The following is a 281,575-nucleotide window of genomic DNA, read 5'->3' as shown; positions in this document are numbered from 1 at the left end:
AGCCTCCATGTAATCCATTGTTTTAAAAGAGGGGGGTTCCCCGACAAATCAATAATTATCCCCCGTTTCTAAATTGTCATGCTTAGCCAATTCTGGCATCCTTCATTAATAAACAGCTCAAGGATTATTTGAGCAGGCGCTCAGTTTTTAAGTATCATCAGTCTGGTTCAGGTGGTTTCCTTAGTGATAATATTCCGACTGCCCTTGATAATCATCAGCGTTGTGCAGCGCTCTTTGTGGATCTGTCTAAAGCTGTTCATACCATCACGCTAGACTTTTCAATAGGCTTTCATCCACTGCTTTTGATCCCATGGCTTGCAAATGGTTCATAACAAAGGTTATGAATATAACCCTGGTTATATGAATGCTAGCAAAGAATCTTGCCTCACCTATCGGACTGCTCCATGCACCAATAGCACACCCGCTGAAGGAATTTCATAAAATGCACCTATTACTGATCAGGGCCACGCCCTCCTGCTAGTATATTATGACATAAGTTACACATTGTGATGATGTTGAAGTCTGCTTATGGTAAATGGACTGCTTTTATATAGCACTTTTATCCAAAGTGCTTTACAACATATGCCTCACATTCACTCATTCACTCATTCACAGACCCATGATGGCATGCATGGTGCCAACCTGCTCATCGTGAGCAGTTAGAGGCTAGGTTTGATTGATCATTATGACATACCACGACATATACAGATACAGTACAGTCATGACATTTACGACATACAGATATACAGTACTGTTACATTTATGACATACAAGATATACAAATATACAGTACTGTTTAAGGCGTCTTGCTCACGGACACTTTTTGACACGCTGCCTGGGAGGAGCCGGAATTGAACCGGGAGGAATCTTCTGATTACCAGACGACTGCTCTACCTCCAGATCTCCAAGCTTGATATTCTGATATTAACACCCCCCCCCCCCCCCCCCCCCCGCCCTCCTCCCAAGTGTAAATAAGGTTGCATTAATTAATATATTTTTCTCTGAGAACCCGAAGTACATTTTTCTAGCATAAACATGAGATGTCACCTTGGGCTCCAGTATGGCCTCCACCCTATCTGTGGCCTCCTCGTCCTCCGAGTCAGAGTTCCTGCTTTGATGTCCAGCTGCTCAAAAGCGGAGTCCAGAACACTCAGCCCATAGTTCACTGCCTCCTGCATCTTTGGAATCAGCTCTGCCTCCTTCTGCTCTCGAGTCTTCTCCTGAGGAAGATACATTCAATTCAATGTACAGAGCTAAAGCAAAGTTACTCCCGGGCTTGTGTGCCAGGTTTTTTTTTTTTTTCTTTTTTTGCTAAGAAAGGGATTAAAAGGAGATGTATTACTATTGTTGGGGTTAACTTGTGGAACAATGCTGATATATACTCAAGAATAATTAAATGTAAATAATCTGTTTTCCAAAAAATGGTTTGTATAGCTATTTGAAAGTTACAAATGTGAATACACTTGAATTTGTTATTCTTTTTTTGTTTTTGTTTAGGAGGCTTCACTTAAGATAAGAATATAGGAGCATTAAGCTTCAGCCTGTATCTTTTCAGTCACTGCCTAAATCAAAGACTGTTGACAGAAGAAGAAGAAGAAGAAGAAGAAGAAGAAGAAGAAGAAAGAAGAAGAAGAAGAAAAGAAGAAGAAGAAGAAGAAGAAGAGAAGAAGAAGAAGAAGAAGAAGAAGAAGAAGAAGAAGAAGAGAAGAAGAAGAAGAAGAGAAGAAAGAAGAAGAAGAGGAGAGAAGAAGAAGAAGAAGAAGAAGAAGAAGAAGAAGGAAGAAGAAGAAGAAGAAGAAAAGAAGAAGAAAAAGAAGAAAAAGACTACTACTGCTACAGGATTTGTGGGTGATGAGTACAGTATGTTAAATGTATAACTAAATACAGTGAACATAGGGTATAATTCCATAATAATGGTCAAGTACACCGTGATTTTGCACCACATGACAGCAATTCTTGTGTTGCATGTCTACAGTCTTGATTCTGCATCAGCTCAAGCCACCTGCCACCTCCACACATAACCTAGGAGCCAGTGGGAATGACACTGTACATGATGGACCCGTATGGTGTTTCTCTGATGCAAAAGTTTGAGATGAGAAGAGGGATTATTTTTGGATGCAAAGCAGCTCTATAGCTGGTGATATCACTGAATCACTCATAGGCCTTTCACACCAGCAGGGCTCCATCGCCCTTGATGTCAGTATTATGTTGCATGGTCACAATGTAATTTTTTGGTGGACCCAAGGAAGAATAGCTACTGCACTGAGGGAACCTACTGAACAGTAACACATGGAGTGTGGGTAGTAGGGTTAGTAGCTTCTGTCTGATTCTGTAGGTACTGAGGGTAGTAGGGTTAGTAGCTTCTGATTGTGTAGGTAAGTACTGATGGGTAGTAGGGTTGGTAGCTTCTCTCTGATTGTGTAGGTACTGAGGGGTAGTCGGGTTAGTAGCTTCAGATTGTGTAGGTACTAGGGGTGTAACGGTACACAAAAACCACGGTACGGTACGTACCTCGGTTTTGAAGTCAAGGTTCGGTACGGGTTTTCGGTACAGTGGGGGAAAGTTTGGCTTTCCATGTTCCACTCAGGGGTGATGTAGTGTGCAGTAACTAATTGTACTTGTAGGGCTGTCAACGAATATTCTATATTGAAATGAATAATCGACTTGTCAATTATATTAGATTGTGAAAAAAACAGCCCCCGGTGGGCGGTCGTTAGTGGTTAATTCGGTATTCGTTCGGTACACTACACAGCCGTTCCGTACGGTACACACTGAAACGGTTCAGTTCGGTACGGATACGTGTACCTTTATACCCCTAGTAGGTACTGAGGGTAGTAGGGTTAGTAGCTTCTGTCTGATTGTGTAGGCACTGAGGGTAGTAGGGTTAGTAGCTTCTCTCTGATTGTGTAGGTACTGAGGGTAGTAGGGTTAGTAGCTTCTGTCTGGTTGTGCAAGTACTGAGGGTAGTAGGGTTAGTAGCTTCTGTCTGGTTGTGTAGGTACTGAGGGTAGTAGGGTTAGTAGCTTCTGTCTGGTTGTGTAGGTACTGAGGGTAGTAGGGTTAGTAGCTTCTGTCTGGTTGTGTAGGTACTGATGGTAGTAGGGTTAGTAGCTTCTGTCGGATTGTGTAGGTACTGAGGGTAGTAGCGTTAGTAGCTTCTGTCTGATTGTGTGGGTACTGAGGGTAGTAGGGTTAGTAGCTTCTGATTGTGTAGGTACTGAGGGGTAGTAGGGTTAGTAGCTTCTGATTGTGTAGGTACTGAGGGGTAGTAGGGTTAGTACTAGTAGCTTCTGATTGTGTAGGTACTGGGGGTAGGGTAGTAGGGTTAGTAGCTTCTGATTGTGTAGGTACTGAGGGTAGTAGGGTTAGTAGCTTCTGATTGTGTAGGTACTGAGGGTAGTAGGGTTAGTAGCTTCTGATTGTGTAGGTGCTGAGGGTAGTAGGGTTAGTAGCTTCCTTCTGATTGTGTAGGTACTGAGGGTAGTAGGGTTAGTAGCTTCTGATTGTGTAGGTGCTGAGGGTAGTAGGGTTAGTAGCTTCCTTCTGATTGTGTAGGTACTGAGGGTAGTAGGGTTAGTAGCTTCTGATTGTGTAGGTACTGAGGGTAGTAGGGTTAGTAGCTTCCTTCTGATTGTGTAGGCACTGAGGGTAGTAGGGTTAGTAGCTTCTGATTGTGTAGGTACTGAGGGTAGTAGGGTTAGTAGCTTCTGATTGTGTAGGTACTGAGGGTAGTAGGGTTAGTAGCTTCTGTCTGATTGTGTAGGTACTGAGGGTAGTAGGGTTAGTAGCTTCTGATTGTGTAGGTACTGAGGGTAGTAGGGTTAGTAGCTTCTGATTGTGTAGGCACTGAGGGTAGTAGGGTTAGTAGCTTCTGATTGTGTAGGCACTGAGGGTAGTAGGGTTAGTAGCTTCTGATTGTGTAGGCACTGAGGGTAGTAGAGTTAGTAGCTTCTGATTGTGTAGGCACTGAGGGTAGTAGGGTTAGTAGCTTCTGATTGTGTAGGCACTGAGGGTAGTAGGGTTAGTAGCTTCTGATTGTGTAGGCACTGAGGGTAGTAGGGTTAGTAGCTTCTGATTGTGTAGGTACTGAGGGTAGTAGGGTTAGTAGCTTCTGATTGTGTAGGCACTGAGGGTAGTAGGGTTAGTAGCTTCTGATTGTGTAGGTACTGAGGGTAGTAGGGTTAGTAGCTTCTGATTGTGTAGGCACTGAGGGTAGTAGGGTTAGTAGCTTCCTTCTGATTGTGTAGGCACTGAGGGTAGTAGGGTTAGTAGCTTCTGATTGTGTAGGCACTGAGGGTAGTAGGGTTAGTAGCTTCTGATTGTGTAGGCACTGAGGGATTTCAGAGACCGCCTGTGTGTCCTTGTTGTTGTTGTTTACCTGCTCAGGCTGTCTCTCCACAGCTTCGGCCTTGGGTGCAGGCTCCTCTACCTCTTCATCATATACTCGCTGATACAGGAAACAAATAATAAAACAAATGTTTTAATAAAATATATACATACTTACTACTAGATGCTCATTGTAAACATGTAGGCTAGTATTTGTTTTGTACAACTATTGCAGTAGAAGTATAATTCAAATAATAGCTGATTACGACAATAAAGTGCATGAATAAAAACAATAAGAATACAACTAATTATGGCAATACATTACATTTTCTATGAACTGTGTGTTGGAGAGCATAAGGAAGTCGTTGAACACAGAGTGCAGGCAGCAGTCGGCGGCCTTGGTGTCCCGACTCAGGCCGTCCAGCTGCTTCTCGATGTCGTGGGTCTTGGACAGCATCCTCTGGGAGAAGTCTTGGAGGAACAGGAAGAGCTGCGGAGGGAGAGGCACCTTCACAACGTCACAGCTGAGCCACACACACCAAGCGCTTCATTACAGAAAGTAGTGGGACATTGATTGATTGATTGATTGATTGATTGATTGATTGATTGATTGAAAACTGTATTAACAGATTGCAGAATGGGTACAATACAGTACAGCTCAATACATACAATTGTTAAGGGGATGCAGACCAGAGAAAGACTTTCGTCTTGTTTACATCAGGGTCCCCCATTTTCAATTCATCAGGGACACACTTCTAGAGAGCTACGGTGGTACCCGCAACATTGTGATTGTGGGTGACAACAAGGGGGTGATGATTAATCATTTAAAAATCAGAAGAAACAATACAATTTCACAATACATAAAAAAAAGTGTTTTTCTGTCTCTTACCCCAGAGTCGGCTGCCAGTGACCAATTGGCACTATTTTGTCGCATCTCCTCCAGAGTCCATGGTCTCTCCCAGATCTGCACGTCTTCTCCCAAATGGTTATTCCGGCTCGGGCCATTCGCCATACTGCCTGGTGGCAACCCGCTCATCATCTGCAATCATGCAACTTGTTGCTGGCTTGCTGCATATGTCATGAATGAATGAATGAATGAATGAATGAATGAATGAATGAATGAAAACTTTATTTAACAGATTGCAGAATGGGTACAACACAGTACGGCTCAATACACACAAGTGTTAAGGGGATGCAGACCTATCGGGTCCCCCATTTTCATTTCATAGTGAATTCATATGTCATCGATAACTTAGTAAAGGCAGCGAGGCACCAACCTAATGCCACTAAAACTCCAAATTCCCAACGCAAGCTATTAGCACAGCTAGTTTGTACTAGTGTGCAAGCTTTCAAAATGCTTTCATTCGACGGAATGTTTATGTACTCTTATTATAACTCTGTCGCAAGAGGAAGCGGGTAATAACAGCTCGTTAACGTTGCTGCAGTCCTGGTGGTAGGGTTAGTAGCCTCTAACGTTAGTTAGCTAACTTAGCTAACAGCAACGATAACAAGATTTGCAAAGAGGAAAAGGAGCACACAACAATATCCACCCTTTCGGTGTTCTAATGTTTACCTTGAATAGCCGCCGTTTACTCTCTAGTCCGCGATGGTAAATTGTAGTTACATGTTGACATGAAAAAGAAGTCGATTATGCTATTGCTAAGTTTGGCCTTTTCCTCATTGGTGGTCTTCTGACAGGTCGGCCATGTTCTGTCTGCAGACAGTCACCTGACTAACGTTGCCTAGCAACCCGATGAAAGGGGGGCTGGGCCTGAGCGAAGTAAACCAGCAAACTAACAAGAGATGGACAGCTTTCCCAGCCATTAGGGGAGAGTGGGGTAAGACGAGGCAGAAGTAGCCTACACATAGCTACACCTCAAGTACATACTGTATTTCAGAATGTTTACTAACTGAAATTATAATGCATATTGTGGAGCCAGATTTGGTTGTTCCTCAATCAGGACAAAAGGATATCGAATATTAGACACAGGACAATGAGTTCAAACATCATGTATGGTATTTATTGAATAATCAGAAAGCATAATTACATGAATTATCGGGTGGTCCATGGATCACAGACAAGCTTGTTGACAGCAATGCAGTGTATAGCAGAGTCGCCAAGGAGCTCTCTCCCTCTATTCTAAAATGGTCTTGTAATATTCATGCTTTGAATATATCATTTTACGACAGGCGTGCCAGGCGCACCTTCCTATTATGTATACCTGACAAGGGGTCCTGACAGTCAGTTGGCTGCCAGCCGTGGATGGAGTTACACTCATGCTTACCTCATGCTTACCTTTGAATAAACCTCTTAACACTTTGAGTGCCACGCAGGGTTTTTCCTTTTTACCCCCTGAATGCCACCATCGGCGCCAATGTTAACCTTAATATCGCCTAATCTATGTTTTAAATTATGGCTATGTGTCTAATCTGCCCATCGCATTATCAAAGACTATTTTCCAGTCAGTGCTGTCAAGGCAGATTGTTTTTTTATCGCATCATTTCCGTTTCAGAGCATTTAGGCTACGTTTAGACGAGCGTTTTGGGATGGAAGTCTGAACAGAAACCGCAAAAGTCGTCTTGCGGTTTCACTTTTAATTTTGCGTTTAGACGAGCGTTTTGGGGTGGAATTCTCCGTGCAGACGAGGCTGTAACGACGGAGCCCCGCTGTCACACGATTGGCGCATATGTCACATGACGTGCTGTGAAGACCCGCCCTACTCTGCCTCTGATTCACAGACTGTGGATGGGGAATGTGATTGGACCAAAGCAGAGTCACTCACAGACAGTGGGTCCACTCACGCCGCGGGACAGATTCTTGTGTATTTAACCCTTTCACTGCCACACGACAGCCGGTTGTGTGATAGTAAAGGGTTAACCTTCTGTCGTGTGGCAGTGAAAGGGTTAAAAGTACTGCCAATGTAGCCTTCAGGTGATCGCCATGGATAGAATCAGACATGCTTTGTTTACGCTTCTAGGCTACTGGCGGCGCTGGCGCATGCCTGTGATGTAAGCAGTACGCGCGACCAGAGCCGTGACAACCCTTTCGTCATCGTTTTATGCGGTTTGACAGTTTAGATGAGAGCGCAAAGGTTTAGCGTTTCTAGGAATTCCACCCTGGAAGGTAGTCTCACTTTTTTGCGGTTTCACCCCGTAAAAACGCCGTTTCCGTATAAACGAAAGGCACATCCGAAAAAATATTTTTGCGGATTCACCTGCTAGCGTTTCCGTCTAAACGGGGCCTTAGAAAAGCACCCGTTTTGAGATAAAAAACAGCCCATTCTGGACCATTCTATGAAAATCGTCTTTTACTGGAATATTCCACAACGTTGATATTCGTCTGCCTTTTTATGAATTGTTTTCAAATAAACGCTAGATGATCAATATTATACGTGCACGCAAGCACATTCGGGCCGCGCATGGATAATCGCCGCGTTGATTTCCTCTTGGACTTTTACAGTGAAACCGAAAGAGCCCATTTCACAAAACAGCTTATAACTTCATCAAAATTAGTCTGATTATCCTAACACTGATAACATAGAGTCCTTACCTGACATCAGATGGTATCCAACTGGTATATTCCAATTCCTGATCACCATTCGAAAAAATCGATAAGTGTATAGATCCAACGCAATACAGTAGAACTCCATGATCAGCGGGGCTCAGAGGCTCCAGAATGAACTGTGGTAACCCCGGCTGGATCAGTGGACTGGAAAATGTGGAGTACCGGATTTTTTTCCCCATCCATTTTCATTGAGTCCATTCCAAAATCCCTTATGTCATCTGAAAGACGATAGGGGGCGCTTTTTTCCACATATGATCTTCGGCGGTGCTCGTGTATACTCGGGTAGGCTCGCGTGATGCAATATGATTTCAGATCGCTAAAAAAACAAATAATAATAATTCCGAGAAATCTCGTGAGTGGCTTTCAACCACATAAAAATAAACCTGAGATATCTCGTGTGGCAGTTAAAGTGTTAATGCAATCTCCTCGTCCTGAAGATTATTCTCTTTAAATCGAATACGACATGGTGTCAGAAGTGGGATGAACATGGATATCAACGGAGTCCCGTCGCCACGGATGAATTGGGATTCTCTGGACTTACCGGGAGAATGGAAGAAGTTCAGACAGCACGCGGGGCTAATGTTTTCGGGCCCACTCAAGAAGAAAGGAGAGGACGAGAAATGTAGCTACCTGCTACTGTGGAGCGGAGAAAAAGGGAGAGACATTCACAACACATGGACTCTCAGTGCAGATGAAGCAAAGGTATTGAAGAGCTACTATGACAATTTCGAAGCATACATACTTCCAAGGAGGAATACGATTTTCGCTAGGTACAAATTCCATGAAAAAACCCAGCAACCTAGCGAGTCATTTGAACAATTTGTCACTGCATTGAAACTACTCGTGAAGGACTGTGCATATGTGAACAATGATGAGATGGTTAGAGACCGTATAGTGTTTGGCATACACTCAGCAAAAGTAAGAGAGAAACTATTAAACGTTGGATCAGACTTGTCGTTAGACAAAGCGATAGATATAGCTAGAGCCCACGAGCTAGCACAATCACAGATAAAGAGTTTTACTGGCGCCACGAGCAGCGCGCAGGAGCAGCTCGTACACGAGGTGCACAGACATGAACAGAAGAATAGCGCACAGAGGTACCGCCCCAGAACAGAGTGGACAGAGAGAGCGAACAGAGCGAGCGACACAGACACACGTAAGAACTGTGGATACTGTGGGAGCAGAGCTCACAGGGAAGGAGATAACTGTGTAGCTAGAGGGAAACAATGCACGAAGTGTGGAAAATGGAACCACTTTGCTAAAGTCTGCAGGGCCGGTAGTTTCCAGAAAAAGTCAGTACACGAGATTAGCATGCGCTCTGAGTCAGGAGAAGAGTCAGACGAACTATATGTAGACACCGTGACAGACAGACGGTTTGATGCAACAGAACAAGCCTTCGCAGACATACAAATAGGAAAACATGGCACAGAGCTTAAATTTAAGCTAGACACAGGTGCACAAGTAAATGTAATTCCTTTGAGAGAGTATCACAGTTTACAAGATAAACGCAAAGTACAGCCTACTTCACGCAGACTGACAGGATATGGTGGAGAGAAACTAGTGGTAAAGGGCACATGCACGTTAAAGTGTAAATACAAAGAGCGTGACATGTTGTTAGACTTTTACATAGTAGACACTCAGGCACCCCCAGTTCTAGGTTTACAGGCATGCCTGAATATGGACCTCATTAAACTAGTGTTGTCAGTAAATGCCTACACAGATAAACAGACCATCATGGAAGAATACCACGACGTGTTTAAAGGGATCGGACTATTCCCAGGAGAGTGTCACATCCATATAGACCCAGACGCCACGCCAGTAGTCTGCCCACTGAGAAGGACACCGATCGCCCTGCGTGGCCGACTGAGCTACAGAGTATGGAAGACACACAGATCATCGCTAAAGTCATCGAACCAACGGAGTGGGTCAGTGCACTGGTCATTGTTGAGAAACCACGCACAGGCAAGCTCAGACTATGTTTGGACCTTAAGGAGCTAAACAAGGCTATCAAGCGCCCGCACTACCCTCTGCCGACACTAGAGGACATCACACCCAGACTAACAGGCGCACGCTATTTCAGCGTACTGGATGCAAGGTCGGGATACTGGTCCATCAAGCTCTCCACAGAATCATCGAAGCTGACGACGTTCAACACACCGTTTGGACGATACAGATTCCTACGATTACCATTTGGGCTCGCTTCTGCCCAGGACGAGTTCCAACGGAAAATCGACGAGACATACGAGGGACTGAACGGAGTAGCAGCTATAGTAGATGACATCCTTGTCTATGGCGCGACCAGAGAGGAACACGATAAGAATCTACATGCAATGTTGGAGAGATCACGGGAGAGAGGCGTTCGGCTCAACGCAGACAAGTGCACCATCGGAGCCACCGAAGTGAGCTACTTCGGGCACGTCCTTTCAGCTGACGGCATGAAGCCTGACCCAGGCAAGATAGCTACCATCAAGGAGATGGAGGCGCCAAAGAGCCGTGCAGAACTGGAGACCGTGCTAGGTATGGTCAACTATCTGGCGAAATTCGCCCCGAGCCTCTCCGAGATCAACGCACCCATGAGACAGCTGCTTAAACAATCGAATGAGTTCCTGTGGGACGCGCAGCATGACGCTGCATTCCAAAAGATGAAAGACATACTTACCAGTGAACCGGGGCCAGTCCTCATTTACTTTGACCCAGATAAGGAGCTCAGCTTGCAAGTGGACGCATCAAAGTATGGTCTGGGTGCTGTGCTGATGCAGGAAGGAAGGCCCATTAGCTACGCATCCAGATCACTCACGGACAGCGAGGTCAACTACGCACAAATCGAAAAGGAGATGTACGCAGTCCTTTATGGATTCAAACGCTTCCACCAATATGCCTACGGTCGCCATGTTGTGGTGCAATCTGAGCCCCTGGAGTCGATCATGAAGAAGCCGATCGCCGCAGCCCCACCGCGGTTACAGAGGATGATACTACAACTACACAAGTACAACTTCACAATCGTGCACCGCCCTGGGAAAGACATCCCAGTTGCCGACACGCTGTCCAGGAAGTCACTCACCTCTCACGATGACGGTCTCAGTGAAGGGATGGACCTTCAGGTACACATGGTGTACAACAGCTTACCTGTGCACAACGACAGGCTACAGGAGATCAGAGAAACAACAGACAATGACACACAGCTAAAGCTGCTCAGCCAGGCTATCCTGGAGGGATGGCCTGAGGAAAGAAAACAATGCCCCCAGAACATCACTGAATACTGGAATCACAGAGATGAACTATCCAAGACGAATGGAATCATTTTCAAAGGGGAGAAAATAGTCATCCCTACCAGCCTCAGAGGAGAGATGCTGATCAAGATCCATGCAGGCCACATGGGAATGGAAAAATGCAAAATGAGAGCACGAGACATCATGTTCTGGCCTGGAATGGGTAGACATATAGAGCAAGTCGTGGAAAAGTGCTCAATATGCCAAGAGCGCCGCCCATCAAACACCAAGGAGCCTATGATGCCTCATCGTATCCCAGACCGCCCTTGGCAGGTTGTAGGGACAGATCTCTTCAACTGGAACAACCAGGACTATGTTGTGACCGTCGACTATTACAGCAGATTCTTCGAACTAGACAGACTTCACAGCACCACATCGGCAGCTGTTGTTCACAAGCTAAAGGCAGCCTGTGCCAGGCATGGCGTCCCAGAGACCATTATCTCAGACAATGGACCACAATACAAGTCTAAAGAGTTCGAGGCATTCGCCAAGTCGTGGGAGTTTACACACGTCACGTCAAGCCCACATTATCCGCAGAGCAACGGACTAGCGGAGAGAACTGTGAAGACGGCAAAATCACTCATGGACAAGGCTAAGGCAGACGGAAGAGACCCGTACCTAAGCCTCCTGGAGTATCGTAACACCCCAGTAGACAATTTCAAATCGCCAGCACAGCTGTTGATGAGCCGCAGGCTACGCTCAACCCTCCCGAGCACCAACCAACAGCTGCGGCCAGGGGTAGTAAGCCCCAAAGATGGACATGACAAGCGAGTGCAGAGACAACAGCACCAGAAGAAATACTATGACAGGTCAGCTAGACCACTGCCCCCACTACATTGTGGTGAATCTGTCAGGCTCCAAGAATATGGACGCTGGAGGCCAGCAGTAGTCATACAACCAGCCGACACTGCGCGGTCATACCACGTTCGCACCCAAGATGGATGCGAATACCGCCGCAACCGCAGGCACCTGAGGGACACAAAAGAGGAACACTTCCAGGACAGCGACGGTATGCCAAGTCCAGAGAGCGTCGATCAACCGCCGGAGACCAACGACCCTGAACTGTCAGAGGACTCAGAAGCGAACTCAGCTTCATACTACACCAGATCCGGCCGAGCAGTGAAGCCTCGGGACGTTTTAGACCTATAAATGTACAGGGTGCAGGCGGATCGCTGCCCTATTATAACACTGTTTACCCCATTGAAGAAGAAAAAAAGGGGGTGGTGAAATGTAACAAAATATGAATGTATACTGAAATGATGACTTACTATATGTGTTGAATCTATGACTTACTTACCTTGCTTACTTGTCGATATAGTCCCATTTTGTTAGCAAGTTAATTCTACAAATAAGAGCTGCATATGGTAAGAGTGGTGAGAAACACGACCAAATAAGCCTTGAATACATACCTTATTCACAGCTGAAGTATTCAAATATTAAAGCAGACTTTCCAGAATAAGAGGGCACACAATACGAACTGTAATACCTTTGATACAAGAATCTTTTTATGTTTAACATATTAATCTTACCTGTTTACATTGCCTGGTCCTGACACAGGTAACGCACATGTTATTGTTTACAAAGAAACTCTTACAGAGTATTGCACAACCTTTCTTTATTTCAATTTTGTTCATAGCTTATAAAGCTTTCTTTAAAAGAAGGAAGATGTAATATTCATGCTTTGAATATATCATTTTACGACAGGCGCACCAGGCGCACCTTCCTATTATGTATACCTGACAAGGGGTCCTGACAGTCAGTTGGCTGCCAGCCGTGGATGGAGTTACACTCATGCTTACCTCATGCTTACCTTTGAATAAACCTCTTAATGCAATCTCCTCGTCCTGAAGATTATTCTCTTTAAATCGAATACGACAGGTCTGATATACTGTCTCACCTAGGGTGCCTTCGCTGGCTGACCAATCAAGTGTGAGACACCTGTGTCCTTTCCCATATGATCCAGCTCGGTTATGTAACAAGAAAATGCACAGGCGTCCACCCCGCACTGACCAGCCACCTTTCTGGAGATAAAGGGGCCCCTGTAACCTTGGCCTAAAAGCCTCTCACTGTCAAAGGAAACCACAGTGTTCTCAAATGTCCATGATACTGATTGTACTGTAATCATATTTATCAATGACTTTTAACTTAAGCAATGTTCCTAATTAACTAATATATTTATATATGTTATAAGCCTAAAGTCTGACGTTAATTTCCGACAATATGACTGGACTATTTATGAATTGAAAATGGGGGACCCTGATGTAAACAAGAAAAGTCTTTCTCTGGTCTGCATCCCCTTAACAATTGTATGTATTGAGCTGTACTGTACTGTACCCATTCTGCAATCTGTTAATAAAGTTTTCAATTGCAGTATCATTTGGTAACCATATATCTGCATTCTGCCTGAAACTGGTGTTCAAATAGATAAGAGAAAAGGATGTCTGTTACCTTGGGTTAAGGAATTCAGTAACTAATCAAAATAATGTGTTCTAGTCTTATAGAAACAGTCAAAGTGTAACAATTGGCAATCAAATATAGTTTAAACCTGATTTGACTAGAGTGACTTAGCTTAGAGATTGTGTGTGTCTACAGAGACTTGGGCTCACAACAGGAGGTAGATTTGCATACAACTGTTGGCAACAAGAAGACAATAGGTCAAAAGTCACACATCGGTGGTATCTGTTAAACTGGCCCTGTGGCACGACATGTGGGGACAGCTGCCGTAGGAGGGACTAGGATTCAGTATCTCGGTAACTCAAGTACACTTTCAAATGTCTGTTTCTATACTTGAATTAGCTTAAAATGAACTGCAAATGTTGCTGTTATATTGTGGTAATAATCCTGAATCTAATGATATGAAATATGCAATGTTTATGAGTAAGAATCACAGAGTTTGAAATTAAGCCACTTCTGAAACTACATTGGAAAATACTAAAAGTGCTGAATAATAACTGTATAAAATAGATATTGATTTAAGTTAAAAGAAGATGATTAGAAAACTATAGAAGTGGGCTTAATGATAAAACTACTGTGATTCTCATTTAGCATCAAGAGAAACTATTCAAAAATGATATCTCTGTGTTTATGGAATCAATCTCAATTCGAATATATATATCTTGGGTTTAATAACAAAAGTATTAAGTTAGTTTAGACGGTATCTATTTCTCTGATTTGAAACAAAGTAGAGAGGGTTGGCTTACTGAGGACAACCTTCTATTTCAAATTCAAACTTAGGGAGCCTGTGATTGGAGGGGAACATCTGCTTGACGTCACTCCTGTGACATCACGCAGACACTCCCGGCTCATTGATAAAAAGGGGGGTGTTGTGACTGTGGGGACACACTGAAACGGAACCAACACAGGAACACACCTCCCACCTCTTCACACAGAGGACGGCGCGAGCAGAGGAGAACACGGAGAACAAGCTTTTGGAACGAGAACAGAACCTCTTTGTTTGTCACCAGACAAACAAAGACCATCCACAACTCAACAACTACCATTCTTTAATCTACTTTCTTAGTCTAGTGTTGATTACAGACGGCATAGGGTCTCGTATATCAATACTATAGCATTGTAATTGAACCAGAACCATTGTGATTACACTTTTAACTTTGAATTAAAACAGATGCTGGTACAATTTCTCCTCTTTTTCTCCTGCATAGCCGCCGTGAAACAAGGCCAGAGTTATGGTCTTTTGAAAGTACAAGGGTTTTTAGGAGACACAATTCACAACGCAGGGTAGGCTGGTTCTGATCCATCAGAACAGAACATAGAACCTTTGTGACTTCACAATCAATCAATTAATCAATTCAATCAATTAATCAATGAAAATATGACTACTTCCTGCATCTGCAAAGCAAGCTGCTTTTTACTGTCGCTCCGTATTTTTTCTGCCTATCGCTACTATAATGATTTATTACAGCCCTTTCAACTTTAATTACTCTGTACGTTAACTCCCAGTTCCTATGGTACTTCTCCAGAACTGTGAATTTTCTTATCTATTCAGATTTATGACCACAGTGCTCCGTCGAAAGGACGAGTAGCAAGATTCTCCGTGGGAGGAATAGCGAGCCGTCTTATCAGCTACACACAAAGGACTATGTCGGCCACTGAAGGCGAGGATATTTATGAAAGACGAGGAATACAGAGGTTTTCCTTGTTATTTTGAGTTTTAACGAGACGGAAGACGACAGTGGTTTGGTCGGGTGAGTAATAGCACAGCTCCAGGGCGACGGAACTGCCCCGTGTAGGGGAGAGAAACGGACATCTCCAGGGCGACGGAAACTGCCCCGTTTAGGAAAGAGCGACAGACAGCTCTGTTGTATGATATTTCATAAAGACCCCGGTTGTGAAGTGACCCACCACCACCACCACCACCATCACCACCATCATCACCACCACCACCATCATCATCACCACCACCACCACCAGCTAAGTACCTAGCTTAGCTTCAGCTTAGCCTAACCTGAAAAGACAGGAAATAAGGGAAGATGCCGGGACTCGGCTCTCCCACAGAATGTACTAACTGCTTGAAGATGAGTATGAGGATTGTAGAGCTGGAGGCTCGGGTTTCTACCCTGCACCAAATCCAACAGGATGAGCAACTCATTGACTCTATTTTTGAAGCTACTACAAATATAGCCAACAATACCATGATTGGGACCTGGCCTATGCTAGTAGCTACAGAACAGCACCACCCAAAAGACGGTCCTTGGCACAACCAAGGAGCTAAACCAAAGCAGTGGACCACCGTCAATAATAATACATCTATTTTATATATCGCTTTTCCAGGTGCTCAAAGACACTTCACATGGGCAGGAAAGACAAACTATGGCAAAACAAAAAAACAGAACAAAACAGAACAAAAATAATACATGACAAAATAAAATAAAACCGACAGAATTAGAGGTCAAAAGCAAGATTGAAAAGGTGGGTTTTGAGGGCTGATTTAAAAGATGTCAGGGTGTTTGCATCACGGATATGGCTGGGGAGGGCATTCCAGAGGGAGGGGGCAGCAGCAGCAAAGGCCCTGTCGCCCCAGGTCCGGAGCTTGGTCGTGGGAGGTGTTAGGAGGTTGGCATCTGCAGACCTAAGGCGACGGGTGGGCGTGTGACGGTGGAGGAGGTCGGACAGGTAGGGAGGGGCAAGGTTGTTGAGGGCTTTAAATGTGATGAGTAGTATTTTAAAATGTATCCTGTATTTGATTGGAAGCCAGTGGAGGTCGTGGAGGACAGGGGTGATGTGATCAGAGCGACGGGTGGAGGTGAGCATGCGGGCAGCAGAGTTTTGGACATATTGGAGTTTATTGAGAATAGTGTTTGGTGAGCCGTAGAGGATGCTGTTGCAGTAATCTAGTCTTGATGATATGAATGCATGAACCAGTGTTTCAGCAGCAAAGAGTGATAGGGAGGGGCGAAGACAAGCAATGTTCCGGAGGTGATAGAAGGCAGATTTGGTTATGTGGTTCACATGGGGGAGGAAAGAAAGGGTGGAGTCCAGGATGATGCCAAGGTTACGGACGTGAGTGGAGGGGGTGACAATGGTACCATCAATATTTAGGGTGAAATCCTGGGTGTGGCTGGTGAGGGATTTTGGACCGATAATGATGATTTCTGATTTATTGCAGTTTAATTTGAGAAAGTTATTTTGCATCCATGTTTTGATGTCTGTGAGGCAGGTGCTGAGGGTGGAGAGAGTGGCTGGAGTGATAGTCTTGGTGGAGAGGTAGAGCTGAGTGTCGTCTGCATAACAGTGAAAACGCAGGCCATGTTGGCGGAGAATCAGACCAAGTGGAAGGATGTAGAGGATGAAGAGCAGGGGACCAAGTACTGAGCCTTGGGGGACACCATGAGTGATGGGGGCAGTGGGGGATTTGCAGTTGTTGATAGAGATGAATTGGTGCCTGTGTGAGAGGTATGATTGGAGCAAGGTGAGGGGGATTCCGGAGATGCCAACGGAGGACTGGAGACGAGTGATGAGGATGGGGTGACTGATGGTGTCAAAAGCAGCGCTGAGGTCTAGGAGAATGAGGATGGAGAGGGAACCAGAGTCGGCAGAGAGGAGTATGTCAAGGATAAAAGGAGAAATAAACGAACCAGGACCTCACCCCCGGTACCGCCAGGAAATAGTTTCAACCTACTCTCGGAAACACGCATATCAACACCCAAAGCAAAGAGACTTAGAAGCGTGGCTAACGACGCTAACGAAGCAAACAGCGAGCGTAACGGAGCTCACGCTAACGACGCTAATAGCAGGAATACCGGAGCTCACGCTAACACTAGCGAAGCAAACAGCTGGCATGCCGGAGCTCACGCTAATGCTGGCGAAGCTAACAGCCGGCACATCGGAGCACACGCTAACGATGAGACGACGAGGAAAACAGAGCCACGAGAGCATGGCAGTAACCGACGCCGAAGGTACGAGACTAACATTAACATGACGGCTACTGAGAAGGCTAGTGGTACTATTTCATCAAGGCCACAAGACTGTGGTGAGAACCGGCAGACTCGGCCTAATCCAAAAACAAACAGCCCCAGAACTGTTGGAAAGAAAAATACTAACTTCACACAGAAAACAGACTGCATGTTGATTGGAGATTCCACAACAAGGTACGTGGAAATGGCAAACACAGAAAATCGATGTCTAGAAAACACATCTGTGAAGGAGCTGACCAAAATACTTCCAACACTCATCGGGCCAGACATAACAAAAATTGTCATTCACTCTGGATCGTTTGACATCCTGCAAAGGAAAACGGGCACAGAGACATTGAAAGAGGATTTCACTTGTTTAATGAACACACTAGACAAATATCAGGATGTATCCATCAGTGGACCAATTGCATGCTATCGCAGAGGACAAGAAGCCTTTAGTCGATTTTAATTCATGGTTAGAATCTGCCTGTCTTACACATGGACTGAATTTCATTGACAATTTTAATGTGTTCTGGAATAATCCTGAACGCTTTCAGAGGAATGGATTCTTCCCAAACCGCCTTGGTTCGAGGCTTCTAGCAGCAAACCTACGTCATACCTTAGTGACTTCCAAGGGCATCAAACTCATGATACAAGCACGAGCACAAGGCGTCCTGTCCCCAGACAAGGCCATCATGGCCACCAGCAACCCGCTTGATCAAATGTCCCCGAGAGCGCTAATCAAACCAGCTCATCATGCACTAGAGGAGATGGACAGTCTGCTAGCACCAAAAATTGTATTAATGAATAGTACAAACACCATGCCATCTTTCAAAACATACCGGTAATCTTAACCAGCCAATGGCATGGTAAAAGCTATAACAGATATACACCATCAATGCGTTCACCTGCTATTAACCTCAAAGCCATCAAGGTCAAGCCAAAGCAGACCTCCTCTAAAGAAGCCCTCCTAAATGTCAGATCACTGAATAATAATTTTTTTTTAGTAAATGATCTGATTAAAGAAAATAACTTAGATTGCATTTGCCTAGTAGAGACATGGCTAAATAATGACACAGCTACATCAATAATGATTGAGGCTTCTCCACCAGACTATAATTTTTATCAAATACCCAGAAAAAATAGAAGGGGTGGCGGAGTTGCAGCAATTTTCTCCTCAAAACTCTTGTTTAGAATCACGGAACTAGGCGAGTTCATGTCGATGGAATATCTTGCCATTGAGCTGAAAACAGAATCAATCATTATTGTCACAATTTACCGACTGCCCAGACACTCACCAATATTTATACAGGAGCTCTCTGAACTGATCTCATTATGTGTTACCGGATATGATAAGGTGATCCTAAATGGAGACTTGAACATCCATTTTAATAAGAAAACAGACTCCAAAACTATAGAGCTAGAAAATCTACTGGATAGCTTTGACCTAACACAACATATAACAAATGCAACTCACAAGCTTGGAAATACATTAGACTTAGTTATAACAACAACTGGGCTAAGCATAACAAATGTCTCAATAACTGAATTACCTGTCTCCGACCATCACTGTATATTTTTTGATACTCAAATAACCCTTACTGTAACTGAGGGGTACAATTGTTTGGTATCATTAAACCACTACCGCTTTATGTACTTTAATTACTGGCCATACAGTACATGATATATAAATATGATGAACACTTCCCACAATGAATCGGTTCCACACAAAGTGGTAATTAAGTATTTATTGCAGCAAAAGGTACATAATATACTTCTCTATTTTACTTTGGATGCGCTTATAAGGCAAAGGAATGTGCGTAGGCAAATCAATAATGAATGTCCATTCTCTGGTTACGCAGGAGGTAATTATACAACCTGAATCTTAGGGAATTATATCTATGGTACACTAGTAATATATAGCGGGAGATACTGGAAGGGTCCCCCCGGTTGTAAGCCAGCAGGGGTAGAGGATCTGTCGGTAGTAGAGAGTCTGGTCAACGATGACTAAGGAGACTCCAAGTACAGGAGACGGTGCAATAGTCTCTTGATCCACAGACGAATACAGCTGTTCTCCGTAGACTGTAGCTCCACAGTGAAGAAAGCTAGCCGGCCTCAGGCTCTCTGAGGCGCAGACTCGACGTGGCTCCTCACAGGGTAAATCCCACATGTGTAGGCGTCGGCGATTCTCCGCTCCATAAATCACAGGACCAAAACAAATATAATCCAGCCGCAAAGGGCTATGTAGTCGTCGGGTAGATTAATCCAGTGTACATGTCCACACGGTTCTCGTCTAGGTCTCCTCGGGTGAAAGCGCCATGAAAGCAGCCCAGCCTGGATAAGCACTCTAGCTGATACGAGGAAGCGTTTGTGATGCTGGTCACTGTAGAACTTTAGCCGCACGATACACTATACACAAATAGACTATTACTGACTTAATAGAAATATGTCGCACTCGACGGTATAGCGCCAAACTCTGACAATTCAGTTATTAATTCGCACGCGGTCTCAATGCTCTATTTGGGGCCAAACAGGCCATACTTCACCGCACAGAGTATCGTGGGTGAGGCTTCAACTTATTGGGTAACTCTACTTCTGTATTCACCTGCGCCATATTTATATGCACGGCGAACAATCTAGTGCCAACCTCATTTCTGTCTCGTATTCCTGGGCAAGGCCGGGCATGTACAGACATGTCTTGACGGTGGCTTTGAACCTGACTCTGGAGGCACGGCCCTGGCGCCTGTGGACCGCTGTCCAATAGGAGAATGAAATATTATGGTCTGCACTAGGCTAAAGGGATATTCCGTGTATATGTACAAGGAATACACAAGGGATATCAAACGATATACAAATACTATGCAATATATATCAATCAATAAATATATATATTCGGTTTAATCTGATCCTTTGTAACAGCCGCCTCCTAATTAGTCCCACCTAATTAGCTAAGCAGAGACAGATTAACCGCACTGTCCACTACTCAATGTCTGTTGTGAGGGGTCGGGCAGTTCACAAAGTCATGGGGTCATGGTCGTCATCGATAGTATCGGGGAGCCTTGGCAGTTCTATTAGCCTCGCCACGGGTCGGGTGTAGATCCGTCCTTGGACGAGCACTTCGGCTGCTCGGACCTTTCCGTCGGCACCGGTGATCACTTTGCTTACGCGGCCAGCCGGCCACATAGCTCGGGGTAGTGACTGGTCGATAATCATGACGACTGTTCCTTCTGTCAAATTGTCTCTCTCTTTCACCCATTTCTGGCGGGTCTGTAGAGACGGTAGATAGTGGAGTAGGAAGCTGTTCCAAAACTTGTCAGCCAATACTTGACTGTACCTCCACATTCTTCGGCCGTTCGCTTCTTCAGGCCTGTACATTGTCTGTGGTAGCGCGGGGTCCAGCCGCCCCATCAAGAGTGTGTTGGGGGTGACTGGGTCGACATCTGCTACATCACTTGAGATGTAACCGAGGGGCTTTGAGTTCAATACTCCCTCGATCTCCGTGAGGACTGTCATTAGGACTTCTTCCGCCACGGTCTGGGCCCCAAGCACGGCGTACAGGGCTGTCTTTATTGAACGTACTTCTCGTTCCCAAGTTCCACCGAAGTGAGGTGCGTTCGGGGGATTAAACTGGAAGTCAATCTGGGATGGAGCGAGGTGGGTCTTAAGTTCTGGGCCCATAGCTTGGAAGCTCTCTCTCAGCTCTCTTTCTCCGCCTTTGAAGTTTGTCCCGTGATCAGACAATAATATAGACGGTTTGCCTTTCCGCGATGTGAATCTTCGGAAGGCCATAAGGAATGAGTCTGTGCTCATGGTTGGAAGGAGTTCTATATGCATCGCTCGGGTGGTCATGCATTTGAATACAATACCCCACCGCTTCTCGGTTCCTCTTCCTTTCTTTATATACAGCGGGCCGAAACAGTCCATACCGGTGGAGTGAAAAGGCTTGTCGCCGAGTCGGAGGCGACAGGGAGGTAGGTCAGCCATCCGGGGTATACTGGGCTATACAATGAGGTCTGCATGGTCGGAGCCTATCAGCAGGGTCGGGGTGGCACCGTCTATGAGCGGTATAGGTAGTTGACGCAGGTGCACATATTTATCCATCAGCTTGGCGATGGGGTAGGTGTACTGCGACAGGCCTATTTCTTGGCTGGTGAAAGCGTTAGTAATCCTATACCGTCTCTCTGGCTGCCCGCTTGCTGCGATGAAGGAGACATTCTCGCCCTTTATCGTCTTTAGATCTCTTCTTATTGTCCGAATCGTCATCTGGTTTTCGCTCCCCCGCAGCCCCAGCTGGGCCGCAGCGGACGCGAGGAGAAGGGTCTTCTCTGACCCGTCGTCAAGGACGGCGTAAGTGTCCATGACCTTATCTTGGTAACTCAGTGTTACGCGGACCACCTTTAAGAGCACCCGGGCGCCCCCGCTGCTGGCGGGGTCAATGTACATAACACTTGCCTTTGTGCTGCTTGAGGGTGCAGGCTTTCTTCTGTTACTGTCGTGTAGGACATCTAGGTGGGCTCCGTCACACCGACTACACCTCTTCTTTAAGCGGCAATCGGCTGCCATGTGACTGCGCGCACATCGGTAACAGCGTCGGTTGGACTTTATCCATTGACTCACCTCGTCGGCGGTCATCTTCTTGAATGTGTCACATTGTGACAACCAGTGTTCCTTTTCGCAGTACGGGCACACCATCTTCCACTTCTCTTTCATCGAGGGGGTACTGTGGTTCTTGCTGCTCGGTACTGATTCTGATTGGTGCATGACGGTCACCAATCTTCGGCCATCGTTTGCTCTCCTAGGTCCCTCTCTGGAGCTTGGGGTGCTCCGCATGAACGTATCCAACCGTAGGCTGTTGACTTCTCTCGCCAGGAAGTCGGCTAGGTCTAGGAGGGATGGCTCGGGACCGTTAGGATAAGGGTGGTCTCTTTGCCGCCTGAAGCGCTCTTGTCGGGCGGGCGGAAGCTTCTCTAAAATCCTCTCGACATTAGAGTTTGCGTACAGTTCGTGCATACCCTTTTCTCTTTGCGCCCCCAGCATCCCTACCAGGGATTGTACCTTGATAGACAGGTCATCTAGTGAGCGATTGTCTGTGGCTGGGGGTAGGCGGTCAATATGCCTTATCTCTTGTATTACGTAGTCCCATATGCGTCCATATCTTTGGTCGAGTGCTGCTAGAGCCGCTGTGTATGGGGTAGTAGAGGTGGCATAGGCCAGCGCTATATTGTGCGCTCGGGGCACCTTGAGGTGCTTCAGTAGGATAGCATACTTGTACGGTTCATCAGCTACATCGGACATCATTGTCTCTAAGCACATTCGTAGCTCCGTGTACTGTGCTCTGTTCTCGTGGGTGAAGTCCGGAAACGTCGGTGTGCCAATGTATGATGCCATGGATGGCTGGCACATCGGTGAGCGTTGGAAGAGAGGCCTCCTAGGCGAGTCTCCTCTTACGCCTCTTGGTGGGCTGGTACCTGCTGGGTACCATGGCCCGCGTATCCAGGTGCTGTTCCTCGGGGCTGGTCGTGCGTCAAGCTCACCCGTGAATTGAGTCGGGGGTCTGTAGCGCAGAGCCGCGGGGGTAGAGCCTGGGCTGTACTGGACCTCCTGGTCCTGTGGAGTACTGTGCTGCTGTCGGGCTTGACTCTCCTCCTCTCCCTCTTCTTCTTCCTCTGGCAGGTCCTCTAGATCCTGTAGTCGTCTATTTAGCCTCTCCGCGGTGTAGACCGTTTCTTCCTTGTAGCTGGGTCTCACTTGGACCGGTCGGGGAAGGGGTTCGGAGGGGGGTATAGGCTCTCTCTGGTGGTCGGGCTCAGGGTCGCTTGATCGGGTAGGGGAGGGTGCCCTTGACCCTTGTCTTGACGAGGCCCTGGAACCCCGTGCGGAGGGAGGGGGTGTTGCCCTGGTGATCAGCTGCTCCATTATCTGCGCTTGTAATCGGTCGCGCTCGGCTTCGCGCTTGGTGAGAGCGAGGTCGCGCTCTGCTTCTCTTTGGGCACCGGCAGCGGCGCGCTGGGCTTCGGCGGCGGCGCGCTGGGCTTCGGCCCGGTCCCTTACCATATTCTCTTCCGTCTGAAGGCGTCTAATCTCTAGACGTATACGATCTTCGTTGCTCCGTTGCTGCGCCTGAAGGCGTTCTCTTTCCATGGAAGAATGTTCGCGCTCACTAAGCGTCTGTGCTTGGAGTCGATCGCGCTCTGTTGAGGCTGCTAGGCTGGCGAGGAATGCCTGTGCCAGCATCTTGTCCGCCTCGCTGGGGGAAGACGCTGGTTGAGGTGATCCGCTCCTGGCAGTACTCGTTGGAGATCTGTTCTCCTGTGGCGAGTCCTGGAGATCCATCTCCGGGGTGCTCTCCTCTTCTTGTAGCGGGTAGAGTTCCATCCCTGGAGAGCTGTCTTTATCCTGGAGCTCTCCGGGGACTACTTCTTCGGTCTTGGCGGGGGGTAAAGTCATGTCGGGTCCCTCCTGGTCCCTACCGTGAGCTTGGTCAATTACGTTAGAACCCACTAGGGCCTCTATTGGCGGGGTAGCCTGGTCGATAGGGTCGGACATAATTTTACTATCTACTTTTTCCGCGTTTACCGTCTGTAGAAAGCTAGGTAGTATATTGGCAACGTAATCCTCTAAGTACTGAGGTGTCTGCCGTCTACGCTGCGGGCGATCTACTTTAGGAGAACCGTTTTGTGGAGTGTTCATCATAGGCCATGTCAATATTAATACCACTATATTAATATTACACTAGTTACCCTCCGGCTCGAAGGACCAATTGTAACTGAGGGGTACAATTCCCTGACTGTATTGATAAGTATGGTATCATTAAACCACTACCGCTTTATGTACTTTAATTACTGGCCATACAGTACATGATATATAAATATGATGAACACTTCCCACAATGAATCGGTTCCACACAAAGTGGTAATTAAGTATTTATTGCAGCAAAAGGTACATAATATACTTCTCTATTTTACTTTGGATGCGCTTATAAGGCAAAGGAATGTGCGTAGGCAAATCAATAATGAATGTCCATTCTCTGGTTACGCAGGAGGTAATTATACAACCTGAATCTTAGGGAATTATATCTATGGTACACTAGTAATATATAGCGGGAGATACTGGAAGGGTCCCCCCGGTTGTAAGCTAGCAGGGGTAGAGGATCTGTCGGTAGTAGAGAGTCTGGTCAACGATGACTAAGGATACTCCAAGTACAGGAGACGGTGCAATAGTCTCTTGATCCACAGACGAATACAGCTGTTCTCCGTAGACTGTAGCTCCACAGTGAAGAAAGCTAGCCGGCCTCAGGCTCTCTGAGGCGCAGACTCGACGTGGCTCCTCACAGGGTAAATCCCACACGTGTAGGCGTCGGCGATTCTCCGCTCCATAAATCACAGGACCAAAACAAATATAATCCAGCCGCAAAGGGCTATGTAGTCGTCGGGTAGATTAATCCAGTGTACATGTCCACACGGTTCTCGTCTAGGTCTCCTCGGGTGAAAGCGCCATGAAAGCAGCCCAGCCTGGATAAGCACTCTAGCTGATACGAGGAAGCGTTGGTGATGCTGGTCACTGTAGAACTTTAGCCGCACGATACACTATACACAAATAGACTATTACTGACTTAATAGAAATATGTCGCACTCGACGGTATAGCGCCAAACTCTGACAATTCAGTTATTAATTCGCACGCGGTCTCAATGCTCTATTTGGGGCCAAACAGGCCATACTTCACCGCACGGAGTATCGTGGGTGAGGCTTCAACTTATTGGGTAACTCTACTTCTGTATTCACCTGCGCCATATTTATATGCACGGCGAACAATCTAGTGCCAACCTCATTTCTGTCTCGTATTCCTGGGCAAGGCCGGGCATGTACAGACATGTCTTGACGGTGGCTTTGAACCTGACTCTGGAGGCACGGCCCTGGCGCCTGTGGACCGCTGTCCAATAGGAGAATGAAATATTATGGTCTGCACTAGGCTAAAGGGATATTCCGTGTATATGTACAAGGAATACACAAGGGATATCAAACGATATACAAATACTATGCAATATATATCAATCAATAAATATATATATTCGGTTTAATCTGATCCTTTGTAACACTTACTAAAACAAAAAAAGAAATCATAGTTAAAAAGAGGCTCCTAAACGACAAGGCTGAATCAAAGTTCATTAATATTATCAGATTACATGAACCACACAATCATGACAGCTCTCTAAATGAAATGGTAGAAAATCTCAATGATGCACTGTCATCTGTATTAGATTCTGTCGCCCCACTAAAAATGAAAAAGAAAAAAACCAGAGCCTCGCCCTGGCTGAACTATAATGCTGTCAACAAAGAAAAAAGGAAATGTCGTGCAGCAGAGCGAAAATGGAGAAAAACAAAAACCACCACATGCTGTGATATATACAAAGATGCTTTAACTGCTTATAATAAAACCACCCGCTTAGCAAAGAAAGACTACTTCTCTAAAATCATTACAGAAAATGCTGGAAACTCCAGAATCCTTTTTTCCACTATTAATCTACTACTCAACACTGCCCCTACACCTCCTCAGTCATCAACGGTTAAGTGTGAAGAACTTGCACTATTCTTTAACAACAAAATAACCTTGATCAGGGCCAGCATTACTCATGATGGAAATAAAGCTGATTGCAGCAAACCGTGCAATGTAACCATGAGAAGTTTCACATGCATCACATTAGATGTACTCTGCAAAACTGTCTCAGAATGTAACTCCTCCACCTCAGACATTGACCCTATACCTACAGCTTTATTCAAACGGGTGTTTAATAGTGTTTCAAGCCCTGTGCTAGATATCAACTGGTATTTTCCCAGATGCCTTTAAAACAGCAGTTGTAAAGCCATTACTAAAAAAACCTAACTTGGATAGTAATGAAATGGCAAATTATCGTCCAATATCCAACCTACCATTCATTAGCAAAGTACTTGAAAAGATAGTTTCAGTTCAAATAAATTCCTTTCTTGAAGAAAACAACATCTTAGAAGAATTTCAGTCGGGATTCAGAAAATATCATAGCACTGAAACTGCCCTCACCAAAATAATCAGTGACCTCAGGCTAAACTCTGACGAGAATAAGATCTCCATCCTTGTCCTGCTAGATCTCAGTGCAGCATTTGATACAATCGATCACGATATTCTAATCGATCGTCTTGAAAACCTTGTCGGTTTCTCAGACCATGTGCTAAGCTGGTTCAAAACATACATCAGAGGGAGGAAATTCTATGTTAGACTAGGAGAGCACATGTCTGATATATACGACAACAACTATGGAGTTGCACAAGGGAGTTGCTTAGGTCCTTTACTCTTCTCCCTTTACATGTTACCGCTGGGTGATCAGAGAACATAATGTAGATTTCCATAGCTATGCGGATGATACACAACTGTACATATCTGCTGAACCAAATGATACAGCGATTAGCTCCATTACAGACTGCTTACTGGCAATAAATAAATGGATGAGTAAGAACTTCCTGAAATTAAATGAGAACAAAACTGAAATTCTAATTATCGGCCCCAAGACTAAAAAAGAAACGTTAATAAAGAACCTAGGAGAACTAACCCCTTGGATCAAATCTGAGGTCACTATTCTCGGGGTTATCATAGATTCAGAACTGAACTTAAATTCTCATATTAGCAAAGTAACGAATCTCTTTGCTCAGGCATTTCAATGACTTACCTGCACTATTCTTACCCTGCCTACTTTTCTATGCTAATGTAGCAGGGTGGATTATCCCTGCTTCGTGGGAACGGGTGGGCACAATCACTGGGTAGCGAGACACAGTAGAGCTCTGTCTGACTGCACCTCCGTCTTTGAGTCTGGAGCTTCGACTGGAGGCTGGTAGTGTGAGTGGATGGGGCCCGGGATTTACCAACCCGGTCTGGTACTCTGGTCTTCCTTCCCTGCAGCAGGGCGGTCAGCAGTACTCCCCAACACGCTCCCACTTCCCCCAATTGCTCCTTAAACCCTCCCACACCTAGTGACTGAATTGTAAATAAATACCCTGAGTTCCCCCCACAAGCAGTACCCTCCCTCAGTGACACTAGAAACCTTACAATGAAAAGGGAAAGGTGGAATAAGAAGGGGTTAATTATGTTAACGTTACCCACACCAAAAGAGTTGCTGAACCACTCATGAATGGACACGCACACAGAACTCCCATCTAATTCTTTAATGTTAGCTATACTGGTCAGTTACAATGATTTAATGCTAATGACCAAATGGACTGAAGTCCCACTATGATTCCGTTTGTGACTCAATACCTCCTAAACCCGTATTTTATACACCCACCTCTGGGTTAGTATCAGGGGTAATATACTGCAATGTGTTTGACTCCTCACCCACGTCTGGGTCGCCCTGTATAATACCTCTGCCAGGCTTTAATTATACGGCAAGAATAATACCTCTCTAGGCTTTACTTGTAATGCAACAGGTCTGTAACCTCCCCACAGGGAAAGGGTTAATTAGATGGGAAAATATTATTAAACACAAACACGTTATCACACTCAAAGAAAATGAAAAGAAATCAAAAGGTGGGCACACAAATACCTAACAAAGTCCTATGCTATGCCGGCATGTATTGTTAATGGGGTACCCCTAGAACTGTGGTTAGCAACGTTAGCTTCGCCCGCGGGCCGCACCACACTGTGTACTGTGTAATAGCTCCGGAGCGTAGATGCTCAATTGTACTCAACCAACATGGCGGCCTCGCCGCACCACCACCGTCCGGGTGGCAAGATGGCGTTGAACGCTCTCGGCGAGGGTGCTAGCAGGCGGAGCTGGAGCAGAGGGGCAGTGCTGGGCTGAGAGCATGTGCTGGGTGATGGCGACCTCTGTTGCTCTGAAGGCAGCCTGGTGCAGATCTGGTTGTATACAGCCGGAGCAGACCGGTTGTAGATGGTTGGTGTTGGGCCGACGCGCATTTATAAGCTCGCCCTCACTAACACTGCAGCTACACTCTGGGTCCCAAACAGCCCTCCTGCTAGACGGGGTATATAATAACGCAGGGTGTTCCTAAACACCGGTCCTCTTCACGACACGCTGACGGGACGCCTCCACAGAGAGGATAGCTTTAACTTAAGCCCAACTCGGCTATACCGCCTTTGTTCTAGGATAACTCGTTTTATATCACTAGGGATATTCAAGGGGGAAACATGCAACACGCTTCTACGTTTGCTGTTATAGGATAACCCGTAATATACTCAAGTTCAATACGGGGCTCGTCCAGACACGACCGAACCGATACAAGTCCAATGTCGAAGAGACTGGTTCCTCGCACTTCCGTCTACTTCCTCCTCCGTCTCTCTCGTACGCTCTCTGCCTGCCACCGCGCCCCCTGCTGTTACCGCCTACTAGCTCCACAGGGAAAAGGATTGTAGAATAGAATCCAGTAATGCTGTTTATAATCCATATTTCGGCCGGTAGAAGAAAGAGAAGCTTGCGTCATTGTTCGTGAGAATATCAATGGAAACTAGTTAGTAGGTCTTGGTGCATCAGGGGAGATGAAAAGGCAAGTCAGCACTTCTGAATAATAGTCCTATTTTCAGGATGCTACATTTCCCCCCACTTTGAACTTGCTAAGTCCTCTGCAAGTTAACACAACGAAACACCAACCAATGCATGCATGAAAACGTCCTGAGACCACAGTTTCACACATAGATCGACAATCACACATTATGCTAACAGTTTCACACACTCCTTCATGAGTTGGACACACTGTTCAACAAACACACTCTTGAGCACGTAGTCCTGGCGATACAGAGCGGGTAGCCGACCTCTGGTGCTCCTCTGGGGCCGGGCGGGCTCCCCTCGGGGGGGTTCCACTTCCCCCACCTCCGACTCCGTGTCGGATTCTTCCATGCCCGTTGGCGGGTCATGGACCACCGCCTCGCCCTCCGGGGCCATCGGTGGACCGCCAGCGGCCTCCTCTTCGACTCCGTCTCCGCCGTCTTCCCCATCCTCTCCTGAGGGGGTCGACTCCACCTCTGACTCGGTGCTCTCGGCCTCTTCAGGGGCGTCCCGCCGGGCCCGGGGTGGTTACATGCCCTAGGATGCGTTTCCCGCCGGGGCCAGAGAGCACCTCCGATGTCTGATTCGGACAAGCTCCGCAGTGCCACCGGGATCTGTCGAGGGGCTCTTGCCCGCACTTCCGGGTCAGAAGCCGGGAAGGGACAGGTCTTGAGCTGGTCTCGATGCACGGTCCTTTCTGGACCCCCTGCTTCGGGCCTGACCGTGAACACGGGCGTCCCTTCGTGGCTCTGATTAACCACCACATACGACGTAGGCTCCCACTTGTCCTGTATCTTATTACGGCCCCGGATTCGGTGGTCGCGTATCAGGACCCGGTCTCCGGCCCGCAGGAGTGCACCTCTGCTCTTCCTGTCATAGATTCTTTTGCGTCGATGAGACGCCTGCTTCGCCGTGGCCTCGGCGGCGGCCTTCAGTCGCTCGTGGTGACTCTGTACCCACTCGTCCAGGTCCGCCGCCCCCTCCTCAATGACGTCTCTGCCCCCCAGGACGTCCCGGGGCATCCTAGCGTCCCTCCCGAAGAGCAGGTAGAAGGGAGAGTATCCCGTGGAGGAGTGCACGTGGCAGTTGTACGTAAGTACCAACTCGGTTAGGTGCTCCTTCCAGTCTCGCTTCTTCTCTGCGGGCAGACTACGCAGCATGTCGTGCATCGTCCGATTGAACCTCTCGCATTGCCCATTCCCCTGGGGATGGTAAGGCATGGTGCGGCTCTTTGAAATTCCGTACAGTCGGCAGAGCTCCTTGATGACGCTCGACTCGAAATTTCGCCCTTGATCGGCATGGAGTCGGGCAGGGCAACCGTAGTACACGAACCAGTACTTGACGATGGCAGCGGCGGTGGTCTTCGCAGTCTGGTCTTTGGTCGGTACGGCAATAGTGAACCTGGTGAACATATCGGTCAGCACCAGTACGTTCTCGTAGCCACCCACCGACCTCTCCAATACGGTGAAGTCCATGGCCAGGACCTCCATGGGTGCCATCACGTTAGTACAGGTCATCTGGGCCTGGGCTTTAGGGAACACATCGCGAGCTAATGCGCATTGCCTGCATTGCTGCACCCATTTCTTCACCTCTTCGGCCATTCCGATCCAGTAATAACCTCGCCTCATCAGGACCACCGTCCCTCGTCCCCCGTAGTGTCCCGCATCTTCGTGCTGGGTCTCGTAGATCCTCCGTCGCAGGACTGTGGGCACCACCAGCTGGAGAACCTCCTCCCCGTCGCGGGGATCGCTGACGCGCCAAAACAGTACTTGTTGCCGCATTTCCTCCCAGTCGTATCCGCTGTTCCCCTTCTGTGCCGCTGACACTCGGGACCTCCCGCGTCTCTGTCGGTCTCCCGGGGCACAGCAGGGCCCGTACTTCCTCCGCTGGGACCACGACGTAGCCATCGCGGGCGACTGGGGCGGGGACGGACAATGGAGCGGTCCGTTCCGGGTGTGGGTGTTGGTGCCGGTCGCGGGTATCGTTAGGAAGTCTTTCTCAGTGTCTTCCACTTCAGGTTCTGATCGCATCGGCATGCGAGACAGGGCGTCCGCGTTCTGGTTGAGTCGACCAGGTTTGTAGTGCACCACGAAGTCGTACTCCGCAAGCTGAGCGTTCCAGCGCTGCTCCACTGCTCCCAGGTTGGCCGTGCCGAGGTGCCTCAGCGGGTTGTGGTCGGTGATCACGGTGAACTGGGCGTACATCAAGAGGTCTCTGAACTTCTCAGTGACCGCCCACTTCAGGGCGAGGAGTTCCAGCTTGAACGCACTATAATTTTGGTCATTCCTTTCGGACCCACGCAGGCCTCGGCTCGCAAAGGCGATGACTCGCTCCACACCCTCTTGTTTCTGACTTAGTACCGCTCCCAGTCCCAAGTAACTCCCGTCTGTGGTCACTATGAAGGGGAGCTGGAGGTCGGGGTAGGCCAGCACCGGAGGTGTCAAGAGGCACTTCCGCAGATGGTCGAAGGCCGTCTGACACTGCGGAGTCCACTTGAAGGCCTCGGGCCAGCCTTTGGCGAACCCCTTCTTTTCTTTCCCCATCAGGGCGTGCAGTGGCTGGGCCACCTGTGCGAAGCGGGGCACGAACCGCCGATAATAGGACAGGAACCCGATCACCTGCCTCACTTCCTTCGCTGAGCGTGGCACCGGCCAGTCCTCCAACGCCTTCACTTTGTCGGTGTCGACCTGTATGCCGGCTGCGGAGACGATGTGTCCCAGAAATTTGACTTCAGTCTTTAGAAGGAAGCACTTCCGGGGATTGAGTTTGAGCCCATGCTCCCGAAGCCGTCCAAACACCAGGTCCAACTTCTGACAGTGGCTCTCGAAGTCACTGGCGAACACCAAGACGTCGTCTAGATAGACGAGTAGGACGTCAAAGGCCAGGTCCCCCAGCATGGCGGTCATCAACCGCTGGAACGTCACTGGTGCGTTACACAGCCCAAAGGGCATACGGGTCCACTGGTAGAGGCCGAAGGGTGTCGTGACGGCCGTCTTCTCTTGGTCTTCTTCTTTCACCGCCACCTGGAAGTAGCCGGCGGTGAGATCGAGCGAGGAGAATATCTTGGCCTGCCCCAAGGCGTCTAGGGACTCCTCGATGCGAGGTAGGGGGTACGCATCCCGGTGCGTCACGTTATTTAGGCGGCGGTAATCGCAGCAGAACCGCACGGAGCCGTCCTTCTTTATGACGATCACGGCTGGTGACGCCCATGGACTGCAGCTCTCTACCAGGACACCTTGGTTCACCAGGTCTTGTACGTGTCTCTTTACTTCTTGGAACACGTGGGGCGGTATTCGGCGGTGTCGTTGCTTGACCGGGTGTGCGTCACCGGTGGGAACGTAGTGAGTGACCGTGGTTGTGTAACCATAGTCCCCGTCGTCAACGGAGAACACCGCCTTGTGTTTCTCCAACACTTGATTTAGCCGGCGCACTTGGGCCGGTGTGAGATCCTGCAGGTTCGCCTGTACGGCCACGGCGAGCCCTCGGGTCTTCCCGTGCGGCTCCACTTCTGGCGGGCTGTCTCGAGTCTCAATCGCCGTCACTCGGACGCCTCCGTCTACTTCTTCCACGGTCACCCTCTCCTTAGGCCGTACCTGACGGGGGCAGTGGAGTTCCGCCAGCCTGGACCGGGGTCGGAGCACCATCTCGACGTTGGTCGGGTTCAACACCCGGACAGGCACTCTTCCCTGTCGGGCGTATGCCACCACGTTCGCCACCAGTAGTCTGGGAGGCAGGTTGGCACTCTGCGTATTCTCTAGCATCACGGGACGCCGCATCCCTGCCGTCATCTCGCAGCGGCCTGAGACGATCACTTCGCTGTGTGGTGGGATGACCACCGGCTCTCGGCCGGCCACCTTGACGTACCCCATCCTTCCCGGGGCGGTACACTCTCGGGCTTCTTGGGCCATGGCGGCGACCACACGGCGGATGGCGATGCTGCTAGCATCGACCCGTCTTCGGCTCGCCGGCCGCATCCCCTTGATGTCATATCTAGACACTTCACTTCGGCGTAGAGACACCCCACCACTGGGATCTCCAACCCGTTGGCGGCGATGAGAGTGATCCAGTTGGAGGGGGTCAACCTCGACCGCGGGAAGTGTCTGCAGAAGTGTCTTTCGTTCATGGTGGTGACTTCGGCGCCGGTGTCGAAGAGGCAGCGGGTCTCGACCCCGTCGATCTGGACGTCTAGGGTGAGGCATTCCCCTTGCACGTCTTGCGTCTCGGTGCCCTCCGCGGCCGAGTCGGCGACTCCGGTTACGACGGCGTCGACTGTCCTTCGTGGTCCGGGTCGGTACCCTGACGGGCCCGGAGCTTCGGGGTTGGGAGTAGAGGCGGGGTGTGGCTCGCCGGCCGAGCGGGGGCAGTCCCTGCTGATGTGGCCCGGCTGATTGCAGGCATAGCAGATCAGCCTGCCGTCTTCGTCTCGGCGGGGCTCTCGCGTGGCGGCGGTTGCGTCGTCTCGGCGTCGCCGTCCGGTGGCGCCTCTCCGGGGCGCGTCACGTTCCTGTGAGAAGGTCTGGGCTAGTTGCTCCTGGCGCGCACCTAGCCGCTCCATTCCCGCCTGGATCTGTCCTCCCTCATGTACTTCCGCATTTCTCTCCTCAGGGCCTCGTCTCTGAGGCCCACCACAAACCGCTCTTGCAGCAGGGCGGTGGCGTCGGCAACCAGCGTAGGCGCCCGACGTCGTAGGCAACGGATCCTCTCCTGCAGGTCATAGGCGAACTGGCGTACGGTCTCGCCGGCGGCCTGTCTTCGGTCAAAGAACTCCCCCAGACGAACGCTGACCGGGACCTTGTCCCCATAGGTTTCTTCGAGGAGCGAGAACAAGGCTTCCGTGTCGGGGATAGTTCCCTCCGTCCGGAAGCGTACCATCTGCTTCGCCTCGCCTTTGAGGTGAAGCTGTACGACCTCCGCTTGTTCCTCCGCGGGAACTCGACTGGCACGGAGATGGGTCCTCATTGCCTGGATCCAGTCTTCCACAGGCAGTTCCCCCCTCTCTTTTTCACCTCCAAATTCGCTGCACTTCCGCTCTCGTTGGACGGGGCGCTGGAGGGAGCTGTAGGATCATGGCCTGTGCCACGGCAAGCGACTCTTGGCGCCTGGCCCGTTCCAGTTGTTCGGCCTGGTGGTCCAGGGCGCCCGCCTGGTCCTGGAGTTGACCCTTTAGGAACTCCACTTCTGCGGCCAAGGTCTGCACCGTCTCGGCTTTCCCTCCTTCCTCTTTGAGAGGGGCCGGTGGGTCATCTCGTCGCTCCGCCCGGGACGGCCCGGCTTTGACCTCCGGCTTCGGGGTGTCGCCCTCCAACATCTTAGGTCTCTTGGTCGTCACGTACGAGGGAGTGGAGTAGGATGTGTATCCTGTTCGTGACGCCAAATGTAGCAGGGTGGATTATCCCTGCTTCGTGGGAACGGGTGGGCACAATCACTGGGTAGCGAGACACAGTAGAGCTCTGTCTGACTGCACCTCCGTCTTTGAGTCTGGAGCTTCGACTGGAGGCTGGTAGTATGAGTGGATGGGGCCCGGGATTTACCAACCCGGTCTGGTACTCTGGTCTTCCTTTCCTGCAGCAGGGTGGTCAGCAGTACTCCCCAACATGCTCCCACTTCCCCCAATTGCTCCTTAAACCCTCCCACACCTAGTGACTGAATTGTAAATAAATACCCTGAGTTCCCCCGCAAGCAGTACCCTCCCTCAGTGACACTAGAAACCTTACAATGAAAAGGGAAAGGTGGAATAAGAAGGGGTTAATTATGTTAACGTTACCCACACCAAAAGAGTTGCTGAACCACTCATGAATGGACACGCACACAGAACTCCCATCTAATTCTTTAATGTTAGCTATACTGGTCAGTTACAATGATTTAATGCTAATGACCAAATGGACTGAAGTCCCACTATGATTCCGTTTGTGACTCAATACCTCCTAAACCCGTATTTTATACACCCACCTCTGGGTTAGTATCAGGGGTAATATACTGCAATGTGTTTGACTCCTCACCCACATCTGGGTCGCCCTGTATAATACCTCTGCCAGGCTTTAATTATACGGCAAGAATAATACCTCTCTAGGCTTTACTTGTAATGCAACAGGTCTGTAACCTCCCCACAGGGAAAGGGTTAATTAGATGGGAAAATATTATTAAACACAAACACGTTATCACACTCAAAGAAAATGAAAAGAAATCAAAAGGTGGGCACACAAATACCTAACAAACTCCTATGCTATGCCGGCATGTATTGTTAATGGGGTACCCCTAGAACTGTGGTTAGCAACGTTAGCTTCGCCCACGGGCCGCACCACACTGTGTACTGTGTAATAGCTCCGGAGCGTAGATGCTCAATTGTACTCAACCAACATGGCGGCCTCGCCGCACCACCACCGTCCGAGTGGCAAGATGGCGTCGAACGCTCTCGGCGAGGGTGCTAGCAGGCAGAGCTGGAGCAGAGGGGCAGTGCTGGGCTGAGAGCGTGTGCTGGGTGATGGCGACCTCTGTTGCTCTGAAGGCAGCCTGGTGCAGATCTGGTTGTATACAGCCGGAGCAGACCGGTTGTAGACGGTTGGTGTTGGGCCGACGCGCATTTATAAGCTCGCCCTCACTAACACTGCAGCTACACTCTGGGTCCCAAACAGCCCTCCTGCTAGACGGGGTATATAATAACGCAGGGTGTTCCTAAACACCAGTCCTCTTCACGCCACGCTGACGGGACGCCTCCACAGAGAGGATAGCTTTAACTTAAGCCCAACTCGGCTATACCGCCTTTGTTCTAGGATAACTCGTTTTATATCACTAGGGATATTCAAGGGGGAAACATGCAACACGCTTCTACGTTTGCTGTTATAGGATAACCCGTAATATACTCAAGTTCAATACGGGGCTCGTCCAGACACGACCGAACCGATACAAGTCCAATGTCGAAGAGACTGGTTCCTCGCACTTCCGTCTACTTCCTCCTCCGTCTCTCTCGTACGCTCTCTGCCTGCCACCGCGCCCCCTGCTGTTACCGCCTACTAGCTCCACAGGGAAAAGGATTGTAGAATAGAATCCAGTAATGCCGTTTATAATCCATATTTCGGCCGGTAGAAGAAAGAGAAGCTCATGTGTCGGTTATCACACTTTTTACTTCTTACTGATGACTATTTTTAAACTGAATCATTTTAAACTATTTTTCACACTTTTTACTGTAACCTTGCTATTTACATTTTTTACTGTTGTTGTATGTCCGTTCTATTTTATAATTTTTTGACTATTTTTAAACTTAATCATTTTAAACTACTTTATTATTTGTATTACTGAATAGAGAGCCTATTAGGATGCTAGATCCTAATGTGAAACACTGTGATTTACCATACCCTGCCTATCAAATTCATGTGTCGGTTATTGCACTTTTTACTTCTTACTGATGACTATTTTTAAACTGAATCATTTTAAACTATTTTTATTATTGCTAGATCCAAATGTGAAACACTGTGATTATTTGTATTACTGAATAGAGAGTCTATTAGGATGCTAGATCCTAATGTTAAACACTGATTTACCATACCTTGCTATGCTCGCTCATGCCTGTATTTTTTTATGTCTGTTCTATTTTATAATTTTTAGACTATTTTTAAACTGAATCATTTTAAACTATTTTTATTATTTGTGTTACTGAAAACTGTAAGCGGAGAGCCTATTGGGATGCTAGATCCTAATGTGAAACACTGTGATTTGCCATACCTTGCTACCTGTCTATCTTTTTTATGCCCGCTTATGCCTGTATTTTTTACTGTTGTGAAGCACTTTGAACTGCAACCTCTGTATGAAAAGTGCTATACAAATAAAGTTATTATTATTATTATTATTATTATTATTATTATTATTATTATTATTATTATTATTATTATTATTATTATTATTATTATTATTATTATTATTATTATTATTATTATTATTATTATTATTATTATTACTTAAAAAAATTTATAATAAAAAAGTGGTCCTCTGTGGCCAACAGGTCTCATCAGAAAACGTAAATAAAGTACTAATCTCGACCACAGCAAAAATAAAGAAATTTATAATGATTGACATACTCACAAAGTTCAATCTAAAGGTATTGTGTATACTGATGTTATGTTTTGGCACATATATTGGTTTTTGGGGGGGATATTTGTTTAAATGTATAATCTGTGGTTAGAAGCTTCCATGTTAATTTTCTTGGAAAGCAGGAAAGACAAAGGTGGAAGAAGAGGGTTCAAGACAAAAAACGAATAGAAATAGACAAGATGGGAGACAGGGCACAGAGGTATCGGAGAAAATATTGGAGAGAGGTCCAGAAAAGGTGCAGACAGAAAAGGTCCTGTGAAGGTACGGTACTGGAGGCAGACACCCCCCCAGATAGTCTGCAAGATCAGGATATTCTAGATAACAATGCCACACAGCGCAGGGAGTCTCTCAGACAGGAAAAGCAACAAAGTAAAACGCGAAAAAGGCATTCAAGAGAAATAAAAACGATGAAAGAGAAGATTACAAATGTAACAAAGCAACGAAACAACCTGATAAAAACAATAATGCGCAGAAAAAAGGCTACAATACCACTGGACTCTTCAGGCACGGAAACAAAGAAGATGCTATCAGGAAGCAAAGTAAGGAATCCGAAAATCAAAAAGGCCCTTCTATTCCACCACATCCTCAGAAGAGAGCTGAAGACAAACAAACAAACTCCTGGCCTACGGCGCCAAAAACCAGCACTGAGTGTGTCATCAGGCACGATTCTTAAAAAGTATTGTTTTTTTTTTTTTTTTTTTATCCACTTTTTCTCCTTATTTTCAATTTTTTCTCCCATCCCAATTTTCGTGTATCCAATTCTCCCCTCCTCTGTCTTGAACGTTGCTCGACTATGCCCCCCACTGGTCAGTTGTAGTGAGGACAGAAGCCTTGCATCACGTGTTCCCTCCGGCACACGAGGAGGCAGCCTGTCACATCTTTTCGCCTGCCAGCACGGACTCTCATTGTCAAGGTGTAACGCATGGGAGTTTCACACTACCCTCGCCACTTCCTGTCTCTGCTGTGCAGGCGTCTCCCAACCGACCTGTAGGGGTCGCTGTCCACAACGTCCAATCCCCACCCATCGACTTCCAGTGTTGGGAAAGTTCACTTTCTACATGAACTAGTTCAGTTCACAGTTCAACATTTTTAAAATGAACTAGTTCAGTTCATAGTTCATAATTCAAAATGTTGAACTAAAGTTCATGGTTTCAAAAATGAACAAATTTAGTTCTTTTTAGTTCTTTTTTTATTATAGATTTTTCACGTACAGTTACTTACATTACAAAAACACACATTGGGACAAGGGGGGGGGGGGGTCCTCCAGTTCATCTCTATGCCATCATCCACACCATAAGCAAGCAAAAACAAAACAAAAAGAAAAACAAGCTAAAAGGAAAGCAGACCAAGACAGGCACTGTACAGTATTGCACTTGCCTTGAGCGCATTCACATGTAGACATACATATATTTATTTTTTCCTATCCTAGGTCTGTCCATACAATGGGGCACTGGGCCTTTAGAAGGATCCGATACATTTCAGCAGGAAAATAGTCTAATAGTGGGGCCCACACATCCTGAAAGGAAGCGTTGTTGACTCTATGCATTGCACAGAGTCTTTCATGGGGTAGGAGCACACACCGAAGATCTCTCTATACCACATTTGTAAAAATGGAGGCTTATCCTTAATCCAGTTTATCAGAATGCATTTCCGGGCTGAAAGTAGAAGTTTATCAAATAGTTTGAATTGTAAACTCTTTTAAATGCATACGCCGACGTGACGTCTAGAGTCTGACTCCGACTGAGCGAGTGCTGCTGCTGCTGCAGCTCTCGGCTTCTGCGCGCAATTCCTGTTTCACTGCTTGTTGTGAGGAGGAGTCTGATGACGTAGCAGGGGGTGACAGGCTGGTTGCCAGATCGGGTGGTTTTACGCATGGTTTTTAAGCCTGTTTACAGTGTTTTAACTGAGTTTTCGGCTAAAAAGCATTATGAAATATGGCACATCTTTGAACGCCGTTATAATAGAGTGCTGAGAATGAACGCACTTTTGAACTCCGTTACACAGGGCTGAGAATGAACGCGTTCTCAATTACGTTCATTTAGCGGATATACAGTACGTTCAGTTCAAGTTCGCCCAAAATACGAACGCGTTCATGAACGATCGTTCATTGAACGCGTTCAGGTACATCACTGTCGACTTCCACCCGCTGACTCTGCCAAATGAGCCAGTACGGCGGCCGGCCCAAGCCGAAGGCAATGCTGAGACTGGGATTCGATACCAGAGTCTCTTGCATTGGTGACGAGCGCAATCTCCGCTACGCCACCCAGCCGCAAAAGTATCGTCTTCTTCAACAAATGAAAGAGTTTGGGTTAACCTACAAGTTAATGAGAGAAAAGGAGCAGCCTCAGAAAAAGCCAACATTCATACAGGGTATAACACAGACTGTTCAGGACACAATCACCAGGAACAAGATCAAGCGGCAGAGAATGATCCTGCCAGACTCCATGCTCAACCTCCACACTGAATTCCAGATTAAGAACCCCACTGTAAAGCTGAGCTATTCTTCATTCTGTGCTCTGAGGCCCTTCTATGTCACAGCACCAAAAGCATCTGATCGGAAGACATGTCTGTGTCAAATACATGAAAATGCATGCTTAATGCTCAAGGTCCTTAAAAATTCTGATGTTGTGAAGTCAAACAAACTGGATGACAGTTTTCAATTAGTTTGTTGCTCTCCAGCAAGTGATGCCTGCCTTCTTCGCGCCTGCTCATGATGTCTAAACAAAGGTACAGTTACAACCCAAGAGCAAGACAAAATCGATGTTCAATGGAGACAGTGGGAGAGAGTTCAAGAAGACACGCAATGGAATCGACATCAACACTAAGCTTGTCAAACACAGAGGCAGTGTCGTGAATTTATCTAAATAAAACAACTAAAAATGTACAAAATGATAAGACAAAATGCTGATTTGCAAGAAGGAGCAGGAAAAACCATGTTGGTTGTAAGAGGTTGAGACAGTGACTCCCCCGACCAGGTGGCAAAGGTCATTAAGGTCATAAACGGACGCCTCCAGGCTATATTGAAATGGGCAGGAAGGAGGGATATGGACTTTAGCTAAAGAGGAACAAAGCTTACTTGGAATGACTCATTTCCCCCACCGGGCGAACCTATTTGGTAAGAGATAAAAGGGGAAACTAATTATCTTAGAAACAAGAAACCAACTGAAAATAACAGTTGAGATCAAAGGTCATATTGACACTAAGCTAAAGCAATTTCAGGTTACGACGGCAGCTGCTGACTAAGGTACAGAGGTCAGAATGGTGACACAGACTATTTGAGAATCTCCCATTTCACATCCAAGTAGAAATGCCACCGGTTAAAACAGTGCAATCAATAATGTACTAACAGGGAGCTGTCATACCAAATTACATTAGATAATAGGTTTAGCAAAACCAGAAAAGTTGACAATAAGTGAACCAAATACTTAGGGATCAAATAGAGATACAACCTAGATTACAGCTTACTTTAGAATAGGAAATACCCCCCGTAGGATGAAACAATCAAATAAAGTTCAATTTCATAAGTAAATGTGGGCATAACTTAAAACTATTAGGATAACGGAAGTCACAATAAAGAATAAAAACTCTTAATGCTAGAAGATAAAACTATACAGTATTGGTCAATGGTTAATCAAGAAACAAAGTATTCTATTGAAGGACGTATATGGTTTATTATCTGGGCATCGAGAGCCAGTCTGTCTCTCCAATCTAGACTGTGTAAACATTGTGTCACAAGAAACGTAGGACGTGTTACTCATTGAGCGGATCCCCTAATAAGGTAATGACTAACTGCTAAAACAGCCCGGCAGATTCTATTGTGGAAATGTTGTGTCAGCAGACCAAGGCTGACGTGTCATGACGTGTCACTCAGCGAGAAGATCCTTTTGGCCAATGGAGAAGCCCGAGCCCTGGGACACACAGGGGGGGGGAGTTCCTTCTTCTTCCCTATAAGCAGGGCTGATGGAGATGGACGAGAGACCGGAGCCTGAGGAGAGCGAGACACACACAGGCGGAGAGAAGGATCCTGGAGAGAGACTGAGACACGGACCTGGAGATGGACTGAGAGACCGGCCTGGAGACCTCGAGAGCCGAGCCGGAGACGCACAGAGCTATGGACCCAGACGATGATAGACGATCGCCTCGCAGCAGGAGAGCCTGCCCCCGAGGATAGACGAAACCAAGCGCTCCCAAGCCGCTGAGGATCCGAAAGCAAGGTTGCCTTGGCGACCACCACAAAGAGAGGCCGCGTGTTGTCATGGGAAACCCGAGAGACAACAAACACCACCACCGGAGAAACGGCTCTGAACGGCCCTAGCTGATCAGCTCATGGACAGAACTGCCACACCAAAGAGACGATTAGATTGAAGTAAAGAGCTTGTGCTTGTTTTGATTCATAAGCTGTGGTTTATTTAGAAATGGAAATAAACACCGCAGTTTGTTTGATTGGACCACCTCGTCAGCTTCTTTCCTTAATAGAACCGAACATCTGAAATACCAAACAATGCAGAGGAGAAGGGTAAAAGACTATACGATCACAGAACTTAGATATAGGTATAAATGAAGATAGTATACTTCAATTTGGTGCCGAGACCCGTGCTGCATTCGACCAAAGCCGGTTGAAGACGACGAAAAGCTACTTCTGGAAAATGGACCGAGAGATTCTCGCCCTCGTCGACGCCTCTGCGACCGAATAACTCTTCACCTCTTCAGTCGGGGACAGCGAGTTTGAAGGTAAGTAATAAAGATGCGTTTAAAATTGGTAGAAGTCGAGCTGTCTCAAATTGGGGTGTTGCTACAGGTAAAAATGAATGATGTAATGGACCAGGATAATGTTGGTGTCGGAAGAGCACCGGGGACCAGGGTTCACAACCTGTCTCTGGTCTCAGCCGCACACCAGCGCTGCACTTAGAAAGGTTAGGGTATAGAGGATGTTCGGTTAGAATGCCTATGATTGGTATAATGCCAGGTGTGGTAAGATTAGTCTGGGTAGGATCGATACTAATGTAATGAAGAAAAGGGGCGCGATCCGAGTGAACGGTACAGGAGTGAGGAAAAAGGGGAAGTGTTTATAAGCCACTGTGGAGCTATAAATAAGGAATTGTTCAGGGAAACAATTGAAGGTCTGGGGATAAGTGACGTTTTTGGTTGATGAACGGGTTAAATGAAGCGCTGTTCGGAGGAACAAGAGTACCATTGTGGATTACAAGCCCTTCATCGAACAGTATGGTGACTACCAGTGAGGAGAGGATATAGATGTCTGTATTTAGTTCAGATTGCGCACAGCAGAGGGTTAGGGATTCGTGCCAGGTTGCTTAACGGGATAGGGGCCCACTTAGAATCGGTACGACTGAGCAATGGACTTTGGAAGACGTTCCATAAGCGAATTGCAGAGACAAATCCGACGTCATTTAGGCTCAGATTGGCTATGGTCCAGATCTGAAGAACATCAAACTCGTGGAGGAATGAGGGAAGTGGAAAATATGGAAATTGTGGTAACGATAGACCACATAAAACTCCGATTCAAGCCGACAAGAGGCGCTACTAAAACTCTCCACGAGCTACTATACATGAATGGAGTGGGTTTCTCGGGGTATAGCAAGGCGAATTTTCTAGAACTCGGTAGATATATGAAGCACTTTGAAGGAAGGACCTGCGCTTGTGATTAGACATAGGAGAGAATTGTGTGAAATGGGCGAGGTAGGAAATGCGCTTAGAATGGATGTGGCCAATTGTATGGTATGCTTATGAATAGGACAATGTTTTGCTTAGTATATATGTTGGGATGGATGTATGTTAGAAGCTATGAGTGAATGCCAATGGATTTTTTGTATTATTATGGAACGCTGGTGAACAAGACGGCAGCGGAGAAACCGTAACACTGTCCATGGGAAGGGGCATTTATTTAGCTGCCGGCGTTAGCCGAGGACGACAGGACAAACGTATGGACGCTGTGTTACGATATCGAGTGAATTGAATGAATGGCAAGAGTGATGGAACTAAAATGATGTGTGAAGTTCGTTGAAATTTTTCAAATCGGTGGTGTTAAGGTCTAAATTTAATGTAGAAGCGATCAAAATAAACTGAGTTTTTGGAGCTGATGACGTCACTGGGAGCGTCTAGGCTTGGGGAGCGTTGGATTTAAAATACTGTGTATTTCGGCCAGGCGGGGCCAAACGGGCGAGCGTACTAGAATAAAGATAATGATATATGTTCTATAAACTGGGGCTAAATAGGATTAAAGTTATGTTGCGGGGTATAACAGGGGTTGTGTAAACGTTGCGATGTGTTGTGCCGCTCGAATCAACAGGATAATGGGTTGTTTAGGAGAAGTTGTGGTAGTGGCTAAGCTAAGCTAATGGAGCTAGCAGTACTGAGCTAACGAAGCTAAAATGCTAAGCTACCTGTGCTAACAATATAGCATGATTGAACTCTCTGGGAATATCGCGTGTTGCTATTCTTGGTGGCTGGCACGAGACCTTAGAGAGGCGTGGACAGGGACTTCCGGTGTAGGGGGTTCTGGGGATTGTGGTTTTATTATTTGACGTCAAGTGGTTGTGCTGCGTGGTGACGCACTTGCGAGGGAGGGTGAGGGCGCCTCCTGCAGGACGTTGTGAATACTGTAGTGCAATGGGGGTGATGAACGAACGTTCCAGCAGAGGGCAGTGTTGCCTCTTTGATTGTTACACCACTCCACACATGTAAACGGGGAGCAGTAGCGGACAGTTTGTGGTTATTATGGGTGTTGGTTTTTAAGTAGCGACCGTCTTTGGGAATTTGTAATTCTTTTTATCGGTTTTTCCAGTTGTTGATGACGAATGTATATGCTTGTTTAGTTATCGATCTGTGTTTGTTGTGGGCCAAGTATAATGGCACTAGTGGGATAGAAATGTGATGGATGGGGGAGCTCCAGTAGCTCACCACGTACCGCGAGCGCTATTTCAGCGCCGTGGACAACCGTGCTCGTCACGGATCTGGGGCTTAGCGAGTTCGAATCCCGACTGCAGCCGTGCCTTTCCCAGAGTGTCTTCCCCCCCATCTGAACTCTTTCAGCCTGTTTCTGTCGGTCATCCTTGACCAGTATAAATGTGATAAACACATAAAAGAGCCAGGGGAATGGCCAAAGTTTAAAAAAAAAAAGAAATGTGATGGATGTGTGAGTTTGTTTGTGACTTTGGATAGGGTAGTTTGTTCCAATGATAGGCAGCTGATGTGGATGACGGGTAGGGACATGTAGACGGTATGTGTCTGTCTGCGCATGCGCGCCGCGTCGGTCGGCGCAAGGGGGATGGACTGTGGGCTTTTGTTATGGCAGTGGACAGTGAAGGGCTATAGGGGGCGATGTTGGTCAGGAATAGTTGAAGTGAAAACAGCGGCGTTGTGTGACGGGTCTTGCGTGACCCCCCCCCCTTTCTCCTCCGTGTCTCTTCCTCCCTCTCTCACTCTCCCCTCCCTCTCTCCCTCCCTCCCTGCCTCCCTCCCTCCCTCCCTCCCTCCCTCCCTCCCTCCCTCCCTCCCTCCCTCCTTCCCTGCCTCCCTTCATCCCTCCCTCCCTCCCTCTCTCCCTCCCTCCCTGCCTGCCTCCCTCCCTCCCTCCCTCCCTCCCTCCCTCCCTCCCTCCCTCCCCGCCCCTCTCCTCTCCATCCCTCTCTCCCAGCTTGACTTTGTTGAAATGACAGGTTCGCAAAGGAGGTTTTGTTCAAGATAGATTGCCTTTATGGTGGGGCTTGGAGTATTGGTTATATTAATGTAGTGTTTACTTTCTAAATTAGGATTACATGAGGATAAATAAGTTAACTCCATGCAGACTCTTTTAGTCTGATTAAAGTTAGGGTTTGATTTAAGTTAAAGTTGGCAGCAGATGATGGAGATAGTGTTTGAAGTCCTGTGGGTTAACTGGACCAGGCGATACGGTGAAGTCTGCTAATTAAGTATAGACGTTTTTTGTTATAGTTGATGTTGAATTGAGAGCCCCCCCCCCTTCCTCCGTCCCTGTATCCCTCCCTCCCTTTTCTCTTCCCTCCGCCCCCCCTCTGTCTCTCCTTGTATTTCTCCCTGTGATTCTCCATCCCTTCCTTTCTCCACGTGTGCCCCCCCTCAATGGCTTGCCTGAGAATGGATTGTGGGGTATGCTGCAGGCCATTGCTGGGTTGAGTGTTGGACCCGTGTTGGGGTCCTTGGAAGCAGGTTTAGCTTTGTGGCATGTTGTGTGTTATTGGTGTGGATGTTTATTTGAGCTGCGTTGTTATTGTGTATGTGAGGTAGGTACCGGATGGGCGCTGGCCTGTCTAGGTGCAGGTGATGGTAGGATGAGTTGTGGTATTCTTTGAAAAAAGGAGCTTGGGGTGTTTCCGTTCAGGTTCGAAACTGAAGGGGAAACGCTTTGGGCTGTGAGTTGACGGTTCTTTGTGTATTCAAGGAACTGGGAGGATATTGCAGTGGTATAGTGCGGGGGTCCGTGAGTTTAATAACATGGACAACTGAGCTGTATGACGGTCAGGGTTTTAGTGATCTAAATTGCTGAAAATTTATTGTTTTCCCTGATTGGTAGTTGGAAGCAGTGACAACACTAAAGGATTTTTTTTAGTGTTGTGAGGGGGAAGTGGTTGTGTGTAAGAATGTAAGTGTGTGTGTGAAGCGGAATGAAATTGATGTTGTATGAAGAGTGTGAAGCGAAAGGTTAATATTACATTTAGTCGATACGCTAAACGGTCATTTAAAGTATGAAATAGGATCAGGATGAACGGATTCATCAAAGCAAAAAGAAATTGGAACAGATGGCTAACCAGGTTTACCAAGATTATTAGACAATTGATAAGCGGGGACTAATGATTATGTTTCCCAGATAATCAGGTGAAAAGAACACACAGAGGATTGGAAACCTCCAGTGTTCCTGTTGGAGGGACGGACAAACACAAGATAAGCTGTATCGTTATATTCAAGCAGATTACACCAAATCTCTCTAAAAACATTAGTATAGTGTTGCCCGACATTTCCAATGCATAACAAATAGTGGAAATTACAAGGGAAATGCCACTGATGTTAAGTTGGATGTTTTTGCTTTCTTTCTGCGCAGGTGCTCGGCCGAACAGTTGGAGCTCTGACGATTTCGATAACCAACTGGGGAAACGGCTATATAAGCCTTGGTATAAGTATGAATGATAAGCCAGTTATCAATCCTTGTCTGCACAGTAAAAGTTTGACAGTGTGAGTGGTTTTAACTCAAGTAAGTAGAAATAGTTTTAGAGACGGAGAAACTTGTTTTTTCAAACGGTTATTGCAGGAGTGTTTGAAAGTGGAGTGAATGACTGTAACATAGGAAGTTCACCTTAGTGGAACATTGATAGGAACAACTGAAGCGTTAGATGCAATAACAATAGAATAACAAAAACGAGAGTAAACAATCAGTCTGTTTCAATAACCTGTAGTATTAAAAAAAAAAAAAAAAAAAAAAATATAGAGAAATGGCCCACAGTAGTCAGGCCATTGGTGGGAGAAAGCCGAGAGCCTCTGCAGACATTTCCCAGATAGACTTTACCAGTGATGATAATCTGATTGATTGGAATAGGATGGACTTCTCTCATGTGACCAGTACGATAGAAGGACTTGAAATGTTGACTTTGGTTCCAATACAGGAGAGAGAACCAGTGACAACGGTATTACTCCAACCAGAACCGATCCATGCTGGGGTGTCCATTGCAGGCGACTGCAGTTTAACCAAGGGACAGATAAAGAGACTGAGAAGAGCGGGGTTGTTACAGCAGTCCCACGAAGTCCACTCTGGCCGTATGGCTGGAACTGGGACCGACAGCAGGTATGGAACTATACACGAACAGTTTCTACAGCCCACCCGTTTCCCATGTCCAGTCGTCCCTCGAGACCAAAGCCGGGATGAGAGGCGTGGGCCGGTGACGAGGGGCCAGCCAGCGAGGGCCAGGGTGGAGGAAGAGGAGAGGATGACGTGCCTCTCTTCAGAAAGACAGAGAGTGTTTGTAGAAGCGTTCGAACGACATGAAAAGGTTCATCGAGACTTGAGGAAGACAGAGCGGGCGTTTGGTCAAGCCGCACACGAGATGCGGGGGCTGGAGCAAAAACTGGCTGAAAAGACTGTACTGTTGAGTGGTACGGTTCGTGATGTCATGTTTCGGGCGTCAGACCTAGGCCGCCGTGATCAAGGAATGCCCTGTGCTCCGTTGCCCGGACAGGGAACTGGGCCGCGACAGGGTGAACAGAACCGCAGGAGGGGTGAGTTTCCAGGCCCCTCCCGACAAGAAAAGGCCAGAGGAGAGGCAGCAGAAAAGGACAGGTATGCCCCTCTCTCCTCCAGGCAACAGGACATGCGACCAGAGGACAGGAGAGGGGTGGACCTGGCGAGAGCTGTGGGATGCCAGCCGAGAGACTGCTGGGGTCGTGGTAAACTGGGACCGCCTGGATGGCCGGCGTCGACTGTGTGCTGGAATTGTGGGGAGATCGGCCATCTTGCTCGGTCATGTGACAAAGGGTGGCGGGCTCAGCAAGGGTCCAATAGACGGCGAGAGTCCAACGGACAGCATGAGTTCATCAGAAAATAGACCTGCTGGACTTGCAGAATGTTGGGTCATTCTCAGAAGGAGTGTAAATAGGTTGTGTCTGCATAGGTCATAGGTTGATTAAGAGCGAAGCAGGAATGCACGAAAACAAAGCTGAAAGTGCTAGAGAAAATGGAGTTATTAATAATTTGAAATGGAAAATGCGGCTGATTAGAATAAGAATAGAGACGAAGATACATAGATAAGGTTAGAAGGTTTGATTAGGTGTGCAAGTTACTAAAACGGTTTGGAAGACTAACAAGGGTAAGTTGGGGCTATAGAGGGATGAAGTGACTGGAAATTGCATGGGCTAATCGTACTAACAAAATTGATGGTTTTGAACAGGAACAATGGAACATTTAATATTAGACGGAGTTAAAAACAAAGGACTATTTATAGTAGTGATTACATACTTGATCCAAGGGTGGTCAATGAGACTTAAAAAAAAAAAAAAAAAAAAAAAAACATTATTATTTCATTACTTATTTTATTTCTTTTTGGATTTTTAATTTTGCTGTCTTAGTTTTTGCGGGAGTATTTATGCCTCTAGCTGATAGTTTAATTCTGTTGATGGGTGTGTTGCATGAAGGCACTCACGGAGTTTTGTTTATGTTTGTTTGCAATTTTCTTTGTTTTTGTTTGACACTTTTTTATGAACTGGCTGGCTGGGAGGGATCTCTCGCCGGTCAGGGATAGCAGGTGGTGGTGACACAGCGAGACTGGTAGGAAGTCTGGGATAATGAGCTGGAAACTGAGAATGGACGGGAGCTGGTTCATGGTTTGTTTTCCGCTCATTAAGGGTCCAGATGTAGAATCTGGGGGGTTGTGTCACGGTTTTGGGATATGGTAAGTGTTGGGGAAACGTGTTTCTCTGTCTATAGGTAAACTCTGTAGGTTTTTGGTCGCCATTGGCCAAATAGTGTTCATGTAGGGTGCAGACATGTGAATTTGATGATTGACTTATGGGAGACTCTGCACCGGCTTGTTGAAGGCTGGCGGAGTATGTGGGATGTGTGTTTAAAGGGACTGTGGTTTGTTGCCATGCACATAGGTTCTGTTGGTGATTGGCCTCGTCTAGAGCTGACTGTCCGGACCGAGGTGGCTGTCTGGAAACGAGGTATTGATAGTGAAATAATGGTTATTCCACTTTCAAGGGTGGAGGTAGTATTGTGTTGAACTTGAGATATTTGATCTAGTAAAATAGTACAGCACAAAAACAAATGAGACAAAGGTGATTTGATTGAATGCTAACTTAAGAAGCCGTGAAATATATAGATAATTAATTTGGAGAAAAATGTATTGTCAAAATGCTGAACAGTAAAGATGTATCTGTGAGAAAAATGAGACCTTCCAATCCATTGTGTGTTTGTAAATAACAATCCAAAATGCAAAAAGGACAGAGGGAAAATCGTTTCCTTCTGTGGAAAATCGGAGCAGTACCAAAAACTGCATACAACAAAGAAGAGGCTGTGGTTAGCACAAAATACAACAAGAAGAAAAAAACTGTCAAAACGAGTTAGCAGTAAAGACCTCAGGAGGTTGGAATAGGGATAAATGACAGGGAGGAAAGTGAAGAATAATTGAGGCCTCAGTGGTCTTTCAAGGAGAAGAAATTATTTATGTTTGCTTGTTTGAATTTCCCGTGATGTTTAGAGTGTTAATCTTTTATTGGTATGATGTATTAATCTTTTCTTGCAGAGTCAATTACACAAAATAGACATATTTGGTTAATTACACGGATAATGTATAGTCATAATTGAAATAAGCTGAGAATGGTACGATGTTCTTTTTGTATAAAGAAACGGACCTAGAACTGGATGTCGTATTAATAACTGATAATGTGTATAACTGTGCAAGGAGGAAAAGGTAGGTGAAATGATGAATTTTGTAACTGTACGGATGGAAATGGGTTTGGTAGTTCGATTTGTGTAAATTTTAGATTTTTTTTAAATTTTAGAAAATATTAGCAAAAATGATAATTATGATTTTAACATGTTTAATTTAGAACATATTGGTGCTATATAGTGGGTTATGAAACCCACTAAGGGTGGATTGTCGTGAATTTATCTAAATAAAACAACTAAAAATGTACAAAATGATAAGACAAAATGCTGATTTGCAAGAAGGAGCAGGAAAAACCATGTTGGTTGTAAGAGGTTGAGACAGTGACTCCCCCGACCAGGTGACAAAGGTCATTAAGGTCATAAACGGACCCCTCCAGGCTATATTGAAATGGGCAGGAAGGAGGGATATGGACTTTAGCTAAAGAGGAACAAAGCTTACTTGGAATGACTCATTTCCCCCACCGGGCAAACCTATTTGGTAAGAGATAAAAGGGGAAACTAATTATCTTAGAAACAAGAAACCAACTGAAAATAACAGTTGAGATCAAAGGTCATATTGACACTAAGCTAAAGCAATTTCAGGTTACGACGGCAGCTGCTGACTAAGGTACAGAGGTCAGAAAGGTGACACAGACTATTTGAGAATCTCCCATTTCACATCCAAGTAGAAATGCCACCGGTTAAAACAGTGCAATCAATAATGTACTAACAGGGAGCTGTCATACCAAATTACATTAGATAATAGGTTTAGCAAAACCAGAAAAGTTGACAATAAGTGAAGCAAATACTTAGGGATCAAATAGAGATACAACCTAGATTACAGCTTACTTTAGAATAGGAAATACCCCCCGTAGGATGAAACAATCAAATAAAGTTCAATTTCATAAGTAAATGTGGGCATAACTTAAAACTATTAGGATAACGGAAGTCACAATAAAGAATAAAAACTCTTAATGCTAGAAGATAAAACTATACAGTATTGGTCAATGGTTAATCAAGAAACAAAGTATTCTATTGAAGGACGTATATGGTTTATTATCTGGGCATCGAGAGCCAGTCTGTCTCTCCAATCTAGACTGTGTAAACATTGTGTCACAAGAAACGTAGGACGTGTTACTCATTGAACGGATCCCCTAATAAGGTAATGACTAACTGCTAAAACAGCCCGGCAGATTCTATTGTGGAAATGTTGTGTCAGCAGACCAAGGCTGACGTGTCATGACGTGTCACTCAGCGAGAAGATCCTTTTGGCCAATGGAGAAGCCCGAGCCCTGGGACACACGGGGGGGGGAGTTCCTTCTTCTTCCCTATAAGCAGGGCTGATGGAGATGGACGAGAGAACGGAGCCTGAGGAGAGCGAGACACACACAGGCGGAGAGAAGGATCCTGGAGAGAGACTGAGACACGGACCTGGAGATGGACTGAGAGACCGGCCTGGAGACCTCGAGAGCCGAGCCGGAGACGCACAGAGCTATGGACCCAGACGATGATAGACGATCGCCTCGCAGCAGGAGAGCCTGCCCCCGAGGATAGACGAAACCAAGCGCTCCCAACCCGCTGAGGATCCGAAAGCAAGGTTGCCTTGGCGACCACCACAAAGAGAGGCCACGTGTTGTCATGGGAAACCCGAGAGACAACAAACACCACCACCGGAGAAACGGCTCTGATCGGCCCTAGCTGATCAGCTCATGGACAGAACTGCCACACCAAAGAGACGATTAGATTGAAGTAAAGAGCTTGTGCTTGTTTTGATTCATAAGCTGTGGTTTATTTAGAAATGGAAATAAACACAGCAGTTTGTTTGATTGGACCACCTCGTCAGCTTCTTTCCTTAATAGAACCGAACATCTGAAATACCAAACAATGCAGAGGAGAAGGGTAAAAGACTATACGATCACAGAACTTAGATATAGGTATAAATGAAGATAGTATACTTCAGCAGCCTTTCAGAGCTCATCAAACTCTATGAGCAAAAACTCAGAAAGGAAACCACAACACGTGTGTTCAGTGCGAAACCAGTCAAAAGAATACAGCAACACAATTGAGTCCTGTGATGAAAGTACAGCAATCGTCCATGTTGACTTTTCAGAATCCTGGAAATTCAAATATAAAGCTGAAGTTCAGGCGTACCATTTCGGACAAAATCTGCCACAGATAACACTCCATACCGGAATGTATTACACTAAGGGTGGAAAGGCAGGGTTTTGCACACTGTCAGAGTCAAAGAGACAGGATGCTGTGGCAATCTGGACACAAATGGATCCAGTCCTAAAAGATATCGCGACAAAATATCCACAGGTTACCACATGCACTTTTGGTCTGATGGTCCAAGTAAACAAGAACAAACAAGAACAAGAATAACTTTTTTCTTCTGTCTGGTATCCCACCTACACTGGAGTTTGAAAGGACAACGTGGAACTTCTTCCCCACTTCCCATGGTAAGGGCGCACCAGACGGCATTGGTGGAACAGTAAAAAGAACAGCTGACAACCTGGTCCTGAGATGAAATGATGTGACGGATGGACACATATTCTTCAAAAAGGTCTCAAACAGTCTGAATGGTGTTCAGCTGTACCACATTGTGGAAGAAGACATGCAAAGATACGACACACTTCTCATGAATCCTCTCAAACCGGTTCCCTCAACAAGACAAATACACCAGATCATCGCACATAAGGACAGGATCCACCACAGACAACTATCCTGCTTTTGCAGTGAGATGTTGGATTGCCAGTGCTTCTGCCCAGCTACCTCCTATTACCATGGCAACCCAGGAGAACAGCAGAGTGATACACGGAGGGCAAGGAAGAAGAGACCTTTGGCCATGTTGTGGGAGGAGATGTAAAATGTGATGGGAGGGGAGATGGAAGAGGGTATGGAGATGGAAGATGTAATGGAGGAGTTGGACGAAGAACCTTTGAAAGGTCCTGAGGGTACGGTGACAGTAACGACTGTTAGCAGCCTTAGTAATGGAGACTGGTTAGCTGTAGTATATGATGACCACTGGTGGCTAGCCAAGACCATCAATGTGGATAATGAGAAACAAGATGTGAAAGTGGAATTTCTGCATCCCCATGGTCCAACAGAAAAGGTTCAGCCCAAATGTGGCAAGAAGGATGTCTGTTTCTGCCCAGTTCAAGACATCATAGTGAAACTAATCAGAAATGCAGAAGGAAAAGAAGAGGAGAAGTGAGAAAGTGAAGATCAGGAAGTTGTGTAGAAGAGGTAGATGAAAACAGGGACGATAAGAAGGGGTCCTGGTCTCCATTACTGTTTTTGTTGTTGGAAACTGTGCATTTTGTAATAGTTGGAAACGGTGTATGTAAAGTTTGTTGTTTAAGGGGCAGTCGAGTGGCGTAGCGGAGATTGCGCTCGTCACCAATGCAAGATGCTGCGGTCTCGACTCCCGGAGTCAGCATTGCCCTGCGGCTTGGGCCGGTCGTCATACTAACTCGTTTGGCTGAGTTAGGGGGAGGGAAGTCGTGGGTGGTAATCTGGCGTTGTGGACAGCGACACCTACAGGTCAGGTCTGGGCGCCTGCTCAGCGAAAGGCAGGAAATGGTGAAGGCAGCGTGACCTCCCACACAGTCCTCGCTGCCAGGTGAAAAAAGAGCCACTGGCTGTCTCCACATGTGTCGGAGGAAGCATGTGGTGGACTTCAGGGTTCCCTTGTACCGACCAGTAGGAGGAACATGCGCACAACAACCAGGTAGGGGAGGGGGGAAATTGGCATAACGACTAAATTGGGATGGGGAGAAAAATAGAAAATCAGGCGGAGAAAAAGAGGACAACATTTTTTTTGTTTGTTGTTTATTACAATTGAGTTAACAAAATGTTCAGTATAAGACAAGGAGTAGTTCTTATTATTGTCACTTCCATCTGTGTTCCAATGCATGTGTTCATTTATCAGAGATGCAAATCCAATTTTGTCAACTTGTCAGTTTCTCGCCAACACTGTCAGATCTTTGTCAACACAGTCAAATGTTTATTTTTGTAAATTTTGGGGGAAATACAAATTCCTTCTTCAGTTTATGTTGTTTAAGTAATAAAGGAGCATTAGATCTTCATCCTCTTGTGTCTTATTTACTTAATGATCTTTTTTTTATCATATCAAAATTAAAAACAAAGTTTGAAAATGCTAATATTTCTAAATCTGGGTTTTCAGAATAGTGTGAAATTACACCTGAGGTGTATATATTGAGTGCCACAGAACACTGAACTCTCCACACACAAGCACACATGAGCACACACACGACACGCACGCTGTACACGCTCGCACACTAGCAGCCACTTTAACATGAGCAAGCACACACTCATGCTGCACACGCCCACACTTATGGCCACAAGGAAAGGTCACTTTAAAAATAGTATAGCAACAGTAACAGTGTATTGCACTACCAAAGGACCTAACATGTCCTCCATGCTCTGTAAATAACTTATGTACAAATACCGAGATGCCCCACTATGTTACCTGTTTATTGCACAATGTTGTTTTATTGGATTCTATTATATGTTGTACTACTGTATTGCACATCGTTGCGGGCAAGACCACCCGCATTTCATTGTATACTTGTATGCCGTGACAAATAAAACTCTTGACTTGACTTGATATTTGATTGCATACCAGATTAACTAAACACTATTACAACATACTTCAGAACTTTAGATTCTTGTTGGACTGGAATAATTCCAATTATATACTTTTTTGTGTGTCTGACGGAGTTAACACAAATCAAGTTTCAAAGGGAAACATGTGAATTTGTTGAAAATGTTTTTCTATGTAGAGCCCGCACCTTTACATGGTTAAATAGCTCAGACCTTTCTCTACATGAATATATAACTCTAATCAATATAGTGTGCATTCTCAAAATATAATATTTAAAAAGTGTTTTGTCCCGACTCTCAAGAATCAGTGAATGTACATTATGTTATAGCATTAGCCATATATGTAATATATTTACGTATTGAGCCAGATTCGGCTCAAACAAGGGATTAAACATGTTTAGCAATTATGCCACATCAATGTGGAACGCCCTACCCACATCCGTAAAAAAAAAAATGTAATCCCTACCCACCTTTAAAACCGCTCTCAAAGAGCACCTACGGGAGGCTGCAATTCGAAACTGGCCCCCGTAAATGTCCCAAAAGTGTTTAAAGTGGATGTTGAAGCTGAATGTTTAAAGTGAGTGTGTGTATGTGGAAGTTGTGTGCAATGAATGTAGAATGGATGGGTTAGTGTTACATAGAGTCCACATTGAGCACCATGATGGCCTGGGGATAGAAGCTCCTTAGTCTCTTGTGTGCTGGCCATGAGACCCATGGTAGCGCTTGCCTGACCGCAGCAGTGCAAAGAGGCTGTTGTTTGAGTGGCTAGAGTCTTTGACTATTCTCTTGTTTTCCTTTCTCATCACTAACGCTACAGGATAAGAAAAAAGCCCAATGGGGGCCAGACTTGAGGAGAAGGTAGTACTGACATTCACTGGTCAGTAGATAATATTTCCCATATTGAAAGTGCGATATGCTTCTCCTTCACATTTGTAATCTGACTGTGGACACTCTCTAAACCAAGCTGTGTGTCAGTGTGTAGTATATTCCTATAGAATCCTACAATAATCTAAGGTTATTGTACAGTACACTGAGATTGCTATCTGCAAGGAGGAGAAAGGATCATAAGTGATAGAATTGTTGGTCTCCTCATCTGACTTAAGCAGATGAGAAATAAGCGTGTAAGCCAGACAACCAGAACTCTAGTTCAACTCAACTGATTTATTTGACCCAGGGCCAAGAGTGAATAAAAGGTTGCCTTTCACATACAAGGATTATCAGAAAACATTAACATGTCTGCTCTGTACAAAGAATCAACACGGTTTGCATCTCAAACCCCAACAGGTAGGTACATAAAACAGTAATTTGTTAACATAATTTGAACATAGAGAAAATATTGTAAGCCCTTTTTGCATATAAGTAAGCCTGGTTTCTAAGCTAAGTTACATTCTATTCTAACCAAACATAGTGGTTCCATCCAGCTTACTTACATCAAAAGCAGCACAGTCTCTCTGGTGGGGAGGGGTGGAGCCGCAGACCTGGGGTTGGGGTGGTCTGGGCTCCTGAACTACCAATATGTTCGCTCTTATATACTATAATTTCTGGCCAATAATAGCACATTTTACTAATACAGTTGGTCCAATCAGGCGTCTTCTGTGGGCGGTCTCCTGTGGGGGCTGGCAGCCCCCACCTCTGGGTTTCTCTGGGGGGGGGGCCGGCTGCCCCCACCTCCTTGATCTCCTGTGTGGATCTTGACTCAATACCCAGAGGGGGCCGCTAGTGGCCCCCGTCATTGTCTTCCTGTTGGGTCTGTCCCCAACAGGTTCTTGTCCGTGGGTGGGGGTTGGTGTCGTCTTCCCTCAGTGAACAGAAGGGGGGGTCTTGATGGCCCCCCTCCTTGGTGTGTTTTTTTGCTGAGTACAGCGGGGTTTTGCTAGTGGCCCCCGTAGGTGTGGTTGTAATCTGGTCACAGTAGGTGTGACCTTTGTCTGTTCAACTGTCTCGTTCCTCATTTAGCCCTGCAGCCCATTCTGCTAAACAGTATACAAGGCATAATGTTATGGTTTCCTAATTATTCACACATTTTAGTTATGGAATTCAAAGGCAATATTACCACAAGTGTTATGATGATGTTCCTACTGTGGTAGAACTGGATTCCCCCCCACCGCCCCAAATGTTTATTAACCCCTCCCTGACAGACAGCCCATTGTCCCCCAATATCCAAGTTCTATCTAAACCTGTCTAACATTCAACCCCACCCCCCTACCACCACCCCAAGCCCCCCCCCCCCCATTGTATCCAAAGACCCCACAACCTCACCTCTCCTGTCCAACCACCCCACAACCGAAAAATGAGCACATAAAGTGCAGACATATAAAATATAAAAGTTTTAAAACATCCCAACAGGCCACCTAGTTTATGGTTTGATTCAGTTTTAAATATACAATAATAAAAGGAGCAAGATAAAATAGACAGAGTAAAATAGTGCAGTGCAATAAAATTGTAGAATAGAATAGATTAAAAAATATATATATTTTACGGTGCAATAAAATAGTTCTGGATTACTGTTCAACAGTTCAAAGTCGTACAATGGTAAAACTGTTCTGAATTACTGCTTCAACAGTTCAAAGCCGTCCCAAACTTTTGTTCGGTATCCATAGTTCAAAACATGACAGTCTTCTCTTCTGCCTGACACCACAATGCACATTTTAAGGCAAGCCATATCAGACAGTAGTCTCCTGCTCATGACAGTCTATTCTGCTCGATACACACACAGTTCAATACCCGACAGTTTTGAACCTGTAATAAAAAGCAATAGACAGAATAAAATAATAAAGTGCAATAATAGAATAGTAGAATAGAATAGATAGTATAATTAATTATACAATAGAATGGACAGAGTAAAACAGTGCTACAGTACAGCGGAGTGTATTAGAAGGCTAGGGTGAAGAGGTACGTTTTTAGCTTATTTTTGAAAATACTAAGAGATATAGCTTCCCTAATGTCCATAGGTAGTGTGTTCCATAACTTTGGTGCATAGTTTGCAGACTAGAACCCCCTCCACGCCGCTATGAGGGCAACAAGGGATTCTAGCCTGGAGCCGACTTTACGCAAGCTGTATAGTTGTCCCCCCACAACTGACACACCTGAAGCTCGCGTCGCAAAAACATCACCCGCCCAGAGAGGCCGTCAGCCCTCACAGCCGACCGCCTCCCGAAGCATAGTATCCAGCTGCAGAGCCGGAGACAATGCCGGCTGGGATTGCTCAGCGACGTGCGCCCCTAATGCGAAGCGCCGGTGGAGGTCAGAATGATCATCATCTTCTAGACTCAGGTTCCGGTGGTGAAGACATTATCGCTTTATTTTCTCGAAAAATAGTGAGAGAGAAAACAAAGATACAATGTCAACGCAGCTCCTCTTCTCTTCAACAAACTACTTCAGCACTAAACTAAAGTGGTGTATACAGACACTTCTCGTGGTGAAAGTAGGGAAGGAGCTGATTGTGTGGCCACGACCCCACTTATGTAGGAGCGGATGTGGGTGTGGCCAGGCGGAGGTGAATAGGGGTGTGTACATGTGAAAGTTATTTTCAATATTAGATTGGATAAAGGAATAGTTCCACTAAGAGCAGAGCGTAAGCTATACGATCTATAACAGACCTACAGTAAGTTTGGGGGAACTAATGGGATAACTGGGGTTGCAACAAAAGTGCAACTAGGGCTAAAAACACAATGAAATAAAATAATAATAATAATAATAATAAATAATATATCCTTCTTAGCAGACTTCTTAGCTTAACATTCCAGGGAACTAATGGGATAACTGGGGATATTGTTTGCTCCTGACAAGAGTCTCAAAGTCTGGGGTGATGGTAGACAAAGCAACTCTGAGGTCATGCTCAATGTCCAATCTGTTCCTCTGCTTTGTCTTCAGCTGGACCAGAGCTGAGAAGCCACTTCCACTCAAAATGGCCCTGCGACCCACCAGTTGAGAAACACTGTGCTAGAGGGCTTCTCCAAATCTGCACTGCAGTTTGATGTAGGAGCCAAATGACCATTACCGGATCTCCTCTCTGGTAAACAAGAATACCCTGGCAGGAGCACTCATTCAAGGGTAGTACAACTATGCTTGCACCTCATGGTACCAAAGCACCTCAAAGGCGCTAAAAACAAGATTACAAACATCACAAAACAAACTGGTCAGACTACTACTTGACCTTACTCCTAGAACCCACCTCACCCCTGCCCACTTTGACAACCTAGGATGGCTTAGAGTAGACAACAGAGTACAGCAACTTGCAATGGGCCTGGTCTACAAGATACACTACGTCTACACCACACCCATGTACAGTACATGTCAAAATACTTCCCAAAGGTCAGTGAATACCACGCCCAAAACACCAGAGGGAGTTCCACAAATCTTGTGCAACCCAAATTCGGCACAAACAAGGGACTAAACACATTTTGCAACTATGCCACAACAATGTGGAACGCCCTACCCACAGCCGTAAGAAGATGTGAATCCGGGGGGGGGGGGGGGGGGGGGGCGCTCCAGTAGCACACCACATAGCGCGCTGAGTCGCGAAGCGGTCGCCCCGGGTTCAATTCCCAGACCCGGTGGCCATATGCCGCTTGTCTTCCCCTCTTCTCCCCCCGTTTCACCCTCCCTCCTCTGTCGGTCCTGCGTGGCCAAGATAAAGCTGTCGGTCCTGAACGACCAAAAAAAAGCGAATAAAGATAATAAAAAAATGTGAATCCCTACCCACATTCAAAACCGCTCTTAAAGACCACCTACGGGAGGCTGCAATTCGAAACTGGCCACCGTAAATGTCCAAACCTCCCCCCCCCCCCCCAATAGACAGTCTCTCCCCACCGTATGTATATATTCTCTCTCCACCGTATGTATATTTTCTAATCCCACCCACCCCCTCCTAATGTACAGTCTCCTTCCCATCATATATATATCAATCAATGCGGGCATGACCACCCGCATTTCACTGTATGCCCTGGTATGTATGTGACAAATAAACCTGATTCTTGATATATTCTGTTAGGATCTATGGGTAACAGTACTGTATATTTTCATATCGTATGTCACAAATGTAACAGTACTATATACCTGTATGTCATGTATGTCCCTATGCCATAAATGTCATGTATGTTGAGTATGTCATAAATGTCACTATGAATTGAAAATGGGGGACCCTGATGTAAACAAGACAAACGTCTTTCTCTGGTCTGCATCCCCTTAACAATTGTGTATTGAGCCATACTGTATTACCCATTCTGCAATCTGTTAAATAAAGTTTTCATTCATTCATTCATTGAGAATGTAGGGAAAGGGAATCCGCTTATAACATTCTATGTTATATAACAAACTAGTTGCACCAGAATGAGGGAACGGATATTTGTAGTAGAAATAACGTTTTATTTTCAATGGGAACATTAGATGTAAACAAAATAACCTCATGTGCAAATCATCATATATCCAAAGTCAAAAACCAAGTTGCATGTCAATATATATAAATGGAATTGGTATGGTTTTTTGCAGGAAAGTGAAGAAACGTCATTTAGCAAACAGACAAACAGAAAAATAAATCTTCATTGGAACATCAAATGTTTTCTTTTGCAGGAAAGTGAAGAATTGTGTTTAGCAAACAGACGTTAAAAAAAAAAAAAAAAAAAAATCTTCCTTGGAACATGGAAAACAAACATAAAAAAGGGGGCATGCCATCAAAGGGATGCTTAAAATTAAATTAATGGAAGTAGTGAAAGAACGGTGGAACAGCCAACAGTGGTGAAGGGAGGACGGCTTATAGAATATAGAATAGAAATACTTTAATTATCCAGAGGTCAATTTTACAAATAACACAATACGAACGTTAGCAACTGTTATTAACCTCTTAACAATCAAACTTGAACTTAACCAGGGAGAGAAACAAATCTGGAAACAAAATGGTGGTCGACACTGCCAAGAAATAAAATAATCACTTCTCGTCCTCCACATCCATGGGGATGTCTTCAATGTCCTCCTCCTCCCTCTCCATCAGGGGAGAGGCCAATTCCTCCTCCCTCTCCACCTCTTCCTCGTCCTCCATCAGGGGAGAGGCCAATTCCTCCTCCCTCTCCACCTCTTCCTCGTCCTCCATCAGGGGAGAGGCCAATTCCTCCACCATGACGACATCCTCCTCTTCTCCGTCATCTTCCTCCTCCTTCTCCTTCTCCTTCTCCTTCTCCTCCTCCTCCTCCTCCTCCTCCGTTTGGCTGCCACTCACAGTGTCCTCCGGCGGGGGAGTCCAGTAGTCGTACAGCTTACCCTGCATGAGAACAAATACAATCACAATGGAATCATACATACAATCATAAATCAAGGACCACAATGGAAATAAGTGTGAGATTTTATTGTGCTATGCTCGACAATTGTAAGCTGCGATGTAAATGTCCGATTGCCTTATTTATTGTCAAATAAACTAAACCCGACAGAAGAACAAAAACAATCACAATGTTTACATTCTCTAGCCTTGAAGGTGTTATAATCGGAATATATCAGTGTTTATAATATCACAATTTATTGAACTGGGACCCCTGTATTGCGAGGTCTGTTATTGACAAGTTTTTGCCAATACAATGCCCTAATTCACTAACGTGGCTTCTGTGGCTCTGGAAAGGGTAATTTAATCTTTCTAAGAAAACCCCTGATAATGTGCCTATTCTGTGATGACTGTATAAACACATTTTCAAATGACTTCACGTCAGAAGGGACTTGGAACCAGATACAGAGCAGCAGAATGGAGAGTGACAGTGTTGTGAAGGGCCAGATTAAAGCTGAGAATCTACATTTATTGTTTTATATACATTGTATATTATTTATATATACACGGTATATCCCTTTAAACCTGCGTTCGAATCATAGTAATATTCACTTTCCTTATGGATAATGCCCCCGACGGTGGCGCCAGGCAGTCTCCCCCAAAGTCAGGTTCAAAGACAAGCTCAGGCATGTCGAAACATGCCCGGAGACAGCGTATTGATACCAGACAAGAACTGAGGTTTGGGACTAGATAATCACTTAAGTATAAATACGGCGCAGGTGCGCACAGCAGCACTTCGTGTTTGTTCATCCCGAGTCAACGTAACAGTGAAGTGAGCAACCGTGCGTCTAACAGAGCGTTGAGAGCCACGTGCGAATAGAATAGTAAAGTGTCAGAGTTTAATGCAGTAACGTCAAGTTCGACCTAGTTTAAAGTGAAGTAAATAGTCGTTCATTTATTGTATATCGTGCAACCACAGTTCGTTCGTGTGTAGCATTACCTAACGGTTCGTTCGTATTTAGCTAGTGAACCTTAGCCAGGGTGTGTGGCCTAAATACGTCGCCAGCACCCGAGGAGGCCTAGTCGGAGAACCGTTGGACATGTGCATAGGAGAACCAGCGGCGGCGATTGCAGAACCATTACTGGTCGGATTATATTGATTTGGAACGTGTTACCCGGAGAAGAGCCTCGTTGATTTCCACTATCGTTTGTGATTCAACCTCGTGAGGATTACACTCGGGCTGGCCTCATGGACAGAGGCTGGCTAGCTATCATCGTTTGCTATCGAGCATTTGGATTACAGTTATTGCTTTTGCTGCTGATCGTTGGATTTACAAGGACTGACTCCTGTATGTGGGGTCCCTTTATTCTTCATTGAATCAGACTGAGTATCCGAACATTCCTCTACCCTCTAGGCCTTACAACCCCGGAGGGAACCCAGTGTCTCCAGGCGGTACCCGCGTTGCCTTCTATAATTGCTATTATACGCCAGGTGGCGTCAACCTAGTACCCATCGTAGGAATCCTGCTATTCCCAGTGACTCATGCTACTGACTGACTTTATGCATATTCTTCGCCATACAAGCGCAACCCTAATTCTCATTCTGTAACCTAATGTTGCATAATAATAAAATACCCTCAAATACTATTTCTTTGTCAATGCCGTGTTATTATGAGTGTTCACCATCTATATTCGATGTACTGTCTGGCCAGTAATTAAAGTACATACCTAGCAGTGGTTTAATCTATCACATTCTTTAATACAGTCAGGGTATTGTAACCCCTCAGTTACAGACAGTGATGTCAGCTTTCACTCAATCAATCAATCAGATTTATTTATATAGCACATTTCACATGACGCGTGTCAACCAAAGTGCTGTACAGAGGGTAGATACACATAGATACATATCGACAACAATCACACTCCGTTTTATGGGAGGGCACACAGGCAAACACATGAAACACAGGAAAACAGGGCATGAGTCAGTGAACGGGAAAGGCTAGTAGATAGAAGTGGGTTTTGAGCCTCGATTTGAAGGCATCTATCGAGGGGGCGAGCCTAATGGAGGTGGGAATGCTGTTCCACAGTGCAGGGGCTGCGACAGCAAAGGCACGGCCCCCCCTGAGCTTGAGGTTAGACCTCCGGAATGTCAGGAGCATCTGATCGGCTGACCTGAGGGACCTGGTGGGACCTCAACTCCTTTGTTGAGGTTTTTATTTAGGGCCCAGAGTGCAGGATGGGTTAGTGACTAAACATTTACACTTTCTAGGAATAGAGAAGAATGTTTCAGTTTAAACTTTATTTGAATAGGACACACATTAATGAACATAAATGTAAATGTGTGAGACAGTGTTAGCCAAAGCAAATTTTCAACTGAAAGCCGATAAAAAAAGAAAGCATAAAATATATGACATACAGGTAATTAACACATTGAGTGCCAACGACGAGATGTCTCGTTGTTGGCCGCCATGCGTTGAATGCCAATGACGAGAAATCTCGTTATTTAATCGTTATTGCTTTTATTGCACGTTATCATTGGGACTGTCTATGAGCTCGAAAAGGGCAAATACCGCCCCCTATCGTCTCCCAGATGGTATTGCACCCATTGGAATGGACTCAATGAAAATGCATGTGAAAAGAAAACTCCGGATTCCACATTTTACTTCTCAGGCAATGTAACCCAAGACTACTGCATTCATTGGGGACCCTCAGAGCAGCGTGGATTATGTGTTTCGAGTACATAACGTTGGATCAATAAACGCGATCGATATTTGGAATGGCGATCAGGAATTGGAATAATCTTTTTGCAGAACATCCGATCTGAGGTAAGGAATTTATTTTACCAGTCTTGGGGTAATCAGATGTTTTTTTCACATATTTCACAACGTGTGTGTATATGACGTTAGCGCTGACCAGGTCATAGATAATAAATTTTTCAGCCCGCTTCTCTAGCGTGCATAAGTACACATATACCATCGATAATCTAGCGTTTATTTGAAAATGACAACGTGTTGTGTGTATTACACTAAAGGGCGATTCCTGCGGAATCTTTTTCCCCCTAGAAATGTCCAAAAACTTAAACGGTATAACATGGAAATGTACAGATGAAAAAACAATCCGTTTCGTACATGTTGACTGCAAGCAAGTCATTGATAAGCGATGGGCGTATTAGACACATAGCCATAATATAGAATATAGAAATAGCTCCGCGAAAATCATGAAATATCGGAAAATCAGTCCCAAAAGGCTGGCATTCAAGCGATAAATAGTGCGCCCCCTGCTGGCACGCAATGTGTTAAGAACAGGTTTAAAAACACATCATGCAAAATATTTACATCAGACATGTACAGACAATGTACAAACAAACAATAATTCTATGTACAGGCAAGTATATGGGGTTAGAGTTCTGTAGGGCTGTTATGTTCACATGTGTAGTTATTTCTTAACCATGTTTTGAAAGTGTGTTTGAATGATCTGTGTGTTTCTATATTACAGATATAACTTGGAATGGAGTTCCAGGTCTTGGCAGCTCTCACGGAGAGGGCTGATTTGCTAAATGTACTCGTCCAACGACGAGGAGATCTCGTTTTTTTTTATTAGCGATTTCCATTCATATTTCATCAATCTAGCCTCCCGTTACCACTGGAACTCTCTCTGAGCTCCATTGGGAAAATACCGCCCCCTATCGTCTCTCCGTGTGGTACTGCACCCCTTTGGATTGGATTGAATGAAACGCATGAAAAAATAAATCCTGCTTCCACATTTTACTTCTCAGGCATGTAACTCGAGCCGATCGGATTCATTGTGGACCATCAGAACAGCGTGGAATCGTTGTTTCGACCACCCAGCGTTGGATCAATAAACGCAATCGATATTTGGAATGGCGATCAGGAATTGGAATAATCTTTTTGGAGAACATCTGATCTGAGGTAAGGAATTTATTTTACCAGTCTTGGGATAATCAGAGCTTTTTTCACAGATATCAACGTGGGCCCTATGTGTGTGTGTGTGCGTGCTGATCAGGAAATGAATAATCGATTTTTCAGCCGGCTTCTATAGCGTGCATAAGTACACATTATACTATCGATAATCTAGCGTTTATTTGAAAACGATTCATAAATAGGCCGAAAAATGACAACGTTTTGTGTGTATTCCACTAAAGCAGGGGTTCCCAAACTTTTCAGGCCAGGACCCATAAAATAAGGCGTCAGAGAGCCGCGGCCCAATGCACATCGTCAGGCTTTTTTTTTTTTTTTTTTGCAAGGCGACCGATTTTTTAAGTCAAATATCACTTCAATCCTATTAAGTTAGTTCAAGTTAGTTATTCATTTATATGTGCTATTTATGAGAGGGCTAACTTGTTGCAAAATAATAATGATAATAATAATAGCCTCATTAACACTTTGGTTGCCTTGGGTTAAATTAATGATATACCATAGGTTGCCGGCTCTATTTGTCTATGGAGAAGTACCCCTTCTTTGCATGGCTATAACTTTTTAAATTCTATTGCTACATTGCCATTATTAGGGCCCATTCAAAGTCCTAAATGTATTGTTCATTGTGTAGCAACGTTAAACTTTTTCATTCACATATTCATAGTAAAGTATGGTCTAATGTATAAGTATGTTTTCATCTCTTTCTGCAGCTTTCTCCAGAACGTGATCTATAGCCCCAAATGCATTATATTGATGATGCAATACAGTTTTATGGCAATCAGCGCGATATAAAAAATTCCAACTAGACGTACTTTTAGAAGTTACTACACGTCATCTGATGTTGACCGGATGGGCTAGGGGGCGTTTATAATTCCGTGGGCAGCGTTATACCAATCATCTAATGTGGGTCAAATGTTGATAATAGGTTAGTATCGAAGACGGTAACGTTACACGCTGAAACTCACCCCAGTCTCCGCGCGCCGTTGGGCGATCATCGTCGAGTTGAAATCTTATCATTATGGGATGTAAATTTACCCGGTCCATCTCCAGCTTGTATAATGGTATATACGTCCAAATCATGTTGTTTATCGAGTTATTGGCAATCGATCACTGTGTAGTGTGACGAGCCAGAGTCGCGGGACCTATAGCGAGCGCCGGAAGTACTACGGTCGTCTAGGACAACCTCTATTCAACATCCTGTTTGGCGATTGCGCCGATCGGCCACCAGATGGCGCTCCTGAACCGCCAGAGAGCTCAGTGGGTCCTGCTGGTGGATCTCAGGCCAGCGGAGGGGACATATGAATCCGATCGCAGATTTTTTAAATATTGATATAAGGACGCTGTACAGCATCCCCCGGCAACTTGAGCATGGCCAGCAATGACGTGAAAAGACGTTTCATGGCAGTCAAAGTGTTAAATTACTATTGTTGCTTCGGTTGTTTTCAGCGTTTTATGTGCATAATCGGTTATTTAGTTTGAAATGTTCGTTGAAATAAGTAGATTTTTTTGTTTTTGTTTATTTATTAAATTAATATAAAACCATATAGTCACATTTTAGAATACAATAGAATAGAATACAACTAGAAACACTGTCCTGGCCTGCTTCTAAGTTCAGTGGCCTGACAAAATTAAAAAAATTAAAAAAAATAAAATAAAAAATCAATAATTTAAAAAAAAATGTAAATCATCTCGCGGCCCACCCGTGGCTGCTCGCGGCCCACCTTTGGGTCGCGACCCCGACTTTGGGAACCACTGCACTAAAGGGCGATTATCACAGAATCTTTATATTTTCCTGAAACTTTAAAAAAACGAGTTTTTCAAAATGGTATAAAACGGAAATGAACCGATTAACACTTTAATCGCCGAAAACGCAGTAACTCGTCTTTCCTAGCCATGCTCATTCTGCCGAAGACGCCGTAACTCGTCTTTGATGTCAATATTTCAAAAATCTGTCATCGAAATCATATTTCCTTTCCGGAGCCCTGAGACACACTGCAAAGCTCCACTGAACTCTCTAGCGGTTCAAGAGCGCCATCTGGTGGCCGATCGCCAACCGGAAATTAACCTTTGAACTGGTAGTGCTCATCCATATGTGGTCCGGGCACTCGCTATCGTTAGAGAGACTCCGTCTTGATACAGTGAACATCGATCGGTGCAAATAACTCGAAAAAACAACATGATTTGGACGTATATACTATTATACAACCTGGAAATGGATCGGGCATTTCTACATCCCATAATAGAAAAAATTCTGTTCCACGCTCATCTGCCAGCGGCGCGAGGAAGCCACGGTGAGTTTCAACGTTATTTTCTAACGTCTTCTATACTAACTTATCTGATGAACATATGACCCACTCTGGATGAATCATCTAACGCTGCCCACGGAATTATAAACGATCCCCCGCCCATCCGGTCATCATCAGATGATACGTAGAAACTTCTAGAAGCACATCCAGTTGACATTTTTTATCTCGCACAGATTCCTACCAAACTGTATTTGATCATCAATATAATGCATTTAGGGCTATAAATCACGTTCTGAAGAAAGCTGCAGAAAACGATAAAAACATACTTATACTTTAGACCATATTTTAGTATGAATATGTGAATGAAAAAGTTTAACGTTGCTACACCCTGAACAATACATATAGCACATTGAATGGGCCATAATAATGGCAATTTAGCAATAGAATTTAAAAAGTTATAGCCCTGCAAAGAAGGGGAACTTCTCCATGTTAAATAGGGCTGGCGAGGGATGGTAAATTATGAATTTAAGCCCGGCGATTAAAGTGTTAAAAAACAATCAGTTTCGACAATGTTGACTGCAAACAAGTCATTGATAAGCGATGGCCAGATTATACACATAGCCATAATTTAAGATATAGTTTATGCGTTCGCAAATATGAGAGCTCCATCATTGAAGTGGGCGTTGGCACGCAACAGGGGTTCCGGGGCACCGGACCCGTGGCACGGAAAGTGTTAATGGAACAGCCAAGTCACCCGGTACAACAGTTCTGGTGAACCTGCTGCTGGGGGTGAAAAAAAATCAGAAAGTGGGGGTGGGGCTAGACCATGGAGGATTTTGAAGACCAGACTGGCATGGGTTAGTTTGATGATGTTGTCCCAGCTCAAGAGGGCATGCTTGTCCAGGATATTACAGTGGTGGTGACGGATAGGCTTCTGGTCCAGAACCTTCAGAGCCTGTTTGTATGCAGATTGAATGGGTGCTAAAGTTGTTTTGCAGGTCTGGGTCCAGCTGGTAATACAGTATGTAAGGTGTGACATGATGATGGCATTGAAGTACAGTGTTGCTGCTTCAATGTTCAGACAGTTTCTTATGTATCGGAAGTTACCGTAGATATATTGAATTTGACTGTTTGTGACTTTTTTTTACCTGTTTTTTTTAATGCGAGGTTGCGGTCTAGGATGATTCCAAGGTATATATATACTGCTTACTTTATTTGCACGTTGAATGTTTCATTCTTTCTTTTTGACATACATTGATACATACAAGTATGTGTGACTAAACCTGCATGGACTACAATGTATGACCTATATCATGCCAGTTAGGGTACATTGTGTATACTGCTTACTTTTACTCATATATATATATATATATATATATATATATATATATTCAGATTCAAATTCTGTATTGCCTATATTTATTGTAACATAATATAACAGATAGGGCATACATACCTACACCTTGGTTTACACTGTTTATTTTCCTCATATTTTTATATTCAGATCAAGGTACCCAGGTACACGGGGAAACAATCCTCCACTTTATCAGCGTCGGTAGTGTGATAGTAAAGGGTTAACCTTCTGTAGTGTGGCAGTGAAAGGGTTAACCTGCTGTCATGTGGCAGTGAAAGGGTTAATAAGGGCTAGACTACCTGTAGGGGTCTCGTCCTCAGAAGGAGCTTATGCCATGTGGTGTGGATCCTGGCCACCAAGTCCTTAACCTGGAGAGGGAAGGAAGGGGTTAAAACTGGTGATGCACGATATATCGGCCGCCGATATAATATCGGTCGATATGGTAATTTCTTTTACACCATCGGTATCGTTCAGATATCAAGATGGGGCCTATGTAAAAATATATATATATATTATTTTTTTAATATGTTTTGGTCTTAAATAGTTTAAAAATATCAGTCATTTCTGAAAATAATTTACAAAAGTAAAAAAAAATAGCCCTTTATTTGATTATCATAAAAAAGTATTTTCTATACAGAGATATCGACATCGGTAAATATCGGTATCGGCCAGAACAGCAATATTAATATCGGTATCGGCCACAATTTTCACATCGGTGCATCACTAGTTAAAACGTACAACATAGCTAATATTCTGCAGTGCATTTAGATTCTAGGGAGTGTATCCCAAACCAACAGATCAACTCTACAAGGTGGGGTCTTGGAAATGACTTGCCACTAGTCACCGACATACTGGTACATAGTACTAAGCCACTTTAGCTTCAACAGGCCTTTTTGTGAAAATGACTTTGGCTGCAGAGAAATGAATTGGCAGAAAACATTCCGACAAGAGGCTGGTGGGCTTGGGTCTCACCATGCTCCTGTACAGACACTTGACGCCCTCTCTGATGTCACACGCGATGTGTCTCTCCAGCACAAAGCACAGTGACATGAGCTGCTTCTGGGGGGGGGGGGGGAGAGAACAGGATAATAAATAAAAATGTGCTCATCTATTTCATCACTCAAATCAAAGCTTAAATACACATTGTTAAATGAATAGCTTCAATCTCATAAAACCATTAATGTCACTTTGATTTAGTTTCATGTTAATTTGTTTAGACTAATTATTAATGTTGTTGTTTTTGTTATTATTATTACTTTGATTATTGTTATCTTATTATTATCTTAATATTATGAAAGTTGTTTTACGAACTTATTTCACTTTACTTTTGTTTGTGTTTTTTTTTTATCCAATCATTTAATGAGTTGAGGCCCTGTATAGGCCCATCTGGGTCTCTTGCCTCTACTCAGCACCGTTATACACTTTCTGTCATGGTCAATGTTTTTACTGTTTTGCTGAAATGGTGTGAAATAAAGAAATAAGTGAGAGAAACAGCTGTATACAGCCTCCTGGGGGGGGGAACAGGATAAGAGTGAGAGTGAGAGAAACAGCTGTATACGGCCTCCTGGGGGGGGGGGGGGGGGACAGGATAAGAGGGAGAGTGAGAGAAACAGCTGTATACGGCCTCCTGGGGGGGGGGGGGGGAGAACAGGATAAGAGGGAGAGTGAGAGAAACGGCTGTATACGGCCTCCTGGGGGGGGGGGGGGAGAACAGGATAAGAGGGAGAGTGAGAGAAACAGCTGTATACGGCCTCCTGGGGGGGAGAACAGGATAAGAGTGAGAGAAACAGCTGTATACGGTGCAGAAACATCACCCTTCCAGTAGGGCTGAGCCCAAACGTTCAAAGCTTCGTTCGTTACGTTGGCATTCAAATTCTAAATCAACATTAATTTTTTTTTTTTTTTTTTACTATTTTTTTCCCATTCATTGTTTAAACCAATGGGGTTTTTCTTCACAGTTGCAGATAATTACCGTAGGCTACACTAATATTATAGTATTCATCTCATTTATCTCAGACTCATTTAATCAGATTAATCACTTTATTCAACTTGAACTTTTAAAAAATCTTTTTTTTATTATTATTTTTTTTAAATGTCCCATGCATTATAAATGGCCTTTTCCAATGTTTAGCATTGTTTCCTAGCAATGGGGGATTATATCAATGTGGTCTGTGTCTCTAATTATCATATTGACTCATCAGTCTAGTCTCGAGTTCACGAGATCTTCCCTCACTCAACTAAGCCGAGAGAGGGAGGGAGGGAGATAGAGAGGGAGAGGGGGAGAGGAGCTTCTGTCGGGGAAAAACGCATTTTACACACAACCTGACCGCACGCGTGGAGGGACTTCTCCCGGAGCACGCTCATAACACACACGCATTTTACACACAACCTGACCGCGTGCGTGGAGGGACTTCTCCCGGAGCACGCTCATAAACACACACGCATTTTACACACAACCTGACCACGCGAGTGGAGGGACTTCTCCCGGAGCACGCTCATAAACACACACGCATTTTACACACAACCTGACCCTCATCTGCACCTTTGTTTACACCGTTTACTTTTCTCATATCTTTATATTCAGAGTTAATTATATTGTTTACACAAGAATTCGCTTTTTTTTGTGAACCAATATACCGTAGTTCAGTCAACATTTGGGAACATTCACCACTCTCAAGACATTAGACTGCATTTAAGTTAGATAGGCCACAAAGTCAGTGCCACACTTAACGTCTTAATGTCTGGGGAGAAGCCCCCGGATTTCCATTTGGCGGCTGTATTCACAAAGCCACAACATTTTTATCCTAGTGGAGAAATTCAGGTGCATTCCACGTGGGGAACTGGGAAGTAGGGAGGGACCTGCAAACATTTCTATATATAATATAAAATAAAAAGTATGATAAATGCATTAAAGGGGAACTATTTTGCTATTTCTTTCACTAGTATTTGGGCAATTTTACACTATTCCTGTGAGTCTATGGAACACATCTGTAAGTTTTTTTTCAATAAAATTCATTGTTTTGTATTTTTAATCAAGTACTTTGGTGCACCACTTTCTCCCCTTACAAAATCCAAGCTGTTTTTGGCTGGGCTCTGCCCATACTCTCAATGCGCTTTGAGTGAGTCACCCACCTGCACTGGCAGATACCTTTGGGGGAGAGAGAGATATAGAGGGAGAGAGAGACAGAGACGAGAGCACCTGTGTGCTCCTCTCTCTCGCTCTCCCGCTCTGTTTTGATCATAATTTCAACGTATCACAGTTGATTGTTGGCGGGCAGTGGCAGATCAGCGCCATAACACTTCAGAGAGCGAGTCAATTCAGAATGGCTTGGTGCAGTGGGGGAGGACCTTGTCTCAGCTGAACTGGAAGAATGGGACTGAATGAGAATTTCACATCTAGTCAGTGTGTTGGTACAACCCACTGGAAAAGGCCATTTATAAGATAGTTCCCCTATAGTATTCAATCATTTTTGGGGGGGAAATTATAATTTTATTCTGCATCTTTCTAAAATCTCTGGATGTATTATTTATTTTTTTGATCCACTTTTTCTCCTTATTTTTCTATTTTTCTCCCATCCCAATTTCACCTTGCCAATTCTCCCCTCCCCTGTCTCGAACGTTGCTAGACTGTGCCTCCCACTGGTCGGCTGCAGTGAGGACCAAGCCTTGCATCACGTGTCCGCTCCGGCTGTCGCATCTTTTCACCTGTACAGCGCAATCTCTCAGCGGCGGAGTAACGCGTTGCTTCCTGATTCTGCTGTACAGGCGCACCAACCGACCTGTAGGAGTCGCTGTCCACAACGTCCGATCCCCACCCACCGGCTTTCCCACCCCTAACACTGCCAATTGTGTTAGTATGAACGACCAGCCAAGCTGGTAGCAACGCCGAGAGCTGGGCTCGAACCCAGCATCTCCTGCGTTAGTGGCGAGTGCCTTGCCCACTGCGCCACTTGGCCGCCCTCTGGATGTATTATTAAAATAAATAATAAGTCATCCTTTGACAGCATTAGAGTTTAGGAAGAACATTACATGATATGGGATGTACCTTCTGATGAGGTGCAAAGGACTTTGTCGCTTCATTTGCCAATGTCAAAAGGCTGTAGCAGAGATAGTAGGCCTGAAAGAAATGGAAAGCGAGCATAAGACTCATTAAAGATGTAAGAGTAACATTTCTGATCTTTTGAAAAAATTTGAATGTTAACCTAGTTAGGAAAGGTAGTGTGGTAGTGAAAGCTTAACCTTCTGTAGTGTGGTAGTGAAGGGTTAACCGTCTGTAGTGTGGTAGTGAAAGGTTAACCTTCTGTAGTGTGGTAGTGAAAGTTTAACCTTCTGTAGTGTGGTAGTGAAAGGGTTAACCTTCTGTAGTGTGGTAGTGAAAGGGTTAACCTTCTGTAGTGTGGTAGTGAAAAGGTTAACCTTCTGTAGTGTGGTAGTGAAAGGGTTAACCTTCTGTAGTGTGTTAGTGAAAGGGTTAACCTTCTGTAGTGTGGTAGTGAAAAGGTTAACCTTCTGTAGTGTGGTAGTGAAAGGGTTAACCTTCTGTAGTGTGGTAGTGAAAAGGTTAACCTTCTGTAGTGTGGTAGTTAAAAGGTTAACCTTCTGTAGTGTGGTAGTGAAAAGGTTAACCTTCTGTAGTGTAGTAGTGAAAGGGTTAACCTTCTGTAGTGTGGTAGTGAAAGGTTAACCTTCTGTAGTGTGGTAGTGAAAGGGTTAACCTTCTGTAGTGTGGTAGTGAAAGGGTTAAACAAAACATGAAATCCTTTTGGTGAAACACAATTTTCCCATTAACCCCACATGCGGCATCAATGACAAAATGACAGTAAACTGTAAAGGAAAAGGCTGCTCATTTCATGCACCAGGGCGTGTGTATATTTTCCCCAATGGAGTTTCACTTCCGCGTTCGGTTTGCGCGATCTGATTGGCCACTGATGTTTTTTTCAGCGCCAATCGCGTTACTCCTAACAATCGCGCCAGCAGGCTGTTACCCTAACCCTAACCTTAACCAACAAACCCTAACCCTAACCTTAACCAACTAACCCTAACCTTACCACGTAACTACGTCTACGAACATTGTACATATGTCTAAACTGAACACTGTGACCTCTTTTTTACTCTTTTTTACTTCTAATTTTTACTATGTTTTTATTTCATACTTATCTTGTCATGCACAGTCTCTGGAGCGCAACAGTAAGAAGAATTTTGTACAAAAGTATTCTGTACTTCTGTATGACAACTATTAAAGAAACTTGAAACTTGAAACTTGAAACTACCAACTAACCCTAACCTTAACCAACTAACCCTAACCTTAACCAACTAACCCTAACCTTACCAACTAACCCTAACCAAATAACCCTAACCTTAACCAACTTCGAAGTTAGGCGCGATTGTTAGGAGTAACACGATTGGCGCTGAGAAAAACATCAGTGGCCAATCAGATCGCGCAAACGGAACGCGGAAGTGAAACTCCGTTGGGGAAAATATACAGGCCACCAGGGCTCATCATAATAATGTATATTGTCTCAAACCCCCAAGCCGTCAGGAGGAGGCCTCTCACTAGGAGAGCAATTACTCCTCACCCACCAGCAGGGGACAGGGGGGGACACAGGGACCCCCCGAACGCCTTGGGAGCACTTTATGTAAAGTTTATGTTTTTTATTTATGTTAATCATTATATGTATTCGGTGAAGAGAGCGGAGGCTACAACCGGAGGGGGGAATGAATGTGACATGGGGGGGACTGACAGACGAAAGAAGAAGAAAGATGACAATGGTTAAAGGTATAAAAATGATGTCGTTAAATGTTAATGGAATGAATAATGCGATAAAGAGGGGCAAAGTGATGTTGAAATGTAAAAAAAGTGAGATGGAAGTGATTTTTCTGCAGGAGACACATTTGGTAGCACAGGATCATGAGAAACTGAAGAGATTTGGATATGAAAATGCATACTATAGTTCCTTTAAACGGAACCTGAGGAGAGGAGTAATCACGTTAATCAAAAACAGTCAAATTTGAATTGATCAAGGAAGTAAGAGACAAGGAGGGAAGGTTTGTTCTGGTGAAGGGAAAAATGGAGGGTCAAATGATTACGTTAGTGAATGTTTATGCACCCCCAGAGAGTGAGAGGGATTTATATGAGACCATTTTTGATATGATAGTGATGGAACTAGAAGGGATATTGATATGCGCGGGAGATTTTAATGTAGTACTAAATCACGACCTAGACACCACGAGTACTAGAAAAGGACGGGCACCAATCAGTAGATATATGAATATTCAGATGACGGAAATGGGAATTACAGATGTTTGGAGGGGGATGCACGCCATGGACAGGGAATACACACATTACTCACACCCGCACGTGACATATGCGAGAATAGACTACTTTTTGATGACGACGGGGGACAGTTACAGGGTACGGGAGAGCAGAATAGGAGTAGCGGACATATCGGATCACAGTGCCATATATCTGACAGTAGATCTAGAAGGGAGACGGAGGAACACGATCTGGAGACTAAATGTAGGAATATTAAATAACAAGGGGGTGGTGAGTCAGATCAAGGAGGAGATAGCCAGGTATAAGGAAGAAAATGACAATGGGGCGGTAGATCCGAACATTCTATGGGACACACTGAAGGTGGTGATAAGGGGGAAATTGATGGAGAAGACAGCAATGCTGAAGAAGGCCAGAACGGAGACATATCACAATCTGATAGGGAAGCTGAAGAAGCTAGAGGGGAGACACCAGATATCAAAAGAACAGGAAACGCTCTGAGAAATCAAAGAAGTAAAGGCCAGGATAAATAGGGAATTATTGACGGAAATAGAAAAGAAAGCGAGGTTCATGAAACAAACGTACTATGAAGGGGGACCAAAAGCGACCAGACTGTTGGCTAGGAGAATTAGGACGCAACAGAAGTTAAACACGATACACACAATAAGGGATACAAAGACTAATGAAATATTGAGAGACCCAGCTGAAATAGAGAGGACATTTAGAGAATACTATGAGAAACTATACACACAGCCAAAAGCAGCGGGAGAAGAGGAAATAGAAGCATATCTGGAGAAGCTAGAGTTACCATCGATAGGGAAAGAACAGAATGAAGAATTAAATAAAATAATTACGGAACGAGAACTGGAAGAGGCAATTAGTAGAGCTAAAAACAACAAATCTCCGGGGAGCGACGGATTCCCATCGGAATTCTACAAGACATTTAGAACGGAATTAGCACCCATGTTAGGGGCGGCGTTCAGACACACGATGGAGGGCAAAATGCCCCCCTCGTGGAAGGAAGCCATAATCACCACGATACCGAAGGAAGGGAAGGATAGAGAATTGTGTAGTAGTTTCAGACCTGTGTCCATACTCAACGTGGATTACAAGATGTATACATCGATAATATCAAAGAGATTTGAGACGTTTATGCCAGACATTATAGATGAAGATCAAACTGGATTTATTAAAGGGAGACAGACACAGGACAACGTGAGAAAGACATTACACATAGTAGAGGAGATACAAAAACAAGGGGGTAGCGCGGTACTGTTTAGCCTAGATGCAGAAAAAGCATTAGACAGTGTGAGCTGGACATTTTTATATAAAACATTGATGAGGTTCGGACTGAACGAGAGGGCGATGAAGATGATCAAGGCGCTATATCAAGAACCGACAGCGAGGGTTAAGGTGAATGGCAGCCTGACGGATAGAATCAGATTAGAGAGGGCTACCAGACAGGGATGTTGTCTCTCACCAACGCTCTTCGCCGTTTTCATAGAACCACTGGCACAACTGATCAGACAGACCGAGGACATTAAGGGAGTAAGGATAAAGGGAACGGAATATAAACTAGGCCTATTTGCGGACGACGTGATAGTATACATGAGGCAACCAGACAAGAGCTTCCCGGCACTGATGGATCTACTGAAGGAATATGGCCACTACTCAGGATACAAACAAAACGTGACAAAGACACAGACCTTAGCATGGAACTATACCCCAACGACGGAAATTAGGGAACAGTACGGGATAAGATGGAACATGGACAAGATTAAATACTTAGGGGTGAACATCACGAGAGGGGTGTGAAAATTGTTTGAGGCGAACTATACACAGATAAATCAGAACATCAAGAGAGACTTAGAGAGATGGACAGTAATGCCCTTGGACTTCAATTCAAGAATAGAGGTCATTAAAATGAACATACTATCAAGGTTACTTTACCTATTCCAGTCACTACCGATACAAATACCACAGAATCAATTCAGGGAGTGGGACAGACTGATATCGAGGTTCATATGGGCGGGGAGAAGACCACGGGTCAGATATAAAACACTACAACTACCAAAGGAAGAGGGAGGGATGGCAGTACCCAGCCTACAAGATTATTACTATGCAGCACAACTGAGAGCAGTGACGTGCTGGTGTAACGACAGATATGAGGCAAGATGGAAAGACATTGAAAAAGAAGGGGAGGGATACAAGGTACAAGCTCTGGTGGGAGATAGGGAACTATTTAAAGAAAAAGAGGGACTATTAGATCCAATCACCAAATGCACCTTGACCATATGGAACAGAGTAGTAAAAACACACAAATTGGAGAAGCAGTCAGGGGTTCTGAGATGGGTAGCACATGACAAGAGATTCAAACCAGGGAGGTTAGACCATGGATTCAGAAGGTGGGAGAGGGGGGGGCAACAGCGACATGCAAAATGATAGAGAAGGGGGAAATGCAGACACTACAAAAATTTAAGGAGAAATTTGGACTAGAAAACAGGGACCACTTCAGATATCTACAGGTTAGAGACTACTACAACAAAGAAATAAGGGGGGCCAAAGACGAAGAACAGAATGGAATAATCAAGATGATAGTATGGGCATACGAAGGGGGGCAAGGAAGAGTAATATCAGCAATATACCGAGCTATAATGAACAGCAAGGGACACACGACCGATTACATAAGGGAGAAATGGGAGAGAGAACTAGAGATAGAAATAACAGGGAAGGAATGGGGGAACATATGCGAGGTGCAACATTCAACAACAGGATCGAGGATATGGAAAGAGTTTGGATGGAAAAACATAATCAGATTCTTTATAACCCCAGAGCTGAAGGGAAAATATGCACCAACACAAATAGCATGCTGGAGGATGTGTGGGAAGGAGGGGGCAAATCAAACGCACATATTCTGGGGATGTCAGAAGCTGAAGGGGTATTGGGAGGAGATAGGGGAGGCAATGATCAGAATATTAGGATACGGGTTACCACAAACAGGACTGGTGCTTTACTTAGGAGACCTGACACACGAGGGAATACAAGGGGGGGACAAATATTTTATAAAGATAATGTTGATAGCGGTAGATCTGCCGCGGTATTGATTATTTCCTTACCGCACAAATTTGCAAAATATTTCCTACCGCCGCGGTTATTACCGCATGCACACAAAAAATTAAAAAAAAAAGTTTGAATGCATTTTTTTTTTAGTAGTAGTCTACTCTTTATAGCATATAGCCTGCCTCTAGTCTAAATGTCTATTTTTAGAGGATGACTTTGCAGCATGAATATTGTTTGGGATTCGGCAAGCACGCATTAGTTATTGAAAGTGAAACACGGATTCGAAGTTTACCCTCTGGTCGTGCGCCGTTCACTCGGTGTCGCGGGCAGGGGTGGTTACCCCTAACCCCCCCGACCCTTTCTTATTATTATTACTATAAAGTTACTACTTTATAATAAAGGCATTCGTTTTGTGGCATTAACATTATATAGTTATACGTTCAATAACATCAGCGTATTTACCGGACAATAGCAAGGCAAGCAATACTCTATTCATATCTCAGTTCCTTTCTTTGCTCAGAGCGTGCCGAGTTGTCCCATTCTGCGGTCTGTTAATAAAGTTTTCAATCAGACAAGTGTATAGAACGAAGGGCTTTTATTATAACATTCGTTGCAGACAGTAAAATCATTATGTCTCGTTTAGTACTCCTTAGGAGCGATCGTAGTCCACTCCGGCGGAGAGTTAAAGCTAACGTTATTAGCCGTGTTGTGATGATCTGACATTCAGGAAGTAAAAACCTAATACTCGCTTGCCGATTGGTGGTAACACACTGCATGACGCTACAACGTGTGACGCGACTCTCTTCTGACCAATCAGTGGTCTGCAATGTTTCACGTGACTTTTCTGGTACCCAATAGGGTCGCTTGGAACCTCGAGAGAGGAGTAGGGTATATCTGCAGAGCCGCAAGCCCAACGAGAGGAGGATAATTTATTATTATTATTATAAAAAACAGCGGTGACGCGGTATTCAGCCTACTCTGCGGTGGCCGTGATGTAACAGCGATACCGCGGTAATGCGGTAATCGCGGCAGCTCTAGATAGCGGCCAGAAAAGCAATAACAAGACTGTGGTACAAAGAAGACCCACCGACAATAGCACAATGGGTAGGAATAGTGGAAGAGATACAGGATATGGAGAGGATAACACACATGCTGAGGTTACAGGAAGAGAAATTTGGAGAAAGATGGGGAAAGTGGGAGGATTACAAGGGGAACGAAAACGACATCACAGAGGAAGAACCAAATACATCACAAGAGGGCGAAGGGTAAAGGAGGAAAGAGGTTCAAAGAGGGTCTCTGAACCCATGTCACACACTTAATGTTTTACAGTTGTTTTATGTTTTTTTAAGTCAGTATTTTTATTTTTCGTCTTTTGGGCATTACATTTTTTCTTTATTATTTATGTCTGTTTAATAGTGTTGTTGAAGTTATTGTATATGTTGTGTTGTTTGTCTCAATAAAAATGTAAGTTTAAAAAAATAAAAATAAAAAATAATGTATATTGTCTTCTGACCCGTTGGTCTAGCAGTGAGAGGTCCTCCTCTTCCTCCTTCTGTTCCCTGCTGGAGGTCCGCAGGCCTCGGAGGAGGGCGGAGGGCTTCATGCGGGGCAAGTACAGCCGTAGTTCAGACAGCTGGGCCGAGACGAACGCCAAAAAACACAGCAGGATAGGGGAGAGTTCTACCAGTTATTTTCAGTCAATCAAGACACAACATTCAGGGATTTGTAAGGTAGTACAGGTGTTGTACTGTACATACATACTGCTAATTGCACTGTTGTGGCTCTTGTATTTTCTTGTTTGTATGTCACTGTCCCTCCACTGAACCAGCTCCATCACAGCTGTCCTACATGTTTGTATTTACAGAGTGATTCGCGCAACCGAAGTCACATGAATTCCAAGATGACTGTTCAGGTCTCATTGCAAAAAAATCAGACCTGTATCTGATTCAGGACCACATATGAAAGTGGCCCAAATCAGAATAGAAAAGTTCAGACGCCATGTGATTTGTGTCGTTCACACTATTGTGAATAAAACAGAACAGTCACATATGAGCAAAGAAATGTGATTCAGGCTACTTTTGTCTGCAGTCTGAACATAGCCAAAGGCCTCTCAGCAAAGTACTTGTTGTGTGCAGTGAATTATACACACATTACAGTGAAACGAGACAAAAACATCTTTCCATTTGGAAAGTAATGGCGCACCTGGGCTATGTTCACACTGCAAGCCTTAGTGCTCAATTCTGATTCATTGCTCAGATCAGAATTTTTTTTTGTTCACATTCTTTTTTAAATATGGCCAATATCAGATTCCAGTGTGAACTGACCCCACATAATCAAATGAACAATATGGAAGATGGACGTAAAAAACATTGTGACAAATGTCAATCTAGAGTGACGTAAAAGTTGCATGAAAGTCGCACGACTGTTCAGACTGAGGTCACATTGCAAAATATCAGACCTGTATCCGATTTAGGACCACATTATGAAAGTGGCCCAAATTAGAATTGATTCGATGTAGTTTGTGCTGCTGTTCACACTGTCGTGAACAAATCAGATCAGAGTTACATCTGATTTTGCCTGCAGTGTGAGCAGTCTCAGCAAAGTACTTGTTGTGTGCAGTGAATTATAAGATATTAAAAGATATTCCGATATTTTTTTATTTTTTTTTAATCATTCTTTCCAAAAGCAAAGAGGCCTAGAAGCGTAGCTACCGCTAATGGCACACATACCAGCGAGGCTAACTGCCTAAGAAAACGGGCACAGAGGCACTGAAAGAGGATTTCACCCGTCTAATGAACACACTAGACTAGACAAATATCAAGATGTATCCATCAAAGGCCCAATTGCATGCTTTTGCAGAGGACAAGAAGCCTTCAGTCGACTCCTTCAGACATTAAGCACCCCCACAGACCAAATGGAATGATAACAAATATATATACCGGTATATACTTACCGTAATTTTCAGACTATAAGCCGGGCCTTTTTCGCCCATTTTTCGACCCTGCGGCTTATATAACGGTGCAGCTTATATGTGACTCGACGTGACCAAACCCGAAAATGTAAAAATCGAAATATTGCTTTTTTGACTGCATTGAAAATGGTATTTATCTGTTCCCTTATTTGCTAAACTTAATACAACTTGTAAATGAGTTAATTCTTGTTATTTGCCCGACAGTATTGTGTCCCAATGCTGGTGGGAAGACTGTACTTAAACATTAAAACACCTGCGGCTTATAGTCCAGTGCGGCTTATATATGTACACATCATTCAATTTAGCTGCTGCGGCTTATATTCAGGTGTGGCTTATAGTGCGAAAATTTCGGTATTTTTATTGCATTCGGGGGGGCCAATCAAAGTCGACTATACAAACTAGTGCACTGCAACCCTGCCCAAGCCCGACGGGGCCCTACCCGGCCCGACGGGTTCGGGCTGGGTAGGGCTTTTTTTTTTTTATAAATAATTCGGGCTCGGCCGGGCCGGGCAGCCCCTCCCCTTTTTTTCCAATTTCGATTTTGCGCCGTGACGATTTAATAATAAACTCGAGGAGAGTAGAACAGTGCTGGCTGCTGAAGGACGGTAGCCATGGAAGAATTGAAGCAGAAACTAGCTAAGGGGGAGCTTCTAAAAGTTGCTAATGTGACTGGGAAGTCTAGTTTGTGGAAGCACTTCGACCTGATTGTAAGTAGTACAACTAAGGAGCCTATTGGAAGTGTGCAGTGTTGCCAGACTCGCACGCTCTGTGTTCAGCATTCCCGAAAGTAGCAGCAGCAGCGAGAGAAATTTCAGTGCCGCGGGGAGAGTAGTGGATAAAAGGAGAACCACGCTGAAGCCATCTACGGTGGACTCTATTCTTCTCCTCCACGACGCATATAAATTCTAAAGGAATTAAATGACTAATGTAAATAGTTCAAGAGAGAGAGGCAAGGTTGGCCAAATAGGCATTATGCCCTGAAAGGTCGATTATAATTTATTATTAGCCTATATGTTAAAGTTCTTTGTTATTGGATTTTGGACAGCTGGATTTTATGAAAGCGGTAGGCCAATGCCATAAGCCAAATATTGCATTATTATTTTCTGATTTATTATTATAAGTTATTATTATCTGATTTATTTGCTGGTGTGTAGTCACGCTGCCCTGTTCTGTTGTGCTTTCATATATAAATGTTGCTCTGCTCGAAATCTGATTTCTGTTTTCTGTTTGTTTGTATAGTGACGTGACTAAAGGCCTCTGCATGCTACAGAAACTTCAAAGCAACTGCAACACAACATCGACAAAGCAACAGTGTTTTAGACACTCTGCCTTTATGCTTCTGCAACATCGACGCACAAAGTTAGTTTAACTAAAGTTAGTTTAGGTTCGTGTTAACGTTAGATAATGTACAAAATAAACGTATTTCCGGTGATTTTAGACGTCGCTCTTTTATTTTGAAATCCCCCGACCGGAAGTGTTATAGTGTCTGTTGCTAGCAGCTTAACTTTCTGTGCTTTTCGAGCCAACGTTACCGTAACGTCATTCGTTTCCAATGGAGAGGACCTCGGCTCACATGCAGCTCAAACTACCTATTGGAATAAATTAATTGATTGATGTTTAACTTGTCCCTGTGTGTGTCCAGTCATTTAGACTAGCAAACGTTGTATTTAACGTTAAAGTTACCTCAGGATACCATTGTATTTAGTTGGTTAGCTATGTAGCTAATGTGGATAGCATTTTGTATAGCACCAATGCTAGCTGGCTGGCTACAGCTTTATTTACTAAATTATGGAGGCTTTTTAATCGTCAAGGTAAGAGAGGATTTGTCATGATCAACTGAAGGCATATGCTATGGAACAATATGTGCTTGGGTTTTCAGAAAAAGGCCAGCTATGTGACGCTAATTATTTAGCATCAATGCTGGCTGGCTACAACAATGGCGGATGGTATTCTCTGCGAGACCAATATTATTCTATGACAGCCCCGCCCCCATTCGCTAACCAACCAATCACTGCTACGCAATATCAACGCAACGGTTGTTTAGGTTAGATTTTGGAGACATGTACGCAGCATCCTTGCAACACAGTCTACAAGACCCTAAACAACAACCGTGCTGAAATCGTGCTGATGTTGTGTTGAAGTTGCTTTGAAGTTGCTGTAGCATGTAGAGGCCTTAAGGCTATTGTGTCGTGTGTGTGCGTCAAAGATTCCATATAGCCTTCAATACGTTTTAAATGTTTTATTGACCATAGTTAATTAATTGACTTCCCATATTTGCGACACAAAGCTTTATGCAATGCAGCATATCTCGCCATGCGTGTGTGTAACATTTAGCTCATGTGTATTGTAAATCTAAAATAAAATAAGCCAGGCTGGCAAAGGTGGCAAAGCTGGCACGCCAGTACCTCTGTATACTCGCAACATCGGATTCGGTAGCATCCTAGCAGTGATTTTGGACTGATTGTGTGACGAGGCACCGTGTCAGTCTAAAGGCCTCTACATGCTACAGCAACTTCAAAGCAACTGCAACACAACATCGGCGCGATTTCAACGCGGTTGTTGCAGAGGGTCTTGTAGACTGTGTTGCGAGGATGTTGCGTACCTGTCTCCAAAATCTAATCTAAACAACCGTTGCGTTGATATTGCGTAGCAGTGATTGGTTGGTAGTGAATGGGGGCGGGGCTGTCATAGAATAATATTGGTCACGCAGCGAGGAATACCATCCTCCATTGTTGTAGCCAGCAAGCTATGCTATCAATATTAGCTAAATAATTAGCGTCATAGCTGGCCTTTTTCTGAAAACCCAAGCACATATTGTTCCATAGCATACGCCTTCAGTTGATCATGACAAATCCTCTCTTACCTTGACGATTAAAAAGCCTCCATAATTTAGTAAATAAAGCTGTAGCCAGCCAGCTAGCATTGATGCTATACAAAATGCTATCCACATTAGCTACATAGCTAACCAACTAAATACAATGGTATCCTGAGGTAACGTTAAATACAACGTTTGCTAGTCGAAATGACTGGATACAGGGACAAGTTAAACAATCAATTAATTTATTCCAACAGGTAGTTTGAGCTGCATGTGAGCCGAGGTCTTTCTCTCCTCTCCATTGGAAACTAATGACGTTACGTTAGCTCGAAAAAGCACAGAACCGGCCGACAAAAGTTAAGCTGCTAGCAACAGACACTATAATACTTCCGGTCGGGGGATTTCAAAATAAAAGAGCGACGTCTAAAAGCACCGGAAATACGTTTATTTTGTACATTATCTAACGTTAACACGAACCTAAACTAACTTTAGATTAGTTTAGGTTCGTGTAACGTTAGATATTGTAAAAAATAAACGTATTTACGGTGCTTTTAGACGTTGCTCTTTTATTTTGAAACCCCCCGCCCAGAAGTAAAAATGATGCTTATTTTTCTGCTTGTTATCAATGGGTTGGTTGAGAAGGGAAGTGTCATCTATCTAGGGAACCTAGCTACATACGGGGTACAATGTTACATAGGCTGTGCGTCGATGTTGCAGAAGCATAAAGGCAGAGTGTCTGCAACACCGTTGCTTTGTCGATGTTGTGGTGCAGTTGCTTTGAAGTTGCTGTAGCATGTAGAGGCCTTAATGCTAGCGCTGGGAAATAGCGGCATTTGCGAAACAGGCTATAGAATGATTGTTAGTTTTCAGCGTGATATGTGTTATTTAGTTAGACATATTGGACATTTTCGTTTTTGTTTATTTATTAACACTTTAATCGCCGGGAACGCCGTAACTCGTCTTTGCTCGCCATGCTCATTCTGCCGAAGACGCTGTAACTCGTCTTTGATATCAATATTTCAAAAATCTGTGATCGAAATCATATTTCTCCTCCGGAGACATGAGATGTACTGGTGAGCTCCACTCAACTGTCTAACGGTTCAAGAGCGCCATCTGGTGGCCGATCAGCAGATCGGCCAACAGGACGTGACGCGCCAAACAGGAAGTGCTCATCCATATTTCGTCCGGGCACTCGCGATCGTTAGCCGGACTCCATCTCAACACACTGGATAATCAATCGCTCGCCCTAACTCAATAAACAACGTTATTTGGACGTATATAGTATTATACAACCTGGAAATGGTTCATCTATATCAACATCCCATAATCGAAAACTGTCTACTCCAAGCTGATCGTCCAACGGCGCAAGGAAGATATGGTAAGATCCAGCGTTATTTTCTAACGTGTTCCATATAAACTGCTCTGATGACCATATGACCCACACTAGACGAATGATATAACGTTGCCCACGGAATTATAAACGACCCCCCGCCCATCCGGTCAATATCAGATGATAAGTAGTAACTTCTAGAAGTACCTCCAGTTGAAATTTTTCATCTGGCACCGATCGCTACCAAACTGTATTTGATCATCAATATAATGCATTTGGGGCTATAAATCAAGTTCTGGAGAAAGCTGCAGAAAATGATAAAAACATACTTATACTTTAGACCATATTTTAGTATGAATATGTGAATGAAAAAGTATAACGTTGCTACACCCTGAACAATGGATATAGGACATTGAATGGGCCATAATAATGTCAATTTAGCAATAGAATTTAAAAAGTTATAGCCCTGCAAAGAAGGGGAACTTCTCCATAGACAAATAGAGCTGGCTAGGGATGGTAAATTATGAATTTAACCATGGCGATCAAAGTGTTAAGTTAATATATAAACAGTGTTTAGAATATTTAATAAAAAAAAAAAAAAAAAAAAAAAAATATTTGGCTATATATATTAATGCTTCTTTTTTTGTATTTTATTTTTTTATTATTTTTTAAACAAACACATAAACAAACATGACAACACACGATTAGATATACAAGCATTGTAAAACAGTGTACATCAGTTAACCCATCGTTTGGATAAATGTCTTACACAAGATATACCCCTAATACCTGCTATCTATTCCCCTACACACATTATGCTCCTGCTCGCACCCCCCGCCCTGGACCCCCCCATGGATAATCCATCCATTATCCTTCGCTCCTAACCAAACACTACCATTAAATGCTAGCTTTTATTCTCTCCACCACTTCTAACCACATTGTCAATTTGGATTCATTGAGACCCAAAATTCTTGCTGTACATATTTCTAGATAAATCACATCGAGATATGTAAGAATCCAGACCTTTCGGCAATTTTTTTCCGGTTGAAACCATCGTGATGCTATCAGTTTTTTAGCCACTGTAATACCAGATAAAACCAATCTCTTTTGTTGTATAGGTACTGCATATTCAAAAACATCATTCAGCAGTAATATAGAGAGGTGTACAGGTATATTCAGAATTAAGAGATTTGATAATTGCTGGGTCACTTCTTCCCAGAATATCTTAACTGGTGGGCAGTCCCAATACATGTGCATAAATGTCCCCTCGTCCCCATTTGTACATAAGGAGCATTTGGAGTCTTGTTTAAGACCCATTCTGTTCAGTCTTATAGGAGTCAAGTATGTCCTATGAATATAGTTAAGATTGATTTGTTGATGGTCCGGGTTCCTTGATGCAAGTCGAACATTTGCCCAGGCTTCTTGCCAATCCAAATCTTTTTCTAGGTCTGGTATATCCCTCCTCCAAACAGAGTCTAGGTGGAGGGTTTCATACGAAGCCGTTAGTAATTGATGATAAAAATCTGATACAAAACCTCTCGATGTCTCTCTTTCATAGAAAAAGTTGTGGCATCTGTGGTGTGCAATTGGTATCTTTAATGGAACACTGTGAGTCTTCAAACATAACAATAATTGTGCGTAAAAAAGATATGTGGAACCGGTGAGATTAAACTTTTTTTCTATTTCATCATAGCTACAAATACCCTGTTTGTTGAAAACATCTCCTAATGTATGTATGCCTTGCTTTTCCCATCTAGGGAATCTTATAGGTCGTTTTCTAATCAGGAGTGCATTGTTATTGAATAAGGGAGTATGATTATGCCATTTATGTGGATTAGAATATTTTTTTTGTGTTTCACGCCATATCCGGATCGCATGTGTAATTATGGGGCCAAATTTCAGTTTGCATTGCTTAATTGATATTTTGGTGTATACTATCAATCAATCAATCAAATGTATTTGTATAGCACGTTTAAACATGACGCTTGTCAACCAAAGTGCTTCACATGGCTAAGCTAAGTACAAAGAAAAGTATAAAATAAACAGAGAAACAAAATAAAATCAATGGATAGACAAAGGAAAAACAGAACAACACGTCAACAAGTACGGCAAGAGTCAAAGTGAGTCAGGGAAGGCCAGGCGATATAGGTGGGTTTTGAGTTTTGATTTAAAAGACTCGATGGAGGGGGCAGATTTGATGGACATGGGGATGCTGTTCCAGAGGTCAGGGGCTGCGACCGCAAAAGCACGTCCCCCCCTAGACTTGAAGTTGGACCTACGAGTGGTTAGGAGACCCTTATCAGCCGATCTGAGGGCCCTGGCGTTGGTATAGGGGGTGAGGAGGTCTGCTAGGTAAGCAGGGGCCTGCAGTCTCTGTGGTGCTACTATATTTACTTCTAAATTTCTCCAGGATACTGATGCTTGGGGTTCAAACCAGGTTGTCAGTGGTCTTAAAGTGTACGCCTTAAAATAGTGGAAAGAATTTGGGATTGCCATCCCTCCCGTCGGCTTTGTTTCTCTGTGCGGTGGATCTTTTTATACGTGGTGGTTTGTTATTCCAAATAAATTTATATGCGGAAGAGTGTAATTTTTTCCAGTAACCATCTGGAGGGGGTAACGGAAGCATTGAGCTGATGAAGTTGATTCTAGGTAAGACATCCATCTTAACTATTGAAACCCGTGCCTGTACTGAGTTTTTAAGTTTTGACCACCTGTCAAGGTCGCATTTGATTTTATTTTGGATTTCTATGTAATTGTGTTTCACCGTTTGGCTTATGGTAGGGAATACTTCAACTCCCAAGCATCTAAAGTGTTTAACCATTGGTATTTCTTCTGGAAGACTCGTATTCTTTGCAGGGGCGTTCAGTGGAAGGAAAGCCGACTTTGGCCAGTTTATTTTAAATCCCGATAGGTCGCCAAAGTCATTAATCAACTTGAGAAGATAAGGCATTGCGGTGTTAGGGTTTTGCATGAACAGTATTACGTCGTCCGCATATAGACTAATTTTGTGTTGTGTGCCCTTGATTACAATTGGTTCTATGAGTTGGGATTGTCTTATATATTGTGCTAAAGGTTCTAGTGATAAATCGAATAGTCAGGGACTAAGAGGGCAACCCTGTCTAGAAGAGCGTGATACCGGAAATATTCCGGGGGTGATTATACCAGTTGTAATCATGGCCGATGGGTCTTTGTATAATACTTTAATCATATCAATGAATCCTTTTCCTAACCCCATCCTTTCTAATACCGCCCATAGATACGACCATTCCAGCCTATCAAAAGCTTTCATTGCATCCAGGGACAGCATCGCCTTGGGTGTGGTGTCGTCCTTGCTGGCATCTAGTACGTATAGTAATCGTCTTATGTTGTCAGTGATCAAACGGTTTCTTATGAAGCCAGTTTGATCCGGATGAACTAAAGACGTCATATGCTTTTGAAGTCTGATGGCTAATACCTTAGAGCAGGGGTTCCCAACCTTTTTTCCCCCAGGGACCCCCAAACATCTGATGAAATTCCTGGACCCCCCTCCTAATAAAATACCATAAAATACTTTTTTATTTTTTTACATTTTAATACTTTTTTTTGTCATTTTAATAACAAACTGCTTATACACGGGCATATGCATCATAATTAGACCCACTATGCTTCTTTGACTTGTGCTTTCAATCAACAAATCTCATCTTGCACCATATGTATTTCAAAATGTTGGCCAATATTCAAATCCTGTATTCATCCTCTCAAATCAGGCCCTAATGGTGAACGGTTTGCATTTATGTTGAATGAAGTAAGAATCCACTGCAGTAAAAATATCCTCACCTCGAGTGGTGGTAGTAAGGTTGACTGACATGAGAATGTCCTGCTTCAGATCCTCATTTTCGATATACTGCACATAAACGATGAGCACAGCCTCGTCTGCGACAGTTGTAGTTTAATCAAGTTGTATGGCAAATGGACCCTTTCTAAGCTTTTCTGACAGCTGCTGCTCGCAATCACTTGACATCTTATCAATTCGGTCTTTCACTACATTGTTCGAGAGTGGTACTGATTTTAGTTTATACGCCACCTGTGGGCCGCACAGTTTCTAAACCATTTTGATGCAGGCTGGTTTGATGAGCTGCTCGCCAATATTGTGCGGTTTCTTTGCTTTTGCAATTAAAAGCGAACACTCAAAGGAGGCTTCGGTAGCCTTCTGTAAATCACTGCCACCCCTGCTCCACGCTACTCTAACATCAACGGGCTTGTTCGCCTTGAGAGACTGTTCTTTCCTCCGAAAAAAGTCTGGATCCTTCCCAACGGTTTCTGGGTGCTTAGACGCCTGATGTCTCTTCAGCTTGCTGGGCTTCAGGCTCGAGTTTGCCAACTTTTCTCCACAAATCACACACTCAGGTCGTTTGTCTGGTCCCTCAGTGAAGCCCATGGTGATGTAATTGTCGCGATTGCTGTAGGTCCTAACTTTTTTTGCAGATGAGCTGCCGTCATCTCCTTTTCGTTTGTCACACATTTTCGCCTCTGGCGGAAAGTGATACAGTCAACTGATTCGCGTTTTAGCGGCTACCCGGTAGCCTACTGTTTTTTTTTTATCCACTTTTTCTCCCATTTTCTATATTTTCTCCCATCCCAATTTCGTATCATCCAATTCAACCCTCCCCTGTCACGAACGCTGTTTCTTGCCTCCCACAAGCCGGCTGCAATGTGGACTAAGTCATACATAGCACAAGTCCCCTCCGGTACTTGAGGTAACAGCAGTCGCATCTTTTCACCTGCGCAGCTCGATCTCTGTGGCGAGGAGTAACGCGTGGGAGGCGCACGCTGCCCCCGACACTTCCTGATTCTACTGCGCAGGCGCACCAACCGACCTGTAGGAGTCGCTGTCCACAACGCCCGATCCCAACCCATCAGTTTCCCACCCCCTAATCAATGTGTATTAGTATGAACGACCAGCTAAACTGAAAGCAATGTGGAGCGCTGGGCTCGAACAGGCGAGCCCAGCGTCTCCGCATTCGTGGCGAGCGCCTTGCCCACTACGTTCAAAAATCATGTCTAGATGTTTATTTATTTATCTTTATTTTTTATTGTAGTGGAGAGACTATTCATGCTTCTGATGATAAAAATATGCTAATTAAATATTTCTCTGATTTTTTTTTTTTTATAATAATCTGTGGTCTGGCGGACCCCCTGCGCCCCCTGCCCAGGTTGGGAATCACTGCCTTAGAGAACAGTTTGATATCGGTTCTGAGGAGGCTTACGGGTCTATAACTACAGCACTCGGTGGGGTCTTTGTCTTTTTTAAGGAGAACTGTTATGAGTGCAATATTGTCGTTCTTATGAAAGTTCCCCTCCTTGACTGAGTATAAAATCATATTAAGTAATAGGGGTCCAATTATGTCCCAGCATGAGAGGTACATTTCTGGTGGGATACCGTCTCTTCCAGGAGCCCTACCACTTTGCATTTCGGATATGGCCTTCCTGAGTTCCTCTAGTGTGATTGGTGTTTCTAACTGTTTAGCATTATCCTCTGAAAGTTTGGGGAGGTTAATTTGATTAAGATATGTGTCCATTTTGTTTTGATCGAAGGTCGTTTCTGATTTATACAAGTTGGAGTACAATTCTTTGAATGTCGTGTTTATTTCTTTGGTGTCTGTTACAAGTCCTTGTTGTGCTTTAATGGAGGTTATATCTGCAAATTTTGCGTTAACTCTTAATCGCGTAGCTAGTAGGTGACTTGGTTTGGAACCTTGAGAGTAATGCTGTTGTCTTGTGCTACGTATTTGTACTTCAGATTGCAGTCTGTAAATGGCGTTAATCTCTATTTTTTGTAAATTAACTCGAGATTCCAGTCGAGCCGAGTCGTTATATTGTAAAGAAGTAAATAATGTAGAGTAGAGCGTTTCTAATTCCGCCAGTTTTGAGCATCGATTCTTGCGTATTTTGGATGAAAAGCTATCCGTGAAATCCTTTATCATTCCCTTTACCGACATCCATAATATTCTAGGGTCCGGCACCGAGTTCACATTCTCTGGTAGGAATACTGAAAGAGCTTCTTTGAGTTGTGTAATGAATTCCTTGTTATTCAGCAGTGTTGTGTTAAAGCGCCATCTTGGGGCTCGGGATGATAGTACACCAAATGATCCTTTTAGGAGTAAATAACAATGATCTGATAATGCATTGGGTACCATCTCCACTTCATAGTTATCAAATAATTAATAATAATTATCAAATGAATGCTTCTTTAGTTTTCACTATCTGTTATTTAGGTAGACCTATTGAACATTTGTTTTTGTTTATTTCATATATAAAACAGTGTTTCGAATATTTAAAACAAATAATAAAAACTAAATTTTAATAATAATAATAATAATAATAATAATAATAATAATAATAATAATAATAATAATAATAATAATTTAAAAAAAAAACTGGTTTTCACACGGTCTAGGGCTTAAAATATTATTTACAGTCAGGCTTATTTTCGGGCAGGGCCTGAAGTTCACAGGCTCGGGCTGGGCACGGGCTTCATTTCAAGGCCCTTGCAGACCACTAATACAAACCCTTAGTCGGGGACAGGCCTACTCACCAGTAGCTCCATGTTGGTCGGCCTGTAAGTACTGGTTCCGTTCAGCAGCTTGGAGATCAGGGAGAGGCTCAGGTGGCGACGCAGCTGTCTGTGCACAGAAATGTGATTGTTTTTCTGTCTCCATCAAAAACACGATGAGATCAACCAAAGAACAAAAACACGCCTGTTTTTAGATGAGACACTAGCTATAGAAACTAGTTCCAGACACTAGCTATAGAATCCCTGTTACGGTCTAAAATGGAACATGGTTCAGATTATTTTATTGTCGCAGTTTTTTTTTTTTTTATAAATGTACCGGTACATACATTTACATTTAGTCATTTAGCTGACGCTTTTATCCAAAGCCACTTACAAGTTCTGTACGACAAGCCATCAGGAAGGGCACAACTCTATCAGCTGAGTAACAATGTTCATCAAAGTGTTGAGTGCTACAGTGTAGGTTAGTTTATTAGGACAAGTGCATGACAGTATGGTTAGTTAGGGTTAGATTTTTTTAATTTTTTTTTTAATTCAGATAATGGTTGAAGAAGTGAGTCTTTAGTCGACGGCGAAAGATTGGACGTGTTTTGGCTGTCCTAACTGGGGTGGGTAGTTCATTCCACCATTGTGGGGCAAGGACTGAGAATAGGCGACTTCTCTTTGATGACCCTCCCGGAGCTTGGATAGGAGTAGGTCTGAGGCGGCCAGAAGATGCAGAGCGTAGGGGTCTTGAGGGTGTGTAGTTAGAGACCATTTACCGGAGGTAGGCGGGAGCAGTTCCCTTCGCCGCACGGTATGCTAGGTCGAGGGCCATGAAGGGGATTCGTGCAGCAATGGGGAGCCAGTGCAGGTCCCTAAGAAGTGGGGTGACATGGGCCGACTTCGGTAGGTTTGAGATAAGGCGGGCCGCTGCGTTCTGAATGAGTTGAAGAGGCTTAGTGGCAGTGGCCGGGAGGCCAGCGAGCAGTGCGTTGCAGTAGTCGAGGCGGGAGATTACTGTTGATTGGACAAGGAGTTGGGTGGCTTCTTTTGGCAGGAAGGGGCGGATCCTTCTGACGTTGCTCAGGAGGAATCGGCAGGTTCTGGTTGTCGCTGCGATGTGAGCAGAGAAGTTCAACTGGTCGTCGAGGACAACACCAAGGTTCTTGGCGGTCGGGGACGTGGTCACAGCTGCATTCTCGACTGTGATGGAAAGGTCGGTCAGGGGGGAGGATTTGGCCGGCAGGTGGAGCAATTCTGTTTTGCTTAGGTTCAGTTTGAGGTGGTTGGTCGTCATCCAGGCGGAGATGTCGGACATACATTCAGAAAAACGTGATACGCTCGTTATTCCCGGCTCCTCAACCGTAGTAGATTTGTAAACACAATGATTTATACAAACTAGGGATGCACGATAATTATCGGGCCGATATCAGCAATTATGACGTCATCTAGATAAAAGTATTGATAGCGCCGATAATATTATATTATTTTTTTTACACTTTTTTCTTTTTATGTCAACGTTCACACGCACAATATATGCTTACTTAGGATTTGACTTGATTCAACAACAAAACAGTCGGGGCAATGGCAAGCCGAAAACGGTCGAAAATGTGGTTACCGTAATTCCTCTAATAGTAACCCCGGCTTGTATTTGTTTCAACTGTAGCGGGTACCAGGCTTGTATTAGGAGGAGGCCTGTATAAGAGGGAGGCCTATATTTCAAATTTTCAAACGGATCATAATGAATAAATCAACATTTTGTGTCGGTTTGAACCCAGTAAAATGTACTGGGTTCATTTATTGAAACCAAGTACTGTATGAAACACGGTAGTAAACAGTGCAATTACAGGTGGTCAAAAAAAGTTAAATAAAGTAAAATAGTGTAATCACAATACTGGTATAATAATAATAATAATAACTTCGTTTTATACAATTCTGAGGTAGGCTTACTCTCTTGGTAAACATTAACACCATACCATTATATGGTATTTACTGCACAGCCAGGCCAGCATATAACAACAATAACAAAATATATTGCCTATGGTAAATCCGTTGAGGGAAATACCGTAATTCCTCTAATATACATGAAACCCGGCTTGTATTAGGTTTATAATTGCTTAGCTCAACAGCGCACCCGGTCATTAATAGAGACCCGGTTTTTAATTGAATACCGGTTACTATTAGAGGAATTACGGTATTTGAAGTTTGGATTTTTTTTTTTTTTTTTACAACTGAGGTACAGTAGGTTAAAATGTGAACGGTACCCATCCCTACTGACAAAGCACAATACCTGTTGGTTTTTAGTTCACTCATTGTTCAGGGAAACACATTGTTAATGACATTGACGGATTGTGAATTTTGTGATTGACTCAAATTATATAAATATAGTCACTTTATTTGAAGAGTCAAAACTGTTCTCTTGGCTTTGTTTTGTTCATAGTAGTAACGCTCATGTCATGATAAATCTGGTTAGGTCAAAACTACAGGATTATACATAAAAAATATATATATATTATAATACAATAAATATATATATACATCGGTTATCGGTATCGACCTTGAGGAGCAGAAAGTTATCGGTATAGATATCGGGGTCAAAAAATCAATATTGTGCACCCCTAATACAAACTATACAATACAAGGTAAAAGAACAGTGGATACATAAAAGAATGCATCTTGACATTACACAAACATCCCGTTCATAAGAGTTGTATCGAGATGTGACCTTTGTGATGGAGGGGATAGGACCTCACGTCACGCCATCCGACACTTGAACTCTCAACTCTGACCTCCATTGCCTATACCCTAGGCTCCGTTACCCATACTGTACGAACTTTGAACCCTGTTGCCTATACTCAATTTATACCTACCTACTGCTTTCACGGTCTACAACTGCCCTACACTGTAATCATAACTGCCTACCTCATCTACCCAAATAACTCTGATAGCATGTACAATAGTGCTATATATACAGTATATATATATATATATATATATATATATATATATATATATACATTTATATATATACTAGATGTAACTGCAGGAGTGTCATAGTGTAATTCTAGTTAGCTGGAGTGTGATGTCATAATAGATCGCCCTGTGTGTACGGTCCTGCTGCCTTGTGATGTCATAATAGATCGCCACTAGTGTATAAATATTGAGACCCTATAAGGTTCGTCCCTTCACTTCTTCACCATCTTCAGACAAGCCACATCGACACCAAGCTCCATAACAGTCCTCTCATATTGCATGCAGTCAATAAGGTACGTTTGGGGCCGTACTGCGCTTGTAGTTAAGTTCAGTGGGTTAACAACCACCCTTGTAACGACCGATAAATTGTATGTATGTTGTTATGGTTTGATCCGTGATTGATTGTATTTCATGTATGTTTTCACAGTTTTACGGTTCGGAATAAAGATGTTCTCTTCGAACGGAAATAAAGCCAATCAGTAAACATCAAAGACGAGTTGCTTCATCATTGCAAGAGGGACAGTTACAGTAAAACTTATATGCACCGCCGCCATCACACACATAATAAACCTCTCCATAAAACAGGGACACGTCCCCAAGGACTTCAAAATTGCGAGGGTGACCCCTCTGCACAAAAAGGGCAGCAAATTAGACCCAGGCAACTACCGCCCTGTTTCTATTCTCACCTCCATCTCGAAAGTCATGGAAAAAATAGTCTACGAACAGGTCGAAAAGTACCTAGCGGAAAAAAATCTAATCTACGAATTCCAATCTGGCTTCAGAACATCCCACTCCACTGACACATGCCTTCTCTATTTGAATGACCACATCAAACAAGAGGTGGACGCAGGCAAATACTGCGGCATGGTCATGCTGGACCTACAAAAGGCCTTTGACACGGTCAATCACTCCATTCTGATTGACAAGCTAAAAGCAATTGGTTTTGATAGTCTATCAGTGAGCTGGATGCAATCCTACCTTGAGGGGAGGGAACAGATGGTGGAGGTAAACGGTACCCTATCCCCCCCCCTCACAGTGAGCTGTGGTGTTCCACAAGGAAGCATACTAGGACCGCTACTGTTCCTAATTTATGCAAATGACATGTCGTCAGCTTGTGACTGCAACTTGTTCCTGTTTGCGGACGACTCAGCCCTGCTGGTCTCTGACAAGAACAAGTTACAGGTTGAAAAAACCCTCAGCTCGGAACTAGGCAGAATCTGCATATGGCTCGCTGATAACAAACTATCATTACACATGGGCAAAACAGAGTCCATTCTCTTCGGTTCAAATAACAAACTCAGCAAGACCGACGGCTTCTCAGTTACAGTGGGTGACAATATTGTCACAAGGAAAGATGAAATTACCTACCTGGGTTCCATCCTAGAGGCTAATCTCTCCTGTGACAAAATGGCATCCAATGTAATAAAAAAAGTCAACCAACGAACTCGATTCTTGTACCGGATCTCCTCTCTGGTAAACAAGAACACCCTGAAGACTCTGGCAGGAGCACTCATTCAGGGGTACTACGACTATGCTTGCACCTCATGGTACCAAAGCACCTCAAAGGCGCTAAAAACAAAATTACAAACATCTCAAAACAAACTGGTCAGACTACTGCTTGACCTTACTCCTAGAACCCACCTCACCCCTGCCCACTTCGACAACCTAGGATGGCTTAGAGTAGACGACAGAGTACAACAACTTGCAATGGGCCTGGTCTACAAGATACACTACACGACCAAGGTACCCATGTACATGTCAAAATACTTCCCAAAGGTCAGTGAATACCACGATCACAACACCAGAGGGAGCTCCACAAATCATGTTAAACCCAGATTCGGCTCAAATAAGGGACTAAACACGTTTCGCAATTATGCCACATCAATGTGGAACGCCCTACCCAAAGCTGTAAAGGAATGTGGATCACTACCCACTTTCAAAACCTCTCTCAAGGGACACCTACGGGAGACTGCAATTCAACACTGGCCCCTGTAAATATCCTAACCCAACCCCCTCCAATGTACAGTCATTTACCTAGTATGGTTTTGTCAATAGTTCAATGTACAATTGTGTTTGTTTGTACAGTGTCTCCTCCCCCCCCCCCTCAATGTACAGTGTTACTTGTTTATACAGTGTGCCCCCCGCCCCCCCCCCCCAACCACCTCCAGTGTAAATTACCCAGTATGGTTGTCAATATCCCAATGTACCCAACCCCCCCCACCCAACCTCCTCCAATGTACAGTTTCTACGTCAAATGTATATACTCCCTTTTCTTGACTCCTTCTGTATCACAAACAGTACTGTATTTGCAAATCTGGTATGTCATAAATGTATAGATGTAGCAGTACTGACTATCTGTATGTCATGTATGTCATATATGTCTATATGAATTGAAAATGGGGGACCCTGATGGAAACAAGACAAACGTCTTTCTCAGGTCTGCATCCCCTTAACAATTGTATGTATTGAGCCGTACTGTATTGTACCCATTCTGCAATCTGTTAAATAAAGTTTTCATTCATTCATTCATTCATTCATTCATTTCATTCATTCATTCACCACGATGACCGTGCAATTCTAGAACATCGAACATCCACAACCTTCCGGAACATTCTAGAACATCGAACATCCACAACCTTCCGGAACATTCTAGAACATCGAACATCCTGGCATTACATCAAGATGTCTGATAGTGGCAGCCAGTCCAAGACGGTGGTGGAGGAGGAGAACACATCCGTGGCAGAGGGCCGAGCACGCAGGCGGACGGCCGCGGCTCAAGAACTGAAGGATGGGCAAAGGACAAAGGTTGCACGGCGGTTCGATAAGTGCAAGAAAGGATGGCAGGCGGCGATGCAGGAGGCCGAGAACGCGCTGATTACCCCGGGCGCACTCGACGTAATGCAACAAGTCTCTACAATAGGCAGTGCCGCTGAGAAGCTGGGTGCAGCCTATGAGGCTTGGAAGAGCATTGAAGCGCCTGAAAGTAACGCACGGCGCACCATCAACCGCTGCAACCAAGACACAGAGAGACTTGCAAGGAGACTGTTCGAGGCGCAAGAGGAGCACCTTGAAGCAATGCGGAAACTGGTAGCCGAAGATGCACAGTTAAAGGCACAAGTGGCGGCCGACAACGCGGAAAGAAAGGTCAAACGAAGGGCCGAAACCGCGGAAAGACAAGGAAGGCTAGAGGCTAAACGCAGAGAAGGAACGCTATTGGAAGCCCTGCAGAAGCTACATGCAGCTCAAGCAGCTGAAAGAGAAGCCGCGGACAGACAAAGGGTGCTAGAAGCTGCACAGAGAAAGGTTCAGCAGGATGCTGAAACCGCAGAAGAAGAAGAAGTAGTAGAAGTAGAAGAAGAAGAAGTAAAGCGATTGGAAACTAGGAAGACGCTAAGGGCTGCCACGGCACGACCGCAAGTATACGATCAGCCCAAAGGTGCAGCGCAAGCAGCCAGCCAAAGTGGCTACCCAGCTGGAGAAATAAAGGTGTCGCAAGAGCGAGGCGTCGCTGTGAAAGAGGAAGTCACGTCTCAGGCAAGCGTAGGGCAGCACCATTTTTCACGGCCAGCTGCAGCACCACCACGGCAACCCCAACTGCAAGCTGCACCACAAGCAGGGCAAGACCGGTACCAGGCGCCACTGCCAGCGGAAGCACAACCAAGGCAAAACCAGCAGCGGTCTCCACTGCTAGCTGTAGCAGAAACAAGGCAAGAAGACAGATGTATCGCACTCCGCGATACACAAAGTGACCCAACCTTGATCCGCGAAATGACAGCAAAGGCTCTCAACACAGAGGTTCTCCAGGAGACAGACCAGAGGTTCTTCAGGAGACAGACCAGAGGTTCTTCAGGAGACAGACCAGAGGTTCTCCAGGAGACAGACCACAGGTTCTTCAGGAGACAGACCAGAGGTTCTTCAGGAGACAGACCAGAGGTTATTACAGCAGATGACATAAAGATGCTGGAGCCTGACGTTGCTGAAAGAACGGCAGAGGCCACCCCCATCCCCCAAGAGAATCTAAGGTTCCAGTCGAAAATGGAACGCATCAAGCAAAGCACAGAGTCTACACAATGGAGGTATGTGGCGGCGGAAGAGAATCCAGCCGACCATGCCTCAAGAGGTCTCACAGCAGAGCCACTGATAGCCTCTAACTGGGTCACCGGCCCAGACTTGCTTTGGCAGAAAGGGTTACCAAGTGGAGAAGGCAAGGTGGGAGAGATCGCAAGCGACGACCCTGAACTTAGGAAGGCCCAGGTGCTCACCGCACGGGTGAAAGAAGGCTGGCCGCTGCTAGCGCGCGTACACAAGTTGCCTTCTCCAAGTGGAGAAGGCAAGGTGGGAGAGATCGCAAGCGACGACCCTGAACTTAGGAAGGCCCAGGTGCTCACCACACGGGTGAAAGAAGTCTGGCCGCTGCTAGCGCGCGTACACAAGTTCTCAGACTGGTCCAGACTGGTGAAAGCTATCGCCAGACTCCAGCGCCATGTGAAAGAAAGGAAAGGTCACCAGCCAAAGTCCTGTGAAGCCACCAGTCTAGAGGAAAGGAGAGAAGCGGAGCTAACCATAATCAAGATGGTGCAAGAAGCAACCTTTTCACAAGACATACAGTTACTCCAGAGTCACCAGGAGACACCAGTCAAAGGCAGAGCCACTAATCTGCACCGGTTAGGTCCATTCCTGGATGACCAAGGCATCCTCAGAGTTGGCGGCCGCCTAACGCATGCCGCCTTACCGCCACAGGGGAAGCATCCAGCGGTCCTTCCAAAGGACAGTCATGTGTCTGGGTTACTCGTCAAGCACTATCATGAGAGAGTGCACCATCAGGGACGAGGGATGACCATGAATGCACTCCGATCCAATGGCATATGGATACTAGGCTGCAGCAAGGCAGTATCAGCCCATATCTACAAGTGCACTACGTGCAGGAAGTTCAGACGATGCACGGAACAGCAAAGAATGGCAGACCTCCCCGAGGAACGAATGGAAACTGCTCCGCCATGCACCTACTACGGGATGGAACGATTTGGACCACGTGGAGAAATCAAGGTGGGAGGGAGCGGTGTGTCTCTGGCTGCCGTAACGAATGCTCTAGCTGTCGGTGGCTATGACGGGGACAAGAACCCTGGTCCAGGAACCCTGTTCCAGGTCAAGGGTACCGGAGCCTCCGGCGCTCTCAAGATCAACCAGGCTGAGGGTAAAGCCAACAAGCCCGCCAAGAAGCCAGCAGCCAAGAAACCTGTGGAAGCCAAAGGACCCACGAAGGCGGCAACGAAGAAGCCTGCTGCTTTCTGGGAAAGACAAAGACGCACCATCATAAGGAGCTTGACAGGGCTTGTCTTGACCATCTTCCCATATGAAGTCATAGCGGTTGTAAACCGCAGACCCCTGACCACGGATTGGCTCAATGATTCATCTAGTCCAGAGCCCCGGACACCAAGCCACATCCTGACCACGAAGGCCACAATCCTCGCTCCACCTCCTGGACAGTTCGTCAAGGAAGATCTGTACATCGGCAAAGGATGGCGTCGAGTTCAAATCTTATCCACCCACTGCTGGACAAGATGGAAGAAGAAGTACCTCCTGCACCTCCAACCGAGACAGAAGTGGACCAAGGATCGTAGGAACGCAAGGGTCGACGACATTGTACTCCTACAGCATGAGTCCACACCACGTAACCAGTGGAGGATGGCGAAGGTTATCGAGGTGTACCCAGGGAGAGACGGGAGAGTGCGCCACCTTAAGTTGTTTATCAGCGACCCCAATCTTGATAAGAAAGGCAAGCGCATCTCCACACCAGTCGTCCTGGAGAGGCCCATCCATAAGACGGTGACGTTGGTGGAAGCAGAATGAAGCCTCTTGCGCCCTCTAGCTTTGTCTATATCTCTATCATTCTATCTTTTTCTCTCCCTCAGGCTGAGGTGATTCGTCCGGTGGCGGCCAAGGACCATAGTTATTGTAGTTATTTGTAGTAGTGTTGTCAAAAATATCGAAGTATCGATAAATATCGATACTGAATATTTAAAACAGTTACGATACTCATTTCCCGAAATACCGATACTTTCTGTAGTATCGGTACCCGCTGGCAGTGTTCTACCGGAAGTTTGTTGACACGCTGTTCAGAGCACGCTTGCCCCTCCAGCTGTTCAGAGCACGCTTCCCCCTCCAGCCCTCCCCCTCACAGAGCGAGCCGTCGGCGTCTTCACTCTTCAGTAAACATTTTAGCTGAGTGAACTAAGATGGCAGATGCAGCGCCTCCACAACTTAAAGATAAAGAAAACAGCAGAAGTGCTGTTTGGAAGTACTTCGGTTTTGAAGTAAACACAGAAGGGAAAGTTAAAGATGTCACAATGCCCATTTGCAAGCGGTGTTACAGGGCAGTGCCAACGAAAGGTGCCAACACCTCAAATATGGCAAAACACCTGAAGGACCGGCACGCGGATCTCCACAAAGAAATGAAAGAGGTTTGTGACTGAAGCATTAAACCACTAACTCTAGTTTAATACAAGATACGTTGTCTACTGATGGCGCATCATATCAACAGCTGATTCGTTGTACGTTACAGCTATTAGCTAACGTTAGATAGCTACTGCTAGTCGTTCCTCTGTCAGCTTATGCTAGCTAGCCGGCTACCGCATGGAAACGGAGTAAAATTACGTTTAAACGTTATGTCGAGGTCATACAATACTACACTCGACACGAGGTTGGTTAACGTTACCAGCCCCGGAGAGATCTATCTATCTATCTATCTATCTATCTATATCTATATCTATATCTATATCTATATCTATATCGTCTTATTAACTAAAATATTTTAACCAAATAAAAAGCAGCAGCACTATTGCATAACTAAGTCATGTTTGCTATGTATTTCTTTCTTTAGAGAGAAACAACGGGTTTTAAAAGTCTTATATTTCTCTTTTCTTATAGTACCAGAGAGAAGCTGAGGAGAATCGACCAGCAACAGCACAGCAGCCTACCCTACCAGCATTACTTGAACAACAAAGGAAGTATCATGCAAACTCAAAGGAAGCCAAGAAACTTAACAGGGCTGTAGCAGAGTACATATGCATGGATCAGGTCCCTGTCTATACTGTTGAGAAACATGGGTTCAGACAACTGCTTGGACAGTTAAATAACAAGTATTCCCTTCCTTCACGGAACCACTTCATGTCAACTGAAATCCCTGCCCTATATAATGAAACAAAAGACAAAATCATGGAGAGCCTTAGGGGGAAACCCTTATTTTCATGCACCACTGACTTGTGGACCAGCAGGGCCACGTCCACATTCATGGCAGTAACTCTGCAGTTTATTACAGAATCCTGGGACATGCAGAGCTGGTGTTTGGGCTGTGTTGGGCTGCACTCAGAGCACACGGGGGACAGTTTGAGAGAGGCGTTGGAGGAGATGGTACATGAAACATGGAAGCTGGACATGTCAAATATGGCTGGCAGTGGCATCACCACTGATAATGCCTCAAATAACAAGAAAGCATTTAAGCAGGACTTCACATGGGTCCCCTGCTTTGGGCACAACCTTCACCTAGCCATTAGCAAGGGTCTGGATATAGGCTGTGTGTCTGCAGCACTGTCGAGGCTGAGAAAGACAGTGTCTGCCTTCAGCAGGTCACCAAAGATGTCCCGACAGCTGAAGCAGAAGCAAAAAGAGTTGCAACTGCCTGAACACAAACTGATCCATGATGAGCCGACACGCTGGGACTCAGCGTATCAAATGGTGGCGAGATTTCTGGAACAGCAGCAAGCGGTCTGTTCAGTTCTAGCCGACGATCGGAAGAAATGGCACCTCATGCCTAAAGATTCAGACATTACAATTCTTGAGACTGTAAAAGATATATTGAGCCCTGTCAGCTCTTTCACTGATGCCCTTAGTGGTGAAAAGCACACCACACTCTCCTCTGTCCTGCCCCTAATTTGGAAGTTATCTTCAACTTTGACCATTGAGGAAAATGACAGCCTCCTCAAATGTGAACTTAAAGAAAATATTGGTACAGATCTCAACGAACGATATAACGACGTCGACGGGGCTCTGCAGCTGGTGTTGAACACAGCCACGTTTCTCGACCCAAGGTTCAAGGACAGTTTTGTTATGTTAAGAGACGAGGTCAAACGAAATCTGATGGACACTCGCACTGAAACAGGAAGACAAACACCCGCTCCTCCTCCTCCATGTGCCACTGCCATGCAACCACTACCACTACCAGGCGTACCAGCGAAGAAAAGTAGAACGGATCTGAAGGGACTGTTAACCAGCATACAGGGGGAAAAGAAGGGTCAACATGGTGGTGGCGAGGATGCAGAGGACGCAGAGGCTGAACTAAAAAACGAGTTCACAATATATGAAAAGATGCCTGAACTCAGCGCAGGAGACGACCCACTCGCATGGTGGAGGACACATGAGAGAACTTTACCTCACCTTGCCCAGCTGGCGAAAAAGTATTTGTGCATCTCTGCTTCAAGCTCAGCTTCAGAACGTGTATTTAGTACGTCAGGGCTCATTTGCAGTCCAAGAAGGGCACGGCTTACAGAGGAGCACATTGACATGCTGGTGTTCCTAGCAAAAAATCTGAAAGTTGTAAAGAAACTTTAGGCTAGTACATTATTACACTACTTGCACCACCTTATGTGTGATTAGTCTGAGGCCGTTGAATAAGTGCACTACCTATTTAAAAAAAAATTTACTTGAAAATGCACTTTTTTTTTGTACTTGCACTTTAGTGCCTTTTGAATGTGTGCTTAATGCAAAAAAGTTTGAATTATTGTTTTAGTCATTCTGCTGTCTAAATGCCCTACCTCAAGAAGAATATTGTTTAATTTGCTAGTTGCTGGCTGCTACTTGAAAATGCATAAGATTGCAGTTTTTTTTTTTTTACTTGAGGCCTTTATATAAGGTATGATAAGGTATAAGTACTAAGTAGGTATTGTGCATCGTTCGGTTAGAGTCCTACAGTTATCAGTACCCCCATCGTTCCTGACGTTATCTGGACGCTTATCCAGGCTGGTCAGACCCCTAGTGGTGATTGCATCCGAGGAGCTCCGGGTCAAGAGCGACTGGACCTGTATATTGGATTACTCTACCCGACGACGGCGAGCCTTCCACGGCTCTTATGCTTTATGTGTATCACTAGGTAATGTAGAAGGTATGAGAAGGTGGTATGAGAAGGTATTAGAAGGTGGTATGAGAAGGTATTAGTAGGTGGTATGAAGGTATTAGAAGTTGGTATGAGAAGGTATTAGTAGGTGTAGGTGGTATGAGAAGGTATGAGAAGGTGGTATGAGAAGGTATTAGAAGGTGGTATGAGAAGGTATTAGTAGGTGGTATGAGAAGGTATGAGAAGGTGGTATGAGAAGGTATTAGTAGGTGTAATGAGAAGGTATTAGAAGGTATTAGAAGGTGGTATGAGAAGGTATTAGAAGGTGGTATGAGAAGGTATTAGTAGGTGTAATGAGAAGGTATTAGAAGGTGGTATGAGAAGGTATTAGTAGGTGGTATGAGAAGGTGGTATGAGAAGGTATTAGAAGGTTGTATGAGAAGGTATGAGAAGGTGGTATTAGTAGGTGTAATGGTATGAGAAGGTAATGCACTACCTAAGAAGAACTTGACTTGAAAATGCATAAGATTGCACTTTTTTCTTACCCTGCCTTTTGAATGTGTCCTTATTGTTTTCACTAATGCAAAAAAAAGTTTTAATTATTGTTTACTACTACTAGTACTAGTAATTTTGCTGTTGTGAAGTTATATATGTTACACATATAGCCCTCGCCCTGTTATCTTTATCAAAACTGTTACCAACTGTAATACAAACAGTTCAGTTTGTCAGGTACATGCAACACAGATTACAGTGAGTGTTTACATCTGTCTGCTTGAGAAAATACTATGTTCTAACTTCTGCATCTGCAATAAAAATGATTGAAGTGAGATGAACAGTTCTTTTTAAATGTGTGATCTAAAGATAAACAAAGGGTTTTAAAAGTGTTATATTTATCTTATCTTATAGTACCAGAGAGAAGCTGAGGAGAATCAACCAGCAACAAAAGCTAAATTTGTTTAAAAAAAAAAAAAAATATATATATATATATATATAATTTTTTTTTTTTTTTTTTTTGATATCGAAATGGTATCGAAGTATCGATACTTTTCAAGGTATCGTATCGAAGTCGAAATTCCAGTATCGTGACAACACTAATTTGTAGTTATGGCGTTACGTTTAGGCATTATGTGGGCAGTTATCGTAAGAATCATATACAATGCTTATATATGCTTGGTGGGAGTGTAACTGCAGGAGTGTCATAGTGTAATTCTAGTTAGCTGCAGTGTGATGTCATAATAGATCGCCCTGTGTGTACGGTCCTGCTGCCTTGTGATGTCATAATAGATCGCCACTAGTGTATAAATATTGAGACCCTATAAGGTTCGTCCCTTCACTTCTTCACCATCTTCAGACAAGCCACATCGACACCAAGCTCCATAACAGTCCTCTCATATTGCATGCAGTCAATAAGGTACGTTTGGGGCCGTACTGCGCTTGTAGTTAAGTTCAGTGGGTTAACAACCACCCTTGTAACGACCGATAAATTGTATGTATGTTGTTATGGTTTGATCCGTGATTGATTGTATTTCATGTATGTTTTCACAGTTTTACGGTTCGGAATAAAGATGTTCTCTTCGAACGGAAATAAAGCCAATCAGTAAACATCAAAGACGAGTTGCTTCATCATTGCAAGAGGGACAGTTACACTAGACAATACATTTGAATGCAATCTAATCCCCGATATAGTAAATGGGACATGGCGTTTACATGTGCCAAATGAAAGGGAATAATCTAGCTAACCTAAGTAACATTGGATGATTAATATGCATGTTAAAGGGGAAAGGCCAGGGGTGAAAAGTAATCCATTCAGTTACAAAGAGCAGAGAGAACCTACTTCCCACGTGTTTGCTCAGGCAGCAGTTGGACCAGCCAGCACATGTTGTGGTGGTCCGCTGTCAGGTCAGTGAGGGCCAGACAGATCCTGGGCAGCTGGGGAGGACAGAAGCATATCGTAGATGCATGTGAACACATACCAGGAGCCATGTGCATCATAGCAAAACCCCTGACTTTCTGCAATTTGAGAAAGAAGTAGGATGTCGCCCATGGAGAAAATTAACTAGGCTTATATATATATATATAATAAAAAAAATTATATATAAATAAAACCCATTTAGTAAATGTTGGCATATCAGTGCCCACATTCACATAAAAAAACAAAAATGTGTGTTATCAAGTGTTACATGTGTTAACATTATAAACTCACACAGCAGCTATTTTTAGGTTTCACTTTCACTTAAGTTTTAACTTCACATGGGGGAGAAAGGAGGCTCTAGAGATTATACATGTTACACAACTCTTGTCTGTCCAACAAATGGATACTAGTCATTGAAAATGTATTAAAGGGGGGGGGGGGGGCAGGTGGCGCACGGAGATTACGTTCGTCACCAACACCGGGAGACACTGGATTTGCCTGTTCGAATCCAGCTCCCGGCGTTGCTATCAGCTTGGCTGGCCTCTCACACTGATACAATTGGCTGTATCAGGGGGTGGGTCCTGGGCGTTGTGGACAGCGACCCCTACAGTTCGGTCGGGGCGCCTGCTCAGCAAGGGTTGGAACTAAGGAGAGATAGTGTGGCCTCCCACACGCTACACTCTCCCCGGTGAGAACCTGCGCGGCCAGGTTGGCCTGCCCCAGGCTGCACATGCGTCGGAGGAAAGCATGCAACAGTCTCCGGTCTCCCGGACCAACAGTAGGGGAAAGTACGCAACAACCAGGAAGGGTGGGATGGGAGAAAAATCGGGAAAAAGGGGGGGAGAAAGATAAAATAAAAAAAAATAAAAAGTATTAAAACAGACGTAGACAGACAGACACAGTGGATCAATGTAGCCGCATAACGTTCAAGATCAAAGTAACTGCACTAGTCCTTACTGGAACTCTGCACTTATATATGTATATATATATACCGGTATATATATTTAAATGATTAATCCTCCACTGCACTGTTTTGTTTGTTTGTTTATTTACACATATAAAAACAATTACATATATAATACAATATAATCCACAAGGGATGTGTAGGAGAATTGCGTAAAAACCCTCTAGGGGCTTGCATGTGGCATTCACCAGAAAGCAAAATTACACTGGTATTATATCAAGATAAAATATAAAAATATAAAATCGCCCCCCTGTGTCTGTGTTTGTCGTTACTGTGAAAAAAGAAATGAAAAATGCATACACTGTAATGCTGCAACAATTACCAATGTGTTTTTACACAAATGGCTTAATAAAGGAATTTGAATCTGAATCTAAGTAAGCGCTCTACAGATATTGAGCGTCATTTTGTAAAACGTCCGGTGTCACCGGAGTCATCATGAGTTTATTAATCAAAGATTCAGTGGTAAGTAACCCCTAGTGCTGAGCCTGCCTCGTCCTCTGACCACTAGGGGGCGGCGATACTGCATCCGAGGGGGCTGAGGTTGAACCCATCTGTTTAAAAAGGCCTTTGACTGTTAGCTTTTAATTTTTATTTTCTTGTGATATTATTATTTAATTTCTTGTGCCGTTGTTTTTAATTTTCTGTTTATACTATGTTTTTAACTATGTTCTATTTGTATCTTATTTTTATTCAGTTTTTTTTTTTTACTAATAATTATTTTATTTTTTAACTAACCCTGTAGCACTTTGGGATCCCAGCGAGCAAAAAGTGCAATACAAATTCAATTTATTATTATTATTATAATTATTAATAACTGACCATGGCGTCCCACTCCCGGATGTTGTTGATGATGTTGTGCTGCAGAGCGCCGAGGTCCACGCTGGGCCTGAGGGCGAGCTGCGTGGCCAGGCCCACCCGGCTGCTCACGGTGAGCAGCAGCAGCAGCTCGGTGTCGCTGTAGGCCCGCGGACACACCGCCATGCAGTACGCCAGGTACTGCGGACCGGGACAGAGGAGGAGGAGCAGCGCGTTAAAGTGACACTCCTGCACTGGGTTGCTGCACCAGATATAGGGTGGAACTATTCAGATAAGTTTGTTACTTATCTCCACGGTGCAACCACTTTTATTTTCAGGGTATTTGCCGGTTTCAACAAGTTCAATTTAAGACTTTTTTAAATACCAATGTCACGACCATACTAGCAAAAAAAAAGAAAAAAAACAGATAGCGCTTGCAAGGCTATTTAAATCCTTGCGTGTTCCATACAAGCTTTCACCAGAGGCACCAGGCTCCCGGTAGCCCAGCAAAAAAGTATTTGAATACAAAAACATTTAATATACGGTAATATCTCCTGATATCTCAATAAAGTTATATATCACAATATAGTATGTTTTCTGTAAATTCAATAGAACATTGGTCTACAAAATAACCACATACTTCATGAATACTTTTTGATAATCCTGAGTGTGAACTAAATGGAAATGAAAGGCACGCACACACACACACACACAGAACACATCTCTCACCTCAGCATCTCTTTCGATCACAGCTTTCACCCATCTTAAGCAAAACCAATAATTTCCACAGATGTGATTTCAGAGTGGGTGATGAATTAGCAATAATCCTCTCGATAAAGTAAAATCAGATGCAACCGAATAACACCTCAGCTTGAGTCGAGTGAAAACGGATGACTGATGAGCTTTTAACACTTTGACTGCCACTCACGGCTAATCTCGGGTTTACGATAGTTACGTTGAAAGCCACTCACGAGATTTCTCGTAATAATTTTTTTTTAGCATCCGAAATCATCACGTGAGCCTACCCTAGCCTACCCAAGGGCCGCCGGCGATCAGATGTGAAAAAAGTGCCCCCTATCGTCTCCCAGATGGTAAATGGTCAATGGAATGGACTCAATGAAAATGGATGGGGAAAAGAAATATTCCAGTCCACATTTTCCAGTCCACTGATGCAGCCGGGGTTACCAGAGTTCATTCTGGATCCTCTGAGCCCCGCTGATCATGAGTTCTACTGTATACACGTTAGATCTATACACTTATGGATTTTTTTTTTTCAAGTACAATCATACATTTTATTGTAGAATCAATATGCTACTGTCCATCCAGTATATTTAGAAAGCAAAAGATACATGCTGATAGATCAGAACAAAAACCAAAACAAACGAATACAAGACAAGTCATTAATTTCAATGAATTGTGTGAAAGAGTTCATCATATGAAGAGTCCCCTCACTCCTCCTCTAAAGACACGCCCACCACCGCCAAACTCACCCCACCCCCACTCCACCCCTGCCCCTCCTCCCAATGGGTGTTTTCTGTTTGTGTTCCGTGGATGTTTTTTTTGGCTTGTTTGGGACAATGGGGGCCCCGCAACTTACAACAATGGCACTCGCGTCAGAGCCAGCTTACTACACAGCAGCCCTTTTGGGACACTTTCCCGGAAACGGAGAGAGAGGGCTTCTGGCCTGGTTCCCATTTCCTGAATGTGGGAGACGAGGGCTGGGAGAAAAGGCCATGAGGGAGGGAAGGGAGGCGTGGGGGTGGAGAGGATCTCCCAGAGAGAAGGCAGGGTCTGGGAGAGTTTCACAATGTTTCCCAGAATGTGCGAAGAGTCTTATGCGAGGTGTCCTCGGAGTGAAAACAAACCTTAAGTCAAAATAGATTGGATACTCAGAGAAAGAAGAGTGAATAGTTTCCTTTCCTTAAAAACACAAGTAACACTTACTACTTTAGTAGGCACAAATAATTACCTACACAAAACAAAACAAAGCATAGGGAACTTTTAGAGTTAGATGTTGGCAGGTAGAAGTTGGGGATTTGAAAGTCAAATATATTTCCTAATGTAGTCATTAGGAAGAAGTAGAAGCCATTCTGGAAGGGTTTCCCTGCACTGAGACATGAATAACTATTTAGTTTATATAGTTCCTCATTAGTTCCTACTTAATCATTATTATTGCGCCCCCCCCCCTGTAAAGTTGATTGTTAATAAATGAAGCTGTTGTGATAGACGTTCATGTCATGCATTTTTTAAGTCATTGGAGCACTACGTCAAGACTAGGTAAACAGGAATATTAGATCTATACACTTATCGATTTTTTCGAATGGTGATCAGGAATTGGAATATACCATTTGGATACCATCTGATGTCAGGTAAGGAATCTATGTTATCAGTGTTAGGATAATCACTCGTTTTCGAGGAGATATAAGCTTTTTTCTGATATGTGCTCTATCGGTTTCACTGTAAAATCCATGAGGAAATGAAAACGGCTATTATCAGTGCGCGCCTCGAACGTGCGTGTGTGTATACTATTGATCATCTAGCTTTTATTTGAAAACGATTCATAAATAAGCCGACAAATATCAACGTTCTGGAATATTCCAGTAAAAGGCGATTATCACAGAATGGGCTGTTTTTCACCTGAAAACGGGCGCTTTTCAAAACGCTCTCAAACGGAAATGAAGCGATAAAAAACCAATCTGCCTTGACAACACTGACTGGAAAATGATTATTTGATAAGCGACGGGCAGATTAGACACATAGCCATAATTTAAAACATAGATTAGGCGATATTAACTAACTGAGGGGTACAATTCCCTGACTGTATTGATAAGTATGGTATTATTAAACCACTACCGCTTGTACTTTAACTTCTGGCCATCCAGTACATGATATAGATATGATGAACACTTTCCCACCTGATGAAACGAAGTCCACACAAATGTATAAATCGAATATTTTATATAGCAAAGGGTATATACAACGTTCACTTGATGACATTTATGATTTGAAATGCACTTGTATGGCAAATGAGTATTCGTAGGTAAATCAACATTGAATGTCCAATCTCTGGTTACGCAGGGAGCAAATATACAACCTGGTTCTTTAGGGAACTATAGCGATGGTACTTAAATGATTATAGCTGGATACACTAAAGGGGGGGGGGTCCCGCTGGTTGTAAGACAGTAGGGGGGGGGGGTTAGAAGAGCCGCTGGCGGTATCCCATCTGGCCGACGATTTCTTGGGAGAATTCAAAGTCTTGAACACGGTGCCCACAGAACCTCGGTCCGCAGATGAATACAGCTGGACCCTCTGGTGGACGGTATCTGCCGGTCCACAGATGAAGAGACGTGAGGCGACCTCACTCGGGGTAGAGCGCCGTCTCACCTGGACTCCTCTCCGGGGGGTAGTTCCAACACTCAGCAGTGTTGGCCGTTATCCATGGAATAATCAAAGCACCCAAAGCATGTAGATAATCCAAGCCGTGGAAGGCTCGCCGTCGTCCGGGTAAAGTAATCCAATGTACAGGTCCACTCGTCCTGGCCCGGAGCTCCTCGGATGCAAGCACCACACGTGGTCTGCCCAGCCTGGTTAAGACTCCAGATAACGTCAGGAACGATGGGGGTACTGCTCACTTTATAACTCTAACCGAACGATGCACCATACATAATAGACTATTATTAGCTCAATAGAAATACGTCCAACTCGACGGTATAGTGCCAAACTATGACAATTCAACTATTAATCCACACGATGTCTCAATGCCTATTCTGAGGCCAAGTAGGCCTTACTGCACCACACGTGCGTCGTGGGTGAGGCTTCGCGTCTGTTACTAGGTTGGAGGGTAAAGAACTAATGGACTAAAAGGAAGTTCTACTTTACTTGCGCCATATATATATGCGCTGTGAACAAATAGTACCATTCGTATTTCGCCAGACGTATTCCTACGCGGAACCGGGCTTGCCACGACATGTTGGTCGGCACGATTGAACTTGAACCTAGGGGTATGGCTGCTGGCGCCAGGTTCTCGTCCAATGGTAGAATGAAACTATTATGGGCTGTTTAGTAGACTAAAGGGATATTCAGTGCATATTGTACAAGGAATATACAGGGGATATCAAACGATATACAAATACTATTAAATATATATCCATAAATAAATATATATATATTCGGTTTAATCTGATCCTTCACAACATTAACGTTAACATTGGCGCCGATGGTGGCATTCAAGCACTAAGTCGTGCGCCCCCTGGTGGCACTGAAAGTGTTAAAAGCGAAATAAAATAAAAACACAAGTTACAACTGAAGGCTAAATAGTAGGGGTGTAACGATGCGACCTCACAACGATTCATTTCGATTACGATTATTCAGGCAACGATTCAATGCATCATGAAATCTCATTTGACCACGATTCGATTGGATACATTTTCTATTCATTTTCTATCAGTTAATTCCCCCCAAAAATTTGAATACACAAATGTGGCTGGGGGAACTGATTCACTCAGCATGAATGGACTATAGGTCACTAAAAACAATACACACAAAAAAAAAACATTAAAAAAAAAATATTTCTTTTATTTAGATTAATTTAGATTATAATCGATTCTAACATTTTCAAATCGATGCAGTTGAATCGTCACATTAGAATCGATGCATTTCGATGAATCGATGCATCGTTACACCCCTACTAAATAGTGGGTCCTCCTCTAATGGGCCATGAAAGCAGATTTTAATCAATAATAAAAACACGACGTTAGGTGCAGAGCGCTCTGTGCGTTTGCTTGACAAGTCGAGTGGTGAAGTGGTGCGCTTGATCTCCACCACAGGCCAGCTGTTCTGTGGAGTTTCGCTCTGTGTCACGCTGCGCTCGTTTGTTATTCCAGCACATGTGCGTGGGGTCAGGAATGAAGTAAAATACTGACGTATATAGCAATTCTGCAGCTGATTTTGTGACAATAGTGATAGAAACAATAGGAGGAAAATATCTACCAATAGACATTTTTCTCTCGTCTCACGATATATCTCACATCAAACAACTCTAGTTGCCGTCTATTATGGACAAATCCTATGTTCACCCTCTTACAGTCCTAATGTGATATTCCTATACAATAAACCAGTTTACTATGGAACTGAGACTGAGAATAAACTATGCAAAGTAGAGCGATATATGGCTGACTGTATGTATGCCCCTGCCCCCCCCCCCCCCGCCCGCCCCATCTCACCTTTTCTAGAGCGATATATGGCTGACTGTATGTATGCCCCTGCCCCCCCCCCCCCCCGCCCGCCCCATCTCACCTTTTCTTTTTTTGTATTTTCTTTTTTTATTATTTTTTAAACAAACACATAAACAAACATGACAACACACGATAAGATATACAAGCATTAATTGTCAGAGCACATCCAATGAGATCACATTTTAGTTAATTGTCTTATATAAGATATACCCCTAATACCTGTTATCTAAAAAACCTACACACATATGCTCCAGCTCGAACCCCCCCCTCCCGGACCCCACCTTGAGAAGTACCTCCACTATCCCTCGCACCTAACCAGACACTACCATTATAAGCTAGCTTTTATTCTCTCCACCACTTCTAACCACATTGACATTTTGGATTCATTGAGACCCAGAATTCTTGCTGTAGATATTTCTTGATAAATCACATCGAGATATGTAAGAAACCAAACTTTACGGCAAATTTTTTCCGGTTGAAACCAGCGTGATGCGATCAGCTTTTTAGCTACTGTGATACCCGATAAAACCAATCTCTTTAGCTGTGGATTCACTGCAAACTCAAAAACATCATTCAATAGTAATACCGAGGGGTGTACAGGTATATTCCAAGATACGAGTTTTGATAATTGTTGGGTCACATCTTTCCAGAATGCCTTAACTGGTGGGCAGTCCCAATACATGTGCATAAATGTCCCTTCGTCCCCATTTGTACATTGGGAGCATTTGGAGTCTTGTTTAAGCCCCATTCGGCACAGTCTTATAGGAGTCAAGTATGTCCTGTGAATATAGTTAAGATTGATTTGTTGATGATCCGGGTTCCTTGATGTAAGTCGGACATTTGCCCAGGCTCCTTGCCAATCAAAGTCATTTTCCAGGTCTGGTATATCCCTCCTCCAGACAGAGTCTAGTTGGAGGGTTTCATACGAGGACGTTAGTAATTGATGATAAAATTCTGAAACAAAACCTCTTGATGTCTCTCTTTCGTAGAAGAATTTGTGGTATCTGTGGTGTTCAATTGGTCTGTCTAATGGAACACCGTGAGACTTCAAACATAGCTGTAACCGTTTGTAAAAAAGCCATGTGGACTTGGTGAGATTAAATTTTTTGCGTATTTCTTTATCACTACAAAAACCCTGTTTGTTAAAAACATCCCCTAATGAGTGTATGCCTTGCTCTTCCCATATAGGGAATCTTATAGGTCGTTTTTCAATTAAGAGTGCATTGTTATTGAATAAGGGAGTATGATTGTGCCATTTATGTGGGTTAGGATTTTTTTTTTGTGATTCACGCCATATCCGGATCGCATGAGTAATTATGGGGCCAAATTTTCGTTCACAGTGCTTGATTGGTAGTTTAGTGTATGCTATGTCCTTCAGTCTATGTGGGGCTACTATGTTTTCTTCTAATTTTCTCCAGGATACTAATGCTTGGGGTCAAACCATGTTGTCAATGGTCTTAATGTGTACGCCTTAAAATATTGGAAAAAATCTGGAAATGCCATGCCACCATCTGCTATATTTCTCTGTGTGGTGGATCTTTTTATACGTGGTGGTTTGTTATTCCAAATAAATTTGTATGTGGAGGAGTGTAATCTTTTCCAGTAACCCTCTGGAGGGGGTAACGGTAGCATTGAACTGAAGAAGTTGATTCTAGGTAGTACATCCATCTTAACTATTGATATCCGTGCTTGTACTGTGTTTTTAAGTTTTGCCCATCTATCAAGGTCGTCTTTGATTTTGTTTTGGATTTTTGTGTAATTGTGCTTCACCGTTTGTCTTATGGTGGGGAATATTTCCACTCCCAAGCATCTGAAATGTTTTACCATCGGTATCTCTCCTGGGAGGGTTATATCTTTTTTTGCAGGGGTGTTAAGTGGAAGGAAAGCCAACTTCGGCCAATTTATCTTAAATCCCGATAAATCACCAAAGTCCTCAATCAACTTGAGCAGATGAGGCAATGTGGTGTTGGGGTTTTGCATGAACAATATTACGTTGTCCGCATATAAACTAATTTTTTGTTGTGTGCCCTTGATTACGATTGGTTCTATGGATTGGGATTGTCTTATATATTGTGCTAAAGGCTCTAATGATAGATTGAATAGTCCGGGACTAAGAGGACAACCCTGTCTGGCAGAGCGTGATACCGGAAAGATTTTGGAGATGATTGTGCCTGTTGTAATCATGGCCGATGGGTCTTTGTATAATACTTTAATCATATCAATTAATCCTTTTCCTAACCCCATCCTTTCTAATACTGCCCATAGATACGACCATTCCAGCCTGTCAAAGGCTTTCATAGCATCCAGGGATAATAATAATAATAACTTTATTTGTATAGCACTTTTCATACAGAGGTTGCAGTTCAAAGTGCTTCACAACAGTAAAAAATACAGGCATAAGCGAGCATAAAAAGATAGACAGGTAGAATCACAGTGTTTCACATTAGGATCTAGCATCCCAATAGGCTCTCTGCTTATAGTTTTCAGTAACACAAATAGTAAAAATAGTTTAAAATGATTCAGTTTAAAAATAGTAAAATAAAAATAAAATAAAATAAAAATAAAAATTATAAAATAGAACGGACATAAAAAATACAGGCATGAGCGAGCATAGCAAGATATGGCAAGTGACAACAATGCATAAAGTTTACAGACAATCCATGCTGATTGATCTGCCATAAGCAAGTGAAAGTTTACAGACAATCCATGCTGATTGATCTGCCATAAGCAAGTGAAGATTACAGTCTGTTCTAACAAACCAAACTGCCATGTATTAAAGTTTACAGACAATCCATGCTGATTGATCTGCCATAAGCATAAGATTACAGTCTGTTCTAACAAACCAAACTGCTACAGCCAGGACACAGTTAACCTGGTTCTACTAACAGCCAGGACACAGTTAACCTGGTTCTACTACAGCCAGGACACAGTTAACCTGGTTCTACAACAGCCAGGACACAGTTAACCTGGTTCTACTACAGCCAGGACACAGTTAACCTGGTTCTACAATGCTACAGCCAGGACACAGTTAACCTGGTTCTACTACTACAGCCAGGACACAGTTAACCTGGTTCTACAACAGCCAGGACACAGTTAACCTGGTTCTACTACAGCCAGGACACAGTTAACCTGGTTCTACAATGCTACAGCTAGGACACAGTTAACCTGGTTCTACTACTACAGCCAGGACACAGTTAACCTGGTTCTACTAACAGCTACTAAGATAGCATCGCCTTAGGTATGGTGTCATCCTTGTCGGCATCTAGTACGTGCAGTATTCGTCTTATGTTATCAGTGATCAGGCGGCCTCTTATGAAGCCAGTTTGGTCCGGGTGAACTAAAGACGTCATATGCTTTTGTAATCTGATGGCTAATACCTTAGAGTACAGTTTGATATCGGTTCCGAGGAGGCTTAAAGGTCTATAACTACCGCACTCGTTGGGGTCTTTGTCTTTTTTAAGGAGGACTGTTATGAGTGCAATATTGTCATTCTTATGGAAGTTCCCCTCCTTGACTGAGTATAAGATCATATTTAGTAATAAGGGACCAATTATGTCCCAACAAGAAAGGTACATTTCTGATGGGAAACCGTCTCTTCCAGGAGCCTTACCACTTTGCATTGCGGTTATGGCCTTCTTGAGTTCCTCTAGTGTGATCGGTGTTTCTAACAGTTTAGCGTCATCCTCTGAAAGTTTAGGGAGAATAATTTGATTAAGATATGTGTCCATTTTGTTTTGATCGAAGGTCGTTTCTGATTTATATAAGTCGGAGTAGAATTCTTTGAATGTATCGTTTATTTTTACAGGGTCTGTTACAAGTACCTGTTGTGCTCTAATGGTAGTTATATCTGCAAATTTTGCATTAATTCTTAATCGCATGGCTAATAGGTGACTAGGTTTGGAACCATGGGAGTACTGCTGTTGTCTTGTGCTGCGTATTTGTATTTCCGATTGTTGTCTGTAAATGGCATTGATCTCTATTTTTAGTACGTTAACTTGATTCTCTAGTCGAGTTGAGTTGTTGTATTTTAGAGAATTAAATAACGTTGAGTAAAGCGTTTCCAGCTCAGCCAGTTTTGTGCATTGATTCTTGCGCATTTTGGAGGAAAAGCTATCCGTGAAATCTTTGATCATTCCCTTTACCGACATCCATAATATTCTGGGGTCTTGCACCGAGTTTGCATTCTCCCGTTGGAATACTATAAGAGCTTCTTTGAGTTGTGTAATGAATTCCTTGTTATTAAGCAGCAACGAGTTAAATCGCCATCTTGGGGCTCGGGAGGATAGTATACCAAATGTACCTTTAAGGAGTAAATAACAGTGATCTGGGTATCATTTCCACTTCATAATTATCAAATAGTCTCTGTGATGCAAAGACATAATCCATTCTGGATAATGTATTATGTCTCGCAGATCGACGAGAGTACTTTCGGGTCGTGGGATTAAGTAACCGCCATAAGTCATTTACACCTGTAATCTTCGACCAATCCTTTAATGCCTTCGATGAATTCTTTTGTTCGCTGGAAAAGGCGAGGTAAGATTTGTCCATCCTTGGGTTCCAGATGGCATTAAAATCCGCACCTATTATAAATGAGTAATCGGGAATGTCTAACATTGCATTGGTTAGTGTAGTGAAGAAATCTTCTTCGTACAAATTTGGGGCGTATACCGCTACCAACGCTATTTTCCTGTTCTTATGTTCAATCTTAGCTATAGTTATCCGACCTTCTACATCAGACCATACTCCCTTTAGTACAATATTCAACTTACGTTTAACGACTATGGCTACACCCCGAGTTCTCGTACCAATAGAAGAGTGACTAATATTATGGTATGTGTTGTCCGCTAATTTATCTATGTCTTTCTCTAGAATGTGCGTTTCGCTTAGCAGAGCAATGTCCACATGTTCTTTTTTCATCAGTGTGAGCACGCTTTTGCGTTTGAGTTAGTTATTTATTCCCCCGGTGTTCCATATCATTATATTCAAACTAGCCATAATCTATACATGTTGTAGTGTAATTTTTGGTAATGCTTCTAGAGTGCGAGGCAATAATAGATATACATCCCACTAGTGAGGTCCCGTTGAGAGCCGAGCTTAAAAACATACATATATACAAATAAAAATCCCCTACCCTTCCCTCCCACCGAGAGTCGTACAGGATTGTGTTCCATGAACACAACCTTTGCGTATGACTCCCTCCCTTGCACCACCGGATATCCCAGAATGATCCAATTATCCTTAACATTCCTATGTATACCATAGGATCTAACACTCTAAATTCTACCATAAGTAGAATGTCGACTGTGGCTTGGCCACTTTCCCGTAAAATAAAAATGTAAATAAGATAAAAATAAAAATAAAGACCAAAAATAAGCTTCAATTATCATGCCCTAATCACTTACATTTTATATGAACTTGTGTAATTTATAGTAACCCATGAATAATATGGAGGTATTGAACTGAAGAGAGAGCCTCAATAAATCAGAGAAAACGGATGAAAAAAACAAGTAAAAGGAAGAGAACATTAACTTAGATCTTAAAAGAGCTTTGCTATGCTTAAACATCTAAAGTATAAATTGGAGAAGTAGTGGAAATATTTCCAATTAATAAAAAGCTGTTTTTAAATACGTATATGCAGCATTTCCCTGACCGGGGTGGGCGATGATCCGTTGTGTAGAATGATATTTCAGCCGGCCGCTGCTATGATGGTTCTGTGGTTCTGCATCTAGATGCTGTTGATTATTCCCCCGAGGGGCTTCTGGTAGAATGACTGACCACGTATTGCTGTTATTCCAGAATGTTCCCTATATCAAAGAATGCTTTAGATGTTCTAGATTATTCCAATATGTCGTCTTTACATTGTTCGAATGTTCCAGTATGTTCTGGAGTGTTCCAATTTTGAATCCAATATGTCCGCAATAATAGAATCCCGACGGGGAAAGCATTCAATAACTCTGAGCACGTAGGTCTCTCTGTCCCAAATCCTCGGTTCATTACTATATGGTGACCTTGCATAACAGAGATTAAAAGGCCATTTATACACTATCCTGCGTGTTGTGCAGACAAGTATTTGGCTGCATCTTCAGGCGAGTTGAGGAAAACCCTTGCTCCTTTTTTATCGACAATGCGAAGTATTGCAGGGTATGTTAATAGGGGTCTGTATTCCTCCAGATAGAGTTGAGACATCACCGTCTTGAACTTGGCACGCAGGTCCACTACATCACGACAATAATCTTCAAAGCAGTGTATTGGTACATCCATGTATTTCAGATTGCCTTTCATCCTGCGAGTTTCACGAATAATAATTTCTTTTATTCTGACTTGGCGCAGGATAACCAATATCACTCTGGGCTTAGCGTTATTGTCACTGGATCGGGTCCCCAATCTGTAGCACTGTTCCACCTCTGGTACTTTAGGAAGGATCTCTGTTCCCAAGATTTTCTGTAATTCTGTGGCAAACTCTTCAGGGTGAGCACATCTCACTGACTCGTCCAGACCGACTATACGAATATTCAGCTTGCGTTTTTGATATTCCATCTCGAATATTTTGGCTTTCTGTTCTTCATTGATTCGCTTAAGCTCCATCGTTATATCGCTGAGCTCCGTCTTGATTTCTTTGTAGTTTCCCTTCATATCAGCAGTTAGGTTAACATTGATGTCCTCTACTTCTTTGTAGATTCGAACGAATTTTTTTTGGTGGGCTTCCATACCTGTTTCCAGAGCCTCGGTGCGTTTAATATGTGCGTCGGCGTCCGCTCTCAGCGCTTCTATTTTGCCTTCAATAGATTCTTTAATAGCATCTACTTTTTGGGTTATCGTCTTCTCCATTTCCTCCATTCTCCGGATGATATATTCGGTGTCTGCGGAGGTATTTGAAGGGGTTGAACTTGAAGCGGCCACTGTCAAGTCTATATTTTCTGCTGTTTGCCGCACGAATCCTGCTTCCAGCGGCGGGACCTCTGCGACTGTTTTTGGTCTCGCTGTGTCTTTCCTTGTGTTTGGCATCTCGATTCTTTTGGTCAATATAGTTAGTTAATAATCTCAGTAGATATATACGTCAAGTTTTAGACGCATTAATGGTTTATAAATATGTTTTTAAAACGAAAAAAAAATAACGGGTGAGCAGCTGTGTCACATGCGACTTACTCCATTCTAACGCTAAACCGGTCACCCCCCATCTCACCTTGAGGCTGTTCTCAACGTTGTGTTCAGGGAGAGAAGTCAACTCCGTCTTAGTGAAGGGACTGCTGCTGCTCATCTCGATGTCCTTCCTACACACACACACAACGAGCATCGTTAGTTCAACTCCCGATCGTGCCGCTTTTTATTTATTATCATCATTTTTTGTATGTAATATAATTTTTTTTCGCAGATACGAAACAAATATATGACGTATACAATGGGCCTCCTTGACGAAGCGATCTAAGAACAGATTTCCTCTTATTTTGTTCTTAACTAGCATTTTTTCTTATTTTGTTCTTACCTGGGATTCAGCAATGTTTTCTTATTTTTGCTTTTCTCTTAGCCAAGACCAAATTTTAAGAGTGGTCGAGAGCACTCTTACCCAGATAAAGAAACTCTTACCCAGACAAGAAAAAGAAGGAAAAAAAAGTCTACCATTGGTCAATTGGTCCCAAATACGACTTTAAAAACTCAGAACTTATGGCGTACGTTCTGCTTCTGAAATGGATATTTTTGCCGTTAGATCGATCCATTCAACAGGAAGCGATTTGTGACCGATCTCAAATGAGATTAGATTAAATAAAATAAATGTATTATTATACAGCACAAGTATAATACACCATCCAACCAGAGTGGATAAATAAATGCTCCAGAAATAAATAAATGCATAAACGATTGTTGAATGGATCAGCATGGTGCAGATGCCATGCCGAACCTCTGCTGTTTTGCACACCGCCCTTGCCGTTTTGCAAACGCCTCATTCGCCTTATAAGGAGCTGGCAGTCTGTATGCAAATGTATTGAGCGAGAACGCACATTTCAGTTTAAGAATGAGTGGGATTCATCATTCAACACACCTGGGTAAGAACAGATTTGGACGTTGTGCCGGGTTAACTCGCCATGCGTTGGGCGCCAGACCCGAGATTTCTCGGGTTTTGGTTGTTTATTCCTTTATTCGATATTTGTATTCATTATTCATCCAGGGACCTCTGTGTTACAATAGGGAATGAGTCTGAGGTCGCCAAAGTGCAATATCGGCCGCATCAAGCTAGACTGCGGTATCGAGCACCCTTTGTAACCTTGTACCTTGGCCTGTGTAATGGCCAAACGTAACCTTGTACCGACCAGTAGGAGAACATGCGCACAACAACCAGGTAGGGGAGGGGGGGAATTGGCACAACGACTAAATTGGGACAGGGAGAAAACAGAGAAAAATAGAGATACAAAGAGAGATTAAACATATCTTTTTTTTTAAAGAAATCTGAAACGACCCCCCCCCCCCCCCCCCCCCCCTCTCATGCATTCATGATGGAATATAATACCTATGATATAGATTTGATTTCGGAATAATAGCATGTACAGGCAAGAAACGGCAACATCTATAGTGGAATTGATGTATAGGGCTATAACTCAGCATTTCATGAATGACCCTAGACCGCTCTAAAACCATACTTATATTCACCACGGTATAACACGAGAACGTATGGATGGATAAATTAATTCTTTTTCACATATTGAACGATAGATAGGTGATGTCAAATGGGCCAAATGGGCCATACTATTGTATCCATAGCTATAATATAGCATATAGTTATAGCTCTACAAACAAGGTGACGCACTCCTATCGTTTAAAGCAGGGGTGGGCAATTATTTTTCCCGGGGGGCCGAATGAGCAACTGAAAATATGTTGGGGGGCCGGGCCAAAATTCCAAACTCAATTATGCATAATATACATTTTATTTCTATATAAAAAGCAGTAAATGGCATTGTTTTGACCCCTGGTAAGAGTGTATGTTATTATTTGGCAATTAAAAGGTGAGGTTAGCTTTCAAAAATATCATTTATTCAAATAGAATTTATTTCCAAAATGATAAACAAAATGTGAAACATTAATAACAAAGGGCATTTTGAGTTTCATATACTATTGAAACAAGGATTTTCTTAGCTTTCTAAAGACATCACATCATCTTATAGCAAAAATAAACAAGACATGTCACTGAACTAAGAAAAGTGTCCCAGTTTTGTAGCCTTTTTTACTTTACATGCCTATATTAAACATTTAATGTTTTCAGAACTGTGCAAAAAAAAGAAAAAAAAAGATCAAGTGTCCCATTTCACTTGTTATATTTCCACATTTTAGTGTTCTTCAGTTCTTTTTTTTTCATTCAGTGTGAGAAATCCAGTCTCTGTTGAGCTTTAACAAGTCCATCAAAGTCTCTTGACTTGACTTGACTTGAAAGTCAGGTTGCATGTCTGAGGTGGAGATGCGAAGCACAGCTGCCAGATGTTCATCAGTGAGAGAGGATCTGTACCTGGACTTGGTAAACGTCATGACTGAGAATGTCTGTTCACATATGTAGGTGGATCCAAAGAGAACCAACATCTTCTGAGCATGTCTCCTAAGCGTATACTGTGCGTGTGAACGTTGACCCAAAAAAAAAAGTAAAAAAAAAAAAAAAAAAAAAATGTTTTTTTATTTTTTTTAAATTTTTTTTATTATCATGTAATCTTTCGCGGGCCGGTCAGAATCATCCCGCGGGCCGGATCCGGCCCGCGGGCCGTACAATGCCCAGGTCTGGTTTAAAGCGTGGCCTAGCTACAGCGGGCCCTGACTAATAGCTGGCGCCGAATGAGTTAAGAAGGGGTTGATGAATGCGGCAGTGGTTTTTCTTATTTTTCTCTTAATCTCTTAACACATTGGTTGCCGTTCACATAGATTTAAGTTTCTGTGGCCCAGCGGTTGAGTGCCAGAAACGTAGATCTACTTTTTGTCTCGGTTTTCCTTTTATTCGCTATTGCCATTCATAATCCATCGAGGCACCTTGTGCATGCTGTACTGAATGTGTCTGAGATCGCAGACGGTCAATACCGCCGCCTAACGCCTTGCGGCCGGTATTGCACTCCATTTGAAACGATGTAGTTTGTTTTCTCGGCCGAGCTGCGGTGTGGGGTCTGAACACTCCGGCAAAACAAGCGGTCACCACGGTTGCCTTGACGAGTTCATCCGCCCGCCCGTCCATGTGCAATGCTGGATAACGTGGGACAGACTACCGCAACCAGTATTTGAAATGGCGATCAGATAATTGGATTATTCTTTTTGCAGTACATCAGATACACGGTAAGGACTATATATTACCAATCTTGTGTTGATCCGATATTATTTTGCCCACGATCGAAGCGTGTCGGTGTGTTATGTGTGTGTGCTGTGTCCCGTTGGTCACATCACGGCACGGAGGTGCACCCCGCTCCAACCCCCCTTTCATGCGCGCATGATGAAAGATAATACCGATAATCTAGCGTCGATTTCAGATTGATTGTTGATCCAAGCGAGGAATGGCAACGTGTTTATTGAATTACACAAAAAGGCTGTTTTTGCGTCTTTTTCTGGGATTACTCAGAATCACTCAAACTATACTCATATTCACCACGGTATAAAACGGAAATGTATAGATGAAAAAAGTATCTGTTTTTTGCACGTTGACCGGAAGAAACCCACTGACAATCGACGGCGTTATTAGATCCATAGAAATATAGGTTTAGCTCTACAAACAAGGTGAGCGCTTACATGGGGTTAATGGGCGGCAAGGCCTATGCACTTCCCGGAAGGGGCATGGCACCCAATGTGTTAACAGACAGTTAAGAAAAAATATAAGAAAAATTATTGATTATTAAAGAGTATTGGTGAATGAGGCCCAATGTGTAAATATATTACGTACTGTATGGCCTATTTTATATTGTAATTATATTTATATTATGCTTTTGTTTCAATTTAGCTTATATTCCATTTTATACTACCTTTTTATTTTATTCTACCGAAATTGTCTGTCCATTAATGTCACACCAAAAATGACCAATTCAAATTCTTGTATGTGTGAACTACCTTTCTGATTCTGATAACATAACGTACATTATGTACCTTTTCCTTGTGGTTGATAAGTACTTTATTTACATGTTTTAAGCGAGATCGGGCTGAGCAGGACACAGAACTTTTGTCATGACCAATATGTCAGCGTTTAGATTTACATTTTTAAATCAATATCTTTTTTTAATGCTTCTAGTCTGAATTTTGGCTCACTAGAAATGTGATATTTGGGTTATTATTGCCAAAATCAACTAGCGACTCAGTTGAATGTTGAGCACTTGACTGGTTGAAAGAAGAAAATTAACACATTTCCACAAGATCTCCATTAGTAGGTGAATTCTACACAGCTGACAATATCATAATTATATGTTTTAAACTTTTTATATTATATCCATAATAATTTATACATTGTGTACATGGCCAGGCCTTGGTTTGAGAGTGGACTGAAGCTTTAACTGGTCAACTTAGTTTATTGCATCAACGATTGCTATATTGAGGAACATCTGGCATCCTGCAATCTTATCTTAATGTCAGAGAATGTTCTTGTTGACCAGTGCATCCCTAAATGGAATGACAGTGTTCCTGCTTTTATTTGTGTAAGGAGGCTAAATGAGGTCACTCTGACCTTGTGTCTTCACTTCTCACTAACTCTTTAACTCATTGACCGCCGGGGACTAGCCTCATCCTGTTCTAGCCAGGCCACGCTAAAATAGGAGTGAGTCACCTTGTTTGTAGAGCTATATCTATATTATAGCTATGGATACAATACTATGGTCATTTGACAGTAACCATCTTCTGTCCAAGATGCAAAAAATACATTTTTTTTTTTTTTTTATTATTGCAAAACAAAAATTATTAAAAGTCAGTACTCAACACACAATGCATAATGAAACTAACAATCAAGGTGGCTAAAATGACATGCAAGTACAGAAACAGAAAACAAACAAAAAAGTCTATAATAATATTTTACCGTATACAGTATATATCCAACGAAATTACCAATTATACCAATGCCTTATACAGGATATACCCCTAATACCTATTTTCTAAAACCCTACACACATATGCTCCAGCTCGAACCCCCCCCTCCCGGACCCCTCCTTGGATAGTACCTCCATTATCCCTCACTCCTAACCAGACACTACCATTATAAGCTAGCTTTTATTCTCTCCACCACTTGAATGAATGAATGAATGACTTTATTTGACAATATAAAAAATAAACATGTGATAGAAGAGCACAGTCGGGATATACTGCCAAGGATGTAACACAAAAAAGCTCAGAGCTTATTTCCATTGTGGTCCTTGTAGGGGGGTGGGGGAATGTGATGCTTAACACATGCATCATACAAAACGTGACATCACAACACATCACATACCATTCAACATTTATATACATACAGACTCACACAACATGCAAGGGTGCCTTAAGCTAAGTGTCTAGGTATAGTCCCTTTTGAGCCATGTCTTCAGGCTGGACTTGAATCTAACGGCACTGTCTATGGTTTTCAGTTCACTGGGCAGACTATTCCAATAGACAGCTGCTGAATATAAAAATGACTCCTTCCCCATACAGCTCCTGAATCTGACTGGCACAAAGTCAGTTGAGCTGCGCCTTGTTTGGTAAGCATGGGTGTCTCTGATTCGGTTGAAGTAATTGTTAAAGTACACTGGCACTACCCCATGCACTATTCTGTGAACTAGGCACATCCCTATCTGGTTTACTCTGTCTTCCACCTTAAGCCATCTCATGACCTCAAAGTGAGATGGGTCAAGGTGGGTTCGAGCAGGTAGCCTTAGTATTACCCTGATTAGCTTGTTTTGTGATGTCTGTAGTTTTATTTTCTGACTTTTGGGGGCACTGTTGTACCAGGAGCCACACGCATAGTCATAGTGACACTGTATGAGAGCTCCAGCAAGAATCTTCATCGCTGACTGATCTAAAAAATTAGAGATTCTGGCTGGGTATATAGTCCTGTTATTTATCTTTGTAAGTGCTTGGTGAGCCATGCTTTCCCCTGATAAGCTGTTTTCCAGGACGCAACCGAGATATTTCACAGATGTTTTGTCTGTGAGAACAGTATCTCCTATTCTAATGTTAAAACCTGGCGATTTTCTGAGCCTGACCTTTGACGCGAATAAAATTGACTCAGTCTTCCCCACGTGGAGGGACAGCTTGTTGTGGCCTAGCCAGTCGCTAACCTTCTCTAGTTCTGCACTCAATGTCTGCTCAACCACTTTTTTGTCTTTGTGAGACACTAGTAGGGCGGAGTCATCTGCGTATAAAAAAAGGTCACATGAGCAAGCTGCTTTCAGGTCATTTATATACAGTAGAAAGAGGAGCGGACCCAAAACACTCCCTTGTGGGACCCCGCACTCTACTGTCCGAGGACTGGAGAGTACTCCGTTTATATCTACCACCTGTTGTCTCCCTGTTAGGTAGGAACCAATCAATTTCTGAGCTGCCTCATTAAAGCTTCTAACCACATTGACATTTTGGATTCGTTGAGACCCAGAATTCTTGCTGTAGATATTTCTTGATAAATCACATCGAGATATGTAAGAAACCAAACCTTCCGGCACATTTTTTCTGGTTGAAACCAGCGTGATGCGATCAGTTTTTTTAGCTACTGTGATACCCGATAAAACCAATCTCTTTAGCTGTGGATTTACTGCAAACTCAAAAACATCATTCAATAGTAATACAGAGGGGTGTACTGGTATATTCCAAGATACGAGTTTTGATAATTGATGGGTCACATCTTTCCAGAATGCCTTAACTGGTGGGCAGTCCCAATACATGTGCATAAATGTCCCTTCGTCTCCATTTGTACATTGGGAGCATTTTGAGTCTTGTTTAAGACCCATTCTGTTCAGTCTTATAGGAGTCAAGTATGTCCTGTGAATATAGTTAAGATTGATTTGTTGATGGTCCGGGTTCCTTGATGTAAGACGGACATTTGCCCATGCTTCTTGCCAATCAAAGTCACTTTCCAGGTCTGGTATATCCCTCCTCCAGACAGAGTCTAGTTGGAGGGTTTCATACGAGGACGTTAGTAATTGATAATAAAAACCTGATACAAAACCTCTCGATGTTTCTCTTTCATAGAAGAATTTGTGGTATCTGTGGTGTTCAACTGGTATGTGTAATGGAACACCGTGAGTCTTCAAACATAGGCGTAACTATGTAAAAAAGCCATGTGGACTCGGTGAGGTTAAACTTTGTGCATATTTCTCCATAACTACAAAAACCTTGGTTATTAAAAATATCCCCTAATGAGTGTATGCCTTGCTCTTCCCATATAGGGAATCTTATAGGACGTTTTTCAATTAAGAGTGCATTGTTATTGAATAAGGGAGTGTGATTATGCCATTTTTGAGGGTTAGGATATTTTTTTTGTGTTTCTCGCCATATCCGGATTGCATGGGTAATTATGGGGCCAAATTTCCGCTCACAGTGCTTGATTGGTAGTTTAGTGTGTGCTAAGTCCTTCAGTCTATGTGGGGCTACTATGTTTTCTTCCAATTTTCTCCAGGATACCAATGCCTGGGGATCAAACCATATTGTCAATGGTCTTAATGTGTATGCCTTAAAATATTGTAAAAAATCTGGAACTGCCATGCCACCGTCTGCTTTAGACAAAGACCCCACCGAGTGCGGTAGTTACAGACCCTTAAGCCTCCTCGGAACCGATGTCAAACTGTACTCTAAGGTATTAGCCATCAGATTACAAAAAATAATACATTTTATATATACAGGCAGCTGGGTAGCGCAGTGGAGAATGCACTCGCCTACCACCGCGGAGACTCTGGGATCTAATCCAGCTGTCAGCGGTACCTCCGGCTTGGTCAGTCGTCCCTACTAACACAATTGGCAGTGTTAGCGGGTGGGAAGCCGGCGGGGTATGTGTCCTGGTCATTGTAAACTGCGGTTCCTACTGGCCGGTCGGGGCGCCTGTTCAGCAGGGAAGGGATCGGGGGGAAATAGCGTGGTGCATTCCTCCAGTGAGAGTCCTCGCTGTCAGGTGAAAAGAAGCGTCTGACTATTGGAGGAGGCATGTGGTAGTTCTACACCCTCCCTAGGCTGACAGTGGGGAAATGCGAGCAACGACCAGTAAGGGAATTGGCATAACGACTAAATTGGGATGGGAACAAAATACAGAAAAAGTGAAAACAAAATAAAGAATACATTTTCTCATGCATACGTTCGCGCGTTATCCCATGGTGAATATAAGTATAGTTTCGGAATGATCCGGGCTAATTCCTGGGAAACTGAGTTATAGGGCTCTACGTGAATTCTACTAAAAGCATTGGCGTTTCATCCCTGGACACGCTACTATTTCCAATTCAACTGTATATAATAGGTATTATGTTTAATCATGAATGCATGAAGGGGGGGGGGTCGTTTCTGATGCTTTGATTGCCAGTAACGGCATTCGTTATGAACACCACACACGCCGATCAGCACGAAATCCTTGCAGGATCAAGCTGGAATTGATGTCAGATAGTCCTTACCTGAGGTCGGGGGTACTCCAAAAAGAATATTCCAATTGTTTGATCGCCATCTGGTCCACGACATAATACGGCACAACACATGCATCGAGGGGCCCGGACCCGTTTCAATGCGACAGAGTGAATCTCTAGGCTTCCCTGTACTAAAAAACTGCGCCCGGAGCGGTTTAAACTTAACACCCGGTCTGGAACAGGGTTTACTGCACTCTCGATACTGCCAACTGGCAGGATCTGGCCGGTACTGCACCCTCGGCGCCCCAGTATGCCTTTTAACGGCAACATACAGGTCCGTGACATTGAATAGAATATAAAAAAAAAGGAAAAACGATCAAATAACGAGTATACTCATTGTTGGCGTTCAAAGGATGGCGCCCAATAATGAGTATAAACGTTGTTGGCGGGGAATGAGTTAAGCTTTTTAGACTAATCTCGATGGGACTAACTATCTTTTGACTATTGTTTTTTGTATGGATCCATACTTGTAATGAACAATAATATTGAACTTTAGAAACCTTCTCCTGATCTTTATAATTTGACCGCAATTAAATATTCCTTATTTTGATCAATTAATACGTCGAGGATATAAATTATTCATCATTACAATCTCCAAGCTTTTTAGTCTTTGGGTTTGTCTCTTACAGTAAGTCTCCCTCTGTGAAGAGTGGCTGCAGGCTCATTACATTCTCTTACAGTAAGTCTCCCTCCGTCAGGGCTCGGAATTGTGACAGTTTTGGTCGCATATGCTCCCGAAATTTTATCTGTGCGACCTCAAAATATAATTGGGAGCATTTGTGCGAGTGCAAATAATTGTTCTGGTGAGACCTCCTCCCACCCTCCCGAACGTACATTAGCTAGTTTGTACACAGAGTTAACAGTGACAATTCTAACCAATCAAACGTGAGCTTGATGTTCTTACCTTTAATGCTGATTTTAGATTGGTTAAGATTAGCCATGTAAAATAATTAAAACTGCAGTGTTTTGGTATTACGATAGATGGGGCTTGTGGCTTGTTTACAGACATCACATCTGCTACTCTTCTGTCCTGACTGCCCGTCGTTAGCTGTTATAACGATTAGCTAACGTTAGCTTAATAACATTAAATGGGTTACAAATATGTGGGACTATAAAAGGAGTAAGCCGACCGCTAAAAAGAAAACCCACCGCAGCAGCGAGAGCGGGACCACCTAACAAAAGAAAGTTTCAAGAGGAATGGTAGTTTGGAGATAGCGGTGTTTCAAGAGACTGGCTACAGTATGATGCTGGGCTGTAGCGATGAGTTGTTCCGTGTGACGCAAGTATGTAAAAAAAAAAAAAAAAAAAAAAACAGAAACAACACGTTTGTCATCGGTAGTAAATCAATGAAGCTGGAATCCATTCGTGACCATGAACAGAGCCATTGTCACATTGGCTGCATGTCTGTGTCGCAGATTCAATCGGAGCCTCTCCTCTAGACCCTCTGTGGCTAGGCTAACAGCCATGTCAGAGCAGAGGTGGAAACTGAGCTACACTTTCTAACAACCTGCCCACTGTACCAAGATATCAGAGACATATACTTCCCATGAATTGCAAACACCCAAAGAGTTTGAAAACATGACAAATACTGGGTGGAGTACAGCAATGTGAAACTGTACAGAAAAGGACAGCCAATGGAATACAACCACCATAAAGGCTGTCAATCATGCAAGTATTCCTGCACTACCTGTACTGTACTGATCTTTGTACATATATCTGACAAACAAGCACATACCTTTAAATACACTTCAAAGTTTCTAAACGTTATATTAAGTTATCTGTACTTACTGTACACATAGATATATGTGTCATATGTACAGTATATGTGTTATCTTGAGTTAGTCTTTACATATATGTGACACAAAAATGAGTTTTGTTTTTGGCCGGTAAGAAATATGCTTGGCGGGTAGATTTTTCCCCATCCCCGGTGAGTCAAAAAGTGAATTTCAGGCCCTGATTACATATATATTGTTGGTGCTCCTTACATTTTGCTGGTGCTCCCAACTTTTTGAAGTTGGGAGCACCAGTGCTACAAAGTAAAAAAGTTTATTTCGCGCCCTGCTCTGTGAAGGGTGGCTGCAGGCTCATTAAATTCTCTTACAGTAAGTCTCCCTCTGTGAAGGGTGGCTGCAGGCTCATTACATTCTCTTACAGTAAGTCTCCCTCTGTGAAGGGTGGCTGCAGGCTCATCACATTACATTCTCTTACAGTAAGTCTCCCTCTGTGAAGGGTGGCTGCAGGCTCATCACATTACATTCTCTTACAGTAAGTCTCCCTCTGTGAAGGGTGGCTGCAGGCTCATCACATTACATTCTCTTACAGTAAGTCTCCCTCTGTGAAGGGTGGCGGCAGGCTCATCACATTACATTCTCTTACAGTAAGTCTCCCTCTGTGAAGGGTGGCTGCAGGCTCATTAAATTCTCTTACAGTAAGTCTCCCTCTGTGAAGGGTGGCTGCAGGCTCATTAAATTATCTTACAGTAAGTCTCCCTCTGTGAAGGGTGGCTGCAGGCTCATTACATTCTCTTACAGTAAGTCTCCCTCTGTGAAGGGTGGCTGCAGGCTCATCACATTACATTCTCTTACTTACAGTAAGTCTCCCTCTGTGAAGGGTGGCTGCAGGCTCTCCAGAGGGAACAGAGTGACGAAGGGGATCCCCATGTTCATTAGCACCTGTGTCACGACCGCCAGACTGGGCACCCACACCTCAGACTGCTGGCTTTTCCTCGTCACTAAGGAGACAAAGAAACAAACACACACGCATACAAAGTCTTCAGAAACGTACAATTACAGGCACATTTGCAGGAAACAAAGCAGATATATGTCCTACAATATCTAACATATCCAAAAACGTAATTTTGCACAAAAATCGCATTGTCTGTTCAGAATCAGATTCTTAAAAAATATGTGAATATAGTCAAAATGTATATAGCCAAAATTATTATTGATTGGGGCTTGGGGGGCTAATCAAACAAAAAACCTTCTGCGGAAACACATGCACACCTATCTTATAAGCAGCAGCGTCTGTGAAGTATTTGAGGTCCTTGAGTATATGATCAGAGATCATCCTCTCTCTGTGGACTGACATCATCTGAAAGGGAAGAATTACAATCACAACCATGGACAGTTCAAGGGGAAGAACTTGAAACACCGCCTCGCTGTTGTAACGTCAACATCTCCCGTCAACCAGGGTCTGAAATGTAGGGGTGGGGCTTATGCATGGGGCGTGGTTAACCTAGACCAATAATAATAAACGTTATTTGTATAGCACCTTTCATACAAGAAATGCAGTCCAAAGTGCTTCATAGCAGTAAAATAGACATAAAAAGACCAGACGTAAAATTGGCTAAAAGTAGACAGAATAAAAGCAATGCCGAGAGTAAGAAAGGGGTAAAAGCAATGCAGTAATAACAATACATATGGTTAACGAATTAACAGAATAACATTACACCCTGTGGACTAGATTAGCCGCTTCTTCAAATCCAAGTCTGGTGTGGAATAATGAAATACCGGTCTATTTCAGCATAAAATAGATTCATCCATTTCAATCATAGTCAAAACATTGTCATATTTGTTCAACCCAAACAAAAACAATTATTGGCAGTACACGACTCCATACATAGTGGTATACGTGTCAAGACAAGAGCCCCCTCTAAATGCAAGGAAAACATGTCGAAGGTGAGTCTAGGTTGGCGTGCGTCAGTGGACCTACCTTGAAGAGAAAACAGGTAACCTGGGGGGGGCAAAGTGAAGGGAGTTTGTAGGCTTCCACAAACAAGCCATTCATCACATGAGGCCTGAACTGGGCTGGGCTGGACCTGCGGGCGGTGGAGATGAAAGAAAAATGGTCTTAGGCAGGGCTCGAAATTAACATTTTTACTTGGTAGCACTGGTGCTCCCAACTTCAAAAAGTTGGGAGCACCAGCAAAAATTTAGGAGCACCCACCAAAATGTAAGGAGCACCAACAATATATAACGGTATGTAATATTTTTTTTTATTGATAACAAAACGACAATATAACAGTACTGTAATGCAGTAAAACAGTAAAAGTAGCCTTAAACTAGTATAGTGTAGACCTAGTTAGGGGTGGGAATTAGTAGTTGCAAGGGCCTTGAAATTAAGCCTGTGCCCAGCCCGAGCCCATGACATTCAGGCCCTGCCCGACAATAAGCCTGACTGTAATGCAACATTTGAAGCCCTAGCCAGAGTGAAAGACCAAAAAATATATATATATATATTAGACTTAAAGATTTATTTTTTATTTGTATTTGTTTTAAATATTCAAAACACTGTTTTATATTAATTTAATAAATAAACAAAATGAAAATGTCCAATAGGTCTACCTAAATAACAGATAGGCGCATATCGCGCTGAAAACTAATGAAGCATTATATTATATAGCCAAATATTAAATATTTTTTTTGTTTTAAATATTGGAAACACCGTTTATATATTAACTTAATAAATAAACAAAAACGAAAATGTCCAATAGGTCTACCTAAATAACGCATATCATGCTGAAAACTAACAAGCATTATAGGCCTATAGCGCGTTTCGCGAATGCCGTCTATTTCCATTTCCCAGCACGCGTGTTAGACTGAACACGGTGCCTCGTCACAATCAGTCCAAAAACTGCTCGGATGCTACCGAATCCGATGTCGCGAGTATACAGAGGTACTGGCAGACAGACTAAAACATTAATGTCATCATGACACAAAAGTATACAGAAAACTCAACCAGCAGCCAATTATATATAAAATAAATCAGGACACACCACACTGTTGACGTCAGCAACAAAAACTCCTTGCGTTGAATAACGTTAACAAAACTTCGCCAACCAGCTGCTACATCCAAGAACAAATTAAAAACGTTCGCCAACTGGCTATATTTCAACTTCAAACAACAATTGAAGTTATTGAACCACTTCGGTCTTCAGCACTGTTCTACTGTCCTCGAATTCTCCCTGCGGTAATTACATCCAAATGTTTCCAAAAATGCAGCTTTCCCAGATGCATTGGGAACTTTCAAAAAGCTCTCCCTTTCCCTAATTCCCCATCTGTTAACTTATCCATCGCGACTCAGAGACACAAGGCTCTGACTCTGATGACAGCTGGCGCAAAACAGAAAGTGAAAGCAGCGTGAGGCGCGTGCGCAAAAAATTAAAAAGAGGGCGCTGCCCGGCCGAGCCCGAATTATTTATTTAAAAACGAAGCCCTACCCAGCCCGAACCCGTCGGGTCGGGTCCCGTCGGGCTCGGGCAGGGTTGCAGTGCACTAGTGGGAATCACCAGTTTCATCACGATACAATATCGATTCTTTGGACAACGATACGATATTTTCTGATATCACAAAGTCTGCCACGATACGATTCGATTCAGGTGCCTGCGATCGATATGAGACGATATTATATGACCATTTAACACAATCAGTAACATTTAGATCAACTCAAAAAAGGCAACGGAAATATCATGACATTTTTATTTTTGAGCTCTTCCAGACATTTAAATGAAAAACAATCTATTGTTTTTAATACAAATAGACCTCCTGTTCACTGTAAAGTGCCACGTTTTGATATATTGAGCTTTAAACTTTAAGTAAAGTTTTTTGGAAATCACAACACGCAACCTAAAACCCCTTCCTCTCCCAAACTGTTCCTGCAATTGTTTTATGCTGCATGATGATCATGAATACATTTATTATGTATTGTATTTTTTATGTTTAAATATCAACATTATCTGTCCATCCTCAGTACATTTACTATAAATATACGTTGGAGAGAAGAAGTGGGGACAGAATGGGTGGAGAGTGATAGGCAACCTTCGGAACGAAGAAGCCACCCAATGATCATGATACTATACTTCATCTGGTCTTTCCAAACGAGCAGATATGCCGCACCACGGGATTTTCAAAATAAGAGCGTCGCAATATGGTCGCACCAGAACAATTATTTGCACTCGCACGAATGCTCCCAATTATATTTTGATGTCGCACAGATACAATTTCGGTCGCATATGCAACCAATTCGGTCGCAATTTTCTAGCCCCGTCTTAGGCACTCTCCACTTCCAGCATCTCTCTCACATGTAGCAACACTAATCACCAGTCGAGCTGAACATATACCGTACTTTTCGGACTATAAGCCGTGGCTTTTCCCCCCATTTTTCGACCCTGCAGCTTATATAACGGTGCGGCTAATCTATGGATTTTTACAGCTAACTGGGCACGCTCCCTCAGCTCTGTGACCGTCAGATCAGACTCCTAAATCTGCTGCAGCAGTGCACGTCAACAAACCATTACGGCAAGAGTCTAGTGTATGAGCGGCTCAGGGCTCCTCTTTCAACATGCTGCCTACCTACTGTACCCGGCGCTGCTAACTGGCTAACGTTATGAGAGCCAACGTTGCTACCTACTGTACCCGGCGCTGCTAACTGGCTAACGTTATGAGAGCTAACGTTGCTACCTACTGTACCCGGCGCTGCTAACTGGCTAACGTTATGAGAGCTAACGTTGCTACCTACTGTACCCGGCGCTGCTAACTGGCTAACGTTATGAGAGCCAACGTTGCTACCTACTGTACCCGGCGCTGCTAACTGGCTAACGTTATGAGAGCTAACGTTGCTACCTACTGTACCCGGCGCTGCTAACTGGCTAACGTTATGAGAGCTAACGTTGCTACCTACTGTACCCGGAGCTGCAAACTGGGAGCTGCTAAGTGGCTAACGTTATGAGAGCTAACGTTGCTACCTACTGTACCCGGCGCTGCTAACTGGCTAACGTTATGAGAGCTAACGTTGCTACCTACTGTACCCGGCGCTGCTAACTGGCTATCGTTCCTGTTTAAACAAAAATGTTAATAAATGGGAGCTTCCTCAAACAGCCATCTCTTTCCCGACAATCCCCTCTGTGCACGAACCCTTACATATGGTAATTAAAAATTAAAACACCTGCGGCTTATAGTCCAGTGCGGCTTATATATGTACACATCATTCAATTTAGCTGCTGCGGTTTATATTCAGGTGCGGCTTATAGTGCGAAAAGTACGGTATGTGCAAAATATCCTATTGCCATTACTTTTGGCAGACATTTTGCAACATAACTTACAATATCATCTTTATGGTCTCGTTAAAGTTTTTTATCTATTTTTATTTATTATTTTTTAATACAGTACATATTTATAAATTATTATATTGAATTGCTTCATTGGAATCAAATAAAAAATGTATTCTTAAAATCCCAAGATATGATATTTTAATTATATGCCTTTTTTTCCAGGTGATGCGTTAAGATTTTCGCCAAACGTTATTTCTAGCACACGTCCTACAGAGTTCTCTAGTTTGCCTTGTGCCGAGTTTCTGCTGAACTACTAACAAAAACACTCAGTTCTTAGGGTTCACCCAGTTTGCTCTGAACTAGGGAAAAACTGCTTTTTCCTTTGATGCTTCCAACACCCGGAACACCCTCTGAAGCTGAAGGTTCTTCCTTCTCTTGCTGCCTTTAAAAAATCTGATCTCCGACCACGGTGTCAACTTGCAACTGCCGTAGCAGATTTTTTATTGTGCGTATATTAGGGCTGACCCCCATTAGTCGATTAGTCGACTAATCGGTCGAAAGGAGCCATAGTCGACTAACCAACCTCTTAGTCGAATAGTAAAAAAAAAGAATTTTTATCATTCTTTCTAAAAGAAAAGAGGCCTAGAAGCGTGGCTAACGCTAATGGCACGCATACCAGAGGCTAACTGCCTACGAAAACAGGCACAGAGGCACTGAAAGAGGATTTCACCTATCTAATGAACACACTAGACTAGACAAATATCAAGATGTATCCATCAGTGGACCAATTGCGTGCTTTTGCAGAGGACAAGAAGCCTTCAGTCGACTCCTTCAGACATTAAGCACCCCCCACAGCCCAAATGGAATGATAAAAAATAAAAATAAAATAAATTATTTGTTTTTATTTTATTTTTTTTTAGTCGACCAATAGTCAACTAACGGCAAATTTTGGCCAATCATAGTCGACCATCCAAATCCTTAGTCGGGGACAGCCCTAGCGTATATGTATGAAATTGCTGATAAACTGTCCCGTCTGTAAGCTCGTCGTCGCTGTAAATGAGGGTAACTTCTGTGTGTCTTACGAGTTGAAATAACGCTTTGAAAGTTCCTGGCGGCAACTCACCAGAGGAGTGTTTTCTGGTGCGTCTCCTGGGGGCTGACCCGGCACCTTCTGAGCTGCAGCGTCTCCTGGTCGAAGAGGCGACCAAAGTGCTCCAGGTTGAACACCGGCTCTCCTGGATGCACACCCGCGATGGCATTGTACACGACTGCTGGAGCACTGCTGGAGTACTGCTGGATTAAGTCCCTGGAGAAAACACAAATCAGCTGTAATGCTGTAGGAACTCCCTGGGGAGAACACACACTGATCAGCTGTAACGCTGTAGGAACTCCCTGGGGAGAACACACACTGATCAGCTGTAACGCTGTAGGAACTCCCTGGGGAGAACACACACTGATCAGCTGTAACGCTGTAGGAACTCCCTGGGGAGAACACACACTGATCAGCTGTAACGCTGTAGGAACTCCCTGGGGAGAACACACACTGATCAGATGTAACGCTGTAGGAACTGCCTGGGGAGAACACACACTGATCAGCTGTAACGCTGTAGGAACCCCCTGGAGGAGAACACACACTGATCAGCTGTAACGCTGTAGGAACTCCCTGGGGAGAACACACACTGATCAGCTGTAACGCTGTAGGAACTCCCTGGGGAGAACACACACTGATCAGCTGTAACACTGTAGGAACTCCCTGGGGAGAACACACACTGATCAGCTGTAACGCTGTAGGAACCCCCTGGGGAGAACACACACTGATCAGCTGTAACACTGTAGGAACCCCCTGGAGGAGAACACATCAGTTTTAAAGATCCCCTCCACTATAGGCATGACAAATCACAACACAATGTAAAACAAAACAAAAAAGAGGGGGGGATACAAACTCACAATACAAAGTCATAACGTAAAGGCTGTGTGTTCTGCTCTTACCGCTGTTCAGGTAAGATGGCCGCCTCCTGGTCCTTTTCAGCCTCCTCAAACGCTTCGAGCTGCAATAGACCCTCTTCAAACGACTGAAGCAGCTCTGTCTTCATATATTTACCCCTGGGGGACAAATACATTTAAATGGGGTTTATGTGAAATATGGTCTCATCGTGAGAATTAGGCATCCGTTTCGGCAATGGTGTCGTTTGTTTATAGCAAGGTATCACAACCATGATATGAACCATGAACCAATATCGTCCGACAGATATATGGGTGATAACATCATAAGCCAATATGGTCCGACGGATATATGGGTCAGGCTCTACTGTGGAGGTGAAATATTCTGAATGAGACTCAGAAGGAGCTTCTATCCCCAGGCCATCAGGATGCTCAATGACAACACTATGTAACAAACCATCAAATACACTCACAGCACACACACACACTCACTTTAAATAAACAACTCACTGCAGCACCCACTTTACCCTCTTTAGACACTTTAACACAATTTATATTTATTGGTAAAGAGATTTGCACTACAACTCGTACCTCATTTCCACCTTACCCTAAATTGTACCTCATCCCATTTCTGCATTGCACTGTATATTGTATTGTAACTCAGTTAATTTTCTACTCTGCATTGTATATATGTATATTGAACACTTTTGTTTACATACTTTTGACTTCTATTTATACTCATCTATTTTTATCTAGCACACTCTCAGGAACAAAACAGAAAGCAGCATTTCATATAAAAGTATTCTATATTTTTGTATGACAACTAATAAAGAAACATGATGTACCTCTTACTACGGTTCTTCTCCTGCACCATCTGATCCAGGCTGTTCTTGTAGATGACTGGTCCTGCTTTGGATGACGGCAGTGGCTGCTGGGAAAAACACGAGTATACAATTTATGGCTACAATCGAGTTCGTCAGATAATATAACATGGGCACTCAGAGATGCAACAACTGTGCTGCTGCAGCACATGTCGGTTTGTAAGCCTGAGTACTATATACACCAATGTATTAGGGCTGTCCCCGAAGCCTGTTTTTGGGATTCGAACTTCGTCAGGGTTTTTCGAACGGACGTTCAAACCTTCGTTTTTAATAAAAAAAAAAAAAATCAAAATTATTTCAAATTTCTTCGTTTTTAATAAAAAAAAAAAATTCAAAATTCTTTCTAATTTCTTTTATATATATATATATATATATATATATATATATATATATCCTCAAACTAAATCCTCAATTTGAATAAAGTGATTAATCTGATTAAATTTGTCTTTTTTATTTTTTATTAACCCTTTAATCGCCAATGACGTGTTTAGACGTCATTCCTCGCCATGCGTAATCTGCCAATGACGTCGTACAGCGTCTTTGAGATCAATATTTCAAAAATCTGTCATGGCAATCATATTTCACCCACGGAGACTTGACGGGTGCTGTAGATCGCCTCTCAACTCTCCAACGGTTCAAGACCGCCATCTGGTGGCCGATCGGCGAGGTGCCAAACCGGAAGTGAGCGGCCGGAAGTGGTGCTCGCCAATATTTCGTCCGGCCACTCGCTATCGCTCGCGGGACTCCATCTTGATACACTGGATATCGATCTGTTGCCAATAACTCGCTAAACAACATGATTTGGACGCATATAGTATTATACAACCTGGACCAACTAGATCGACATTCGACATCCCATAATAACGATCTTTTTGCTCCACGCTGATCGCCCAACGCTACGAGGAAGCTGCGGTGAGTTTCAGAGCGTTTGATTATTATTATACATACAAACTGCTCTGATCTATATATCACCCATACTACATAAATGATTTTACGTCGGCCACGGACTTATAAACCCCCCCCTCCGGTCACCAGCAGATGATGAGGCATGACGTTTAGGACCTTGTACAATTGAAATTTTTAATCTGACGTCAATCGGTATCAAACTACATTTGATGATCTAATATATGTATTTATGGCTATAACTCACGTTCTATGGAATGCTGCAGAAAACGATAAAAACATATTTATACTTTAGACCGTATTTTAGTATGAATGTGTGAATGAAAAAGTAGAACGTTGCTACATCCTAAACCAGGGGTCAGCAACCTTTTTGACATCGAGTGCCTGTTTGAAATACAGTTGTAACTAGTGTGCCTCAACAATATTCCATGCATCGTACATTTTTCTTCTCATAATCAGGTCTTTTTAATGATAATTTTTACATTATTACATCATTATTGTTATTATTAACAATATTATTATGATGGTTGTATCAACCATAAACCTGAGTTGGGGGGGGGGGGGGGGGGGGGGGGGGAATGCAATGCAGACAAACGGCTGCATACAGTGCGACCATTTCACTCACATTTGCCCATTCATTTTTGGACACATCACACACCATCTGTGTGTGTACTGTACGTGTGCTGTCATAGCTCCACCTACAGGCCTAATGGAGAACACCAGGAGAACACCAGGATGTGAATAGAGGGTGAATGTGAGGTATATTGTGTAAATAAGTTTTGATTGATCGCAAGACTACACTGTAAAAAAAAATAATAATAAGTTACCAGAACTTAAAAATATTGAGTTCAGTTACTGTGCATTAAGGTTCAGTTCTCAATCCATAATAAGTTAACAGAAAAATAAGTACACAACCACATTATTTCAACCTAATAAAACTATGTTTATTGTCATTGTTTTAAGAACACAAGTTGACTTGGTAATACTCACATTTTGAGTAAAAAAATGGCTTTTAACATGTGCAATGTTCAATGAAATAGAAAAATAAATAATAAAATTTGTTGATTAATCCCACTGGTCACAATGGTGACCGTAATAATGTTTTTGTTATAAGGCTCTGCAAATGTTACTGAATGATGTAGCAATGTATTTCCAGCTAAATTGAAATAATAAACAAATAAAGGGTCTCAATTAAATAAGTGGTAGTAAAAAGAACCCGTGGGAGGATTTCAACAAGATAAATGCGACAACAGTGCAAAATATTTCACTATAATATTTCAAAGCAAAAAAAAAAAATATTATAATTTTTCTTTTTTTAATGCTGCCCCCTGTGCCTATGAAAATGCCCCCGCGTGCCTATGCAGGCACACGTGCCTAGGGTTGCCTACCCCTGTCCTAAACGATAGATACTTGATGTTGAATGGGCCATAGTAATGTCAATTTAGCAATACAATTTAAAAAGTTATAGCCCTGCAAAGAAGGGGAACATCTCCATAGACGTGGTGGCAGAGAAGGGATTAAGATCAGAATAATCTCTGGCAGATAAAGGGTTAAATCAACTTTCCAGCCCCAAACCCAAAGATCTTTTTAAATTTTTTATAAAATATTCGAATGTTGATTTAGAATTCGAATGCCAACGTAACGAACGAAGGTTCGAACGTTTGGGCTCAGCCCTACAATGTATACAACTTTGACCTCGATCTGTAGTAGGCGGCCCTCAACCTATCCACCAAATTCGGGGGCGACAGTAGCTCAGGAGTAGGGCTGGGCGATATGGCCTCTAAATGATATCACGATATTTTTTGGCTCCATCACGGTACATATATCGTAATATTTGACATTTCCTCTAAAGCACTTAAAAATGCTTGATTTAACCATTTGATTGATCATAATAGTCCCTGCAACATATGTCTGCATTAAACCATGAAGATGCTTTCAAAAATAATTAAATTAAAAGTTTCTAAAAATCTAAGAGTAGTCTACTGACACACTAATACAGAAAATGTATATAAAAACTCTTGGGTGCCTAAGACTTTTGCACAGTACTGTGTTTTCTATCCACTTTAGGCAAAAATACACGGGGCGACAGTGGCCCTGTAGGTAGAGCAGTTGTCTGGTTATCCGGAGGTTCCCGTTCTATATCGTACTAGCTTCCGCTCAGCGTCATCTGCACACATCTCACTCCAGTGACGTGCACTGAATAAAAACTTCACAATGTACCTTTACATACCAACATCCGCCTGACCACACCCCCATCTGCTACCTACATAAGCAGGGGTGGGGCCACACACTCATCTCCTTCTCAAATTTCACCACAAGAGAGTGCCTGTATACCAATCACTTGGCGTGGGAAAGAAAGTATTTATCTGAAGAAAGGAAGAACAAGGAGATACGTTGACATTATATCTTTATTTTCTCTCTCACTTTTTCGAGAAAATACAGCGATAATGTCTTCGTCACTGGAGTGTCTGGAAGATGATGATCATTCTGACCTCCACCGGCTTTTTCGTATTAGGGGCTCGCGTCGCTGATATACTCCCCACCTGCAGTCCTCCTTGCTGCGGCTGGATAGGTATTGAACCTCCGGTCATACAGCTGGACTGTGGGAGGCACCGGCTGTTGTGAGAAACTGGTTGCTTCCGAGCTGGGTGAGTAATGTTTTGCTTGCGAGCACTAGTTGTCTGCTAGTGCTATGGGGGTTAGCTGACAATTTTACAAAGGCCGGCCCCAGATTGGGGTCCTCTGCTCGGCTTCTTAGGCGGCGGACGGAGGATCTTAGTCCGACGCCCATGATGGTCAAACTAGTGGGCTGCGACCGAGGTTGAACCCGGGATTCTCTGGACAAGCGGATGCTTCTCTGTCCCATGCAGGCCCCATCTTTCACATGAATGTGAGAATACACCCTAAAGCATGAGGAAATGTGGGCATGGATCTTCTTTATCGGTAGTTCCATGCTCAAGTCGGCTGCAGCCCGTATGGGAATTGAGCAGACTCCGCTGTATGTCTGGTAAATCACTGTTGAAAACTGTGTTGGCATTTCTTTTTCTCTTCTCTCTTAGGATGAGGGGGGTTTCAGGCGGCGGCCTGTCTGAAGTAGTGTTGTCAAAAATATCGAAGTATCGATACATATCGATACTGAATATTTAAAAAGGCTTCGATACTCATTTCCCGAAGTACCGATACTTTCTGCAGTATCGGTACCACCAGCTGGCGAGTGTTCTACCGCAAGTTGTTGACGCGCTGTTCAGAGCGCTCAGCGTGCTTGCCCCCCCGGCTCCTCCGAGTCCAGCCCTCCCCCTCACAGAGTCACAGAGAGCCGTCTTCTTCAGTTAGTAAACAAACATTTTAGCTGAAGATGGTAAATGCAGAGCCTCCGCAACTTGTGCTTGTGGATAAAGAAAGCAGCAGAAGTGCTGTTTGGAGGTACTTCGGGTTTCAAGTAAACAACGAAGGACAAGCTACAAATGCCCCAATGCTATTTGCAAGCGGTTATAGCAGTGCCAGCGCCGATCTCCATAAAGAAATGAAAGAGGTTCGTGACAGCTGCTCTTTCAACGTCACTGTGACTGAAGCATTAAACCATTAACTCTAGTTTAATACATGATACGTTGTCTACTGATGGCGCATAATATCAACAGCTGCTTCGTTGTAACGTTACAGCTACCAGCTAAAGTTAGCCCCCTTAGCTTAGCTGGCCACAGTTATAAATACTGCATGGAACGTGTAAACGTGTAAACGTGTAAACGTTATGTCGAGGTCATACAATACTACAGTCGACATAAGGTTAACGTTACCCCGTTTCCACCAAGTGTTTAAATAGCAGCAATCTTGTTGAAAATGTAACATTACTAAAATGCTCCGAGCATAGCCTCTCTGTCTCTCTCTGTCTCTCTCCATCTACTGCTACCTCTCTCTCTCTCGCTCTCTCTCTCTCTACCTCTACCGCTACCTCTCTCTCTCTCTCTATCTACCGCTACCTCTCTCTCTCTCTCTCGCTCTCTCTCTCTCTCTCTCTATCTACCGCTACCTCTCTCTCTCTCTCTCTATCTACCGATACCTCTCTCTCTCTCTCTCGCTTGCTCTCGTTATCTTTAAATAAAAACTGTTACTAACTGTTCAGTTTGTGAGGTACATGCAACACAGATTACAGTGTTTACATCTGTCTGCTTGAGAAAATACCATGTTCTGCATTTGCAATAAAAATGATTGAAGTGAGATGAACAGTTATTTTTAAATGTGTGATCTAAAGATAAACAAAGGGTTTTAAAAGTGTTATATTTATCTTCTCTTATAGTACCAGACTCGAAGCTGAGGAGAATCAACCAGCAACAAAAGCTAAATTTGTTAAAAAAAAATATATATATATATATATATATATATATATATATATTTTTTTTTTGTATCGAAATGGTATCGAAGTATCGATACTTTTCAAGGTATCGTATCGAAGTCGAAATTCCAGTATCGTGACAACACTAGTCTGAAGTGTGGCTTGTTATGTCGTTGTGTACAGTTCAGGTGATAGCTGCTTAGCTTGCGTGCTAGTTTGTGGCCTACTGTTAGCCAGTCAGCTGTTCGCTGCGGCGCTAGCCCGTTGTGTCACTAGGCTAGGAAACGTTAGCTTGTTGCCATCAGTCGGGCGGCTGTTATCTTAATGTTACACTGTTGAACGTTACTGTGACTATAACATGCCTTAAACACTCAGACTACGACATCATCTTTGACAGAGGATGTTAGTCGACCCTACACCCGGGTGCCATGCCAGCGAGGACTTCGTCAACATGGAGAACGGCAGCTGGGTGGCGTAGCGGACATTACCCTCGTCACCAACGCAGGAGATGCCGGGTTCGACGTCGGTGTCCCGTTAACTTAGGAGTCAACGGGGCTTATTGCTCCCGTGGGTGGAGAACAAAAGAATTAGAATCTCTCACAAATGCTCAGGAAGTCCCGTTTTTCAAAAATCTGTAAAAATAGAACAAAGACAATTTCGAGTGCATATAGTGTAATCTATATGTATCCTTACTTGCTAAACATAATACGACTTGTAAATATGTTTAATTCTTGCTAAATTGTATAGTTCTAAATATCCCTGTATTCCCCGAAACTACAACGCGTCACGTACATGCACGCGCGCACACACAAACAGCGCACGCATAGGTGTTAATCACTGAGTGATCTAATATGCATATTCTTCAGCGCGAGAGGGGGGGGGGGGGGGTTGTGTTTCTCACCGTCTGTCGTTGATAATATAATCTGAATAAGTCCTGCATTATTATTATCATTCTCGAGAATACACGCGGACCCGACCGAACGTTAATTTATGAATTAAAAGTAGTCTAACATGCTTAAGCTTTTCATCCTCGCCCGTGTATATACCCACGTCGCGCTAAAACAACATAACTACTGTATGGCAGAGACAGAGTGCGTGTGTGTACGAGTTATGAGTTATCTCGCAGTTCATTCAAGCGCGCATCACGGTGATGACAGCTCTCTAGTCTAGAGTAGAGAGGTGCGCTCACAGGGGCGGAGCGGCAGAGCGGAGCTCATTATATGCCAGTAACCGCCCCTTATTCAGTATCCAGAAATAGCTCAATTGGCAAAGCTGCATGGCTGTGGATCCTACGGCTCGTTGCTTGCTAGTTCGATTCCCTTCAATTTCTTTTTTTTTTAACGTGCATTCGCATTCTTTCGCCGTTAAGTTTAGGCATAACTTTAAGCATTGTTTCGGAGTTGCTTAAGGTTAGAAGGGTTAAGTTTAGGCGCTGTTAAGGAGCTGGTTAAGGTTAGAGTTTGACTTAGAGAATGGCAATAGACAGCCTATTTCCGCGCTGCAGCGCGAGGCAATAGACAGCCTATTTCCGCGCTGCCGCTCTCTCGCGCTGCCGTGGTCACATGCATTCTCATAAATATTACGATCAAATCTATTTTGTACTTGATGATACATTTGAAATTGGTTTGGTTATGATCATGTTATTAGTGTGTGTGTAAAAAAACTAATTAATAATATAATTATTCTCTCTCTCTCTCTCCCTCTCTCTCTCTCTCTAATATATCTATATATATCTAAATGTCTAAACCTCTGTCTATCTAGTGTGTGTATACACCAGTATCACTGACTACCACGGCAAGCCTATAGAAAATGATTCTATTTAATAATAATAATTATTATTATTATTATAAATGTCTCTCTCTCTGTATCTTTCTTTCTTTCTTTCTTTCTTTCTCTCTCTTTCTATTATATATCTATCTAAATATCTAAACCTCTGTCTATCTAGTGTGTGTATATGCATGGCATCAAATCAAAGTGTGTGTTGCCTGTATTGATCAGTCACACTATACCCCCATTCAGCTGTAATTGTTCCCTGCTGGGCCTTTGTTTCATGGTGTGAATTAGTCATTGAAATTAACATTGACATCACATTGCATTCTGGGAAGGAGTGTAGTTCCCTTATCATTAGCTGAATTCACTGAATTCTCTTCAGAGGCTCCTGCTGCAAATTGGTAATGACTGTACCAGAATGTTTGATAGGACATTGATTGAAAACTATCGTCTCAAATTTGACAATTGATGGCTTATTTTGAAGGTATGAATCTGTAATTTTATATTATGTAACAAAAAAAGGGGGAAATTCTCAGGAGGAGGAGCTCTTTAGGTTAGACTCCTAAGGGTTAACAAGTGTTGCAGTCCTCTCGGCGCTCAGGGTGGAGGTAGGAGTCCTGACCGGACTTTAAACACTTCTTCTTTCCTTCTAAATGTTTTGTAATAACGATGTTTCCAAAACGTGTGTTGCTGCAATACATTGAGGATACGACGCGTGTTATGTGTGAATTGTCTTGTCACTGGTATAGCTTCTCTCTCCATAGAAAAGCGGCGTTGTTTTTTTACATGTGTAAAAATTAACTGGTTAGTTGTGATGAGAACATGTGTGTTCATGTAACGTTTGTAACGTTGGTGAACTCACAACTAAGTGGGTTAATTAACCTGTGAAGCTATGCTTAGTGACATGTGATTGCGGAATGAATCCTTTTCTCAGCCTGTGATGACAATGAACAGCATGTTCACATATTAACAGGGGTACCTGTTCAACCTGGTCGTATCAAGGGTAAGGTAGGAGGGGTGACCCCCCCGGTTTCCCTGGGGCTTCCCCCCCTCCTCTCAGACATGTTTGTTTACAATATATTGCGTCACTGTGTTTGTGGGGATACGATGTAACCCTCAGCTTAAGCTGCTGGGGTTGTGCTTCCGCTTGAGAAACGATTATTTTCCTAGGGAAAAGGTTGTTTGGTCACTATCATGTGTGCTTAGCAAGGCCTGTGGCCAATACGTAATCAAGGACTTATGTCTCTCTCGTTATGAAAAACGGCGTTCCTCTGTAGTAAGAGTGTACTTTTGCCATTTTTTGTTGTGATGAAGGGTTGTGTGTGTCGTTGAGATCTACAACTGGGTTAGGTTTTGGCCCACAGAAGCACATGTGTAAGTCTGGACCGGGGCTCTTAAAGGGGCCCTCTCTGTTCTGTGTTTTTTCCTTAGTAAAAATCAGATAGCAGGTTAGCACATGAGCTATGTGAAGCTGTTAGATGCTTCATGTAGCATGCTATGACTGGGTCATGCTCTACTTTGTCATTACATCGTATCAGGGGTGAGGGGTCGTAAAGGGGTGAACTGGTAAACCTTTCCTCCCCTTTTCTGATTGGTCAGGGGTTAAAACCCCCTGTCCTACAGGGTTCCTGTCACGTTGCTGTTCGGCACGTTACAGGGTAGGGGGGGGGGGGGGGATTTTCCTAGTCCCACGCCCTGAAAGATTGGGCGTGTGCACCGCGGAAATTCCCCCGCCATAGAGTACGTCACTGAGCGCGTTTCTATTGGTAAGACTTCCGTGAGTTGTTCAGGTTCCATGTTATGGATCCGTTTCAGGGAGTTGTCAGAGCTCCTCCTCACGAAGCTCCTCCTCAGGGAGAAGTGCCTTCTGTGAGTTCGGACCCTCCTTCCCAGTGAGGGAGCCTCCTCCTCAGATTGTCAAGGTGAGTAGAACTTTAAAAAAAAAATGAGTTCTGCTCTATTGTATGTGTATTCGATTCAATTCGATTATTGAGTGTGTATTGGTTCAGAGCCTCCTCCTCGGAGAGTCCTAACCCAAGTGTTACATAGCTCAATGTTGCAATATTTCTTTTCAATCTATACAGCTCGCGTGGGAAGTCTCTCTGGGGGTTCCCCGTCCTCTCCTTTTTGGAGTAGGTGGCCGGGGTATCGTTTAGGGTTTCCCTGACTCCTCGCCTTACAGGTCTGTTGAGTCATGGGTTTCCCCCGTCATAGGGGTACGTCGCTCACGTCCCCTCTTATGAAGTGTGGTTGACTGGGTGGTGTTTCCCTCAGCCGCGTCGCATGGGACCCATGTCCGTATAATTTTTTCTTTTTTCTAAAAAATGTAAATTAAAAAAGCGGCTTCTTGTCGTTCCCCAGGCGGCTTGGAGGAATGGTATCTGGTGTCTTGTTAGACTATCCATTGATGTGTTTTGGGTCTCGACGTATGCATAGTACTGGCTCTGCGTGTTTCTGATAGGAATCACGCATGAGGCTGGTGCGCCTTTGTTGCTCGTTATTAAAACTGCGTTTTTATAGGGCAGCTGGGATGAGTTTCTCTCTTCCGAGCGCAAGTTTACTAGGTTGTCTCGACAAATTCTCGTTCATATCTGGGGGATGTTAACGGAATAGATCAAAGCATAGGTAGAGGGGTCTCACGCCCTTGGGGTGGGCCACTGAGCGCCGTACAAATAAGACCGTCTGGGTGGCGCCCTCTATAATGTTTTAGATCGACACGCATACCTACCCCCTCTACTGGAGTGGGGATGTCGGCGTGATTAGGGCACGGGACTGGTTCTGGTCACGCTGGTCCAGGTCAGTTAACCCGTTGTCCGCCGGGGACGCAGATCTTCTGTTCTGGTACCCTGAGGGACTTTTTTCAGAGGGAAAAATGCCGGGTCGGCCCGGGTGTCACAGGGTTGGGCGTTATGGAGAAGCTGTCATGAAGGGCTTGGTTCTCCATTCTTTTCGCCCCTCTCTTCTCCCGCTTACGCATGGCTGAGATGGGGCTGTTGAGGTGGTTTTTATAGTACTCCTCTGGCATCCCTGTGTACGTCCCGGTCCGAAGTCGTTTTCATCAACCCATAGGCCTGGGATAACTCCTTTTTGAAAACTGAAACACTTGTACTGCGGTATAGCCAGTGTATACCCGCAGGTGTGTTTGAGTTTTTTCCTGAGGGGTTATAGGAACAACCACCGCATGAAGAGGGTGGTTGATTCCCTGGTGTGTTGGAGCGGAGTCAACTCCCGGGTTACCCGGTTGAGTGTGCCCCTGCACGTTCATGACGTCTGCCAATCGTGTCAGCCTTCTCTGCCTCGGCCCCTCTAGAGCGTCTGGGATTTTTTGGTGGAGGCTGTGACATGGTGCTCAAACAATGCCAGCATACGCCCCTTCCGCCGGGGTGCTGTTTTCAGTTGACCCCTTTGGCGCCTGTCTCATCCGCAGTGCTCCAGGCTCGGGTCAAGTGCCTGCTGCCTGGATTGAGGGATCGGCCTCTTCTGGAGGTCGTCTCCCCGGTGCGCTGCCTGCTCCCGCTGTAGTGTAGCCTCTTGAGTGCTTCGAGTTACAGCCATGCTGACTGCCTGAGTATGCCAGGGTCAGTGTGCCAGGCGGCGTGCTAGTGGGGGGAAGGGCCTGCTCTTGGATAGGCCCTGTCCGAATACGCTGGCGATGTGGGGGGTGGTGTCACTAGTAACCGCCTGGTGAGGTCTTGATGCTGTGGTGTCATTGGCCTCTCCGGGCCCCCTTTTTCCGGGGGGGATCCAGTCCCTTCTGGGTCTGGGTCTTCCTTCGCGCTCCGCTGCTACGGCCTTGCCACGGGGTTGAGTTTGCTCTTGACCCCGTGATTTTGGTGGCGGTAACAAGGTTTGTTCCTTCCGTTCGTTCGTTCCCTGGTGGCATGCGGGTTGTGCGTGTGCATAGTCGTGGGGTCAAGCCACGGTCTGCTCACCCTGTGCGTTGAGTTGCTCGAGTTCCTCTTCGCACGGTCGGATCAGTCTCCCTCCCGTCCTCCAATAGGGAGGGTATCCCTCCATTAGGAAGGGTCGGGGGGCTCGGTCCTCCCCGGTTCTGATGGTTGTGGGGGGCCTCAGCGGGGTACATTTGTCGAGCTTCAGCTCCCGCTCAGCTCCTGTTGTGCAGATGACGCTGAGCGGAAGCTAGTACGATATAGAACGATGGGTTATGAATATAACCGTAGTTCTATGAGTACTAGTGAGGCTCAGCGTCTAGACGCCACTGCGGCCCTTGATCTTACCTTGTGGTGAAATGATTGAGAAGGAGATGAGTGTGTGGCCCCACCCCTGCTTATGTAGGTAGCAGATGGGGGTGTGGTCAGGCGGATGTTGGTATGTAAAGGTACATTGTGAAGTTTTTATTCAGTGCACGTCACTGGAGTGAGATGTGTGCAGATGACGCTGAGCGTCACTAGTACTCATAGAACTACGGTTATATTCATAACCTATCGGTTTGATTCCCGCTCCTCCTGGGAAGCATGTCGAAGTGTCCTTGAGCAAGACACTTACACCTTGCATGGTTGCCTCCGCTGTCGGTGTGTGAATGTGTGAGTGAATGGGTAAAATGTGAGGGAACAAATTGTAAATCGCTTTGGATAAAAGGCTAAGCGCTATATAAATGCAGCCATTTACACTACTGTGAGAAAATAATAATAATTTTATTATCAGCAATGTTATAACATCCTATTGGTAAACATAACACTGTAAAGGTGTGTGTGCATCATGTGTACTAAATATATATACATTTACTTTTTAATTGCATGAAACATTATGAAGTATTCTCTTATGCCGCTTTTACACTGCACCAGGGGCGGGGCTAGGGGGTGGCTACTTGGGCTCAAGCCATGAATGTTTTCTGAAAAGCCCCGAATCTACTTAATTTTTTTTTTTAAATACAATTTTTTTTTTGACAATTAATCATTGTTCCATGAAAATTTGCACCAGATTTAGCAGAAGCTAGTTCAAGTTCTTTAATAGTTGTCATACAGAAGTACAGAATACTTTCATACAAAATGCTTCTTACTGTTACGCTCCAGAGACTGTGCTAGACAAGATAGTATCAAATAACATAATAACATAATATAGCATGAATTTAGAAGAAGAAAATGAGGTCACAGTGTTCGGTATAGACATATGTACAATGTTCTGAGTTACCATATAATATGCAATACACAATACTATGCAGTGTACTAATGTACAGTACTATCTTAGTGCAAAGCAGAAATGGGATGAGGTACAATTTTAGGTACAATTTACAGTAAGGTGTACGAGTTGTAGTGCAATCCTTCATCCATAAATATAAAGTGTGGGGAGTGGGTGCTACAGTGTGTTTGTTTAAAGTGGGTGTGTGCTATAAGTGTGTGGAGTGGGTGCTACAGTGTGTTTGTTTAAAGTGAGTGTGTGCGTGTGGATGTGTGTGCTATGTGCGTTTGGTGGTTGTTGTTGTGTAGTGTTCATTCATTGTTCGTTTAGCAGCCTGATGGCCTGGGGATAGAAGCTTCTTCTGAGTCTTTCTGTGCTCGCCTTGAGACTCCTGTATCGCTTGCCTGACCGCAGCAGTTCAAAGAGGCAGTTGTTCGGGTGACTGGAGTCTTTAATGATTCTCTTAGCCTTGCCCTTGCAACGCTTGTAGTAAATGTTCTGGAGGGTGGGGAGCCCCCCTCCAATTGTGCGTTCGGCTGAACGTGTCACTCTTTGTAGTCTGCTTTGGTCTTGTGCAGTGCTATTCCCAAACCAGGAGGTGATGTTGCCGGTCAAGATGCTCTCTATTGTACATGAGTAGAAGTTCTTAAGGATCTTCTGGCTGACTTGGAACTTCCTTAGGCGCCTGAGGAAGTAGAGGCGTTGTCGTGCCTTCTTCACTAATTTCCATCTGTAGTCTATCCAGCTGCTAACTGTATTTGAGTGAGTTAAGTCTTGGTGTTATGGTAGACTCAGACCTAAGAAGCTTTAAATCACAATCAACAAGTTGACAAAAACCAACTTCGAAAGAGTGCCTAAGCTTAACCGGCGAAAGAACTTGCTGTCACACGATTGGCGTGACCAGAAACGTCAGTGGCCAATCAGAGCGCAAAACACGAACGCGGAAGCAAACATGCGTTGGGATAAGAATTTAGGCGTCCTGGCGCTCAACCCTAGATCTTAGATCCTAATATGAAAAACGATGTGATTTAATGTTCTATGTCTTACCTTGACTTTGTCTATTTTGCTGCTATCTATTTTATGCTTTATGTCTGCACTTTATGCATTGCTCTTGATCTGCCAATGTTGTGCTCATTTTATGCCTGTCTTTTTTTACTGCTGTGAAGCACTTTGAGCTGCAATTCTTGTATGAAAGGTGCTATACAAATACAGTGTATTATTATTATTATTGTTTGCTTCATTAATTAAAGGGTGTGGGGCGGTCAGGTGGCGTAGCGGAGATTGCGTTCATCACCAACGCTGGAGACGCTGGGTTCGCGTGTTCGAATCCAGCTCCCGGCGTTGTCACCAGCTTGGCTGGCCGTTCACACTAATACAATTGGCAGTATTAGGGGGTGGGGAAAGCTGGCGGGTGGGTCCTGGGCGTTGTGGACAGCGACCCCTACAGTTCGGTCGGGGCGCCTGCTCAGCGAGGGTAGGATCTGGAGAGAGGTAGTGCGGCCTCCCACACGTTACACTCTCCCAGTGAGAATCTGCGCGGCCAGGCTGACTGCCAGCTGGCTGCACATGCGTCGGAGGAAAACATGCGACAGTCTCCGGCCTCTCGGACCAACAGTAGGGGAAAGTGCGCAACAACCAGGAAGGGGGTTGGGAATTGGCATAACGACTAACAGTGGGATGTGAGAAAATCGGAAAAAGGAGGGGGAAAAGGATAATCAAAAAAATGTAAGGGTGTGAATTTAAGTGTTCTCTAGTGCCTTTTGTCCGCTTTAAGGTGGTGGTATAAGTTAAAGGTTGTGGTGTCGACAGTGGCGGCTCTGCCACTAGGGGCGCAAGGGCGCCGACCCACCTGCTGACTGCTGTTAAATCAGAGAAGAAGAATAAAATAAAACTTTCTTTTTTTTGTTTTATAGCCCTATAAATAATATAAACATGTTTAAAATTAATAATATTTACTCATTTTAAGTATGTTTGTGTTTCCAATGCACAATATAACGTTATTATATAAAATAAATAAATACTCGTTTTCTTGAACAGGAAGTGACATCACTTTTTTTTTTTTTGTATTTCTCGGCCCGGGCTAGACGCAATAGCGCTCTGAGTGCGCGTCACGGTTTGATCGCTGTATCCGTCGAAGCCAATCAGTGCGTAACGCGTTGTGCGTTGAAATATGACTATTATGTTGGAATCCGGGCGCGATTTGAAGCGGTCTAGCCAGTAGCGTCAAGAATGTCTGTAGCCGCATTTCGCTCTCTGATTGGCCGACGCCAGTATTTTTTTCCGTAGCAGAATTTCACAGAGACGATCTCTGATTGGCCGAATCCAATTTCTAATGTTCCAATTCTAGCTTATTCCGGTCCGTTGGTGAGAGATAGTTGTGTTGTTGTGAAATGCAGGCAGCAGAGCGTGCCGTGACTGCAAGTTCTTTAGATGGTTAAGCTTGGGCACTCTTTCAAAGTTGGTTAAGGTTAGTTTGTCTTAGAGCATGGCGATAGAACGCCAGGTAGTTTGCAGTCTGTTCGACGCGGAAAAATGGACAAAGAAATGTACTTGTGTTGTGCTAACAAGCTAACACTTGGCTAACAAGCTATATGGCGGATGCAGTCTGGAGACAGTGGACAGTGGTCTGGAATACATCATTCAACAGTGGATTATACACGTTTATCAAGCTCTCCTGCCCTGGACGTTTCAACTAAACAGTGAGTCTCTCTCTCTCTCTCTCTCTCTCTCTCTCTCTCTCGCTCTCTCTCTCTCGCTATACACAGCTGCGAAATGCGGCTACGGAAAAAAGTATTGACTGTGCTTGCTGAGACGATAATTAATAGGCTAGCGATTCAAAACGCGCTGCTGTGTTGTGAACTATAACATTAATTTAGCTGCTGCTGATGCATAATGAATGAATGGTGAGTTGTTTAAAATGACAACATACATGTGTTAATTATTTGATTTGATTGATCCGAGAGACAGAGAGAGATTGCTCCAGAGCATCTCAGAGCATTACATTTTCAACTCGACCTATTAACGTGAACTGCGACCTACAAGGCACCAGCGCCAGCGGCCGCCACTGGGTGTCGAAGTAAAAAAATACCTATCTGGGCTAAGCCCCGGATCTCCTACAATCCTAAATCCGCCCCTGCACTGCATGGTACCTACTCAACTCGCTTTTTTTTAGGTTTGAGTTTGAACGTCTTGGTTGCCGTAGTTGAAGTGATGTCACACTAGGAAGTCAGTGATGTCAACACACAAATGATGCATAAAGTGATATAGCCAATAAATGTGAAGTTATCTTTGAACTAGGGATGGGCATTTTAAAGAAAAATCCAGATCGATTGATCGCATGCTATACTCGATTGATCGTGTATTACTCGAAAAGGGAAACAAATATATATATTATATATATTAGATTTTTTTTCTTTTTTTTTTACTTATTTTTGTTCATTCACGTATATTATATGTTTAAGGAAACCAACAACCCGTTATAATCTTGCACATACATACAAAAAGAAAAAGAAAAAAGAAAATCTTAAAAATTTATAATTTCTATTTATTTATTTTTTCTCATAGCTACGAGTTACTCACGCCCATCCCTACTTTGACCTCTTGTCAAGCCTCGTCAATATAACCATAGATATATATAGAACACTAGATAGCTTAAGGCGGAGTCACCAGCGTCGCTGAACCGCCGCCATCTTGCCCCAGTCAGCCTTGAGTGAGGGTGATTCAAGCGGTTTGTAAAAAAACATCTTTAAAACATTTTTTTTTATAAGTATGCAGTATCATAACTACATCTTTGATGTTTATAGCAAACCAACCCGTTTGAAAATCGGTAAAGAATTGAGCAATCTATGGTTATTTAAATAGTACATGCACCATAGACATGAATGTTATCAGTAGCTGAGCTGCCTGGGGCAAGATGGCCGCCCTATGACGACGTCGCTCTCCATTGGCCGGCAGCGCGGGTAAGCTATCTAGTGTTCTATATATATCTATGAATATAACCGCCCCCCTTTCCCCACTAATGGAACTGGTGTCATGGAGTCACTCCACTGTGAGTGTTTCCAGGGTTAGCGGCTAACGTTAGTTAGCTTAGTTAGCGGCTAACTTAGTTACCGCCTCTCTGTCTCTGGGTGTGTGTGTGCATGCGTGTATGTGCGTATGTGACGTAAATTGGGCGAGTGCGTCTGTGTCTGTGAGGGAGAGAGGAAAGCGCTGCGCTAAAGTAAGTCTCATCTCAGCCGCGGCCGCTTACAAACTTTTGATAACCTGTGTAGGTGCCGTAATGGAGGTCTCTTTATTATGATTCAGTATTCTATTTGTGTTGTATTATTAGTTGTAGAGCTGCCGCGGTATTGCTGTTTTCCTTACCGCACAAATTTGCAAAATATTTCCTACCGCGCGGTTATTACCGCACGCACACAAATTTAAAAAAAAAAGTTTGAATGCATTTTTTTTTAGTAGTAGTCTACTCTTTATAGCATATAGCCTGCCTCTAGTCTAAATGTCTATCTTTAGAGGATGACTTTGCAGCATGAATATTGTTTGGGATTCGGCAAGCACGCATTAGTTATTGAAAGTGAAACACGGATTCGAAGTTTTCCCTCTGGTCGTGCGCAGTTCACTCGGTGTCGCGGGCAGGGCTGGTTACCCCCCCGACCCTTTCTTATTATTATTACTATAAAGTTACTACTTTATAATAAAGGCATTCGTTTTGTGGCATTAACATTATATAGTTATACGTTCAATAACATCAGCGTATTTACCGGACGATAGCAAGGCAAGCAATACTCTATTCATATCTCAGTTCCTTTCTTTGCTCAGAGCGTGCTGAGTTGTCCCATTCTGCGGTCTGTTAATAAAGTTTTCAATCAGACAAGTGTATAGAACGAAGGGCTTTTATTATAACATTCGTTGCAGACAGTAAAATCATTATGTCTCGTTTAGTACTCCTGAAGAGCGATTGTAGTCCACTCCGGCGGAGAGTTAAAGCTAACGTTATTAGCCGTGTTGTGATGATCTGACATTCAGGACGTAAAAAACGTGACGCGTCTCTCTTCTGACCAATCAGTGGTCTGCAATGTTTCACGTGACTTTTCTGGTACCCAATAGGGTCGCTTGGAACCTCGATAGAGAAGTAGGGTATATCTGCAGAGCCGCAAGCCCAACGAGAGGAGGGTAATTTATTATTATTATTATAAAAAACAGCGGTGACGCGGTATTCAGCCTACTCTGCGGTGGCCGTGATGTAACAGCGATACCGCGGTAATGCGGTAATCGCGGCAGCTCTAATTAGTTGTACTGTCACTTTAGGTGGTGGGAGTGCTCACGGGGGTGTGGCGCTAATGGGAGTGTTTTATGGAATTTCATTCACCTTTTCACGTCCGACAGTTCTCAGTGTTTGACAGTTCACAGAGGTTGACAGTTCACGGAGAGAGGGGTGAGTTAGGAGAGCATATTGTCTTTTGACCGCAATAACGCAAAGCGCAAATCGCAAATCGTATTGTTTGTCTCATGAAGTGAAGAATAAAAGCTTCAAAAGTATTTCCTGGACGTGGAACGGAGTTATTTCACTGTGCGCGTCAATTGTTTGAACTCCTCCACTCAGCCCCTCGGCACTACCTGTCTATGACAGTCTACTGCCGCAACATAGTCAAAAGACATTAAGCAAGCAAACAAAAGCGTTGAAAAGGAAATCAACTATATTGACATTACGGATTCCTCGAGTCGCTTCGGGGCGCTGATCTTGAGAGCATCACTGGGACGCCTGGATCATCGCTGCATTGGAGGAGCGCGACATCACTTCAGAAGGCCTGACACGCAGACCAGCAATAGAAAGCTAAGTAACTTGTTTTATTCAACTGTGAAGCCTTTCATGTTAAAAAACAGTGTGAATTTGTTACTCTGCTTGTCCATTGGGGACCTGTTGTTGACTGGCTGCGTCGTCTTGCGCTCATGGACATTGCGCGGCCTAAGCGGCAGCTAATTGATTAATGGATTGATTGTTCATTAAAGAGGACTGTGGATTATTGAATAATTGCACTTGAGCTATTGAAGAATGGCGTCAGGAGGATCAAGTGTTGATACTAATGTAGGGCTGGGCGATATGGCCTAAATATGATATCACGATATTTTCTGACCTTTCGGCGATACACGATACGCATCACGATGTTTTTCTTTTTTTCCCCAAACAATTCATTATGAGGCTTACCAAGACAGTATTTGAGTTTGCAAGCTAACATTAAAGACAAAATAAAATACCCATGCATTTAGCATTTTTATATTATATATTAGATTTAGATTATTGGATTATTAGATTATATATTGCATATATTTAGCAATGAGATATTATATGATTTAGATATGAAATATGATGAATTGAAAATGGGGGACCCTGATGTAAACAAGACGAAAGTCTTTCGCTGGTCTGCATCCCCTTAACAATTGTATGTATTGAGCTGTACTGTACCCATTCTGCAATATGTTAATAAAGTTTTAAATCAATCAATAGGATTTTAGCATTTTTATGAAACTACTGTATATTTGTATGTCTCTAAATGTTTTGATGAATTGAAAATGGAGGACCCTTATGTAAAAAAGCCGAAAGTCTTTTTCTGGTCTTCATCCTCCAGTCAGTCCACTGTTGTTGTATTGAGCTGTACTGTATTGTACCCATTCTGCAATCGTTAATAACGTTCAGAATAATTTTGATTGACAGTCGAGTCTGCCAATTACGTCACACCGATTGTACCCGCCCTGCTGTTCTTAGCACCAATCGGCAAGCAGCGCTATTGTTTTTTTACTTCCTGAATGCCCTCCTTGATTTTAACGAGAGCTCAGCTCAACGACAACAACAACAGCTCACCGCAGCCGACGAGTGATTACTAGCGCACCGCAGCATGACAACGAGGCATAATGATTTTACTGCAACAAATGTTATAATAAAAGCCTTTCCATACATCTGTCTGATTGAAAACTTTATTAACAGACCGCAGAATGGGCACGCACAACTCGGCACGGACTGAGATATGAACAGTAACGCTTGCTATCTATGTCGTCATCGGACGTTGCTATGTTTGGGTAAATACGCTGATGTGTAACTATATAACGTGTAACTATATAATGTTGATGCCACAAAACGAATGCAGTAGTGTGTGTGTGGGAGCGGCGTTGTTCAAAAGTTTGAACGGGGTGGACCAGATTGACGCGACACAATCCTCTTGGGCAAAACATCACGATATCCACGATACGTTAAAAAAGTGTATCGTTAATGAACTGTACCCGATATTTATATAATATCGTCATATCGCCCAGCCCTATACTAATGGCTCAAAAACGGATGGTCAGAAAAGAGAAATTAAACTCACTGCCAAAGGCATGGCCTGTAAATTGGAGACACTTCATAATGAACTACACGCAAATATTCGCAAAATGAAAGGTCTTATGAAGGTATTAAAGCAGCTTATGGACGATAATGATAATGATGCTTCACAGGTGCAGTCTGAATTGGAAAATTTTAACCAAATGGTTGAAGATACCACTCTGTTACACAAATCTGTAATTTCTTTAAATTCTGAAGAGGAACAGGAAAAACAAAATGAATGGTTCGAAACAATATTAAAATGCAAAAAGGGATTCATGGATGATGTAAGGCAGTGGCTTTCTGGAACTAGGAGACAAAAATACAGTACAAGCGCCAATGTTTGTGTACATGATACCTGTAACACAGCAAGTAACTCCTGTTGAAATACCTGATGAACACTGTGATGTAATTGAAGCTGATGATGAAATCAAACCAAGTGACAGTGTGTCAAATTCTGGAAGCAGAGGTTCAGCCAATCGAAGCTCTGCTGGGCCTAGGTCTAACATCTCAACCACGTCTTCCACACGCAAAGCTGAATCTGACATGGCCGCTCTAATTGCAAAACAAAGGCTATTAAAGGATAAGCATGCAAGAATAGAGCAAGAGAAAGAAGAACAAGAGGAGCTGCTAAGAAAGAAAAAGGAGCAAAGAAGAAAAGAGGAAAAAGAGCAAGAGGAACAGCTAAGAAAGAAAAAGGAGGAACTAAGAAAGAAAAAGGAGCAACTTGAACTTGAAATGGAAATAGCTTCAGCAGCAGCTAAAGTCAATGTGCTAAGAGGCTCTGGAGGATCTCGTATTTCAACTAATATGTCTGTCGAATCTAATGGCATGAGCTCTTATTTCCGAAGAGGACAAAGGAATGTTCAAACACTCAGTGCTGAAGCACAAACCGCTACAACCACAGCTCAGGATCTACAACCACAACCCGAATTGTCAAGACACACAGGGGTCAAGGGACAAAGGACATTACAGTGCACTCAAGCACAGCCACGGATTCAGCACCAAAGCATTCACCCTGCACCACAACAATCAATCAGCAGCAGTAACATACTCACTGTTTTAGAGAAACAAAATGAAATAACAGCTTTGCTAGTTCAACATTCATTCTTGCCTAAAAGAGACAATTCAAATTTACGATGGTGACCCTTTACATTATCACACCTTCATAAGGTCATTCGAGCACAGTATTGAACAGAAGACTGACAACTATATGGACTGCTTGTACTTCCTTGAACAGTTCACTAGGGGGCAGCCTCGTGAGCTTGTCAGAAGCTGTCAGCATATGGCTCATGACCGAGGGTATGTGAAAGCTAAGGCTTTGCTACATGAGCACTTTGGGAATGGACATAGAATTGCTTCTGCCTACATGGGAAAGGCTCTTTCATGGCCACCAATAAAATCAGAAGATGTCAGAGCTCTGCAAGCATACAGTCTCTTTTTGAGAGGATGCTGCAACGCCATGGAAGAAGTGGAAATGATGTACGAGTTGGACATGTCTGCCAACATGCTAGCCATCATTAGAAAAGTACCTTACAAGCACAGGGACATAGAGAACTGTGGCCTGTGACCTGCAGGAAAGGCGTGGCCATAGAGCTAGATTTACTGACATTGTTGACTTCGTTGAACGACAGGTGAAAATTGCAAGTGATCCAGTGTTTGGCAATATACAGGACACACCATCAGCAGCAGCACCTAAGGATGTGAGGAAGTCCAGCAATCAACCATATACAAGGGCAAAGGAAAGTAGCTATGCTACCACCATTGCAACAATTGAAAGGAAAGAGGAACCTGGAACAAAGATGGAGAGAAGTTCATCTGGTACAAGGTCTTGTTGGTTCTGTGGAGGTGGACACACGTTGGATGTGCTTTCTATTGGAAAGGAAGGTGCATAGCGAGAAGATTGACTTCTTGAAGGATCATAATGTGTGTTTTGGCTGTTTGTGCATTGGGCACATAAGTAAAGAATGTAGGCAACGCCTCTATTGCAAAATATGCAATCTCAGACACCCTAGCATACTTCATATCCAACAAAGAGAGAAAGGAACAGATCAAAGGCCAGCCAAAAGAGAATCGGAGACAGCAATGGGCAGTGCTCCGATCTCTGTACAATCCAGTGGTCTTACAGGGGCCGGTGAGCAGGACTGTACACTCTCTATAGTACCAGTACAGGTCAAATCTAAAAAAGGACATGTTACAATGATTACCTATGCCTTCCTGGATCCCGGTAGCTCAGCATCTTTCTGCACTGAGCGGCTGATGAGCAAGCTGAACGTCACCGGAAGAAGAACAAGCATTCTCCTTCGGACTATGGGCCAGGATAAAGTGGTTAGAAGCCACATTGTTTCTGATCTGGAAGTGGCTGCACTAGACAGTGACTTGTTTTGTGAGCTGCCTGACATTTACACACAGGAAAGCATGCCAGTCCACAGAGCAGGGTTTCAGTTAGAATTTTTTTTTGTCCGGTAGATTTCAATCTACCGGACAAATGGGATAAATTCCGGTCAGAGTTTATTGAGCTTAAAAACAATTGATAGGCCTATATAAAGAATGACGTCATCAAGGCATTTATAATATTTTAACTTAAAACTAGGCTACTTTTGCGTATATACAGTCATTAATATATTCCAAATAAAATAAGTCCCTCGAGACTTCGTGCTGCTGCCGACTTGAGGTGTCGGTGGGCAGTCTGCCCGACCTTAATAAACAGCAGTCTGTTATAATCACATTTTTATGAGCTAACGAATTCCGTTATATTGGACATTTGTATTAATTATATCAAGCGAAGAACTGAGAAATTTGGCAGAGAGAGACGGCAACATTATCGTGGGTTTGCGCCGTGATGTATATCTCCACCTCCCAACGACTTGGTGCTGCTCATAATGTCCGGTGAAAATAATTCCCTCTAAGCACAATTTGATTATTTGAATTGTATTAAAATAGGCTAAAATTAAATAGCCTATGCGATGAACGAAACAATCATTACATTTGTCGTTGCTTCACCAAGCAGCCGGTCTAATACAAGGCTTGTTCAAGATGGGATAGGCGGACGCAGATCTGCGCAGGTTTTACTACGGCCTCGCCAAGCGCGTTGCATGACGGTTAGAATGTTGTCCGATTTGCTCTGAAAATCTGACGAGGCGAGGCGCGGAACTCCCGCGGGAGCGAGCCGCGCGCAGCCTTCAGAGCGAGGCTCCACAGTACCTCTCAGCCGGCTGCTCCCGGCTGGGAAGCGACTTGCTACGGTCGCGCAAAGCGCCTATTGGTTCAGAAAAGTTGTCAGTCACCAGCCATGTGACAGCCAGGGAGTTATGAGACGTTTGATTGATTGAAAACTTTATTATGTTATGCGTTATCAATTTATCATCATATCATCATGATAAACTTCAAGCTGTCAGACACACACACACACACATACAGCAGTGTGTTGTGTGTGCGTGTGGCCAGGAGCGCGCAACAAGATGGTATACATTATGGTATATGAATAGTATATTGCACTGTAGCAGTATGGTGTGCTGTACATTTGAATCTGATCTAATTTTGCACACGGCCATCGCATTATAATGAGCTGGACAGGTGTGTAATGTGTGTGTGGTGACGTGAAAGCGTATCTGCCGCTGATATATTTACGTGAAGCATGGAGCAGGAGCAGGCAGAGCAGAGCAGCGGTGTCAGCAGCGCCCCCACCCAACAGCTGAATTGCCAATGGCTGAATTGGAGTACTGCACCCTGCCAAGCCATGCTTCACGTAAATATATCAGCAGCCAGCTCGCGCTGACACAGGATGTCATTATTAGACCGGCTGCTTGGTGAAGCAACGACAAATGTAATGATTGTTTCGTTCATCGCATAGGCTATTTAATTTTAGCCTATTTTAATACAATTCAAATAATCTAATTGTGTTTAGAGGGAATTATTTTCACCGGACATTATGACCGGAGAGATTAAATATGTCGGACTTCAACAGATTTTGCCGGTCAAATACCGGTAATTACCGGCTAACGGAAACGCTGCCACAGAGGCAACATTCCAAGACAGAAAGACCTTCAAAGATGGCCTCACTTGGAACATGTTTACATTCCTGAGATTGACTCTGGGATAGACCTGTTGATAGGAACCAACGTTCCCAGGGCATTGGAGCCATGACAAGTTGTTCGGAGTGTGGACAAGGGTCCATACGCAGTCAAGACTGTGTTAGGTTGGACTGTGAACGGACCCCTCAGAGGAAGTGGAAATAATGAAACAACTTGTGGACAGCCAGATATCACAGTCAACAGGATCTCAGTTGCAAGCCTTGATGAACTATGGAGGCGGCAGCTAACGGTTGACTTCCCTGAATGCAGTCAGGATGAGCAGACAGGGTTGTCAAGAGAAGACTGTCACTTCATGGAGTGTGTTACAAAGTCTGCTAAATTGATGAACGGCCATTACAGTATTGGCTTACCTTTGAGGGAAAGGGATGTAAAGATGCCAAACAACAGGAAAGTGGCAGAACAGTGTACCCTAAGCCTCAAGAGGAGGTTTGATAAAGATGCTTTATTTCATGCCGATTACACTGCCTTCATGAATGACATAATTTCCAAGGGCTATGCAGAGAAGGTGCCGGCTGAGGATTTGGAACGCAGTGACTCCAAGGTATGGTATATACCACACCATGGTGTATACCACCCAAAAAAGAAAAGGATCAGGGTCGTATTAGACTGTGGAGCAACATTCCAGGAAACAACGTTGAATGCACAGCTCCTACAGGGACCAGATCTTACCAGCACACTGATTGGAGTCATGACCAGGTTCAGAAAGGAGCCTGTTGTACTCATGGCAGACATTGAGGCCATGTTTCACCAGGTCAAAGTACCAGCTGAGGATGCAGATCTGTTGAGGTTCCTCTGGTGGCCGAATGGAGACCACAATCAGAACCTTGTAGAGCACAGAATGGTCGCTACATCCTCGCCAAGCTGTGCAAACTTTGCCCTCAGGAAGTGTGCAGAAGATCAACAGGAGCAATTCAGCCCTGAAGTAATTGACACTGTTCTGCACAACTTCTATGTTGATGATTGCCTTGTATCAGTGGCTTCTGATGAGGAAGCAGTAGCACTCTATCAAAATCTTCGTGCCCTTTGTGCTAAAGGGGGCTTTCAGCTCACAAAATGGATCAGCAACAGACGGACAGTGTTGGCTGCTATACCCACCCAAGATAGAGGGAAGGAAGTGAAAGATCTGGACTTGGACAAAGACGCACTCCCCATGGAAAGAGCACTTGGCGGGGAAGGGTGGGGATCGGGCGTTGTGAACAAGCGACTCCTACAAGTCGGTTGGTGCGCCTGCGCAGTAGAATCAGGAAGTGTCGGGGGCAGCGTGAGCCTCCCACGCGTTACTCCTCGACACAGAGATCGAGCTGCGCAGGTGAAAAGATGCGACTGCTGTTACCTCAAGTACCGGAGGGGACTTGTGCTATGTATGACTTAGTCCACATTGCAGCCGGCTTGTGGGAGGCAAGAAACAGCGTTCGTGACAGGGGAGGGTTGAATTGGATGATACGAAATTGGGATGGGAGAAAATATAGAAAAATGGGAGAAAAAGTGGATCAAAAAAAAAAAACAGAAGAGGGATCCTCTCCACAGTCAGTTCAATTTATGACCCCTTAGGAATCTTGGCACCCGTGTTCTTATTCGCCAAAAAGATCCTTCAGGAGTTGTGCAGGAAAGAACTTGGCTGGGATGATGCTATACCAGCTTCAGCCGCACAGGAGTGGACATGTTGGCTGAAGGATCTCCATCTGCTTGAGGATTTGAAAGTTGACAGATGCCTGAAACCGCTGGATTTCGGGGAAGTGACCTCTGCTCAGTTACACCACTTTGCAGATGCAAGCGAAAATGGCTATGGAACAGTGACTTACCTGTTACTGCATAACGGCCACAGACAAACACACTGTGCTTTCATAATGGGGAAAGCCAGAGTGGCCCCACTGAAAACGATCACTATCCCTCGCATGGAGCTGACTGCAGCCACGGTTGCAGGTCGTATGGACAAGATGTGGAGGAAGGAGCTGCAAATGCAACTTCAGGACTCAATCTTTTGGACATATAGTACTTCTGTACTGAAGTACATCAGGAATGAGACCTCCAGGTTTCGAACCTTCGTAGCCAACAGGGTTTCAGAGATACTCAATGTATCAAAACCGTCTCAATGGAACTATGTGAACACCTCAAGCAATCCCGCAGATTCAGCCTCCAGGGGACTCAAAGTGGAGTCGTTTCTGAAAGATGACACCTGGTTGTCTGGGCCTCCGTTTCTCATTGGGCCTGAAGAGGACTGGCCTGTAAGCCCAGATGACTCTGGAAGTATCTCCTCGGATGACCCTGAGGTCAAGATAAGTTTGATGGTGAATGCCGTGCAGGCCGAAGAGGAGATTGATCCAATAACACGCTTGATTAATCACTTCTCCTCTTGGATTCATCTGAAGAAGATTGTTGGTTGGCTCCTTAAGTTTAAGAGCCTGCTACTGTGTCTTAGTAGGAAGAGGAAGCAATTAAACGAGACTCTTGCCCAGTCTGGCTTGGATAAAGTCCAACAGGAAAGAGAGATGAAAGAAGAAATGCAGAGTATCAAGACTCATGCCGTCAGTGAATCTCTCTCAATTGAAGAACTCAGGGAAGCAGAGATGGAGATTATCCGCTTCTGTCAAAGGAAGAGGTTTCCAGATGAGTTGAACAGCTTACGAAGAGGAGACACTGTGAGAAGGACAAGCCACATCTACAAGCTCAATCCATTTCTTGAAGACAGTGTTCTGAGAGTTGGAGGACGACTTAGTAGATCATGTATGCCTGAAGAGTCTAAGCATCCCGCCATATTGGCAAAAGATCTTCACATTTCGGATCTCATTCTTCGGCACATACATCAAGAAGTGGGACATGGTGGTCGTAACCACATGCTATCTAACCTGCGCCAAAGATATTGGATCCATGGTGCTAGCGCAGCTATAAGGAAAGTCCAAGTGTGTTGCTTGTCGGCGACTGCATGCAGCTCCAGGGCGCCAGCAGATGGCAGACTTACCGCTGGACAGAGTTTCTCCAGATGAACCTCCATTCACTCGTGTAGGGGTTGATTATTTTGGACCCTTCGAAGTTAAGCGAGGAAGGAGTGTAGTGAAGAAGTATGGAGTTCTCTTCACATGTTTATCCATAAGAGCCATCCACATTGAAGTGGCATCATCATTGGATACAGACTCCTTTATCAATGCTCTTCGACGCTTCATAGCAAGACGTGGACAAGTCCTGGAATTACGCTCAGACAACGGAACCAACTTTGTTGGAGCTGAGCGTCAGTTAAAGGAGGCAATGGAACATTGGAATCTTGCTCAAATTAACAACACTCTCCTTCAGAAAGGCATCAAGTGGGTTTTCAATCCCCCTACTGGATCACATCATGGAGGAGTATGGGAGAGACTGATAAGGTCTGTGAGGAAGGTCCTGAACTCTTGCCTGAAGGTGCAAAACCTCGATGAAGAAGGTCTTCACAGTCCTTTGCGAAACAGAAGCTATCATCAACAGCCGTCCCATCACTAAAGCATCTACTGACCCAAACGATTTGGAAGCCCTTACTCCTAACCACCTTTTGCTGCTTAAAACCATGCCATCTTTGCCACCAGGACAGTTTCAGAAGGAGGATATATATGCTTGTCGCAGATGGAAACAAGTGCAGTATATTTCTAACTTATTCTGGAAAAGATGGGTCAAGGAATACCTACCTCGTCAGAAGTGGTCAAGTGTCGAGCGCAACTTCATTGTTGGCGATATTGTGCTCATAATTGATGACTCGGCACCTCGCAACTCATGGCTTACAGGAAGGATTGTGAAAGCTATCCCAGATAGAAGAGGACTTGTCCGTCATGTACAGATAAAGACGAAGACCAGCTATCTGGACAGGCCTATCACCAAGGTTTGCCTTCTACAGGAAGCGGAAGAGCCATGAGGACTTCAGATGTTCATATTGAACTGCATAGACTGGCATTTAACACATGAACATTGGATTACAGTTTTTGTTTCTTCTGACTTGACTGACCAAACGATGATAAGTATCCCTCCTTAAGGCTATGTGCTAGTAACCTCTGGCCCTAGGATACGATTAAGAAAGAAGAAAAGGACATTTGCGAGAAAATTATATATATATTAAAAAAAAAAGAAAATGTCAATAATTGTGCCTTATATTTAATGTTTTTCTTGTAGGCTCCTACATAATTTACAATTGTGTAGTTATTACATGTGAATAATTAGGGGCCGGTAATGAAAAAAAGCTATTGTTTGAGTAATTTAATGTTTTTTCCTGTAGGCACCTACATAATTTACAATTGTGTAATTATTATATTTGAATAATTAGGGGCCGGTATGTAGGCGCCGTAATGGAGGTCTCTTTATTATGATTCAGTATTCTATTTGTGTTGTATTATTAGTTGTACTGTCACTTTAGGTGGTGGGCGTGCTCACAGGGGTGTGGCGCTAATGGGAGTGTTTTATGGAATTTCATTCACCTTTTCACGTCTGACAGTTCTCGGTGTTTGACAGTTCACAGAGGTTGACAGTTCACGGAGAGAGGGGGTGAGAGTTAGGAGAGCATATTGTCTTTTGACGGCAATAACGCAAAGCGCAAATCGTATTTTGTTTGTCTCATGAAGTGAAGAATAAAAGCTTCAAAAGTATTTCCTGGACGTGGAACGGAGTTATTTCACTGTGCGCAGGGAGCGAAATAAACTTTGACTCACCGGCCAGTGGCGGGTAGATGGGAAGAATCTACCCGCCAAGCATATTTCTTACCTGCCAAATTTTTTTTTATTAAAAAAAAAATATATATATATATATTTTATATACATTTTTTTTAAAATAAAATATATATTATATAATCATACTTGTAGTTGTATTATCTGCGAGACTTCGCCACCACGCAATAAGTCAAAATGCTCGCTATCTGCAAACAGCTCCACTGTCTGTGTGTATACTTGAGTAGCCTCCAGCTCCAGCAAGGATTCTCCGGCGATGCAGCTAGACCCTATACTAATACTCTACATTCAGCATGCAAGGATTCTCCGGCGCTGCAGCTGGACACTATTGGTGTATAATGTTACGGTTCTTTGGTCAAATCACATTCATCAAGCCCTCAGCTAGAATACGCATTGAATCAATGTTATAAGACATTGATATCAGGAGCTATCTGTAGCTACTGCTAGCCTGCTAGATAACGTTAAGACAATTTAGTTTACTGGGACATATAGAGCTAACGTGAGCTAGCTAACGTGAGCTAGCTAACGAGGGAACGGAGGTATTATGCACTCGAGTCGACTATTGCTGGAGCATTTGTTGATATCAGCAGCTATCAGTAGCTAGCCAGCTAGATACCGTTAGACAATGCCTCGTCATGTATTAAACTAAAAGTGAATAGTTGACTGGGTCATTGTTTAAACAGTAACGGTAGCTCATGGAGGTCCGATCTAGACTAGAGCAGACTGCCTCTGTGTTGATACGAGCAGAAGCCAATAGTATCCCGCTGCAGGGCTGGGCGGATATGACTCGTTGCCACGTTTTTTTTCAAATTTTCAAAATAAGAGTAGCATACGAACCGAATGTTGCTAACTGCCGGAGCCATCGATATTATAACTCTAGCTGCGCTTGGGGCGGAAATGAGACCCGCACAGATTTTCAAAATAAGAGTATCGTTATGAACTACACGTCTACACGCCACACGGCGGGCAGACCTCTCAGTGGCAAGCGCCAAAGGTAAAAATTGAGCGCCCCTGGCGGGTGGCGGCTTAAATTTCGCCCCCTGAGCATAGACGGTAAGAACAATGGTATTTATCAACATGGAGTGTGCGTACGACCTGTGCACGCACGGTTGATAAATCCCGATTTTTCTGTGCGTAGAGACATTCTAAATTCCTAGCGTAGGAACGAAAATAGAACACTTTCTACGCATTATTGATAAATGAGGGTATTGCTGTGGCGTTTTTGGAGGTGGCTGTTCCATGTCTGACATGCGTCAGGTCTTGGGGGTTCCAGCAGCGGGATGCCATTTCTGATGGCCAGATTATGGAGCACACTGCAAGCCATGATGATGTGGCAAACCTTTTCAGGCCATGCAGCATGCCCCCTGTGCCAGACATGGGCAGAGCCATCGACCTTTGTGCGCGAGTGTGCCCGGTTGTAGATGCACTCCTGTTGGGGTTGATCAGAGGATTCATCAGCCATGGCTTCAGTAGATAGCCCCGATCCCCTGCATTTAAGTGATATTTTAATTACAGATACCCCAGTAATAATAACATTACAATTTAATGCGTTCCTCCCGGCCACCGGCAATGACTTATCAGCCAAATGCAACGATAAATAAATAAGATGCATTCATTTGGAAAGACCTATTCCAAATGCTATTTATAGGGTTTGACAATAATTACACTAATGTCGCTATATTTTACAATTAACTATAATGAATTACGGGTCATACCGAACACGCCAGGGTTGAAACTAATGCACGAAAGCTTATTTCCGTGTTGCAGTCTTCATATTCTACCGCTGGGCGCCAGGTACGCACGGTCTGAGCTGTGCGTAGATATGCTTAGAAATGATTGTACGCACGGTTTATGCACATATCTGTGCGTACGCACCATTGATAAATGAGGGCCCTGGTGTAGACTGCCTTTAAGCATGAATCACTGGAGGCAGGGAACGAAATTAACTTTTTGACTCACCGGCCAGTGGCGGGTAGATGGGAAGAATCTACCCGCCAAGCATATTTCTTACCCGCCAACTTTTTTTTGATAATTTTTTTTTTTATTATTTTATATAGTTTTTTTTTAATAAAATATATATATTATATAATCATACTTGTGATTGTGTTATCTGCGAGACATCGCCACCTCGCTGTCTGCAAACAGCTCCACTGTCTGTGTGTATACTCGAGTGGCCTCCAGCTCCAGCAAGGATTCTCTGGGGGTGCAGCTGGACCCTAAACGCTACATTCAGCATGCAAAAGAATTCTCCGGCGCTGCACCTGGACCCTAGTCAGCAGCCCTCACTCATGCGATGTAAACCAGGGACTCGAATACGCATGTTGTTGTTGTAGGACATTGATGCCAAGAGCCATCTGTAGCTACTGCTGGATGGCGTTGGGACAACGCCTCAGTGAACTATTTAGTTTACTGCGACATTTCGTAGTGACTAGTTACCTAGCCAACGGAGGTATTATGCACTGGACTATTGCTGGAGGATTTGTTGATGTCGGGAGCTATCCGTAGCTAGCCGGCTGGATAACGTTACACAATGCCTCGTGTATTAAACTAAGTGAATAGTTGACTGGGTCATTTTGTAACGGTAGCTAACCTTATCTCACGAAGGTCCCACACTGACTAGACTAACGTCACGGTGAGGCAATAGCCTCCGTTTACATGCAGGCATACAGAAACAGGTGGGGAGGGGGTAGCAGCAGCAGTGCGCGGTGCGCGCTTCATGTCTGTGCTGAGACAGCGAGTGAGAACTCCGCTAAAGAATTGGATCATGATTTTCGGTTTTCACATGACTATTTGATTGCCCGTCACACGGCGCTCAGACGTCTCAGTGGGAGGCGCCAAACGTAAAAACTGAGCGCAAATGGCGGGTGGCGCTCTCTAGTTTCGGTCCCTGACTGTGCGCGTCAATTGTTTGAACTCCTCCACTCAGCCCCTCGGCACTACCTGTCTATGACAGTCTACTGCCGCAACAACCTGGTCCGATTCACATTCCACCATTCTGAAACCACTTCAATCACTATACAAAACAAGAGATAACAATTCTAGACAAGAAACCATTCAGGTACCATCATCATTGTCACATTCTAAAAAAATATAACCTACTCAGTTGGGAAAACCTGACTCTATATCAAAACGTCTGTCTAGTTTTTAAAATAAAGTGTGGATTGGCTCCTCCTCCTTTGTCCGGTTTCATCAACCTCAAGTCTGCCTCAACCAGGAACACTAGAGGTGCGGCAAGGGGGGACTGTACAATCCCTTAAAAAAATAAATAAAAAAAAAATGTATTTGGCCAGGCCATCTTTTCATACAGAGCATCCCACCAATGGAACTCAATTCCTCAAACAATTAGAGTGTCCACATCATACCATTCATTCAAGTGCAGGGTTAGGGAATGGCTCATTGAAAACCAGCACAGTCAACACTGAGGTGTCTGTGTGTGTATGTGTGTGTGGATATGTGACCTGTATCCCTATCGTCTGTCTATGTGCTTTTGTTGTGTTTTTATTATAATGTTATTTATCTTGATTTTATTCTGTTTTTATTGCTAACCCTTTTCTCACACAGGATTTTAGCCTGTACCTTCTGGCAGGGGGACTGCCAATGGAAATTAGCCTTTTGGCTCAAATTGGGTGCATTTACATTTGTAAAATGTTTTATTAATGTACACTGTCCCCCTTGAACAAATAAAGTAAACCTAAACCTAACCTAAACCTAACCTAAACTGACGTGAGGGTTTGTGCAAAACATCATGATGTCCACGATACGTTTATAAAGTGTACCGTTAATGAACTGTACCCGATATTTATATAATATCGTCATATCGCCCACCCCCCTCATGTACCTACAAAAGAATCCTTTACCTCCGACACTGCTGCTAATTTTTCTGATGCCTTCTCCAGCTCCCCAATCTGTGTCTTGAATGCAAACAGTGTCCCAAATATTAGGGATGCCCCGATCGATCGGCCACCGATCGTTATCGGCCGATAATCAGTATAAATATGCGATCGGGAATTCCGATAATTAGTCATATTCGCCGATCGCGGAAACTGATCAAGTGGATATCTCACTCGCTTGTCTCAGACGCACAGGACCTGCAAACTGCTCCTCCTCCCTAGCCCCGCCCGTACCCGTGTAGAGTTTGTAAACACAGAGGAGGCGGACCTCCTCTGCTGAGTCTAGATAGTGCATTCGACCTGAGCTAACGTTAGCTACCTAGCTATCGTTACTGTTTAAACAAAATTACCCAGTCAACTATTCACTTTTAGTAGGCATTGTCTAACGGTATTTAGCCGGCTAGCTACTGATAGCTCCGGATATCAACAAATGCCCCAGGAAGTCTAGTAGCCCATGTTGATATCTCCGTTAGCTTGCGTTAGCTTGCGTTAGCTGACGTTAGTTCACGGTTCAAAACGAAATGTCCGATTGAACTAACGTCATGTCTTAACGTCATCTAGCCGGCTAGCAGTAGCTACAGATAGCTCCTGATATCAATGTCTTATAACATTGATTGAATGCGTATTCGAGCTGAGGGCTTGCTGAATGTGAAATGACCAAAGCATAACGTTACCAAGGCAATAGGGTCCCGCTGCAGCGCCGGAGAATCCTTTTTGGAGCTAGGGCTACTAGAGTACACACAGACAGTGGAGCCGTTTGCAGATAGCGAGCATTTTGACTTGTTGCGTGGTGGCGATGTCTCGCAGATAATACAAGTACAAGTCTAATTATATAATATATATATTTTATAAAAAAAAAAAAAAAAAAACTTTTTATATAAAATAATTTTTAATTTCTTTTTAATCAAAAACGATCGGTATCGGATCGGTATCGGCCGATATGGCTCACAACGATCGGTATCGGTGGCAAAAAACGTGATCGGGGCATCCCTACCAAATATCGATGACTATCTCTCCATGTTCAATGAGTCATGCACCGATATTTTAAATACTGTAGCACCTTTTAAAACTAAACGCATAAAACCCCTCCCCACACCCTGGCTAAATGAATCCACACGTGCCCTTAGATGTGCATGTAGACGTGCCGAGAGGAAATGGAGGAAGGACAGGTTGCATGTCTCCCTCCAAATCCTACACAGCGCTCTGTCCATCTACCAAGCGGCTGTCAAAATTGCAAAAACAACTTAGGGAGTGCTGGCATGAAGCGCATCTTGTAGATGACAGAAAGAAATCTACAGCCATCTTTTTATCGTTTTTTCCTGCCGCGGTTTGCACATATAGCATATTTTAATACACTTTATTGTATATTAATTATATATATAGTTATTGCTTGACACCACAGTTCGCCCTTTGCTTTTTAGTAGTGTATTCGTGTAGTTATTATTATTAGTGTATTTGTGCTTTGTCGCGAATCTCAATGGCCCGTCTCTTGTGGGTAGAGAGCCAAGACAGGCAGGCAACTCCGGTGTCAGGTTACAAACAGAGTGGTAGATATGAATGGCTGTGATTGGTTGTCTGAAAATGAGCTCAGCGCATCGCTCTGAAAAGTTCAGAAAGTTTCAACTTTAAACGCTGTGTGCGGCCGCACAAAAAAGCTGAAAAAAGAAGCCGACTGCAGCGCATTTCCTATAGGCGGCGCATGCGGCCACATACGCTCCCTCCCCATTGGGATACATTGAAAAAAGACGCTTGCGCCCATAAATATGAGATAGGTGGACCCGGGCCCTTACATTTCCAACCTAGTCACAAAAAATTCCAATAAACCCCAGGCCTGGTTCAAAGTCCTAAACTCCCTCATCAACCCCTGTGCCACTCCCTCTGTCGTACCTTCATTAGCTCTATGTGAAGGCTTGAAGGGGGGCTATGTGAGACTGTTGTTCATTGACTACAGCTCAGCGTTCAACACCATAGTCCCCACCAGACTGGTGGACAAGCTGATCGAGCTAGGTCTGAGCTCCGCCCTGAGCGCCTGGGTACTGGACTTTCTGAGCGAAAGACCCCAGGCGGTCAGGGTGGGGGGTCAGACCTCCAACACCATCACCCTGAGCATCGGGTCCCCCCAGGGCTGTGTTCTGAGCCCCCTGCTGTACTCACTCTACACACACGATTGTGTGGCCAAGTTCAGCTCCAACTCCATAGTGAAGTTCGCAGACGACACGGTGGTGGTGGGGCTGATCTCGGACAACGACGAGAAGGCCTACCGGGAGGAGGTTGAGGTACTGGAACGCTGGTGCCAGGACAACAGCCTGCTCCTGAACATTGGTAAAACCAAGGAGCTGATCGTGGATTATAGGAGAGGACAGCAGGAGACGCACACACCACTGATGATTAACGGGGCCACCGTGGACAGGGTGAGCAGCTTTAAGTACCTGGGGGTCCACATCTCAGAGGACCTGACATGGTCAACACACATAGACACAGTAGTAAAGAAGGCGAAACAGCGCCTCTACCACCTGAGACAGTTAAGGAAGTTCAGAGTATCGGGGAAGATACTCCAGTCCTTCTACTCAGGAGCTGTAGAGAGCATCCTGACCGGAAACATCACTGCCTGGTATGGAAACAGCACGGCACAGGACAAGAAGGCCCTACAGAGAGTGGTGCGCTCAGCCGAGCGTACCACGGGTATTGCACTACCCCCCCTGCAGGTTCTATACAACAAGAGGTGCAAATCCAGAGCCTGCAGGATAATGAAAGACCCTCACCACCCCAACAACAGCCTGTTCCAGCTGCTGAGGTCAGGCAGACGCCTGCGAACCCCAGCTACTAGGACAGAGCGGCTTAGGCTCAGCTTCTTCCCCCAGGCCATCAGAGCCCTGAACAATGAACATTGAGTGCTCAGAACATTGAACTATCCACACACAAGCACACATGAACACACACACGACACGCACGCTGTGCACGCTCACACACGAGCAACCACTTAACACTTTAACATGAGCGGGCACACACTCATGTCGCACACACGCACACTTATGGCCAAAAGGAAAGGACACTTTAAATTAGAATAACAGGAACAGTGTATTGCACTACCAAAGCTAACTAGCATGTCCCATATGCTCTAAATAACTATGTACAGATACCGAGATGTCACTCCATGTTACCTGTTACCTGTTAACTGCACAATGTTGTTTTTTCTTTTTTTGATTCTATTATATGTTGTACCACTGTATTGCACATCGTTGCGGGCAAGACCACCCGCATTTCATTGCAGGGCTGTACGTTAACTTTTTTTGCACATAGCACTGGTGCTACAGAGGTTGATAGTTTTGTAGCACAGGCCAAAATCTTGTAGCACAAGTATAAAACGTGTTATATTTGTAACAGTCACAAATGTGCCTATTGTATTTGTGTTATTTAGTTGCAGTGCCATGTTTGGCTGTCATTTAGTATATCGCCATGTGTTATTATTACTATGATACTCTCATATGCTATTTTCAATTAATATCATAAACAACATAAGGAATATTAGCATAATTTTGAGTGGACTGAAGGAATGAGTCAGCGTTAATAGTTTTAAATGCAAATAATTTATTGAAACATAGAAGTGGGGTCGGTTGGGACACACACACACACACAATGGGGGACCCTGATGTAAACAAGACAAACGTCTATCTCTGGTCTGCATCCCCTTAACAATTGTGTGTATTGAGCCGTACTGTACCCATTCTGCAATCTGTTAAATAAAGTTTTCATTCATTCATTCACACACACTGTTTCAACTCACCACCCCCGCATCATATTGTAGTCTAGTCTGTCTTCAAACTTCCACTCCTCTCGAAACTTGTTTATATTTGAATATCATCATTATCTGTCCATCCTCAGTTTACTATAATATACTCCTGTCCTGAGTCCTGACTAGTGACTTCATCGTCTTTCCAAACGCACGCACGCACGCACACACACAGGGAAGGGGAGAGAGTGCCCCCCCATTTCCCCAGTCCACACTGTCTGCTGGCTCTGCCTCTGATCAGGATTAGCTTGTTAGCTTGCTAACGTTGTAGTGATTGTAATGGTACATAAACGTTAATTTCGGGCGATGTGCGCATAAAGGAATGGCGACGGTGCAAAGCATGTAGATGCATTTGACCCGTTGCGAGAAAGAAAAAACACCACGGACTTATTTCGGGACGTGTAGGCGCACTGCTGTGTTAACGCAGCAGTGCGCACCAACCGACCAACGCGCTGCTCTGCTTGCAGATAATGCAGAAGCACAAGCACGGATAGGGCGGATACGACTCGTCGAGTTGTCACAAGAGTTTTTTCAAAATAAGAGTATCATATGCACCTGAACGTTGCTAGCTTTCGGAGCCTAGCTGGAGCTGCGCGTGGGCAGAAATGAGACCCGCTACAGGATTTTCAAAATAAGAGTATCTATATGAACCGAATCCCTATCGCACCAGTGCTACTGAAGTAAATCCATCCATCGCACAGACAGCTGTTGCTGTAGCACGTGCGATATATATGTCGCACTGTACACCCCTGCATTGTATACCTGTATGCCGTGACAATTAAAACTCTTGACTTGACTTGACTTCCAACATTTCTTCATCAGCAAAGTCTCTGCCCTCAGAGCCTTCTCCACCGCAGCGCCTAGACTGTGGAACAGCCTCCCTCTCAACATACGGGCTGCATACCTGTTCTCCCTGGCCTTCCCCCCCACTTAATCACCACTAGACCTCTGGCCCTTCTATCCTCTTTGTTTTACTGTGTCCTACCTGTTTTTATTACATTAATTGTTTTACTGTGTTTTTAATTTTATATCTTGCATCGTATTATTTTAAATTTTTTTTATCAACCTGCCTGTGAAGCACTTTGGTGCCAGCTGCCGCTGCTTGGAAATGTGCTATATAAATCAAATTGACTTGACTTGACCCCTACTCAAGGTAGAGCAGTTGTCCGGTAGTCAGAAGGTTCTCGGTTCGATTCCCACTCCTCCCGGGCAGCGTGTCGAAGTGTCCTTGAGCAACACACTTAACCCCTACGTGCTCCCGATGTGCAGGTTGGCACCTTACATGGTTGCCTGCGTGTGTGAATGTGAGGAACAAAAATTCAAAGCGCTATATAAATTCACCATTTAGATTTACCAAATCTGAACCTAACTGGACGAGCAAGTTATGGAGCTTATGGATGGACAGACACGAGTGCTTCGCACATGGGTGTGATGGAGATAAGAGCCAGTAGGGGGCAGCTTACCGGTTTGTTCTGGCAGCTGAGGTGCACTGGTGTCCTGGGCTCCGGGAAGGCATCCTTCGCCGGAGTGTCAGGAGGCTTGGCGCTGTGTTCCATCATCTCCTCCAGGGAAAGAAGCTGCTCGTCATCCGATTCCCCGTCACTCTGGGAGATCCGGGTCAGGTCCAGATCCCGATCCAGCTCCAGTTCCAAATCCAGAGGGCCGTTATCCAGAGGGCCCTCGTGACCGCCCGGCTGCGTGGCGGCAAGGTGACGGGAGGTGGAGTCGGCTTTGAGGGCGGCGGCGCCCGCCTTACAAGAGCCATCCTTGCGTATTACCATGGTGAGAAAGCATTTGAGGTTCGTAATCACTCTGTACTTCTCGCTTTTAATCTGCGGGACTAAGGAGACGCTGCCTTTCATATGTCGTCTTACTACGTCAGGTTTCAACCGCTCCAGTCTTACAATTGCTGTGGCAAAGATTTTTGGGTGACGTACTGATAAGGTAGGAGACACCTTGACACCCTTTACAGTGCAGATCACAGTTTTTTTGGCGTTGGGAGTCGTGCTAAAGGGTGGTCCAGCTGAAGTGGTCAGAACTAAACTGGAGCCAGCGGCCACTGCGCCGTGAGAACAATGTTTGTGTGAAGCAGCAGCAGGGGACTTGTGTGCCTCCTTGGTGCCCTGCTTCTCCAGTCCACGCGGGGAGAGAGACACGGGGGCGTCTGGGGTGAACAGCTCACTTACATCATCAGGTAGAACTGGTTTCTGCGGGTAGGCGGTTGGACTCCGTTCTAAACTGCGCCTGTGGGGAACACCGGGGTTCGGTTTCGGGGTCAGTCTGGGAGTCCTACCGTCTGTGACATCACAAGGCATCAATTTCACATGGGATTTCTTTCTGCAAACTGCTCCGCTAGTCTCTCCACTACCGTCAGCCTGGCTCAGGGGTTGCACCTCTAAGGCTGGATTGGTCAGGTGTGTATGACCAGTCTGTCGGCTGCCTGATGGGATATTGACCTTCAAGTCTGTGTCAACAACTCCATTTTGGCCCGTGAACACTGGGTGACGTACTGATAAGGTAGGAGACACCTTGACATCCTTTACAGTGCAGATCACAGTTTTTTTGGCGTTGGGAGTCGTGCTAAAGGGTGGTCCAGCTGAAGTGGTCAGAACTAAACTGGAGCCGGCGGCCACTGCGCCGTGAGAACAATGTTTGTGTGAAGCAGCAGCAGGGGACTTGTGTGCCTCCTTGGTGCCCTGCTTCTCCAGTCCACGCGGGGAGGAAGACACGGGGGCATCTGGGGTGAACAGCTCACTTACATCGTCAGGTAGAACTGGTTTCTGCCGGTAGGCGGTTGGACTCCGTTCTAAAATGCGCCTGTGGGGAACACCGGGGTTCGGTTTCGGGGTCAGTCTGGGAGTCCTACCGTCTGTGACATCACAAGGCATCAATTTCACAAGGGATTTCTTTCTGCAAACTGCTCCGCTAGTCTCTCCACTACTGTCAGCCTGGCTCAGGGGTTGCACCTCTAAGGCTGGATTGGTCAGGTGTGTATGACCAGTCTGTCGGCTGCCTGATGGGATATTGACCTTCAAGTCTGTGTCAACAACTCCATTTTGGCCCGTGAACACTGGTCTTGCAGGAAAGTCTAGAGGGCTTACGCTAGCCCTCCTCTTCTCTTCCTCAGTCTTGCTCTTAAAATGTTCTCCGTTCTGCGTTACGAGAGAGGTAGATTCCTTAGGCATCCGAGTGGTTTTCATACTCGCTGGCTCCACTCCTGGCAGCTGCCTGCCTGAATGAGACAATGAGTGGCTGTGGGCTTGGTCAGCAGTACAGTTTGGGGTCCGCGCTGGGCCAGAAGGTGTGTCATTGAGGTGCAGTCTCTTGGCACTCTTCAGCCCAGCTTCGCCATCCTGAGAGGTCCTGCGTCTCTTCAGAGACAGGCATTTCCGGCTCCCTAGGGCAAAGACAGCGGCGGATCAACAACTCATCTTTGTTACAGTACAATAATTGCAAAAACTGATTTGTAGGGTATAATTAGGGCTGCATAGTTAAATCGACATGTAATTCTGTTGCTCTGTTGTTCTATAAAGTAACTTTGTAAAGTCAAAGTGTTAAGAGTGATGCACTGCTCTGTCGTTCTATAAAGTGTTAAGAGCGATGCGCTGCTCTGTTCTATAAAGTCTTAAGAGTGATGCGCTGCTCTGATGTTCTATAAAGTGTTAAGAGCGATGCGCTGCTCTGTTCTATAAAGTGTAAGAGCGATGCGCTGCTCTGATGTTCTATAAAGTCTTAACTCATTCAGCGCCGGGGATTAGGGCCCTGTGGTCGCATTGCCAAACATTAAAATATAGGACTGAGTCACCTCGTTTGTAGAGCTATAACTATATTCTATATTATAGCTATGGATACAATACTATGGCCCATTTGACATCACCCATCTATCGTTCAAAATGTGAGATAGAATAAATGTTTCTATCGATATGTTCCCGTGTTATACCGTGGTGAATATAAGTATGGTTTTAGAGTGGTCTAGGGTAATTCATGAAATCCTGAGTTAAAGCCCTATACGATTCCACTATAGACGTTGCCTGTATATGCTATTATTCCGAAATCAAATCTATATCATAGCTATTATTTTCCATCATGAATGCATGAAGGGGGGGGGGGGGGTAGTATCTGATTATTTGATTGTCAGTAACGGCATTCGCATTGAACACTAAAAACGGTTATCAGCCCGATCGGTATGAAAGCATTGCAGGATCAAGCAAAAATGTACGTCAAATCGCCCTTACCTGTGGCCGGGAGTATTCCAAAAATAATATTCTAATTGTTTGATCGCCATCTGGTATATCCAATGTCCATTTCGTCGACGGCATAATTCACCACAACATATGGATCGGAGATATTTGACGCGCTTCGATGGGACCGGGAGAACCGCTCCACTCGCCCGACAAGGAAAAGTGAAACCGGAGAGCTGGGGCCGTCTCACAGAGAAAGATACAAGGGTAGAAAGGGTGCTCGATACCGCCACCTAGCGTGATGCCGTGCGCCTGTAATGAATAGAAATATCAAATAAAAGAAATAACAATCAAATAACGAGTCTACTCACTGTTGGTGTTCAACGATTGGCGGCCAATAATGAGTATACTTGTCATTGGCGGGGAATGTGTTAAGAGTGATGCACTGCTCTATTCTATAAAGTGTTAAGAGTGATGCACTGCTCTGTTGTTCTATAAAGTGTTAAGAGTGATGCACTGCTCTGTTGTTCTATAAAGTGTTAACACTTTCAATGCCGGAGCTTGGTGCACGATTTAGTGCACCATTTTGAAAAACGCTAGTTTTTTTTAAGTTTCAGGAAAATAAAGATTCTGTGATAATCGCCCTTTACTGGAATATTCTGGAATACACAAAAAACAGTCATTTTGTACGAGGAAGTCAGAGGTAAGCGACAGCTGTGATTGGAGGATCAAGAAAAGGGGCAGGGTTTGAGACAGGTCTATTGCATGCTTTTGCAGAGGACAAGAAGCCTTCAGTCGACTCCTTCAGACATTAAGCACCCCCCACAGCCCAAATGGAATGATAAAAGATAAAAAAAAAAAAAAAAAAGAAAAAGAAATTATACTTTTTTTTTTAAGTCGACCAATAGTCGACTAACGGCAAATTTTGGCCAATCCTAGTCGACCATCCAAATCCTTAGTCGGGGACAGCCCTAAAAGGTGCTATACATATATAAAGTTTATTATAATAATTATTATTATCATCAATAGAACAATGTGGGAAAACAGCCGTATTCATACCTGAAATTGTCGTTTGGTCTGAAGGTGTTCCACTGTGTTGTTGGGAAGCATGGTCCTGACAAAGAAAACAATCATCCATAAGAAACACATTTGCGTCAGTGATTCAAAGTGCATTCTACCGCAAATCTCCAAGACAAGAACACTAATGTGAATCATATGCATGACGGTTAATAACTTGGGGCTGAACATGAATTGACTGTGAATAACACCATGCTAAAATTTACCAGACATAAAAAAAATCTAAGCAAATTAATAAAAGGAAGATGATTAAACAGAAGGTTTTGTAGATACAGTACTGAATTCTGCCATCCGGACACATGCAATTTGAAATATGATTATAGAATAATAATCAGGCCTATAAATTACCTTATTATGGCCAAGTCGCACATCTATGGATCGGGCCAAATCTCCCCTTTCCAATGGCAGAGTTCAATCTGGATTTAGTATCACCAGGCGTGATTCACAAACCATGAATGAAATCTACTGTAAGTACACTTTATAATGTAAATTTCGCCACCATTTTTCATCAGATTGCAACGCCGTTTTTTGCTAGACGTTCGCAGAAAGAGGCAGGCCTTAATTTCACAAACTGGCCAATTGTAATTGTCATTGATTGATTGATTTTATTTAGACATAAACATATACAGATCACATGAGTATTTGCTTTGTCAGGGTGAAACTGTGGTGGATTAACGTAATTCACACACTGAAGTTGAAACTGTCTATAGGTTGCGGGGTCCGGGGACGATTTAGCGTGTGGTACCTTCTCGACTACCTCAGTCGAATCGAGTTGATGATAACATGGAGTAGCTTTAGCTAACGCTATCATAGCATCATGATCTGTAATGCCAACTGGACAACGCCAGCCCCGCCTGCCAACGCCATATAGATAGCGAACGTTAACGTTTGCAAACGAAGCCAACGTCATCCAGCCGACACCACAGATCTAGATATGACAACGTTAGCTAACGCTAAAGCCAACGAGAGGGAAACGTCAGTGTTTCCCCTATATGCATTCAGCAGCGGCGCTGCTGAATTAGGACCGCCGCTGCTATGAACTAGACTATAAAAAAAAGTATATTATAAAAAATAAATAAAAAGTATAATATTTTTAAAAAAAAATTATCATTTCATTTGGGCTGTGGGGGGTGCTTAATGTAAAATACTGACCTGAGGAAAAGGCTGCAGGGAGAAAGCACTGGAGTCTAGTCGATTGTGTTTTGAGCACAAAGTTCATCATAGATCTAGCCTCTTTATTTTGCTCTCAAAGTGCACCAGATTGATGCATTTAACTTAAAATGTAGGACCCCCCTAGAGGCACAGCACCACTGCTGAATTTTTTTTCAGGGGAAACACTGAACTTTAATGTAGTCAGTGTAGCGGGAGGTAGCACTTAATTTGCATTGGCAAGAGTTTATCTCATTCTATATCACGGCACGAAAAATAAAAATACAACTTTTTTTTGCAACCTTGTATTGGAAGCCGGCCTGTATTTGTCTGCATGTATCAAACCCCCGGCTTATATAAGAGGCCCGTCCTTTATTAGAGTACCCTCCACTATTAGAGGATTTACGGTATCTATACTTGATAACCCTAGTGATCTGCTGCTCTCACTGCCTATCTATCTACACTTGATAACCCTAGTGATCTGCTGCTCTCGCTGCCTATCTATCTACACTTGATAACACTGGTGATATGCTGCTCTTGCTGCCTATGTATCTACACTTGATAACACTGGTGATATGCTGCCTATCTATCTACACTTGATAACACTGGTGATATGCTGCTCTCGCTGCCTATGTATCTACACTTGATAACACTGGTGATATGCTGCCCATCTATCTACACTTGATAACACTGGTGATATGCCGACTCTCGTTGCCTATCTATCTACACGCTGGGTTGTGATGGCCATTGGGTTTCTCCATTGAGCATTTATCCTTAACATTAGGGCACAAGTATCTTGCGTTTTATTATAAATGTAAATGCGGGTACTCGCTCTGGGGAAACATTACTCGTGCCCATCTCTAGAAGGAACTATACCTGGCGAGCTGCCGCGGGACTCCGCATGGGGGGGGAAAGTGGACCGCCGCTCCTGCTGGGAAACTGGGGGGACGAGGAGGCTTGGGAGCACCGCGGGCCACACTGGCTGCCGTTACCAACAGGACTCCAGGGCTGCGAGTGAGACGGGGCTGATGACAAGACACTTTCCTGACTTCTGCAGCTGTGGGGCTGGCCGGCAGGTCCAGAGCTTCTGACGTCCTTACATCCAACCTGTCTCAATAAATGCTCAAAGTCACTACAGGTCAACATCACATAAAAAAAATTAAAAACTTTATATTAAAGGGGAACTATCTTATAAATGGCCTTTTTCAGTGTTTAGCATTGTTTCCTAGCTATGTGGACTTATATTAATATGATCTATGTCTCTAATTCTCATATTGGCGCATTCTTCCAATTCTCCTCTCACAATATTCACCCTCACTGAACTGAGTCATCTGAAAATTTGCTGATTTGTGATGTCAGAGAGACACCGCTGCATGATAATGTTCAGGCGAGGCAGTGGTTTACCATTGTGGTTGGAGCCTAGGCTCAAAACGGCTTAAGATCTTGAGGTAGAAAAATGCTGTTTTTGAGGACTTGATTAGAAATACAAAACAATGAATTAAAAAACATTTTAAATTACAGAGGTGTTCCATAAACTCACAGGAATCGTGTAAAAGTGCCCAAATAGTGAAAGAAATAGTGAAAGAAATAGTGAAATAGTTCCCCTTTAAGTAAGTACCAATGTCAGGGCCGGGGCGATTAATCCAGTTTCAATTTAAAATGTTGGTTTCCCACAATCATGATCAGAGAGACAGTTGTCCAGTGTTGAGTGTGCAACACAAACCAGCCTGAAGCTAGAGCCATATGGAATCCGCGATCACGGAATCACGGACGGAATCGCGGAATTGAGCAATAAAAATGGAATCAACTATAAAAAATTAAATAAATTAATTTTCTTTACTTTTTTTTTTATGTTGTGGGACTTGTACAGCACTTTGTTCAACTTTGTCAGTGCTGTAAAGTTTAAACCTTTTTAAATCTTAGACAAACAAAACACTTTGCTTTCATGAAATATTGTAAGCCGTCATTTGAGGCTTTATAAAAGCAGCACAATGAACACAAATCTGTCAGTGCAGAGTCCGACCTCATCTTAAATAACAAACAGCATTGCTTGTTGTAATTAACAAAGAGAGGCAGAGTTGATTTTGCAAAAATATATATAATTTCTTTATTTAATTTTTTTTTATAATAATCGAATTTTATTTTCATATTCGAATCCCATGCCCATCGAACGAAGCTTTGAAGTATTTAAGACAGCCCTATTAAATGGACTGTTGTATCTTATTAAATTGTGGACATTTATTCATTCCCACTTATTAGACACTATTTCTGATGGTAAAATGAGCGTACAAAGCAAAATACAGAATTCTGAAATATTAAAACGGAAAAAACGGAATTTGGAAAGAAATTTAATGGAATTTGGGGAAAAATTTAACGGATTTCATATGGCTCTACCTGAAGCCTACATCTCACTTCAGAAACCAAGACCAGCATCACTTTATAGCAAACAGAATGATCATTTATACACAAAATTAGTAAGACTCCAAATTCAGAATAATTAAAAAAAACTAAATGATTTTATGAGGCCCTAATGGGTTTCCGTTGTCCGGTAATTACCGTTTTTTTACCGGGGAAAACTGTTGAAGTCCGACATATTTAAATATCTCCGGTCATAATGTCCTGTGAAAATAATTCCCTCCAAGCACAATTTGAATTGTATTAAAATAGTTACATTTGTTTCATTGTTGCTTCACCAAGCAGGTCTAATAATGCCAACCCGTGTTCCTATATCATATCACGCGCACAGCAAGTTTCAATTTCAGTTCCTGAAAGGAGCTTGATGCTGGATTAGCGAGAAGCATGCAACTGCAGAGCCGCAGATCTCACAGCTGTGCCCGCACAGTGCAATACTCCAATTCAGCCATTGGGTGGGTGGCGCTGCTGAGCAGTCCCCAGACCGGACCCGAGAGTGCCGCTGGCTCTGCGGCTCTGCAGTTGCATACTATTGGGATTCGTTTATCGCTTCGTTGGAAGGCGGAGATAGATTTCAGTGAACCCCACGATAATGTTGCAGTCTCTCTCTGCCAAATTTCTCAGTTCTTCGCTTGATATAATTAATACAAATGTCCAATATAACGGAATTCGTTAGCTCATAAAAATGTGATTATAACAGCCTGCTGTTTAATGTCGGGGCGACTGCCCACAGACACCTATTTGATTTCAAGTCAGCAGCAGCACAGAGTCTCGAGGGACTTATTATTTTATTTGGAATATAATGACTGTATACGCAAAAGTAGCCTAGTTTTAAGTTAAAATATTATAAATCTACATGCCTTGAGGATGTCATTCTTTATATAGCCTGCCTATCAATTGTTTTTAAGCTCCTCTCACATTTGTCCGGGAGATTGAAATCTTGCAGGACACGGAGACCGGCACCAATATTTTCTAACGGAAACCCTCATGGGCAAATATTTTATATAGGTCCACACACATCTATACAAATATATATATACATTAGGGCTGCCACATTATTTATACGAGATTCGAACTTGAAGGGAGAAATTCGATTTTTTTTTAAATGTTTTATTTTATTTATATTATAAAAATAAAAATAAACAGTCAGGTCATATAGGTGAGACTGTGCTGAAAAGAATACCAAACATACAATGGTAAAAAGAAATTGTAAAAAATTTGAAAATAGCTTTTTTTAGGTTTATTTTTATTTTATCCTTTACACTGAAATTCTAATTCGAACTCGTCTACAATTCTGCAGCGAATTTCTAATTAGATTTTTTGTTAAAGTGACAGCCCCAATATATATATATATATATACACACACACCACTAATACTAGAGCTTTCCTCCTCATTGATAAATCCCAGTCAACAAATTTTTAGCAGACAACTACATTTTAATGACAAATTAGTCATCTGCTGGAAGCATGTATCCGCCTCTGGCATTACAATAATATTATAATAATAATATTCAAAGTTTTAGTCTCATACTAGACGTAAAGACATGGGTTTTCTGCATCACTGCAGTCATTTGCAGACAACAATGAGGAAAGCATTTTATTGATGATTGATGATTAAATTGATAGCTGAAATGTCTTTAATTTAAGACAGTCCCAAATGTTTTACAAAATGTCATTAACCTCTTAAGCCCGGAGCTCTATTTTCTGAAAATCCGCCTAAAATACATACCTAAGTAAATGGAATATTGCTCCACTTCTACAAGGGCCATTTGCATATTCTTGGTATCTAGGGACATCTATGGACCTCAGTGAATGTATTCCCAGTGTCAGAAATATTGTGTCTATTACTAGGCTTGCTTAAATTGTGATGAAACAACACAAAGGAGAATATGAATTATGATTTTTCTTTGCATATTTGACAGTGAATAACACCATGCTAAAAATGACCAGACATGAAAAACTGCCACTGAGCTCGTTCAGTACCTTCGTGAGATCAGGTGTACAAAACATCTAAGGAAATGAATAAAGGGAAGATGATTAAACAGAAGGTTTTGTAGATGCAGTACTGAATTCTCCCATCCGGACCAATGCAATTTGTAATATTATAGAATATACAATAGCAGGCTTATAAATTACCTTATTATAGCCAATTCGCACATTTATGGATTGTGCCTAATCTTATCTTTTAAATGCCCAAGTTCAATTTGGATTTAGTATCACCAGGCTTGCATAAGAACAGATAATGAAATCTACTGTATGTACAGTAGCTTTCTTATTTTTGCCAGAGTGCCGCCATTTTGAAACCGATTGTTGCTAAATGCTAAAAAATAGGGGAGACAAACTAACTGTGCTCCAATATATGCCAATAACGCTCAGTTTTGTGGTATATTATCCAGAGTAATAAGAGATATTAAAGAAATTCATACAGAACCCATTTGCTTTTTTTGACCTAGAGACCTCTGGGAAGTGTATTTCTGAAAAATTCATTGAAAGCTCTAGTTGTCCTCTTCAAAATGGCGTAAAAAAAACTACAATTACCGAAGTCACTTTTATCAAATGACAGACTTTCGCGATCAAAACAATAGAAAAACGAATACTAAAATCACACTAATAACACTTTAACCTATTGGTAAACTAACGTATTGATGATAATATACATTATAACTGCTGTTGTGACATGGTTATGATGTTTATACTTGAATACGTTAATAAAAAAAACAATCATTTTGTCAGACAGTCTGGAGAGATTGATTTATGACGGGCCGGACCGCACGGGCGGAAGAGGTTAAAGTAATGTCAACATGCTAAAGCAAAAAGGTATACCTCATTGAGCTCCGGTCTCTGTGTAAATCCGTATTCCCTCTCTCTGGTCTGGAAAGGGACCTGATCTCTTCTGTCAGGATATTGGCCAATACCCCTCCTAGAAGTGGGGCCAGAGGCCTGAGAGCCATTGGGAGTCATAGAAGTGGGATGGAGCCTCCTCGCCGGGGAGCTGAGGTTGTTCAGGTTGCTTGGGACTGATCCTGGGGAACCAACTGGCCATCGAGAATGAGGAGATGACTGTGGTGGACCTGGTCTGCCCCAATTAGGGGACTGTGGTGGACCTGGTCTGCCCCAAGCAGGGGACTGGGGGGGACCTGGTCTGCCCCAAGCAGGGGACTGGGGGGGACCTGGTCTGTCCTGAGCAGGAGACTGTGGTGGACCTGGTCTGTCCCAAGCAGGGGACTGTGGTGGACCTGGTCTGCCCGAAGCAGGGGACTGTGGTGGACCTGGTCTGTCCCAAGGAGGGGGCTGCGAATAACCTTGTCTGCCCCAAGAAGGGGACTGTGGTGACTCTGGCCTGCCCCAGGGTGTGGACTGTGTAGGTCCTGGTCTGCCCCTGTTGCACATCTCAGGGCTGTGCGGGGGTACCATCCTTCCGGGGGGCAAGTTGGAGAGCCGGTTAGGGACCTGGGAGGACTTCATGGGTGTCTTCTGTAGGGAGGGGGCCGGCTGCTGAGGGACATCAAGCGGAGTGGAGTCTCTCACTGAACCAGAGAAGGGAAGAAAAATAGTTACAGTGCCCCTTCCAAGTCTACACCCCAATAGGGAGGTGTAGTCTGACGTCACTGGTTGTTCCACCCGTATAGGGATTTATCGTTGGGGAAATGGATTATCGGCTATTGTAACAATTCTGCCGCATGAACATTGGCAAGCTTTCCATTTTTGCACAAAATGAGTTCCCTTCTACCACTAACATTATTGTTTAAGCATTTTTGGTTGAAATAAAAGGTAGTTATAAGGTTTTTAATTTGTTGTAAAAAAAGAACTACATTTACCAGTACATTTACCATTTGCCTGTTGTTCAGTAGCCAGTAGGCAGCCTGTTAGGCTGTCGCCAAACAACGTCACGGCAAGCTGATATCAAGCTAGCTAGCTAACGTTAAGATTACCTAATTAACACTATGATCGCCGTGGACGAGTTAACACGTCATTCCTAGCCATGCTCATTCTGCCGAAGACGCCGTAACTCGTCTTTGATGTCAATATTTCAAAAATCTGTCATCGAAATCATATTTCCTTTCCGGAGCCCTGAGACACACTGCAAAGCTCCACTCAACTCTCTAGCGGTTCAAGAACGCCATCTGGTGGCCGATCGGCAGATCGCCAGCCGGAAATTAACCTTTGAACCGGTAATGCTCATCCATATGTGGTCCGGGCACTCGCTATCGTTAGAGAGACTCCGTATTGACACAGTGAACATCGATCGGTGCAAATAACTCGAAAAAACAACATGATTTGGACGTATATACTATTATACAACCTGGAAATGGATCGGGCATTTCTCCATCCCATAATAGAAAAAATTCTGTTCCACGCTCATCTGCCAGCGGCGCGAGGAAGCCACGGTAAGATTCAGCGTTATATTCTAACGTATTCTATACTAACTGATCTGATGAACATATGACCCACACTAGATGAATCATCTAACGCTGCCCACTAGGGATGCCCCGATCACGTTTTTTGCCACCGATACCGATCACCGATCGTCGTGAGCCATATCGGCCGATACCGATTGTTTTTGATTAAAAAGAAATTAAAAATTATTTTATATAATTTTTTTTTTCTTTTTTTTTTTTTGCAGGTTGTGTGTGTCTGAGACAGACAGCGAGTGAGAGCTTCGCTTGATCGGTTTCCGCTATCGGCGAATATGACTCATTATCGGAATTCACAGATTGCATAATTATACTGAGTATCGGCCGATAACGATCGGTGGCCGATCGATCGGGGCATCCCTACTGCCCACGGAATTATAAACGATCCCCCGCCCATCCGGTCATCATCAGATGATGCGTAGAAACTTCTAGAACCACGTCGAGTTGAAATTTTTTATCTCGCACAGATTCCTACCAAACTGTATTTGATCATCAATATAATGCATTTAGGGCTATAAATCACGTTCTGAAGAAAGCTGCAGAAAACGATAAAAACATACTTATACTTTAGACCAGGGGTGTCAAACTCATTTTCACAGAGGGCCACATCAGCATTATGGTTGCCCTCAAAGGGCCAAAGACCGTATAAATGTTAATGTAATGTAAAATAAATGTAGCTACTCATTTACATATTGTTAAACATGTTGTTTCTGTATTTATTACTTATTCAAGTTATACATATTGCATATGCATTTGCATAAATGTAAAAATATATGTTAGCTTATGTTATTTTAACAAATAATTTTAGTTTATCAGAACCCCATATTACTCCATCAATCAATGATCAAACCATTCAAGTAAATAACAAAGAAGAATATCATCAAATACAAGCTATGACATTAAGTTTGTTCAAAACCTTTTTGTCACAGTCAAGAGGGGCAGAACTAACAACTGTGAGCTGCAAAGAACACGTGGGACAGATGTAGCAGATGTTACAAAAACAAATGGCTGCACACAACCTTGCAGAGGCCATACATCCAACTAATAGAAGATTAATTATTAACTTTAATTAACAGATTGCAGAATGGGTACAGTACAGTACAGCTCAATACACACAATTGTTAACACTTTCAGCGCCACGCCTGGTTTTCCGTTTTACCGCTTGAATGCCACCATCGGCGCCAATGTTAACGTTAATATCGCCTAATCTATGTTTTAAATTATGGCTATGTGTCTAATCTGCCCATCGCATTATCAAAGACTATTTTCCAGTCAGTGCTGTGAAGGCAGATTGTTTTTTTATCGCGTCGTTGCCGTTTCAGAGCAGTTAGAAAAGCCCCCGTTTTGATATAAAAAACAGCTCATTCTGGAGCATTCTATGAAAATCGTCTTTTAGTGGAATATTCCACAACGTTGATATTCGTCTGCCTTTTTATGAATCGCTTTCAAATAAACGCTAGATGATCAATATTATACGTGCACGCACGCACGCACATTACGGCCGCGCACTGATAATCGCTCCGTTGATTTCCTCACAGACTTTTACAGTGAAACCGAAAGAAGACATTTCACAAAACAGCTTATAACTTCATCAAACTTACTCTGATTATCCTACCACTGATAACATAGAGTCCTTACCTGACATCAGATGGTATCCAACTGGTATATTCCAATTCCTGATCACCATTCGAAAAAATCGATACGTGTATGGATCCAACGCGATACAGTAGAACAGAACTCCATGATCCGCGGGGATCTGAGGCTCCAGAATGAACTCTAGTAACCCCGGCTGGATCAGTGAACTGGAAAATGTGGAGTACCGGATTTTTTTCCCCATTCATTTTCATTGAGTCCATTCCAAAATCACTTATGTCATCTGGGAGACGACAGGGGGCGCTTTTCTCCACAGTGATCGTCGGCGCCCCTCGGCTATACTCGGTAGGCTCGGGTGATGCAATAATTTTTCAGATCGCAAAAAAAAAAAAAAAAAAATCAGAGAAATCTCGTGAGTGGCTAGCAACCACCTATAAGTAAAACACGAGAAATCTCGTGAGTGGCACTGAAAGAGTTAAGGGGATGCAGACCAGAGAAAGACTTTCGACTTGTTTACATCAGGGTCCCCCATTTTCAATTCGTAATGAAATTGCTATTATGTGTCTGCATGAACACACAACTGTAACTGTACTCAAAAATAACAAAATAAGGGTTGTCTCAGTTCACAAATATATTGGTAAAGTTTTGGGTGGGACTTGTTTGCGTCCCTACAGCTTCTTATTCAATTGAGCGAGATGCTCGGTTATGTCACACAGCCAGTTTGCATCTGACAGTTCAGACAATATTTCTTCAACCCTTTGTTACCTATTCCGCCTGGATCTTTTTTGTATTTTGGGCTGTAAAATTGTCAAAGAATGTCTGAGGAGTAAGTGCTTTTGGCTTTTTTCCTTTGTTACTTCATCAATACCTCAGATGTTCAACATACATGTATGTGTAAGAATGTGTAATAACTAAGGCTGTCAAAGTCAAAGCTTTATTAACGCATTAACCCACAATTATTTTAACACTGCTATTTTTTAACCCAATATTAATGTAAAAAAAAATTGTTTTACCTGAGCTCTTGGGGGCCCACATCAAATGACGTGGCGGGCCGGATTTGGCCCGCGGGCCGTGAGTTTGACACCTATGCTTTAGACCATATTTTAGTATGAATATGTGAATGAAAAAGTTTAACGTTGCTACACCCTGAACAATACATATAGGACATTGAATGGGCCATAATAATGGCAATTTAGCAATAGAATTTAAAAAGTTATAGCCCTGCAAAGAAGGGGAACTTCTCCATAGACAAATAGAGCTGGCGAGGGATGGTAAATTATGAATTTAACCCATGGCGATTAAAGTTTTAACGTACTAGACCAGGGGTCAGCAACCTTTTTGACATGGAGTGCCTGTTTGAAATATAGTTGTAATTAGTGTGCCTCAACAATATTCCATGCATCGTAATTTTTTTCTTCTCATAATCAGGTCTTTTTAATGATAATTTTTACATTATTACATCATTATTGTTATTATTATTAACAATATTATTATGATGGTTGTATCAACCCTAAATCTGAGTTGGGGGGGGGGATGCAATGCAGACAAACAGCTGCATACAGTGCGACCATTTCACTCACATTTGCCCATTCATTTTTGGACACATCACACACCATCGGTGTGTGTACTGTACGTGTGCTGTCATAGCTCCACCTACAGGCCTAATGGAGAACACCAGGAGAACACCAGGATGTGAATGGAGGGTGAATGTGAGGTATATCGTGTAAATAAGTTTTGATTGATCGCAAGACTACACTGTAAAAAAAAATAACAATAAGTTACCAGAACTTAAAAATATTGAGTTCAGTTACTGTGCATTAAGGTTTTCAGTTTTCAATCCATAATAAGTTAACAGAAAAATAAGTACACAACCACATTATTTCAACCTAATAAAACTATGTTTATTGTCATTGTTTTAAGAACACAAGTTGACTTGGTAATACTCACATTTTGAGTAAAAAAAATTGCTTTTAACATGTGCAATGTTCAATGAAATAGAAAAATAAATAATAAAATGTGTTGATTAATCCCACTGGTCACAATGGTGACCGTAATAATGTTTTTGTTATAAGGCTCTGCAAATGTTACTGAATGATGTAGCAATGTATTTCCAGCTAAATTGAAATAATAAACAAATAAAGGGTCTAAATTAAATATGTGGTAGTAAAAAGAACCCGTGGGAGGATTTCAACAAGATAAATGCGACAACAGTGCAAAATATTTCACTATAATATTTTAAAGCAAAAAAATTAAAGATAAAAAATTATGTGTTTTTTTTTTTACTGCTGCCCCCTGTGCCTATGAAAATGCCCCCGCGTGCCTATTCAGGCACGCGTGCCTAGGGTTGCCTACCCCTGTACTAGACGTTACTGTAGCAATGTCTACTGTCGTGAACCATTTTAAATTGGGGCATGTAGAGGAGTTTCGGGAACGAGTAAAATGTGCAGGTCCTCTTCTCAGACCTGTGGGGCAAGCACTGCACACGCATCATGCCGGCTAGCAAGCTAGCTAGCTACAACGTTACAAGCTCAAAAACCTTATAACTACTACTACCGTCGTGTCCATAAGTTCCCTGGCAGAATATTTTTTTGTGAGGACAAAGGTATACAAAGAGGAGAGAACCATTTTAAATCGGGGCATGTTAGGAGTTTCGGGAATGCCGGCTAGCAAGCTAGCTAGCTACTAACGTCATGTAAAAAACAATAACGTTATATAAACTATACACAATATGTACAACGAAACAATGATTTACATTAGCAGGGTTTCCCATTAATTACCTAGACTGTGGCGGCCCACCACAGTCTAATTAGGCCCGCCACAGTTGTATAATGAACCAAAAAAAAAAAAAATTATTTTTATTACTATTTTTTTATTTTCGAAAAAATAAACCAGTTCAACACAGGTAACCACTTTTGCTTAATTTCTTTGATGGCTCAAATGTATGCTCTAGTTCAGTGGTTCCCAAACCTCTCCTCGAGACACCCCAGCCGTTCCATGTATTTGTTAAATTCCACCACCAGCACACCTTGATTCAACTAATAAAGGGCTAGTTAAGTTGAATCAGGTGTGCTTGTGGTGGAATTTAACAAATACATTGAACGGCTGGGGTGCTTCGAGGAGAGGATTGGGAAGCACTAGTCTAGTCGATTTTGTGTTTTGAGCACAAAGTTCATCATAGATCTAGCCTCTTTATTTTGCTCTCAAAGTGCACCAATTGATGCATTTAACTTTAAAATGTACAAAAAAATTAATTCCAGGGGGGCATGCCCCTGGACGCCCCTAGAGGGTCAGAGGTTCACCCCCCATAGTCTCTGAAAATCCTGTGGGAAACACTGCATTAGTATTTACAGTGATTTAATATGCAGCGAAATAACGTTATACGATTTAAATGATAAATACAAATATGGTAACGTGGTTGTGGCTTTTACAAATAGTGGTTATAACTTTAGAGATAAATGGCTATGATCACCGGAGCACTAGTGTTGGGTGAAACAGATACTAGCCACAGATTCAGGGTCAGTTATTTTCCCATTGTACGAATTGTTAAGCTTATGGAATGTAAGGGAAATCTGATCCTAAGTCTGTGACTACGAGCCGATTTAGAAATGGTCAATGGGGAAATACATTAACACTTTCCGTGCCGGCCGTGCCAGTCCTATATCCCCCGTTGGGTGCCAACGCTCTATTCAATGACAGAGCGCTCACATTTGTGAATGCATAAACTATATCTTAAATTATGGCTATGTGTCTAATACGACCGTCGCTTATCAATGACTTGTTTGCAGTCGAAACGTATTGTTTTTTTTTATCAGTTCATTTCCGTTTTATACCATTTTGAAAAACGCTCGTTTTTTTAAAACGTTCAAAAGATATTAAAAAGATTCTGCAGGAATCTCGCTTTACTGTAATACACAAAACGTTTTTCGGCCTATTTATTAATCGTTTTTCAAATAAACGCTAGATTATCGATAGTATATGTGTACTTATGCACGCTATAGAAGCGGGCTGAAAAATCGATTATCTTATTTCCTGATCAGCTACACACACATATGGGACACATTGATAGGTGAAAACAGCTCTGATTATCCTAATACTGGTCAAATAGATTCCTTACCTCAGATCAGATGTTCTCCAAAAAGATTATTCCAATTCCTGATCGCCATTCCAAATATCGATCACGTTTATTGATCCAACGCTGGGTGGTCGAAAGACATATTCCACGCTGTTCTGATGGTGGGCGATGACTGCAATAGGCTCGGATTACATGCCTGACAAGTCAAATGTGGAATCCGGAAAAAGATTTCCCCATGCGTTTCATTCAATCCAATCCAATGGGGTGCAGTACCATCCAGAGACGATAGGGGGCGGTATTTTTCCTGTTCGAGCTCAGACAGATCCCCACTGTTAACGTGAGGCTATATTGATGAAAAATGAATGGAAATCGATAATATAAAAAATAACTATTAAAAACGAGATTTCTCGTCGGCTGGCACTCAAAGTGTTAAGTGGAACAGAGGGTGGAACAGGAAAAAACTAAAATTACATAACCACTACACCTCCCTATTGTCCCCTTTTGTTTTATTTTTAAATACATTTTCAGAGTAAGTTGTAAGGTACAATGTGTAAATAAAAGTTTCAAAAACGTCAATGACTCAAGCAGCAAACATTTATTAGTAGGCAGCAAGCAGTCAGTAGGTTGTAAATCCATCAAACATAGTGAAAGCGGGCGGCCGGGTAGCGCAGCGGACTAAGCGTCTGTCTACCACCACATAGCCAGTTCCCACTGAATCCGGCTGTGGTGCCTCCGGCTTGGCCGACCGTCCACACTAACACAATTGGCAGTGTTAGAGGGTGGGAAACTGGCGTAGGTGGGTCCTGGTCGTTGTAAACAGCGACTCCTACAGTTCGGTCGGGGCGCCTGCACAGCAAGGGAAGGATCTGGGAGAGGTAGTGGGACCTTCCACACGTTACTCTCCCAGGGAGAGTCCGCGCTGCCAGGTGAGAAGAAGCGGTGGGCTGGCTACACATGTGTCGGAGGAAGCATGTGATAGTCTCCGCCGCCCTCCCAGACCGACGGTAGGGGGTAGAGTGCGCAACGACCAGGAAGGGGATTGGGAATTGGCATAACGACTAACATTGGGATGGGAGAAAAACGGAAAAAGAAGGGAGAAAACGATAATAAAAAAAAAAACTAAACAGTGAAAGCACAACGTTAAGCTCTTAACTCTTTGGACGCCAGACCCGAGGATAGTCAGGTTATCTCGCCGACCATTCAGCGCCAGACCCGAGTATAGTCGGGTTTTCATCGTTATTTATTTTATTCGATATTTCCATTCATTACAGGCACACGGAATCGGGGTTAACATGGGGAATCATCCTGAGAATGCCAAAGTGCAATACCAGCCGCATCCACCCAGGTGGCAGTATCGAGCAAATGTCTCCGGGCGCACTTTTCTTTGTCAGGCGAGGCGAGCGGGTACCCCGATCACATTGAGAAGCGCCAAATGCCTCCGATGCATCCGTTGTGGTGGATTATGTTGGCGACACGATGGACACCAGTACTTGGACTCGCAATCAGACAATTGGAATATTCTTTTTGGGGTACCTCCTAGTGAAGGTAAGGACTAAATGATATCAATCCTGCTTTGATCCAACCATGATTTGACCTCGATCGCAACGTGTGTGTGTAACGTTACTCCACAACGTATGCCGTTGGTGACGATCAATGCATCAAAAAACGCCCCCCCCCCCCCCCCCCCTCTTTCATGCATTCATGATGAAACATAATACCTACTATATATAGTAGCGTGTCCAGGTGAGAAAGGGCAACGCTTTTAGTAAAATTCACGTTTTGTTTCATATCGTCGTTTTCTGGGATTAGACAGGATCACTCTAAAACTATACTTAGGCATAACAAAAAATATTGTTTGTTTCCTGTTGGTTGTCAGTTAAGGCCATGGGTAGGTAGGGAATTTATTTAATTTTATTTTTTTATTTTATTCTTTCCCACGGCGACTATGGATAGGGAATTTCTTTATTTAATTAAAATGTTCACAACAACATGGATGCATGTACTCTGCCAGCATGTTTAATATCCATAATACTAAAGGTTTGACTAAGATTTCTATGAAACTTTATTTAAAAAAAAGCAAATAAAAAAAAATTATAATTTTTAAACTCATAAAATATATTGGGTCGCCTAAATCGGCAGAGTCGGTCGGCAACCGGAAACAAACCATTATTTTGTTTAGGCCTTAGAGTGTCTTCTCATTAGGAACAGGTGCTCCGCTCCGTCCTCGCTCCATCCTTGAGTGCAAACTCCCCCCCTCCCTCTCCCCCCTCTGGTTTGCGTACACACTGCAGTCTTAATTCACTCCCAGCCAGGCACAATTGAAAGCAACTCTCTATAGTCTATATATTTCTGAATAACCAAAACAGTTACACAGGACATTTTCGCTGTACCTCGGGAAGTAATGTATCAGCTAAACCTACACGATGGGTTTTGGATACTTTTCCTACACTAAAAACATTATGGCCATGCGCGCGGCCCGCGCGCTAACCACATAGATTACAGACAGATAGACAAAACATATAACGAACAACGTAAAAGATAATATGCATATATACTTGATCGCTATAGTCCCGCTGAACACAACTAGTCACAACGTCGGGCTCCCAATTGCTTTGGATGGGCTAACCGGCCACATTACTGTGGACAGCGGAGGGATCACTGGTTGGTTTTGGCCGATTATGCTGTCCACTGCATCAAACCACGGAAAAGATATTGAAGCCTCATCTTCTTCACTTTTTAGCTCGACATTGTTGACTGATCTGTTGTACCCGACTACCCGTGCACACACATTTTCTAATAACAGCATTATTAGACATGCCAATCCAACGAAAGACGTGCTGGTCGCGCTGGAGAAAAACCAAATTGGATGTCTTTTGTCGAGACAGGTAGCGTTATTTCGGGAACATTTATATCTATAGTCTGGTGTAGTTTTCATCCACGAAAAATGGAGGCTCTAATTATTATTATTCATAGAGACTCCTCCACTATTGTCTCCCGGATGGTATTGCACATCATTGGATTGGATTGGATGGGACTGTGCATCAGAAAAAAAACTCCGGTCCGGGGTTTCCCTTCTCGGGCAAGCAGTAGCCGTTACCACATTCACTGGCGCAGCTGGGAGCAGGGTCGATTATGTGTTTTGGACTATAACGTTGGATCAATAAACGCGATCAATATTTGGAATGGCGATCAGGAATTGGATTAATCTTTTTGCAGAACATCTGATGTGAGGTAAGGACTCCATTTTACCAGTATATTGGGTTAATCAGGTGGATTTTTTTCTCCGCCATCGGAGCGTGTGTGTGTGTGTGCGTGACGTTAGCGCTGACCAAGTCATGGATAATCGATTTTTCAGCCCGCTTCTCTAGCGTGCATAAGGACACATATACTATCGATAATCTAGCGTTTATTTGAAAACTATTCATAAATCAGCGGAAAAATGACAGTGTTTTGTGTATTCCACTAAAAAGCGATTATCGCGGATTTCTCTGGAATTACTAGAAATCTCCAAAACTATACTCGTATTCAAAGCGGAAATGTACCAATGAAAAAACAATCCGTTTTGTACATGTTGACTGCAAGCAAGTCATTGATAAGCGACTGGTGCATTAGACCCATAGCCATAATTTAAGATATAGCTTAAGCGTTCGCAAATTTTCCCGTCCTCCCATTGACTAAAGCGCTGGCACGGAACGGCCTAATTTGGTCATATGGGCGTGGCTCTGAATGAGTTAATAAATTACACAGCTTTGTGTTGTCAACTGTTGCCAATCAGGCCCGGAGTGGCCATCAGTTTTCCCGGTGGCCTGGCCTGCACAGATACAACTTTTTTTTTTCTTATAACATTTTTATTTTATTTGTTTGCCCACAGTCAGGCCACTGAACTTAGAAGCAGGCCATGCCAGTGTTTCTAGTTGCGGCAGCGCAATAGTTAGATAACCTAGGTGGGGAACAACCTTACATCATTTTAAATAATTTTTATAAACTGGTCAACACGGCTTTATTTTCGGCATTGGGTGCCTGCTGCGCATGCGCTGTGATCACAGCGCAGGCGCATCAGGCAGCTAAAGCCATTTTGAGCAGTGTTGACCAGTTTATAAAAATTATTTAAAATGTTTATTAGCAAAGCCGAGCTTTCAAACCATTGCGTTTCTCTGTCCGAAACCCTCGTGCAACTGCGAGTACCTTTAAAATTTCTCTGTGATACATGTACAACGAGCGTTTCGCGGAGGACCAGTTCTTCAGAGTTAATTATGGGATTTTCCAATGGAGGAGCAAGGGACTGTGGATTCACTCGGTGCATCAGTCACGAAAGGGGCTAGGAACAACCAGGAGATCAAGTTGGAGAACTCTCTCTCTCTCGCTCACACACAAAGGGAGCCGCATGTGATTGGTGGAGGCGGGACCATTACAAAAAACTCCAAAGTCAGTGTTGTTGCTAATCATTGACACATACTAGCCTGTAATAATCCCCCCCAGAAAAATCTACTTTTCATTTGATATTGAAATTATTATTATTATTTTTTTTTTTTTATAATTTGTGATGCCATCACAAACACTGGCATTTAAAGGGTACACATAAAAAAGTTCCTGCACCAGAATGCAGGAAATTAAGTCTTTGTAACAAACATTGTCCTGGTGGGGGACCCCCAGACCCCTGCTTAAAAAGTGGCCTGATTGGGGCTATATTTTGCACTATATTTCCCGGCCTGAATGATTTCCCCAGTCCAGCCCTGAAAAGGAAATGAAATAACTATTCCTTTATTGATTGCATTGGGGGAAATGCCAGCGTCATAGCAGTATGGGGGGGATACAAGTATGGACAGGGTAATAGTAGACTAGAAAGACATAAATATGGTCAAAAATATTATATCTGAATATAAAAACCTTGCAATGTGAGAAAGTGTTCCGACTCCGATAGGACCAACACATAGCCCCTTACGTGACTGTGATGCACCGAGTGAATCCACAGTCACTTGCTCCTCAATAGGAAACCAATGTATGTTGACCATGAAGGACTGGTTCTGGCCTAACCGTTCGGTATACAAGTATCACAGAGAAATGTCAAAGGTACTCGCAGTTGCATGAGGGTTTCGGACAGAGATACGAGATGGTTTGAAAGCTCGGCGTTGCTAATAAACATTTTAAATATTGTTTATAAACTGGTCAACACTGCTCAAAACGGCCTGGTGCGCTTGCGCTGTGATCACAGCACATGCGCATCATGCACCCAACGCCGGAAATAATGCAGTGTTGACCAGTTTATAAACAATATTTAAAATGTGTATTAGCAACGCAGAGCTTTCAAACCATCCCGCATCTCTGTCCGAAACCCTCGTGCAGCTGTGAGTACCTTTGAAATGTCTCTGTGCTACTTGTATAACGAACGGTTCGGCCAGAACCAGTGCTTCATGGTCAACATACGTTGGTTTCCTATTGAGGAGCAAGTGACTGTGGATTCACTCAGTGCATCACAGTCACGAAAGGGGCTAGAACCAACAGTGAGCGGCATATAAAAAGGTATCTAAACTCACCTTTAATTTTTGGAGAGAAGTACTCTGAAATTGATCTGCAAGAGATCGAGTGGAAGAAGGACAGGTCATTTTTCAAATTAGATTTCGTATCCTCAAGTCTGATTGTAACCCACACTTGTTGTTACCCAACAACTGTCCAATCTGAACTATCATGGCGGTAAAGTGACATCATCATACCTAGACACCTGCCGGCTACCAATCAGAGGAGGAGAAGTGTCAACACAAGGAAGCACGTTTTGTTGAGAATTTTAGGCAAACTAGTTAATGTTATTAGCTAAGTGTTTTAACTAGAGATTGTACCAGTTGCGAAGAAGAACCAAGTTTATTGTGCTGCACACACCGGTCACATGACTGACTTTGAGTTTTAACAATAAGTGTTAACCTTAATAACGTAAACTATCACCGAGACAAATCACTCAATAATACCGTTACAGCTTACCGTGTGTCTGGTATTAATGATGAGTTAGCGCCGGAAATGCATTCCACGACGAAACAATATTCAAACGTTGGCTTTAGGTGCGTTTAACGTTAGCCATGTTGTAACGTTACTTGGTCGTAAACCAAATTGCGGCGCCCTTATTTATCTCGCGTCGACGTGAACTCGGCGAGCAGCAGACAGTGACAGGCAGCCGTTGGAGTCCAGTGAGTAGGTCGTTTCCAATGTTGTTCCCGGAAGTACAGTAAGCCACGCCCCTACAGGAAGTACAGTCAACCACGCCCCTACAGGACGTACCGTAAGCCACGCCCCTACGCGGAGAACGTCGTACGTCGTTTTACAAAGGAAACTATTAAAAGGAGGAAGGGCCATCGCGTCAGATTACCAGGGTTCTATGCTTTGCTTGGTACAAGTTCACATACAATTTAATACAACATTAGCCGAGGAAATATACATCAACAAATATATAAAACGGTAGCTAGTTAATAACAAAGCAACAAATTGCAGATGATTCTGACATCCGAGGTAATAATAACTGTCGTGTGGCAGTGAAAGGGTTATTAAAGTTCCCAATGTGCACAATGCTCACGCGCTACACTGATCTGGTATGTCATAAATGTATAGATGTAGCAGTACTGTACCTGTATGTCATGTGTGTCATATATGTCCTGATGAATTGAAAATGGGGGACCCTGATGTAAACAAGACGAAAGTCTCTCTCTGGTCTGCATCCCCTTAACAATTGTGTGTATTGAGCCGTCCTGTACCCATTCTGCAATCTGTTAATAAAGTTTTCAATCAATCAAGCCTGTCAATGTTGTTCCAGGAACTCCTCGAAGCAATTCGAAACTGGCCCCTACAAATGTCCTAACCCAGTTGTACAGTAAATGACCAAGTATGGCTTTGTCAGTATTCCAATGTACAGTGTGTCCCCCCCCTCCAATGTACAGCCCCCCCCCCACACCACCCCACCCACCCAACCTCCTCCAATGTACAGTTTCTACGTCAAATGTATATACACTCTTTTTCTGGACACTTTTGTATCACAAACAGTACTGTATTTTCAAATCTGATATGTCATAAATGTATAGATGTAGCAGTACGGTCTATCTGTATGTCATGTATGTCATATGTTATGATGAATTGAAAATGGGGGACCCTGATGTAAACAAGACGAAAGTATTTCTCTGGTCTGCATCCACTTGACAATTGTATGTATTGAGCTGTACTGTACCCATTCTGCAATCTGTTAATAAACTTTTCAATCAATCAATCAATCAATCAATCAATCAATCAATCAATCAATCAATCAATCAGAGAAAGACTTTCGTCTTGTTTACATCAGGGTCCCCCATTTTCAATTCAGTTTCTTACCGCATTTGCCCTTTATCTGATGCGTTTTTCATTTTGGGCATAGCTATTTAAGACAAGAAGTAGCTAGCCTAGTATTATTGTTTTAACTTGTCTTTGGAGTTTGGTATCTAACTATTAATACGTCAAATAACAACATTGGTAAATTCTCCCGCCTGCTTCTTCGAGCAGAGGCTCCAGCTGTAGAGGGCTTCTTCTTCCTGTGATTTTGTTGGTATTATCTTCTTCTGATTTTTATTGGCGGTTGGCACTAACGTTTTGGTGCATTACCGCCACCTACTGAACTGGAGTGTGGATCTAGATGGATTATGCACATGATAATTACTATTGTCTACTACTCTATATCCTACCACTCAAACCTGTACTATTTAGAAAATTAAAAATGGCCCTATACCCTACATTCCCTGAGCTCAGTCGCAACACTTCTCTCACCTCCAGCTTTGTGTGGTCTCTCTCCAACATTTCTTTGAGGATCTGATTGTTTTCAATTGATTGATTGATTGAAAATTGTATTAACAAATTGCAGAATGGGTACAGTACAATACAGCTCAATACATACAATTGTTAAGGGGATGCAGACCAGAGAAAGACTTTCGTCTTGTTTACATCAGGGTCCCCCATTTTCAATTCATAATACAATTTTAATTCATCTGTCTCCCTTGTTTGTATTTGCTACACTCCACTAACAAATGCTCCACTGTTTCCTGCCTACTACAATACTCACACCTACCAGTCTCATGTTTGCCCATTATCCTAAGTGTATTTAGCCCAGTGTGTCCACATCTCATTCTTGAAACAATAACTTCTTCCCTCGTACCTCTGCCCACATCTCTCATTTTCCCTACTGCCCTCTGGACATTATAAAAATGCCTACCTTTATTTCCTCTATCCCACTCCTCCTGCCACTTCTTTTTCATTTAACATTTAAATTATGCTCTTAACTTCTGCCTTGCTGTAACTCACATCCACATTTATTTCTATTTTATTGCCGCCACCTACTGTTGCCGCCACCTACTGTTGGAACACGGATATGCTACGTAAAGCAGCACCCGTCTTCAAGGCCTTCAGTAGATTTTCTGATCTGCACGGTTTCAGCCAGCTAATCACCCAACCCACAAGGGTGTGTGAATCAACCCAGACTACCATTGACCTCATCCTGACCTCTGACAAGTCCATGATCTCCAATAAAGGGGTGATAGCATGCGGGTTAAGTGATCATTATATGATATTCTGTTCCCGCAAAAAGCTAAAGCAAAAGGCTGGCTGTCACAAAATGGTCACATCTAGAGACCTCAAAACGTACTCTAGCGAGGCCTTTAACCTTGAACTGAAGAGCCTGGACTGGTCAGATGAACTCAATGGTACACTGGTTGAAGAAACCTGGCTTGGCTTCAAAACCAAATTCTCAACAATACTAAACAACATGGCCCCCCTAAGAACCACCAGGGTAAAAAATCGTGCTGAGCCGTGGATGCACACTGAAATACTGACCGCTATGAAAGCCAGAGACAAAAAATGCTCTGAATTTCATAAAAGTCAGTCAAAGCTTACCAAAAGCACGAGCAGTGAACTCCAAGCCCATGTGACTGAACTCAAACTAGAAAGAAACAGACTAAGAAATGACGTAAACTCCATGATAAAAACTGCAAAAAAAAATTTCATCAATGACAAAACTGAGGAAAACAAAAATAAACCACGTGAACTTTGGAAATTACTCAATAATCAACTAGGCTGCAGTAAAAAACTTAAAACCAGGTTCTCAAACATAAACATAAAGACGGACAACACGCTCATCACAGACAAACTGGATGTAGCCAATTACCTAAACACTTTCTTCACAAACATAGCCACAACACTGGTAAACAAACTACCCTCCCACTCAGGGCAGTATGGGGTAGAACACATAGTAGCATACTACAAGAACCTAGGCGTCCACAAAGACGATTTCAAACTGGAAATGGTAACTACAGATGAGGTACTCAATAAACTGAGCGCCCTCCAACCGAACAAGGCCACTGGCCATGACAACATCCCCTCCAAATTCCTCAGAGACTCAGCAGCCGCCATCACCCCAGTCATCACACACATAATAAACCTCTCCATAAAACAGGGACACGTCCCCAAGGACTTCAAAATAGCGAGAGTAACACCCCTGCACAAAAAGGGCAGCAAATTAGACCCAGGCAACTACCGCCCTGTTTCTATCCTTACATCCATCTCGAAAGTCATGGAAAAAATAGTATACGAACAGGTCGAAAAGTACCTTACGGATAAAAATCTAATCTACGAATTCCAATCTGGCTTCAGAACATCCCACTCCACTGACACATGCCTTCTCTATTTGAACGACCACATCAAGCAAGAGGTGGACGCAGGCAAATACTGCGGCATGGTCATGCTAGACCTACAAAAGGCCTTCGACACTGTCAATCACACCATTCTGATTGACAAGCTAAAAGCAATTGGTTTTGATAGTTTATCAGTGAGCTGGATACAATCCTACCTGGAGGGGAGAGAACAGATGGTGGAGGTAAACGGTACCCTATCCCCCCCCCTCACAGTGAACTGTGGTGTTCCACAAGGAAGCATACTAGGACCACTACTGTTCCTAATTTATGCAAATGACATGTCGTCAGCTTGTGACTGCAACTTGTTCCTGTTTGCGGACGACTCAGCCCTGCTGGTCTCTGACAAGAACAAGTTACAGGTTGAAAAAACCCTCAGCTCGGAACTAGGCAAAATCTGCATATGGCTCGCCGACAACAAACTATCATTACACATGGGCAAAACAGAGTCCATTCTCTTCGGTTCAAATAACAAACTCAGCAAAACAGACGGCTTCTCAGTTACAGTGGGTGACAATATTGTCACAAGGAAAGATGAAATTACCTACCTGGGTTCCATCCTAGAGGCTAATCTTTCCTGTGACAAAATGGCATCCAATGTAATAAAAAAAAGTCAATCAACGAACTCGATTCTTGTACCGGATCTCCTCCCTGGTAAACAAGAATACCCTGAAGACTCTGGCAGGAGCACTCATTCAAGGGTACTACGACTATGCTTGCACCTCATGGTACCAAAGCACCTCAAAGGCACTAAAAACCAAATTACAAACATCTCAAAACAAACTAGTCAGACTACTGCTTGACCTGACTCCTAGAACCCACCTCACCCCTGCACACTTTGCCAACCTAGGATGGCTTAGAGTAGACGACAGAGTACAGCAACTTGCAATGGGCCTGGTCTACAAGATACACTACACGACCAAGGTACCCATGTATATGTCAAAATACTTCCCAAAGGTCAGTGAATACCACGATCACAACACCAGAGGGAGCTCCACAAATCATGTAAAACCCAGATTCGGCTCAAACAAGGGACTAAACACGTCTCGCAATTATGCCACAACAATGTGGAACGCCCTACCCAAAGCTGTAAAGGAATGTAAATCACTACCCACCTTCAAAAACACTCTCAAAGAACACCTACGGGAGACTGCAATTCAAAACTGGCCCCTACAAATGTCCTAACCCAGTTGTACAATAAAGACCAAGCATGGCTTTGTCAGTATTCCAATGTACAGCCCCACCCCACCTGCCCAACCTCCTCCAATGTACAGTTTCCATGTCAAATCTATGTCAGTATTCCAATGTACAGTGTCCCCCCCCTACCAACCCCCCCCCACCTCCAATGTACAGCCCCACCCCACCTACCCAACCTCCCCAATGCACAATTTCTATGTCAAATGTATATACTCTTCTTCTGGATTTTTTTTTTAGTATCACAAACAGTACTGTATTTGAAAATCTGGTATGTCATAAATGTATAGATGTAGCAGTACTGTCTATCTGTATGTCATGTGTGTCATATGATGAATTGAAAATGGGGGACCCTGATGGAAACAAGACGAAAGTCTTTCTCAGGTCTGCATCCTCTTAACAATTGTATGTATTGAGCTGTACTGTACTGTACCCATTCTGCAATCTGTTAATAAACTTTTCAATCAATCAATCAATCAATCAATCAATCAATCAATCAATCAATCAATCAATTCAATCAATCAATCAAAGGTTATGACGCTCCTCTAGTTCCACTGGACACAACAATAGGGTATATCTGCAGAGCCGCAAGCCCAACGTCTGGGCGGGGCTTCGTGGCTTGTACTCGGTTTGACTGTGCAGTAGTCAGTTTGTGCTGTTTATTTTTACAAGCAGTGAGGAGGACTCGACAGCATTTGCATTTCTGTGTTCCGTGTTGCAGGTTAGGGTTAAGGAGGTTGGGGTTAAGGTCATGTATGTCATATGTTATGATGAATTGAAAATGGGGGACCCTGATGTAAACAAGACGAAAGTCTTTCTCTGGTCTGCATCCCCTTAACAATTGTAGGTATTGAGCTGTACTGTACTGTACCTGTAATGTTGAATAATCACTCGGTTGGTTTAGTATAAACACTCTTTATTCAACATCAGGTATGGGTTGACTCGGAACACGACTGCATGCTTAGCCGGCTACTCCCCGGGGTGGTCCTGCGCATGCTCCGTCCTGTTATAGGCTGACTCCTGTTACACAGGTATCATGCACAGCGTAATATAGTCCCTGATGTTACTAGACATAACATTACATCTTCCCTCCTTTGAGTAGCTTAACCTGAGGGAAGTAAACCAATTAAACTATCTAGCAGTCCATGGAACATGACTACAATATTAACCTTAGCTATTTTAATTAACATATTATACTTATTATTAACGTTAGTGAATGCTTTTAGAGTTTCTTTTCAAGCCCTGTCACATGAACCTGAACTAGACTCCCGGGTCGACTACCGGTTGCCCACATAGGTGCCGAGGATTATTCTGCCTCATTGGCTCCCTACGCACTCACTATACAGTCTTTCAGGTGAAAAAGTCTTTCAGATGTGATGGCTTTTTAACCACTCTGCCTCTCAACGTGGTGACCGTGGCTGGTGTCTGGATTGGTGTCACCGTCTCTAGCTGTCGTTCGTCTGCTTCCTCCTCGATTACCCCGTCTGCTTCCTCTTCCTCCTCATGCTCGGGCTGGGGAAGTGGTGAAGTCAGCAGACGCAGGTGTCGCCTGTTCCTGCGAAGAACACCGCCTCCGGTGCGGATGAGGTATGACCTTGGGGCACTGCATTTGTCCAGGACAGTGGCAGTTGTAGTCCACCCTTTTTGACTGTCAAGTTTGACAGCAACAGCGTCACCCGGCTTGAGTAGGGGCAATGGGCGGCTTGAGTGACGTCTGTCATAGTGGTGTTTGTAGGCAGCCTTGGCTCTGGAGTCTGCTGCCCTCACCAGTCTGATGTCTGGCCACCGGGGAATAAGCTTTTCCTCCAATATGGGTACAGGAGTACGTATCTGGCGGCCCAGCATCAATTGGGCTGGACTGTATCCTGTTGCCTGGATGGGAGTTGCTCTGTAGCTGAGAAGAGCGAGGGCTGGATCCTTCTGTTTCAGAATGTGTTTAGCCGTCCTCACTGCTCTCTCAGCAGCTCCATTTGCTTGTGGGAAATGTGGGCTCGTTGTGACATGGTGAAAGTCATAGTCCTTTTCAAACTGCTGAAACTGATGCCCACAGAACTGAGGCCCATTATCCGTCACCAGGGTCGTGGGACAGCCCCACCTTGCAAAGATGGCGCTGAGGCGAGACCTCACTGTGGCGCTTGTCATGTCTGGTAGGTAGACAAGGTCGATATACCTTGAGAAGTAGTCGACTACAACCAGGTAGTTTCTTTTGTCCACTTCGCAGATATCCGCAGCCACTCTTGACCAGGGTCTGTCGGGTAGAGGCGTTGGCATGAGCGGCTCTCTGTTCTGGGTGGGTTTTGTCACCTGGCACTGTTTGCAGTGTTCTATCCACTTCTGCAGGGCTTTACCGACGCCCGGCCACCAGACGCTCTGCTTGGCGCGTTCACGGCACTTCACAATGCCCATGTGGCCGTCGTGCAGTCGTTCCACTATTACTGCCCTCATGCATTTGGGAATAACGATTCTGTCGCCATAGATGAGCAGGTTGCGGCATACTGAAAGGGAATCTTTCACTGCGTAGTATGGCATGATGTTGCTTGGCACTTTGGATGCGTATCTTGGCCAGCCATTTCTCACAAACTGTATCACCGTCTGTAGCTCTGGGTCTTCTTTTGTGCGCTCTTTAACCTCATCCAGACGTGAACTTGACATTGGCCATGCTGCCTGTGTGGCTTCCTCTAGAGCCGCTATGTCGTCTGACAGCTCAACCGTCTCCAGGTGCAGCGCTGCAGAAGGATGCCTTGAGAGCGTGTCTGCTACTACAAGCAGTTTGCCTGGGACATACACCGCTTTCGCGTTGAATCGCATCATCCTCAGGAGCAGTCGTTGACAACGAAGTGGCACTGCATCAATGTCTTTGAGGTTGAAGAGTGGGACCAATGGCTTATGGTCTGTTTGAATGGTGAAGTTGTCCAGGCCGTATAGGTATTTGGAGAACTTTTCACATGCCCAGACTGCCGCCAGACACTCCTTCTCAATCTGAGCATATCTTGTCTCAGCATCTGTCAAGGTGCGAGAACAGTATGCGACTGGCAATAATTGTCCACTGTGATTTTGAAGGAGAACACCTCCTAATCCATAGCTGCTGGCGTCGGCACTTACAACTGTCGGCTTGCTGACATCATAGAAGGCTAATATGGGCGCCTCTGTCAACATCTGCTTGACTTTAGTGAAAGCCTTGTCTTGTGCCGGGCCCCACACCCATGCTGTGTCAGCTTTCAGTAGGTCATTGAGTGGGTGTGTGACATCTGCTAGGTTGGGCAGATAGCGTCCAAGATAGTGCACCATGCCCATGACCCGCTTCAGATCTGTGGTGTTTCCAGGGGGCTGGATGTTTCTTATGGCCTCCACTTTTCCCATGTCAGGCCTGACACCACGCTTGTCCACGATGTGGCCTAAAAACTGGACCTGTGACTGTCTCAGTTTGCATTTTTCTTCGTTGAGCTTCAATCCAGCATCGCTTAGCGTTTTCAGTACCGTCTTCAGGCGTTGGTCATGCACCTCTGTGGTTTCTCCATAGACTATTATGTCATCCATGAAGGCTGCTGCACCTGCGTGGTCCTTGAGAAGATTATTCATCTCCCTCTGAAATATTTCTGGAGCGCTGGATATACCAAACGGAAGGCGGTGGAAGAAATATCTTCCGAATGGCGTGATGAACGTTGTTAATTTGGCACAGTCCTTTTCCAGAGGAATTTGCCAAAATCCTGTAGCAGCGTCCAGCAGTGAGAACATGCTTGAGCCGGCCAGCTTGGGGAGTATATCATCTAGAGTCGGTAAGATATACTTCTCTCTCTGCACGGCTTCGTTGAGGCGATTTAGTCCCACACATATTCTCACTCGACCATTCTTTCGTGGCACAACCACCATCGGGGCACACCATTCAGTTGGTTCTGTTATTTCCTCAATAACTCCACATTTGACCATCCGCTGAAGCTCCTCCTTCACTTTAGGGAGTAAGGGTACAGAGCCTCTGCGAGATGTGTGGACAGAGTAGGGTACTGCACCTTCCCTCAGTTTTATTTTCACTGGGGTTGTTTTTAAAAGTCCCACTGACTCGCTGGGTACCACTGCCTCACTGGGCACATTTGTCACATTTTCCATTCTCTGTATGAGACCCATGGCTACTGACACTTCTCTGCTCAGTAGGTTGTTGACTGTGGGACCTTCCACAACATGTATGTCGAAGCAGTACTCTGTCCCTTTGTGACAAGTGAATGTTTTGAACTTGCCTTTGTTAATTAGTCTGCCCCCTGGACCATCCAAAACAGTATGTGTATACACCAGCTTCGGCCTTGTCACCAATGCGTCATAGGTGTGTTGAGAAATAACACTGGTGTCAGCTCCACTGTCTATTTTAAACTCAACCTCACCTTCCCGGAGTTGCAGTTTTATTGGCCATGGCTTATTAGAGTCCTGCACAGTGATAGAGCCCAAGAAATAATAATCATCAGGTTCGGTTTGCTCTTCTGCATACACATCACTGACCTGTAGAGTGCGACACACAATAGCGTAGTGGCCCCTCTTACCGCACTTGCGACAGTCAGCACGTCTGGCTGCGCACATATCACTCTCGGCGTGCTGGTTGCCGCACCTGTCGCAGTTGCCTTGAGCTGCATGTCTTGTGCCTGCGTGCTGCTGCTGCCTGGGGGGTCTGTAGCTGCCTCTCCTCTCTGGTTGAAATGCGCCTCTCGGCCGCGCGAAGTAAGCTCGTCTTTGTGTGTGCGTCACCTCACACAACTCTGTGGCTCCACTCTGTTCGGAAATCTGTCCCTTGATCTGTTCCGACTGCCTGGCGTGTCTGCATGCCCTCTCTAGGTTTAAATCCGACATCATTTGAAGCTTTTGTGACAATTCTTTATCCAATACTCCTATAACGATTCTGTCCCTTACATTTTCATCTTTCACAGTTCCAAAACTGCACGTGCTCGCCAACTCGTGTAAACAGCGGATGTATTCCTCCATGCTTTCTCCGTGCTTCTGTGCACGCTGGTGGAACTTTGCTCGCTCGTGTATGACGTTAACTTTCGGCACAAAATATTTGTCCAGTTTGTCCAGCACAATTGCATATACTTTTTCATCTCCGTCGGCTGTATAAACGAAGGTCTTGACGATCGATTCGGCTTCACTTCCGAGCGCGTACAGCAGAGTGCACACTTGCACTTCTTCCTCCTCTTTGTCTAATTTGGTCGCAATTCTGTACCTGTGGAATCTGCGTTTCCATTCAGGCCACTGCTCCGGATGACTGAAGTCCAAACTGCTCGGCGGTGGGAACTTTGCCATGGTTGACTTCTGACACCATGTAATGTTGAATAATCACTCGGTTGGTTTAGTATAAACACTCTTTATTCAACATCAGGTATGGGTTGACTCGGAACACGACTGCATGCTTAGCCGGCTACTCCCCGGGGTGGTCCTGCGCATGCTCCGTCCTGTTATAGGCTGACTCCTGTTACACAGGTATCATGCACAGCGTAATATAGTCCCTGATGTTACTAGACATAACATTACAGTACCCATTCTGCAATCTGCTAATAAAGTTTTCAATCAATCAATCAATCAATCAATCAATCAATCAATCAAGGTTAGGGTTAAGGTCAGAGTTGCGTTCCTCTTATCAACATTGGCTGCACGCACGCTAATGACGCCACGAGCACGTGCGCTCCCCGGCGCGTGCGCGCGCTCCCGCGCATGCGCATAAATGTTCCCTCGCTTAAGCACAGACCAGGGCCCTATTCCCCGTACCTGGTTCAACTAAGTCGATCAAAAGTCCCATTATCCAGATTCAATTAACCAGATGTTTGAATCCAGGCTTTCCCTGTTCCTCGAACGCTGATTCAGTCTCATTAATTCGAACCAGACTTGATACTCAGGATAAGTGCGCGCGGCCGCCTCACCTGAAAAGACAGCAGATGTCGATCGCAGAAATCCTGATTTTCTAACGGCATTGATTGATTGATTGATTTAAAACTTTATTAACAAGATTGCAGAATGGGTACAATACAGTACGGCTCAATAGCCTCGCCGACAAGTTAAATGCATAATCTATAGGCTAATTTTAAGTCCCTCCTTACCCCAATCAATCAGATTATATTTCTTTAAATGTGCCTGCTGGCAGTAGGCTTAATGGAATGAATAATCAAATGAGATCTTGCTAGCGAAAATAATTAGTTAAACTCTTTCAGAATAAGGATAAAAACAAGTCCAAATAGTATCTAATTGATACGAATTATATTATGAGGAAATCTGTACTGTATGTGCTTAGGTATTATGTACTATATAGATACATGGTTCCCAAAGAGAGGCTTGGAGGGAGGCTTGCAGTTACACTATTAATCAGGTTTTAATCTGTTTCCATACATGCATTGAATTGATTACCCTTTGGTTTATACCAGTGACACCTCATGTTCATCATCAGATAACAGTGCTTGAAAAGATAAATGCATTTTCTCAAATTCATTCTCAAAAACCTCAAAGGCTCATTCAATTTATCATGTAACGTCACGTCATCAAATCCATCAAACAGCGCATCTCCTCATATATTTTTATAGTTACAATATCACAATAACGTGTGACACTGTCACAGTGACAGTGATACAATTAAACAATCCACAGATTCAGATTCCTCATAATTCATATATCCACAGTCCACGCATAGACGCTTCATGTATGCTTGAATGAAACACAATCCGGGCGCTCCGTTAAGCAAATACACAGCGAAGAATATTAAACTAATCAGAGCCAAACGCCCGATAGGTTTCATTCATTAAAAATATCCCCACGGGATTCACATTGGCAATGATCCGTTTAGTCCGTTATTAAAATAACTGTGTGTCGCGATCACGAGCGCCGTATCCGTATAACTATGACGTGCATTATATAGGACAAAGTAAATTTAGTATCAGCATTTTAGGTCTATTATTTTACATTTCAAAAGCCCCCTCTAGAAAAACGAAGCACAAAAACATAATTCAGAATGGTATAATGGGATCTACACTGTGATAATTATTTCAGGAAGCGAGCTGGCATTTATTTGCGAGGGTGTGGCCATGCAGGTTATCCAGCTAACTGAACTAAACCCTGCCCTCGACCAGGTTCAAACTTTTTGATCTTTTTGATCTTTTTGATCTTGTAATGGGAATTCTCTAAGAGACAAACGATGCGCCGCTTACATTAATGATTCTGAGTCATTATTAATAATAGTAAGGTTTATTAACAGATAATAATAGAAAGGTGATTTACAAATAATATAGAAAAGTGATTAACAGATAATAATAGAAAGGTGATTTACAAATAATATAGAAAGGTCATTTCCACGTGGCCACGTCGAAAGGGCAGGCCGTGAGTCAGAGACAAGTCCGTTAACACTTGGTCTGGCTCAGGTCTGACCCAGAACGCCGTCCACATGCATGTCAAATACACAGTTTCCAGACATAACAATATATCAGATATGATGACTTAAGGTAAGCAGAATGGTTTTCTCAGTAACTGGAAACAGACAACAACTCTGTTATGACTAAGATGTCAAAGTGCTCTTAAAGAGACATACACACATTAACCAGTGTAATGGGAATTCTCTAACCTTGGGTTATGGCTCTGAAGAAACACAATCCTGTGACCTATAGTCTGGGCCTTTATAATAGAATACTCTGTGTGTCCTTTAAAGAGACACACACACATTACGCCGATCTTAGTGTAACAGTCTGTAAAATGATAAAACAACACAGATCCATAATGACATGATAATATATTCCACAACAATCTTTTTGATCTTTTTGACTTAGAAAATCCGACGTCGGGGAACGGAAAGGTCTGGCTTAAGTCAAGCTATGCTGAAAATGATCCGGCTAACTCAGTTAGCCAGGTACGAGGAACAGGGCCCAGAGTCATAGATTATAAGGCTCTGGCACAGACTAAAGACGATGCCTAATTGCCTCTACGAATGGAATGTAACACATTTCATAAGTTCTGTGTGAATGTATCTGAGAACGTCTTTAACACACCTGCCGACCGGCGCTATTGATATGCAAAGTAGCCCAGGTGGGGTGTGTGAAGCGCATTCCTGTGTGCACGCGCTTCTGCTCACAAAACTTTGGCTGCACACAGTGCACACAGTGCAGCCTCGTCCCATGAAGAACGCATCCCTGGTTAAGGTTAGGGTTAGGGTTAAGGTTAAGGTTAAGGTTAGGGTTAGGGTTAGGGTTAGGGTTAAGGTTAGGGTTAGGGTTAGGGTTAGGGTTAAAGTTAGGGTTAAGGTTAGGGTTAAGGTTAGGGTTAAGGTTAGGGTTAGTGTTGATGAATTGAAAATGGGGGACCCTGATGTAAACAAGACGAAAGTCTTTCTCTGGTCTGCATCCCCGGGCCTTAACAATTGTGTGTATTGAGCTGTACTGTATTGTACCCATTCTGCAATCTGTTAATACAATTTTCAATCAATCAATCAATCAAAGGGTTAAGGTTAAGGTTAGGGTTAAAAATAAACATTAAAATAAATAAACTTCCGGGTTTTACAGGAAACAAGAAAGGTACAAGCCCCGTCCACGCCTCAAACCGAGTACAAGCCACGAAGCCCCGCCCAGACGTTGGGCTTGCGGCTCTGCAGATATACCCTACTCGATTTGGTTGGTACATAAACAGTTTCAGTGCAATGCCGCCACCTACTGTTGATATTAGGTTATGAGGCTCCTCTAGTTCCACTGATTGATTGATTGATTGATTGATTGATTGATTGATTGATTGATTGATTGATTGATTGAACACAACCTTGGACACAACCTTTAAAAGCGGTGGTTTTGAAACTCGACCACACGCGTCGTCACGGTAACTAACGTAATAATAATTTAAAATCTGTTTTATTGAACGAGGAGGGGGACATTATTTAACGTTGACAATTGGCACACAGGGCACAGCTAAGAAGAAGCAAGATATTCGTCGACCTATCAACGAGAGAGGAGATTGAATCGTCCTCCGGTAAAGTCTCATTGTCGCTATATTTTAATCAGCAGTGATTGTTTGTATTTGAGATTGCAGAATGGGTACAGTACAGCTCAATACATACAATTGTTAAGGGGATGCAGACCAGAGAAAGACTTTCGTCTTGTTTACATCAGGGTCCCCCATTTTCAATTCATCATAACGACATGACATACAGATAGACAGTACTGCTACATCTATACATTTATGACATACCAGATTTGCAAATACAGTACTGTTTGTGATACGAAAAGAGTCCAGAAAAAAAGTATATACATTTGACATAGAAACTGTACATTGGAGGAGGTTGGGCAGGTGGGGGGGGGGGGGGGGGGGGGGTACTGTACATTGGGGGTGGGTGGGGGGGCAGGTTGGGTAGAAGTGGGGGGGGGGGGGGGGGGACACACACTGTACAACTGTACAAGCAAAACTGTACATTGGAATATTGACAAGACCATACTTGGTAATTTTTACTGTACATTGGAGGGGGTTGTGTTGGGACATTTACAGGGGCCAGTTTCGAATTGCAGTCTCCCGTAGGTGTTTTGAGTGTTTTTGAAAGTGGGTAGTGATTCACATTCCTTTACAGCTTTGGGTAGGGCGTTCCACATTGATGTGGCATAATTGCGAAACATGTTTAGTCCCTTGTTTGAGCCGAATCTGGGTTTAACATGATTTGTGGAGCTCCCTCTGGTGTCGTGATCGTGGTATTCACTGACCTTTGGGAAGTATTTTGACATGTACATGGGTACCTTGGTCGTGTAGTGTATCTTGTAGACCAGGCCCATTGCAAGTTGCTGTACTCTGTCGTCTACTCTAAGCCATCCTAGGTTGTCAAAGTGGGCAGGGGTGAGGTGGGTTCTAGGAGTAAGGTCAAGCAGTAGTCTGACCAGTTTGTTTTGAGATGTTTGTAATTTAGTTTTTAACGCCTTTGAGGTGCTTTGGTACCATGAGGTGCAAGCATAGTTGTTGTGAAGGGCCAGATTAAACCGAATATATATATTTATTTATATATATATATTTAATTGTATTTGTATATTCTCTAATATTCCCTGATATCCCTTGTATATTCCTTGTACAATATGCATTGAATATCCATTCTAGCCTACTGAACATCCCATAATAGTCTCCATTCTACTATTGGTCGAGACCTTGGTGCCAGGCTGCCATACCCCTCAGACCCAGTTCAAACGTACCGCTCGACATGTACGAACAAGTCCTAGTTCCGCGTAGGAATTTGGCTACCGCACCACTAATGGGACTATTTGTTCATAGTGCGTATATATACTGCGCTACTAAAGTAGGACTTTCTTTTCAGTCCAGTTTCTTACCCTCCAATAGAGTCACAGACGTAAAGCCTCCCCGCGATGCCACGTGTGGGAGTAAGGCCAAGTTCGGCCTACCATCGGTATTGAGACATCGTGTATATTAATATTTGAATAGTCATATTTGGCACTATATCGTCGAGTTGGACGTAGTCTATTAAGCTAATAATAGTCTGTTAATATATAGTGCTTCGTGCGGTGAGAATACTACCGTAGTCAGTACCCCATCGTTTCGGGCAGAGAACTGGCTGCTTACCCAGGGTGGTTGACCCTATGTGAAGCTGCACCCGAGGAGCCCCAGAGCCGACGAGCGAGTGGACCTGTATACCGGATTATTCTACCGACGACAGCCCGCCTTCCCAGGCACGGATTATGCTTTGGATACTTTGATTATTCTATGGATAAAGACCCCCGACACTACCGTGTGTTGGAACCCCCCCCCCTGGAGAGGACGCAAGGTGAGGAGACGCTCTGCAAGACGAGGTCTCTCCACATCTCTCCCCCGTGGACCGGAGAGAGCCGGCCCACAAAGAGTCCACCTGCTTTCATCTGTGGTCCAAGGATCGCCGGCGCATTGAACGGCACTACAGTGGGTTCACCTGGGATACCCTTGGCCAGACGAGGCAGCTGGATTCTACCCCCCCCCCCTCCTACTCCTGTCGGCTTACAAGCGACCGGATTAACCCCCTCTAGTGTATCCAGCCTATAATCATTAAAGTATCATTGCTGTTATTCCTTAACTATTCCAGGTCGTATATTTACCACCTGCGCCTTCAGAGATTGGACATTATCTATTGATATACCGACGAATACTCCTTGCCATAAAAGTGCATACTATTTCAATCCATAAATGTAATTAAGTGATTAAGTGCTTATTCTACACACCATCGCTGTGTAGGAAATAAAGACCTGTTTCTAATTCGTACATTTGTGTTGGATCCGTTTCATCTACGTGAGAGTGTTCATGATAATATATTTATGCCGTGTACTGGGTGGCCGAATATTAAGTACAAAGGTAGTGGTAGTAAGTATCATATCTAGTAATACAGTCAGGGAATTGTACCCCTCAGTTACCATTGGTCCTTCGAACCGGATGGTAATTAGTGTAATATTAATATAGTGTTATTAATATTGAAATGGCCTATGATGAACACTCCACGAAACGATCCTCCTAACCAACGCCCGCAGCGCGAACGACGGCTCCCTCAGTACTTAGAGGCTTACGCTGTCAGTCAACAACCTAGTCTTCTACTAACAGTAAACGCGGTAAAACTAGAAAGTAAAAGTATGTCTAACCCCAACGCCCAGACTACCCCGACCATAGAGGCCCCTACGGGCTCTAATGTAACTGACCAAGTTCACGGTGGGGACCAGTGGGAACCAGACATGACTTCACACCCCGCCAGTACTGAAGAAGTAGTCCCCGATGAGTCCCGGGAGGAACACAACGCTACCGAGAGAGAACTCGGCACGGAAGAAGATGGGGAGAGCACCGTGGAGATAGAGCTCCAAGGCTCCGCAAGGAGTACCCCGAGGGAAGGCTCCCCTATACAACCGCCTTCTCCCAGCGAGGCAGAGAGGACCCTACAGCAGGCATTCCTCGTCAGCCTGAAAGCCTCTACTGAACGCGATAGACTCCAGGGTGAACGCGATCGATTGCAGATACAGCAACGGAGCGAAGAAGAGCACATACGCCTGGAAATAAGACGCATTCAGATGGAAGAGAATGTGGCCCGAGACCGAGCAGACAGCCAGCGAGCAGCTGCTGGTGCTCTACGGGACGCAGAGCGCGACAGACAGCAAGCGCAACTAATAGAACAGCTGATCAGACGGACAACACCCTCTCCCTCCGCCAGAGGCTCCAGGAACTCGTCTAGACACACCTCCAGGGCGGCATCCCCTAGCCGAGTAAACAACCCTGAACTTGACCAACAGACGAGGTCTATACCCCCCACAGACCACCTCCCCCCACCGGTCCAAGCGAGACCTAGCAACCGGGAAGGAGCAGCATATCCTGTGGAGAGGCTAAACCAGAGACTACAAGCACTGGATGACCTAACTGAAGACGAAGAGGAAGAGGAGGAGAACCGCGCCCGAAGACAGCACAGTACTCTACCGGACCGGGAGGTCCGGTACAGCCCAGGCTATACTCCCGCGGAGCTGCGCTACAGACCCCGACTCTATACACGGGTGAGCACGACGCACGACCCGCACCGAGGAACAGCACCTGGACAAGCGGGCCATGGTACACTGCCGGTACCAGCCCATACCAAGGAGCGGGAGGAGACTCGCCTAGGAGGCCTCCCCCCCAACGCTCGCCGATGTATCCACAGTCAGCGTCATACATTGGCACGCCTATGGTACCCGACTTCACCCAAGAGAACCGGGCCCAGTAACAGAACTCCGCATGTGTCTGGAGACCATGTTGGTGGATGTATTGGATGAACGCCACAAATACGCCATCCTACTGCAGCACTTAAAGGTGCCCCGCGCACATAATATAGCGCTCGCCTACGCGACTTCCACCACCCCATACACAGCAGCGCTGGTAGCATTGGACCAGAGGTATGGGCGCATATGGGATTACGTGATCCAGGAGATCCGACACATCGACCGCTTACCCCCAGCAATAGACAATCGAGCACTGGACGACCTGTCCATCAGAGTGCAGTCCCTGGTAGGGATGTTGGGAGCGCAAAGAGAGAAGGGGAAGTATGAACTTTACGCCAACTCAAATGTGGAAAGGATCCTGGAGAAGCTGCCGCCCGCTCGTCAGGAGCGCTTTAGGCGGCAGAGGGACCACAGAGACCCGAATGGCCCCGAACCGAACCTCCTCGATCTAGCAGACTTCCTGGCGAGAGAAGTCAGCAGCCTACGGCTAGATACATTCGGACGGAGCACCCCTGGCTCCAGAGAAGGAACCAGACGACTAAATGATGGAAGAAGATCGGTGACTGTGATGCACCAATCGGAGTCAGTACCGAGCAGCAGGAGCCACAGTACCCCCTCCAGAACGGAGAAGTGGAAGATAGTGTGCCCCTACTGTGAGAAAGAACACTGGCTAGCGCAATGTGACTCCTTCCCCAAGCTGAACGCGGAGGAAGCAGGTCAATGGATAAAGTCCAACAAGCGCTGTTTTCGCTGTGCGCGCTCACACATGGCAGCCGAATGCCGCTTAAAGAAAAGGTGCACCAAGTGCGATGGAGCCCATCTGGACATACTTCACGACAGTAACAGACGGCGCCCTTCACCTGCACCATCCAGCCGCAAAGCGAGCGTCATGTACATCGATCCCGCCAGCAGCAGTGGAGCCCGAGTACTCCTAAAAGTAGTGCGTGTGACACTAAGCTACCAGAATAAAGTCCTGGACACTTACGCCGTCCTCGATGACGGGTCAGAGAAGACCCTGCTGCTCGCCTCCGCTGCGGCCCAGCTAGGGCTGCGGGGAAGCGAAACCCAAATGACAATTCGGACAATAAGACGAGATTTGAAGACGATAAAGGGCGAGAATGTCTCATTCTCTATCGCAGCAAGCGGCCAGCCTGAGCGACGGTACCAGATTGCAGACGCTTTCACCAGCCAAGAAATAGGACTGTCGCGGTACACATACCCCGTCGCCAAGCTGATGGAGAAATATGCACATCTGCGCAAGTTACCGATCCCGCTCATAGACAATGCTATGCCGACCCTGTTGATAGGCTCCGACCATGCAGACCTCATTGTCCCGATAGACCGGGTTCATACCGGACCCCGAGGCTGTCCTGCAGCAGTCGAGACCCGTTTGGGATGGACTCTCCAAGGCCCGCTCGCCAAATCTCTCAACCGAAGTACAGCCACTAGATGTCTCCACTCCCGAGTCACAGAGGGAGAAACCGCACTCCTGCAACACGTAGAGCGGCTATGGAGCTTGGAACAAATGCCCTTTAAGAATGGAAAGAAAGACATTCGCTCTAAAGATGACATTTACGCCATTCACCTCCTCGAGACAGGGACCAAGAGAGTCCCGGTCAACGGCGTGCTGAGATACGCCACGCCACTCCTGCGGCGAGAAGGAATGCCTACTTTCCACGCCAAGACAGACGCCACAGAACGGTACCTGCTGAACACGGAGCGGCGCTTAGCCAAGAACCCCGCCCAAGAGAGTGTATACCGCGCTGAGATTGAGAAGCTCATCACAGCGGGACACGTCACAAAGATGGACATTAAAGAGGCTGACCAGACCACTGAATCGTGGTACGTGCCCCACCACAAGGTCCATCACAACGGTAAAGACCGCATAGTATTTAACTGCAGCTACCAGATCGGATCCCAAAATCTGAATAAAGAGTTACTGCCCGGTCCCACACTCGGCCCCTCCCTACTCGGCGTTCTACTCCGCTTCCGCCAGGAAAAGGTGGCCATCAGCGGGGACATTAAAGGAATGTTCCTGCAGGTGAGATTAGTAGAGGCGGACAAGCCCCTGTTACGGTTCCTATGGAGAGAGAAGCCAGGAGATGAGCACCCAGCCATCTACCAATGGGAAGTCCTCCCCTTCGGAACGACGTGCAGCCCCTGCTGTGCGACATTTGCACTACAGAAACATGTAGCAGAGGACCCAGCAGCGGACGAAGAGGTCCGACACAGCGTAAAGAACAGCTTCTACGTAGACAACTGTCTACAAAGCCTTTCAACCCAGGAAGAAGCCGAGGCTCTCCTGATTAAACTCCGCGCCTCATTGATCAAAGGCGGCTTTGATCTCAGGCAGTGGGCCAGCAGCGATCCGCAAGTACTGCGCAGCCTCTCCTCCGAGGACAAGGCAGCCAGTAGCGAGACCTGGATGGCTACAATCCCGGGAGAAGCCCAGGAGATGACCCTGGGATTGGTGTGGCGATTCAAAACAGATTCGCTTCACTACAGACACAAGCCCCTGACTACGGAGCAGGGAAGGCCGGCGGCGGCGCCGACCACCAGACGGAGTGTGTACACAACACTCGCCCGACAATATGACCCGCTAGGATGTATTCTACCGTACACCACCAGGGCAAAAATGATTGTACGAGCATTGTGGGACAAGGACCAGGGCTGGGACGACCCCATTCCCGCACACCTTGCATCCACCTGGAGAGAGTGGGAGATGGAGCTCCACTCACTCCCAGGCGTTAATATGCGCCGAAGCTACTTCCCACCCACGGTGAGGCCAGAGACATGTAAAATGGACTTACACGTCTTCAGTGACGCCTCAGAGGTCGCATACGGATCAGTAGCCTACTTGCGGGCCCAAGACCAGGGGGGAGAGATCTACACAGCATTTGTCCTCGCCCGCTCGAGAATAGCCCCACGCAAGCAACAATCTATCCCACGTCTAGAGCTCTGCGCAGCCCTAGCCGGAGCGCACCTAGCCACGCTCATCCAACGTGAGCTCACCATACCGGTGTCTAGAACAATCCTGTGGTCAGATTCCACGACGGTACTCGCCTGGATCAAATCGGACTCATGCAAGTACAAAGTCTTCGTGGGAGTCAGAGTCACCGAGATTCAAGACTTAACCGAAGAGTTAACCGGAGAAACAGAGTGGCGCTACGTTGATACAAAACAGAACCCAGCTGACGTCATCACCCGGGGGATGCCCCTGGATGACCTCACCCGTCGCAATGTCTACAGTGACGGCCCCGCATTCCTAAGACTCCCGGAAGGACAGTGGCCCATGCCTATCCCGAGGGAAGCAAGTCCAGAGGAGGTGGAAATTAAGAAGTCTGTGTTCTGTGGATTGAGCACCGTAGCCTCCACCGACCCTAACATAAACGATTGCACGTCCATAGAGAGTGCACAACAAAGAACATTCCTGCGGTACCACCCGGAGTGCAAGTCCCCCGCTGATATGTCAGCAGCTAACTACGAGGAAGCAGAATTGCTTCTACTGCAGCGAGCCCAGAGAGACTCGTTCCCCGATGAATTGGCCTGTCTACAGGGAGGAAAGCCCGTCCCATCCGACAGCAGATTAATTCACCTGGCCCCCGAGAGCGACGCTCACACCCTCATCAGAGTGGGTGGTCGCCTACGCAGAGCCCCCAATCTACCGGATGACATTAAACACTACCTACCGTCTCTACAGACCCGCCAGAAGTGGGTAAAGGAGAGAGACAATTTGACAGAAGGAACAGTCGTCATGATTATTGATCAATCACTGCCCAGAGCTATGTGGCCGGCCGGCCGCGTAAGCAAAGTGATCACCGGTGCCGACGGCAAGGTCCGAGCAGCTGAAGTGCTCGTCCAGGGTCGCACTTACACCCGTCCCGTGGCAAGGCTCATAGAACTGCCTCGACTCCCAGACACAATCGATGATGACCATGACCCTACAACCCTATGACTTTGTGAAGTTGACTGACCCCTACAGCAAACCCTTATGTGTAAATAGACAACGCGATTAATCTGTCTCCGTTTAACTGATTAGGTCTGGGACCTATTCAGGGGGTGGCTGTTGTGAAGGGCCAGATTAAACCGAATATATATATTTATTTATATATATATATTTAATTGTATTTGTATATTCTCTAATATTCCCTGATATCCCTTGTATATTCCTTGTACAATATGCATTGAATATCCATTCTAGCCTACTGAACATCCCATAATAGTCTCCATTCTACTATTGGTCGAGACCTTGGTGCCAGGCTGCCATACCCCTCAGACCCAGTTCAAACGTACCGCTCGACATGTACGAACAAGTCCTAGTTCCGCGTAGGAATTTGGCTACCGCACCACTAATGGGACTATTTGTTCATAGTGCGTATATATACTGCGCTACTAAAGTAGGACTTTCTTTTCAGTCCAGTTTCTTACCCTCCAATAGAGTCACAGACGTAAAGCCTCCCCGCGATGCCACGTGTGGGAGTAAGGCCAAGTTCGGCCTACCATCGGTATTGAGACATCGTGTATATTAATATTTGAATAGTCATATTTGGCACTATATCGTCGAGTTGGACGTAGTCTATTAAGCTAATAATAGTCTGTTAATATATAGTGCTTCGTGCGGTGAGAATACTACCGTAGTCAGTACCCCATCGTTTCGGGCAGAGAACTGGCTGCTTACCCAGGGTGGTTGACCCTATGTGAAGCTGCACCCGAGGAGCCCCAGAGCCGACGAGCGAGTGGACCTGTATACCGGATTATTCTACCGACGACAGCCCGCCTTCCCAGGCACGGATTATGCTTTGGATACTTTGATTATTCTATGGATAAAGACCCCCGACACTACCGTGTGTTGGAACCCCCCCCCCTGGAGAGGACGCAAGGTGAGGAGACGCTCTGCAAGACGAGGTCTCTCCACATCTCTCCCCCGTGGACCGGAGAGAGCCGGCCCACAAAGAGTCCACCTGCTTTCATCTGTGGTCCAAGGATCGCCGGCGCATTGAACGGCACTACAGTGGGTTCACCTGGGATACCCTTGGCCGGACGAGGCAGCTGGATTCTACCCCCCCCCCCCTCCTACTCCTGTCGGCTTACAAGCGACCGGATTAACCCCCTCTAGTGTATCCAGCCTATAATCATTAAAGTATCATTGCTGTTATTCCTTAACTATTCCAGGTCGTATATTTACCACCTGCGCCTTCAGAGATTGGACATTATCTATTGATATACCGACGAATACTCCTTGCCATAAAAGTGCATACTATTTCAATCCATAAATGTAATTAAGTGATTAAGTGCTTATTCTACACACCATCGCTGTGTAGGAAATAAAGACCTGTTTCTAATTCGTACATTTGTGTTGGATCCGTTTCATCTACGTGAGAGTGTTCATGATAATATATTTATGCCGTGTACTGGGTGGCCGAATATTAAGTACAAAGGTAGTGGTAGTAAGTATCATATCTAGTAATACAGTCAGGGAATTGTACCCCTCAGTTACAATAGTCGTAGTACCCTTGAATGAGTGCTCCTGCCAGAGTCTTCAGGGTATTCTTGTTTACCAGTGAGGAGATCCGGTACAAGAATCGAGTTCTTTGGTTGACTTTTTTTTATTACATTGGATGCCATTTTGTCACAGGAAAGATTTGCCTCTAGGATGGAACCCAGGTAGGTACACAGTAAATTTCGCAGAGTAAATTTTACTCAAACTGAGTCCATTTGAGCCCAAGTGAGTAAAATTGTACTCAGTTTGAGTAAAATTTACTCAGCGAAATGTACTGTGTAATATCTTCTTTCCTTGTGACAATATTGTCACCCACTGTAACTGAGAAGCCGTCGGTCTTGCTGAGTTTGTTATTTGAACCGAAGAGAATGGACTCTGTTTTGCCCATGTGTAATGATGGTTTGTTATCAGCGAGCCATATGCATATTTTGCCTAGTTCTGAGCTGAGGGTTTTTTCAACCTGTAACTTGTTCTTGTCAGAGACCAGCAGGGCTGAGTCGTCCGCAAACAGGAACAAGTTGCAGTCACAAGCTGATGACATGTCATTTGCATAAATTAGGAACAGTAGCGGACCTAGTATGCTTCCTTGTGGAACACCACAGCTTACTGTGAGGGGGGGGATAGGGTACCGTTTACCTCCACCATCTGCTCTCTCCCCTCCAGGTAGGATTGCATCCAGCTCACTGATAGACTTATCAAAACCAATTGTCAATCAGAATGGTGTGATTGACAGTGTCGAAGGCCTTTTGTAGGTCCAGCATGACCATGCTGCAGTATTTGCCCGCGTCCACCTCTTGTTTGATGTGGTCGTTTAAATAGAGAAGGCATCTGTCAGTGGAGTGGGATGTTCTGAAGCCAGATTGGAATTCGTAGATTAGATTTTTTTTCCGCTAGGTATTTTTCGACCTGTTTGTATAAAAAAATTTCCATGACTTTCGAGATGGAGGTAAGGATAGAAACAGGGCGGTAGTTGCCTGGGTCTAATTTACTGCCTTTTTTGTGCAGGGGTGTTACACTCGCAATTTTGAACGGTAACTAAACTAATGTGTGTTTACAGACTTGCTGACGCTGCAGTGTGTTGGCTAGTGTTCTTCTGCAAACATGGCTTCGAACAGCAGCAGCGTGAAACGAGAACACATCCAAGTGGTCGTCAGGTGCAGGTAATTGATTGATTCTCGAAGACACTCTGATGTCACGAGACCGCCGCCATCTTGGTATGAGGGTAACAAACTGATTTCTACCATCAAATACATGCGTTGAGCTCCGTTTTTATTACATGTTTTATCACATTCTTGTTCATTTCATAACATTTGCATACGATTTGTTTTGAAAATATTGAGGCCAACATGGCATTTCACTATTTCGAAAGCCTTTCTGGTGATTCTAAGGCGAGATATGAGTCAAATAAGCTCCCCCTGATTCTGGTGTTGTGGTAGTGGTAGCTACATGCTGAGCTAACGTTGGTTACATCCAGTGGATGTGAGCGGATCGGAGTGTGAGCGGCGCGGGGCGCGGAGCGGCCGGTTTTGACGTGAGCGAGGAGTGGGTTTTAAAATGAGTCGGCGCGACGTCCGGAGCGAGAGTTCTCCTCCGCTCCAATCCACTCCAGGCCGCTCACAGTGGTTTAAAGCGGAGATGAAGCAGTGCGATAAATACATATTCATAGCATCACATTAGTATTTAGATAAGCCACAGAAGAAGTCACGTTATAAAAATAAGCAGTTTCTAAGAAAAAACGATTTGTTGTGTACATTTCTGAAGCATTTAGCATTATGGGCGCGGCCATTTTGTTGCTGACGTCATACCGTGGCTTGGGTGTATACACTCTGGTTAGCTGCCTATATTGAATGGGTCAGTCAGCAAATAAAATGTTGCCTACAAAACAACGGGACCGCGGTGGTTCTGTTTGTATTGCTCCTGGCTGTTCAAACTAATTTTACCATGTGAGAGAGAGGAAAGTTGGTTAATTTCCACAAACTACCAGTGAAAAAAACAGTGTTGTTGACATGTTGGCTCGGGCTGCCTGCACCCAGACGGCGCGACCAGCCTGTTGGACAGGGAAGGAGGATCTGCAGCGAACACTTCATTGCCTCGGATTATGTTGTTGGGGTGGGATGTTTGTCCAGAAGACCACTAATCAGCTGAAGCCGGACGCGGTTCCCTCGGTCTTCGACAGACAGACCGGCGTTAGCTCTCGGGGCCCGGCGTTAGCTCTCGCTAGCTAGCGTTAGCAACCGGAGCGTCGCGGAGCATTCAGCCTGCTGGCTACACAGCTTGTGTAGCCAGCAGGCTGAATGCTCCGCGACGCTGGTTGAAGTGGGTCTAGGTAGCCAGCAGGCTGAATGCTCCGCGACGCTGGTTGAAGTGGGTCTAGGTAGCCAGCAGGCTGAATGCTGGCAATGCGGTTGTTCATTCACCGGCTTCAGTGCGCCGCCCGCGGCTTGACTCGGTTCAGCGTTCACCCTGATGTAAAGTAGCGATTTTTATTGTTTTGTCATGACAACCCAATTACATAATCCAACATATGTGTAAAGAAACAACATATTCCAGTTAACGGAATATTTTTTAATGATTCATTACGGTATAAATTAGGTTAACTGGAGCCAGCGGGGCAATGCGGTTGTTCATTCACCGGCTTCAGTGCGCCGCCCGCGGCTTGACTCGGTTCAGCGTTCACCCTGATGTAAAGTAGCGATTTTTATTGTTTCGTCATGACAACCCAATTACATAATCCAACATATGTGTAAAGAAACAACATATTCCAGTTAACGGAATATTTTTTAATGATTCATTACGGTATAAATTAGGTTAACTGGAGCCAGCGGGGCAATGCGGTTGTTCATTCACCGGCTTCAGTGCGCCGCCCGCGGCTTGACTCGGTTCAGCGTTCACCCTGATGTAAAGTAGCGATTTTTATTGTTTTGTCATGACAACACAATTACATAATCCAACATATGTGTAAAGAAACAACATATTCCAGTTAACGGAATATTTTTTAATGATTCATTACGGTATAAATTAGGTTAACTGGAGCCAGTTTTTGTCATGACAACCCAATTGCTAACGCTAGCTAGCGAGAGCTAACGCCTGGCCCCGGCTGGTGCCAACTAGCTAGCGATCGCTCCCGAGAGCTAACGCCGGTCTGTCTGTCGAAGACCGAGGGAACCGCGTCCGGCTTCAGCTGATTAGTGGTCTTCTGGACAAACATCCCACCCCAACAACATAATCCGAGGCAATGAAGTGTTCGCTGCAGATCCTCCTTCCCTGTCCAACAGGCTGGTCGCGCCGTCTGGGTGCAGGCAGCCCGAGCCAACATGTCAACAACACTGTTTTTTTCACTGGTAGTTTGTGGAAATTAACCAACTTTCCTCTCTCTCACATGGTAAAATTAGTTTGAACAGCCAGGAGCAATACAAACAGAACCACCGCGGTCCCGTTGTTTTGTAGGCAACATTTTATTTGCTGACTGACCCATTCAATATAGGCAGCTAACCAGAGTGTATACACCCAAGCCACGGTATGACGTCAGCCATGACGTCAGCAACAAAATGGCGGCGCCCATGTTGAAAACAGGGATATTATATTATATTTTTCAGACAAATAAGATAGATTTCACATTTGATTATAGAACCCTGTCTTACACAAGGTACACAACAAACAAACTAGGATCACATTGCTCACTGCTTCATCTCCACTTTAACACTGATGTAATATATACATGCAGTACAATGCCAAAGCAACAGATGGCGATGTACAAACATGAAGGCCATTTTCAACCAATGAGAAGGGTGAACCTGTGATAGGCTGTTCGTTCAGGCTTTGTCACTGTAGAGACGCCCACACTCAGTCCAGTTAGAAAAAGTATCGACGCCATTGTTGTTGACGTTAGCTTACATGCTAACGTTAATGGCAGCGACCATAGCATTGTGGCTCGGCTAGCCTATCATCGCTTAATAGAGATAGTGAATGGATAAACAACGTTATTTAACATTGCAGAATGGCTACAATTACAATGCGGCTCAATACAAACAATTGTTAAGGGGCCCAGGGGGTGTAGACTGTTGTAGTTTGAGCTCATTTACACCATGCTCCAAAAAAAGAAGAAAAAAAACTGCCGAGCGATCTGGCGCGGGGAGCGGGGAGCGCTCGATTCAAGGTGAGCGGGGAGCGAGCGGAGAGCGACTTGGGGGCGGGGTCAACATGAGTGATTAGCGGAGCGGACCAAGCTTTAAAGAGCGAAGAGCGGATTTCTCGGCCGCGCCGATCCGCTCACGTGGTCTGGTTACATCATATATATCTAGCCGATAGGAGCTTATCTAATCTTACGTGGTGGTACCACGTGTGCCACTACCCGATCAAACATCCACTTGGGATTGGATGGGATAAGCTCCTATCGGTTCGATATGATGTGGTTGACGTTAGCTCAGCATGTAGCTATTTGTCTAGGTTAACGTAGCTAAAGTTAGCTGCCAGCCACTTTTTCCTCCGTGATGGTATAAAACTTGCGATTTGGATTTCTGTTTTTGTCATTAGTACAACGCGTAACACAGCAGCTCTTTAGCATTGTGAAGGACTGAAAAAAATTCCGCTTGATTGTCTTTAATTTGCCGCTTTAACGATCCGTTTCTCCACTTATGAAGCGTACACAATGTACCAGGCTGGACAGTCCCCCCCCCCCCACGCTGCAGTTGCGTAGCAACAACAGACAGTGGACTTCAAGAATTGAAAACTTTATTAACATATTGCAGAATGGATACAGTACAGCTCAATACATACAATTGTTAAGGGGATGCAGACCAGAGAGAGACTTTTCGTCTTGTTTACATCAGGGTCCCCCATTTCAATTCATAATGACATACATGACATACAGATAGACCGTACTGCTACATCTATACATTTATGACATACCAGATTTACAAATGCAGTACTGTTTGTGATACCAAAAGAGTCCAGAAAAGAGAGTACCGGTATATACATTTGACGTAGAAACTGTACATTGGAGTAGGTGGGGTGGGTGGGGGTGGGGGGGGACTGTAAGGAGAGCAGGCCTACATCTCAGCGGTAACAGTGATCCACTTGGATAAACAACACATTGCTGTTTCACTCTGCATGGGTGGTGGTGATACGTTAGCCCTAGCCCCTAATCGAGACGTATCGTTAATCACATTCGATTCAAATTGACCATACAGCAGATCAACCAGATTGAAAGGTAACAGTAGTGGACAACACTAGCCACTATGAATTGAAAATGGGGGACCCTGATGTAAACAAGACAAACGTCTTTCTCTAGTCTCTGCATCCCCTTAACAATTGTGTGTATTGAGCCGCACTGTATTGTACCCATTCTGCAATCTGTTAAATAAAGTTTTCATTCAACAATATCCAATGTAAGACGTGATTATATGGAATATATATATATATATAACGAGCTACTGAGTAAATATGCTAATCATGTGTGTGTGTGTGTGTACAGTGATAAAAGTATATACACACTAATATAAATTATACTAGCCAGTGGTATAAACTACGTATGGGATACATATAGATATAAAGTGTATGTATATGCAGGTGTGTACAGTATATCTATATATATTATTCATATAGATGCATGTATATACAGTGTTATTGTACATGGCTATCTTAGTGTTATATGGATAGACTATAGGTTGAGGTAGGTAGTTATGAGTACAGTGTAAGGCAGTATATAAGTATTGATTGAGTATAGGTAACAAAGTTCAGAGTTCATACAGTATAGGCAACAGAGCCTAGAGCAGGGGTCAGCAACCTTTTTGACATGGAGTGCCTGTTTGAAATATAGTTGTAATTAGTGTGCCTCAACAATATTCCATGCATCGTAATTTTTTTCTTCTCATAATCAGGTCTTTTTAATGATAATTTTTACATTATTACATCATTATTGTTATTATTATTAACAATATTATTATGATGGTTGTATCAACCCTAAATCTGAGTTGGGGGGGGGGATGCAATGCAGACAAACAGCTGCATACAGTGCGACCATTTCACTCACATTTGCCCATTCATTTTTGGACACATCACACACCATCGGTGTGTGTACTGTACGTGTGCTGTCATAGCTCCACCTACAGGCCTAATGGAGAACACCAGGAGAACACCAGGATGTGAATGGAGGGTGAATGTGAGGTATATCGTGTAAATAAGTTTTGATTGATCGCAAGACTACACTGTAAAAAAAAATAACAATAAGTTACCAGAACTTAAAAATATTGAGTTCAGTTACTGTGCATTAAGGTTTTCAGTTTTCAATCCATAATAAGTTAACAGAAAAATAAGTACACAACCACATTATTTCAACCTAATAAAACTATGTTTATTGTCATTGTTTTAAGAACACAAGTTGACTTGGTAATACTCACATTTTGAGTAAAAAAAATTGCTTTTAACATGTGCAATGTTCAATGAAATAGAAAAATAAATAATAAAATGTGTTGATTAATCCCACTGGTCACAATGGTGACCGTAATAATGTTTTTGTTATAAGGCTCTGCAAATGTTACTGAATGATGTAGCAATGTATTTCCAGCTAAATTGAAATAATAAACAAATAAAGGGTCTAAATTAAATATGTGGTAGTAAAAAGAACCCGTGGGAGGATTTCAACAAGATAAATGCGACAACAGTGCAAAATATTTCACTATAATATTTTAAAGCAAAAAAATTAAAGATAAAAAATTATGTGTTTTTTTTTTTACTGCTGCCCCCTGTGCCTATGAAAATGCCCCCGCGTGCCTATTCAGGCACGCGTGCCTAGGGTTGCCTACCCCTGGCCTAGAGTATAAGACACAAAGTACCTTTGAAATTTCTTTGCGACACCTGTACCGTACGACACACGTTTTGATAGAGAAAAGCGAGACAGACTTAATTGTAGGATTTTTCAATGGTCGTGTATATAAGGGACGGACTCGTCCAACCATGTTGGCGTGCATCACAGTCCCGAAAGGGGCTAGGAAAATATGAAATAAAAACAAGATTTCTACATGACAGCTGATGTGTATACTGTATACTCTTATCAATAATAATAAAACAACACTCATTATGTACTACAACAACCTGCTTTGACCCTCCTGTAGAGCAGTGGTTCTCAACCTGTTTAGCCTCAGGACCCAACATTTTCCTTGGTCATTAAGTCGCGACCCAAATATTTTAACCACTATGATTTATTTAAAAAAAAAATGTTTTGCCGTAATACACAATCTTTCATGCACTGTTAAAAACACGAAATAAATACAAAGTGCAACAAAAGTGCAACTAGGGCTAAAAACCCAATGAAATAAAATAATAAATAATATGCTTCTTAGCAGATTTCTTAGCTTAAGGATTCTTAATAGGACTAGTTGTTAAAGATCCCTAAATATTCAGCACAACAATTGAATGAGGTTGGAGTGGGGTGGAATTTGGCAATGATCACGTGATGATCACCAGTACGACACATCTTCAGTTGTGTTCCCCAACCTCATTGGGTGTTTCGGCCATTTATCACAATACACCCTCTGCCGAGGTTGGCCCACCACAGGCTGATCAGGCCTGGGTGTGTGTCGCACAGTGGCACCACGTGTTCATTTAGCAGCCCATGATGCGTCTCTACGTTTCAGCCACAACCAGTGACTGCTCCGTTCTGCTGCAGTGGCAAGTTCTTTGATTGCCTTTCGTTGGGCCTGTCCTCTGATCCCTACTTCCTTCAGGAGCCTTGTGGTGGAACTGGCTACAAAGCCTCTGCAGCCCACCTCCACTGGCCACACCGGCACGGTGGTGTAGTGGTTAACACTGTCGCCTCACAGCAAGAAGGTCCAGGGTTCGATTCCCGCTTGGGGACCAGGTTTCCATGATGCCAGGTACCCAGGTGGGGTATCTCCCGGGCCTTTCTGTGTGGAGTTTGCATGTTCTCCCCGTGCTCGCAAGGGTTTCCCCCCCGATAAGATAAACCCAATGGAAAAACATGCACAACAACAGATCGCTAACGCTGTGGCGTCCTTGACGAAGACGGACAGGAGCACTTGGATTGGTCCCCTGGCGCGGCTCACGTTGACGCCTGTCTGCTCCCGGCTGCCCATGGGGGGGAAGGACGATGGGTTGGGTTAATCGCAGAGGCGATTCTAAAGAGACAATGCATGCGTGTGTGTTCCGGTGTGTGTGCTAAAAAAACGAACCGCTGTGTGTACCACTAAAACATTGAGTGTCGTTGCATGCCGAATAAAGACCTCTGCAACAGGTCCTGCATTATTATTACCTTCACGTTCCAGCCCCGCCCCTCTGCTTCAGCTGCTAAATTGGCATATCGCAGCCTCTTCCGTTCAAATGCCTCATCGATGGCTTCCTCCCATGGGACCGTCAGCTCAACGATGAAGACACGCCGGCAAGATTTGGACCAGAGGACCAGGTCTGGGCGCAGGTTGGTCGCTGCAATTTCAGATGGGAAACATAACATGGTGGGGCGGCGTGGCTCAGGGGTAGAGCGGGGCGTCCAATTATCGAAGGGTTGGTGGTTCGAATCCCGCTCAAGCCCATGTCCATCCCATTGCCGTTGTGTCCTTGGGCAAGACACTTAACCTACTTGCCTTGTATGAATGTGTATGCATGTGAATGAATGTTGGTGGTGGTCGGAGGGGCCGTAGGCGTTGATTATTCGCCACGCTTCCGTGAGTCTGCCTCAGGGCAGCTCTGGCTGCAATTGTAGCTTACCACCACCGGTATGACTGTGTATGAACGAATAATGGACTCTGTGAAGCGCTCTGAGTCAGAGCAACAGTCAGTCAGAGAAGAGCGCTATATAAATCCAATCCATTATTATTATTATTAACATAACATAACATAATTTGGGGAAACTAATGGGATAACTGGGGTTGCAACAAAAGTGCAACTAGGGCTAAAAACCCAATGAAATAATTTAATAATAAATAATGCTTCTTAGCAGACTTCTTAGCTTAACACAACATACCTAAGTTTGGGGGAACTAATGGGATAACTGGGGTTGCAACAAAAGTGCAACTAGGGCTAAAAACCCAATGAAATAAAATAATAATAATAAATAATATAATCCTTCTTAGCAGACTTCTTAGCTAATGGGATAACTGGGGATGTTGTTTGCTCCTGACAAGAGTCTCAAAGTCTGGGGTGATGGTAGACAAAGCAACTCTGAGGTCATGGGAAAAAAAATTAAAACACATCCGTGACTCACTCAAAATGGCCCCGCAACCCACTTTTGGGTCGCGACCCACCAGTTGAGAAACACTGCTGTAGAGGGCCTACTGTCCAGTTTATTGTCAAGTGTCTCCCAGGAACTTGTCCGTGTCCTCTGCCTCCTCCCCTCGGATAGTGATGGGAGTTGGGGCCTCTTCTGGCTCCGTTTAGGGTGTGCTCCACAAGACAAAAGATAGCTGCATATAGAGATGTGTGAGGGTCCATCCAAATGGTCAATAGTAGCACAGTTGTCTCGATTAGGTCTATTACACACACAAAAAAAAGAATCGATTAACTAATAGGCTATTCAGAAAAATATTTTTTAAATCCTTGATTGCCAAGAGGATGTCATTGTTTACCCACCATAATTTCACCACTACATCACTTCACAAGTTAACGTTTTTCTGCACTTCATTCTCCCGGACCGTTTCTCCAGACCTTTTGACGCACAAGAACGCAAGGCAAACTCCTATGGGGTCATAGACTGTGATCCGAACCGAAAGGAGGTGGTTGTGAAAACCGGAGGGATGAACGACAAAGCTGCACGAAAGACTTACACATTTGACATGGTAAGTGGCCATAGAAGTACAGAAGCGTTGAAGCATCGTGGGTGAGTGGGGGGCCTGGGAGGGAGTACTGTAGTGGGAAAATAGGGACGTAAAACGAAGATGATGATGGGAGTGTCTCCTGGTCACTGGCAAACCCCAGGTTTGTATTTGGTCTTGTCAGGAACACATTTCCATCAAGTCCAATTTTAAGGCCACTTATCGATCGTTGGAACACTGAGCGGACATTTTCATGTGTAAACCATTGCATGCTTCCTTGCGTCGTAACGTTTCCTTTTGTTCTTCCTGTTCAGGTGTTTGGCCCGAACGCCAAGCAGATTGACGTCTACAGGAGCGTAGTCTGCCCTATTCTGGATGAAGTCATCATGGGATACAACTGTACTGTGTTTGCGTAAGTAGTTGCTTGTGAAATTGACCCATCTCAAACCCCACAATCTTTTCTCGATCCTCCAATCTCAACTGTCTTACCTCTGGCAAACCTTGTTTGGGTTCTATGGAGGATCAAGAAAAGGGTGCAAGGTTTGAGATGGTCAACTGGTGGTGATGTTGCACGTTCAGCATGAGGATCATTGACTATAACAAGTTGAGGCACTTACCTGCTACATTTCTAAATTCCTTATTTGAGATTTTATTTACTTAACCTTAACACATTCGGGGCCAAACTCGCAATATCCCGGTTTAACTCGCCGAACGCTGGGCGCCAAACCCGAGAAAAGTTTAATCGCTATTTCCATTCATAATTCATCCATCCAGCCTGATGTTATCATTGGGAATGGGTCTGAGCTTGCAAAAGGCCAATACCGCCGCCTAACGCCTTGCGGCTGCTATTGCGCTCCATTTGAAACGATGTGGCTTAGTGTCTGGGCCAAGCTGCGGCGTGCGGCCGGGGTCTAAACACTCCGGCAAGACAAGCGCTTATAACTAGAGGTGTAACGATGCATCGATTAATCGAAATGCATCGATTCTAATGTGACTAATCAACTGCATCGATTTGCAAATGTTAGAAGTGATTATAATCGAAATTAATCTAAATAAAAAAATACACATTTTTTTGAGAAATTAATTTAATGTTTTTTTTTTTTGTGTGTATTGTTTTTATTGACCTATAGTCCATTCATGCTGAGTGAATCAGTTCCCCCAGCCACATTTGTGTATTCAACATTCTTTGGGGAATTAACTGATAGGAAATTACCGTAATCGAATCGTGGTCAAATGAAGAGATTTCATGATGCATTGAATCGTTGCCTGAATAATCTTAATCGAAATTAATCGTTGTGAGGTCGCATTGTTACGCCCCTACTTATAACGGATGCATCGACGAGGGTCCCCGATCCCCCATTCATGTTCAATGCTGGATTACGTTGGAAACACGCTCGCGATCAGTACTTGGAATGACGATCAGATAATTGGATTATTCTTTTTGCCGTACATCATAGACAAGGTAAGGGCTATATGTTATCATATTATATTATATATTTATAGTTGAATGCAGTAAAACGCTGTTTGGCAGAGTTTCCTGGGATTACACAGAATTACTCTGAAATTATACTCGTATTCACCACGGTATAAAACAGGAATGTATAGAGTGTTCTCACGGCGCGTCATCAAACCGGAAGTCGGCCATCTTGGCGATACACTTGGATGTAAACAACGCGCGATTGCATCGAACTAGCAACTCTTCAAGTTCATTGTTGCTCAAAATGGTCAATTATTGCCGTGTTCTTGGCTGTACTAATAGGTCGGATAGGGAAAAGCATTTGGAGTTCTTCAGATTGCCAATTGTCATCACAAATCAAGGAGAAGAGGGCAAACGATTGTCTCAGGAAAGGAGACGTTTGTGGTTGGCCAAACTGAACCAGGATTTCCATGGCAAGACTCTTGTCAACATTCGAGTTTGTTCTGCGCATTTCTTGTCAGGTAACGTTATGTGAAATATATTCTTGGCTGGATATGATTGTTATCTCATTTCATAACCTACTACAGTAGTAGTGTAAGACTCAGTTTACGTTATGGTAACGTTACGTCAGGTAACGTTATGTGAAATATTAATAACCAACTATCATTTTACAGTGGAATAGTATGAGGCTGGATATGATTCTTATCTCATTTCATAACCTACTACAGTGTAAGACTCAGTTTATGTAAATGTTCCTCAAATGTAGCGTCAAAACAAAGTGTTTCTTGTCGGGTAACGTTATGTGAAATATTAATAACACTAACAGCAACTATCATTTTACAGTGGAATAGTATGAGGCTGGATATGATTCTTATCTCATTTCATAACCTACTACAGTGTAAGACTCAGTTTATGTAAATGTTCCTCAAATGTAGCGTCAAAACAAAGTGTTTCTTGTCAGGTAACGTTATGTGAAATATTAATAACACTAACAGCAACTATCATTTTACAGTGGAATAGTATGCAGGCTGGATACGATTCTTCTCATTTCATAACCTACTACAGTGTAAGACTCGGTTTCTGTAAATGTTCCTAAAATGTAGCGTCTAAAGTGTGCTATATTTTTCATTATTGTATTCCAGGTAAAAAGTGTCACCTGTACAAGAAAGATGACTCAGATTGGGTGCCATCTGTAAATATGACCGGAAAGCAAGAGCCTTCTTCTCTGCAACCACCTAAAGAAACACGATACCAACGGCGTGTGAATCGTACCCAGCAGAAACTGAAGGTGGATGCTGCCCATGCCTTGCTTCTTATGGACATACCAGCTGCTGCTGATGATTCTGCTGCAAGTGATGTCGGTGATAATGTGTGCAGTATAGGTACTCAAACTGATATGACTGGTGATTTTATTTATTCTATGACCAATGAAGTTATAAATCTGAGAGCGGAAAACCTTCAGTTGCGTTCTGATGTGAAACAGTTGTCCTCTACCTATGACCAAAGTGCATTTGTGGGTAAAGATGAGAAGGTTTTATTTTTCACTAGTCTACCTACATTCCAGATTTTGTTAGCACTCTTTACATACCTTAGTCCCCACCTTCCTGTGAAGAAGTCTCTTAATCCATTCAAGATGCTGATGCTGACATTGATGCGACTAAGGCTTAATGTTTCTACAACCTTCCTGTGTTATGCATTCAATGTGTCAATATCCACTGCTTCTAGGGTATTTACTGATGTCATTGATGTCATGTATATTCGCATGAAACCACTTGTTATATGGCCAGAAAGAGAACATTTGCAAAAAACCATGCCAATGCAATTTAGAAAACATTTTGGGAAGAAATGTGTTGTTGTTGTCGACTGCTTTGAGGTTTTTATAGATCGTCCATCTAACCTTATAGCCAGAGCGGAAACATGGTCTTCCTACAAGCACCATAATACAGTAAAATCTTTGATTGGTGTTACACCACAGGGCACAGTCTCTTACATTTCAAATGCATGGGGGGGAAGAGTTAGCGATAAGTACATAGTTGAAAACTGTGGCTTTTTGGACAACATTGTTCCTGGTGATTTAGTTCTCACTGACCGTGGCTTTGATATTCAGGACACTTTAGGTTGCATAATGGCTCAGGTCAAAATCCCAGCCTTTACTCGAGGGAAGTCGCAGTTAGCTCCAATTGACTTAGAAACCACAAGGAAAATAGCTCATGTTAGGATTCATGTTGAGCGTGTGATCGGTAGTGTACGCCAGAAATATTGTATTTTGGGGGGGACATTGCCAATTGATTTCTTGATGTGCAAGGATGACAGTTTTTGTACCATAGACAAGATTGGACTTGTGTGTTGTGCTCTGGTGAACCTTTGCCCATCAGTTGTTGATTTTAATTGAAGTGTCTTGTTGTGCTCTGGTGAACCTTTGCCCATCAGTTAAGAGTTAAAATAGTAAATTGTATAGTAGTGTACATAGGAACCAGATTATCAGGAACTTAGCATGTCTTTTTTAATCATGCATATCTTGTGTCTTACCTATTTTTTTATGCCTATATTTTTATTATTGTATTTTGCACAATCACAATGTTGAGTTGTTTTTTTGTGGTGGACATCTTCAGTTTTGCAGGATTTTGAGAAAGCATGGCACTTGAGACAAAACACACTATATCCTATATAATTGTATTTTAATTCCTCTTGTTTCTTTATATACATTGCGTACAGCTTGTTATATTACATTTTATTGTATTTTCTTGTTCTTGTGGCCATCTTGGTCGACAGGTCATTTGTCAAGTAATTGGTCAAACGTTTCACACCGAAACGTCATGATATGATTTCAGGCTGCCAATAAATTTGGAAAAACCTGGAGTGCGTGCCTGGACATTGTTTACCTATTTTTATGTGCGGTACAATACACCATTCCCATCAGAACACTTGAATAACAGAAGAGACAGTTTTGTATGCAACGTTGTGTTTAATAACAATAACAAAACACACCAATAAAAATTGCATAAATAGCAGCATTAACATCTCTCATTTACATAACATAACTATTATTATTTGATACACACAATTGTTACCCACTCAGAATATCCTCCTTCCATAAAATCCTCCTTCCAATGTGCTGCTTGCCTGCATGGTTAAATAAAAAAAATATATATATAAAAATCACAGCATGGGTATAGTGTGCAAATCAGCTTCAGAATAGAAATCAAAATAGCACTTATTAGGAGTTGTTTGTAATTAGGCTGTACATCGGATATAAATGAAGACGTCAATACAAATTTATGAAGCTACACAACGGTTTACTGAACATAGCATAACCTAGGATTTTTTACAAGGTTTCTTGACCCTTCTTGGCAGAAACTGAGGGAGCCTACGGCAGGTGGGACAATACCATTTTCCTTTTGGCACAACCTCAACATTAACACAAGAATAGTGAAACCACTGAATATGACATTTTGTATTGTCACACAAAATCATGTGACCAAACTCAACCTGGCCACAGTAACACCAGGTTTCTTCTTGCCCGCTGGCACTTGCTGCAGTATCTGAACCAGCATGGACAGATGCACCAGGCTGTAGGGATACATCTGAACCAGCAGGGACAGATGCACCAGGCTGTAGGGATACATTAGCCATGGTAGACGAAAGCCTAGTGTAGAACTTGCCAACTAGCTCTGGCATAATGGCTGTGTCAAAAATGTGCTTGCTTTTCTGACATATCATGCCCCAGAATTCTTCATCAAATAAAATGTGCTCAACATGCAGATCTTTCTCTGTCCAAACAACAAAATAGGCAGATTCCAGTTTGCACACTCCAAGCTGTGTTTGCACCTGGTAGAAATACTGGTGGTTTCTATTTAGTGTCAGATTCCCTTCACCATCCTTCTCTAAGTAAAATAGATTAACACTATCTAACTTGTCACTTTTTACACAGAATGGACATTTAATTTCAATTACACTGACACCACAACAATCGCAAGAAACAAGGCCATCCGGGGAAGCACCCAAGAATGGCACACTTGGATTTATAAAAAAAACGGTGTCGTGCACTTTCACATTTTCATGAGATTTCTTATGTCCATCTGTAAACATGTCACGTGCAAATTTCTCATGAGTACATCCCCAGGTAGTGGATTTTGAGGTACATTTGTATGATTCGGGATAGCATACTTTTTATCAAGCTCTGGGCTGGTTGGTTTGGATCAGTGCAACATGCAGTTTTCATTTTGGATGCTGTAATCCGACCAGCACGAAATCGAAACCACAGTTTGGAAGAAGCTTGCTCCCTTGTAGCGGCCTCAACTGCATGTGCTTGCTCTTGGGATACAGAAATGTCAACACCATTACAAATGGACAATACATCAGTATAGTCCATGTGAACTGCATACTCGTTTCGTAATTCCGTTAACACCAGAGGAAAGTTTTCACCAATCGGCTTGGGAACAAAATCATTTGAATAAGGCTCAATCAGTGACAAAATAGCAGACTTAGAGCCAGTTGTGCTAAGAGCATTGAACAATGATGCTAATTCATCACTGGTTGGATGTTGGGTTTTGTTTACTTTAAGAGTAGAACAACTAGCACTTTCCTTTTGCTTCTCAAGTGACTGTAGTACATGACCAGCACAGTCACTTTTAGCCCTTATTTTACATTGTATCTCTTTGCTGCAGTGAAGTCAATCTTTCTGCATTCCTTGTACTCCACCTTTGACATTGCAGTAGGCAACAGCCAATACGCCTTTTCCTGCGTCACTGTCTTTGAGTCCCTCAACTTCACTGTTGCTTCAATGAGAAACAACAATGCTGCTACATGTGTGCAGGTCTCGCCCAGGCCAGCCATACATGTACAGTGGGCTCCAACAATCCTACCAGACTTTTCAGCCATTATCCAGGGCTCCAGGGGTTTTTCTCTTATTCGTTGGGAATGGAGTACCTGAATAAAAGACAACCAAATATAAGCTTGTAAATAAAAAGCGAGTTTGAATGAATGAAAAGTTTATTTAACAGATTGCAGAATGGGTACAATACAGTACGTGTTAAGGGGATGCAGACCAGAGAAAGACGTTTGTCTTGTTTACATCAGGGTCCCCCATTTTCAATTCATAGTGACATTTATGACATACACAACATACATGACATCATGACATTTATGGCATAGGGACATGATACAGGTATATAGTACTGTTACATTTGTGACATATACGATATGCAAATATACAGTGCAGTGTTACCCATAGATCCTAACAGAGATATGCAAATATACAGTAGCCTACTCATCAATTTACTTATTTAATAGGGTTTAATTGTTTATGACCGATCAGCATTTTGATCCAAAAATGTGTACTAGTAGACTATTAGAAAATAAAGTTAGGTATTACAATTTCCTAAATGTAATCAGTTGATCTAGTAACGTTATGTGAATCACCTACCTTGGCTTTCACAAGACGCATGTCATCGATAATCTGGTACTGAGCATCTCTCACCCATCCACACACCATCTGGTTGTAGGCATCCAACCCTTTGTAAGCCTTAAGATCTTCATTCGTGTATGGGCTTGGCGAAAATACTAGGTAGTTGACTATATCTGGATAGGCAACAGAAGGCAAAATTGTGGGGTCGCAATTCCAAGACGACGGAGCTAGCTCGTAAGGATCTTTATCACCTATTCGTCTTAGTTTGTCACAATATCGCGCCCTTTCCTGCTGACCAAGTCCTTCTCTATATGTTCGAGCAGCTTCCAGCTTACTCTTTTTGGGTTTAGACATATCTTAAATATATAATTCATCGCGCAATTCATTCATTCGTTCATTCTATCACCTGTTGTTTACATTGCAGTATAACGCCAAGATGGCGGCGCACCTGGCCACTGACGTCATTCGTGACGTCGGTGAAAACACTCTATAGATGAAAAAATTATCTTGTTTTTTGCACCTTGACCGGAAGAAACTCAATGACAATCGACTATATCATTAGATCCATAGCTATAATATTTAATATAGTTTTAGCACTGCAAACACCGGCATTTACCCCCATTGCATTACAGCGCTGGCACACAGGGCCATACGCCCACAGCGACCTCTGGCGTCCAATGTGTTAAAGGCCCAATCCATAATCCATATATATTAAGGCTGTCAATCTATTAAAATATTTAATCTGATTAATGATTGTATGATTGTCTATAGTTAATCGTGATTAATCGCATATTTTTTATCTGTTCTAAATCTACCTTAAATGGATATTTTTCCAGTTTTAATACTCTTATCAACATGAGATAGTATACTTGTTACTTGATCGTTATTTCTTTTATTCGCCATTTCCATTCATAATCCATCTAGGAAGACTGTGTAACCATAGGGAATGAGTGTGAGATCGCAAAAGTCCAATACCGCCGCCTGGTGGTATGCGGCCGATGTTGCACTCCCTGAGACTCTGGGCTAGATCCACAAAGAATGGATTGCACAGTGCTAGTTGCACCCTACTTACAATTTATTATGAATAGAAAATGGGGGACCCTGGTGTAAACGAGACGAAAGTCTTTCTCTGGTCTGCATCCCCTTAACAATTGTGTGTATTGATCCTTACTGTATTGTACCCATTCTGCAATCTGTTAATACAATTTTCAATCAATCAAATTTGATTGATTGAAACTTTTAAGAGATTGTAGAATGGGTAGAATATATATATATACATTTACATTTAGTCATTTAGCTGACTCTTTTATCCAAAGCGACTTACAAGTTCTGTACGACAAGACGGCAAGAAGGGTACAACTCTATCAGCTGAGTAAGTAACAATGTTCATCAAGTGTTGCGTGTTACAGTGTACGTTAGTTTATTAGGACAAGTGCATGACAGTAAGGTTAGTGTTTTTTTTTTTTTTTTTTTTAATCATTTCAGATAATGGTTGAAGAAGTGAGTCTTTAGTCGACGGCGAAAGATTGGACGGGATTCGGCTGTCCTAACTGGGATGGGTAGTTCATTCCACCATTGTGGGGCAAGGACTGAGAATAGGCGGCTTCTCTTTGATATTGTCTCTTAGACAATATATATATATACATAGAGCAAATGACTAGCCCCACCACCAAAAAAACGAATAACTGGAATGAGGACAACATTTACATTTTCTAGTTGTTTGAGCTTTCAATGCAAAGTTTTTAATTGTATTTGTTATGGTTTGGGACTGTAAACAGTTTGTTGTTGTTTGTAAACATTGGACCAAAAACACATATATTCTGATGTTCTGGCCATCTGCAAATCAAAGTCTTTGTTAATTGTAAACGGACTGCATTTTTATAGCGCTTTTATCCAAAGTGCTTTACAACTTATGCCTCACATTCACCCACCGACGGTGGGGGCAACCATGTAAGATGCCAACCTGCTCAAGGACACTTCGACACGCTGCAGGGAGAAGCCGGGAACAAACCGTGAACCTTCTGATTACCAGACAATCACTCTACCTCCTGGGCCACTGTTGCCCCATGTATGATAATGTAACATACCCTAATTGTATGTGGTGTCTATATATATAAATAAAAATCCTAATTCATGTTCTGTATTCTTTAGGTATGGGCAGACTGGAACCGGGAAGACCTTTACCATGGAAGGAGAAAGATCTCCAGATGGGGAATTCACATGGGAGGAGGTATGTTTGTTTCGACACACTCCTGAAAGGATGGGCACCAATCTGCCTTTCATTTCTATTAGACACATTTTCTTGCCTTTTCACCATTGGCGACGCCGGTTTTGGGCATTGTCCTGGTCACACTGGCTCTGATATTTGCTGCTCGTTCCCCAGGACCCGCTCGCCGGCGTCATCCCCAGGACACTGCACCAGATCTTTGAGAAGCTGACGTCCAACAGAAAAGAGTTCTCTGTTAAAGTGTCTATGCTCGAGATCTATAATGAGGAGCTGTTTGATCTGCTCAAACCCGACTCTGAGATGGCGAAATTGCAGATCTTTGATGACAAGGTAGATGTCAGACGAGATGTACTGTATTAATCTGCTGAACAATTGAAGTGGAGACATTGGGTGTTATTTTTTCCTTAGGTGTTGAAATTAGGACTTTTGTGATAAATCAAACATCACTTATAAAAGTATTTAACAAATACTACTTGTATAAACTTGATACTATGTCGTATTGTGTAATAAATGAGAGTCCATGTTATCCAAATATTTGCATAGGTAGTAGTATTTGCGAGGGTAGTAGATATTTGCCGAGATATATATAAATGTCTGAAACAAAATGACCAACTAAAATTCAGAATGTCATGTTATCCACTTCAACCTAATGACTGCTTGTGCCTGTCAGGAAGGGTGTGGCGATGTCATGGTATCCATAGCAACCTAATGGCTGTCTGTTCTTATCAGAAGGGTGTGGTGATAAAGGGTCTGGAGGAGTTCACAGTCCACAACAAGGACGAGGTGTATCGGATCCTGGAGAGAGGCACCGCCAAGAGGAAGACCGCCGCCACGCTGATCAACGCCTACTCCAGGTACTTCGGCCTAATTTGATTGGAAATGTAATACACAAAGCCCCAGTAGTTTCCAATGTATCTAAATAAAATGTTGCATACAATTCCACAGTAAACAGCATTTTAGTTATTGCTTCAATGGCAACAAAAAGTTAAAGGAGAAATCGGTGGCCATTGATTTTGGGCAGAACTTAACCCCCTTTACCCCCCTTCCCGACAAGTCCTTAGGTCTAGTTTTATATGATACTAGTATCTTCACTTTACCTTTATATCTGACTCTGTGGTCTCTTGGAGAGTTAGAATAGTTTGTATGATGGACGTATTCATATAAAAACCTTTTAGATGTGAAGCTTTAGGCCTTGTCCAGACTAAAACGATTTTGATCTTTTTCGTTTTCATTTTGTTTTCATAAAAAAAAAAGAGAGAAAAAAAAGTTTCCGTAAAAACTAAACCGTCTCGAGAAATAAACAAAATAAATGTCTTTCCTGTTTTAGACGTTGCTCTTTTATTTTGAAACCCCCCGACCGGAAGTGTTATCGTTGTTCGTTGTTGTGTCGTCCGGTTCTGTGTTTTTGAGCTAATGTAACGTTAGTTTCCAAAGGAGTGGAGAGAGGGAGACAGTGGCTCGAACTACCTGTGTTGTATTAAAGTCATTGATTGATGTTTAACTTGTCCCTGTGTCCAGTCATTTCGACTAGCAAACGTCTGTATTTAACGTTACCTCAGGATACCACCGTCTATTGTATTTAGTTGGTTAGCTATTTAGCTAATGTTGATAGCATTGAATAGCATCAACGCTAGCTGGCTGGCTACAGCTCAACGCCAGCCATGGGCAGGGGTGTAGCTCCAGATTCTGGGCCCCATGAAATAATGTATTTGTAGGCCCCCAGTGAACGCGAGCGAAAAACGCATAATATGGTTTTTACCTATACATTCGGATCAGCAGTTCAGCACCTGCACTGTTGGTGGGTGAGCCTAGTAAAGGATGACTCATTGCGTTCATCTTCAATGAATGGACCAATGCAATAGTCTACCAAAGCCCCCCCTCTCTCTCTATATATCTCACACACACACACACACACACACACACACACACACACACACACACACACACACACACACACACACACACACACACACACACACACACACACACACACACACGCACGCTCACACACGAGCAGCCACTTAACACTTTAACATGAGCGGGCACACACTCATGTCGCACACACGCACACTTATGGCCAAAGGAAAGGACACTTTAAATTAGAATTAGAATAACAGGAACAGTGTATTGCACTACAAAAGCTAACTAGCATGTCCCATATGCTCTGTAAATAACTATGTACAGATACCGAGATGTCACTCCATGTTACCTGTTACCTGTTACTGCACAATGTTGTTTTCAATTTTTTGATTCTATTATATGTTGTACCACTGTATTGCACATCGTTGCGGGCAAGACCACCCGCATTTCATTGTATACCTGTATGCCGTGACAATTAAAACTCTTGACTTGACTTGACTTGACACACACACTTCAGAAACAAACATAGTATCAATGAGAGCATCAATAATACACCTGAGTGATGTCTAGTAAAAAAAAAAAAAAAAAAAAAAAAATTGGGGCCCCCCCTCAGTGCTGGGCCCTTGGAATCATCCTAAGCTACCCCCCCCCAGCTACGCCCCTGGCCATGGGAATACTATTTACAAAATTATGGAGGCTTTTTAATCGTCAAGATAAGAGGATTTGTCATGATCAACTGAAGGCGTATGCTATGGAACAATATGTGCTTGGCTACTACTTGGGTTTTCAGAAAAAGGCCAGCTATGTGACGCTAATCTCTAGCTAGTATCGTGTATTGCATCACACTAGCCTCCCGGCGTTTAATAAACACTTCTAGCCAGGACATATCTGGACATATAAGACATATATGTTTTTTTTTTTTCAAATTTTTTATTATTAATTACACGAAACAGGACAACACAATAACCACAGTAACAAAAAACATAACTTCACAGGAGAATAACAAACAATAATAATACAGAATAATAAATTATAAAGACAAAAGAAAAAGAACAGCGTCCAACCTATCAAATACAGATGGCAATTTCAATAACAAAAATGTCTTCAAACATGCCAACCTTTCCCCACCTTTACAAGTGGAGTGACTTAAAAGATTGTTTATGAGAGTGTTGCCGCAGATTTATTGTAGATAGCCTAGGTCCCTTACACATGTTCAAGACTGCCAAACTCGCAGAAGGTAAAGTGTAAGAAGAAAGAAATTCTTCCTCCAAGTTGGTTAACAGGTCAATCAGTCTGCCAATATTAGTCCCTTGGGGAGATGGCATGTGAATTGACATATAGCGCAGAATAGCTAAATACCTACCCCCCCTAAAATCCCCCCAGTCAAAGTTAAGAAGGACAAGACAGAAACCAAGACAGACAAGACATTTCCTCCTCCCCCTCCCCAGAGACCGCCGGACCCCCCCGATCAAGCGCCCCAACCCCGCTCAGCCGCACACGGCGGTCTTTACCTTCTCAGCTGCTGCGAACCACAGGTCAATTCCAGCCTGCCACACCCCGATCACCCGGGCCGTGGATATCTCAAGATAAATCACATCCAATAGAGTAAGGGACCAGTTAATCATTGAAAGCTTCTCAGGCTTCTTCCATCTCATTGCTATTAGCTTCTTCGCTGCTGTGACGCCCGCTAGGACAACCCTTTTCAGTTGTACGGACGCGGGTAGTGTCGTTATATCGTTCAGGAGTAGCGTAACAGCTGTGAATGGGATATATAAGACATATATGTATCATGTTTATTTTTTGTTCGCTGGGCTTGCGGATTAAGGGATTAAGGGAGATGTCAATCTGTAAAAGCCTGATCAAGCTCAATAGCTTCTGTAACACGAACGCAACTACTCTGTATGATGCCATTGTTGTTGTGATGTGGGAGTTTGCACACGCGGGTTAAGAGAGAGGTGGGCTATCGTGTCAACGGTTCAGGAAAAGACTTGTATCGCTTGTAAAGACGGCGACACAAGGGGAGCATCTTCAGAATTGTGCACTCTGGAAGCCGGTTTCAGAAAATAGCGTCTTCAGGCTGTCGGAACGCAGTTCCGTGTGGATGAAAGGTGCATACGATAAAATACTTTGATACGACCGAAATCGGTTTCGTCTGGACATGGCCTTAGTCTTATTCTATTCTTCTCACCTTTTCTTGTCCTTTTCTTTCTTTCCCTAGTCGTTCCCACTCCGTGTTCTCGGTGACCATTCACATGAAGGAGATCACCCTGGAAGGAGAGGAGCTTGTGAAGATCGGCAAACTCAACTCATATGTTGAATGAATAATGAATGGGTCCTTTCATGACATTTTTCTCGTCTTTAAGCTGGTATAGTGAAAAATTGTACTATAAAGACAAAGACATCGTAAGTGCAACAGAGGTCAACAGACCTTGACTATCAAACACAACCTTTAGTTTATTCCATCGGCCTGTCTTAGCTCAACTGTTCAGAAGGTCATTTGTGCATTTCATGTCATGATTTGTAATTTAAAGGCAGTTTCTTTGACCCTTTCAGTGCTGTAAGTGCATCAGTAGATTTCTTATGTGGGGCATCCAATGGGAATCCTAACCCCAGCCAATAATGCCATGTTCTACCCATAGTTACAGTGGAGAGGGAACTAGCCTAGATGGTGTTGTTCATGTATTGCTCGAGACCCAAAAGAGAAATTTGGTGTTTCCCCGGGACCCAAACGTACAAAAATACATCATGAATTGCCATAACATACATTTATAAACTACTGATAAAGAACACAACAAACCATGAATTTAAAATGTATAGGAAATGTATTTATTTAATTATAAAAGTACATCACAGCAATAATCAGGAGTGTAATGTTGAAGTTGCTCACCACCTCATAACATACAATTTTGTAACACTTATAAATGAACAAACATGTTCTAATCTCCTATTTCTCATCCCTTTTTCAACTCTATTTATTACCCCCTCCCTCAGTCCCTCAACCTTAAACCCCAACATTGAGCAACATTCTGATTAATTTGTACTGACTTATTTAAAAATTCTACTGACCTGAAATCATGATAGATGGGGTGTAATATTTCATCTATGGCACAATGAAATCTAATGAGAGGTATGTGGCTGGTTGAAGTTTTCAACCAGCAGATCTATTCTGGGCATGGTTTTTGAAAGTGCTATTCTGAGGTCATGCTGAGCATTTGTCTGTTTCTGTATTTGTTTTTCAGGTATGTGGTGCCAAACTGAATCAACACATCTACAGCTTTTTTATTTATAAACAAAAATTGTATAATTTTTTTTTTACTTTTTATTGGCGACTCAATAAAAACGGGTCCGCGACCCAGAGCTTGGGAAACGCTGCTCTATGGGACTATAACCCTGCCTCATCGTCGCCGTCGTCGTCCCCTCTCTCTCTCTCTAGGTGGATCTTGCAAGCAGTGAGAACATCGGTCGCTCGGGTGCTGTAGATAAGCGAGCTTGTGAGGCCGGGAACATCAACCAGTCTCTGCTGACATTGGGCAGAGTGATCACTGCCCTAGTGGGGAAGAGATGCCATGTCCCCTACAGGTACATTAGGCCCGGCTCCACGTGAAGGGAAGTTAGTCTCCAAGGAGTTTTTTTATTGATTGGTCTTTATTTATTTGGAACACAACAAATCACAGTAAAGACAAAATGTAGACATAAATAAATGAATTTGTCTTCATCCATAGAAAAACAAACTGATGAGTTTGAGAAGGGGCAGAAGGACACACAGCTTATCTAGGCCTGCCCCTTTCTTACAATGTCATAACATTTAAAGAAAAAAGGTTTAACCTCTTACGCACGTGCGGTCCGGTGCCGGACCGCAAATGACATCACGTCAAATCAAGCTCTCCAGACTGTCTGACATGAGTGACATAATTATCGTATTTCTTTTTCAAACGTCTTCAAGAATAAACATCATAATAACCATGTCACAACAGCAGTTATAATGTATATTTTCATCAATACGTTTGTTTACCAATAGGTTAAAGTGTTATTAGTGAGATTATAGTTTAAAAAAAATTGTTGTCGTGGAAATCGGCCATTTTGAATTACCGGCCGTCTGTGAATGTAGTCATTTTGATTATCCAGAGCTTTCAATGAGCGTTGGCATTTTTTAAAACGACACTTCGCAAAGGCTTCTAGCTTTCTGCGAGCAAATTACTTCCTGATTATTATTTTTTATTTTTCTTATTACTTGGGATTATATACCACAACTGAACGTTATTGGCATATATTGGAGCGCAGTTAGTTTTACCGCTTTTCCACTGCATAGTACCTACTCGACTCGACTCTACTCGGCCTTTCCGGTTTTCCATTGACGAAATTTGCGTTTGGTACCTGGTACCGGGTACTTTTTTAGTACCTGCTTTCTCGAGGTTCCAAGCACCCTAGAAGTGGTACCAAAAAAGTGACGTGAAACAGAGAAGCGTCACACGTTGGAGCGTCCTGCACAAAAACAGAAACCCGCCATCTTTAAAAAAGAATATATATATATTTTTTTACCTGCAAAATCAACTCTGCCTCTCTTTTCATTGTGCTGCTTTTATAAAGCCTCAAATGACTGCTTACAATATTTCATGAAAGCAAAGTGTTTAGTTTGTCTAAGATTTAAAAAGGTTTAAACTTTACAGCACTGACCATTATCTATAGTATTTTTTATAGTGTCCCGACCCATAAAAAATTTAGTCGAATTCTGCCTTTGTCTCTACATATAAATATTTATATAATTGTTTGCTTTATAGACAAAGGTTGCAACATAATTATGTAATGTAATGTTGTTGGCTGTGTAACAGAGAGCAGCCACCCAGGCAGCGCAGCTCCAGACTAATTATTAATTTAATTAATCCAATCCACTTTATTTATAGAGCACATTTAAAAACAACAAAGTTGACCAAGTGCTGTACAAGTCCCACAACATAAAAAAAATTATATTTATTTTTTTTTATCTCAAAGCTTCGGATTAAAATAGAATCTCAGCCCAGAAGCTTCGAATGCCAATTTTCTTTTTGAAGGTCAGCCCAATACAGTAGATTTCATTATCTGTTCTTCATGCACGCCTGGTGATACTAAATCCAAATTGAACTTGGCCATTTGAAAGAAGATTTGGCCCAATCCATAAATGTGCGAATTGGCTATAATAAAGTTATTTATAGGCCTGCTATTCTATATTCTATAATATTTCAAATTGCATTGGTCCGGATGGGAGAATTCAGTACTGTATCTACAAAACCTTCTGTTTGATAATTTTTGTACACATGATCTCAAGAAGGTACTGAACAAGCTCAGTGGCACTTTTTCATGTCTGGTCATTTTTAGCATGTTATTCACTGTCAAAAATGCAAAGAAAAATCATAATTCATATTCTCCTTGTTTCATCACAATTTAAGCAAGCCTAGTAATAGACACAATATTTCTGACGCCGGGAATACATTCACTGAGGTCCATAGATGTTCCTAGATACCAAGAACATGCAAATGGACCTTGTAGAAGTGGAGCAATATTCCATTTACTTAGGTATGTATTTTAGGCGGATTTTCAGAAAATAGGGCTCAGAGCTTAACACATTGGGCGCCGGGGGTTGTGCCCATCTTATACCACTCTCTGCCACCGTTGAAAGCCTATGGAGATGTTTACCTTCTTTGCAGGGCTATAACTTTTTTTAATTGTATTGCTATATTGACATTACTATGGCCCATTCAACATCGATTATCTATCGTTCAGGATGTGGGAACGTTATATTTGTTCATTCATACATTGTTGTGTTAATACCTTCGAGAATATAAGTATGTTTTTAATCTTTTCTGCTGTAATTCCAAAAACAGTAGTTATAGGCCCTGAAGCATAATATAGATTTATCGATTGGCGTTTCTTTCCCATACACGCTATATTAAAAAATTCAAATGTATATGATCGGTATACATTATGCTTCATCATGCATGGAGGAAAGGGGGGGGGGGTCGTTTATAATTCCTTGATCGTCCGTAACGGCTTTATTTACTATGGGTTGATATATTGATCAGACTGTTTGCAAACAAGGAAACAATCGGGTTGAAAATAACGTTACTGCCCTCTTACCGTGCGCCGATGAGACTGGCGGAGAAAGATCCCAATTATTCGACGCCGATCACCTAGATCCATTTCCGGTTTGTATGGCGCAATAAACGCCGAAATCATATCGATTATTGCGTTATGGCAGCGATCCATATGCACTATAGTGTTTGTCTGTAGTCCCGTAGCGAGATGTGACTGCCGGAGGAATTTCCTCGACGCACCGATGACACTTTCCGGTTTTTGAGTGTGTAACTCGCCCGACCATCCACCAGGCGGCGGTATTGAGGCGTTGCAGTCCCATCTAGGGTCCCACTAGGGCACCGGGGGTTGGGTGGATTAATTATGAATGCTATGGTTAAAAAATGAAATATTGACCTAAAAAACGTTGTACAGCAATGTTGGCGGTCAACGCATGGCGGGCAATAACGCTGGACAGCGTTTTTGACGCTGGATGTGTTAACACATTCCCTGCCACGCTTCTATCCATCCATGTATGATCACTGCCACCAGTCTAAGCCTATGGAGATGTTTACCTTCTTTGCAGGGCTATAACTTTTTAAATTGTATTGCTAAATTGACATTACTATGGCCCATTCAACATCGATAATCTATCGTTCAGGATGTAGGAACGTTGTACTTTTTCACTCATAGATTCATACGAAAATACCATCTAGAATATAAATGTTTTTATCGTTTTCTGCAGTAATTCCTAGAACGCTAGTTATAGGCCTAAACGCATAATATAGATTATCGATTGCAGTTTATTCGTGATACACGCTATATAAAAAAATCGGGGGGTGGGGGGGGTCGTTTATAAGTCCGTGATCGTCGGTAAATGCTTTATGTAGTATGGGTTGATTTATTGATCAGTTGGTTTGTAAACAAATGTACAATCGCCTTAAATGACGTCAGCGTCCTCTTACCGTTCGCCGATGAGACTGGATGAAAAAGATCCCACTTATTTGATGGCGATCGACTCGATCCATTTCCGGTTTGTATAATAATAATAAACGCCCAAATCATGTAGATTATTGAGTTATGGCAGCGATCCATGCACGCCAGTGTGTGTCTGTAGTCCCGCAACATTATGTGAGTGCCGGACGCATTTCCCAGACGCACCGAGATCACGTGAGATCCATTTCCGGTTGTAACTCGCCGATCATCCACCAGGTGGCAGTATTGAAGCGTTGCAGAGTTGTGCAGGCTCCCACTGCATCAGACCAGGCTCCGTGAGGGAATTATGAATAACATGGCGAAAAAATGAAATATGATCTCAATAACGTTGTACGCCGTGGAATGGCAGAATTGGCATGAACTTGAATCACGTTGTACAACGTTTTTGGCGCAGGATGTGTTAAAGAGGTTAAAAAAAAACGACCACCTTTTTGTTTTCAAGACATAAGAACATTTCCTGAGAGCAACTATCTATAGTTCCTCAGTTCTGTAATTAAATTCATCCATCCGTGTTTATTTGTATCCATTTTTTAACTGTCCAATGTTATTGCTCTGTTTCGTGTCCACTTGTAGTCCATTCCATAGCGCTACCCCACAAACTGAAATGCACATGCAATTAAGACTGGTCCGGACAATATGGAGGGTAAAGGGAAAGCACAGCACCGTTTAAATGTGTGCATTTCCATTGATTCTGTCCCAACACTCCACCAGAGCAGTCTGAGCATGTGCCGTACCCCCCCCATCTCCCATTGTGTGACTTACTGTTGAATATATTGGGCCTCCAAGATATTGGCGATGGCCAAATGAAAGGACCTTGCAGTACTGCTTTCCGAAATGAGAATAGCAGGAGGACATGATAAAACACGACTCTATATTTGCAGGGAGTCCAAACTCACTCGCATCCTGCAGGACTCGCTTGGAGGGCGAACCAAGACCTCCATCATCGCCACAGTGTCTCCTTCTTCGGCCAACCTGGAGGTGCGCGTTTCATTCTTTTTGTTCATTTTCATATTTGGACATGTGGAAATGGTTTAAAGTAAGTTTTGTCTTTGTGGTTTGTCTGTGCTCGGGCTGTACAGTAGGTGTGTCTGTGCTCAGGCTGTACAGTAGGTGTGTCTGTGCTCAGGCTGTACAGTAGGCGTGTCTGTGCTCAGGCTGTACAGTAGGCGTGTCTGTGCTCAGGCTGTACAGTAGATGTGTCTGTGCTCAGGCTGTACAGTAGATGTGTCTGTGCTCAGGCTGTACAGTAGATGTGTCTGTGCTCAGGCTGTACAGTAGATGTGTCTGTGCTCAGGCTGTACAGTAGGCGTGTCTGTGCTCAGGCTGTACAGTAGATGTGTCTGTGCTCAGGCTGTACAGTAGGCGTGTCTGTGCTCAGGCTGTACAGTAGGTGTGTCTCAGGCTGTACAGTAGGTGTGTCTGTGCTCAGGCTGTACAGTAGGCGTGTCTGTGCTCAGGCTGTACAGTAGGTGTGTCTGTGCTCAGGCTGTACAGTAGGTGTGTCTGTGCTCAGGCTGTACAGTAGGTGTGTCTGTGCTCAGGCTGTACAGGTTTCATCTTGACATAAACATTCTAAACTGACCCATGTTTCAATGTTTGCTAATGCAATAACTTGACAGGAAATACACTTGGGTCCAAACTGTTCCTTAGCAACAGAATTCCATTGAAAGAACATTGAACAGTCTCTGCTATTCAAAAAAGTGCCTTGCGCAGTTATTTTATTAATTTATTGTAGTATATATATATATATATATATATATATATTTTTTTTTAAGAAGAAAATGGGGGGAAAAGTTGTCACTTCTGTCCATCTGCAGGAAACTCTGAGCACGTTGGAATATGCATACAGAGCCAAGAACATCATGAACAAGCCAGAGGTCAACCAGAAACTCACCAAGACTCACCTCATCAAGGTGCGTACAACAACAATGCATACCGGGTTTTTCTCCACATGGTTCTGATGCCACACACTGAAATGGGGATAGGCATAACGGTTAATTGCATAGCTTTTACTTGACCCTTTCTCTACCACACTACAGAAGGTTAACCTTCTGTAGTGTGATGGTGATAACCCTTTGTCGTGTGGCAGTGAAAGGGTTAACCCTTTGTCGTGTGGCGGCAGTGAAGGGGTTAACCGTCTGTATTGTCGCAGTGAAAGGTGTATCCATTTGGTAGTGAAAGGGTTAAAGTGTTCTGCCGATCTGCCCATTTCACATTCTAATTATCTCTCAACACGACGATACAAATCTATCCATGCATAATGTTAGTAGCAACACTAGTAGTAGCATCATTAGTGGCAACACTTGACTGAAACTCATGTCCACAGTACAGTACAGACCCCGTCTTCAAAAACGTGGTTGCATAGTAGTGTGGAGACGGGAGATTGTGAAGATGATTCTCTCTCTCTCTCTCTTCCAAAACAATGACTGACATGACGCTGGAGCCAAGCGAACACTATATCACATCTGTGTTAGTTTCACTTTCACTTTTGGCAAAGTTGTAAAGAGTCCGGCCTCCTTTTTGATTGGTTGACGGGAAGGTTGTTTGTTTTACACACCTCCACTGCACGCTTTTTGTTTTCTACATCACCCCTGTGCTCGTGGCGTGCGCGTCTTCGTGTGTGTGATGGAAGAGCATGATCTTCTAGGAGGACATCTTTCTAGTATGCGCTATAGCGCCAATTGGACGTCAAACTATTGGATACCTTTTTAATTATGGGGGAAATGTTGAAATTCCTGTGTAAATTATTTGGGTGTTTTTCATCCCATTGTTCAGATGTTATCAGTTTTAATCTCCCTTTTTGGAATATCAGTGACATGGTGTACTGCTCTGTACAGTCTGTAAGAGTGGTAACTTCCACATCTAACCACAAGCCCACTTGTCCCCTGCTTCTGTTACATGTTGAACTTTGGTCCCTAGGAATACACGGAGGAGATTGAGCGTCTGAAGAGGGACCTGGCTGCCATGCGGGAAAAGAGCGGCGTTTACCTGTCCGTCGAGAACTACGAGTAGGTCACCCGAATCGCTCATCGCTACTAATTGAGTGCCGCAGATGAAGAACCATATTCCCTTTTTGGGTTTTCAGATGAACAATGTTTTCAAACATTTAGTTGTTAAGAACACAAGTTGTGTTTGTTCATGTATGGTTCTTAATTGTATTATGGTGAAGAGAAGAAAGTAATTTGTTAGCTGTTTGGAAGAAGACAACGAGGTACAACCTATGCAGTGTGATCACAGCAGCTAAAAAGGAATACAGAGTCAAGATTGAAGAACAATTGAGCAGCAATGACTCCAAGTGTATGGAAGGGACTAACTACGCACAATAACTGACCTGAAAGGGAGACCCAGCGGCACGGCTAACATCGCTGCCTCTACCGGACGGGCTGAACAGCTTTTACACCAGTTTTTGAGGTTAAAAACGACACCAATCTCCCGGTAAGAGCCCCCACCCCCTGCCGACATGAGCAGTGCCCTGGTCATCGCTGAGGCTGACGTGGATGCAGAGTTTAAGTGCATCAACATCAGGAAAGCAGCCGGGCCAGATCGCATCCCAGGCTGGGTGATCAGAGCATGTATGGCGGAGCTGGCTGGGTTGTTCACGGATATATTCAACCGGTCCCCCTCCTTGAGTGTAGTCCCCTCCTGCTTCAAATGAGCCCACATTGTGCCAGTACCAATGAGCAAGGTAACAAGCCTCAATGACTGGTGCCCAGTTGCTTTGATTGAAAACTTTATTAACAGATTGCAGAATGGGTACAATACAGTACAGCTCAATACACACAATTGTTAGGGGGATGCAGACCAGAGAAAGACTTTCGTCTTGTTTACATCAGGGTCCCCCATTTTCAATTCCCATACTGAGCAGATGCTTTGAGAAGCACATAAAGACACTGCTCGACAGCAACCTACCGCTCAGCCTGGACAAACGCCAATACGCCTACAGACAAAACCGATGGAACAATAGAGAACGTCCTGACTGGGTGCTGCACTGCCTGGAGGGGGAGCTGCACCGACCTCAACCTCAGAGCGCTGAGCAGAGTAGTGAGGACAGCCCAAAAGATCTGTGGATGTGAGCTTCCCTCCATCCAGGATATTTACGAGAACCGGTTCATTAAAAAGCCCGGGAAATTATCAAGGACTTTAATCACCCAAACCATGGACTGTTCCAGCTGATGCCGTCTGGAAAGCGCTACCGCAGCCACACAGCCAGAACCACCCGGCTGAACAGTTTCCCCCCCCCCCAAGCCATCAGACTCATCAACAGAGCCCATTGACAGCCCCCCCCTCCTCTTCTCTGCCCCTCCCCCATTCTCTGCCCCATTATCTGCCCCTGTTGCTGCTGATAAACTATATTGCACATTGCATCTTTACCCACTGCTAATTATTGCACATCGCATAACATACACTTTTCTTGTTGGAACTGTACATAGCCATTTTGTTATTTATATTTCATATAGTATAATATCTACATCCTGTTATCTGCACTGCACACTTTTTTTAGAACTGTATAGTCATCTTGCTGCTATTTTGATTTTAGTTTATTTATATTATATTTGATGCTGCTATGGTCGAGGAACCACAACGAGGGGAATTTCACTTTTTTTGCTGTATGGTACTGAATGACACGACGATAAAGGAATCTGAATTAGGTCTGTATACTTAGTATTTCCTTATTTCTGTTCTGAATGATACTCCAGGATAACGGATCTCTGCTGCCTGTTTTTCCGTGTCTCCCTGTAGTAATATGAGCGGTCAGCTCACCTCTCGGGAGGAGCAGATAAAGGAGTACACGGAGAGACTCGCTGTCCTGGAAGAGGAACTCAAGACAGTATGTTAACAGTGTTGTAGCCTCAGCAGATTTGAAACACTCATCGCACTGTCTTACTTCCCTCATCAAACACTACTAGCCTAGTATCGGAGTTGTTGAATGGTTTATAAAAGAAGATGACTACCAAAAGTAACTACCAAAACTAGGCACTTTTTGAGAAATGTTTAGAATACTACTAATGGCTAATTCTACTCACCGGTTATTTGTCGTTTTAGAATTATATCCAAAACTGCAGATTTATTTTTTTTGTCTGCAGATGCCATTGACCATATTCACACAGCAGCCGTTTTGTCAGGTTGGGTTCCTTTCCTCCCTGTTCCCACCTGAACCCAACCTGAACATAACATTGGAGCAAAATGGCCGCCTTGTTGTGAATGTGGTCAATGCAGGCCCACTGATGACCTGCCTCTTTTTCAGTCTCTTTCTCACTATGTGACAGAACTGTTTGTGGACAGTAACATTAAACCAGACCAGTTTTCCATAGATCTGATTGGTTATGCATGTCTGTCTCTCTTGGCCTCATCTCCCTATTCCTATTGCTGTATTTCTCCTCTAGGTGATGGAGCTGTTTGGAGACAGTAAAGCCAAACTGGAGTAATGCATTGTGAACTTGGATATGAAGCAACTGAGGTTAATATATAATTATAAAACTGATAGTTCCCGGTCCTTGATTGTGATTGGCTGAGCCATGTTTGAAGCAGTTGTATAAACGCACACGCCTATGACAACTGGCTGATCACTGTTCTAAATGAATGCGCTGACATAATATCCTGCCATGGTGTCTGAATGCTAATGTTATGCTAGCAGGCATTACAGTTGCTAGCGTTGCATAAGGTTTGCAAACTGAACATGATCTAACAGTATGTTTAACAAATAGCTTAGGTAGCTATCCAGCCGTACAGTTTGTCTGCAGCAGATTCTAGTAGCAAGAACACTGAGCTAGTCCATTCGTGTTTATTGTCATGTTAATGATTTTGGTTGAATGCTAGCATAACATTAGCTTTCTAGCTGATGAACTGCATTGCTTGGTGGAAGAATGATTATTTGCTATTAATACATTGTTGCATTTTTTGTTGTTGTGTTTATTTTATGTAGTAGTCGTTTAATAAAAGCAATAAGGCCATGCCTAAAAACGCCCCTTGGTTCTAAAATCACTGTAAACCATGGTCTCTTGTTGCTTATTGCTTGTGTGTGTAAAACACTTTCCAATTAAGGCTGTAAGGCGAAGTTTAAAGTGGGTGAATAAATTGGCTGTTCTTTCATTTAGGCTAGAAAAGACTGACCAAGATCTCCAGGAGACGAAGGTGAAGCTCACCCAGGAGGAGTTCATCAGCTCTGAGTTGATGACCACACAGGGGAAACTCCTCACCACAGCCGACAAGGTGGAGAGGGAACACAATAGCGCCACATCCTTTAAGAAAATGTATATATTATTGGTAAAATCATGGTACATGTCTTGTTAAGAAAATGCTGGTATTAATGGTGTTTTGTCTCGTCTGGTCTTGTCTACTGCAATAGTAATTGTTTTCTGAGACACATTTTTTAATCTTCTGTTCTTCGTCTTCTCTGTTTTCCCTTTACAAGTTGCTCAGTACGGTCAACGCCAGCACCAGTGACTTATCTGATCTCCATGCAAAGCTGGACAGGAAGACTAAGGTGATGACTTGTCTCTTTCTTCTTCATTTCTTTTTTCTTTGAGTTTTGTTTTTAATTTCTTTTTAATTATACTCTTGTTCAGTATGATTTTTTTTAATTATCTTTTTCCCCCTCCTTTTTTCCGATTTTTCTCCCATCCCACTGTTAGTCGTTATGCCAATTCCCAACCCCCTTCCTGGTTGTTGCGCACCCCCCCTACTGTTGGTCCGAGAGGCCGGAGACTGTCGCATGCTTTCCTCCGACGCATGTGCAGCCAGCCGGCAGCCAGCCTGGCAGCGCAGATTCTCACTGGGAGAGTGTAACGTGTGGAAGGTCACACTACCTCTCTCCAGATCCTATACTCGCTGTACAGGCGCCCCGACCGAACTGTAGGGGTCGCTGTCCACAACGCCCAGGACCCACCCACGGCTTCCCTCCCCCTAACTCAGCCAAACGAGTTAGTATAGCGATCAGCCCAAGCCAAGGCAATGCTGACTCTCCGAGAGTCGAGACCGCAGCCTCTTGCATTGGTGACGAGCACAATCTCCGCTACGCCACCTGACCGTCCTCTTGTTCAGTATGATGGTCTTGTTATATGTTAAGGTTATAATAAACCATGATCAAGTCAAGAGTTTTATTTGTCACAGCATACAAGTATACAATGAAATGCGGGTGGTCTTGCCCGCAACGATGTGCATAATACAATAGTAATATATAATAGAATCCAATAGAACGACATTGTGCAATAAAACAAGTAAACAGAGTAGGGCATATCGGTATAGTGCAAGTGGTAGTGCAATACACTGTTAGCTACGGATCATGGACTCTTGTAAGAATGGAACAATGAGAAAGTGATTTAAACTTCAGATTTTGAATCTTAGGTGGAGCAACACAACAGTCGGGCCCAGATGAACTTAACCCAGCGCATGGAAGCGGAATTCAATGCCATAGAGCGCTGCGCCAAGCACCACAGCAGGCTCTGCAGCTTCTCACAGGCCATGGGTAAGAGGATGGGGGAGAAGAATCAGTAGCTTCTCACAGATCATGGGGGAGAAGAATCAGTAGCTTCTCACAGGCCATGGGTAAGAGGATGGGGGAGAAGAATCAGTAGCTTCTCACAGGCCATGGGTAAGAGGATGGGGGAGAAGAATCAGTAGCTTCTCACAGGCCATGGGTAAGAGGATGGGGGAGAAGAATCGGTAGCTTCTCACAGGCCATGGGTAAGAGGATGGGGGAGAAGAATCGGTAGCTTCTCACAGGCCATGGGTAAGGGGATGGGGGAGAAGAATCGGTAGCTTAGCAGGAGGCTAGTTGTGTGAATGGTAGTTTTGAAAAGGTGGACCTAAATTCCATCCTTTATGCATCCTTATCCACCTCCTGTAGACCTGTGTATTTGGAAGTGATCAAATCCTCTGGAATAGCATTCTGTGTTTATCAAGTAAAGTGTAGCTGGATTCTCGGGTGGGAATGTTTGTTTATTTCACTATTTTGATTTTTATTCTTGGGTCACGATTTTATTTCATCACAATTCGATAGATTAACTTTAGGCTTGTGTATTGGGCTTGTGTATTTCTGCTTGGCTAATCTTGGCAATATTTCTTTGATTTTGGTGAGGTATACATTTATACTTTTTCTGTTTCATATTCTTAAACTTGACTGATCTTTATCTATTCTATGTAGATGGTTTGCTGGCTGGGCACAGATCGGCCTTGAACGAGGCTCTGACGACAGTGGAGTCGTCGCGGAGTGGAGTCGAACAGCTGGTGGTGGAGGGCCTGGCTCAGCGCCAGGCGGAGCTCCAGCAGCAGGGGGCGCTCTGCCTCAACAACAAGGCCGGCCAGCTGCAGCTACTGGTGAGGAGGACCGGATGACCAATTGGAATCGCACACATTTACATAGTGCAGAAGTAAAACCGGTTGTCAGTCAATATGACAAGTCGATCTCAAATCCCGTCGATCTCAAATCCCGCCCCTTTCATGAACCTCTAATCACAAGTTACTGTTGCTTTCCTTGGACAAACACTTGGGATTTGAATTTCCTTAACTATTTTTTTTCCTTTATCCTTCTATTTGCAGGAGGAGCACAACAGAACTATGGAAGATGTTCTGTTGGCTCGGGTTCTTCCAGGTCTGTGTTCTGCTAAAGTGGTGCTGAATGACTCTTTGAAGGCCATGGTGGAGACCACGCGGGCACTGGCGAACAAGGTGAAGTATAGTTGGCCGTAACCTTTTTTGACTTGCACTGGTTGTGGAAATATCAGTTCTTGTATCAAGACCTCAGTCAATCAAACTAGAGACACAAACCGTATCTTCAATGCCATTTTTTGGTGGAAGGCTACCTGTTTGATAGTTGCTGGCTACAAGTCACCTTTTCGAAAGGAGCAACGGTATTGGATTCGGTTGCCTCAACTTTACTCAGTCAACTTTGTCGCGTTCACTTGTGAAATCCAGTGCAGATAACTTATTATTCCGGTTTTACCGCATCTCTTCTCTTCTCAGATGGAGGAAATGAAGGGGACGAGTGGGTTATTTTACAGTTTGGCTCGGGACCTGGCTGTCCTGAGGGAGACCACCTCTGCGGGCTTCAGCTCACTGCAGGCGGATCAAGACCATCTGCAGGAGCAGATCAGATTAGCGCAGTTGAAAAACCAGATGGTAAGAACCTGCAGATCAGACGAGCACAGGAGAAACACCAGGTGGTAAGGAACAGATCAGACGAGCACAGGAGGAACACCAGGTGGGAAGAGGAACAGGTCAGACTAGCACAGGAGAAACACCAGGTGGGAAGAGGAACAGATCAGACGAGCACAGGAGGAACACCAGGTGGGAAGAGGAACAGGTCAGACTAGCACAGGAGAAACACCAGGTGGGAAGAGGAACAGATCAGACGAGCACAGGAGGAACACCAGGTGGGAAGAGGAACAGGTCAGACGAGCACAGGAGAAACACCAGGTGGGAAGAGGAACAGATCAGACGAGCACAGGAGAAACACCAGGTGGGAAGAGGAACAGATCAGACGAGCACAGGAGAAACACCAGGTGGGAAGAGGAACAGATCAGACGAGCACAGGAGAAACACCAGGTGGGAAGAGGAACAGATCAGACTAGCACAGGAGAAACACCAGGTGGTAAGGAACAGATCAGACTAGCACAGGAGAAACACCAGGTGGTAAGGAACAGATCAGACGAGCACAGGAGAAACACCAGGTGGGAAGAGGAACAGATCAGACGAGCACAGGAGAAACACCAGGTGGTAAGAGGAACAGATCAGACGAGCACAGGAGAAACACCAGGTGGGAAGAGGAACAGGTCAGACGAGCACAGGAGAAACACCAGGTGGGAAGAGGAACAGATCAGACTATCATTAAGTGCTCCTTTTGTTTGAGACTGAACAGGAAAACATTTGTTTTCACACTTAAGGTTGGTTTGAGTAGTCCCTTACCTGAATCTTGCAGTTTCAATTGAATGTGTGGCTGCACTGTCGATATGCTGTACCTTTTTTAGTTTGAGGTATTTTTGGCTGCAGCAGTATGCACAGTGTGTCTCATCCATACGAATGTATAATAAACCCTTGTTATTTGTGGTGTGGTTTTCCTGTCCCTCCAGGGCATGAATGATGTCCTCAAGGTGCTCCAGAGTCAGTTCGGCCTGCTATCTGTGGACAACGACACTGGCTACGCTGGTCTGCAGTCAGTTTATGAAGCCATGAAAAAACCTGTAGAGAGCATGAAGCAGAATATCTCTACGTGAGTAGAGAGCATTCTCTCTTTTCTCTTATTCTCTTCTCTGATGTCTTGGTATAGTGGGCAGGTTGTTAGGAAGTGTAACTCGGTTTCCACCTCGTCTTGTGTGCAGTGGGTGCACACAGTCTGTCTTCTCTTGGGAGCCAGGTCTGCCTATGGCGACCTTTCTCGGTGGCAAGGCTGTGCTCGCTGAGTCTGTACCTAGTAGGGGTGTAACGGTACACGTATTCGTACCAAACTGTTTTGGTACAGGATCTTCCGTTCAGTACCCGCTGTGTACCAAACTTTTTTTTGCGTGGGAACTGAATTCAAAACTCCCAAGTTCACCCCCAAAATATAACTAGTGCAAAGGGTCGGATGTTGTTAATTCAGCCCATGCACACCACTGAGCGATTACCTGTCATTTAGCATAGTCTCATAGTATGGTGAACGCAAACGGCAAGCCAGAGCTAGAAGACCTACCCTGAGGGATGATCCAAGTGCTAAAAACTGAAAAGTAGGCTACTTACATTCTTGACACTAGAACTCTCAAAATAGCGTTAGCCAAAAAAGTTCGAAGTTACACAAAGTATTTCCAACCGGGGCTTTAGATTGTGGAGTGCAATCACTGTCTTCATGACAGATGGTCGCGGTTGTTGTCGTCCATTTGTTACTACATGTTCTTCAGCTCAATGAGTTGAAAGTGTCGTGTCTATCAGTCATGCAGCGCATTCAGGCCCACGCCCACAGAGGGCTGTTTTTGTTCACAATCTAATATAATTATTTTTCCTTTTAAAATTTTTTTTATAAACGCAAGTCTTATTTATTTGAATATATAATATTTGTTAACAGCCCTACTTAACAGTAACTGCACACTACATCACCCCTGAGTAGAACATGGAAAGCCAAACTTTAACCCACTGTACCGAAAACCCGTACCGAACTGTGGTTTTTGTGTACCGTCACACCCTTAGTACTTAGTCAAGGATCTCCTTGGTTTTGGATCAGTCACAGTGCTCAGGTATGCTGCCACTGTGTACTCTCTGTTTAGGGCCAAATAGCATTCCAATTTGCTCTGGACTTGGGTTGATTCTTTCCAATGTGTCGGATAGTTTCCTTTTGGTTTTCTTATAATTTGGTGTGGTTTCCATCTGGTGGCTCTGCTTGAAAGAGAACCTTTTAAATACTTTTGAATTGGGTGTATACAGTGTTGTGGAATATTTTAAATGGGTCGAGACGGTGAACTGTAGAAATTCAGATGAGTCAAATTGTATATAAAAATAGAACATACGTTTATTTCCGTTTTCTGTGGCCACAGTTTACAATCGGAGACAAGTGTACACACAAGCGTCTGACCAGAAAGTGAGAGAGCTCTGGTCAGACTTACAATTAAGTACCAGCTGGGAATGACAAATGAACAAACATGAGAAAATAATGAAAACAAAGATGGGTTTAGGGGGTTTGTCGTGTCTCACACAAGACTGATATGAAGACGACAAGAAAAAAGAAGATGTGATTTACTTGGTCATGTCATCATATCTAAGTCAAACTGTCCTGGGACTTGGCCATTTTAAGAATACGTCAGACTGTCGCCTATGCGGCACGGTGGTGTAGTGGTTAACACTGTCGCCTCACAGCAAGAAGGTCCAGGGTTCGATTCCCGCTTGGGGACCAGGTTTCCATGATGCCAGTTACCCAGGTGGGGTATCTCCCAGGCCTTTCTGTGTGGAGTTTGCATGTTCTCCCCGTGCTCGCAAGGGTTTCCCCCCCGATAAGATAAACCCAATGGAAAAACATGCACAACAACAAGATTGCTAACGCTGTGGCGTCCTTGACGAAGACGGACAGGAGCACTTGGATTGGTCCCCTGGCGCGGCTCACGTTGACGCCTGTCTGCTCCCGGCTGCCCTTGGGGGGGAAGGATGACGGGATGGGTTAATCGCAGATACGAATTGCATGCATGCATCGCATGTGTGCCAATTGATGACCTCGGAGCAGGTCCTAAATTATTATTAGTGTCTTGACTAGTTAAAGCTTTGTACAGAGAAATATGTATTTTATAACAGAGCTATGAAACGTGTCTAATAAGCTGTACTAATTATGTAACATATAATAAATGACCATTACAACAAGAGTTTCACAAATAACCAAAAATGAAGCTCGTCTGAGTTAAGCAGAGTTCTTCCTCTTTGGGCAGAGATGTTAACAGTGGAACGTCGTCGGGCGGCTACGTGGCATAGTGGGCAAGGCGCTCGCCACGAATGACTGAGACGCTGGGCTTGCCTGTTCGAGCCCAGCGCTCCACATTGCTTTCAGTTTAGCTGGCCGTCCATACTAATACACATTGGCCGTATTAGGGGGTGGGAAACTGATGGGTGGGGATCGGGCGTTGTGGACAGCGACTCCTACAGGTCGGTTGGTGCGCCTGCGCAGTAGAATCAGGAAGTATCGGGGGCAGCGTGAGCCTCCCACGCGTTACTCCTCGCCACTGAGATCGAGCTGCGCAGGTGAAAAGATGCGACTGCTGTTACCTCAAGTACCGGAGGGGACTTGTGCTATGTATGACTTAGTCCACATTGCAGCCGGCTTGTGGGAGGCAAGAAACAGCGTTCGTGACAGGGGAGGGTTGAATTGGATGATACGAAATTGGGATGGGAGAAAATATAGAAAAAAATGGGAGAAAGTGGATAAAAAAAAAAAAACAGTGGAACGTCGTCCAACTCTCTGCGTAGGAGAACGGGCTGCCCTACCCCTCTGACACTTCACAGTAGAATACAGAACGTATTTGGAATGTTTTTAGAATGGTATGCGTTTTTAATCCTCCTCCTTCAAGTGGTTGCAGTAGTGTGGAGTCCTAGCTCTCGGCACAGTCGGACCTCCTCTCCTCCACCACCTCTTCTCTGGCCTCCACGCTCCAGCAGAGCGCTGAGGAGACACAGCAGATGCTGGGGAAGAGCATTGGCAACTGCTCCTACCTCCACAGCTCCCTTACAGGTGGGGAATCTCACATCATTCACTTAGAAAAACGACTAATAGGGCAGTCGCGGTATGACATTTTCTCACCGCGGTTGAGTGTGTGGCTAATCACTGCGGGATCCGGTGGTACCGTACTTTTATTTTTATTTATTTTATATATACCTCTGTATATATATTTTTTATTATATATATACCTCTGTATATATATTTTTTATTATTAAGACATGAGTTTTAGAGATTCTAAATGTCGTAGGAGTCCCGAAACTATTTTAAACATGTTTGATAATCTATCCATGTGTCCCTCAACATTCTGAAATGTGATAAAAGTAGATTAGGGTGTTGCCTGCTCCTTTAAGAGTGATGCGTTGTGGGATATACTGTAGGTCTACGCAAGCAGCGAATTGAGTCACACATCCCTTCTCCAACTTAAAACTAACGTTATTTGAGCGAACATTTAACGTTATTATAACACTATTTTAACGTTAGTGAATTTGAATGCACATACGTAGTTAGTTAAATATCACAACTTGTGTCATTGGGGGAAACTAGCCAATTAGCTAACGTTATAGATAGCGAACGTTAACTAATGTTTGCAAACAAAGCTAACGTTATCCAGTTGATATTACATATCATAATGGCTATGATAATGTTAACGAAGTGAGAGTAGGGATTAGGGAAACGTTGATGTAGTCTGAGTGTAGCGGGAACGGTAGAGAGGTAGCACTTAATTTGCGTGTAACGTTAGTCAATAACAATATCACAATTTGTGTCATTGTTCATGGGGGGGAAAACTAGCTAACGTTATAGATAGCGAACGTTAACTAATGTTTGCAAACAAAGCTAACGTTATCCAGTTGCCATTACAGATAATAGCTATGATAACGTTTTAACTAACGTTAACGAAGTGAGAGTAGGGAAACGTTAATGTAGTCCTGAGTGTAGCGGGGACGGTAGAGAGGCAGCACTTAATTAGTGCGTAACGTTAGTCAATAACATTAAGAATAGAGAGCTGCAAACGGAAATTAATGCTCAGTCCTTGAGAGAACGGTTTTCTGGTCGACTGTCACCACCTTACAGAGGGAATTACACCGAAGTCCGGCTAGTTATAACAAGCACGTTACATGACCGGCACTTCGGCCCTGGAGTGTTAGGAGAACGCTCCCCTGTACTCTACTACGGTTCAGATTAATACAGGAAAAGGTATACATTGGGGGCTCGAGTCCGGGATATGAAAATAAATACACTGTTAGCTACGGATCATGGACTCTTGTAAGAATGGAACAATGAGAAAGTGATTTAAACTTCAGATTTTGAATCTTAGGTGGAGCAACACAACAGTCGGGCCCAGATGAACTTAACCCAGCGCATGGAAGCGGAATTCAATGCCATAGAGCGCTGCGCCAAGCACCACAGCAGGCTCTGCAGCTTCTCACAGGCCATGGGTAAGAGGATGGGGGAGAAGAATCAGTAGCTTCTCACAGATCATGGGGGAGAAGAATCAGTAGCTTCTCACAGGCCATGGGTAAGAGGATGGGGGATGGCTTGTAATCTGGAGGTTCCCGGTTAGATTCCCGGGCAGCGTGTCAGAAGTGTCCTTGAGCAAGACTGTTAACCCCTAAATTGCTCCCGATGAGCAGATTGTCACCTTGCATGGTCGCCTCTGCTGTCTGTGTGTGAACGGGTAAAAATGTGAGGAACAAATTGTAAAGCGCTTTGGATAAAACCGCTATATAAATGCAGCCATTTACCATTTACAAATGTATGTAATTTTTATTAGTTTTTTTGCACCATGAAAGCGGCACAGTGGTGTAGTGGTCAAACACTGTCGCCTCACAGCAAGAAGGTCCAGGGTTCGATTCCCGCTTGGGGACCAGGTTTCCATGATGCCAGGTACCCAGGTGGGGTATCTCCCAAGCCTTTCTGTGTGGAGTTTGCATGTTCTCCCCGTGCTCGCAAGGGTTTCCCCCCCGATAAGATAAACCCAATGGAAAAACATGCACAACAACAAGATAGCTAATGCTGTGGCGTCCTTGACGAAGACGGACAGGAGCACTTAGATTGGTCCCCTGGCGCGGCTCACGTTGACGCCTGTCTGCTCCCGGCTGCCCATGGGGGGAAGGACGATGGGATGGGTTAATCGCAGAGACTAATTGCATGCATGCATCGCATGCGTGCCGATTGATGACCTCTGAGCAGGTCCAAAATTATTAAAATTATTATAATGTTAACAATACATTAAAATAAACTACTACCGGTATTTGGGAATTGCAGCACAAAATACAACTCAATTTGAAATGACCGCCTGCTAGATGAGTACAACCAAGTTTATTTATGTATATGGTTTCAACTGAGTCCACTTCCTGATAATCACTAACTATCTCTATGGGAGGTTGATCCTGCTTTTTGGCTAACTTCCTGTAGAAACTAGGCACTGCAGATAAAATATGAATTAAGATCCAGAAATTGCATATCTTGTCATGTCATATCATTGTCAGAAACATACTTTAGTGAAACGTTAAGGTGGAAGAGGAGAACATTTACGAGCTGCCGCCCTGTTACCTGCTATTTCCTGCTACACGGCCCACTTTGTGGAGTTCTCTCCTGATTGGGAGACCCATGTTAATGACATGACACAACACTATGTGATGGCTGTTGGAATGTAGAGCTACTTAAAGGAACACGCCAACCTTTTGGGAAATTTGCTTATTTTGCCATCTACCCTGGAGTTGGACAAGCAGATGCATACCCTTTTCTTCTCTGTGCATGCATTAGGCTTAGGGAACAGCTGCACCGTTAGCCTAGCTTAGCGTCATTCACTGGAACTAGGTGTTCCAGTGTAGCCTAGTTCCCAACAGTCACGAAATACACTCCAAATACAACTCTAAAACATTCCTGTAAACATGTTGTGACCTGTGTATTTACCACGTGGAGAGTTTTTTTTAATAATAATAATTAAATTAGACGTTTTCGTTTTTTCTAAGCAGATATATACTCTGGACTATTTTTCATCCTCAAAAGCCCAGTTTTTCAAAAAACAACATGGCTTTTGAGGTGATGAAATCACGATGCTAGGCTAATGGTGTGGCTGTTCCCTAAGCCTAATGCATGCACAGATAAGAAAAGGGTATCTGCTTGTCTAACTCCAGGGTAGATGGCAAATTTTCCAAAAAGTTGGCGTGTTCCTTAACACTCAACTCCCCCTCCATCATAGGCCTGGCGGAGCGCGACGGCCAGTGGTTCTCCAGAGCCATGGACCAGGCAGAGCCCAGGAACAGGTCTCCCTGCTGGAGAAGAGCACTGCTGCTGCTCAGGCTCTGCAGCAGGTAAACAACCTCTGTGTGTATATCATCACAATTTCCCAAGCCCTGCCCTCCTTTCTTGATCCTCCAATCACAACTGTTGCTTTTCCTCTGACAAACAAACAAGGGATGCAACAGTTGTGCTTTGAGGATCAGGAAAAGAGGGCAGGGCTTGAGGTTGGTCAATATATTTTGTCCATAGTGTGCAGCCCTTATGGATCCTTCATTGTGGTAGGGGTGGGGGCGGTATAACGATTGAACTGGTATACCGGTAAAGATTTGACTCTACCGGCTGTACCACAAGAAGGCTACTTTTAGGCTCTTTGAATGTAAAAAAAAACGTTTTCACATTTACAAATGTAACGCAGAAAGCTAGGGCAACTGCGTGCTGCCATTAAAAGATAATAAACTAGTCAAGAAGTTGGCCTATTATTGGCTACTAAATAAGTATGCATGGTTAAATGGAGGGTCCCATTACTGATTCTAACAATGAGTTTGCAAGAAATGTGCTTCGTCCATCATCTGGCCATGGTTTGGGTTTAAAATGTCGGACATTGAGCATAAAACGTATCCGCAAGCAATGTCGAGCGAGAGTGGTCGCCGAATGCGCACAGACACGAGCAGTTCCTCATGTGGTGCTAAACGGAAAAAAACACAACAGACATTGCTACCTGTGCCATTTTCCAGTGTCTGTATGACAAAATACATAAAGTCTGCAAAAACCTCTTTATCTACAAATGCCTACATGGACTAGCTCCCCCTCCTGTACAGGAATTCATCTACAAAAAAAGAAACACTGGACTCTGCACCAGGGCCCTATTCCCTGTACCTGGTTCAACTAAGTCGATCAAAAGTCCCATTATCCAGATTCAATTAACCCGATGTTTGAATCCAGGCTTTCCCTGTTCCTCGAACGCTGATTCAGTCTCGTTCATTCGAACCAGACTTGATACTCAGGATAATTGCGCGCGGCCGCCTCACCTGAAAAGACAGCAGGTGTCGATCGCAGAAATCCTGATTTTCTAACGGCATTGATTGATTGATTGATTGATTGAAAACTTTATTAACAGATTGCAGAATGGGTACAATACAGTACGGCTCAATAGCCTCGCCGACAAGTTAAATGCATAATCTATAGGCAAATTTTAAGTCCCTCATTACCCCAAATCAATCAGATTATATTTCTTTAAATGTGCCTGCTGGCAGTAGGCTTAATGGAATGAATAATCAAATGAGATCTTGCTAGCGAAAATAATTAGTTAAACTCTTTCAGAATAAGTAGACAAAAACAAGCCCAAAGAGTATCTAATTGATACGAATTAATAGATACTTATGAGGATATCTGTACTGTATGTGCTTAGGTATAGGTATCATGTACTCTATAAATACATGGTTCCCAAGTTTTCAAGGCGCGACTCCTGAAATAACGTGTCAGAGCCTTGGAGGCTATACAGTTTCACTATTAATCTGTTCTGGACATCATCCATACATGATCCATACATACATTGAATTGATTAATACCAGTGACACCAGTCATGTTAATTATCAGATAACAGTGCTTGAACAGATAAATGCATTTTCTCAAATTCATTCATCAAAACGTCAAAGGCTTGCAATTGCTCATTCATTTTCTCAAGCCACGTCAAATCCGTCAAACGGCGCATCTCATCAGACATTTTAATCCCAGTTACAATATCACAATAACGTGAGTGACTGATACAATTCAACAATCAACAGATTCAGGTTCGCGTTATTCATATCCACAATCCAGCATGAAGACGCTTCAATTTATGCTTGAATGAAACACAATCCGGGCGCAAATACATCCACAGCCGAGAATATGAAACGAATCGGAGACAAACGCCCGATAGGTTTCATTCATTAAAAATATCCCTGCAGGGTTCACATTTGCAATGATCCATTATTAAAACAACCACATAGTGTGTGTTACGACTGCGAGCGCCGTATATGACGTGCATTATTTAGGACAAAGTATAAATCCATAGGCTGAATATGAATTATCAGCATTTTAGGTATATTATTTTACATTTCAAAAGCCCCCTCTAGAAAAACGAAGCACAAAACATAATTCAGAATGGTATAATGGGATCTAGACTGTGAGGATTATTTCAGGAAGGAGAGCTGGCATTTCTTTGCGAGGGCTGGCCATGGTTTATCCAGCTAACTGAACTAAACTCTGCCCTCGACCAGGTTAAAACTTTTTGATCGGTTGCCATAGTGATTTAGAAAATCGCACGTCGGGAAACCGAAAGGTCTAGCTTAAGTCTATGTAGCAGTCTGGAAAATATGGTATATTATTCAGAACTGCTGACTGTGTTTATATCCCTTTTTGTACACAAAGACATTCTAACTAGTGTCATTGATTCACACGAACAATGACACAAACGTCCCCGTCCAAAGAGCATGTGAATACGGATTATAAATGACAGTATTGATTCATATTTTACAGTGCGTCTCCCCTTGTGACTGGCGGGCGGGACCAGCAGGGGGCAGTAGCAGGCAGAGAGTGGCGGAGAGAGCTGAGAGATGATAAAGGGAGGAGGCGAGCGGAAGTCGTTCTCTTCGGCAGTGGACTTGACAACGAGAAGTCACGTCTAACGGGGGGGCTCTGGATAGCCCCGTTGCTGACTTTATGCCGGAGTGCCCCGTGGAACAGTGACGGGTGATAGGAAGTACTGGCTAGTGGATACGATATCCTAGCAGTACCAGTGTTATGATATTATGAACATTAAGTGCAGAGTCAGGCACTAAGAGTCGAGTTATACCTAGTTACAGTGAGCGGTATAGGTAGCGTGCGGCTAAGGATCACAGTAGCATTGCTCGTGTTATACCTAGTTACAGTGACGGTATAGTCTGCGTGCCAGAGACGTACGGGACATCCAAGCAGTCTGCCCGGGCGTCAACAGCTGTCTGCACCGGAGAGCAGCAGCACACCTGCTCCAGGCTGCCTGCAGGACACGGGGAGTTCTTTACCACCAGCAGAGGTCGCCCAGCACCAGCTCAGCCAGCACTGCCTCTCTGCTATAGCTCCGCCTGCTAGCACCTGTGGCGCGAGTGTTCGACGCCATCTTGCCACCAGGACGGTGGTGGAGCGGCGCGGCCGCCATTTTGGTAGAGTAAACATTAGGGCTTCGGCGCCCAGGATCTATTGCACCTTACACAGTGTGGAGCGGCCTGCGGGTGAAGTTAACGTTGCTAACTGCAGACCCCAAACATTACATTACATGCCGGCATTAGCATAGGGCTTTTGTTTTGGTAATTGTAGGCCCACACTTTTGGTTTTATTTCCTTTTCTTTGAGCGTGATACAATGTGTGTGTATTAATATTTTCCCATTCAATTAACCATTCCCTGAGGGGGGAAGTTACAGACCTGGTGCATTATAATTAAAGCCTTTTGAGGTATTATTCTGACCGTATAATTAAAGCCTGTTGAGGTATTATACAGGGTGAAGACCCAGACGTGGGTGATGAGTCAAACACAGTGAAGTATATTATCCCGGATAGTAACCCAGAGGTGGGTGCATAATATACGTGTTTATGAGGTATTGAGTTGAACAGCAGGGGCTATAGTAGGACTTCAGCCCAATTGGCCAGTAGTATTAAATAATTGTAACTGAACAGTACAATTAACATAAAGACTTGAATGGGGTTCTGTGTGCGTGTCCATTCCTGTGCCCTGCATTAACTCTTTTGGTGTGGGTAACGTATATATATGGTTAACCCCTTCCTACCCAACTCTCCCCTTTTCAGTGGAAGGTTTCTAGGGTCATTGAGGGAGGGTACTGCTTGCGGGGGGAACTCAGAGTATTTGATTACAATTCAGTCACGAGGTGTGGGAGGGTCTAAGGAGCGACTGGGAGGAGTGGGAGCGTGTTGGGGAGTACTGCTGACCGCCCTGCGACAGGGAAGGAAGACCAGAGTACCAGACCAGGTTGGTAAATCCCGGGCCCCATCCACTCACACTACCAGCCTCCAGTCGACGCCCCAGGCCCAAAGACGAGGGTGCAGCCAGACAGAGTTCTGCTGTGTCCAGCTACCTCCTGACTGCCAGCAACCGTTCCCACGAAGCAGGGATAATCCACCCTGCTACATTTGGCGTCACGAACAGGATCAACATCCTAACTTACTCCCTTGACCGAGACCCGTAGAGAGACCCACGATGCCAAAGGGGGAGACCCACGTCGCGCAAGAGATGGCGGCGAAGTTTGAGCAACTGCAGGAGCAGTGTCAGACTCAGGCGGCACTGCTAAAGCAGCAAGCCGCAGCGATGAAGGAGTTGACTGACCAGGCCCTCCACACTCAGGTGGCCCTACAGGAGCTACGAGAGGGCCAGGCCGCCGCCACCTTGATACAGAAAGGGGAGACCCACGTCGCGCAGGAGAGGGAGGCGGAGTTAGAGCAGCTGCAGGAGCAGTGTGAGACTCAGGCGACACTACTGACGCAGCAAGCCGAAGCGATCAAGGAGTTGATCAACAAGGCACTCCTAGAGAAGCGCTACACTGAGGCGGCCCTAAAGGTGCAACGAGACGGCGAGGACGCCGCCGCCGAGGTAAAGAAAGAGGAGGCCGAACGCATGGAGGGACTGACCGCACAGGTGGAGCTGTTGGCGAACAGAACCCACATACACGCGGGCCTCCTGGACCGACAGGCGCTGGTGCTGGAAAAGACCCAGCACGAACAGCGGGAGCAGGCCGGACGCCGAGCTCCGCTTGCCTTGGCACCGGCCGGGATCCAACAGCTCCCTCCAGCGCCCCTCCCGGTGGTGTACGTCCAACGAGAGCGGAAGTGCAGCGAATTTGGAGGTGAACAAGAGATGGGGGAACTGCCTGTGGAGGACTGGATCCAGGCGATGAGGACCCACCTCCGGGCCAGTCGAGTGCCCGCGGAGGAACAAGCGGAGGTCGTACAGCTACACCTCAAAGGCGAGGCGAAGCAGACGGTACGCTTCCTGACGGGGGAAACCGCCCCCGACACGGAATCCTTGTTCAAGATACTCAAAGAAACCTATGTGGACAAGGTCCTGGTCAGCATTCGGCTGGGGGAGTTCTTCGATCGAAGACAGGCCGCCGGCGAGACCACACGCCAGTTCGCCTATGACCTGCAGGAGAGGGTCCGTCGCCTACGACGTCGGGCGCCTACGCTGGTCGGCGATGCCACCGCCCTGCTGCAGGAGCGGTTTGTGGTGGGCCTCAGAGACGAGGCCCTGAGGAGAGAAATGCGGAAGTACATGAGGGAGGACGGTACGCGGCCGTTTCCTCAGGTACTGCAGGCGGCGATAGACTGGTCCGAAGAGGAGATGGTCCTGCCCCCCACAAGGGGTGCCGACAGGGGCATGATACGCGGCGTCGTCGTGAAAAGACACGAGCCACCTCTGGACATAGCCGTGCTACAGGAGTCCATCCGACAGCTCTTCGCCGGCCAAGAGCGGTTGGACGCGCGCATGGAACAGCTCTTCCAGGCGTTTCAACAGGAGCGAGACACACCCCAGAGAGGCTTCGCCGGAAGCCGACGGAGGAGAGACGTGCCCTCTACCCCGCGCAGACTACCCCGCCGGAGTGAGGATGGGAGACTGATCTGCTACAACTGTCAACAGCCCGGTCATATCGGCCGCGAGTGCCCCCGCGCGATGGAAGAATCACGCCGGGCGGAAGTACCGGGCGGTGAGGTCCCTCTCCCACCAGTACAGGACGCCACCCACACAGCAGCAGGCGGGTCGCCCGACCTGGCGACCGCCAGACCATGGTCTGGAGGGGGAGGTGTGGGGGTGTGCCGTAGAATTCGATACCACTGCGGCCGGCCAGACGAAAGCGCTGGCGCCCGGCTGCGCATCCCGATGCGGTCAGAACCGGAGTCTGTACCCAAGAGACAGAACAGGTCGGAAGGAGGTCAAGGGGGCAAGGACGGCCCGGACCAGGGGCCTCGTCGGCGCCGCTACCGCCGCAACTTCAACTACCGCTGCAGACGCTCGCCGGCCGGCGACCAGCCGGGCCCCGAGAGCGGCGATGGAAACGTCAAGAGGACGTCAGTGTTCACGGTTCGTCCCGAAAGAGGGGGCCCCGAAAGGACCGTGCAGAGAGATCGGAGCAAGATCTGCCCCTTCCCGGCCTCCGACCCGGAAGAGCGGACGAGAGCTTCCCGAAGGAGCCCGATGAGAGCGCGGAGCTCATCCGAAGCCGACGTGGGGGGTGCCTTCGTTTACCCTCGTGAACCGCACCCTAGGGCGTGTAGCAGCAGCGCCGCTACAACAGCAGCTGAAGCAGCGCCGAACGAGGGAGGAGAGGTAGAGTTGGTCCCCTCAGGCGAGGACGGCGAGGGCGGCGAAGACGACGGAGACGGGGGCGAGGAGGGCGCTGTGAGCGGCCCCTCAGAGGCCTCGGAGGGCGAAGCCGTGGCCGAGGACCCGCCAACAGAGACGGAGGAATCTGACACGGAGTTAGACTGGTGGGGGGTTAAGCAAACCCGGGCCCCGCTGAATGACAGAGGTGAGCCACTCGCTCGGTGTTTCCAAGACCATGTGCGAAGGTGTGTGGGAACGAGACGAGTGGTGCACCTGTATGTCTAAGGGAATATGGCACCGAATCAGACGCAGGGGGGGTTGAACGAACCCGGCCCCAGAGGAGCACCAGAGGTCGGCTACCCGCTCGGTATCGCCAGGACTACGTGCTCAGGAGTGTGTCCAACTCCTGAGGGAGTGTGTAAAACTGTTGGCATAATGTGTAATTGTCAACCGATGTGTGAAACTGTTGGTCTCAGGACCGTTTTCATGCATGCGTTTGTTTTTGTTGTTTTGTTGTTAACTTGCAGAGGACTTAGCAAGTTCAAAGTGGGGGGAAATGTAGCAGTCTGGAAAATATGGTATATTATTCAGAACTGCTGACTGTGTTTATATCCCTTTTTGTACACAAAGACATTCTAACTAGTGTCATTGATTCACACGAACAATGACACAAACGTCCCCGTCCAAAGAGCATGTGAATACGGATTATAAATGACAGTATTGATTCATATTTTACAGTGCGTCTCCCCTTGTGACTGGCGGGCGGGACCAGCAGGGGGCAGTAGCAGGCAGAGAGTGGCGGAGAGAGCTGAGAGATGATAAAGGGAGGAGGCGAGCGGAAGTCGTTCTCTTCGGCAGTGGACTTGACAACGAGAAGTCACGTCTAACGGGGGGGCTCTGGATAGCCCCGTTGCTGACTTTATGCCGGAGTGCCCCGTGGAACAGTGACGGGTGATAGGAAGTACTGGCTAGTGGATACGATATCCTAGCAGTACCAGTGTTATGATATTATGAACATTAAGTGCAGAGTCAGGCACTAAGAGTCGAGTTATACCTAGTTACAGTGAGCGGTATAGGTAGCGTGCGGCTAAGGATCACAGTAGCATTGCTCGTGTTATACCTAGTTACAGTGACGGTATAGTCTGCATGCCAGAGACGTACGGGACATCCAAGCAGTCTGCCCGGGCGTCAACAGCTGTCTGCACCGGAGAGCAGCAGCACACCTGCTCCAGGCTGCCTGCAGGACACGGGGAGTTCTTTACCACCAGCAGAGGTCGCCCAGCACCAGCTCAGCCAGCACTGCCTCTCTGCTATAGCTCCGCCTGCTAGCACCTGTGGCGCGAGTGTTCGACGCCATCTTGCCACCAGGACGGTGGTGGAGCGGCGCGGCCGCCATTTTGGTAGAGTAAACATTAGGGCTTCGGCGCCCAGGATCTATTGCACCTTACACAGTGTGGAGCGGCCTGCGGGTGAAGTTAACGTTGCTAACTGCAGACCCCAAACATTACATTACATGCCGGCATTAGCATAGGGCTTTTGTTTTGGTAATTGTGGGCCCACACTTTTGGTTTTATTTCCTTTTCTTTGAGCGTGATACAATGTGTGTGTATTAATATTTTCCCATTCAATTAACCATTCCCTGAGGGGGGAAGTTACAGACCTGGTGCATTATAATTAAAGCCTTTTGAGGTATTATTCTGACCGTATAATTAAAGCCTGTTGAGGTATTATACAGGGTGAAGACCCAGACGTGGGTGATGAGTCAAACACAGTGAAGTATATTATCCCGGATAGTAACCCAGAGGTGGGTGCATAATATACGTGTTTATGAGGTATTGAGTTGAACAGCAGGGGCTATAGTAGGACTTCAGCCCAATTGGCCAGTAGTATTAAATAATTGTAACTGAACAGTACAATTAACATAAAGACTTGAATGGGGTTCTGTGTGCGTGTCCATTCCTGTGCCCTGCATTAACTCTTTTGGTGTGGGTAACGTATATATATGGTTAACCCCTTCCTACCCAACTCTCCCCTTTTCAGTGGAAGGTTTCTAGGGTCATTGAGGGAGGGTACTGCTTGCGGGGGGAACTCAGAGTATTTGATTACAATTCAGTCACGAGGTGTGGGAGGGTCTAAGGAGCGACTGGGAGGAGTGGGAGCGTGTTGGGGAGTACTGCTGACCGCCCTGCGACAGGGAAGGAAGACCAGAGTACCAGACCAGGTTGGTAAATCCCGGGCCCCATCCACTCACACTACCAGCCTCCAGTCGACGCCCCAGGCCCAAAGACGAGGGTGCAGCCAGACAGAGTTCTGCTGTGTCCAGCTACCTCCTGACTGCCAGCAACCGTTCCCACGAAGCAGGGATAATCCACCCTGCTACATCTAGTTATCCTGAAAATTATCCGGCTAACTCAGTTAGCCAGGTACGAGGAACAGGGCCCAGGTCAGACACCAGAGGTGACTGAAGTATCTCTCACTTCATTTATATAAGTTCTATGATCGTATCGTTTTTACCCTTCTCTCTGCATTGTTTGCATTTCAGGTGGTTCAGTTCTATTAAGGAAAACGCAGACGAGGTGCTCTGAATAAAACAAACTGGTGTGTTTATTCCATTCTTAATAAAACACAGCTTATGCATCAAACAAGTACAAGATCTTTACTGTAATCTAATCGTCGTCCTCGATGTGGCAGTTTTGTCCATTATCTGATCAGCTGCGGCCGATCAACGCTTTCTCCGGTGTGGTTCTCTGTCTCGGGTTGTCCATGACAACACGAGTCCTCTCTTAGTGGTTGCTGGTCGCCAAGGCAACCTTGGTTTTTCGGATCCTCGGCGGGTTGGGAGCGCTTGATTTCGTCTCGGCGGATCTCTGCTATGAGCCTCTCCTCTGTCATCTGGTGTCAGTGGCTCTGTGTGTCTCCGGCTCGGCTCTTGAGTCTCCGGGTGGTGAGTCTCTCTCCGTCGGTGGAGGTTCAGCGCTCCAGTCGCCAGCGCTCATCTCCTTCGCTCCAGGTTCTCCTGTCAGCCGGTGTGTGTGTCGCTCCAGGTTCCTTCTCTGTCACCTCGCCTGCCCTTTTAATGAGATAGAAAAGACCTTTCCCCTGCCTGTCAGGTGACGTCACCCCAGCGATCAGGCTTCCCCATTGGCCAAATTCCTTCTAGTAGGAAACTTCTTCTGTGAATGACACGTCAGCCTGGTCTTGTGACACAATGTTACACAGTGTCCATTACCTTATTTGGGGGATCCTTCCAGCTCCTCTCTCCATGAACAGAAAATAGCATTTTGTCCTTCAACAGAAATAGTATACTGGCTTCTTGATTAACCATTGACCAATACTGTATAGTTTTATCTTTTAGCATTAAGAGATTTTATTCTTTATTGTGACTACCGTTATCCTAATAGTTTTATGTTATGGCCACATTGTAACTCATGTAATTGTCTTATTAACTGTTTCCATCCTACTGATGGTTTTATCTATTCTCTTAGTAATAACATTTTCTTTAATCCTTAATTTACTACCTATGTTTTATTATTTGGTTCACTTGTTCTCAACTTTTCTGGCTTGCTAAACCTATTATCTAAGGTGATTTTGTATGACAGCTCACTTTTAGTACATATTGATTGCACTGTTTTCTAAAGCCATCTAACTAATCTCTCTGACAAAGCCATCAGTTTTATCTATTTCCTCAAGGTCTAAACCCGTCTAGTCTATCTATTCTATAGTTAATGTATAACTGGTGGCATTCTGCTTAAATTCCAATAGCCTTGAGCCGGTTAAATGTATTTCCTAAAGTCAGTCAAATCGGATGTGTGAGGGGAGCTTTCCAAATGGTCTGGTGTCACCTCTGACCTCTGAGGCCTTAGTCTACTGACCAGCTGCCGTGTCGTAACCTGAAATTGCTCAGCTTGTGTCAATAAGACCCCTGACCTCAACTGTATTTTCAGTTGGTTCCTGTTCTTCAAAGATATTATCTCCTTCCTCTTTAGTCTCTTACCAAATAGGTTCGCCCGGTGGGGGAAATGGGTCCTTTAAAGTAAGCTTTTGTTCTTCTTTAGCTAAAGTACATATCACTCCTTCCTGCCCATCTCAATATAGTCTTGAGGGGTCAGTTTATGACCTTAATGGTCTGCCACCTGGTCGGGGGAGTCACTGTGTCTCAACCTCTTTAAGCTTGGGGCCACAGAGAACACCAACATGGGGTTTCAAGTGGCCCTTCTGCCAAATCAGCATTTTCGTCTAATCATTTTGTACAGTTTAGTTGTTCCATGTTTCATTTTGATAAATTCACGACAATCCACCCTTAGTGGGTTTCTTAACCCACTATATAGCACCAATATGTTCTAAATTAAACATGTTAAAACCATAATTATCATTTTTGTTAATATTTTCTAAAATTTCAAAAAATCCAAAATTTACACAAATCGAACTACCAAACCCATTCCCATCTGTACAGTTACAAAATTCATCATTTCACCTACCTTTTCTTCTTGCACAGTTATACACATTATCAATTATTAATACGACATCCAGTCTAGGTCCGTTTCTTTATACAAAAAGAACATCGTACCATTATCAGCTTTTTTGTTTATGACTATACATTATCCATGTAATTAGCTTCAATGTGTCTGTTTTGTGTAATTGACTCTGCAAGAAAAGATTAATACATCACACCCAAAAGATTAACACTCTAAACATTGAGGGAAATTCAAACAAGCAAACATAAATCATCTCTTCTCCTTGAAAAGACCACTGAGGCCTCAATTATTCTTCGCTTTCATCCCTGTCAGTTATCCCTGTTCAAACCTCCTGAGGTCTTTACTGCTAACTCGTTTTGACTGTTTTCTTCTTGTTGTATTTTGTGCTAACCACAGCCTCTTCTTTGTTGTGGGCAGTTCTTGGTACTGCTCCGATTTTCCACAGAAGGAAACGATTTTCCCTCTGTCCTTTTTTGCATTTTGGATTGTTATTTACAAACACACAATGGATTGGAAGGTCTCATTTTTCGCACAGATACATCTTTACTGTTCTGCATTTGACAATACATTTTTTCTCCAAATTAGTTATCTTTATATTTCACCGCTTCTTAAGTTACTATTCAATCAAATCACCTTTGTCTCATTTATTTTTGTGCTGTACTATTTTACTAGAACAAATATCTCAAGTTCAACACAATACTACTTCCACCCTTTGAGAGTGGAATAACCATTTTATTACACTATCAATACCTTGTTTCCAGACAGCCTCCTCGGTCCGGACAGCCAGCTCTAGACGAGGCCAATCACCAACAGAACCTATGTGCATGGCAACAAACCACAGTCCCTTTAAACACACATCCCACACACTCCGCCAGCCTTCAACAAGCCGGTGCAGAGTCTCCCATAAGTCAATTATCAAATTCACATGTCTGCACCCTACATGAAAACTATTTGGCCAATTGCGACCAAAACCTACAGAGCTTACCTATAGACAGAGAAACACGTTTCCCCAACACTTACCATACCCCAAAACGTGACACAACCCCCCAGATTCTACATCTGGACTCTCAATGAGCGGAAAACAAACCATGAACCAGCTCCCGTCCACTCTCAGTTTCCAGCTAATTTATCTCAGACTTTCCTACCAGTCCCGCTGTGTCACCACCACCTGCTATCCCTGACCGGCGAGAGATCCCTCCCAGCCAGCCATTACCTAAAAATCGAGTGTCAAACAAAAACAAAGAAAATTTAAAACAAACTAAAAATTGTGAGTGCCTTCATGCTACACACCCATCCAACATAATTAAACTATCATCTAGAGGCATAATTACCCCCGTAAAAACTAAGACAGAAAAATTAAAAATCCAAAAAGAAATAAAAAAGTAATGAAATAATAATGTTTTTTTTTTTTTTTTTTTAAGTCTCCTTGACCACCCTTGGATCAAGTAAGTATATTCACTACTATAAATAGTCCTTTGTTATTAACTCTGTCTAATATTAAATGTTCCATTGTTCCTGTTTAAAACCATCATTTCTGTTAGTACTATTAGCCCATGCAATTTCCAGTTACTTCACCCCTCTACAGCCCCAACTTACCCTTGTTAGTCTTCCAATTTTAGTAACTTGCACACCTAATCAAACCTTTTAACCTATCTATGTATCTTCGTTTCTATTTTTATTCTAATCAGTCGCATTTTCCAATTTAATTTATTAATAACTCTATTTCCTCGAGCACTTAAAGGCTTTGTTTGTGCATTCCCGCTTCGCCCTTATTCAACCTATGACCTTTGCAGACACAACCTCTTTACTCTCCTTCTGAAAATGACCCAACATTCCGCAATTCCAGCAGGTCTATTTTCTGATGGACTCATGCTGTCTGTTGGACTCTCGCCGTCGGTTGGACTCTCGCTGAGCCCGCCACCCTTTGCCACATGATCGAGCGAGATGGCCGATCTCTCCACATTTCCAGCACTCAGCCGATGCCGGCCATCCAGGCGGTCCCAGTTCACCCCAACTCCAGCAGTATTCCAATGTACAGCCCCACCCAACCCCACCCCACCTACCCAACCTCCTCCAATGTACAGTTTCTATGTCAAATGTATGTCAGTATTCCAATGTACAGTGTCCCCCCCCCCACCTCCAATGTACAGCCCCACCCCACCTACCCAACCTCCCCCAATGCACAGTTTCTATGTCAAATGTATATACACTCTTTTTCTGGATTTTTTTAGTATCACAAACAGTACTGTATTTGAAAATCTGGTATGTCATACATGTATAGATGTAGCAGTACTGTCTATCTGTATGTCGTGTGTGTCATATGATGAATTGAAAATGGGGGACCCTGATGGAAACAAGACGAAAGTCTTTCTCAGGTCTGCATCCTCTTAACAATTGTATGTATTGAGCTGTACTGTACTGTACCCATTCTGCAATCTGTTAATAAACTTTTCAATCAATCAATCAATCAGTCTCTCGGCTGGCATCCCACAGCTCCCGCCAGGTCCACCCTTTTCCGGTCCTCTGGTTGCATGTCCTGTTGCCTGGAGGAGAGAGGGGCATACCTGTCCTTTTCTGCTGCCGCTCCTCGGGCCTTTTCTTGTTGGGAGGGGCCTGGAAACTCACCCCTCCTGCGGTTCTGTTTACCCTGTCGCGGCCCAGTTCCCTGTCCGGGCAACGGAGCACAGGGCACTCCTTGATCACGGCGGCCTAGTTCTGACGCCCGAAGCATGACATCACAAACCGTACCACTCAGCAGTTCATTCTTTTTAGCCAGTTCTTGCTCCAGTCTCTGCATCTCGTGTGCGGCTTGACCAAACGCCCGCTCTGTCTTCCTCAAGTCTCGATGAACCGCCTCATGTCGTTCGAACGCTTCTATAAACGCTCTCTGTCTTTCTGGAGAGAGGCACGTCATCCTCTCCTCCTCCTCCACCCTGGTCCTCGCTGGCTGGCTCCTCGTCACCGGCCCACGCCTCTCATCCCGGCTTTGGTCTCGAGGGACGACTGGACATGGGAAACGGGTGGGCTGTAGAAACTGTTCGTGTATAGTTCCATACCTGCTGTCGGTCTCTGTTCCAGCCGTACGGCCAGAGTGGACTTCGTGGGACTGCTGTAACAACGCCGCTCTTCTCAGTCTCTTTCTCTGTCCCTTGGTTAAACTGCAGTCGCCTGCAATGGACACTCCAGCATGGATCGGTTCTGGTTGGAGTAATACCGTTGTCTCTGGTTCTCTCTCCTCTGAGACCCCCTGTATTGGAACCAAAGTCATCATTTCAAGTCCTTCTATCGTACTGGTCACATGAGAGAAGTCCATCCTATTCCAATCAATCAGATTATCATCACTGGTAAAGTCTATCTGGGAAATGTCTGCAGAGGTTCTCGGCTTTCTTCCACCACCGGCCTGACTACATATATATATATATTTTTTTATACTACGGGTTATTGAAACAGACTGATTGTTTACTCTCGTTTTTGTTATTCTATTGTTATTGCATCTAACGCTTCAGTTGTTCCTATCAATGTTCCACTAAGGTGAACTTCCTGTGTAACCGTCATTCTCTCCACTTTCAAACACTCCTGCAATAATCGTTTGAAAAAACAAGTTTTCTCCGTCTCTAAAACTATTTCTACCTACTTGAGTTAAAACACTCACACTGTCAAATTTTTACTGTGCAGACAAGGCTTGATAACTGGCTTATCATTCATACTTATACCAAGGCTTATATAGCCGTTTCCCCAGTTGGTTATCGAAATCGTCAGAGCCCCATCTGTCCTGCCGAGCACCTGTGCAGAAAGAAAGCAAAAACACCCAAACGTAACATCAGTGGCATTTCCCTTGTCATTTCCACTATCCGTTATGCATTGGAAATGTCGGGCAACACTATACTAATATTTTTAGAGAGATTTGGTGTGATTTGTCTGAATATAACGATACAGCTTAGCTTGTTTTTGTCCGTTCCTCCAACAGGAAAACTGGAGGTCTCCAAATCCTTTGTGTTCCTTTCACCTGATTCTCTGGGGAACATAATCATTACTTCCACACAGCCTATCAATTGTCTAATAATCTTGGTAAACCTGGTCCTTCATCTGTTCCAATTCCTTTTTGCTTTGATGAATCAGTCATCCCAATCTTATTTTATACTTTAAATGACCGCTTAGCGTATTGACTAAATATAAATGTAATATTCACTTCGCCTTACACCTTTCATACAACATCAATTTCATTTATACATTCACACACTTACTCTCTTCCACACTTCCACTTCCCCCTCACAACACTAAAAAAAATCCTTTAGTGTTGTCTCTGCTTCCAACTACCATCCAGGGAAAAATTTATTTTTAGTAACTTAGATCACTAAACCCCTGACCGTCATATAGCCCAGTTGTTCATGTTATTAAACTCATGGACACCACCACTATACATACTGCAATATCCTCCCAGATCCTTGAATCCACAAAGACCCGCCTTCTCACAGCCCAAAACGTTTTCCCTTCAGTTTCGAACCCGAACGGAAACACCCCAAGCTCCTTTTCTCAAGGAATATTACAACTCATCCTACCATCACCTGCACCTAGAGAGGCCAGCGCTCCTCCGGTACGCACTCCACACACACAATAACAACGCAGTTCAAATAAACATCCACCCAATAACACACAACATGCCGCAAAGCTAACCCTGTTTCCAAGGACCCCAACAGACGGGTCCACCACCCAACCCAGCAATGGCCTGCAGCATACCCACAATCCATTCTCAGGCAAGCCATTGAGGGGGGGGCACACGTGGAGAAAGGAAGGGAGGGAAGGAGAATCACAGGGAGAAATACAAGGAGAAACAGAGGGGGGGGGGGAAACAGTGGAAGGAGGGAAGAGAGAGAGAGGGATAGAGAGACGGAAGAAGGGGGGGGGGCTCCCAATTCAACATTAACTTCAACAAAAACCTTCTATACTTAATTAGCAGACTTTACCATTTTGCCTGGTCCCGTTAACCCACAGGACTTCAAACACTATCCCCAGCATCTGCTGCCAACTTTAACTTAAATCAAACCCTACTTTAATCAGACTAAAAGAGTCTGCATGGAGTTCCTAATATCCAACACTATACTTTAAAACTTACTACAGGGGCACCACAACCTGAATAAAAACACCTATGCAAACCTGGCAGCCCAACAGCATCAAGCAGGGAGCTAGGGATAGCGAGGAAACAAAGGGAGGGGGAGATACCGGGAGGGAGGGAGGGAGAGAGAGAGGGAGGGAAAGACAGACATTAGGATTTAGACAGCGGGAGGGAGGAGGGGGGAGACATACAGCAGGAAGAGGAGAGGGG

General features: G+C 44.1%; 3 protein-coding genes across 6 annotated transcripts in view; 1 reads left to right on the top strand and 2 right to left on the bottom strand.

Moving 5' to 3' along the window:
• Positions 1-6,035, bottom strand: part of washc2c (WASH complex subunit 2C) — a 68,969-nt gene extending 62,934 nt beyond the window's left edge. Inside the window, 6 exon segments of the mRNA XM_084321885.1 lie at positions 1,048-1,109; positions 1,112-1,220; positions 4,379-4,447; positions 4,652-4,816; positions 5,216-5,394; positions 5,900-6,035. Coding sequence (XP_084178011.1) covers positions 1,048-1,109; positions 1,112-1,220; positions 4,379-4,447; positions 4,652-4,816; positions 5,216-5,365 — 555 coding nt within the window. The 5' untranslated portion in view covers positions 5,366-5,394; positions 5,900-6,035.
• A 53,556-nt stretch (positions 6,036-59,591) lies between these two features.
• slf2 (SMC5-SMC6 complex localization factor 2) lies at positions 59,592-199,753 on the bottom strand. 4 transcript variants are annotated; one of them, XM_084322171.1, is made up of 21 exons: positions 199,580-199,753; positions 197,770-197,804; positions 184,979-185,682; positions 180,620-180,850; positions 178,577-178,631; positions 174,800-176,733; positions 137,352-137,437; positions 136,555-136,668; positions 135,689-135,871; positions 131,229-131,334; positions 130,520-130,607; positions 130,107-130,248; positions 119,135-119,222; positions 106,742-106,918; positions 104,881-104,975; positions 91,007-91,094; positions 78,830-78,949; positions 72,031-72,102; positions 68,958-69,044; positions 68,285-68,353; positions 59,592-60,456 (listed from the first exon to the last, which is right to left on the bottom strand). In XM_084322171.1, the coding sequence occupies exons 1-21, from the start codon at positions 199,618-199,620 to the stop codon at positions 60,127-60,129; spliced, it is 4,845 nt and encodes a 1,614-aa protein (XP_084178297.1). In that variant the 5' UTR covers positions 199,621-199,753; the 3' UTR covers positions 59,592-60,126. The 4 variants fall into 4 exon arrangements, with proteins under 4 accessions (XP_084178297.1, XP_084178299.1, XP_084178298.1 ...); XM_084322173.1 differs by having other exon boundaries at positions 68,958-69,041; XM_084322172.1 differs by having other exon boundaries at positions 137,352-137,434.
• A 22,652-nt stretch (positions 199,754-222,405) lies between these two features.
• LOC311234637 (kinesin-like protein KIF11) lies at positions 222,406-265,506 on the top strand (the record flags this gene model as incomplete). Its single annotated transcript, XM_084321884.1, has 22 exons — positions 222,406-222,464; positions 230,960-231,092; positions 231,383-231,480; positions 240,044-240,122; positions 240,276-240,449; positions 240,849-240,973; positions 244,198-244,291; positions 245,413-245,558; positions 249,902-249,998; positions 250,838-250,933; positions 251,940-252,028; positions 253,761-253,848; positions 254,405-254,442; positions 255,116-255,230; positions 255,433-255,504; positions 256,365-256,485; positions 257,164-257,336; positions 257,559-257,687; positions 257,982-258,137; positions 259,088-259,198; positions 262,074-262,197; positions 265,391-265,506. 22 exons carry the CDS (start codon positions 222,406-222,408, stop codon positions 265,504-265,506), a joined length of 2,433 nt encoding a protein of 810 aa, XP_084178010.1.
• Between the last annotated feature and the right edge of the window lie 16,069 nt (positions 265,507-281,575).

This window comes from Notolepis coatsorum (assembly GCF_963971535.1).
Source record: "Notolepis coatsorum genome assembly, chromosome: 9".
NCBI classification, from domain to species: Eukaryota; Metazoa; Chordata; class Actinopteri; order Aulopiformes; family Paralepididae; genus Notolepis; species Notolepis coatsorum.
This window is presented reverse-complemented; position numbering and strand designations above follow the sequence as displayed.

Excerpts from the sequence above, each read along its gene's own strand:
- slf2 (XM_084322171.1), bottom strand. The coding sequence starts at position 199,620 with ATGCCCAAAATGAAAAACGCATCAGATAAAGGGCAAATGCG. Across the intron at positions 106,919-119,134 it reads ACGTTGAGAACAGCCTCAAG|TACCTGGCGTACTGCATGGC; the intron begins GTGAGATGGGGG and ends CCCGGTCCGCAG. Across the intron at positions 78,950-91,006 it reads CGACCAACATGGAGCTACTG|CTGTCTGAACTACGGCTGTA; the intron begins GTGAGTAGGCCT and ends GTCTCGGCCCAG.